General features: G+C 41.3%; 1 protein-coding gene and 1 long non-coding RNA gene across 5 annotated transcripts; one reads left to right on the forward strand and one right to left on the reverse strand.

Moving 5' to 3' along the window:
* Positions 1–50,216: 50,216 nt before the first annotated feature.
* On the reverse strand, positions 50,217–56,851 carry LOC103161094. Its single transcript, XR_003482377.2, has 4 exons — positions 56,084–56,851; positions 54,030–54,078; positions 52,272–52,482; positions 50,217–52,130 (listed from the first exon to the last, which is right to left on the reverse strand). It is a non-coding gene; the product is annotated as an uncharacterized LOC103161094 (long non-coding RNA).
* Positions 56,852–73,397: 16,546 nt separating this feature from the next.
* On the forward strand, positions 73,398–188,628 carry Qki (QKI, KH domain containing RNA binding). 4 transcript variants are annotated; one of them, XR_003482378.2, is made up of 8 exons: positions 73,398–73,583; positions 103,497–103,639; positions 120,574–120,690; positions 152,199–152,342; positions 177,193–177,280; positions 178,670–178,969; positions 180,899–181,730; positions 185,415–188,628. XR_003482378.2 is itself a non-coding variant. In XM_027401107.2 (8 exons), exons 1-8 carry the CDS (start codon positions 73,442–73,444, stop codon positions 185,429–185,431), a joined length of 1,026 nt encoding a protein of 341 aa, XP_027256908.1. In that variant the 5' UTR covers positions 73,398–73,441; the 3' UTR covers positions 185,432–188,628. The 4 variants fall into 4 exon arrangements, 3 of the variants coding, with proteins under 3 accessions (XP_027256908.1, XP_027256912.1, XP_027256911.1); XM_027401107.2 differs by having other exon boundaries at positions 181,656–181,730; XM_027401111.2 differs by lacking the exon at positions 185,415–188,628 and having other exon boundaries at positions 180,899–184,825.
* The last annotated feature ends 99,730 nt before the right edge of the window (positions 188,629–288,358 follow it).

The raw sequence follows: 288,358 nt of genomic DNA on the forward strand, positions 1-288,358 counted from the left end.
GAATTTTGTCGAGTACAGAAAAGACAAAGGATGCATACCTTCTTATTCAACAGAGAAAGAAAAAAAATACAAAGCAAAGACAAACCATAAAGCAGTCAGCCTTGGACTGCGACTGCTCAGACATGCCAGGCAGGAAGCTCCGGGCATTTGAAACCCAGCCCAGAAAGCTTCATCAACAGGAGTAAGGGCTGCACACCTGAGAAATGGCTTAACCTCCCAGAAATGCTTCAAGTGTCTCACTTCTGAAGCAAAGTGCAATTTCCGCACAAAAGTGGGGAAAGATGGTGTGTCCCCTCCTCTCCCTACTCTCTGGCCTCATAATCAGCTCTAACTATTTAAGGCTTCCTCTTTCCAAAAGACCAATTCTGCAAGCAAATCTATCATTCATTCCTTCAGACCAGCCAGAGACACACAGTCTAGCATCAGGGCACCACTACTTGCTTCCGGGAGCTTGCTGAGAGAAGAGAGGGAGACCTGTGTCCAGGTGAGGATAAGGGTCTTTGTAAGGCTAGAATTTGGAAGGCACAGCTGCAGGTCTAGTGACAAACACAGCTATGGTCCTGGCATTGCTAATGTGATGCAAGGAGCCCCCAAAGTCTGTGATACTGTTTGTTACAAAGACTACAACTTGCTGGTGCCTCCTAAGGTCTGGCCTGGAATGGCTTTCATAGTCTGCCCTCTTACTCTGTCACACATGTGAAAACTGCCTGATTTTAAACAGGGAGACTGGCCAAGAGCCCTAACTTTGGTTTGGAATTGAAGCAAAACCCTTCAGCACCCAGCTCTGACATTCATTAGCTGTGCTGTCCTGGGAGAATTCCTTAACCTGGCTGAGCCTTTTGTGCCCTCCTCTGTAAAGTGTCTGTAGGAAAGTGACCCACATTAGAAGTGACCTCTCCACAAGCATGTGTTGGATGTTCATGAAAGATGTTTTGAAGACAAACAGTATATGAAGAATGACTCGCTTTTCTCTGTCCCAACAGAGTAATGCACACCAAAACACCCCTCCCTCCCAGAGATAGAAACCACTTTACAGTGAGACAGTTTTTCGGAGAACCAAAACTACCCACAGAGGCAGGGCTTCGTTATCTAGGGATTAAAAGGCAAAACCAGGCTGAGCCCACATACTTGTGTTGCTTCACTGGCATAGAGCTAGGAATGGCCTGCTTTTTCCGTCCTTACCCCAAGGCAGTCTTCTACAGTCTGAATAGTTTCCAAGGAAATCAGAAGTGAGAGGCATAGCATGTGAGGCGCATTGGGTTTCATTACCAGTGGAGACAGAGAGAGAAAAAAAGACAGACACACAAATGCACGTGTGTGTGCACACAGAGACAGACAGACAGACAGACAGACAGACAGACAGACAGTAAGAAAAATAGACACACACATATGCACACGCACACACACACACACACACACACACACACACACACACACACACACACACACACACACACACACGGGGAAGGGGGGAGCTGTTACAGGGCATTAGCCACCCTAAGGAGGACAATGGCTTCCTTTCAGAGTGTGTGGTGTGGTACTGAACACCGGTCTGTTAGTGAAGGGTTTGTTGGTCTGTTTCTAACTTATTCCTCTGTTGTATGAATTGAATCCCGCCCCCCGCATCCAGGTGTCCCACTTACTTCAGGGGGGCAACAAGAGACATGGGGCTGAGGACAGACTGCACCAAGTCTGTTTCAGGAGCCCTATAACTTGAAGCAAGTCAAGGTTTCTGGCTGTGAAGTCTCTGTCCTTTACAAGATGCCAGCAAATTATGTAAATTCTCTAAAAATTGATAGCCACTTGTCAAAAACAGACTCAATAGCATCTAAACCTTGCATATTTTCATAAGAATCACACACAAAGGGGCTTTATTTAAGGGTTCGCTGGGGTCCCTGGCCCCATTGCAATGCTCTGGCCAAGTGTGTGCTCTGCTCCCTCTTTTCCTGGCCTCATTCTAGTCTCACCTGAATGTCCCTTCCCTATTTGGGCCCCTTTTCCTACTCTGCCCTCTCATTCACTGTGCTTACAAAGCAGTGAGCAGTGTCTGACCACAGTAGTGGGAGGTGTCCAGCCACGGTGGTAGGATCTGGCCACGAAGGTGAGAAGTGTCTGACTGTGTAGGTGTGAACTGTCTGGCTATGGCAGTGAAAAGTGTCTGGCCATGGCGGTGTGAAGTGTCTGGCCAGGTAGATGTGAAGTGTCTGGATGTGTCGGTGGGAAGTGTCTGTCCATGGCTGTTGCTCATTCATTCATGCATTTACCAGCTCAGTGAGAACAGGGACTGGCCTCCACACATGGTGTGCTCAGGGCATGCTCATCCTTCGTGCAGCATTTGCTGGACAAATGACTAGGGATGCTTCCAAACAGCACAGACAGTCTGCTGTCAAGCCAATGCACCTCCTTTGAGCCACATAGGCCACCCCAGCCTGCCCTTATGACTCAGAGGACATTAGTCACTCTGTGAAATCCTGAAGGAGGGAGACTCACAATCTACTGTCAGACTCTCTGAAAAATGGACCGGAAAGTTCATCTGGCACTGCCACCATTCAGAGGCGTGCATTACACCATCAGAGGGAAGTGTTTAAAATGCTTCCTGAAGTTACACACGTGCACACACTTTCTCCCAGGCCCACCTGGTCCTACCCTGTGTGGGACATAAGCATCCTGCAGATGACCATACCAAACTCACTGTCTCCTTCCATGTCTGGCTGGATGTCTGCTCCCATCTCACACCCTACCTCTGTGGAACTGTAGTAGTTCCTCTGTAGGCGCCTGCTGCAACCAGGATATGGTCACCTCAATATGTCCCAATTATACACACGTTCCTCTCAGGGAAAACAGCCTCAAATATTTCAGCCCATATACCTGTAGTAACCAAACAAGTTACTTTTGTGTCCTAACACCTTTGACAGCCAGAGTTGCCCCAGCATATCCTAGACTAGTAACACCCCCCACTTCCCCACCTCCACCCCCTACCCTCCTACCCCCACCCCACCCCATCAAAGTGCATGTTCCCAGCCCCAGCAAAGGCAGGAATACCTGGGAGCTTGGGTGGAATGCAAATCCTTGGGGCCCTGGATGGGACTGCTGAATCTCAGGCTCCATGCAGGGCCTGTCACTCTGCCACATGACTGTGATGCACCCCAAGGTGTGTAAGTCACTGTTCCAAGCCCAGGCTTTCACCCAGATGTCAATTCCCAGCCCTTTGGAAGGTCCTAGTAAACTGAAAGTCATTGATCTTCAATCCAGATTCTCCACCGATGCCATGAGCTAGCCTGGCCACTCCTGAGGTCTCCACTAAAGCAACAGGTTCTTAGGGGAACAAATGTGATGTGAACTTAGGAAAAGTAGCATGCCAATGTCCCTTTGGTGAAAGATATATGTTGTCCTCAGTCCAGAGGGTGAAGAAAATTAAGCTATTCAACACCAAGGCCAATGGCAAGGACCAATTGTCTTTGTTACAAGTGTTATCAAGACAAAAGAAGATTTAGAAGTCTCAGGGATCTACACGCATCCCCAAATATTCACTGCCATCATCACCTTTATGCTTGAAAGCTTAGAGAGAGAGAGAGAGAGAGAGAGAGAGAGAGAAGAGAGAGAGAGAGAGAGAGAGAGAGAGAGAGAGTTCCTGTAACACGGAATACAGAAAGGGAAATTTCTAGCAAATACTCAAAGCACAAAGATTTCAGATCAGTTGAAAGGAGGACTGGTGGGCTCTGTTGTGCAGTCACTCACTGTCCCTGAGGAAGATGTCTCTACTGCTCAGGGCCCAGTATCTCTGTCGATTAGTAAAAGCAGCCTACAGCTAAAAAATGGTATCTTTGCAGAGCAGAGCCGATGTGGCACTAGATTCAGTGAGAAGCATAATAGGGCCATTCTCAGACCAGAGCTTTAAATGGCCTTTCTGTCCCCTCCCTTGTGCATCTGGGGCAGGGGACGCTGCATTAAAATGCAGACAGGAAAAAAAAATGTCCCACAAAGAACTTTATTGACAAAAAGGTAAAATTTTAATAACCCTTCGGTAGGTGCCATTCAGGAGGGGTAATATGTCATAGGACCAGCATTTTCATAGCCCTCCCAGGAATTCCCTGTATAAAAGAATGTTTTCAGTTCAGAGAGAGCCCAACTGGAAAGTATTCTGGGGGTGGCAGTCTTTGCCCCAGTCTTATTAGGTGGTAAACCTTTGTGTTCTCTCTGCGCCCTTTGTGTGTGTGTGTGTGTGTGTGTGTGTGTGTGTGTGTGTGTGTGTGTGTGTGTGTGTTTCCCCCTCAATCTGTAGCTTAACAACCAAATGAACTAAAATGCTTCACTGTAGAAACACAGAATAAGGCCTTCAGATGTATTTAGACTGTGAATATAGTGTCCCCAGTACCACCAAGGCCACCTACCTGACATACACCACAGAGTCTCACATGTGAGGTTTAGGAGCTCCACTTGGGAAAAGCTTTCCCTCTATGAAACATCTATTGGGAATCTGCAGAGACTGTGGTAGATTTCCCCAGCAGCCATAGAGACCACCACATAGCTCACAGAGAGAGGCCGTGTGCCTTCACAGGGTTTAGCCTCTTGCTCCTGAGGCCACAGTAGAGCTCCCAAGGGTAACCTAACACACAGGCAAGTATGGATGAGGCAGATGGGGGATGGTGAGCAACTAGAGCAAATACTGTAGCATTGGTCAAAAGAAAAAGAGTTAAAATATGAATCCAAGCTTCTATCCATAGCAGGAACATAAAACAAGTAAGCAAAGATCCCCAGGGCTCTTGCTGGTTGCTTACAGTTATAGTTAAAGGCGTGGTGGCCCAGCGACGGAGCAGACACAACAAAGCAGCTTTGGAATTAGAGCTAAAACCCAAGTGAACGGATGAAACTAGGTCCAGGAACCAGGTATGAGGTCATGAACAAAATCACTTGGTGAGGTTGGGTCAAGGCCAAGCTCTAAACTGCAGCTCTACTGCATCCACAGTGGACAATGACAAGGTTAGTGCAATGCTCCCAGCCTGTTTGCTTATGCAAAAAGTGCAAGACAAGCACTGAGAAGACAGTGTTCTGTGAAAATCTCTTAAACTGCGGCTCAGAGTCTATCTTTCAGTAGAACAGTATGTTAAGCATGTAAAAGGTAAAACCATTACATAAATATAAACAAGAACAGGAATATAGATACTCCCTGAGATTTAGCTTCATCTTAGAACAAGTTGCCATCAAAATGGCCATGGGCAGGTCTGACTGACTGACGGGCTTCTCTGTGAGTCCTTTCACACAGTGTGTTAGGATGCTGACCACGGATGGCAAACCCTGTTTGTTTACGGCTGAGAAGACCAAGGCATGAAAAATAAAAAAATTTCCCACATTACACAGCCGTGAAGTGATTTTGGTGTTACTACAGAACACCAGGGAATGTCTATTTTTAGCCGCAGCAAACACAGCCTCCATCACTTTGGAGTTTGTCTCCTCAGCATTTTATTGGTGAGGCTGTCAGCTCTGCTCAGTTTGGGTCACTTCCAGAGAGGCTCAGCCTCTTTGGTTCACAAGCATCCCTCCCTCACACACACAACTCTCCCACCACCTCAAAATCTCTACATTCAACCTGCCCCTAAACCTGACAGGGGACAGATAAACATGTCAATTTCTGAAGATCCACAGTCAAATACCAGGGTTAAATCACAGCTGCTGTGTGCCTTGCTAAAGTGTGTAGGTGTGTGCGTGCGTGCGTGCGTGCGTGCGTGCATGTGTGTGTGTGTGTGTAAGGGACACAGGCACAGAAGCAAAAACAGAGAGACAGGGAGACTGGCCCCCATGTGGAGGTCAGAGATCAACTTTGAGGGTCTCCACCACCTTCTTCCTTGGCTTCAACAGGGTCTCCCATCCATCGTCCACGGTATACCAGGCTAGCTGGCCCTCAAGCTTCGCAGAACCTCCTGCTTCTGCCTTCCACCTTGCTGCAGGATCCCATGTTCAACCTTTACATCTGACGAAAACTCAGGTCCTCACACCCCACCAAACCATCTTCTCAGCTCCACTTTCATCTCCTAATGAAAGTTTCTGTTAACACCACTTACTGTGTTCAAGGCCCTTGAGCGTGTCATCCGTCCTTGGCATGAAGGAATATTGTGAAAAGGTCACTAAAACTAGCCTGACAGTGCCTTCTTCACGAGAAATGCTAGTTCCAGGGGTTGTGGCCACCAGGTAGGAGAAAGGGGAACAGCTTGCTGGCCCATACTGTCTGGCAGATCCCTGCTTTTTACACAGTGCCCAGCATCACTGCTCTACCCGCCCAGCCCCAGGCTCTGGTCTACACTCCCCTATCCCCTCCACCTCAGGTAGAGTACACTGGCTGCTCCTGTGGCTGCCTGGGGGTTGAAGGAAGAGTGATGAAGTGTGTCAAGAAGGGCCAAGCCGGGCGTTGGTGGTTCATGCCTTTAATCCCAGCACTTGGGAGGCAGAGGCAAGCGGATCTCTGTGAGTTTGAGGCCAGCCTGGTCTCCAGATCGAGTGCCAGGATAGGCTCCATAGCTACACAGAGAAACCCTATCTCGAAAAAACAAAACAAAACACAAAACAAAACAAAACAGGCCCAAAAGGTACAGGGGTAAAGGCTGGGTAAGGTAACATGGGTCAGCGTGAGGTTCCAGGCACTTTGGGGCGATTATGCGTGCTGTGAGCATTGTTCACTACCCTGGCAGTGGCATGTTGCTTTTGTTTTATAGCTGAGGGGACACTCACAGAAACGAAACTATTTGCTCAAGGTCATGTTGCTGGTGAACTACTACCCCAGTGAAGCCTACCTCAGCAGCTCCCAGGCCTGTCCTACCAGCAGGCATGCAGCCTCAGCATGTGTGGAGAAGTCGGTAGGTGTAGGATCCAACTCTACACACTGCTCAGAATGACATCCCACCAGGAACCAAAGGCTTGGTAAACGTCCAAGATTCTAGGTGATATGTATGCCCAGCTCCCAACCTGACTGGCAGCCCAGGTGGCAGACGCCTCTCTGTTTCTAGAAGGTTCTAGGAAAGTCAGCAGTTGACAGGGAGTTGGTCAACAGACACTAAGAGTCCCTAAATTCCCTGACATGCTATGAGTTTGTGCAGGACAACCCACACTGCAAGAAATGGGCAGGCCATAAAAAGCAGTTGACCAAAGGCCTAGGCCAGAGGTGACAAAGAGTGGCATGCCCACACACACACACACACATACACTGCTCACAGTGTTGTGGGTCCCTTCTCTGTGCCTTCATGCATTTGCACACATTCTAAAGGCACATGGTGATCGTGTGACAGCTCAAGAAAGATGGTGATAAGGTCACTAGCTCATCCATCATCTCAGTCATGTATCATTTCCTGGTGTTGGGAGGCAGGGTGACTTCCTTTCCTACTACCACCCCAAAACTGGCCTCCTGGGGTTCGGACCAAGAGAGTACTCTTTTTCACTTTTATTTTTAGAGTTATTTTCTCTCATGTAGATACTTTGCTTGCATGTATGTCTGTGCACATGTGTGTGCCTGATGCCTGTGGAGGTCAGAAGAAAGCATTGGACCCTCTGGACTTATTGGTGTTGTGAGCCATTGAATAGGTGTTGGGAATCTAACCTTCATCTTCTGCAAGAACCTGTGCTCTTAGCCATCTTTCCAGCCCCACAAGAGAGCACTCTATTGGTTCTGGGTTTCTCTGGATCCCATCTCTGGGTTCTTCTCCTCCCATGGGTGTAGGGGACTCATATTGAACTAGACACCATACAGCCAGATCTAGGCCAGTTTCGCAGCTCCAAATGATAGAGTTCTGCCACTGAATCTCTGTTAGCAAGATCCTGGAGAGTAATGGCTACTTCTTCCCTGCTCCTCTCTGGCAGCCTCCATGTGCCTTTGGAAAGGAACAAACGCAGTCAGAATGGACTTAATCTGGGGCACTCTTGGAAGAGTTCATCTTCAGAGATGCACGGTTCCTCCCTACTCCCTGCGCCAAAGTTTTTCTCAGAGAGGAAGTGGGACTCTGCCCAAGGTTGTTTGCCGGGGCCTGGGAACTCACAGTTCCCAAGTGAGACCAGGGTGAGCAGCACTGTGTGCCAGGCTGCAGCCCTCCTGGAGTTCCTGGGGCACCACTGCCAAGGGCTGCTTTCACCAGAATTGACGGGGGCCGGGACGTCAGGGCTTTCCCACAGCCCCTCTCTGCTGGAAGGATGCTTGCCATGGCAGTCACACAGGGGCCCGCTTTTGTCTTCCTGGACTTTCTCCTCCTCAGTGAGGGCTTTTCTCCCTCTAATCCCCTCTGGCCTGAACCCCAAATACCCCAGTGCCCAGGCTCTGTCCCTGGCGACCTTTGAAACAGGGTTCACACTGGGCTATCTTACCCATTGCTTTCCTTCCTTCCTTCTCCTTTTCCTCCTCCTCCTCGGCTCTCTCTCTTACACACACACACACACACACACACACACAGTCAGGCTGTGGCTTTGGGAAGCCAGTTTTAAGTTTTGGAAAGGCCCTGTGACAGCCCCTCATACTAAAGAAGCAACTAGTTTGAGGCTATAGTGAGACAAGCTGCAGAAGGAAACTGCACAGACAGATCATCTGACAGTTCCCTTCCCGTGTTCATAGCACAGTTCCACTTATGGGCCACTTTCCTTAATGAGTGTGCTCTAACCCTGCACTTGGGGCTAATGTGGGAGTGTGGGAGAGAGGCCTCAGTTTCTCTCACACCCTGAAGAATGTGGGGAGAGGCTGGCAGCCAGTGCAAGGCCCTTCCTCCTGCTCCTCCTCAACCATGGATTCCTCTGGCCATTTGTATGCCCTGTATTCTCTTCTTTTTCTTTCCTTATCTGTGGTGTGTACCAAAGATGCCCAGTAAAGTTCCTGCCCATCCTACAGGACTACAAAAAAGACCACCTGTCACAGCACGAGGAGTGTCCACAAAAGGGACATGTCAGTGGGACTGGACAGGAGGGCCCAGAGAGGGACAAATGCCACCATGATGGAAACAGTACAGGGTTTCTTTATTTCTCAGTCACCACCAGGTCAGGCAAGGGAGCCAAGCTGTATGAGCAGGTATGGAGTTCCTCCAAGTTTTGTGGTATTCTGTACCACAAACTGTCAGAGCTGCCTCCAAGGAATTTCTACTAAGGTATGTGTCAGTGCATAGTTGTCCCCATTCTTGGTGACACTCACTAAAATATCTCTCGCTTCCCACCAACCTGCAAGGCCAGCTCACTAGCGAGAGGGTCTGTTTTGCCCTTTCCCCATATCCTGATGGTCAAAACCGTGTTAGGGAGCACCATTGTCTGATGATCAGAACCATCTCAGGGGACACTGCAGACACAGCAATAACCAGCAGCTCCCACACATTGTGCATGACAAGACTCACTTGAAGCCTGTGGGGGTGACAGGGCTCAGCAACTCAACTCGGCTTCATCTCAACATGAACTGCCAGGGCTCACCCTACAGGAAACCTCATACTATACTTATTGCGGGAGAGTGTGCAGTTCATCCCAACCACATGAAGTTCTAGGAGAGACAGAATCATCCATGTAGAGAAATAAAACCCAGGAGGTTTTATAGATTATTTGTCTACATGGAGGCTGAGGCAGGAGGATCAGCGTTTTGAGCACAACCTGGCTTATATGGTGAGACTGTCTAAAGAAATGAAAGGAAGGATGAAGGGAGAGAGAGGAAGGAGGGAGGAGAGAAGAAAGAAAAAAGTTCCCCATCTACCAGGGAACGGTAGGTAGGTAGGTAGTGATCAGCTAGGGAAGGGCATGAGGAGTTTGGGGGGATTATGGAGGCATTCTGTAGACTGATAGAAGATGAATTGTATAAGAATATGCACTTGTTTTTAAAAATCAGTAACTGGGTCTAGGGACAGAACTCTGTCACTAAAACGCCTGCCACAGAAGCATGAGGACTTCAGTTTGGATTCCCCGCACCTATGAGGAAGCCATGATCAAAGAGCAGACACATCTGAAACCCAGCAGGGCAGACAGGGGGAGCTCTGGAGCCCATCGTCCTGCTAATCAGTGAGCTCCAGCTTCAGTGAGAGACCCAAAAATAAAGTGGGGAGAAATTGAGAAAGACACCTGATGTGAGACTGGCTTCTACATACACACACACACACACACACACACACACACAGGAGTAGAGAGCCCTGTTCTTCCCCAGAAGGCAGTGAGCACGGCTGAGCCAGCATTCAGGAGTCCAAGACAGGAGAACAAGACCTGGGAGGCATGAGGGTGGCGAGGTGCATGTGCCCATCACACCACATCAATGTCAGGAATGCAAGCATAGGACTTCTTAGAACAGTGTCTTGAGACTGTGTGATCTCAGGCACGTCTCAGCTGACCCTATTGTACTTCCTCTCCCCACACCAGCTGCCACCAGAAAGGGCAAGTTCCCCCTTGGCTATCAGAAACTTTCACAGTGAAAAGCCTCAGTGTCACTGGGAACATTCTCCAACATCAGCTCCCACTTACAAGTGAGGCAGGAGCCTCGAGGCCTGAGCAAGGCCTGACACGGGTGAAGCAAATGTTCTGCCTTCTGTCACGGTGCTCTTGGGTATAGCAGCAATGCTTGCTATCTGAAAAAGGCTTACCTTGAAGCGACTGGAGGCTTAGCTGCAAGCCTTAGTTGACAGGCCACACAAGGGACCAAGAACAAGCCCAGCAATGTAACAAAACTTCAAGGGTAGAGTGTCATGCAGTGTCAAGGGTAGAGTGTATGCAGCAGTGTACCTGGGCCAGAATGAGTCTCCATGTCATAGAAAAGGACACATTGGATAAAGACTCTTTAGGGACTTGGTGACCAGTTGTGAGGAAGAGCCCTGGGTTCATTTTTTTTTTTTTTTGGTCTTTGAACAATGCCTTTGGGAAGAACATAAATGAGGTAGTGATAAGAAAACATCAATAAAATCTAAAAGCAAAGAGAATGAATCTGGTTACATAATTAAATATATTCTGTGCCATCTTGAGTTACATCCCCAGAAGTATGTGCTCCTAAGCCATTCACCATGGCAGTCTGAATGACAGAAATAAGATTCACTCCTTTGGTTTTTGTGTGTCTATGTAGTGCCCCTCTGTCACAGGCCGAACATCTCCCTGCATGATCCACATGGTACTGTTCTCTGCCCGACTTGTCCCTTAGAATGTGGCCTTGTTGAGACAGACCCACTCAGAAAAGAATGTATCTCTGTAGTCAGCTAAGTGGGAGGTGAGTCCTGCTAGAGCACGGTGATCGTCGTCCATTGTGACTGTGCCCCCTTTAAAACAGGGAAGATGTGTATGCAGATGAAGGCAGAGACTAGGTTGTTTCCACATGCTGAGGAGCAGCAGGATGCCAGTCACCACCAGGAGCAGCAATAAGACAGATTCCCCAGACTCAGACTGGGCAGGAAGCCACCCCAGCAGTCATGACCTCAGACCTCCAGCTGCCAGAACACCCACGGCAAAGCAGGCCACCAGGCTATGGTCATTTATGCCCACCTAGTAAAATGACATCTCTAACAACAACAACAAATTATTCAAATTTTAAAGATAAAAAGTGAGGCCTGAGTGGGCGCCGAAAAGATGCAAAGAGCAGCTGTCCCCACCGAGGAACTGCGGCCTCCCGGTTTGGCAGCCTCTTCACTCCCATGAGCTGCATGAGGAAAGCATCCTTCCAGCATAGCACCAGGGCTCTAGGGAGCCCTCCCTCCCACCCCTGCTGTGGGTCTCATGAGTCAGCCTACTTGAGTCACTTCTTCTCCCTGGAGCTGCTGGGTGATGGAGACCCAGACCCTCCCGGGAGCACAGGTCCCTCTGGCCTGAGCACCTCCATGTGGCTTAGACTACAGGTCGTGCTGGGGGGTTGTGGAGCCCAAATGAGTCTCCAAAACCTTGGAGCACCTCCTCCCAGCACCAAGCAGCAGTCTATTATTACAATGGAACGCCTCGCCCTCAGCTTCCCCAGCCCTGGGGCTGGGCTCAGAAACCTGAACCACGGGCCCGGGCCAGCAGATTAAAATAACTTCCAAGAATAACCAGGCAGCCAGCCGTGGGCCTGCTCTGGGACTCTGCATGTGGGCCTGCATGCTGAGGCACTCCAGCCTCTGCCTGGGCCTTCACTTCCGCCACAGCTCCCCAGGAATGAGTTATCAAGTCACACACCCTGGAACTCAATCAACCGAAACAATCAGAGGAAGCCTGGCGCTTTCTCCTCATGCCAGCCAAAGGGGGAGCCCGCTTATCAAAGGGACAAGATTTATTCAGTTGCTACAAACTTCCGAAGACTTCCTTTCCCAAAAGAAAAGGCCCACAGGAAGGTCATGCCCTTCAACCACATCCAGTGAGTCAAAAGTGCCATCTGTTTCACTTCAAGCTAGTCAGTCAGGTGACTCCCACCCTGCCTCCTGCCATGGAATCTGAGCACACAGATGCCCCAGGAGAGGTCTCTCTAAGGATCCAGAGACAAAGCACAGCTGTCTCTCAGACCACAGAATACAAACTACCACCACAGGGGAAAAGAGGCTTAGGGTCACTGAATACAACTAGGCCCTGGGCCCTTGCTCAAGCCACTTGTCTCATTCGGGGTGCCCTCCGCTCTCGTCCTATAATAGGTGGGCAGAAGCTCTTCAAACTCTACAGAGCCCATCACCGCTGGCACCCAGCAGCCTGTCTCCTAGGAGGCTGGTTCTCTAGCTTTACTGCCCCCTGGTTCTTTGCCTGTGGGTCTTTTCCTCCTATACCCTGTAATTGGACTGCAGGCTCCCAGACAAGCTGAGCATCCTGGGGCCTAGATGTAACCTTCATCAAGACCATCCAATCACACAGGAGAGAAAAGCAGACCAGCCATAACCACTGTCCCCAGCACACAGGGGGCACAGAGTCAATTCTAAAAGTGCCATAGCAAGGTCTGAGCCTGAACTACACCGCACACACATCACTCCTTCATATTGCATCTGATAGATGTTTGTCTGTACCATCTGAGGAGGAGTCTGCCTCACCCACAGATGGGAAGCATCTCCCCATATCTCAGACTCCCTGGCACCCGATGACAGCCCACCAACAGCACAGTGTGTCTTGCCAATCCCTGGAGAACACACAGCCCAAACTCAGAGGGTAGCATTTGAACCGACGATGTGGATCCAAAGGAGCTGAGCCTCTCTCAAGGGGTGTGTGCCCATGGGAGCAGCCTCTGTGGGTGAGGGTGGGGGAGGGGGTGATGAGCCTCCTGATTAGAAGGGGGAGGTAGGGAAAATAAGTAAACGGAGTGAATACATCTGCGCCTTACTGTCAATGGATGCTTCATTGATAGCCCGGTGATTGCTAACTAAGTGTGGACATAGTGTCAGAGGCCTTCTCAAAACTACAGGTCACCAGCATCAGCATGGCCATCAGCAAAGTCCATTTGCCCTCATGCTCTTGCTGAGGAGGGCAGGACCTACTGCTAAATCAGGGACAGCTGGATTTCTCAGTATAGCATCCCAAGACCCCATGTGCTCTGACATCCACTCATCTTTCCTGCTCCTGGCTGGGCTGAGCAGTGGTCTTGAATGTGGGCAGAATACATACCCCAGTTAGGCAACATTCACCAGAGACCTGACAAGTTCTTCCACCCCAGACTTCTCAGCCTGGGTGCTTGACCTAGAGATTGCATCCATAGATTCTTCGTGTGCCCATCAATCCATCAACATCTAACTCAACCCCCACAGACATCTGTGATCTTTGATCATGTAGTGATAACTCTACACTGCTACCCTCATGAATGCTATATCCTCTGCATAAAGTCAAGGGCGTTTAACGAATCATATGTCTGCATTTCATAGGTCAAAGTGAATAACCACAGGCTAATAAAGAGTGGTAAGCCTAAAAGAATAAAGCCTTCCTGCTTCTTGTTCTGCCCTCTGCATGCTCCTGCATGGGTTTGGTCCATACTGGTCATCGGTATAAGGGCACTGCCTGACAAAGAGGGCTTAAGCCTTCTTACAGGCCACCTTCTTTAACACCAATGCTCTTTCCCATGTGTCCCTGATAAGCTTCCCTTTGGCTCTCATAAGTCTGCCTGGTGACAAGCCAAAAGCAAGCACTACAAAGGAAAAGGGCCTCCATGTTGGCACAGTCCCCTGGGGGCAGGTGTCATCAGGACAAAAGGAGCCACAGAACAATCCCCCTACTGTCAGCAACAGGACACAAACTGCCTACAATTTCAAGGACTTTTAGGGCCCCTCAAGTCTCTCTATAGGACACCCCTAAGATCTCCTGAGGGGCTTCAGGCTAGATACATCAAGACCATGACCCACAGAGATCATGGAGACCCATGGAGAACTTATGTCCCAATAGGGGATGTCACACAGGTAGCCATCGATTTCACAGATGACTGAAGATTGCCATGGCACATGGGAAGCAGGAAACTAGCTCACAGCTGTGAGGGCAGGGACAGGGTGTGGGACATGGAAACATGGAGTTGGTTGGAAGGGTGGAGCCTACTTGAGGAGGAAAACAGGCAGGAAACAGGCATTCTGCACCCACAAAGAGGCCAGGGCTTGACTCCATGATAGGCGAATGCCACTGCTTGAAGTCACAGCAAAGCCATGGGCCAGCCCACTGCTGCCTTTGTGTTGAGCCCTCTTGATGACAGCATGAATTCTGAGAACAAAGCTTCCAGGCTCTAGGATGTGTAACTAGAACCAAGGGGACAGAAATAGCTACTCTTTGCATGTGCGCCTGGGGACTTGCTCCCTTCACTTTAAAAAGAGCTTTGTCATTTATTAAAGAGGATTTCTCAAAGGCACAAATCAGGTGACAACTGACCATTTCAAAGGTGACTGGTGATCCACCAATGCATAATACTATCGGCTATTCAGTTCTCTCTTGAGTAACTTTTCCTTCAGGTAAAGCCTAGTGACTTTTGGCATTACTTGTGGATGTGGGCATAGTTGAGAATGATTTAGAAGGTTAAAAAGATGATTGGTCTTACAATAACAGTGAAGAGATAGACACTAGGTAGCAAGTGTGACTCTTAAAGGAGTGGGGGTTTCCTTGAAGAGCAGATATGCTCATCCAGTACTTTTAAAGAAAAGTCAGAAAAATGTCCTGTGACATAAGGTTCTCTAGATGGACCTGAGTTTGATTCCCCAGGATCCACACAGTAGAAGGAGAAAGCCAATTCCCACAAGTTATCCTTGGACCTCAACACACACATCACACACACACACACACACACACACACACACACACACACACACACACACACACACACACCCCTTCCCCAGAAAATAAATAAATTTAGTAAAAGAAAAATCATGACATAGATAGTTCATCATAATTCCATCCCAGAACTGAATTTTATACCTTCCTATGAGTCAATACAAAATGGAGAGTGATGGGCTATAAATCCTGAACAAGTGATATGGAGAAGTTACTGTTATTTTTATACTTATTTAAATATATTTATCAATAAAAACTAAACAAACAGTCGTATAAAAATTGCTCTACCTATATAAAATAACATACATTGACCTGTAGCTTTGTCTGAGCCTTGCCTATGCATACATGCTATTTCAAAAATACATTAGGTCATTTTAACATATTATATTCTCCATGACATGATTGTATACATGCTCTATTATTTTTAGTGATCATGTATCATGTTGTAGACCCGGTATCTTATGGCAAAATAGCCATTCCTGTTCTATCAGATGTTAATGTTTTTAGGCCCTGTGCTGTTGTGCAACCACTCATTGTTTGGCCTCTATCCCTAGCATGCTTTCTCACTAAGCTGGCAAGCGGGGCTACAACTTGTCACTGTGCTGTAAAAACAGGATCTTGTTTCTGTCATTGTTTCTCGCTGTCAACATCCTGAGAAGTGCTGTTGGTGTGACATTTGACATTTATATTTACTTTGTACTCTGTTACAAATGTGTAAAGGATTTTTTAAAATTCCTAATATTCACTTAATTCATTTACTCACTTTATTTCCACTTCCATGAACTATAATTTCTTTTTCTAGTCTGTCCCTTGGGCTCTTGACATTTAGTGTTTGTCTGTGTGTCTGTATGTGAGCTTCTGTGCACCACGTGTGTACAGGTAAGTTTAAGTGTACCAAAGGTGCTGTCACCTAGAGCATAGATCACTGGGTCTCAAAAATCTATTGTTCTTGTCTTTTGAGTAACCCTAGCAATGGTGCTATTTCTCAGAGTCAATTCCCGTGATCATTCTAACTGGAGACCAACTCTCCAAAGCTCAGCCCTTGACAGCCCACCAGCCTTCCTGGTTACACAAAAGGCTGCCACTGACCACTTGGCCTTGGTTGGGGGCTGATGCACACAGTAGTCAATCTTTTATTTCCTCCTCTCACCTCACTGGCTTGAAGCTGCCTTCCATTTCAGTCATCCCTCCCTCCCCAGGGTCTGGTGTGCTAATTTTCCTGCTTGTTTTAAGATGGTCTTATGTAGCATAAGCTTGCCTTGAAACTTGTGGCAGAGCTGAGTCTGGCCTTGAATTCCTGCTTCTCTTGTCTCCATCACTGAAGGGCTGATCGCAGGTGTGTGCCCCATGCCCAGCTCCCTGAGGCTTTTTTTTTTTTCCAGGCCCTACACCCTCCTTTCTTTGATGGCTGCTGACATTGTGTGTGTGTAAGTGAACATGTATACACATACCTGTCAAAGCCAGAGGTCAACTTCTGCTATGTACTTTGTGAAGAATTCTAGCAGGCCCAAGCATGACAAACACAGGCCCAAGCATAGCAAACATGGCGCCGACAGGTTTTGCCTTTAACCTGTCTCCCTTTGGTAAAAACCTTTAGAATGCATTCCTAAAGCTAGCCCCCAAGGTCCATTCCTATATTTGGCCACTGACTCATTTCTGAGGCAAAATTCACTATTGGGCTTATATGTCCAGCCAGGGCTTCTCAACTCAGCCTAGCACAGACTCCCTCTTTATCTCCTTAAAAACCCAGTCCTGAAAAAAACAAACAAAAAAAAAAAACCTTGCTTGCTGCTTGCCATCTGCCTTTGCAGTCACACACCCCCACCCTAACCTTCCCCCCTTGCCCCTTTCAGATAATAAACCTCCTTGTGCTGAGAATTTGGTGTCTGGGTGTGTCTTGGACCAACTCCGAGGAGGCCAACCCTCCCTTACATCTTGTGTCTGACCAGGAACCCTACAGCTGGCCCCTGAGCCCCAGTGATCCACTGGCCTCTATTTTCCCAGCACTGGGATTAAAACATGGCCCACTTAGCCTGGCTATTTCCTTTCTTTCTTTCTTTCTTTCTTTCTTTCTTTCTTTCTTTCTTTCTTTCTCTCTCTCTCTCTCTCTCTCTCTCTCTCTCTCTCTCTTTCTTTCTTTCTTTCTCTATGCATACTGGGGATCAAACTCAGGCCCTTGTGCTTGCCAGGGAAGCACTTTACAGACTAAGCCATCTCCCAAACGGCCTAAGGACTCTTGTTAATATGTCAGTGTGGCCACCTCCATGGAAGAATAGTGGATAGATGCGAGAGAACACAACAGTCCCTAAACCATGGCTGCCCAGGGGACTAGAGAGGCCTTCGTAGTGTAGAAGGCTGATCACCTCTCCTGCCCTCTGCACTCTGTCAGAGCCCGCAATGACAGGGAAAGATACTGTTCAAGGATTCCTTGGCTGCAGGGCTCAGTGCTTGGATCCCAACAATGTCATATCAGAACAGCCCTAAAAATAAGGTCTTATGTCAGGAGCCACCAGGCCAAGAGCCAGACACATGGGGCAGAAAAAGAATCCAAACCCCAGCAGCAATGGTCAGTGTTGTTTCCTTTCCTGGGGACACTGTGGAGCAGTGTGCCCACAGAGGGTCAACTCTGGCTTCAGATGTACCCCGCTGTACTCACTTTCCAGGGACCATCTTATCCCAGGAATCCCTGGGCCCGAACTCCCAGGCCAGTGTTCATCTGGTGAGTCTGAGGGGTGGCTGGACAGCTGCCAGGACTCTGATCACCTCCAGGCCTGTCAGCATCTCCGCTGACCTCTATCTCTTCTCACAAAAAGCCGCCTCTGGGCCTGGTCAGGGACAGAAGGAAGACTAGGACATGTGTCCTCGGGTGCATGGGAGCCTACAGGCTAGCCCACTCCCTAAATGCCCAGAGAGAAGCTGCAGGTTGGCCAGACCCAGCCTGCTGCCGGCCGTCACTAGGAACATTTTTATTTTCTGATTGTTAACATGTTGGGAGCTGTAGAGGCTCATAAGACAGCCAAGTGGTTATGAGCTCAAAGGCTTTGTGAGAGATTTTCTCTGAGGACTCGTTAATGTGATGTTTTAATGGAATACTCCCCAATCTGAATCCTGCACTGGAGCTTTTAATAGAGCTGATAAGCGCTGGGCAGAGCATGTGGCAGAGCAGACATGCCGGACACCCTCCTCACCAGGGAGGTGACAGGGTAGAGAAAAAGAGGAATGATAGGGCAGTCTAAAGACAGGAGTTCACAGACCGACATTAAAAACCCACAAACAGGGTAGAAATAGCACCCCATCTGCAGGGAAGCTTAATGGGGTAGTTAAAGACACATTCCGGTGCCCAAGCTCCTTGGAACGGGCTCTCAGAACTGCCATTAACTTGGATAAAACCCATAAATTAACCCAACCATGAACATAAGCACAGCCCACTCCACCCCCTGCTACCCCACCCTGGGGCCTAAAATACTCAGGCAATTCTTGCCAGGTGACTCATGAGACTTCCTGGGCCCACCCCGCTGGCCTATAGCCCCGCCCCCCAGCAGTATAGACATGGCTGAGGGAATCTCCTGGTATTTTTGGAAGACAGCTGTTGGCTTTTCTAATCAAGAGTCTGAGAGGCAAAGGAACAAAGTGGGCTAGGCATGGTGACTGGAGTTAGCAAACAAGGGTAGAGGAATGCTGCTTGGATGACCCAGGAACATGCCCTGGTTCAGGGCAAGGATGGACAGATGGGTAATTGAGGAGTGTCCACCTGCATGTGAGGGCAGAGGTGGCCATTTTCTCAGTTCTCACCAGAAATCTCAGAGATGAAATGAAGGCTTTCTCTCCCCTGGTGTTCAACTCACAGACTACCATGTATGTGGCAGCCCCCAGGGAATGTACTAAATCCTGGAGCCACAAGTCTCTTTGGCCAGTGTAAGCCACACCTCCAAACTCTCCCTGTCTTCCTGAGACTGGGATCCATTTTATCTTGAAATGTTACATATTTCTTCATGGAAATAGAGAAAGGATGGAGTAGAAGAGATTTGGTGAAACAAGATTGGTGAATACCAAATGTTCTGATTGGACTCTAATATACACAAACACACCCAAAAAAAAGAGTCAGTGTGGAGGGGCCTGGAGAGATGGCTCAGGGATTAAGAGTCAGTGTGGAGGGGCCTGGAGAGATGGCTCAGGGGTTAAGAGTCAGTGTGGAGATGCAAACCTATAATCCCAGAATTCAGGAACCAAGGCAGGATGATCAGAAGTGCAAGGCCTGCCTTAGCTACCAGAGAACTTGTTCCTTCCCAGTGGCGGGAGGAGAGGAGCTTGTTAAAACTCAGGAAGTAATCAGGAAGTACCTGAAATTTACAAGGATCTGGGAGGAAATCCCAGGAGGCCCCTAAAACTTAAAAAATTCACAAGGTTCAACCCCAAGGTTATAGAAGAAATTAACGGCGGGGGGGGGGGGTGAGAGACTCTGCAGCCTACCCAGCTGCTTGCAAGTCATGAACAGAACTCCAGGGCTGCAGCTCCTATGTGTTGTCACCCAGGCTGGGGTAGGATTTTTTTCAGAGATTCAGCTGTCTTTATGTCACCCATGCTCCTGTGAGTAACCCCAATAAACACACAGGTTCATGAAGCTAGACTTTGATAGAACTGCTTCTGAGGTCTGTTGCAGGTGCTCTATTGCTGGCGCCCTACCTAGAGCAAGCAGACACTTGATTACATCTCTTGAGGGAAGTCACACAGCAAAGCCTGCCTCAACAGCAAAATCCTTAAAAGATTTGCAATGAAGAAACTCATTTAACTTTATTTAATCCAACCTTTCCAAAATTTATTTGTCTGAAATGAACACTTTTCTGTTTTTTTGTTTTTTTTTTCTTTTTTCAAAATGTTCTGGGTAGAATAATATCCCTTCCCAGGATGTCCACATCCTTAAAACCTAAGTCTGTGACTACGACACCTTATGTGGATGAGAAGACCTTGCTTTGTGATTGAGAGAAGGGGAAGTAATAGTGCTAGCTAGGTTTTTGTTGTTTGTTTTGTTGGGGATTTTTTGTTTGTTTTTTGTTTTGGTTTGGGTTTTTTCAGTCAACTTGACACAAGCTAGAATCATCTGGAAATGGGGAACCTCAATTGAGAAAATGCTTCTATTACATTAGCCTGTGAACAACTCTATGGGGCATTTTCCTGATTGAGGATTGATGTGGGAGGACCCAGCCCACTGTGGGCAGTACCTCCTCTTGGCAGGTGGGCCTGGGTTATATAAAAAAAAGCAAGCTGAACAAGTCAGTGAGTGGCATCTCTCTATGATTTATGTCTCAGCTCCTGCTTGAGACTCCTGAACTGCCTTCACTCATTAAACAACTCTGACAGAGATGGGTAAGACAAAAGACAAAACAAAAAGAATAGCCCTTCCTCCCATAATTCCTTTTGGACATAGTGTTTATCATAGTAGCAGAAAGCAAACTAGGACACCTGGGTTCTGCAGCAAGGCCTAACCAATCACCAGGACTCTGTAAGAGCGAGGAAGAACTCAGGGAAGAGAGGCGGTGGAAGAGGAAAAGCCTCTAGAAGACAAGGCCTGCTGACACCATGATTTTAGGACTCGTTTTATAATCCTGGCCTTCAGAATATGGGTGAACATGTCTGTGATGCTGTAAGCTGTGGCATTTTGGTCTGTAGCTACAGGGGATTAATACCACAAGATGTGTTGCTGAATAGAATTTGGAAGTAAGAATATCCTAGTTACCTGTCATGTATGAACTATGAAAAGACAAGATTTGGCTTCCAAGCCACTGCCTACACTCAGCTGAAGAATCATAGCCTCTCGTGAGCCAGGTATGTAGTTTGTTTTGCTCACTAGCATGGTGCAGGGGATGGGAGGTTGACAAAGCTTTAGAGTCCATGCACTGGAATGAGGCAGCTGGGTAGCAAATGTTGCCTACATGCAGTGGTTCTAAATGGGTTAGTACCTCGCTATCAGCATTCTGTTGAGTCATTTAGCAAAGGAGATACTGTTTTGCTGCCCAAGTTCTTCCATGGGCTTTTCTGGAAAGGGCTTAGCAAACGCCATGGTTTGGATATGGATTGAGTATGTCCTCAGGGATTCAAGTGTGGAAATTCAATCCTTACTGAAGGTGTATGGAGAGTGGTGTTCATAGGTGTGCCTTTAAGAGACATTGAGGGTTAAATGGGCCCCATGATTGGTGTTTTAACTGGGTGTCCATTGGTGTGACCAAAAACAGCTTGGGGAGATAAAGGTTTATTTCAACTTACAGGCTGTCATGAAGGGAAGCCAAGACAGGAACTCAAGGCAGGAATCTGGAGGCAGGAACTGAAACAGATGGCTGTGGTGGAGGGGTGCTATTCACTGGCTTGCTGCCCAGGGCTTTCTTAGCTTTCTGTTATATATAATCTAAGACCATCTGCTGGGGGATGGCCCCACCCATAAAGACTGGGCCCTCCCACATATTGTCATCAATCACAAAAATGCTCCACAGACTTGCCTACAGGACAATCTGATGGAGGCCTTTGACACTGGCTTGTGTCAAGTTGACAAAAATCGGGGTGGGGGGGCTCTTTATAGGAAGAAAGCACAGACATGCCATGTGCTCTCTTTCACTCACTACACAATGGCCCTGCATCACCCGAGGGCTCTGCCAGCAAGGCCATCACCAAAAAAGCCCCCGAGCCTTGGACTTCTGACCTTTGATCCTAAATAAACCTCTTTTCTTCATAAAGTACATAGCCTCAGACTTTCAATATATGAACAAAAAAAAAAAAAAAAGAGCTAACACAGCAGCGACTCCTCAGCATGACTGTGGACAATCAATTTCAGGTCCATATTTGATGTCAAAACTGAGATGGTTATGATTTTAAGACTCTCCTAGATGTTTTGGTGTCAAAGTTGGCGGTGCTGGGGAAAAAAATTATAAAGCAGCCTGTCCTAAATATTGGGTGAACTAAAGGAAGAATGAGTCCAGTTCTTGTCGGTCTTTATGCAGGAATTCCACAGCGTGATGTCCTTGAGGCCCACAGTTCCCTTGCTTTGCATCAATGGTAGAGCATTGTTCTATGTAAGACCTTCAGCCCAGGGTGGCCGAATGAAACAGTTTGCAGTTTTAGACACAGACCCATTGTTGCTTCTGCCTCGAATCCCCATACATTGTTCCTTGGAATGCTCTCCCCCACCTCAGAACACCCAAGGGCTCTTGTCCCCAAGGCCAGCCAGCCTGGAGGTCAGCTTCTTTCTCAGGCCTCTCCCTACTAGGAATCTTCATTCTCTAGAACATCGAGTGGCTGGTCCACGTACCCCTCTTGGCTGTCTGCCATGCCTTAGCTGTAGGTTTGCATGCATACCCACTCTTTCTCCTTCCTAAGGCACAACTATCACGCCTGGGTCCTTTGTGTTATAAATGTCAGAAATACACAGGACAAAAGTCGCATGCAGGAGTGAAGGCAGGATGCAAGACTGATCAGTCTCTAAAGCCACTACCCTCTCTCCTGACTGACTTCTTTATACTTGAAAATAACTATTTTCACAGAAGTGATCTCCTGTCTCAGTAGGCGCCAGCAACGCTAGCAAATGTTTTAGGGGGTCTAGACAATCAGGGTCTTCCTGGTATCTGGAGGGCTTGTGGGTGCTGCTGGAAATGTTACATTGTACAGTGTGGCCCCTGAAACAGAATGACAGCAGTGTCACAGTGGACGGACCCTGGCTGAGGTTGACATGTTTTTTGATGCACGCAATTCAAATTGACAGACAGGCTGTATAGGAGCTTGGTGCCATCAGGAAGTAAATGCTTTGAATTGCATTTCTTCACGGTGCGGGTCACCCAGCCTCACCTTCCTGTTTCACCCTTTAAGCCTGGTATGGTCTCACTTCTCTGCTGATGGGGCTCTCAGCTCCCCACATCTCATGTGTCTGCATGTCCTAAGTTCAAGCTGCCCACAGAAAGTAACTTGTCTCCCTGGATCAAAATCTCTCATTTCTGAAGCTCAGTAGTTAGTCATTCCATCTTGACACAGATTCCAAATCAAGTTTGCAAGTCACTGGCACAACACGGCTGCTCTGTCCCTGAGTTAACTGGTAGTCAGAGGCTAAGAGAAGGTCCCTGCCTAGGAAAATGCCACCTTCAAGGGGTGGAGGGACATGCTCTCATATCAGAGGTTGAATAAGAAGACATTGTGCATATTATTTGAAAGCAGACTATTACTTGGAGATATATACACCAGATGAGTTCCATGTGGTTGCAGGTACTTCTGGTATGTTCTGATTCCTTAGCCTGCCTGCCTCTATCAACTCACTTGGGGGTCAGGGCTCTCACTCTTCCTGATTCCCATCCACCTCCATTCCCTGCATAGCCCCACATGTCCCCTTGGTGGGGACCTGATAATGAACAGACTGGCTGGTTGAGATGCTAACACTAACAAAGGTATTTTCAGTTAGGAATATTTCCTTTGCCGCCTCTAGAGCTTAGTTTCTGTTTTGCCAGGTGCCCAGGAAGGACCGAGTTTTAGGGATGCTAAAGGAGGTGTCCTTTCTTTAGCAGGATCAATGGAGGGAATTTGTATTGAGGAGCCTTTCCCAGGATGCACTGAACACTGGTAACAATGCCCACACATTGAGTACATACATACATCAGATACCATGATGTGTAATCCCGCAAACATCACCACCACCAGCCACTGTGCCAGCAGGATCCTCTTCATTCTGGCCCCTCGGCCCTTCCAAGAGCACCTGGAGAGCCTCCAGCAATTGACTAGGAACACCTGTTCCACAACGGGGTCCGTCAGAAACCAAGCACATGGTTCCACAGGAGTCGTGCACTTAGCTTTCCTGAAAAATACCTCTGTGGGAAGAGATTTGGCAAATCGAGTTGTAAGTGCAATGGAATCGATTCTGTCTGACTCACCGCTGTGGCCCAGCCCTAGGAAGGAAGAAACTTCTTGTAATGAGTAACCAAACTTCAATTTACCTGTTGCCTTTCATTATTTTTGTTAGTTTTCTTTGGTTTCTTAAACAGGGTCTTTTATATGGCCCAGGATGGCCTCAAACTCACTACTGTAACCCTAAGTGGCCCAGAACTGACCACCATCCTTCCCCAGAAATCTCCATACTGCAGTGCCAGGCATGCACCATGCCTGGCTTCCCTGTGCTTTTCTCTGTCTTCCTCTTGAGTGAAGGCTGAGTGCAGTTAGGTCACATGCCAAACAGTTTTGCAGAACTGAACAAAAAAAAAAAAAAAAAAAAAAAAAAAACCTAAGAAAAAAATCTGATAAGCTGCATTCCTGATCCTTCTTGAACATCCTCCCCACTGGATTCCAGTCTCTGCTTTTGTCCAGGGAGCCCTCGGGCTCTGCAGATGGGAACGAAGATGGCTCAGAATGAGTTAAGGGTGTAATCTCGATCCAGTAGTCAGAAACATGCAATGATCATAGTACCCCAGCAAGGGATGACCCAGAATCCTCAGGGTGCCCAACAGCAGGCAGCTTGCTCACACCACCACACACCCCTGTTCAAACTGAACCTGGGACTGGTGTGCGGTAGCGAGCACCTGTGCCCATGCCTCCCACAGTGACCTGAGGAATGCTATCGTGTAAGATACCAGCAAGTCCTCGTGGTAACCGAGGGAACTATTTTCCTGAGTAAAAACTTGCTCTGTCCCTTGCAGAAAGGCTAAAGGAAACATTTCCCTTCAGACCTCAGGGCATCAAAACCCACATGAGTAGAGCATTCCTGTCTGATTCAGCTACAGATGCTGTGACTAGTATACTAATGAATCACTGGAGGAAGTAGCTTTCCTGTTCACTGACAGGACCAGAACTATAAGGACAAAATACAGATGCCGCTACCTGGTCCCTTAGGCCAGGAATGCCCAGTGGGACCCCTGCCTGTCAGCACTGTGGGTGTGGGGATGCCACTTTTTGAGGAAGTGTCTCGATATTTTGCCCTCAGAAAGTCAAAAAGGGAAAGCTGGTTCTAGGGAGGTGGCTCGGTAGGGTAGGAGGTCGTGTTCTACAAGCATAGGAACCTGAGTTCAGATCCCCACACAACATAGACACAGAGACACAACATATACATACAGAGAAAAATTCTGTGCTCTGTTTATTGTATGGGTTCATGTCTGTATATATGTGGAAGTGAGCACGTGTACACCCACGCACATGGGAGTCAGAGGTTGCCATACTGTATCTGAAATTGCTTTCCACCTTATTTTTTTAAACGGTTCCTCACTGAACCTAGAGCTCTCTTACTTGGCTAGACTGGCTGGCCAGTGATCCTTTTTTCTCTGTCTCCCCAGGACTGAGATTACAGGGGACATATGCAGGTTCTGGGGATCAATAGGCACAGCAAACATTTTGCTAAACAGCTGTCTCCAGAGTCCAGCTGCGTGTTCTTTATCTGGTGCTGTCCAAGGCTGGGGGCATGAAGAAGAGCAGACCCTGAGGTCTGTGACACGGCTGTGGCTTGTGGAAAACCCTGATACCTCCCTGTCAGCAGCAACACCAAAGGCTCCAAATAGCATCGGATCTGGCCAGGATTGGGACCCTGCCATGCAGAAGGGTGAAAAGGAAGGAGTGCAGACAGCTATATTGTTTCCTTTTTTGATTTCTGGGAGGCCAACTTTCGTTTCCCCAAAGGACATGAGGACTTGCATGGCTAATCCGTAGTAAGAGCTGGGGACCAAACCTTGAGTTTGAGGCAAAATGTGCAAACTTGAAATGCTGAAAACCCCACAGACCTGATACATTCTGCCTCACGGCCACAAACTTCAGATATATGGGTATAAGACGGGATTGCAGTGGGGAGCACGTGTTCAGGCCTGCGTGTGTAAAAGCTGTTTGACATAGCTTAAATCCGGGTCTCAGTACCAAGAATTAAACACCACAAAAAAACCTCTGATGCATCTTGGCTAGATGTACAGCCTTTGCTTGTCCGCTTGGCTATAAATGTCTGGAGGAAGTGAGTCCATGCTTGGCCGATGACCTCATTTCCACTCTTTCTCCACAATGCCACGGCTGCTGCTCAGGAGGACACTTCCCCAGTGGGTCAGCAGGGCCAACAAACAGTAAAAGCCAGTGTCTAAGCAGGACTACAGTTGAACCCAACACCACCCCTACCCAGCTCCACCCAACTCCTGTCTCTGAGGTAATCAGAACCTCAATTCTCTAGATGGAGAGCTAAGATGTTGGCGATGTCCACCCCACAAGAAGAGCCCCTGGCTGTGAAATCAGCTGGCAGGATGGGGTCACTAAATACAGTCAGAGAGACCTGATGGTGACAGCGATAGAGATTTGCATGACTGTGCCATGGAGATTAGTCACCGGCCTGAATCAGCATAGCATCTATTATGGATGACGTTTGCCAAGCCAGAGAGATAAATTGAGTGCTTTAGCTTGAACCAGTGACAAAGACACATTATTTCTATTACATCAGCAGATCAATTGATCTGCTGTAAGTAGATCTGCAGTAAGTCACCACACCTAAAAGTTTATTCATCGAAGTCAAGTGGTGGTTCTGGAGAGATGGCTTGCTGTACAAGCCTGAGGACCTGAGTTCAAATCTGCAGAGCTAGGTAAGGTAGTATGTACAGTAATCCCAGCATTTCTACAGTCAGATGGGAAATGGAGACAGAGGATTCCAGGAAGTTTTAGGGCCAGCAGCACAATGGACACAGAGTGAACAGCAAGGAATCCTGCCTTAAAAAAGGTGGAGGGTGAAGGGCAACCCCTGATGTCATCCTCAGCCTGCCATGCTGTAGTGCACATGTGTCCACACTCATATACATATCACACACACACACACACACACACACACACACACACACACACACACACACACACACACAGCTTCCCAGGGAATGGACACCTGAAACTTCCCATGAGGGCATAAAAGCCAAACTGCATTCGCCCCTGCTTCTCTGTCCTTCAGTTGCACAGGGTAGTGAGAGGGCGACAGTGGGGAGGTCTTCATGCCAACCACTGTGTAAGGTTTCTCAGGCTACCTGCATCTGTAAAGGGAACTTCATTCCTGCCACCAGCAAAGCCTCCTTGTGCCCCTGAGCCATCTCTTCCAATCTTGGAAACTCACCATTTTACATGATGGACCGGTGAGGTCCCTGAGGGAGGGGTTGACAGCTAGAAATGGGATGTGAGGGAAAGTCATAAAGCACAGAATATGATTGTGGGTGGCGGGCCACCAAGACACACACAACACATAGCAGTTCCCTGCATATCTGGAGGCAGAGGGTTGCTTCGGGATCCTGCAATGCCAGTCCTGAGGCCCGTAGCCAGTTGTCTTTCCCTGGTTCTACTACACACATATGCATATGCTGTACACATGTCACTACACATTCCACACACACACACAGCTATATACACCACATACATACATAACTACACAAACAAGCACATGCCAAATGCACATAATGATGAATACCATATGCATATATACTACACTCATCATACACATGTACAACTATATACACCAACATAATATACATATAACTACACACACCAAAACACAGACATAACTATACACACACAACATACACATACCTATACAAACTATACACATACACATACTACGCATACCATACACACATAGCTATACATACCACATATACTTATAACTCTCCACACATACACATAACTCACACACCCCACAAATATATGGCAAATGAACACATGCCTTCACAGGCAAACATGGGCACCTGCAAAAAAACAAAAGCATGCTCCCACATATGCACAAGTACACAAACCAGCCCAGATAACCTACACATATGTATTCACACAGCTACACCCTCGTGCAGTTACACACTCTCACATGTATATTCAGGTATCCCTCAGCTCCTCTTCATGAAGTTATAGTGACTGTTCCTTTCTTGTCACATCCCACCCTTCTGTGGCAAGCTCAACTAACATGGGAAAGAAAAAAAAAGAGCATTTGAATACTCAAAAGGAAGAAGGTAATGTTAGGGAGTATGTACGGTGGTGATATTGGCATAAGAGAAGATACTACATCAGAGAAGGGTCTTTCTGTGTATTGAAGAGAAGTTGAAGCCAGGTATAGTGGTACAGGCCTGTAAGCCCCAAACACAGCACACTAGTGTAGGAGGGTCCAGAAATTGAAGTCATGTGGACTACAAAGTGATAGGCTCTCTCCAGAGAGACTGTGGCTGTGTGTGGGTGCTTGAGGGGAATAGCAAGGATTGGTGGGGTTTGGTCAGAGTAGTGATGAGCTGATTGTCAAAGACTGGTAGAGGACTCAGTAGGTAGAAGCTGTGCAAACATGAGGGCCTGAGTTCAACACAGCCCTCACAGCGTCAAAGTGAAAAGCCAGGCATGCTTGTAACCTGTGTGCATCCTATGTAGGCCTGGTCCACAGAAGTCAGAAAAGGGCATCAGTGGCTAACCAGCATTGCAGGGCAGAGACAAGAGGCTCCTAGAGCTCACTAGCCAGCCAGCATAACAGAAACGGTCAGTTCAGAAATGGAAGACCCCATCTCAAGGCAAGAAGGCAGACACTGCTAAAGGAAAACATCTCATGTCCTGCTCTGGCATATGCATGCATGCACACAGGCACGCAGGCATGCACAGCCAGGGAGAAGCGGCACACACATTTATCACACACAGAGAAAGGCAGGTCAGGAATGCCTGCCCTGGACAGTGCTGCCAGCCAGCTGGGGGAGAAGAGCTGCCCTTTGAAGTGTGGGTGGGGTTTGCAGAGCACATTTCTGCTCTGAAAACAAAAGCTTTCCTGACACATTATAGAGCTGACAGATGGAGAACAGTGAGGAGGGTAGATTTTCTGTTTCTCCAGTAAAGCTACACTGGGGTGGGTGGGCTCTGCAGTTTCTTCAGAGTGATTCGGCTTGTGGGTTTTACCTGTTAATGAAGGAAGCTTTGATCAGGAGCCTCAGAGTGCTTACCAGGCCAGAGGAGAAGCAAAGGTAGGTCCAGGGGACACCACAAGGAACCAGCATTTAACATAGCAAACTTGGTACTAGAGGGATGGCTCAGAAGTTGAGGACACTTGCTTCTCCTGCAGAGGACCCAGGTTTGGTTTCCAATACCTGCACAGTGACTTACAGCCCTCTGGAACCCCAGTTCCAGGAGATCAGATGCCCCTTTCTGACTTCTGTGGGCACCAGGCACATGCATGATGCACATACATACATGCAGGCAAAACACTCATATGCATAAAAATAAATAAGTAAATACATCTTTTTTTTTTCTTCTTCTTCTTCTTGAGACAGGGTTTCTCTGTAGCTTTGGAGTCTATCCTTTGTGGACCAGGCTGGCCTCAAACTCACAGAGATCCTCCTATCTCTGCCTCCTGAGTGCTGCTGGGGTTAAAGGTGTGAGCCACCACTGCCCAGTGTTAACAAGTGAATACATCTTAAAGAAAAAGCAATATTAAACTCTCACCAGTAACCACCAGCTGTCTCAGCATTGGTCTACCATGAAGGATCCAGTCAACAATTGAAAAGATAATGTTTTTATTAGCTATGCAGTGTCCCCAAATATCACCTTGTCAAGCTACGTGTAAATAATTTTTACAAATAAAGACACACTGTAAATAGTTTTTAAAAATAAAGACAGAAAATAAAAACATAAAATTAGGATAAAATAGTAAAGACACAGAATCTGAACCCCAAAGCCTATAGTCTACTAAAGTGTACAAAAACAAGAATTCCAAAACAGGAAGACAAACATTCTTCACAACTTCACAAACTCTTAAGCGGTTGCTAAAACAGCAGGAGTGACATGGTATCCTAAAGGGAAGTTGGTTCAAGGACTCCTTGATGCCATGTCACATGTGGTGGGAAGAGCATATATTGGTGTCTGAGAGGAGGAGAAAGAGGCCAGAACAGCCATTTTACAAGAAGCAAGCTAGGAGAGCAAAGAGGCTAAGCTAAGGGATAGGGAAGGGGACTGGCAAAGCAGAGCAGGTGGGAGAATTCCCTGGTAGGTAGGTGAGAACATCACTGAGAAGCCTGGGTTTTACTTGGGAATTTGACAAGTTGGAAGCTTCAAGGAAAATAACCACAATGCTAGGGGAAGTTCTGGGAACACAGGGTGGGGAGTTGGGGGGGGGGGCTGGGTCTGCAGAAGCTTTGGGGATTGGAGTTACCCGCTGTGTGGAGGGAAAATAGAAACAGACAACAGGAAGCAACTTCCCCAGCAGGTCAGAGGCTGGCTGGATATCATGGATGGAGAGGAAATTCAAAAATAACCTAGTGCTCTTTGGTCTCAGCAACTCGGACATAGGAGTTCACCTGGTGATTAGGGAGCAGGAAAAGATAACAGTGCAAGGGAAGCATTGTGTGGACCTTGGGTATAGATATATTTAGCTATACATAGTTGTGGATTTCTAAGTAGTGGATTTCCTCCAAAAATAATAGGAAGTCGGTGGCCAGATGAGGTCTGGGTAAGTAGAAGAAAACACAAGAGGTTCCACAGTGGGAAAGACCCATGCTTCAGAAAGAGTCCCAGTCTAGGTGTGGACCACATAACCCACAAGAATGAAGGTCTACTGTCATTCAGATCCAGCCAAAGAAATGATGGATGAAGGCCAGGGTGCAGCTCTGTAGGTAGAGTGCTTGCCGGCCTCACACTCACAAAACCTTGGTTGGATTCCCAGCCCCCAGCACGGCACACATTGGGTGTGGTAGGACACACATGGGAGGTGGAGGCAGGAATAGCAAAAGGTCAAGGTCATCTTGGCGGCACTGCAAGTTTGAGGCTAGCCTAGGTTACCTGAGACCCTGCCTTCAAAAACACAATTGCTGACTGTTGGATTGATACCAAAGGGCAAGCTGTCAGTAGAATGTCATGGGAGTCTCTTTCTTATCCTCTTGAACATTTTAGTTATTCACACATCTTCTTATTTTATCTCTTAATACTTTTTCAGGGAACGGCCTGAAATATACAGAATAGTTGCAAAAATGCTCCCATTTCTGTCATGTCCTATGAGTCTCCCTCCCTGTGCTCTATGACCATTTCTCAGGGTATCCTTGTTTCTGGTGACCTTGGCAATTTGAGGATAGTTTTATAAATCTTCCTTTGGTTTGTCTTGTCTTGTTTTTTATTTCCTCTTACTCTAGTGAATAGACCACAGTCAATACTTGTGGGGAGGAAGGCCCGGGGGAAGCATATCATGCTTGTCACCTCATCACAGAGGCACAGGCCCCCTGAGTGTTTTGCCACTCATGGTGTTTGCCTTGGTCATTGGCTGAGGGAATGTGTACCAGGTGCTCCCTCAACTCTCTGTGCTTAGGAAGAGAGACAGTAGGTCCACTGCCCTCAGTGATGGCGGTAGTGGGGGGTGGCAACTTCTCCATCTGTGTCTTGGGTGGGGTCATCTACATAAATAATAGAAAGTTTTATTTTTTGTCTAAGGAGCTTCAGTTCTCTCACACACACTTATTTACTCCAATCATTTATTTAGTCACTGCAAACTCATGCATATTCATGCCATACCTTAGGTTACAAAACAATAGGATTTTACTTAGTTCCTATCCTGGAGATACTTGGTTCCTATCCTGGAGAACTGGATTTAGAGTGAACTGTGGAGCCAGGATGGGTGTGGTACTTCTGGGGTGTTACTGTTGTGTTCTCAGTGGGCAAAACAGACACACAGACAGACAGACAGACAGACAGACAGACAGACACACACACACACACACACACACACACATCCTCTTTTTGCAGGGCTACACAGATGAGCTTGCACTGCTCTCTCAATCTCCAAACCAGCTGTTTCTACCTTATTTACAGCTTCACTGTCCCACCAAGAAGAAGCTAGCTCCCAGCAGCCACCATTCTTTTTCTGGTTTGTCCAGTCCCGATACATGTATAAAGCTGCTTAAGGTTAGCAGGCCGTAAACCCACTGAACACTCTTATCTATGCTTTCGACATAAATATTCATGCATTAGCTTTGTGCACCATAGAAACTTGAAGGGGAGCGCTGAGATTCAAGAAGATTCTAGTAATCAACTGGAAAACTGAAGCTGGGAAGGATATGAATCCACAGGGGTTCAAAAATAAACAAATGACATAAGTAAAGAATAACAGAGCTCAGGCTTACAGCAACTCATGAGAGACTGGGAAAGAGGTGGGGGATTTGACTGACCACCAGCCCAAGGCATGATGGTGTTGCTAAACAAGACTGGTGGATGAAAATAGAATATTCCAGGAAAGGCCAGGAAATACCTACCTGTCTATGCACGAGGCAGACACATGACCACGCATGCACACATTTGTACCTACCTTTAAAAGAGTGCATTAGGAGAGGGGGAGGAGGCATGAGGGAGAGATGCGATCATGCTCTTAAAATACGAGCAGGGATTAGATGTACCCTGTGTCCCTACAGGGGACGGAATTCATCCCAGGGAGGCTGGGGATCATTCCCAACTGGTGCGACTGAACATGACAGGCACAAATAATCTCTCCCACACTTTCCCAATGTGGAGGGACAGCAGACTCCTGGCACAGGTGTGCCCCATGGAATGACACAAAAGGACAACAACCAATGGGGTCACTGGTGACAGAACCTCCATGTAAACAGAACAGAACAATTAAAATGAGGAAGGTCAAGGGCCCAGAATAAGAGTAGGGTGGGAAGCATGTGATGATGAGGGCCCATCTGTAGTCCAAACCTATTTAAAAGCAATGGGGCAAAAGGGGTGCCTGAGGGCCAAGACAGGAAGGCAGAGCTGGTTTGGTTAGAAGGAAAACTTCCTAACGAGTAGAGCTAACCAAATGTCAAACAAGATCCTTATTGGGAGAGAAGTTCCCACCTGTGTGAGCTCTGCCAATGAGTGGATTCTGTGGCGTTCAGAGGGCAACTGCACAGTGGGAGCAAGCCACCAGGGGAGACATAAAAACTAGGGTCAAGATGGGTTGGGGAGGCTGAAATGGCTTGTTCAGGTGCCAAAGAACACACACTTGATTCAAGGTATCAGAATATGCTGCTGTTTTTTTTTTTTTTATATGTGTGCTTTTAATTAAAAATAAAAGGTAATTTCCAAGGAAGGAAACAAAGACAATCCATTCCTTGGGATTCAGACTCCAGTAAGATTGCAGCGTAGCTACAGGCCCCTATGCACCTTGATCCCGAAATCCATAAGGAAAAGTGACTGCACCCTGGACTTCTTAGGCTGCATTCTGTTATAAACATCTCTAAGAAGAGAATCTTTTAGACAAGTCAGATTAAGCACCATGTTTTACAAAGTTGCTGAAAACCCTTCCCAAGCTGGGGTACAGTTTCTCTAACATCTTTGTTAGCAGAGAGAAAATGAGTTCAGAGTGGAAACACTAAAGACTGAAGTCAGTGTCTTACTCCCACCAAGCATGCAGTTCAGATGGAGATGAGAAGAAAATGGATTCAAAGGTCACAAATAAAGAAGCCAGTCCACCCGGATCCATAGCAATCCCTCTCAATGGGTGCCCAAATGACATGATGTCAGTGGCTTGAGAAAGGGACTCAGCACACAGAGGCCAGGACTATTTTGGTGTGCACGTGGAAAGACATCCTGTTATGGGATATTATATTCCGAGTGGGTGCCTCAGAGCAGAGAAACAAGTGGACTCTTGGGAGACAAGGAGCAGGGTAGAGCCTGGGAGTGAGCTGTCTCCAGACTGTGGGCCTGGTTCACCACAGGAACTCAAAATATGCTGGCTTAAATAAAAAAAAAAAATCTGGAGGAGAATGGCAGTAGAAGAGAAAGCCTTGCATTTGGAGACTGTGAATAAATGTGTGTCTGTGGTAAGACAAACACAGCTTCATATATCATATAATATGCCTTCCCTGGAAAGTTCTCTTGAAACCATGGATTCTGAGCCAAAGATTCTGCATCAAAAGAAACTTTGCAGGGACTGAGGAGATGGCTTATACAGTAAAGTTTTGGCCACTGAGGTATGAGGACCTGATTTTTAACCCAGCCACTGCGGAAAATGCCCAGCATGGTGGCATAAGTCTGCGATTCCAGCTACTAAAAGGCAAAGACAGGAGGATCCCTGGAGCTCCCTGACCAGCCAGCCTAGTAAGTCAGTGAGAGACCCTGTCTCAAAAACATAAGGTGGAGATTGAGCCAGACACCCAATCTTAGCCCCTGGCTGCCATATGCATACTCACGCGTGTGCAAATATACCTGCCCATGTGTGTACACACAGAGAATCCAAGCAATCAGAGACAGAAAGTGTAAACCAGTCATTATCAGGGTACATGAAATGATTGCCCCAAAAGATCAAGAGCATCAACACCAGAAGGTAATGACATAATCTGGTCACAGTCAAGTGTACCCTATGAGATTATGGCCCCCAATGATCCCTGTCTGGGCCCTCAAACCCTCCAGAGGCCCAGCTCACTGGATACAGCCTGGTGTGGGTCATATCTGATTTAGACCATTGATTACAATTTGGCAGGTAAAAGGTCACCCAGCTTCACTGGGTCTCAGTTCCTGTTCTAAAATCTAGAAATCCCATGACTCAACCTTCAAAGAGCCCCATCTGCAATGTCTTAGTAGGATATTCCACACCAAATGTGGTCACAGCCAAGTCAATACCTCCTTAGGTGCCTAGAGGATTCGTGAATAAAAGAATACCAATCAAGTTTCCCCAAATCTTTTTTTTTTTTTTTTGAAAACCTTGAAGGAACAATCAAAAGTGAAGTCCCTCGCCACTAAAAACTGCAGACTTTGATTCGCTGTCACTGAACAAGTTGAAAAATCTTACTGAGAGACACTCGAACCTTTTAAGTGCCTTCTTGGAGTAGTGATGACCTCTCGTGCGTATTTATACACTAAGATTTATAATAATCACTTGAGATCTGAGGGTTTTCTCCCCACAGGGAGCGAAGCTATCTGAAATATAAGAAAATATTCCCAGTTCAAAGGCCCAAATATGTAAAATATGGAATGCTGGAGTTCTTTCCACAAGTAGAAAATACCTTGGTGCTTAACGAACCCACTTTCTTGTGGAGTCAGGGGACAGGTGGGTACTCAAGTGACCCTTGAAAGCTGACAAAAGCTTGCCTCAACCTCACCCAGCATTCCTTCTGAGAAGTGTCGCCAACCTGGCTGAAGAGTGTGCAGTGACCTGGGTGGAGACACATGACATCTGGAGATGGAGAAACTGGTTCTTGATTAGGTAGTTAACAAAGAATTCCAAAGAGGTCCCGCAGCCTGGGTCACTTTGCAAAACCTTCTTGTCATAGTTACTCAGGGCAATTCATTGGCCTCTCAAAGTAAAATTGTATGACCCCCATTTCCTCCCTAAAGGAATTGTTTTATTTCTTTGTATGAGGCAAAACACTACTTTTATCATTAATTAATATGCTAACATTGCATTATACTGTTCTGGACATGTGAAATGGCATTTAATACTTTCAAATGTGTTTTTTAAAAGCCTGCTAAAAATACATGCCTTAATCACACCCCCCCCCCTTTTTTTTCCAGCTGAGGATAACTTTCCTGCCTCGGAAATTCCATTTCTTTCTACCAGTATAAATGACATAATACCATTTATTCCCAAAGATGGAGGGGGTACAATAATGAGGCATTCAGATCACATTTCAAAATGAGATATTTAATAGTTGAAGAAAAAAATGAAAACAAAAACTATGCAGCCAAGGGCAAGCACTCACAGGATTCAAGACCAACATCCTGGCACCAGAAATGAAAAGAACTCTTTATTTTTGGACAAATTTCAGGCACTTTCTGATTTTTCTTTTCTGTTTCATTTCCCCCTGATCAAAGTGAAATATCATTAAAGATTCAGAAATTTCTCTTCTTGGAGTCAGGCAGAAGTGTCGTGCCCAACCTAGAGACAGCATGAAAGACCCATCCCACAGCGGACACACAGGACTTCTTGATTCTCTGTGTCCTTCCTGCCTTGATGAAATTCCATTAGATACATCTACCCTAGCACACTGTTAATTACTTTTCTATTTACTTAGCAGACCTGTGAGTGGAAAGCAATCTATTGCCAGGGAAATGCTTGACTCCTATGCTAAGTAGACAGCATTCCGATCCAGTGAGGTTGAAGACAGCCTGGGCCCAACTTTTATCTCATTGCCATGTCAAATTAGCACCTATCAGACACCTGGTTTGACAGGAATTATATTGCTTCTCTGCAAAAACAAGTAGTTCTTGGGCATCAGTCAACTGACACAGGACATTCTCTACCGCTTTTTCCCTGAAAATAATAGGGTCAACTGTGAAGTCTGAACTGCAAGGAGGGGAGGGTTCATGGTGGATCTCACTGAGAGATGTTGGCCTTATAATCCATGCTATGAAATAAGCTGAGGGCCTCTGAGATGGCTCAGCTGATGAACTGAGTTCACTCCCCAGAACCCACTCCCAAGTGTCCACTGACCTCACATGTACCTGCTCTCTACCACCACCACACATACACTAACAATGAATAAAATACCTCTTAAAAACTATGCTAAGATTCAGGGAAATAGCTCAGTTTGTAATATGCTTGCTTTGCTAGTGTGAGGACCCAGCTTCAATCCCCAGATACCAAATAAGAAAGCCAGGTATGGTGGCACTCGACTGTCATCCCAGGCCTGGGGAGGCAGAGAACAGAGGGTGCCTGGGGCTGGCTGACTAGGCAGCTTTGCCTACTGGTAAACTCAAGTCCCAGTGGGACTCTGTCTCAAAGTAAAAAATAGGGACATCACCTGAGGTTGATTCTGGCCTACATACACACCATACACATGCACAAATATGCACACACACAATTATACACACATTACACTCATATAGACACATCATGTCACACACACACACACATCACATGCACACAGACACACACATTACATCACACACATATATCACAGGCACATCGTGCGCACATGCATGTGCACACACACAAACCCATCTGCACACATGCATATATACATACAAAAAATGTGCTGAGTCTCACAAAGACGAAGTGAGGAGAGGGTTAACATCCAAAGCGCCCAAGAAGGTCGGCTCTGTGCCCTTGCACCAGGTTTCCACAGACTTGACCTGTGTCCACACTGAGGTCACATGGTGGCCATTCTAAAGGAAAACAGAAGCAGAGATAAATCTTAGTCTCCCACCCTGTCCGAGTGCAGGAGAAGCGGACGTGTGGCTGTTCAGCTGAAGGCAGCTATTTAAGGCGAAGAGGAAGGATCCCAATCTGATGACAATGAAAGATTGGCTGGCTTCATTCCTGTTCCTCAATCTGGGGAGCAAGGAAGGTTCTTGATGTCCTCTGCGTGCAGCCATTCACTCACTGCTCAAGAGGGGGAAATACTGCTCTCTCTGCATTTCAACCTATTATTTTGCTTCACCTTCTTGCTGTTTGGTGAGTTCTCCCTGCACTCAGTAAGTCTGGTCTCTTTCTTAGACGTTCACACAAGCTCTAAGCAAAGGTGTTGTAATGGAATGACTGGTGAGATAGCCCAGACATTAGCATTCTGTTTCTGCTTCCATCTTTTATTTAGACTAATTTTCTTGCTCAGATCACAAGTCTACGGAGGATGGCTCTATACAAATGATACCCTAGGTATCCAGAGACCATGCTAGAGGGTTCCTAAACCTTCAAGGACATCCCTCTCTGCCTCCCATGGGTCTCGGGTTTCCATTGTCTAAAAACACCTTATGCAGCTCTGACACTGTCACCTGGCCCTGCCTCAGAGTCTCAGCAGTCCCCTATAGCAGTATTACCATGTCTTCCTTCACCTGCTTACCCAAGGCCTTCATCTCCTATAACCTTCAGGGTGATCCTAAGGTTCACTCTGCCACTCTTACAGGGTTGGATCTCTTTGGGAGTCTTGCAAAACCTGATCACAGGTCCTGTGACCTATGACCTCAAATAGAGAAAACAGCCAAACATGGGCGCCCTCTGAGCCCCACTACCCACAGCTGTCAGGCCCTCACCCCTCCCTGTTCATGCCTCTCCCATGAGACCCTTTCCCTCTCCTTCATGGATGTGGGTGGGGCTCTATTCTGCCTTACCTCCTCCCAGATCACCTTTGCTCCTGGCTACAGAGCAGGACCTTACCCCACAGGCTGTACAACTAAGGCTATTTTAGGTTGTCTACTAAAGCCTCAGCGGGACTTGGAAATGTCCATCAGCTCTTCAAAGCCTTCTCCCACAGTGTTGGCAACTCTCCCTGACCCTTGACCCTGTCAGTGGGGACAGATAATAACATACTGTCAGAATGCTATGATAAGTCTCCTCCCCTCCCCCTTCTCTCCCCTTCCCCCTCTGTCTGTCTGTCTGTCTGTCTGTCTGTCTGTCTGTGTCTGTCTCTCTCTCAGCAGGAGAGTCAATTACGCATCTATTATAATCTTATAAACAGCTATGGAGCTGAAGAGGCTGAATCGAACAGCTGAGGTTTTAAAGAGGTTGGTGTACTGGGCCATTATGATAACGAAGCCCCAAGATGTATACGAATGACTCTGGGTGGCCAGGCACAGCTCCTTACATCTGGAAAAACTGTAAATGATGCATAGGGCCTTTAAAAAAAAGTATATAGGGTGGCTCCCTGTAGCCATGTTTACAGCCAGTAGTCCCCCAGGTCCCGTCCCTGGGGGCACCTGCTCCTAGATAGCTCAGGATGTCACATCTAAGAAATCAACCATGCAGAGCCTTGAACTCCTGCCTCTTTTCTGTTCTCCCTGTCCTGCCCATGGGACACAGAGATGGTGACAGGACAGCCTGGACAGAGAGGGTATGTACTGCATCCTCTTTTGCTAAGACCTGCTTGTCTGCCTACCTCTTAAATTTGGTTCAGTGGCATAAAAAAGGGTATTTATCTTGTTCCCCAGATGCGACAAACAGATGCTGGGCCCAGAGACCTTGCATCGCCAATAAAATAAGTTATAAAATCTGTAAAGCTACTGAAAGAAATCAGGATTTCAGCAAATTCTAGTTTGGGGTTTTTTGTTTGTTTGGTTGTTTGTTTTTTAAGGCTGTGCCTTTTGATCATCTACAGGATGTGGGGAGCAGGCCTGTATAAAACCCCATCTGTTTGTATTAGTGTGGACTGAATATGGTTAGAAGAGGGGCAGAGGGTGGAATGACGTGTGAGCTGTGATCTTGACAAAGCCGAGACAGCGATGGTGCCAGTGATAAAGACAGAGCTGTCATAATCAATTAGCATTTAACTTTCTGTACAGCTCTCGAATGTGATGGGTTCTTTAGATTTTAATGTGTGTCTTCAAAGTAATTTTGTAAGCTATTTAAACGCTGTTCCCTTTTACAATTCCACATAATTTGATTATACAAACCATCCTCCAGTCCTTGGATATGCAAATTCAACACCAAGAAGATTCTCCCTATATTTTGGTAGACTTTGGTGCTGGTTGCAGTGATAGGAAGTGACGCAAAGGGGTATCTACCACCATTGTCTGGGCAAAAAGGCCATCCAGACTTCTTGTGGCAACAGGTTAAGTGTAGTCCTGAAAAATTAAAAATAATCAAGGAGCCAGAGGGCTAGTGGTGCATGTCTTTAATCCCAACACTCAGGAGCAGAGACAGGTGGATCTCTGTGAGTTCTTGGCCAGCCTGGTCTACCTAGAGAGTTCCAGGACAGCCAGAGCTACACAATGAGATCTTGTCTCGAAGGAAAAGGAAACTCTGGAGCCCTTAGGCAGGGCAGTGACTGGGGTTTGTAGTCAAACTGCCTTGGACTGTTATCCTAAGGCTACAGGAGTAAACCCTCTGGGCCTCAGTAACCTCACCTATGGAATGGAAGGGGGGGGGTTCTCCACTCCATGAGGCAGACACAGCATGAACCAGGTGGCTGTTCTGATCTTTTTTTCCTTCTGCTGCTGTGATAAAACATTCAGATAAAAGTAACTTTGAGGAAGAAAGGATTTTATTTGGATTACAATCCCATATACAGTCACCATATTGAAGCTATTGAAACAGAACTTCAGCACATCTACAGTCCAGACCTGAGAGAGGTGAACACACTCCACGTCCTGCTTGCTTCCACAGGAGCTCAGCTAGCTTTCTTCACCCTTTGTATAGTTCAGGATCCAGCCAGTGAAATGGTGCCGCCCACATTCAGGGTAGGTCTTTCCACCTTAACTAACAATCAAGACAATGCCTTACAAGCATGCTAACCTAATCTAGATAATTTCTCATTAAGATTCCTCCCAGACAATCCAAGGTTGTGTCAAGTGGATGGTGACAGCAGAAGGGGCACAGTGCTCCTGGGCAGTTTACACTGTGACCTTGGTACTAAAACTGTGACTGGAAACAGAAGCCAGGACTTGTCCTTCATCAAGGAAGAGCAAGAAGGCAGGGTGAAATCTTTCTCTGTGATGGTGCGTGCATCTTGCAGGAATCAACCCTTGGGGAGAGCCAGCAGAGAGTGAAAGCATAGGGTCCTTCAGGTCCTCATTTTCTCAGTTCCCGTGGATCAGGTATGGGAGTTCTAAGACTAGAAGCCATAATCAACCTCTAGCAGTTCACAGTATGGCGAGGGGAGGTGAGCAATGACGCCACAAGCCAAAGAGCACAGCATCCAAGTTCTGCACCTTGAGGGGTACAGACCAGTTCTGCCCTGGGGCAACTCTGAGAGGTTTCCCAGAGGAAAGGGTGCTTCAGTGGAGCCAAGGAAGAGGATTAAGACCCCTAGACAGACAGAAGGGCTCGTTCCTATTAGGATGGTGGTTAACTGCAGTCTAAGGACACATCGTGGTATTAGAGGGGCAGGAGAGGGGCAGAGATCATCATTGGATCATCATTCCTCAGAATATTTCCATCTTGTTTTTTTGAACAGGGTTTCTCACTGGCCTGGGCCTCACAGATCCCACTATTCTGTCTGGCCAGTAAGCCCAAATGATGCTCCCGAGTGTTGGAAATGCAATCGCTTGCCACATCTGGGCTTTTTTTTTTTTTTTTTTTTTGATGTGAGTCTGTGGGTTGAACACAGGTCTTCATCCTTGTATAGCAAGTGCCTCATCAACAGAGCTATCTCTCTAAGCTAATATTGGAAACTGGACTTGGGAGCTTATAAACCTCTAGTCTAGTGGATAGAGGCCAGCAGGGATACAGCGAGTGCATATAATGACCTGGTTGGTCCCTAGCAAAGACTCACCCAGTTCCAAACTGTCAATGCCATTCAAGTGGAGACCCCCTACAGTGCAGAAACTCTACATACAAATATAATAGGTGTGTGAGTGCACAAGCTGACTGCTGAGGAAATCAAAGGTTCTCCAACATGATCTGGAGTCCCTTGAGGAGTCCATCCATGAATGGTCTTGCTGTCACCAGCTGAGATTCTGTCCTGTTCTTGTGTTTCATGACTTCTAAAATAGCTCCAGTCACAGGAAACTAAGCTCAGTCCTCCATGTTGAGTAGCAGTGGCCTCAAAGAGCCAGAATCTCTGTTAATGCTGCTACAGGTCAAATAAACAAATAAACTTAGTTTCTTTTTGTAAATTAATCTCTCTCTCTCTCTCCCTCTCTCTCTCTCTCTCTCTCTCTCTCTCTCTCTCTCACACACACACACACACACATACACATGCTTTCTCACACACACACTTCCTCACACACACACACTCTCTCACACACTCTCTCTTACACACACCCACACATACACACTTCCCTTCCTAGTCCATTGACAGTCTGAAAAGATTAAATGGAGACTCAAATAAATGACTCCAAAGTTTTACATTTTTTTCTTGACCTGGGTATCGTGTTGAATGCCTCACTCTATCCTACATGGCCTGGAGTCATACCTGGTTCCAGCATATCTGTACTCTATACTCTGTGCTACCATCAGCCACTTAGTAACCTGCTTGTATCAAAGCTTCTATTACAGTAAAGTGTGTGTGCCAATAACCCTTGTTTCACTTAGTAATAACCCGAAGCACAAATGTTTCTTACTGTATATTGTTATGATTATTTTACTTTGGAATTAGTTTTGTTCTTAGTTTTTTACTGTGGCTAATTTGTTACATAGGCACATATATAGGGAAGCAACAGTATATGTAGATCTTTTGACTGTTCTTAGTTGAGTTGCCTCTGTGTGTGTGTGTGTGTGTGTGTATGTGTGTGTGGAGAGCCTATGTGTACCCCTGTAGGTAAGGGGAGACTAATGGTATGGTCTCTTTACCATAGAAGTTGAAATAAAATCAGTACTTCATGATAACAAGTTCTTGTATATAATCTAGGATGAGAAGAGGACATGCAAGAAGGGAAGAAGCCTCCAAAATCTGAAGCCCAAGGGGCTAGTGGGGGCAGTGTGGCTGTCTGTGTCCACTGTCACTCAGGATTGCTTCAGAGGGGTTAGTGCAGCCATGCTCACAAAGTCCATGTTATCAAAGGATTGATTCACAATTGAGTTAAGAGATGGAATCTAGGTATACTGTCTAGGCTAGCCTCAGACTCTTGGGCTCAAACAATCCTCATGCCTCAGTCTCTTCAGTAGCTGGGCCTATAGGTATTGCCACTGCTATCAGCTATGACTGAGTATATTTGAGATCCAAAGTTACAACTCTAGAATGGAAGTCAGAAGCGTGAGGTTCATATGCACAGAGAGAGCACTGGCTGGACCGGATAAAATACCAAGAGCTTCTCTATTTAAGCTCAGGTTCCACCTCTTATTTGCTGTGTGACCTGGAAAAAAAAATCCCCTCTCCAACCCAAGAACTCCTAGTTCTGGAAGCAGGATGAGAACTGCCCAGGAAGCGGTAATGTGATGATGTGATACAGGCTCTCAACAGATCCCTGCACACCCACAGAACACGGTGACAGCCTCAGGGATGCCCCAGGGAGCTCAACAGCACCGAGTTTAACTATCACATTGGTGACTTTACCCCTTTGGGACTTTTGAGCTACTTTGGCCTTTAAAGAGTCGCTCATTATATGAATTTCCTGAAGCCCTTATCACCTAACATCTCAGGCTGCAATGATTGCCAGGAAGAGATGAGCTCTAAGGGAGCTCAAGAGGGAAGCCGGCTTGCTTGCTCTGTAAGACTAGAGACAATGTTACTATCTTACACTCTGCCCATTGCTCCCATTAGGCACAGGTACATACATGGATAAGCTGAGTCTACACCCAAGGATAACACTCTCCATTCTTGGGCTGAAGAGCAAGCTCCATGTGGCAGTATCTAGGAATGGGTTCAGGGTTTTACAGTTTCCCATGTGTAGACCACAGATGGAGAAAAACTAAGCTAGAAAAAACTGGAGCCATGGATTCTTGACAGGAGACAGAATGGAAAAGGCAAAGTACATTGGTGAAGACCCGTTTGTTATATACACCATATTTGTACAAAGGCAGTCCTACCGCCAGATTATAATTCCACAAATAATTTAAAAAATTAAGAAGTTTATCATAACAAAAAAGAATGGGGGTGTCTTATTTTAGGCTGATTTCCAGGTTCACATGCCAGGAGACACCCTCCCGCCAGTTACATCCTCTCCACAAGAACTGGAAGGGAGTCAAAGTTTAGGTGGCCATTGCTGACCAAGGGTTAACCACATAGATCGTCTCTAGGTCCTTGGAACACTACAGAAAGCATGTGTGATGGGGGAAGTCCTTCTGTGTATATGTTTCTCTTATTGGTTGATGAATAAAACACTGTGGCCAATAGAGGCAGGGAGGTAGGTGGGACTAGGAGAAGTCGAGAATTCTGGGAAAGATAGGCAGAGAGCAGTCACCATATAGTATGGCAAAGGAGTAACAGGACTGGACCCTTCTCCGGTAAAAAAAAAGACCACGTGGAAATACTTAAATTAATAGAAATGGGTTAATAATTAAGACAGAGCTAGCCAATAAGAAGCTCTAGTCACCAGCCAACAGTTTTCTAACTAATATAGTGTCTGTGTGTTTCTTTGGGGCTGAGAAGGGTGACAGGACCAGACGGGCCAGAAAACTCATGTTACACATGCGTTCTGGCTTTGCAAGTTATCTTGATGTGTCATTAAACATCAGAATCAGAGTTTTCACTAAAAGAGAAGTAAAATACTAAACAGATGAATGTGAAGTGAGGCGCCTGTGGAAACTCAGGTGACCAAAGTTCCACTGGAGCTGCCATCATATCCTGGCACCACAGTCAGCTAACACTGTATACACTGGGGTCAGAAGTGCTATCCCAGCAAGAGGCAGAGCATCCTGTTAGGTGTGACAATGAATATCAATGAACCAAGGTTTAGTCCTGGTTGGATAAGGATAAATAACATTAAAATTCAGAAATTGGCTTTAAATGGATTGTTAATTGCTGTTGGGCTTTAAACATTTGTGTGTATTAATTTCTCCCTCACCCCCTGAATTACATTTCAGCAACATTCCCCTGTTATTAGGCTATTAAATCAGACATATCAAAAAGGAAGCATTTATTTATGTCTTTGGAGACATGTACATCTAATTAAGACAGAGTTGCTGTGCATATTTTACAGTAGACTGCGGGTGACTTCCATCCAGTCAACTGTGAAAGCCTCCATGAGCAGTTAACTTGGACCAAAAGAGACAGGCAGGTCTTTGCCTCTTTCTCTTTCTCTCTCTTTCTCTCTTTGTCTTTGTCCCTTCTCTCCCTTCCCTTCCCTGCCTGCATGATGCATGATGTCTCTCACCCACCATGGAATCCACCAAGGTCCCCCTCACACTGCATATCATAACATAATTTAAACAACACCATGAAGAGAAGTCACACCATACAAGAGGACTCACTCACACAGGATGAATATTGGAAGAGGAGAGAATCCCTGGGGACAAGAGTGGTGGAAGAGAAAGAGAGGGCAGGAGGGAGAGAGGGTGAGTGGTACCATTGTTGGTCTGGAAATTGTTTGGCTGAGGCATGTTTCCTCCTGGCTGAGTATGTTTCCATGTGAAGCCATCTGCAATGATTAAGAGCGGCCAGTTGACACTCTCATTTGTTTATGCTCAGAGGTTTCTTAAGGCCAAGATTCTCCAGTTCTCCATCATTTCTCCTATAGTGTGATGAGAAATTAATGGAGAAAGTGTAAGCTTGGGTCATACTGGGGAGAAGGATTAAATCACAGTTCTGACTCTTCTTCATGAGTCCTTAGCCAAGGTAGTTTCTCTTTCCATCTCTTTCTTTTCTGAGACAGGATTTTCCTGTGTAACAAACAGCTCTGGCTGTCCTGAAACTGTCTTTGTAGACCAGTCTGACCTGAAACTCACGAGATCCACCTGCCTCTGCCTCCCAAGTGCTGGAATCAAACCCATGGGTCACCATGCATAGCCAATGTGCAAATCGTGAAGAGTGCTTTTTTTTTTTTTTTTACAAGCAAACCAAATTCATACCATGTCTCATGAATGTCACACATATTCAGGCCACGATGATTGAGATGGCAGACTCAAGTCATGTTCAGTTGCTCATGTTTATAAATGTTAAATGAGATCTAAAACTTAGTTCCTCAGCCACCATTGCCACATTTCAAGTGCTTGATAGCCACATAAGGCTAGTGGTTGCTGACTGGGCAACACATGTAAAAAATATCACCCTTGGGGCTAGAGAGGTGGCTTGGTGGTTAAGATCACATATTGATTTTTCCAAAGGACCCAACTTCAATTCCCAAAACCCACATCTGGCTGCTCATATAAGGTGGCTCTCACAACTACTATAACTCCAGCACTAGGGGATCCAAGGCCTCTGGCCTCCAAGGGCACCCCCCGCCCCGACACACACACACACACACACACACACACACACACACACACGTGGCATACAAACACATGCATATACATGATTTAAAATGATTAATAAAAAGAGATTTCTTACCCCTCAGGGAACTATGCAGGACATGGGTATAAGGAGATAGGGTCTGCCAGAAAGCAGGTGCTAACTCTCATGAACCAGGTATTTAGTGGGAACTGTGTGTAGGCCCTGTTCCAAGCAGAGATATTATTTAAAACAAGTTTCCCTGAGGTGGGAACAATGGCACACACTTAGAATCTTAGGTAGAGGCAGAAGGATTGTGAGTTCAAGGCCAGCCTGGCTGCACAGCAAGACTATATGTGTCTCAAAGCAAAGTATAAAGTCATTACCCTTAAGGAAGGGTTGTTGTTACTATAACCATGTTTTTAATGTTCCCAGGGAGTGTGAAAATGCAGAGTGGCACTCCGGAGTAGTGGTACAGGGTCACTGGCATGGTTTTGAGTCTCAGCTGAGTGACATGTACATATTTATCTCCTCTTCTTTCTGGGGCTTACAGCCCTCTTCCGTGAAATGGTGTCCTTGTCTACTTTCCATTACTGTAATGGTGTATCTGGTGGCAATTTGAAAAAAAGGGTTTATCTAGAAGTTGGACATTTGTACAGTATAGCCCCCTCTCTGCCTGGCTCTGGTGATGGTGTCACGGGAGATGGCATCATGGCTGGGGCATTTGTAGGAGTCAGAGATTGTGTTTTGATTTATATGGAAAAACAAAAGACCCAGGATAGCCAAAACAACCCTGTACAATAAAAGAACTTCCGGAGGCATCACCATCCCTGATTTCTATTATAGAGCTATAGTCATGAAAACAGCTTGTTATTGGCACAAAAATAGACAGGTAGACCAATGGAATTGAGTTGAAACCCCTGATATTAACCCGCACACCTATGAATGCCTGATTTTTGACAAAGAAGCCAAAGCTATACAATGGAATAAAGAAAGTATCTTCAACAAATGGTGCTGGCATAACTGGATGCTGGCATGTAAAAGACTGCAGATAAATCCATGTCTATCACCATGCACAAAACTTAAGTCCAAATGGATCAAAGACCTCAACATAAACCCAGCCACACTGAACTTATTAGAAGAGAAAGTAGAAAATACCCTTGAACAAATTGGTACAGGAGACTGCTTCCTGAACATAAAACCAGTAGCACAGACACTGAGATCCACAATTAATAAATGAGACTTCCTGAAACTGAGAAGCTTCTGTAAGGCAAAGGACACAGTCAACAAGACAAAAAGACAGCCCACGGATTTGGAAAAGATATTCACCAACCCCACATCTGACAGAGTGCTGATCTCCAAAATTTACAAAGAACTCAAGAAGCTAGTCTCCAAAACACCAAATAATCCAATTAAAAAGTGGGGTACAGAACTAAATAGACAATTCTCAATAGAGGGATCTAAAATGGCTGAAAGACACATAAGAAAGTGTTCAACATCTTTAGCCATCAAGGAAATGCAAATCAAAACAACTCTGAGATACCATCTTACACCTGTTAGAATGGCTAAAATTAAAAATACCAATGACAGTTTATGCTGGAGAGGATGCAGAGAAAGAGGAACACTCCTCCACTGCTGGTGGGAGTGCCAACTTGTACAGCCACTTTGGAAATCTGTATGGCGATTCCTCAGGAAAATGGGAATCAGTCTACCACAAGATCCAGCAATTCCACTCTTAGGCATATACCCAAAAGAAGCACATTCCTACAACAAGGACATCTGTTCAACTATGTTCATAGCAGCACTATTTGTAATAGCTAGAACCTGGAAACAACCTAGATGCCCCTCAACTGAAGAATAGATAGAGAAAATGTGGTACATTTACACAATGGAATACTACTCAGTGGGAAAAAAAAAAGCAATGGAATCTTGAAATTCACAGGCAAATGGATGGAACTAGAAGAAACCATTCTGAGCAAGGTAACCCAGTCACAAAAAGACAGGCATTATATGTACTCACTCATATGTGGATTTTAGAGATAGAGTAATGGATTGTCAGCCTGCAGCTCAGGCTGCCAGAGAGGCTGGTAAACAAGGAGGACCCTAAGAGAGACATACATGGTCCCCTGGAGAAGAGAAAAGGGACAAGATCTCCTGAGCAAATTGGGAGCATGGGGGGAAGGGAGAGAGAACTAGGAGAATGAGAAGGGGAGAAGAGGAGGGGTCAGGAAGACATGACGGGACAGTTGAGTTGGGGGAAGAACAGAAGAGAGCAAGATAAGAGATAATAGAATAGAGGGAGACATTATAAGTTCAAAGAGAAATCAGGCACTGGGGAAATGTCTGGAGAGCTACAAAGATGACACCAACTAACAATCTATGCAATAGAGAACAGGCTACCCTTAAATGCCCTCTTCTGATAATGAGATTGATGACTAATTCATATGCCATCGTATAGCCTTCATCCAGCAGCTGGTGGAAGTAGAACCAGACACCCACAGCTAAACCTTCAACTGAACTGAAATCCAGATGCAGAGAAGGAGGACTGATGAGCAAAGAGATCCATACCAGGCTGGTGAAACCCACAGAAACAGCTGACCTGAACAAGAGAAAACTTTTGGTCCCCAGACTGATAGCTGCATGGGACTGATCCAGACCCCCTGAATGCGGGTGTCAATGAGGAGACCTTGGAAATCTATGGGGCCCCTTGTAGTGGATCAGTGCTTATCACTACCATAGGAATGGACTTTGGGAGCCCATCCCACATGGAGGGATACTCCCTGAGCCTAGACACAAGGGGGTTGGCCTAGGCCCTATGCCAAAGAATATGACAGACTTTGAAGACCTCTATGGAAGGCTTCACCCTCCCTGGTGAGCAGAAAGGGTATGGGATAGGTAGGGTGTTAGTTGGGGGGTAGGGGAGGAAGGGAGGGAGAGGGACCTGGGAGTGACATGTAAAATAATTTTCTTTCTAATAAAAAAAAAGGAAAAAAATAAAAAAGGAGATCGTGTGTTGAGACAGGTCAGGTGCAGAGGCCAAACTTGCTCCTTCTACAATAACCCTTTCCACACTGCTCTGCCAGTCCTCCAAATGGCCTGACTGCTTTCACTTCTTTAAGGTCCCTCACCACACTGGGGACCAAGCCCCATTGTACAAACTCTCAGGGGACACGGGCAAGCTATTGCAAAAGAACATGGGAACAGTTCACAGCATTGCTACAAAGATAAGCAAGGAAATGGATGTCAAGGTATAACCATTGCCTGGCCCTGTGACATTCAATAAATAACTGCTCCCCTTGTGAAGATAAAAATCGGCTCTTCTAATTGCTACTCCGTTCATAGAGTAAGGTACTTTGCCGTCTATTCAGGATTTATTGGTATGGTATGAAGACACATTTAGGATGCTTCAGGAAGCGAGTAGATAAAATGATACCAGGTAAAATTTAAGGTGCCTTAGGATGGTTCTGTAATTCACATACAGGATTTAGTTGCTCAAATAATAATCTCAGCATTTCCTGATGGTATTGGTTGGTTGGTGTGATTATAGGATCTTGAAGCTTGGAGATGTGTCAGGGAGAATATACAGTTCTATGGAGAAAGTTCTTAGGAAAACAAGGCAAAATGTAACTCAGGGAGAGACAGTGACTTGCCCAAAGTAGCACAGGGAATCCGTGGCAAAGCAAGGGTCAGGGTATGGCCCTCTGGTCACCAGACACAGTGTTGTTAGTATTTCAGTCATTTCTAAAGGACAACTGTCCTACCTCCCAAAAGACAATCACCCTGTGCTCTTGGCCACCCATTGGGATTTCATTCCTCCCACTGTGGACATCAAAGTAAATGCTCCCTGGAAAGGAGAAGTCATCCAGCTCCAGAAAGCACACTGGACTCAGCAGTGTTGATGCCACAGAGATCACAGGACACATCCCACAGCCTCATTTCAGGTGCTGTTGTTAGTGTTCTCTATTTACCTTGTCTCATGGTTTCCTCCTCAAGCCATAAAGTATAGAGGGAGCCGCTTTCCCATTTCCCACCGTGTGTTGTTTGGTGTTGAGAGCACCTAGTCTTGTCTATGAAGGGACACCTGGAGTTTCCCTTTGTTCTGGTCACTGGGTATAAACGAGTCTTGTTCTGTGACTGTTTCCAGTGATGGAGAATTCATGATAAAAGAATTGCTTGGCTGGATGTGGTGATGCATGCCTTTAATTCCAACACTTGGGAAGGAGGCAAAGGCAGGGCACCTCTGTGAGTTTGAGGCCAGCTGGAGAAATAGCAAGTTCCAGGCCAACAAAGGCTACTTAGTAAGACTCTGTCCAGAATGAGACACACACACACACACACACACACACACAGAGAGAGAGAGAGAGAGAGAGAGAGAGAGAGAGAGAGAGAGAGAGAGAGAGATTGTATGCTTGTATGCTTAAATCTTTGGGTACAAAGCCAGGCTTGAATTCTCTTACCAGAAAATAAAAGGTTTTACAAAAGTGGTAAATTTTACTCATGTATCAATAAATTGAATAAAGTAAGCTTTTTATTTTTATTAATTTTTGGGTTTTCTAAAGTCGTAAATCTTTAGATCTCCATGGGAAAACACAGAGAAGAAAATCACAATCAACTCGAGGTTAATGCTGTGCCACCTGGATCTCTTTCATGTCCTGTCACCAAGATGAGTCTCTCTCCAATTACAGGGTTCAGGCCAGTGAGGTACTGGGACTCTCCCCGACTTTTCTGCCCTTCCCTTCTAGCAGTGATGGGGAGGAAGGGAGAACAAAACAACAGAACAGAGAGCGACATTTCCCCGAACTTGTTACATTTCAAATCCAGATAGTACAGGAACAATAATCACCAATGGTCATTTAATAATTTAATAGAATGGAGTTAATAATGAGCGCAAACTGGAGATAACTGTATGTGTTCTTTCTTTTTTCTTTTTTCTTTTTTTTTCTCAAGTCAGGGTCTCTTTGTGTAGCCCTGGCTGTCCTGGAATTGCTCTGTTGACCAGGCTGGACTGAAACTCACAGAAATCCACCTGTCTCTGTCTCTGGAGTGTTGGGATTAAAGGTATGCTCCACCACTGCCTGGCATGTTCAATTTTTTTTTGGTCAGAAAATTTTTCCAAGTAGTAGAACTGGGCTTTGAAATGTCTTATTTTTCAGGGTGTGTAGTGACATTTTTAAAAATGCTTATTTCTTTATTGTGTGTGTGTGTTTACGCACATGTAGGTTTATATACATGTCACCGTGTGAATATGGAGGTCTTTTATAGATTTTATGGAATTGGTTATCTCCTTTCGACATGTGGGTCTCAGGCTTGAATTCAAGTCATCAGGCTTGCTTGGCAGCAGGCACCTTAACCTTCTAGACCACCTCACCAGTTCATGTTGAGTTTTTAACACTCTGGTTACACCTCTAACAGAGAGTCCAGCCTTTCTGCCAGACTTTGATTTAGACAATTGCCAAGAGCTCAGATTTCCTTTGGAGTCTTATTGCATTTGGCATGTAGGAAAATATCCCAAGAGGAAGAGGAGGGAACACAAGGAAATGTGTGTATGTTAGCTAAAGTAAGGGATTGCTCGTCCCTCCCCTCTCCATACAGCTTCATAAGTGTATCTTCGAGGCTTGTCTTGACCTCTTTAAACTACTGTGGCTATTTCTTGGCTCACTCTACTCTGGATGTTTTATAGGGCTTCATGGAAGTGAGGGTTGGTTTTTCTTTGGAGCCTGGAATCGGGCTTGTTTGGACTTAGAATCTGGGGATTTCTCTGTGCGATGAGCTTGGAATGGAGTACCACGGTCAACTTTGGGAGCTGTCTGAGAGCATGTGGAATGTTCTAGCAAATCAGTTTGCAAGCTTCTGGCTGCTGCCTGAAAGACCTGGTTCTCTCTGTCTCAGGGAGTGTAGCTCTGCTGTGGCCAGACAGGAGACTCTGAGATGACCTTCAGCTGTGGCACTAATTCCCTCTCTTCACTCTTGGCCACCCTTATTGCTCAGTGCCTCATTTTGGCTCAGTACCTCAGCTTCTGATTTTTCAGGTTACTTGAATTTATGACTTGATTTGGATTCACTCACTGGCCATGACCTTGGCCCTCACCCCAGGGTATTATTTTCAGCATTTATCCTGTAGCTCTGGCACTGCCACCTTGGGCAGGAGGTGTTCTGTCCCATGGCAGCCTCACACCCCAGGTCCAGAGAGACAAAGGCCAAGGCACATGTATTCCAGGTTCTTTGTCTCCCGTTTCCCATCAGGCCTCTGATGAAGCGGGGCAGAGAACCACAGTGTCAAGGTCTGCTGTGAGTCCTGCTTTTTGGATGAGAGGTCAAACGCTTGTCTTCTGGCAGCACTCAAGGTCACCACTCCTGCAAAGAAATGTGGCAATCACTCAGATTTTCATCCTCCGGAGAGGAGACAAAATGTTCACAGGACGAGGTGCAAGCTGTGCCCAGCTATGCCCAGCTGTGCCCACGAGCAGGCCAGAGAGCGGAGAGTTACACACTCACACACTGAAGAGCTCCTGGTAGAGAAGTTCCTTGTCACACACCCTCAGGCAGTAGACCTCAGATTGTGGGCCTCAGGCCTCTCAGAGCACTAGGGCCGGGAGAGGCAGAGACACACTCTCTCTGTAGAGTGAACATCCATAGGAACCAATCAGCACAGCTGGAGGCATTGTTATGAGTTGAGATCACTGAAGTCCAGGATGTATATCCATATCTGTAAGAGAAGACTTACAGGAGAAAACTGTCCAATAATGGGATGCCCAGGAGAGGCACCTGGGTCGTGCTCTTCCTCTGTAGCTTCTATAACTGGTACCATGGAGCACAGTCAGCTGCATGACTTGGTATAAGCACTTCATAAACTATGCTCTCCCCATTGGAAGACATCCAGCACTCACCCCAAATGAGTCTCCTGAATGATCCAATACACAATACACACAATGTGAATTATGAGGAAAATCTCTGAAGTGCTGCTGCTTCCTAACAAAACAGAGACATCCGCATAGCCCTGGCTTCCCAGTACACATGAGGTTTGCATCTCAACAGTTGGAGTTGTGAGTACTAGCCATGCACAGAGCCTGCTGGCCAACTTAGTTTACCCTTTGTGGGTGGAGTACTTCAAGTGTACTTGGTGACTTGTTCCCCTGGGGCACCAAGACCACATAGGGCCTTGGAGAGGGACAGAGAGGGACAGAAGGGACAGAGTTGGTTCACTCTTCCTAGCTTTACCTGCCTGGGATTCCCCTCTCTTCAGAAATACCTCCTCTCCATTGATGCCAATGATGGCTGCCAATACCTCTTCTAGGACTTTTCAAGTTGCTTGAGGCTGGGGCAAGCAGGTGATCCCAGGTGTATTATTTTTGTTTTTGTTTGTTTTATGGTGTTTGTGAAATTCTGGCATCCTCGTGTAATGGCAAGTTTTATTGAGAGAACGAAAACAATATATGGTAAGAAGAGAGAAGTGTTTTCATCTCTCTCTCTCTTTTTTCTTTTGGTTTTTCAAGACAGAGTTTCTCTGTGGCTTTGGAGGCTGTCCTGGAACTTGCTCTTGTAGACCAGGCTGGTCTCGAACTCACAGGGATTTGTCTGCCTCTGCCTCCCCAGTGCTGGAACTAAAGGCATGTGCCACCAATGCCCGGCTGTGTTTTCATCTTTTTAAACGTCCATTTACTTACTTACCACATGCAGGGAGCATGCATGTGGTGGTCAGGGAACAGCTTGTGAAAGTTGGTTCCTGCTATTTACCGTGTCGGGCCTGGGGATTGAATTTGGGCCTTCAGGCTTGGCAGCAAGCCTCCTTACTCTCTGAGCAATCTTGTGGCCCCTGTAGTGGCTTTTTAAGTTTGGTGGCTTCTTTGCTTTATCCAGGATTACAACAAATACCTTTTTTTGTTTTCTAAACTGTTTCATGTTACTTAATTTAAAAAAATAAATGAATTGTAGGTAAAATATCCATGTTCAAGGTTACACTTCAGTTCCTACCACACGCTTTTGGTAAACCCCTTTCAGGAGAAAAAGCAGGGGCTCGGTGGAGTTAAATGAAGACCTGGAATCTTACTTTGCATTCTTAGTATAGTCATGGTTTGCACTGATGTCCACTAGGCCCCTCCCTCGGGGATTAGCACAGACATGTCTACTTTGGCTTTTGTGACAAGCCCTGGAACCAGGCTGAGCAAACACTGTTCATTTGGGGAAACTAAGGTTGAAGGAATTAGGGGACTGCCTTCTGTCAATCAACACAGGAAAGAAAGGACTTATACTCACCCTGTGGAGTGATATCCAGCTCTTCTCCATAACCACACCTCACTGTACCCTGTGCAAACACACAGACAAGTACACAAAGGGATGCTCTTCGATTGGAGGTGACAGATCAAGATCAGTGCACTGACATCTCTAGGACTGTGTCTCTGCGTTCTGTGACGTAGCCACTCACAATCCCTGTTACTTTTTATTGTGTCAAATTCCGACTCTTTCTTGGTACTAACTGGGATAAAGTAGTTCCCATTATCTTAAAACTTTATAACATATAAATAGTTTGTACTTTGTCTCTCTTGGTTTTTAATTCCGAATGAAATGTGGAAAAAAAAAAAGGGAAAGGTGACACATAAGAGAAAAGCAAAAGATAACTAATTCAGAGACTCACTTTGGGAGGCTCCAAAATTAGATCCCGTAATTAGTTCACAGTTTAGAAGCCTTTGGCGGAATTACAGTTATGCAAACACATTCCATTCATAGTTTTAGGAAGGCTAATTTTATAGGTGAATTCTGCTTAAAATGAGGGTCATGAAACTCTTATTCCTCATTTTTCTCCTTTTTATGAGTTTGTTCTATCCACCCAGAAAAGCCATGAACCGACACCATTGTTTATTGGAAACGTTAGTGGTAGGTAAAAAACAAAACAAACCAACCAACCAGAAAAGAGAAGGCTCAACAATGTTAAATCATAACAGCTGTTTAAGAACAGGAACACTCCTTCAAGGCCAGTGGCCAGAGGTGGCAGGCTCCAAATTTGATCCTCCCCAGTTTGCATGTCTTTGTGTAATTCTGCACAGGGGTGACATGGATAAAAGTCTAGATAGGAGGATTGGTTTGCAAGCTGCGTTTTTGTTTTCATCTTAGAAAATCCAACATACAATGAAGTAGAAATAACATGATCTAGCCCAGGTATTTAGAGTTCAAGGAAGTGATCCCTGAGGCAACCCCTACCCTGTTAGCCATGGGCCAAGCTGAGGGCCACCAGGCTTCCCACACGAATCATTTGGAACACATTGTTAGATGCCTTTAATCACATGCTTGAATATTGGTTAAAAACAAAACTAAACTAAAATTTAAAACTAAATTTAAACTAAAATTTAAAATTTATGCAATGGGAATTCTTCCTATTGTAAAAATTCATGTTTAAGATTCAATTCTGCAGACAACTCAAAGAGTAAACAACATAAATAAACCATGCATTTAGGTTGACTCATCAAAAAGAAGTAGTTGGGAGGTAGAGCAGAAGGAGCAAGAGTTCAAGGCCAGCCTCAGCTACATAGAGAGGTGGGAGCCAGCCTGGATTATAAGAGACCTTGCCTTAAAAAATGAAAAGCGCCAGGTGTGGTGGTACACGCCTTTAATCCCAGTACTCCAGAGGCAGAGGCAGGTGGATCTATGTGAGTTTGAGGCCAGCCTAATCTACAAAGCCAGGCTGTCACACGGAGAAATCCTGTCTTGAAAAACCAAAATAAATAGATTAAATAAATAAATAAATAAATAAATAAATAAATAAAGCAAGCACACAATTAAACAAAAATAAATAAAAAGAAAATGGTTACCTCTTCCTCCTGCACCAAATGTGGTGACTGTCTGAATGGACAAAAAAGGGGGGGGGAATAAAAGGTGATTATATCATCCTGGGTGTAACTTCTTGGATAGTTTCTCCCCCTACCTACAAAGCGACTCCCTTTGAACAAGTTTGTACGTGTATGAAACACCATCAGAGAACAGAGGAAGACAGGTCCGGGTAGTTTGGAATATGGCAGTTAGCCAGCACACTTTTAAATTCAGTGTGGATTTAGGCTCAGCTGGGAAATGTTTCCAGTCTGCACTTTCAGGCAGGAGAAGTGTGTGCAGTCACTCTAGGCTCTGGGGGCTGGGCTGCTGGTCCCAGTGGACAAAGATGTGCAAACTGTATTTTTAAGCTTTGTAATGATCTGGATGAACCTCTTGAGAGTCAAATATTCCTAAATGTTTAAGTAGTAAAAATCATGTCCTAAGAGAAGCCCTGTAGAAAGGCCTCCAGGATGAAAGAGTGCAGAGGTGTGCCCTTTAACACTGACCTGCTGGGTTAAACGTTCCATTTGTTCTTGTTGCTTTTAACATGGCCTGGCTTGAGACAGGTCTTGTTTGGTGATGCTCTTCTGTTTCTGTGGGACTCCATGGTGATGCATTTGCAGTAGAAAGAGTTTGAGGAACAGCCCCAGTTCAGAGAATGTCAACAGTTAACTGAAACAGGACTTTTCCGCATATTTGACGGCACCTTCAAAAGCAAATGGGAGATTGTTTGAATACTGTTTTTAGAAACTTATATTTGCGTTTATTCATAACTTCAGAGCATGGTACTTTGCTGAACTCTCCTAGAATTTGCCTGCACAGAACCAGGGCCATCGCACTTGCTCACAGTGTGCCAGCCTTTGGATCTACCTCCAGAGTCATTGGACAAATAACCCTCAAATGGAGCTCAAAGTCATGGACAGACTTGTTTTTTTCTAACTAATTTTATTACTGATCTCTTCTAATAGAATTAATTCACATTTATTACAGAGACAGCTAAGCCAAACATAACAAAGTAAATAATAATCAAATAAAAGTCTTTCCTTCTTATTCCACTTGAAATAACAATATTGTCCTCTGTTCATTCATGATAATTTATACAAATTCCTAGAAGTGAGATTATAGCCCAAAGGCATTCAGAATTCTAAACCTGTTGGCATTTATCATCAAATTGCCTGCAGAAATCTATCAATTCAAAAAGCCTCATCTGGTACATGAGAATGCTTGCAGCCTCCTCTTCCTGATGTGAACATTATGATTAAAATATGCACTGTGATTTTATAGATAGCAACAGTTTTTGTGTTTGTTTCGTTTTCCTGGGCAAACTTGTAGACTGCATTTACCCATAGCTCCCTTTGTCCTGTCAGGCATCATCACTCCTATGTTCTTCCCTAGCTTGAAGGTTATATCTTGGCTTCCAGGGGACCTTGTCCTAGCATATTCTAGTATGTTCTAGTAGAACAAGAGCCTGACCTTTCCTCCTTTTGTGAGTTCTGTGTTTTAATATACAACTCCTGCTGCCAGCCCATTCCTGCATGTTATTTTAATTTACTAGTGTTAAGGTGAAGTTAATTGACGATACCATTCCAGAAAAACAGACACATTTGCTAAAGGCTCATAACTCACAGGAAGCCAAGTTATCATGGCACACCAGTGACGTTAGCATTGGAAAAGTAGAGGCAGGGGGATGGTTACAAGTTCCAACTTAGGGAGGAGACATTGTCTCAGAACAAGCAAACAGACAAACCCATCAAGACCCAAGTCACAGTAAAGAGCGGAGATGAATTGTAAAGGGTTCTGTTCACCGGTGCTAAAAGCAAGTTTTCAGTCAAGAGCTGTGCTCTAGGCCTTTGCAGATCCCAGCAAGGTAGGCTGGAAGAGTCCCACACCAGTGGCAGCTGGAAGCACGGGAGTAGAAACTGTGGTAATAGACAATCACAGGGTAGCTGTGCTTGTGAATTCACACCTACTTATTGACAACTAAATCTATGTGTGCATTCATTTGATCAAAGTTATGTGATGCTCACTTAAGACATTTACTAAATATTCCTACCAACTTGCCATTTTCTACAAAAAAACGCCCTTGTGAAGAAGTATCTAAGAAACAGTCTTTTTCTTATGTGGAATTTGACACATGTGTGTACGTGTGTGTGTGTGTGTGTGTGTGTGTGTGTGTGTGTGTGTGTGTGTGTGTGTGTTTAAATCCTGTCATTAACTTAAAAGCAGGGGTGGGAGTGGGGGGAGCTAGCTATAGTGGTTTAAAACTTAGATATGGACAGGTGTGTGATTTGGACAAGGATGTGTGTAATAACTGACTGTGAAACACTGCTGCTGCAGCCCTGTCTCTGGGTTCATGTTTCTTCTTGAATCTTTTGCCTTAATTCATATTGAAGACAATGATTTAAAGATGCCAGGCTTGGAAGCTAAAAATATGCAGGGCTTACATTACATCAGAGGGGTGTGTGTGTGTGTGTGTGTGTGTGTGTGTGTGTGTAACCCACTCAGTTGTCATCTAGGCATGAAACAGTCAGGAATCAAATAGCCAGATTTGACAGAGCAGGGATATTGAAGACATGTTCTGACTTTTCCAACATGCAGTGTTAACTTTTTACGGCTGATTTGCAGAGAGTCCCAGAGTTGTGCGGGATACCTTGTGTGTTCAGAAGGAAGGTAGAGCTCATTTTCTACTTTGCAGAAAATTTCTCATTTTCTTCCTTTGGCAAAAACAAAAGTTTGGGCCTGGTCTGAGGTAGGATTTCCTAATTTTTTTTTTTAAATCCTAGGAAGATAGATGAGGGTAGTCAAGGTTATATATTTCTTGCATTCAGAATGAATTTTTGAAAGTAAAAAAAAAAAACTTCATCTTTCTGTACATTGAGATCTACAAATGAAAGTAAACACCACTGTCTGAGTGACATCGAGTCCTCTCTACAGACACCGGTGACACTGAGGAAGCACTCAGCTCGCTGTGCCTGGAGAAGGGAGGGGATAGCTGTAGGTAGATTGAAGGTGAGGGAGAAGGTTCTTTCTGGTGGTGTGACATGAAGTCCCTTACAATGTCCCCGGTTCATTTCCAGAGTGTAAATACGTTATTCTTTCTATTAAAATACCACACAGACCACCTGTTATTACGGGTGATTGACATTCCACGCCAGAACTAGAGGTGCTTGCATACTAACCTTTAGGGAGCGTTCACTTTAAAATGGAATTTGGGAAAAAACAGCATGTAAGAAAGACTCTAACACCTTTCGCGAGGGGTCCAGACTCAAATAATAGCAGAAAGTGGGGCTTAAAAGAAAATGTGGGTAGGTTTCTTTGTCTCCTAGGAAACTCTTCATTTCCGATTTGGGAACCAAGTGGGCCAGTCCACTGCCTCACGCACATTCCTACCCACTCTGGAGCGTTCCAGCAGGCAAAGATGGGACTCTGTTCTTTCTTTTGTGTGGCTGGACCATTTGTTTCTCTCCTGGCAACAGCTTCTCCACCCTTCATCCTCCCTGCTTTCTTCCGGGCCTGGGAACTTAGCGGCCAGGCACTGTGTGGCTGTCCCTTTGCCTGGTTTCGGGTCCCCCATGTGCAGGCACGCATTCATTAATGCCGTTTCCCAACAGCCACAAGAGCACCAGAGGCCGGGACGCCTCATAAATATTTAGAAGCTCCACCACCTTCCAGGGAGAAGGGAGAAAAGAGTATTTAGTGTGGAGTTGGTCGGGGTAATATGCATGTGAATAAGAATCGGGGGCGGGGGATGAAAGATGGTGGAAACTCCAACAAACCCGTGATCCCTGGGGGTCATTCTGCCTGTTCCTGCCCACACTATCCCGGGCCTGCCTTCTTCCTGCGCATGAGCAAACTGAGCCTGTTTCCAAGACAGTTGGCAAAGGATGTGTGCTCTTTGTTCTGTCCCGCACTTTCTTACAGACGGGTTTGCCTTGCCCTCTCTGCTGGGTTGGCGGCTGCCTTCTTCTCTGCCACCCACAGGAGTGAAGTATGCAGATCTGGGGATCTACACTAATGCGTAAGGCAAGACATGGGAAAAGACCGCGTTTTTGTCAGGAAAAATGTACACAAAATAGCTTTGTGGGTCATACACAGAACATTGACACTCACTACACCCTCAGGTTGAGTTAACTCCACAAATGTTTTATGGACAGAACCCAGGGCCCAAGGGAAAGTCTGCACACAGACACACACACACACACACACACACACACACACACACACACACACACACACACACACACACCCCACACTGTGAGACTTTAAAGACTTCTCATGGATTCCGAACTCCTGGGTCTTTTTTTTCTTTTTTTTTTTTCTTTTTTTGAAGTGCGGAGTACACAAAGCAAGGGAGGGAAAGGGACTCAGAGCTCTAGAGGAGGCTAGAAAAGTCCTCGTTTTCTTCCCAGAGAACTGCAGAACTGTCTCCCTGGGATGACAGTCATGCTCTTAAGCTGGAAGTGAATTCAGGGGCAGAAACATGTATGGATTGACCAGGCTGGTTTTCACCTGGAAGGCAGAGAATGGCAGCCAGCCCCTAGGTAGCTTTGGAAGACTCCCCACTGTGAAAAGGATTGGTTTAAACTGGTGGGTCTAAGTCCCTGAGCAAAAGCCTTGTAATGCCTTCCAGTGATTGAGACAAAACAAAGGGATTACAGGTCTTATAAACTATCCTGCTCAGTTTGGAGTGCGTGCTATACAGCCAGGACAGCTGAATAACTAACTGGAGAAAATAACCTAGTTTGGTATTTCACATTTTGGAAATATCTGGGATTGCAATTATGTTGCTTTAAATGAAAGTGTGCAGATATTGATGGTTAAATTCTATATCATGGGTTAAATTATAAGGGAACCTTAGAGAAAATATGCAAAAATTCACAAAAAATTTCCAGGCTCCTCTTAGTCCCTCTTACTTAGTTTAAGAAACCTTTATTTAATAAAGCCAGATGGTGGTGGGAGTAGCACACCTCAGAAGCAAGTGGATCTCTGAGTTCAAAGCCAGCCTGGTCCACAGAGCTAGTTCCAGGACAGCCAAGGCTACACAGAGAAACCCTGTTTCCAAAACTCCATCCCCACCCCACCCCCCAAACAAAGAAAAGAAAAAGGAACAGGGGAGTTGCATTGAATGGGTTCTAAGAAGGTCTTGTAAAGATTGAAAACCGCAGCAGCGAGCCCCTCCTGAGGCTATCACCAGCTGCGGCCACACAGGAGGAAAGCCTGGTATGGACTCTGATCATTTAGAGAATTTTAACAGTCTGTGTACCATGAAGATGGGATTGTCAAGATATTTCTTGGGGAGTTCGTGGTGTACATAAGCACGTGTGTGTGTGTGTGTGTGTGTGTGTGTGTGTGTGTGTGTGTGTGTGTGTGTCAGCTCTGAGTCAGAGGCAAAGCTGGGAAACTGTAACTTGCCCCTCCTAGCTGGTGAAGTCGAGCACCAATCAGCTCATGCCTGAGGGAGGTTTATGAATCAAGGTAACTGGAAAGTGGGAATCAATGTTAATGGACTCAGGAGCTCCAAGGAGTCACAAGGAAGGGCTCCTCTTCAGCTGTGCTTCCTTATGAAAGATTTTATTTGGGCTTATGGTTCCAGATGGCAGAGTAACAGCATGGCAGCAGCAACAGGAAGCCGGGGGCTCGCATCTTGAACTGACAACAAAAAGCAGGGACAGACAGACAGACAGACAGACACACACACACACACAGAGAGAGAGAGAGAGAGAGAGAGAGAGAGAGAGAGAGAGAGAGACTGAAAAATGGAGATAGTTTTTTTGTTTGTTTTTGTTTTTCAAGACAGGGTTTCTCTGTGGCTTTGGAGGCTATACTGGAACTAGCTCTTATAGACCAGGCTGGTCTCACAGAGATCACTCACAGAGTGATCCAGAGATCCACCTGCCTCTCTCTGCCTCCAGAGTGCTGAGTTGAAGGCGTGCGCCAACACTGTCTGGTTTAGGCCACAACGTTTAAGCCTCCCCAAGTGACAATTCAAATGCCTGAGTCCATGGGAGATAGCTCATTCAAATGGCTATAGTTAATAAAGACAATTTCCTACGACATCGAACATGAGGCACTTCTTGGGAGACACGGTGGGGAATGAAAAGTCAGGACATCCAAGAGAATGCCCAAGAGAGACAGGACCCTTTGAGGGGCAGGAGAATGATGTCAGGGGGTTGTGTTCAGGTCCCCGAGTGTAGACAAAAACCAAGAACAGAGAAAGTGCCTGGAACCTGCACCTGTGCTTAAAGTTGGTAAGACTGTTTAAGAAAGATTGGAAGCAGTTGACCCTGGTCTCTGCTGCAATGTAAATGAGGGAAGCCCTGGAAACCACTGCTGGTGAGTTCGGACCCTTCAGCAACCTTGTGATTTTCCCAGGGTTGGTAATTTCTAAGGCTCTGACCTTTTTGTAGCGGAAACGCCTTTGTCCTTTGGCTAATTTGTGTTTGTTTTAGAGGCAGCAGGGATGCGGAGAGGTGGGGGAAGCTGAACTAAGCTCTGCAGGTAGCCTGAGGAGAGGAGTTCTGGTGTAGCCAGAAAGCTGAGGTGGGATGCAGGGGTGCAGGGATGCAGGGGTGCAGGGGCTTTCTGAGGTAGGGAGGGCTGACCAGGTGGCAGCTGACTGAGAGCATCTTGGCCACAGCTGATGTTCGTAGTTGACATAGGTAGCTTTCTGAGATCACCACATGCAGAGACTACCGCTGGCATTCCAGGAGAGCCTGCACTGACCTCATCCTAAGTGCAGGTTATGTTAAAGTGACAGGGTGTCAAGATATGCAAAAGCTCTGTGAGAGTTTGAGGGTCACAGACACCGGAGGGCCAATGTGTATGATTCTAGGGCGCAGGGTGAGCATGAGCCCTACAATAGTTTGGACTGGGTCTTGGCTCTTGAATACGAAGGCTCAGGTGGAATACACTCTAAGTTTACACTCTAAGTTTAGCAGGATTGATTAAGGGCCTCTCTGTATTTTTTCCTTGTATTGCTTTTAGAGACAGGCTGACCTTGAACTCTAGATATTCCCCTCTCTGCCTACACAGTGTGGGTCACCACACTGTCTCCATTTGACTCTTGAGGGCAAAGGCATAGTACCCCATCCTTAAAAAAAAATTATTATTTTTTGTTTCTGTTTTCTGAAGTTGATTAGTAATTTACTTCAATTACAATTAAGAATAAATGATAGAGCCAAGGACCGTTTCATAAAATTATACAGAAGTCAGGGTCTTCTTCTTCTTCTTCTTCTTCTTCTTCTTCTTCTTCTTCTTCTTCTTCTTCTTTTCTTCTTCTTCATAGATGTTGCAAATAATTTCAAACAAGCACTGAGACTGGCAGGTCTATAGAGCTGCCTTGAACTGTGGGGCACAGGCAAGGACCCAGACATGTAATCACAGAGTTGAAGAGCTTCACGCTGAAGCTAGTGGCTGAAAGTGGTCTCGGTGTCTGGACCTTTGGAAAAACAACAATAACAACAACAAAAATAACACCCCCCAAAAAACAAAAAAAAACAGTTTGTAGTTTTATTTCCTAGCAAAGGAAGTGTGAGGCTGCTTTGCCTGTTCCAGCTCTTTCCTGGATGCTTTTCCCTTCCTGTGGGATTCTCTTTGCTGTAACGACACCCTGAATGACTGTTGTAAAGACCAAGTTTAGACTACAGAATCCAGTGTCAAATGGAGAGTGAAACAATAACCAAATTCAAGCAAAGCATTTCTAAAAAGTGCTATCCAAGTTCACCTTCAGGAACTTCAGTTGACAGACAGCTGTAATGGGTTTACGGGGTACATCTTATAGTGCTGATGAGCACACATTGTAAGAGGTTCTATCGTGTTAAATCAGAGTTTCATGATTAGAGTAAGTGGCTGCAGCTCTGGTAGTCTTCCCTGGGACCTTAGGCCTGATGGGCATCAACACTGGGACCCTGTGACGACACAGAATAGGAGACACCATGGGGAAACCTTGAGGCTGAGAGCCAGGAAAGCCCAAGGGGTGGGGGGTCTGGGAATTAAGTGAAGACATGTACCTTACTAAGTTAACTTGGAATATTTTTGGGACTTTGCTGTGGGGAAATCTGGTATGAAACAGGGCATTTAAGTTTTGTGTTGTGCTCTACAGCATTGCCTTTACTTATTACATAAGTGCTGTACAAGGGTTACAGCAAATCGTTTGCATAGAAATAGTGCTACAGAAGAAAGTTCTCAGCCAGTCCCTCATGGCATCTGGGTTGCAGTTACAACAGACTGAACGGTGCCCCAGGTGTCTATTGATAGTGTGGCCCTCCTGGTGACTAAAGCATGTGATTCAAACACAAACTTGTTCAACTTTAGTGCTGCAGTGGGATGTGTTTCCTCGGGAAGCCAGACTCATGAGATCCAAGTCTGTATTTGAGAGTTTTTTCTTTTTCTTTCCTGTTTTGTTTTTAAGTACCTTGGTTTAATTGTGCAGACTTTCATTTTGAAATGATGCCTTGAAGACCACCGGGGGGCGGGGTGGGGGGAGCAAGCTTTTGCTTCAGTGGGAGATTCTTTTACAGATTGTGTGGCCTAGGAGGTGGGTGGTAGTGACCATTTCATGTAGCTGAGCAGTGGAAGCCATAGTGTTCACTGGAGTGTCCACTGTTGCTAGGGGTCCACTCGGTGATATGAAGAGCTCGTCAGGGGACATCTGAAGAACCTACAATGAGCAGTATGCCATGGAAGGACACTAGTCTGCAGAAGCCACCGGTGACTACATGTTCATCTCTCCCTTTTTTCACTCTAAGATGTTTAAGTTCCTCAAAGCAAGAGCTGTTTGTCCCCATGGTATTGGATTTTTTTTTTTTTTAAAGTGGGCAGTGGCTCTTGCTGGCCAAATGTCTGGTCAGAAGGAAGTAGATTCTTGCTGAGTGGGCAGGTAGGGCTGTGGCACTCTCCTGAAGTTGGACTGTGGTACCCAGGGGCAGAGATCAAAGACTCCTTGGACTGGCTCAAGGCAGCCTGCAGCTGGTTCCCATCTCTTCTCTGCTGGAAAATGAACCTACTATGTGCACATGCTAGGCAAGTGCTTTACCACTGAGTTACACTCTTGGCCTTTTTTATTTTTTAAAGATCAAGATGGGATCTAAATTATCCAGCTGGACTTAAACTCGCTCTGTAGCCCAGACAGGCCTTGAACACTTGCTTCTCCTTTCTCAGCTTCTCAAGTAGCTGGGATCACAAGCCAGGGCCAACAGTCCCCATGGCTTTATTTCACCTTTGAATCATGTCACCAGGTCTGTGGGTTAGTGTTGGAGCATCACATTGGAGTGCCACAGTGGCACCTACACTGTGCTGTGGTGAGTCCCAACACAGCCTGGAAGATGGCAGTTGTTCACTGACTGCCTGAGCTCTCTAGAAGATATGACTTCTACATTCCTCCAGGAACTGGCCAGTTGCTCCCAGGGCAGTGGTGGGGTACAGAGACTTCAAACATGGAAGTCTTCCTTATCCCTGTGTGTTCACTGCCTAGTGGTTGTGACTTGGCTGCTGCCTCTCACTGTTTCAGACTTAGTGTCTGCACCCTACCCCCAGCTGGAGAAGGGTCAGAGCCTGGTTGGGGCCAATACTCTGCATGAAGCTAGGCATAGGACCAGCTGTAGTGTTGAAACCTGGTCAGCTGAGAGAGAAGAGAAAATCAAGCCTGGCCATGGAGTCACAGAGGTCAGGAACCTGGCACAGAGAAAGGTCTGCTGTTGCTGCCTACCAGTGGCTAGCTGTTCAGAGGGGAACTAGAGGCTTTGGCTGTTTGCTGGCACATCAGCTGATGACAGGCTGCCTTCAAACTCCTTGATTTCACAATTGAGGAGTTTCTTTTCCCAGTTCCCACCCCACAGTCGTCCTTCTCCCCTGACAGCTGTATCTGGACATGGGTGACACCCCACCCCACTGTCTGCCGCAGTTTGAGCTTGCAGCTTCTCACTGCTACTCAATTCCAGACACACACTATAAATATAGGGCACACACTGTGGAACTGTTAGACAAAAAGTGTTACTCATCTTCCCATGCCACGTTTTATTTCCAGGCAAAAACAATGCTACCCGTGGCTGTTTAGAAAAGCACAGTGCAATTAGCAATAATTATTCCAGTTGGTGGCCCTTAAGGTCTACTTATATGACTGCACATATTTGATGACTGGCCCGGACAGAATGATTAGGAAATAGTAGATGCCAGTACCATCAATGTAGCTCAGTAGAGGGATGAGGGCCACTAAGGCAGGGCTTTGGGCTGCTGAACACATCCTCTCTGGTGGTTAGTTAGCATTTTAATTCTAGCAAAGACCCATTTCTGCAAGAATTAACATGGGAGAAGCAGAAAGACAACACTGAAGGCTTAAAGTTTTGACATTCCGCTGGAATAGGGTAAGGGCCCTTCATTAACTTTCTTTCTAATCTGGGATATGCACCCAAAGAAACTGCTCATACTTTTGACAAAATACTTTCACTGTCATTTGTAAAACCTGGTAAATTCAGGTTTAATGGATACACAAAAAATTAGTTTTCCAAGTATGTAGAGGCTGAAACAAAGAGGTAATACTAAAAACAATTTTTAAAGAATGCTAGGATGAACATATCCCCAGCCCCAGTAGGCAGACTCTACCTAGGCTGCAGGGCTTCAGGGAGAGCCTGGAGACACAGGGAGAAAGGCTACACTGCATGGCTCAGCCTGTAGCAAGAAACTGAGTGGTACGCAAATCTTTCAAAATTCAGCAGGAGAGCTATATTGAGTTCAAGGTCAGCCTGGGCTCGGCAGCTTTCGCTATAGACCTTGTCTCAGAAATCAAACAAAACAACACCATTTGAAAGCTGATAAAGCTGGATCGATTAAGTATCAGGCTGTGAATAACCGATTTTAATTTTATATGTAAATACATGATGATGAAGGCTGGGAAGGTAGTTGAGAAAACTTGCTGCTCTCAGAGGACCTGGTGGTTCCCAGCACCCACATCACATCTCACAATCATCAAACACATGACAAAGTGAAAGTAACAGAGTGACATCACTATACACCAGCTCCCCTTTAATGTCGAAATTAGAGGTAATTTATCTCTGATCAGTGACAGATTTAGGGGACCATGGATGTTTCTTATTAAGAGAAAGAAATCTCTTATGTTCTAAAGAAACATTGAATCAGGCCAGGGATGGGACATACACCTCTTATCTCAGCAATTGTGAAGTAGGGGCAGGGGGATTGCCAGTGTGCAGCCTGTCTAGAAGACCAAGGCCAGCCTGAGTTAAGGAAACTGTCTCAAAAAGAGGGATGAGGTAGGGAGGTAGTGTGGTAAAAGCATGCCCTGCAAGCCCCATGACCTGAGTTGATCCCTAGAATCCAGTTTAAAAAGAAAAAAAAAAAAAAGCTGGATATAGTAGCTTGCATCTGTGCTCTCAGTACTTTTACCAAGCTTGCCAGGTATTCTGAAGAACACAGTGCAGGGTTGGTGTGGGGTGTGGGTGTGGGCGAAGGAGACTGTGCCTCAACAAGGTAGATGATGAGACACCCCAGCCCCGAAGCTGTCCTCTTACCTTCACAATGTGGTACACTAGGGTACCACCCTTCCTCCCCCCAGTAAAAAGGACTAGGGGTCCAGCTCATTGATAGGGCAATCTCGATCCCCAGCCCGGAGAATCCCTGCAAACACTGAACACATGAAGCCAACTCCCAGACCTTCCACTTCCCTGTAGTAAAGGCAGAGAAACATTTGGATTCCCAGCAGCTGCTCCCTACCACCTTCATTTCGAGTTTGTCTCTGTGGTCTTAGCCTTTTTCTTTCGTACTCAAGAGTACCTGTTGGAAGTGGGCTAGTTGTGAAGAAAACAAGGGAACAGAAGGAGCAAAGCTCAGCTCCGCCTTCAAGGGGTCCTACTGTTCTGCCTACCTAAGTTTCTTCAGGAAGGTCTTAGTGTTCCACTTGCTATCAAAGTTACGCCATAAAGTTATGTGTTGAGTGGGAAATTTGTTTTTGGGAAATGTAAAAAATAAGGCGTCCAGCCTTAAGTATTACACACCTAGGGGAAATGAAAACAGTTAAATATTTTTAAAAAGATTTTGGAAAACAAAATTGGACACCTAAAGATTTCTGTTTCTGCAGAGCTGGGGCTGGGACCCTGGACTTCCTGCCCAGTAGGCAAGCTGCTCTGCTTCTCAGTTCTGTCCTCAGGCCAAGAGCTGAAGGCCTTAAATGCATCTCTTCCGTCATCTGGTTCCAGGGCTAGCCCACAGACTAAACAACAGAGATCTGCTCTTCTCAGTGAAGATTACCCAGAACTAGAAACTTTCGGAACTTTAAAATTCTTCAGAGTTCCTCCTGTCCAGCCTTCAGATACATTGAGTTACTTCTCAGGCTCTTAGGAAAGAACCCCAAGGACTTTATATACATGAGAGTGAGGTAGTAATTGTCAAAACTTCATGCATGTATACAATGTATCTAGATCCTAGCCCCCTCCCTCCACTATTTACTGAACTTATTCCCCCTCACCTTTAAATGTCTCCTCTCTTAAAAAAAAAAAAAGTATTAAGTCCAGTCAACACTGCCTGTGTTCTTGTGCGTGTGGAACTATCACAGCATGGACACCCACCTTAATTCTCCTGTCCCCAGCAGCCACTAGCAGATTCATTTTCTTTGTACCACACCAGCACTGTTACCAGAGCTTTAGATGTGAAAGATCTCACATGACTGGTAGGGTTAAATACTGAGAAAAAGAGACCACGGCTCCTGGGCATCTGAATTTAACTTATGGAAGGGCCAGCCGCATGTCCAGTCACTCACTTTGAAGGTCTGATGAGAATTCTGTCTCGAGGATTTACTGACTGAAGGATCAGTCATATTACTCTCTGGACCACACTGTCTTCAACTGTAAAATGGAGGCAATTATCAACTCAGGGCTTCAGTGTACTGAGACAACCACAGTGCCTGACACCCCAGAGGACTCCTTTTGGTCTCTCACTGACCTTCTGGGAACTCAGTTTAGAAGTCACGTATGCCACAATTACTACAAAAATACATTTAGCCTCTAAGTTGTAGAAAGAACAATGGCATTAGATTAAATGTCTGGGGATGACATGAGTGTTATATCCTTTGCTTATAAAGTGTTTACCCACATTAACTGTTTAAAATTAACACACTGTGAACCAAACGGTAGCTGTCAAACATGGTAAAATAACCTAAGCACTGACTCATTCTGAGGGATTCAGATCCTGAAGAGAAAAAAACATGACATTAGCCCAATCCAGAGAAGCAATACTGAAATTGATGCCATGAGTCAGTATGAGAATTGATCAAAACAGAGTACATTTGAAGTTCATTCTTACAGTCCTGTAATTAACAGCTATTTTTTTACTTGGAGGTCTGTTTAAACATGGCATGAAGGTCAGATTACATGGCATGAGGGCCTGCATCCCGGCTCTGAGTGTTTTCACCTCTACCGTTTGACTTGGGGTCAAATAAGCAAAAACCTTAGATCACCAGTTAATATTTAAATGCTGGGCAGGGGCTGAGGCTGGATGCTGGTGCTGCAGCCTGAAGGAACCCATCAGTGGTCTAAAGGCAGCTCAGAGAATACCACTTCAGCCAAGGGAGCAGAGCTTCCTGTCTTACAAGAGATACAAGCATGCCTAGGTGAAATGAAGGCATGCTACTATTGGATTCTTTGCACAAAAGGCACCCCCCCACCCAAGGTCCTAATCTACATTGTTCTGACATTTGAAGCTGACTGGAGTCCCTAGATCATTTTCAGTGTTTCCAACAGTATCTGATAAACAACTTTACAATTACAGAGGATACTCAAAAGTTCTGTAGAATTAATTATACAAACATACCTAGATTCCCCCATCCCCTTTTAGGAAATTTATTTTAAAAAAGAATATTGGAACCAGGAGCCATCAAACATTGAATCTGAAGTTTAACATACTTTTTAGTTTTTGTAAAAACGCCATGGTGATGAAGACAGAGTGCTTGGATATTGTACGTTTTTATTTTAAATGTCAAGAAATGCAGTAAGCTAGTAGAGCCAATGAAATTAAGAGAACAGAAAGTGCATTTCCACTCCTGGTTAATTACAGTGTTAGAATGAAGAGCCAATTTTAGTGTCAATAGAGTAGACGACATGCTTTTTCACTGAAATAGCTAGTACAAGGATATTCACATACCTGTGTATACTGATCTTCATGTATGTTTGTCCTATTCATTTTGAATACTGTATTGAGATGTGTTTGTAATAACAGAACTGAAGGATCTATAATAATTGTTAAAACTTGTAAGCTTGTAAGGTACACATCCCAACAAACTTTGTAGTAACATTGCAGTCATCATTTTGGGTGATCAATATAATATGTCCACAGTGTTCAGAAACAGGAATGTAAGATAGAAAACGGAGGGATCCTATGGATGGATATCTGGTAGAGCTCAGTGGCTCCAAAGACAGCATGAGTAATTATTGTACAGCTCTCCACTAGCCCCTGAACTGTTGTGAGGTAGCCAACCATCTCACCTCTCAAATATGGCTACTCATTCCTCCCCAATATGTTGGTTGAACATCAAAAGAAATAAGCTAGGAGAGCATTTGGACCTCTGGTATACAAGCACCTGACACTCCTCTTTGGACATGCTTGTCACAGAAGCTTACAAATATCATGTGTTGTTGTGGAGTGGGGGTGGGGGTGTTAAGAGATTCTAAAAAGAAGTGAAATCTTTACTAGGGTGGCAAACAAACTGACCCACATATCTGACATGGCATGTGAGGAAACTGACAGAAAGAACTGAAAATTTAAAAAGTAGTGGTGGCATGAGAGCTGGAGTGGGAAGGCTTTCCAAGGAGGTACACCAAGCCCAGAAGCCTATAGACGCCAAGCAGGTATTGAGGTCAAGGAGGATTCCAGAGAGACTAGAGAGTCCATGAAACGAGGTTCAGCAACATGCAGGGTAGAAGGTCACTTGGGGCCTGGCAGGTCGTGGTGAACTCTGGATATTTTTTTCCCTTACCTGAGAGAAATCAGGGAAAACTGAGCAGGGGAGAGATCCACATGTACTTGGAATTTTTACTCTGCACTCCAAAGCAGCTATTTCCAACGATGGGCCCAACGATTAATCTACGGGGAATGAAGATGACCAACATCTTTTTGTTTCAGCCACATTAAAAAAGTGGTTGAACCTATGGGTCAGTAAAATGGGGGACAGCACTCTGTAATAAAATATAACTGGACTGAACAGCAGACAGAACTCGTTAGCTACAGTGCTGTGTAAATATCTAGATTACCTCTTCCTCTTCGGGGTTTCCTCTTCTGTAAAATTGGGGATGCCAGTATTACCTAAGACACAGGACTGCTCTGATTGACTGAACTACAGAGGTACAGCAGTTTGCCCAGGGCCCAGGAAGTAGGCATGCCAATTCAGAAGGGGGACTTCATCTTTCACAAGCAGAGCCCATGAATAATTCAGCATCAAAATATTTTTAATAATATCCAAGAGACAAACTTCTCATTTTTCTTGGTTCTGAATGAACATTTGGAAAACACAGAAACAGCTTTTTGATCAAATTGCTACTTCATGCCTTTACATAATTTGCTTAAAGAGATTATTATGTTGAATATTCTATAGTACTTAGAATTATAGCTATCGTTGGAAAATTCAATTATTTGACTTATGTGCTTTTAACTTTTTCTATCAAGGCAACTTCATTTGCTCTATCAAAGTAAATTAAAAACAAACAAACAAACAAAAAAACCTCAAACTGTGGTCTTTTAATGAAACCGCCAGAAGCTACTGGCCATGGGTATTTAAAATTGCTTTAAAGATATTTGGTACCACATAATCTCAGCAATGTTCTTTAGAATTTGTGGAAAGCAAAGTTAAAACAAAACAAACCAACAACCACCCTACTTACGTTCACATTTAAAATACATTGACATGATGCACAGAAAATCATACATAGCCAGGGACAACTCTCAAAACGGCAGATCTGATAACCTTGCCGGCATTTTCATGGAGCCCGGTTATAAAGATCTTGCAACAAAACATGGATGATGCAGATTTAATGACTGACAGCTTCTATAAATCACAGCACTTCACTGCTGCAGTTCGGAAAATTGTTTCCTAAACAAATGTAAACGGCAGAACTCCGTCACAGTGCACGGAAAGCCCTTTTCTGGCGCACTGCTTTTGCTTTTTTTACTTTCTCCCCCAGTACGCAGAAATAGATGTTGACTCTTTCTTTCCACACCCCCCATCCCACCCGAACGTGAGCTCCTCACACACAGGCTCCCTTCTTCTGCGTGCGGGCGGCTCGGCAGCCGAGGAGGCTGGGTCCCTGCTCGGTTCCTCTCCTCTCCGACCGCAGCCGTGCCGTGAGGAGAACGGGACCACGCGTCATGCCGCCCGCCTGCCCGTGGGTGCGCACGCGTGTCCCGTCTCCGCCTACGGTTCGGGTGCCGCGAGGCCCGTCACGCGTGGGGTATGGCTCCCGGGGACACCTCACGGGAGCCCCGCAGCGGGCGATGCTGCGGCGCGGTCGCCCACGCGCGCCAGCTCAGCCGGCCGCCCACCGGCATCACGAGCGGGATGCGGACTCGTCTGCGCCTGGTCCGACGGCCGGGTCCCCCACCCCGCCCGCCCCGCCGGGTGGGCGCCGCGCCAGAACGGTTCCGGCCCGCTTCTCGGTCCAGAGGCCACCGCCGCTGCCCCCCCTCGCCCCCCACGCAGGCGCGCTCTCCGGCCGATAGGGCGGGGCGACCCTCGGAAGGGGCGTGGCCACAGCCCTCGACGCGCGCACGCGCCCTCGGCCTCACGGCTACGTGTCGGGCCACGTGATGCCCACCCGAGAGTGCCCCCAGTGAAGCAACAGGACGTTAAAAAAAAAAAAAATTCTCCTTTTTTTCTTTTCCTGAGGGGTGGCGAGGAAGGTGGACGAAGAGGTTTTAAAAAAAAAAAGAGAGAGAAAAAAATCCCCTCAAACTATAGTAACGCGCCGAGAGGCGAGGCCAGGGCGGCGGCGAGCGCAGCGCCCGCGCATAGTCCCGCCGGAATTCCTCTCAGCCGACGCGCCCGACCGCGCCCGCCGCCTCAGCAACAGCGCGCCGACGAGCCAGCGCCGCCGCCCGCGTCCCCTCAGCCGCGACCCCGGCCCCGCGCAGGCCGCCGCAGCCGGCGCGCGTCCCCCTCAGCCGCGGCCCGGCCCTCGGCCACCAGCCGGCCGTCCGTCCGTCCCGCCCGAGCGGCCAGGGGCAGGGGCGCCGGCGGCGGCGGGGGGCGGGAGCGCGCCTAGCCCCGTAACGGCCGCCCTGCGCGCCCGGCCCGCCGCCCGCCCCCGGCCCTGCCCGCGCCCCTCCCCCCGCCGCCGCCGGCAGCGCCGCCTGAACTGAGGCGAACTCCGCCGCCAAGTGAGTGAGGAGGAGGAGAGCCGCGGAGGAAGAGGAGGAGCGGCAGTCGGAGCGGCGGCGGCGGCGGCGGCAACGCGGGGGCGCCGCGGCGGACAGCACCGCAGACTCGCGAGCTTCGGCGCAGGCGGCGCGACCGGCCGACGAGCGGCCCCTCGACTCCTCGCGGCGCAGCGGCCCCGCGCCGCGCTCGGCCCCGAGACCCGCCTCCGCCGCCGGCCTCGCGAGGGGAGCCGCGCCGGGCGGCCGAGGAGCGGCGGCCGCGGCGCGTCGGGCCGGGCGAAAGTGCCTGCGGGGGGGCGGGCGGGCGCGCGGAGCCGGCCGCCCCGGGGCTCGGCGCGGGAGCCGGAGCGGAGTCGGCGCGGAGCGGGACGCCGCGTCCGAGCGGCCGGCGGCCGGAGCTCGCCCCGCCCCTCCCTCCTCTCCTCCTCCTCTCTCCTCCTCCGGCGGCGCGCGGCGGCGGCGGCGCGGGCGGAGTGAGCTGCGGAGCCTGGAATATGGTCGGGGAAATGGAAACGAAGGAGAAGCCGAAGCCCACCCCAGATTACTTGATGCAGCTGATGAACGACAAGAAGCTCATGAGCAGCCTGCCCAACTTCTGCGGGATCTTCAACCACCTCGAGCGGCTGCTGGACGAAGGTGAGCCTCTCGACCCCCGCGGGCGAGCGGGCGGGCGCGGCGGCCCGGGATGGCGGGGCGGCGGGAAGGTCAGGCGGGCGGGCGCACAAAGGCGGCGCGGGCGGCTCGCGGCGGGTCGGGGCCAGGGCCGGGGCAGGCCCGAGGGCGGACCCGGAGCTCGCGGGCGGCAGGGCGGCGGGGCGGCGGGGCTGCGGCCAGCTCCCGACGGCGCGGCAGATAGACACCCCGCCATCCCGACCGATCTGGCCGGGCCACGCGAGCTCTGCCTCGCCTCGCCCGCGGGGCCCCGGCTGGGGGTGCCCGTCTCAGTGGAGTTGTGTGGCCCGCGGTACAGGAGTGGACTCTTCGGGTGTCCACAGATTACGTAGGGTACCGAAAAGTAGTGCTTATGTGGCCGAAGGCGAGCACGAGCTGACACAGAGCACAGCACTTTTTTTGTCCTTTGTTTAGGGAAGCGAGAACTGTTTGGGAGTTTAACTTCACTTTTTTTTTTTTTTTTTGGGTGGCGGGGGGAGGAGTATGAAATACCGCGATGACAGACCTGAACGGAATCCGAGTTCGGAAGAACTCACTGGGGCGGAGGGTTAGCTCCAGGCGTAGCCGCCCGCGTCCCTGGGGCGGGGAGCTGGAAGTTTGAAAGGACGGGAATAAAATAGAGCGCAAGTTTGCAGAAGCCGAGTTGGGAGCGCTGCAGGGAGCGAAGAGTGGCTAGAAGATGCATGCTGGTCAGCTCTGGCAGTCCTCTAAGAACTTCTCTCAGCAGCGACCTGGAGTGTTAGTTCCCAGGAGCCGTGGGTTTCCGCGGATTCCCGGGGCGGCCTGTGGGGCAGGAGGACCAACAAGTCCGCTTTGAAAACCGTGTAGCGGGGAGTTTCCCTTTTGTTTTTAAAAGTCTCCAGGCGGGGGGCTGTCTGAAGGAAGCGGAAAACTGTGCTGATGTGCGGATGAACAGTGGATTTTAGCATCTTGAGAAGAATCTCGAAATATTTTCAAATACAGCTAGAGAAATCAAAATTTATGCTCAAGGAGCAGGCATATCAGGGAAGAACAAAAGACTTTGAATACCTCCGAGCTAAGAGCGAGCTTCTTTTGGGTGGGGAGCCATAGGCAGGACTTGAGGCAGAAAGCGCTCAGTTATGACGCCTGAACATGCATACAACAGTAACAAGTCGAAAGGGACATTTCCTACTTTTGGGTCCGCGTGTCTGTTAGTCTCAGACGCCTCGGAGGAAAGTTGTGCTGCCCCTTTAAGGGGTTTTGCCTATTTGTGTTGGCATTTGAAAGATTGTGGAGGCAGAAAACTTTCTGGAATGTCAAAAAAAAAAAAAAAAAAAAAAAAAAAAAAGGAGGGTGTGTGTGTGCTGGAACTCTTCAATTGAGTATTTCCAAATGTGAGCGCTAAGGGGCGCCAGCTATTTTTTTTTAACCTTGGAATGTTTGGAACAAAATGTCTAGCATGCTTAAAAATCTGACCTATATTAAGTTCAGTAGAAATTTAAATTTTAGGTGACTTCACCTGTCATTATTTATCCACAAATGTGATTTCAGAGACAACACCTAATTTACTGTTATTTTTTCACTTGGTGTGTTGTTTTCATGGTATTACTGTGAAATTTATGATGAAAATTATAGTTTTTTAAAAGTACAGTGTATGGGGAATCTCTTACACGCCTAGACAGCATTTAAAATGGATTAATATGCATTCTTAAAGTTCTCCGTATACTCAAGTGACATATTGAGATCATAAAAAGTTTGGAAATACTATAGGAGTTTCCTCGATTAGTTGTAAAAGGCTGCTCATGTAGTCTTTCAGACTGATCAGATATAACCACCTTAGTTTGAGGTTGGCATAAGTCAGCTGGAGGAATTTCAATTATGTCATTATTTCTGCACAGGCTTGTTTATTACTCTCTAGTTAGAAATAGTAACCCTTTGTGTTCCAAATGTAAAAGAAAGCTAGTTTAGGATTACAGTATTCAAAATAATATTTGTTTCTTTCCTTTTCCTGTTTTCTCCATCTTTCACCTCAGTCTGCCTTCTGTACTCAGGAGTCTGCATTAGGCCAGTATACAGAGAACTTCCATGCTTGTAGGTAGTGTGTTTACAATAGACCTCAGAATGAATAGGAAGTGTGATTGTTTTAATCATATCAGAGCAAATGTTGCAGGACAGGGGCTAGTCCTTAATGTGTTATAAGCCTTTTCCTGTACTTGCTAGTCTTATTATAAATTTAATTTGACTTGAAAATACTGGTTTCTTAAGTGCAAGATCATAATTTTCTTGCTAGATGACTTAATTGTGAAAATTGGCAACTTGTGCTTTACCCCCTTGTGGCCTCTCATTGTCCAAAAACAAATTAATCATGACTTGTGTTTGTGGTTAGGGATTACACTCTCCTTTGTCTGTAATGCTTGGCAGAAAGATTACTTTTAAATTCAGATAAAACTAAGTTTCACTTTAGGGATTAAATTGTTCAATGGCATTGAGATATTCTATTCTCTGATAGTTAGAAATTTTGAATGGGACTGTCTAGCAATTTTATTTTTAAAATACTTTCAAGCAGTGAGCTTTTAATATAGTTCCTGTTTGAGAATTTTCAGTTGACTAACAACTTTGGGAATGAAGTGTTCTTTTTTTTTTTCTTCTACTTGTTAAAACTTCAATGTTGTAGAAAGAGTACATTGATTCTTGCCAGTATAAAGTAGCCTGTAGTCTGTAATTTCGCTAGGTAATCAGTTCTACCGCTTGGTGAGTTGTGTCAGTCTTTCTTTTCTAGTATGTTTAGCAGGGCTGTTTTTGTAAGTTTGAAAATATATTTTAGGCCAGGTAAGTTCTGAAATAAAAGATAGAACTTGAGTTAGTATTTCTAAGACTCAAAGGTTAGCCCTGAATCACAGTAAAATGTGGATCTTAGACTGCTTTCTCTTCAGATTTTAACTGACCCTCCATACTGTCTCTAGTAAAGAACAGTTACATACACAAATTGTTTTAAAGACTTTCCTTTGTCATGAAAATGAAACTCTTGTAGTTGAATGCAAAGCATGTTTTTTTAAATAAACATTTTTGTAATAGAGTGTTGAAACTAAACAATAAAAATAATACAGAAAAGTATCAAGTAGAAGAAAAGAGAATGTGATACTTAACTTCATATTTCTAGTTTTAATTCATTAGATAGGCTTATGAGTGAGAGAGAAGCTGCTTATATGAAAATGAGAAGTGTGTGGTTTGTTAAAAAGGACAGTTTGAATCTTTATGGGTCTTACCAGAAAACCTAGAGTATAATTCAGGAAAAGTGAACAGATATGTTAGAATATATATTAATGGTTTGAAAATGTTTTTAATTTTCAGCTAACCCCTTTTTATAATAAAATTTCTGACTCATAAAACGTGAGAATATTTTTAATTAAAATTAGCTTTGTTAATTGTCTTCCATATTCATGTTTATCTTTGAGGATGTGTTCATTGTTGCGCATGTTATACCTTTCCTTGAATTTTTACTTTTTTTTTTATCTTTTTGGGCAAACCTTGTTTGTTCATAAACACTGTGGTTTAAAACTTTGCATAGCCACAAATGACTTGGGTTATATAGTTTCTTAAATTTTAGTTTTTCTTTTGTCTAAAAGACAAATCATTGTCAACTGTAGCTATTATTTGTGACAAACGGATTTTACTTAAGATGGGGTAATTAATCTGTTTTTTGGGAGCCAAGGCACTGCTCTCTAATCCTTGAAGAGTTATAATAAGCTGGTATTTGTCACCAGTTCTCTCCATTATGCTCCTCAGGACAGATCACAGCTCTTGCAGATACGATGGGAACAACCATTTGTATCACCCACTAGGTCACTTTCTTTGCATTCACACTGCACTTGGAACCTTGACTGCTCTAGAGGAAGAGGGTGGTGTGGTTCTTCAAGCCTTTCATAATTAATGTTTTGCTGTTAAATATACAGTACAATTGAGTTTATAGTAGAAACTATAAATTTTGATAATCACATTTCCCAGTGTATAGGGATGGTACCATTGCCCTTTCTGAAATGAATATGAGAATATAGAGTTCAAATATTTTATTTAAGTGAAAGTGAATGTGTGCCATGATAAGGACCCTCAGAGCTGTGCCCCAGATCTGCATTTGACCATTGAGGTGGTTTGTGAACATTATGTATCCCTGTTAATTGTGGTACTGTCACTATCTTGGAGCCACAGTTTCATTAGTTTCCCATCATATCAAGTGGTTTCTAGTATCCTAAAGGGAAACAGAGTTCTGTGACAAAATGAGACAAGTGTAATAACTGTTGCTGAGATCCTTAATAAAATGGGGTTAAGAAGCCCCCTCTTTTTCAGCTAGTATATTTAGATGGATGTTTTTATTTTTGTGTTTTGTACTAAGATAATTAATTAGAACATTTGATTATAAAGGGCAACCTTTTATAAACATAGTGGAAATGCACTTTTATTTGAGAAATTCAGTGTAGTGAATGAAGTTAGTTTGATGATGCAGTTGTAAGCAAAAATTACCCTTCTGTCTGAAATGGAATGTGTCATGACATTATTAGGTTTTGCTTGTTGATAATTCAGAGAATAAGGCAGTGAGCAACTTTGTGCTCTTAGTATGTCATTTGTTGTGGGGATAGCTAAGAATCTATTTTAAGGCTGAGGGAGGGATGATAGGGAAGTGGACTGATGTTAGGAGGTCATGATTAGAATTATGTGCCAGATTCTTTACACGGCTGACTTGACTATTTCTTTTCTTCTCTGCTCTTTATTTGGCATTGAAACAGTACAATAGAAATTTTTAAGTGCAGGAATATTTTTCCCCTTGCAGTGAGATTTCTTTAGGAAATTATATACCTTTATAAATTTTAGGGGACTCAGATTGCTCATTTGATGTTCAGGTGAGGTTACTTATAGCATTATTGTCAAGCAGCTCATGGGTAGTGCACGCCTTTAACCCCAGCATTCGGGAGGCAGAGGCAGGCGGATCTCTGTGAGTTTGAGGCCAACCTGGTCTCCAGAGTGAGTGCCAGGATAGGCTCCAAAGCTACACAGAGAAACCCTGTCTCGAGAAACCAAAAAAAAAAAAAAAAAAAAAAAAAAAAGGCATTATTGTCACTCACTCAATATAAAAGCAAAATAAGCCTAAGCACTAAACTTATAAATTAGTATAACTTGTTATGTTAGTGTGGCTATATAGGAAAAAGGTCTAGAAACACCATTTTCTGTCTGGTGATACTTTTTATGTGGTTATCACCATTGGAACTTAGATCTGGTATGTTTCTGTATGCTTTGTTTTATAGAAGTGTCTAACTGCTTGTGTCCAACTCAGAACTTGGTAGCAGATACTTTCATGTTTGAATTTAAGAACACATCAACAACTTACTCCTTTTGATTTCTAGTTTCTCTTAAAATGCTTTTAAATTAAAATACAGAGGTGGAATTAAACATTAATACTTTAAACACATGAAGCAATTTTGTAATAACTAGTGACAGCTTTGGACACTTAGGGAACAAATGTTCATGCACTTTTTCCCCTTAGAAATCCCCACCCCCTTGTAATATTTTTCCTGTAAGAGTTTAATGTTGATTTTACTTTATTATCATAAATGAGAGTAGAAATCACAAGTATATAATTCCTTTCTTTAAGTAGGTTAAGTTTCTAGCCATTCGTTATCCGTATTTAGAGAAATTTTGAATCAGTGCTTAGTTTTAGAAAATTTTGGCACATTTGAAATTATGTAGGTAGTTTTTTTTTTGCCATTTGCTCCTAAAATTATTATATAGGACTTGTATCATTACTGCCATTTTTATGCACAGAACTTGTCAAGTTCAGATTGTTTTGGATCCTCTTCAAAGGGAGTAGAGTGCCACAAAACCATGAAAAGACAGTTGATTCCACAAGCTCACTTTGTGTTGTGGTCATGATAGACAAAATAGGCATGCTGGAGAGTGCTTTTGCAAGTCTGTGAAGACAACAAGTGAGTGCTGGTGAATTTGGTGGAGCTGGTGAACCTTACTGGAAAGCCTGAAGCAGGTTTTAGAGGTAGTGACTAGTTTGTTGGGCTCAGGATTTCAGTTTTGTTCTGGCTTTAGTACAAAACCAAGTCATTGTAGAGTCAGTCTGGAGCATGATCACCTTGGTCAGTACTAAGTTATTGTTGAATTACATAGGACAAAACCAAGCAAAAATATTTGTTACAGTCTTAAGATTGTACCCAGGGAAAACAATAAGGAATTTTGGGGGCTAGAGAAATGGCCCAGCATTTGAGAACTGGCTCCTCTTCCAGAGGACCTGGATTCAGTCCCCAGCACCTACCTGGTGCCTCACAACGATCTGTGACCTCAGGTCCAGAGGATCTGACACCCTCTTCTAGTGTCTTTGAGCACCAGGCACTCAACATACACAGTGCACAGTCATATGTGCAGGGAAAACACACATACACATGAATAAATTAAATTATTATTATTATTATTATTATTATTAGTTTTTTCGAGACAGAGTTTCTCTGTAGCTTCGGAGCCTGTCCTGTCACTCACTCTGTAGACCAGGCTGGCCTCAAACTCACAGAGATCCGCCTGCCTCTGCCTTCCGAGTGCTGGGATTAAATACCACTAATGCCTAGTAATAGTAAAGATTTTTAAAACTATGGATTTGTAAAATTTGAAATGTTTCATAAACTTCATGTCATACTGTTTGCCCAGTTTCACAATTGTCTCATAAATAGTGTGGAAGAGAGTATAGGAATAACGGGAAGAAAGACATTTCTGGGGTCTGTTTTAGTGGAGGGAAAATTAGTGTTGTATCTGGTGATCATATTACTTCAGAACTGAAGGATATAGATTTAACCTGAGATCAGAAGGATATAGATTTAACAGTCTGTGAGACAGTGGGGACTTGTTCTTGTCATAAGCCAGGTTGTAGCAGAGATGGTGCAGGGCTCTTCATTTTTGTATGCTGATTTGTTTTATGTTTTATGATGTGCTTGTAAGTGGACTCAGAACAAAAGAGTCACAGCATATTTCCATACACTGTTCACCAGTTGTGAACAGAAAGAAAATAGAAGTAATTTTTGCCAATTCTGCCCCGTGCTGAACTTTAACAAATGCTGGTCAATTTTTGTAGCTAGAATGTATGTTCTTCCTAAAATAGCTGAAAATAAGTCCTCTTTTGACAATTGGGATCCTAAAAGTGAAAAACTAACGCTGTGTTTAGAGGATTTAAATGTACTTGAACTTTCCTGTAACCAAAGGGTAGAGCCTCAATTCTTAAAATATTGTCATACCAATGAATTTTTATTGTTATTATAAATTGTTGTTATTTTTATTGCTATTATTTTTAGTAACTGCTCAAAGGAAGCAGTATTTCTGATTAAAAGAGTTAATGTAGCCATTTAGTACTGCTAAGTGATTAAAGCCAGGAACATATTTGCTTCAGTGTTAGATGGTCATGAAACAAGAGCCTGTCTTGGATTGCTTTTTTGTTTTTTTTTGTTTTTGTTGTTGGGTGTTTTTTGTTAAATCAGGGAGGTAACTGGAGAATGACACTCTAAAGCAGCAGTTCTCAACCTTCCTAATGGTGTGACCCTTTAGTACAGTTCCTCATGCCTTGGTGACCCCACCAACCATAAAATTATTTTGTTGCTATTTCATAACTAATTCTCCTGTTACGAATCATAATGTAAAATTTGATAGGCGGGATATTTGATATGTGACCCTTGTGAAAGACTCATTTAACCCTAAAGGGGTTAGGATCCACAGGTTGAGAACCACTTCTCTAAGGGAAGATGATTGAGCTGAGAAGTAGGTGTGCTGCATTCAGCTCTGCATCTTACTCCCATACCAATAGATGGAGGATAGGTGACTGCTCATTTTTAATTGTATTTTTTAAAAAAGTAGAAGGATCAGTTCTTTGTTGTGTTACAGTAATTTCGTTACTTGAATACAGTTGTATGCTAAGAATTGAACCTAGAGCCTTATACATGTTAGGCAAATGCTGTATCACTTGTTTTATTCTTATATATGGAATTAAATCCCTTTCCAAACAAAATCCAAATTTATTCAGAGGTAGGTAGAAGGATATAATGTTCAGAAGACTGCTTATACTAGATGTTTCTGTCAGCATTTTTAGGTTCCTTCTGGTAGGAGTCATCAGGTGGAGAAGCATGGAAGTGCTTTGCGTGTGCGCGTGCGTGCGTATGTGCGTGCGTATGTGCGTGCGTATGTGCGTGCGTATGTGCGTGCGTATGTGCGTGCGTATGTGCGTGCGTATGTGCGTGCGTATGTGCGTGCGTATGTGCGGGTGTGTGTGTGTGTGTTAAATAGCTTATGAGCTGGACAGTCCCTAGTTGGTAGTTTAGGGGTCACATGAAGCTGAAGGGTCAAAGAGAACTTCTTGAGTAGTGGAACCTGGCTTGGTAGTGTTGAATGATGTGAATGGGAAGGTAGAGGATAATCCAGGAAAAGGGAAAGGGTGGCAGTGTCACAAAGGTAGTCAAAAGGTGCCACTGTAACTGTACTCAGTGGCACATGCCAGAGTTGAAAAGGCAGCCTGGTGTACCTAGCATGTTGTAGGTCAGCCAGAGCTACCTAACAAGACCCAAGAGCCTGAAGAAATGAAGGCTGGTGATGACTGATGTTGGCAGGACAAGACTTTGTTATGAGAGGTCTATTGATTAGTTGAAAGGCAGATGCTTGGAGAGCAGTAATGTGAACATCACATGAGGACCAGAGAGAAGGAAGAATTAGTAATGGATTATGGCACTTCTGAATACTGGACTTGACAGTTTGGATTTTATTTCAGGGAACTTTAGGTGTGTCCTGAAGTGGTAGGCTTTTGGTGTCATAGTGAACTTGTATATAATAAGCTAGGAGGAACACCTAGCAAGGTGAAAAGTTAAGCATTTGTTTGGTTGACAGATTCTGATCCCTTTCTCCATAATGCTGGGGAACCCAGAGCCTCATTTATAGTACATAAATAAAGCCTTTGCTGTAAACTACAAAGATAGTTTTCTCTTTAGACCAGTATTTGATATTGACAGAATAGTCTGTCTCTCTCTCTCTCTCTCTCTCTCTCTCTCTCTCTCTCTCTCTCTCTCTCTCTCTCTCTCTGTGTGTGTGTGTGTGTGTGTGTGTAGCTCTTAACTCTTAAGTTTTGATTACTTAAGAGAGAATGTAACTTTTTTTTTGGTGAAAGTTGAAGAGAATGAAGAGACTGTTGCTTTTGTTGACTCTTTGGAATTAATTGGGTTGGCTAGGTGAGATGTTTGTGAAAGTGATGTCATGTGTTATCAAGCATAGTGAAGATTTTCTGAGAACCTTACTATAGCTGATGTGTTCTATTTCTATTAAATATATTTTCAGCATTTTTAAAATACAGTAGAGATACATTGGTATTCCATTCTTAAATTTTGTATTTTTTCCAGAATTAGTATTTCCTATTAGTGACAGCACATTAACAAAATAGATTAATGTGTAAAGAGTCAATACTCAGGTTTCTGTAGTTGGGTGGAGAATGTTCTTTATACCTGCAATGTCCAGATCAAATAGTTGCATCTTGTTTTAATTTTAAATCTTTTAAAATTTGGAAACATCTTTTAAAAATGCCTCATTGTATCTTCTGTGTTGGGGGATTGTGCTTTTATGCTTTATATCTTTAGTATGTTGGAAGTTAAATATTTATAATTTGGTATTTATTTTGTGTGTTTAAGACAGTCAGGGTCTTCGCTGTGTATATCAGACTAGCCTTGAACTCATGTAGTGCTGAATTTTTGTAGTGCCTCAAATTTGTGATTATCGTTCCTGCTTGAGGCTCTCAAATGCAGAGATTGAGTGACATGGTATTTGGTTTAGGAAGTTAGATTTTAAAGGATAAAGCAGGTTGAAGTATAGCATCTTTGGAATATATCAGAGGTGTTGCTGTGTTCTTTAAGTTGTATCACATGAGTAGAGACCGAAGTCAGTTTCACTATTAGTGAAACTCAGATTGTTATCTGGATTAGAGTGCAGTATAAGAGTCTGGGTGATCCTTCTGTAAAACTAAGGTTTTTTTTTTTTTTTTTTTTTTTGAGTAAACATACATTGTATTTTTGATAGTGTGATTAAATCCAGTTGCATCCATTTCCCCACAGATGATATGTCAGTCTTCTTTACAGCTGCAAAGTTTTCATTATGCATACACAGCACATTTTCTTATCCATCCCTTTGTTACTAGATGCCTTGGTTGGCTTCGTAAGTTAGGATTTGTCCATACTGCAGCTGCATTTGACACTAGTGTGTAGGTGTCTCTATGGTGTGCTGCTTTGGTAAACACCCAAGAGAAGTACACTGGATCATATGGTAGGTCTTGTTAATTTCTGTTTTGATCAGAATATAACTCAGTTTTAGGTGTGCTTTAAGAACCATTTATGCTGTGGTTTTGAATGTTCCTAATCTGTCTGAATTCATGTCATTCAAACTTCCACCTTGATGCTTTTCTCATTCTAATATTCTTTCAATTGATATTTTGGTATTTGAAAGGTTGAACTTCGAACAACAGGGTAGGTATTGCTATTTGAAATAAAATCCTATTGGGAAAGCTATGAAGATTTCTTATTATTTAGTTACAGGTTTGCTAGCTGCTCTGATGGTGACTTTTTATACTCGGCATTATAGAAACATGTATTTTCATAGATAACTTGTGGCTAGTGGCTCCTTGTTTTTTGGAATGTTTCTTTTTGAGACAGTGTATTCTTCAACTACCCTGTGTATGTTTTCTGCTCCATATGTAAAACTAGCCATTTCACTAAGATTATTTTCAGTTCTGAATGGTGTTACAGAGTTGTATTTAGGTGCTAACAGTATTTGTTACTGTTTGGTATGACATTTTCAGGTTAATTTCTGTGGATGTGGCTAGGTAATTTATTTTAATCAGTTTGTGTTTGCAGTTTTGATTCAGTTTTATTATGGCAAGTTTAACTTTTTTTGCCCACACCAAAGTAATATTTTTTAATTATATTTTATGTGTTTGACTGTCTTGCCTGCATGAATAGACATTATAACATGTGTGCCTGATGCCTACAGAGTCCAGAAGAGGGTGCTAGACCCTCTAGAACTAGAGTTACAGTTTTGAGTTACTGTATGAGTGCTTGGAATCAGGTTTGGGTCCCCTGGTAGAGCAGCCAGTGCTCTTAACCACTGAACCATCTCTCCAGCCCTTCAAATAATATTCTTGATGGTGACATAATTGTTTACTTGATTCTAGTGTAAAAAGGAGATACTTTCAAAAAAAAATCAACAAACTGCTAAATAAATTTAAATTTTCTTACTTATGTGTAACTAGTGATTCATACTTTTGGTTTGTTTTGCCTTATTTTAATGTGTAGTGTTTTTACTTTATTTTTTAACTAAATCTTGTTATTGATCTTTTGATGGCTCCATTTACTGTGTAAGCTGTTTCATTGTATCAATTTTAGTAGCTTTTAACTCAAATCCAGCAGAGATTAGGACAACAAATATCTTTTAAATGAGGTGTGTGTGTGTGTGTGTGTGTGTGTGTGTGAGAGAGAGAGAGAGAGAGAGAGAGAGAGAGAGAGAGAGAGAGAGAGAGAGACTGTGTGTGTGTGTGTGTGTGTGAGAGAGAGAGAGAGAGAGAGAGAGAGAGAGAGAGAGAGAGAGAAAGAGAGAGTCTGTGTGTGTGTGTGTGTGTGTGTGTGTGTGTGTGTGTTGTACACCATATTTTAAAGGAGAAAGTTTTCTCTTCAGACCAGTGCTTTGTATCTTATGAAGTATAGAAACAGGATAGAAAATATCAGGAAAAGGGTTTTTTTGTACCAGTTGTTAGAGGTGGACAAAAACTTCTTGGTAGAAATGAAGCTTTGAAGCTGTATTTCTGTGTAGCTGGAAAATTTTTGCTACAACCTTTTTGTCGTTAAGAATCTTTAACAGTAAGGAACTTATGTTCCAGCAGATGGGGATGTCAGTACACATAAGAGCAGTTAGTGACTAAAATGTTGGGAAGTAACTTGTCAGAAAAGAACCTTTTATCCTTTACCTTGTAAGGGAGGGGCGACTGAAGAATAGAATGTGTTGCAGTTAATTGTGCTTCCAGTGTATAATGTGCCTAAGTTGTACCTTTAAAGATGTAGTCTTTAAGAGACTATTTATTGTAACTAACAGATGGATTACACTTTTTCTCCCTGCAGTGTTTTTTGTTTTTATATTACTGAGATGTTGTTTGGGTGGGGTAAAAGTTACATACTAAGCACAACATTTGGGTACATACAGTTCTGGATTTTGGATCAAGTGATTGTTGTTAAGTAATATTAGAAAAATGGATCTTAGCTTACTCTGTGTCTTATATGAGGAGAGAAAGTTCTTTTTAGGACCATAGTTTATTACAGCAATAAAAAAATTATCAACAGTTAAACCATAAATCCTATCTCACTTTATTGTTATAGTTTATAGCATTATAGGCTTTCTTGTCAGATTTTTTTTAACTTAAGTAAATATATATTTTGTTTTAAAGTGTGTCTTTTATGGTTGTTGAAAAAATGCTGTTTGTTACTGATTGAGAATGTGTGCCTTTTTGATAGTTGATACAATAAACATTTTTCTAGTTTATTAGTTTTCTCCTGTTGTAAAATATCACTATTTCTCAGTCACTAGAAATTAACCCTCAGTATAAGGAAAGAACGTGTCTTTTGTTTCTGTTTTTATGTGGAGATCCATGGAGGAAGAAACTGTCAGGAACCTTGGTACAATTATATCAACTTGCATTTTAGTTATTGATATCTGTTTTTCTGTAATGCATATAATATGGAGAATTGAATGCAGAAGTTTTCAGTTCAGTTTCAGAAGAGATCAGAAGAGATGATGAGAACTCTCAGTTTGCCATGCCTTGTATTGAGGAGCAGGCATTAGTCCCAGCACTGGGGAGGGAGGCAGAGGTGGTAGGATCTCTGAATTCAAGGCCAGCCTGGTCTACATGGTGAGTTCCAGGACAGCGAGGATTAAATAGAGAAACCCTGTCTCAACAACAAAGACAAAGAATGGTAGGTTTGATGTGCATATTTGAATATTGTTTCTTAGTCTGTAAACTTTTGAGGAGCTTGAATTCTTTCCTCTTACTAATTAAAAGTTGTTGGAAAGAACAAGACAGATTTGTTTTATTCTGAACAAATACGGCGGGCGTATCAATTAAAAAGTGAAAAACCATATATAATTAAGAGGCACTGAGTTTTGGTGAATTTCCTTCTCGGCTTTATTAATGGATGTGACAGAATTGAGTTCCTACTGAGATACTATTCCTGTGCATTGTTTCTTTTAAAACAAAAACAGAAAAACCACAATGAGGATTTTCCTTTGTGTCTCCTAGCTTCCAGTTTTGTTTTTTGTTTTTTGGCATTTGATGTTGTGTAAGTGTATTAGTTACTGAAGCTGGTGGGTTTATTGTTGTTTCTGTTTTTTTGTGGTAGTGATTTTTTTATTTTGACATGCTACTTTGCTTTTAGGATATCTGTGTATGTAATGTAAATGATTTCCAAAGTACATTGCTAACTCTCAGAAAACCTTTAGTTACTAAATATTGTGACTGGGCCAATGAATACCAAGCCATAGTTTGCAATGCATTTAATGTGAAATCAGTGGTTTTGGTGTATTAAATAGAAAGTGATTATTGAGATGTAGTGTTTTGAATTACAGAGTACCCTATTTCACATGGTAATTTTTAGTGACAACATACAGAAACTTTATTCTATTAAAACTATGTGTGGGATGTTATGAGGGATATACTAGAACTTCATAATTATTCCATAGTTACGAGTAGTTAAGGTAATTAAAACATAGATAGACTTATGCCTGATGCTAGAACCATTGCCTTTGCCTGGGAGGTTCACCAGTGGTTCTGAAAAAGAGGTGGACTTGGTGCTGTCAGAGGATTTAGAGGACTTAAGTGGAGAAGAGGTATGGGGATGTGCACCAGACCCAGGAACAGTGTTCTTGTATAGGACATTTTGAGTATAAATAGAACAGATAGTTCATTCTGAATTAAACTTCAAATACCTGGAGTTTATGTGCTGACTAGGAGCTATTTAAAGCTTTCCCTTTCATGGTTCTTAGTTTTGTTTTCCCCTTTGATCTCCCTTTGCTTTTATTTAGTCTAGGCTTTCTTTAGTTTTATGAGCATTCAGTTATAGTGCAGTGCCTTAATGTGACAGGTTACAGTACTTGCTACTGGTGTTTCTCCCTTTCAGATTTTCTTTTTCTTTGGTTTTGTCTTCTTTTTGGCTAACAAGCTATTTTATACATGATAGCTAAAGGTAATCAACTTTGAATATTGAATTACAAGTTACTTTGTGGTTCTGTAGAGGGTGGAAGAGGAAGAAGATATTGGAGAAAGTGGTAGTAATAAAGAAGAGATGTTTAGTGTGTCTTGAGGCCCCCCCCCCGTTTTTTTTTTTTTTTTTAAATATATATTACAGCAGCTCAGGCTGACCTTGAACTTCTTCCTGGCACCACTTCTCAAGGGGTTTGATTACAGTTGTGTTTCACCTTGTCTCCCTGGAAGGTTGTGATTTTGTAAATTGAGTTTCTTTGATTGTCCCCATTAGCAACATTTGTATCCTGACTATAAGTACAAACAAAAATTCTTAAATGGTAATCAAGAGAAATACTTTGTTAAAAGTAAATTATGTAGGCTGGAGAGAGAGCTCAGCAGTTAAGAGCACTGGCTGCTCTTCCAGAGGACCCAAGTTCAATTCCCAGCACTCACATGGCAGCTCACAGCTCTTGTTCCAGGGTGTCTGACAACTTCACATAGACATACTTGTGGGCAAAACATCTGTGATACAAGTTTTTAGAATATATTTCATTTAAATATGCTGGTTGTGATTAATAATACTAATTTAATGTTTGTGGCTTATACAGTTACCAGAAAGCTAATGTTGACTTCTGTTACAGTTTAGTTTTTAGTCTTTCCCCTTAAGCACCTTAATGGATGCTGAGGATATAGAGATGAGTGGATTACAATAGTCTGGAGAAGATTTCACAGAACAAGCCCTACATTAAGGAAATACCTTATTTTCTGGCAGGAACATGACAATTTCTTTGAGGGGCATGTTTTATAATCTGATAATTCCCCTTTCTAAAGCTTAACTTAAAGTGAGATTGAGTTCTTGTCTCTGCATTCTAAAATGAAAATACCAAGTATGTTTATAGGAGATTCTTTGGCTTGCTAGCCAAGTTTGTTAATTGCTAGTTACATAGATAATCTTTAAAAAGAATTAAACTTCACAAATGAGTAAGATTATTTTTCTAAATATGTTAACTAGTTTAAATGTAACTATTTGATAAGTATTTCTTTTCTGACTCCTCTCCCCCAAGTATATTGTCTTTGAAAAAGAACTGCCTGATAGGAGTGTAATGTAAACATTTGTCTTTGGCTATTGGCCCTGTGCCCAGATGGCAAAAGTTAAACTCTGAGAGAAGCCACCAACTTGTAAACAATGAAATAAAAAGATAAGCACTTACTTTTCTAGTGCCTGTCTTATTGGACTTTGGAAATATTCTAGACACTGACTTCATCTTTGTAGTTCTTTACAAATTTCAAGTTTGGGAACTGGAAGTATTAATAGCTCAGTAGTAGAACACCTGCCTGTTAGTGTGGTTTTAATCTCTATCATGGCCAAGTTAGAAAAGTCAGTTAAAAAAATTAAAATTGAAACATTGAAAACTGAATGTTTAGTTATATTTTATCAAAAAGCCTTTAAGCATGGTATTTCCATAGAATTTAGTTTCCTTAGGCTACACAGTTATTAGAAATTTTCTCTGTGTGAGGTTTCTCTGCAGCAGGTTGAAGAAGTTAATGTTTGAGTGGATGTGGTGGTTTCCTTAAAACGATCTTGCTGTTAGCAGTGAAAAATGTTTTTCTTACAGTTCCTGTGCAGCAGGCCATGGAGTAAAGCACATTTTTATAATAAAGGTGATGAATTTAATCACAAACTGGCAGCCAAATGGAAACTGCAGGCCTTGATACTGGGAGAAAATTGCCTATAAAGCAACTCTGAGAGAAGAGGCTTTAAATTTATCTCCCCCCCCCCTTGTCATTGAGAACATAGGAATCGGATATTTTATTTGGCCTGCTTAGTTCAGATGAATGACATTTGAGTTTTCTACTTAAAAGCTAGAGACAGTTTAAAGTTCCTTAAGCTCCTACCTTTTGCTCTTTATTAAACATTTCAAATATTGTTCTTTTAAGTACATGATATTCCTATGTATTAAAATCTTTTTACTACTTTGCCCTATATTTCATGTTTCTTCTGTGTATGTAAGGACCTGTACTTTGAAGAGGCAGAAACCTATAGAATGCATTGGTCATTACTTTAAATTTTTTTGTGTTCCTTGAGAATTTTGTATGTTGTATTTTGCTAATACTTATTTCCTTCCTCCATCTCTTCCCAGATCATTTAATATCCATTCAACTTTGTGTTGAAATTTTTAAAAACCCATCACATTCTATAGGTGTCAGTACTGTTTTGTGTTGTATCTAACTAATTAGCTATAAAATTTGAGCAGGCATGACTGCTGTGCATCTCTAAGCTTGGGAAACACAATTCATTATCATAGAGACCCCAGCAAGTCTTTGCTTTGACATACATGCATAATTATTGCTTTTAAAAATCGTCTAGATGGCAAATGGGTAAACCCAACTACAGAGAGAAGTCCAGCTTGGCAGAGAGGTGTTCAGACCTGCTTCAGTGCTCATGGAGTCATGCTTCAGGATGCCCAATGTATCTTAGCACCACCCCCCCCCCCAATTTTTTTGAGCAGAATGATGGAACTTCTATTATGGGAATCTAAACTTATTTTCTTTTGTATTTACTCTTAAGTAATTAATGCTTGTCACTTCTGAGGGATAAGCCAACCCTTGATACAGTATACATAGTATTTGGAGTGATTAACTCTTGGGTCTTGGTACATTGTAGCATGCATTTTGAAATAACCTTCCCCAGACATCCATGATATGCATAGCCATCAGAGAATTATTTGTAACAAGTGAAAAGTGAAACCCATCCAAGGATAGTAAATGTTCATTAGAATAAAATTATAAAGTTGGGTGTAGTATTACACACCTTTAATGCCAGCACTTGGGTAGCAGAGGCAAGGTGAATCTCTGAGTTCCAGGCTAGCCTGGCCTATATGTGATTTCCAGGCCTGCCAGGGCTACAGAGTGGGTGGGCCTTTGTCTTGATAAAAACCAAAGCCAAAAGGGGGGAGGAGGTGATTTAAAATTAAAATATTAAAAATGTGGGATTTTAAAGGGAATTAAAGATTATCTTGAGAAGGTTATTATTTTCTTCCTTTTGAATACACATCCCTGATGTAATTGATTATATGTTTTGGGAAGTATAGTATAATAAGTATGAAGAGTGTAGTTCTGGTTAATTTGTCCTCAAGTGTAGAGTTAGAGCTCAGTTTTTAAAGCAGACATGAGAGCTTACTATTTGAAGAAAAGGGCCCTATACATGTTCTGTAGCTAGAAGACTATTGAGTTGTAGATTAACGATATGAAAATCAGGAAGAAATGGTGTTCTTTTTTTAAGTACTAATAAGTCTTTGAAAGAGTGATTATATTACATCTATATAAAAGGAGACCTTAACTTGTAATAGTAAATATGACCCATTTTACCATCACTGAAATTTGCACTGAGGGCACAGTACAAAAGTCAGTGCTGGCTGGGCAGTGGTGGTGCATGCCTTTAATCCAAGCACTTGGGAGGCAAAAGCTCGTATCTCTTGATGTTCCAAGGCCAGCCTGATCTACAGAGTGAGTTCCAGGACAGCCAGAACACAGAAACCCTATCTTGAAAAGTAAAGAAAAGTAAAACAAAGCAAATTAAAAAAGAAAAAGTCAAATGCTGTCATTCCATTATCAGTGACACATTAATGCTTGGTATTCTGTTTTACTTGATTTTAGTAAGCTGTGGAAACTTTAAAACTTAGAGCAAAGATTAACATTCCAGTTATGTGAACTCTGTTGATGCTTGATCAGGCAGTTGATGTATGAGAAGCTATATACGTATATATGTGTGTATATATATGTATGTATACATATACACACATATAAATATATTAATATATAAAATATATTTAATTTTTACTTTATCTATTCATTTATTTGTTCATTTATCTATTTATTTGTTCTATTCATTATTGTTTATTTTTTATTCATTCCAAGACAGTATTTTTGTGTATAGCCCTGACTGTCCCAGAACTCACGTGGACCAGGCTGGCCTAGAATTCACAGAAATACACCTGCCTCCTGAGTGCTGGAACTAAAGGTGTGCGCCATTACCACCTGGCTGAGAAGCTTTATTTTTACTTTGTGACAGAACTCATGGTTTAACATCTAAGATGAAGCCAGAGTTCAGGTATATACAGACATAACTTGTATATGTTTGTTTATACTTTAAGAATGCAAATATTTTATGTGTACTTAGTTTTAAATATTCACTGTTTTGTATAGTAGGCTGTTAATGTAGTATGAATTATCATAGTATAACTGGCTGAGTATAAGAATTACTTGTTTGTAAGCTGGTACTAAATTCAGTTCCTGTTGATCCTAGCTGGTTTGCTCCAGCACCACCCCCCCACTCCCCCCTCTGTCCCTCTGTCCCTCTGTCCCTCTTGTTTGTTTTTCAAGGCAAGGTTTCTCTGTGTAGCCCTGGTTGTCATAGAACTTTCTCTATAAGTCCCCCCCTTTTTTTTTAATAAAAGATTTTCCTTATATTATGCCAAATCCAGTTTGGAACACAGTTATTATTGTGGTAAATGCTCCTACAGTTTAGTTTCAGATTCTTGATGTCAGAGCTAGAACATCTCAAGTATTTAAGATCTTGGGTTGTTGTGAAAGGGCTTGGGAATCGTGTGTTTTGAACAGTCCTATCCTTCAGGTTGCTTACAATTACAGGATCCTGTGCTCTGGAAGAGCAGCCAGTGCTCTTAATTGATGAGCCATCTCTAGTATTGATTTTCTTAAACTGTGTTCACTTTATGTTTTAATGTGTAGTGCACCTTTTAACTGGTGCTGCCAGCATCTGCAACTTGAGATTCTGCCACTTCTTCTTAGCACTTCCTTGCTTAGAAATAACATACTGGGGGATCGCTAGTGTGCTTTGAACTCCCCTCATGAAAATTACCCAAATAAAGATGGTAGAGGGGCTTGGTTGTAAATTACTGTGTAGTAAAGATGAATCTTTAATTCACACCCTAGAGTCATCTAGGATTTCACTAGTTTTCCAGTTTCTGTGTGACAGTACTAGTGAAGTAGTTTAGAGTAATCAGCCTTTTTATGTTTTTGTTTCTTGTCGGTAATTTAGCTCTGTCAAGGCAGACTTTTGGTGAAGGCAGCTCTGTTTGTAGTAGTTTAGTTTATTCTGAATATTCTGTTTCAAGAAACATCAAGAAACACTTAATTTGGATGATAACTTATCTGTCTAAATCTTAGTGTGGCTGCTGGTAAAATATCCATGTGTTCATTGACCTTTTTGACAGGTCTCTGAATAAAATAGAAAATGCCTTGAGCAAGAAAAACAGAACCACTTGGCCTCTAAAATGATAGTTATTACTTAACAGTTATTACAAAAATGGAGAAAACGTAAAAATACACTAGAGGTATTTAGAATTACACCTTTTATTTTATGTCTTTTTTATCTGTTTCATTAACTTAATTTTCTGTCATCAGATTGATTAGAAATTCAGTTCTTTCTGTTTTTATTTTCATATTTTTACAATGAGTAACTGGAGAATTTCAGTGTTTATAGTTTAGTATTTTCCTAGTGTAGCATCCAAATGAAGCTATAGAGCTGTGACTGCCTCTGTCTCTTTTTAGAAATGGCTTTCTCTAGTGTCCTAAGATACCCCAAAACACCAAGCTACACATTGTTTCTATTATCATTACTCTCCAATCTAATTCAACATGGAAGCCAGTTTTACTACTAGAAAACTTCAGAGACAAATTCCTAGTTCCATAGAAAGTATTCAATCGTAAAAGAATATCTTTTATTTTAAGGCAATGTGTAAATATTTACTATTCGAAATAATTTATTCTGTTGAATTCATAAGTTTACTCATAGAGTGATCTCAGATATTGCTCTGGATCCCTAAACATGATCTAAAGATTAAATGACAGTTTCAAAAAAAAAAAAAAGGCTTGGATGAGTATTTTTAATTCAGCTTTTGCCACAATTTTTATTTGCATATCCCATTCTTTGCCTTATCACTGTCTTTCTACTTTTCCCTAGCTTCAATTTTACATTTCTTCCTCCATTCTTTTCTCTCTCTCTCTCTCTCTCTCTCTCTCTCTCTCTCTCTCTCTCTCTCTCTCTCTCTCTGCCTCTTGTTACTGGTTTTCCTACTCCTGTCCACTTGTTGTAGTAGCAACCAAATTTAATTTTGAAGATGGAAGAGTAATGCTGGAGAGGGTATGTTTGATGATTGACAGAATACAATTTTAGAGAAAATCCAGGTTTGAAACCTGACTTTCAATTACAAGTTAAATGATTTTAATAAAAGTGCTTAACTTTCACATAACAATTTCCTAACTTTAAAATGATGAGAATAGTCTTTAACTGTAAGGAAATCTACCTAACCACACCATAAGGATAAATCTCTCATCTCTAAGACTAGGAAGATGTGTAGGAAGAAATAAGGCCTTGCTATTTCAAATTCTAAATTCTGTGCTGTTAGAACTACTACTATTCAAGTCTTTGATTTCCATTAACACCTGATTGTGAAGTGTAAATTCTTTTTTAGGAGAAGTTTGGGTAATGAATGGTAGAATAGGAGTAGAGTAGAATTAGCTGAAAAATCAGTTTACAAAGAATTAGGTGTAGGGGTCTGGAGAGAAGGACTTGACTTTGATTTCCAGCACCCAAATGACAGCTTTACAATGATTCATAATACCAGTTCCAGGATATCAGAAGCCATCTTTTGGCTTCCACAGACACCAATAGTGCACAGACAAACATGGGGCACACAGACATATATGGAGGCAAAACACCCGTACAGTTAAAAATAGTTGAGTTAATTATAAACTGCTCTGTGGATATGCTTCTTGTACAGTGTTTGGTGGGCTTGCTTTCCTGTGTGCTTTGTTGCACATGTGTACTTTCATAAGCTCAGTCTTGACCATGAATGATAAATCAGACAAGGAGCTGAGTTCAGATTCAGATTCCTCCAAATAATGACCTACTCACATAGAGTGTATGAGCACAGACCACATAATACTTAAAGGTGTAAATCCTTAGGTTATTGTTGTAGACTTTTTTCCCTTTTGTTTGTGAGCCTATCCTTTAAAGGCTGAGCCATCTCTTCAGCCTTGTTGCTGGCTTTTTAAAGGCCAGAGATTTAGTAAAAGATAAGATTATTGTTACTTGATATTAAGAAATAGTTGATGAGAGACTATACTTCCATGCTTTGCTTCAAATCTTCAAATCTTGCTCAGCTTTTAAACTAGTCCTTTTTACTTAATTCTTCCTTTTCTCCCACTCTCTCCCTTTGCCTTTGGTTTGAGTCATGGTTTCATAGAAGTCGGGCCTGCCTTTAACTCACTGTGTAGTCCACTTTAAACTACTGATCTTCCAGCTCTGCCTTCCATGTCCTGGGATTATAGGCGTGGACCACCAAGTCCAGCTCATGCACTTTCCCTCCTCTTTAGAAGCCTCAAATTTGTGGTGGTACTTTTTTTTTCCCCTTTCTTTAATGACCCCCTCCCCCACGACTTAAGTGCTTTTGAACAATTTTAAGTATTGAGTTAGTCTGCTTTGTCTATCTAGGATTAGATTGAGTTTATGCATTTTTGGCAGTAAAACCACATACAAGTACTTTGGTGCATCAAATTAGGAAGGGTGAGTATGTGCTTTCTAATTAGTAGTATTCCATATTCCATGTTGTTGCTCATTGATTTTAGCATACACTGAATAAACTTCTTGCATGTCTTTATTAATATAATGGTACCCCATTAATGATATTTTAAAAACATTTCTGTAATTAATTTTATAGTTGTTAGTTAGAATTTGTAAATCTCTATTCTGTTACTTACGGCCTCATGGTATAATCCATTACTACTAAAATACTTGAGATGGCTCAGCAGATAAAGGCACTTGAAGCAAGCCTGAAGACCTTCAGTACCTGGAACTGTATTCTGACTTACACAGGGGTTTACATGAATGTCCATGTGTACATTAAACAAGTTAAAAAAATAATTCAAGAGAACCAACTGAAAAATCTTGATTAAAAATCCAAAGGTTAATAATAGTACATTTTAAAGATCTCTTACTATCCATGTCTTTGCTTGTAAGTGGGAAGCCAAGGGTTTATAAAAACCGAGATGTTCCTAAATATTACTTTTAAACCTGGATTTTCATGATAACTACAAGTTTTCAATTAATCGTCTTCTATGAGTGACCATTTTTTTGAGTTACTTGGAATTGCATGAAGACTGTTTTTCTTTGAGTATTCTGAGGAACTTAGTGACCAGTAGGGTCATTTTTTTTTTTTTTTATGAAATGACAATTGACATTAAAATATAAAACTAACCACATTTCTTTTGTTAAATTGAAAAAAAAGTTTTAAGTGAAGGAAACTTCCTATCCCAATATAAATCTTGTTTTTTGTTTTTAAAAGATGATTTTCCATTTTTTGTACTGTTCTTCCTAGTGATTTATTTTAAATCTTGTATACCAACAGTATTTGTTCACTTAATTATAATTATCTGATATTTATGGGTGTTTAGCCTGCATGTATGCTTGTGCACCTGTGTGTATGACTAGTGCCAAGAAGGTCAGAAGAGCCTGTCAGATCTTTGGAACTGGAGTTTCCAGATGGTTGTGATCTGCCATTTAGGTGCTAGGAATTAAACTCTGGTCCTTTCTGGAAGAGCAGCCAGTGTTCTTAATTGCTGAGCCATCTCTCTACTCCTGAGTTAATTGTTTTCAAAATTAGATGTATGTGCTTTGCCTACATGACTCATTTTCAACTCTCTCATTGTTCTCATTCTTTCTTTCTCCCTGATGATTCCCTTCTGCTCACTTCCCCTGCAACTTACATCACACACACACACACACACACACACACACACACACACACACACACACTCACACACACACACATCTTTGTGTTTAAATTCTTCATGAGAAAACGTGGTTTTAGTTTGAATTTTTTCTCCTTTGGTTTTTTTGAGACAGGGTTTCTCTGTAGCTTTGGAGCCTGTCCTGGAACTTGCTTTGTAGACCAGGTTGGCCTCGAACTCAGAGATCCAGCTGTCCGGGTGCTGGGATTAAAGGTGTGAGCCACCACTGCCTGGCATGGATTTTTTTTTTTTTTATAGCTAAATAAACTCCAGTGTGAGAGTGTGTGTGTTTGTGTGTGTACTCAAGTGCGAGTGCACGCACACACGCACGCATGCATGCATGTTTGTAATACATTTTCTTTATACATTCATCTGTTGATGGATATCTGGACTAATTTCATGTCTTGACAACTGTCATAAGTGTTGCCATAAAAATGGGTGTGCAGATCTGTCTCTATGGTATCCTCACTTTGACTTTTAAATAATTTATATTATTTTTAATTATGTGTAGGTATGTGCATCTGCATGTAGATTCAATTCATGCATGTGAGTACAGGTGTATGCAGAACCCAGAGACATTTTTTGTCCTGGAGCTGGAGTTAAAGATGGTTGTGACCTACCTGACATGAGTGCTGAGAGAGCTGAACTTCAGTCTTCTGGAAGAGTAGCAAGTGTTTTTAACTACTGAGCCATTTCTCTCCCACTCCTGACTTTGATTTTTTTTTTTTTTGAGGGGGGTTATATATCTAGAAATGGAATAGCTATACCATGTGACATTTCTGTTTTTAGTTTTTTGAAGAGCCTCTGTAGTGATTTCCATTGTGGCTGAACCATTCGCACTAGTGGTGTGTGTGAGGATTTGTCTTCCCCTCAGTATCCTTGTCAGCACTTGATTTCCTGATGATAGCCATTCTGACTGAAGAGAGATGGAATCTCAGTGTAGCTTTGAGTTTCCCTCATGGCAAAGGATGTTGAACAGTTTTTCATATATTTATTGGTTATTTCTACTCTTGAGAACTGTCTCCTCATTGTATTTGCTCATTCTTTGAATGATTTGTTCTTTTTTTTGTGGGTTCTAGTTATTAGTCCTCTGTCAGATGTGTATAGTTGACAAAGTTTTTCTCTCATTCTGTAGGCTGTTGTTAATTTTCCCCTTGCTGAACAGAAGCTTTTTTTTTTTTTTACATTATATAATCCTATTTGTTAATTTTTGTTATTTCCCGGGCCATTGGAGTCCTTTTCAGAATGTTCTTGTCTATTCCTGTACCTTGATGTGTTTTCCCTTTAGCATTTGAGAGTTTCCTGTCTTACATTATGGTCTTTGATCCATTTTGAATTGAGTTTTGTACAGGATGAAAGATAGGGATCTAATTTCATTATTCTACATGTGGATAGTAAGTTTTCCCACAGTTTGTTCACAGTGCTCTTTCTCTAATATATGCTTTTGGTATCCTTATTTAAAATCATTGGTTCTAGCAGTATTGATTTCTGGATTTTATGTATTCCATTGGTTCTGCTGTCTGGTTTTGTGCCACTATCATGGAGTTTTGGTTGCCATGCTCTAGTAAAAAACAAGGTGCTGATACTTCCAGCATTGTTATATTTTCTTGGGATTTCTCTGACTTACTAAGGGGTGTTTGTGTGTGTGTGTGTGTGTGTGTGTGTGTGTGTGTGTGTGTGTGTGTGTGTGTGTTCCCATGCACACGTGTATATGTGTGCATGGTTGCATGAATTTTAGTATTGTTTTCTCTAGTTCTGTGAAAATGTCATTGGAATTTTGATGAGGACTGACCTGGCTCTGTAAATTATTTTTAGTAAGCAGTTTTGCAAGATTCTAATTCTAGTATCTCATGAGTGGTGCTATTTGTTCATTGTATATTGTCAATTCTTATGCCTTGTACTGAACTCTGCATTTAATGTAGTTTTTCTTTGGAAAGATGTTTAATTTTGAGGTGTATTGTACAATTTAACTCCCCAAATAAAGCCCACCTAGGGAATTACCAATGGCTTGAATTCTTTTTTTCCTTGCTGGTTTGAAAGCAAATACCTCTAAATTAAACCAGATTTAATTTATTTAGAGCAAGGAAAATATCCCACTAAGTAATGATGCTTGTTTTTATTTCTTTGCTTCAATTTGTGGATGTGGCTTCTTAAAATAAGGACAGTGAAGTAATACATTCCATAGTCTGCACTCCTCAAATAACTTTAAACTTTTCTTTGTATTTGGTAAATTCTGAGTTGGAATTTTGTTGTTTTTTTCTTTTGAGGAGGGCATGGGGAAGAACTCTGTTAATCCTAAGTACATACTGCCACATAACAATCTCTTTATTAAGGTAGTTGTTTTTCAGATATAAATAGATTTCTAATTTAAGATTAGGTCTAAGATTTAGTAAGCAACATGCTAAGGAAAACTCATTTGTATAATCATAGATATTAAACCCCTACTTTGTTGTTTGTGTTGGTATATTACTGTAATATCCGTCAAAAGGTGAATTGCAAATAACAAATAGAGTCTCTTTAAACTTGTGTTGAAAGCTGAAAACTTTTATGTTAACATTCCTTATTAAGCCTATGTGTAAGTAAAGCATTAGTGTCTAAATATTGGCTCTTATTTTACTCAAATCATTGGAAAGTTAATTTAAAAGCTGAGGTGGCCATGATCAAGTAAAAGTGTAACCTCTTCATGCTTTCTATATTTCTGTGTATCCAGTATAGTACGCTAAGGTATGCCTTGATGGATTTAAGTGTGATACACAAAGAAAAAGCACATAGCTACTCAGATAAAATATTTATGTCTGTGTTAATATGGCTTCCTTGGTAAATTTCTGTTAGGAACAGAATTCACAGTTGAGTTTAGTTAGAAAAAGAGGGAATGAAAGTCAAGATAATCAGAGCAAAGAAATGGAAGATGACTGGAGATGGTACAGTTTTTAGTCATAAACACAAATAGTTTTGTACATACAGAAATTTGAAGGGGGAAGAAGTATGGTTATTGTTGACTTGAGAAAATGTGGAAAATAGGAGAAAGCCTAAATGCTATAAAGATGTTTTTATTTTTAAATTTAATGACACAGATTGTAGATTGCTTGTAATCTGGTGGACCTAGGGGAAGGTGGACTTGTATGTGATAGAGCGTATCTGTAATCCTAGCACTCAGAGTGAGGCAGGGGATTGTGAGTTAGATGTCAGCCTGGGCTATGTTAGTGAATGAGACCAAACCAGAGAACATGTATCTAGTGTTGAAATTTTATCAGGTAGTTAATAAGGCATGCCAGTATTTTGATATCCGTTCTCTCAAAATGTGTGATTTATGAAATTACAGTCATCTTGACTCAAATTAGTCAGTGGTAAGGAATGTCAGCAGATTAACATCAAGTCTGAAGGGCTACATATGTAGTAGAAAATAAACAAGAAAAAAAATTTTGCTGTGTAAATGAACAGTTTTCGAGAGGGAATGGTAGAAACATGCCAAAGCTCCACCAGCAACATGTCCACAGTGTGTTAAGTTTGCTAAGGCATTAGTGATCTTCTTTAGTCTTCATACTGTCATCTGTTATAGAATGTCATGTGTGGTTTTATACTTTATTCAGCAAATTTGGAATGTTTCTAAATAAGTGGAAGGACATGAAAAATGTGATGGGTAGTTTACAGGGTGCTTATGATATCATAGAACTTTGATGTGTATTTATGAGATTGCTCAGTGGCAGTGAGTGGCTGATGTTTTAGGAGTGGGTTTCAGCTCAGAAAAACAATTTTAATGCTTAGAACTCCAGAGATTTTTATTTTAACTGTCTTTATTAATCATAGGAAGATAAATGACCATTTTAGGAATTATTGTAGTAGATTTTTTTTTTTTTTTTCAAGACAGGGTTTCTCTGTGGCTTTGGAGGCTGTCCTGGAATTAGCTCTTGTAGACCAGGCTGGTCTTGAACTCACAGAGATAGATCCACCTGCCTCTGCCTCCCAAGTGCTGGGATTAAAGGCATGCACCACCAACTCCCCGGGTTTGTAGAAATTTTTAAATACTAATGGTTCAGAATTTTGATCCCTCTGAACTATGGCTGTAGCTTCAATGTCATGTGGATGTATTGGAACATTTCAGCATTATTCATGTAATCGACAGAAGAGAATGTGTGCAATACAGTTGTTATGAGTCATTCTATTGCTTTATAAAGAAACACATACATGTCTGTGAGTCCACTTTGAGGACTCCCATTGCATATTTCTGTGAGGATCTGTTAGGAAACTGCTAGCAGAATCTGTAATTGCTAGGATTTAGGGAATGAAAAGTTTTGAGCATGGGGTTTGGGAAAAAAAATACTAAGTGGAATTCTAAATAATTGGATTCAATTGAGCAATTCAGTGAGTTGTAATACATGAGGTACCAGTACAGAGATTAAATTGGAGACACCCCAAATTATGAAGAGTTACTGTTAGAACTGTAATCAGAGCTTCTTCTGACTGGAGCTGTACAAATATATCCCAAATTGCTGATGCTTTTCTGGCTAGAATGGTAGTGTTCACCTGCATAGATTCACCGATGGGTTAGTTCATAATCTGGAGGACTATCTGTGTTTTAGCTAATTTTTTTACATTCTTATCAGCATTGTATTTTACATAGTTTGTATACTATTATTAAAGTGATAAATCTTTAAGATTGAAAAGTCAGGGTGCAACACTTTTTTTAGACTTAAGATCTTTGGAAGCTTAGAACCCATGACTTGTGCAGCTTTAATTTGGGACTTAGTCTGTTCTCCCCTTCATTTTCCCACCCATATATTCAACTTACCTAGTCCTTATTGAAGACCCACTATGTTCCAGGCAGTATTCTAGGAACTAGAGACACAGTGGGTGGCCAAAACTCTAGAACTTTTAGTTACTGATCAAACAATTGCTCAGTTATATATAGAAATACAAGTTAAGAGGTTCTGTCCTCCTCTGAGCTCCTGGGGCACCAAGCATACATACCATATACTAAAATAAATGCAGACAAAACACCAATACACATAATCATGTTTTTAAATGGAAAATTTAATCGATTTAAATACTCTGTGTGGGTACTGGAGCTATTCTTTCTTAACCACTAAACTATCTAGCCCAGTGGTTCTCAACCTTCCTGATGCTGTGACCCTTTAATACAGTTCCTCATGCTGTCATGACCCTTAGCCATAAAATATTTTGTTGCTACTTCATAACTGTAATTTTGCTATTGTTATGAATTGTAATGTAATTATCTGATATCCAGGATATCTAATGCATAGCCCATGGATTGAGAACCACTACATGCAGTTTTTAGAAAGGCTGTTATTAGTGGATTTTTATACTAGTGGTATGCTCATAGCATCACAAGAATTGGCTAGTTTGTGAAGAAATTGAAATGATAATAAATTAATACAATACAACAAATATTTTCATCTAGAGATTTGAGCTAAAAATTTATGTGTAATTTTAATTTTAACTTACTTAAATATTTGAAGTATAAAAATAACTTTTAGAGGGGCTGGCAAGATAGCTCAATCTTCTTTTAGCCTAATCCAATATATTGTTTGATTCTGTTTGGTCATCAAAAGAGAAAAATGTGCAGTTCTTTGAATGGTTATTTATGATTTTATAGCTGTTTAGAACACTTGGATTATACCCTTTTCTTGGGATTTTACTGAACAAATCTGAGTTAAGTAGTTAGAAGCATAATGCATTCATATTTGACAGTTCCTTAATATGAATACTTTTAAATTGTACATTTGGAATGTAATAGGTATATTTACTGGAATGAATGTTTTTTTTTTTCTTTCTTCCTTTTCCCCAAGTAGGTATTGCTCTATAGAATGGAGAGACAGTTATATAGGTGTCCAGCTAGCCTTAGAATGGAATACCATACTGTAATGATAATATGTTTCAGTGTACAGGCCTATCTGCTGATACATATTGAAGCCCATTACATATTTTATGAAGATGCCATTTTTCTTTATAGGATTTGATTCATTAAAATATAATTTTCATAATTGTAAAAAATATACCTGAGAATTATAATAACTTTATATTACTATTAATTTTGGTTATCTTTGCTATTTTAAATTTATACCTGTTACTCTGGTGTGGTTTGTTTTCTATTGTCTTGGAAACTCCTACCTTAGTGGTCTAGTCCAAGGCACCATCCTTTGAATTACCAGTTTTTCGTAGCATCTGTTCACCTTGGCATATTGAATACTTGTTTTCCCTAGTTGTTTGTACCTCCTTTTGTATTGTTTAGGTACTGCTTTCCTTCCCTGGAAGGGTTCATTTAGTTCTGTTAGTCTCTCTTTTATTTTTCAGTGCTTTAGCTGCTAAGTTTGTACGCGTCACTCAGACTTTGGCTAAACGTGGTATGTGTTGTCTGCTGAGCATCTTGAGTGTGTTAAAGGTAGTAAAAATATCCAATAAAGTGGTGTCCAGTTTAAATCTTACTGAAGCAGATTATTTATGAGGTATAATAGAGCTGTTGGTATTTTGTTTTATGTGTCCTTATGAAAATTAACTAAAGCTATCATTTAAAATGACTGGCTTCATTTTTAAAGCATGAACATTTTAGGTAAACTAAAAATCTATATGATTATGGCTCAGATAGTTTTAATAAGATGTGTAATTTGGTTGGTGTAGATTTGTGTTAGAAATGAAGGCTGTCATTTTGTAAATAGGCTTAATCCAGAGAATGACAGGATAGATCAACAGTTGTTCACTGGAGTGTTAACATTTTATCAGTGAAACAACCCCCACCCCCTTCCTGGATTAGCAAGAATATTTTTTTGTCTAACACTAAAAATTTTTACTTTTAACAGAAATTAGCAGAGTGCGGAAAGACATGTACAATGACACATTAAATGGCAGTACAGAGAAAAGGAGTGCAGAATTGCCTGATGCTGTGGGACCCATTGTTCAGTTACAAGAGAAACTTTATGTGCCTGTAAAAGAATATCCAGATGTAAGTATACTTGTTGTTTTGCTCATTTTTTTCTGCTTCATACAATATGCAATAAGATAACTTTTATATTATCAGCTGCTTTAAAAGAGTTATGTATGAAATTGGAAATGGGAATAATTTTATGTGGCTAATTAAATCTTTTTCTCTTTAAAGTATATTTCCATTTGGTTTTTGCTATGTCACTTTGGGAATTATTCATGATGAAGACATGGAACTTCAAACTGAGGTCAAGAATTCTGGGAAGACTTTTGTCTTGAGTGTTAAGATCAATTGTATCAAGTGTAACTCTGATACAGTGGTCTTTTGTCTGACCACAGACAGTCCACAGCTTGGACCATGTTATTCTTTTGTAAAATGAGAGTACTGGATTTAATCGTTGCTTCCAATTCTTTAAAGTTTCTTTGAAAAGGACTGTTTTCAATCTGATTCCTCCTTTCCCCCAGTCTTTCTTAGTCAGTTGCTCAACCAGTCTCTAGTATTGTTTTAGAAATAGTCTTCTTCTTTACCAGCTGATTTTGAAGTACCTCCAGGCTCTTACTTTTGTTATAAAACCCTATGTGTTAAGATTGATTCTCTTTCTCTCTCTGTCCTCATCTTAAGTGATTTTCCCACTTGTCTCCAGCGTAGCGTAATCACGTTGGCCTTTCTTTGACTTCGAAAATAAGTCAAATCTATTCCCAGCTTCATGATCTCTGTGTCATTTATACACTGTTCACTGTGACTGGCTGTTGCTTTTCCTTAAGTGTGGTTGAGTTTAAATACTCCTTTAGTGAGGCTTTCCCTGACCAGTTACTCTAAAAGCCATCTGGTCTGTCCCCTCCCTTAACCTCAACCTCCCATGTTCCACCTCTATAGTACTGTTATATAGTGTTTTAGTTTTCTTACTCCCTAGCACAGCAGGGGTGGAGGGCTGCCAGATGACTTTCTCGGGGTCACATCAGATATCCTACCTGTCAGGTATTTATGATTCCTAACAGTAGCAGAATTACAGTTATGAAGTAGCTATGAAAATAATTTTATGCTTGGGGGGCACTACAACATGAGGAACTGTATTAAAGGATTGCAACATTAGGAAGGTTGAGAAACACCGCCCTAGCAGAATATATTGTACATAAGCAAGAACCTTGTCTTTGTTAATTCACTGCCTTAATTTTACTAATCACTGTGTAATACTGACACATAGTAGCCATCCATTACTTACTGAGTATGTAAAGGAAAAATAGTGGCTGTTAGATATGAAAATATTTATTGGAAAACAAATGAAAGAATGACTCTAATGTTAAAAAGAGGTTTTAGACCCATTGGCTGTTACTCAGACAATGTTAGTTTATAGATGGAGTATAAATATCTTATATTGGATTAATGGGAGGTAGTGTTTTTGGTATGTTACAACTTGAGTTTTTTAGTGCACCATTCTTTAGTTTATACATTTACTCTTTTTGTAACTAGTTTTGTTTGCAAATACACAAACAGTTCAGGATAATCCCACTAAAAGAAGACTTTGTTGGATAATTGAAAGGCATTGCAGGATATTATGTAAGGTGAGAACCCAGGACACCTGGGAAAGAATTTTAGTGGCAGGATTTTGTCTCTGGAGAGCCTTGCTGTTAGATGCTGAAGAATCCAAAGAGTCTGTGGCCTCTTTAGTAATGTGCATATTTAGATGAATGTATACATAGGTATGTGCACAATAAGAATTACATCTTTATTTTGCAGGTTGTAGAACATCGTTCATGCTTTTCAGGGCTGGATGATAGTTTAATTGTGTATTATCAATTCAGAGAGAATGCTGCTTCATATAAATACATAGAACAAAAGATAGAAGAATTTAGGACCTTTTGATAAATTATTAGAAATCCTGTCCCAATTTCAAACCAGAATTCGTTTGTCAGTTAAAAATTTTGTTAAAAATACATTTTTTATTTGAGAGTGTTTTGATTGTATGCATGTGTGTATACCCCATGCATTCAGTGCCTCTGGAGGCCACAAGAGGCCATTAGATCCTTTGGAAGTGGAGTTTTAACTGGTTGCAAGTCACTATATGGGTTCTGGGAATTAAACCTGGGTTCTCTGGAAGGGCAGCCAGTGCTTTTAATTGCTGATTGATCATCTCTCTAGGCCTCCCTCCCTCCCTCCCTCCCTCCTCTCTCTCTCTCTCTCTCTCTCTCTCTCTCTCTCTCTCTCTCTCTCTCTCACACTCTGTTTTAAATAACCCTCAGGTAAGCGACTCTAGGAAGCAGTTTCTAAAATCAAACATTCTAAGACAATACAATATAAAGATAGAATTGAGTCTTACATACTGAGGAGTGACACTAGGAAAATAATTGTCTTTGTTTTGCTTAATGAAATCATGATGTTTCTGTAAGAGCAACAAACTTTGTTTATATAGCAAAACACTGCAGTTCCTAACTATCGGTTTTAATTTTCCCTTAGGTCGTTTATGCAGTGTTCATTAGCATTGCATGAACTAATGGCATGCACAGTACAAAATGTGTGTGTTCTGTCTTTAGAACCAAGGCTGGGTGTTATGATAAATCTTTCCGCCCAAAGCCACCTGAGCCCCACTGCCACGTGTGAGCTTTATGCCAGCCGCTCACCCAAGTTAGGCCCAAATGAATACACAGAAACTTGTATTAGGTTCAAAGCTGCTTGGCCAATGACTAGGATTTCTCATCTGTTAGCTCAGTCTTAATTATTATAAATCTATATATTTTATAAGACTTATCTTATTGGCGTCCCTCCTTGCCGGTGGATCACATTGTGCTGCTGGAGGAGCAAGGGGAAAAAGGGACCCTTCATGTTTCTCCTTCGCTTAAATATGAGTCTCCTTGCTATGTCACTTCCTGCCTGGATCACCACTTCTCTACTACATTTCCCAAAATCCTCTTTGACTCCTAGTCCCATCTAACTTGCTGTCTCATTGGCCAAACAGTATTTTATTTAACAATCAATAAGATAAACATACACAGAAGTACTTCCCCCATCAGCTGGGAACATGGCTCATAGAGTAAAGTGCTTCCTGTACAAACACTAGGACCTGACTTAGGAACCCCCCCCCCATCCACATAAAAGCCAGATGATATGTGCCCATAACTCAGCACTGTGGCACATGGGTGGCTGCACATTAGGATCCCAGGGACTTGTTGACCACCCAGTGTAGCTGAAAGCACAAGTTTCAGGTTCAGTGAGAGATGACTGAGGAAGATAACCAGTATCAACCTGTGACCTGAGTACATAGACAGGCACACACAATTGTACACGTTTCATTTAACTACATATAGCACATACAGAATAAAAATAAAATGATGTTATTACTTGTTTTTTTCTTTTACCTAAAGTTATGAAATGTTTCATATTACATAGTAGTCTGAGGTTGTTTTCATTTATTATTATAATTCAGTAGTGTACGTGTTTGTGTTTTAGGTACAGGAACTATTATTGGCTTAAAACTTCAAGTAACTTAGACAGAGAAGACTAATTTTATGACTTATTATTCAGTTCGAATTTTTTTTTCTTCACTCTGTAGGGGTGTGTTGAGGACCCATCTGTGCCTACTTGGCTGTACTGAATTTCTGAGGATAGTAGTGGATATTATTTCATTGAGTTTCAGGGTAGTCTGAAAGCAGTAAATTTTTTTAGACCTGTTTTGTTTCTAATGTCATTAGCCTTTTTATAGTCTTTAAAATGGTGCAGGTGCTTTATTTTGTGAATTATATATCTTAATATTTCAAAATAACTAATATTCCAAACACTAGCTCAAAGTTATTTTTGGAGAACACTTACTTGTAAGCAATTGGTTGTCAGCCTCAGTTGAGGTGGAATGTTTGGTTTATCTATTAATGTATTATGATCTGTGTTAAAGCTTGGTTAAGGTGGACTTACCAGTTAAATACAAACACCACAGCTATCTAATCGCTACATTTTTTTCTTAAAATGCTCACTGAACTAACCAAAGGAATTTAACAGAAAAATTGAGAAGAACCCTGTTCTTAGGGATGTTGGGCTGTTTGTGATAGATACTAAAGGAGGAAAGTTGAAGTCTGATAAATGCCCATCCTAAACAAACTTCATCTTTTGGAGCTGGGACCAACAGTTCATCAGGTTTGTTCCTGTCCTAAGCTGTCCAATGCCAGATGGACACATGCAATGGGTTATGAAGGAAAGTTTATTTTACTTGATGAGCTCTACTACTCATCTCATAGCCTGTTGATTCAGTTGAGTATTAATTATTTCAAATGCTTGAGTCTGATTTTTTTTAGATTAGAAATGTTTGCATGTGTAGAAACAGATGTGTGACCTGTGCCTTAATATAAAATTCATTTTTTCACATGCATCCTAAATACACACATTCTGAATATAATTTTACATAAAATTTTTAATAGAATTGCATTTTGAATATAGTAAAATAGATTTAGGTATGAAATTTTACACTGTTGGTACCAGTATGTCTGTAAAACAGTTTTGTATTTTGGAGCCTTTTGAAAGTTAGAAATATTCAGCTTGTAGAGTTGTCCTAAATTTGCTTTTAAGTGATTTAAGTAATTTATAGCTTCTTTTGATTTAATTGTCAGCAGAAAGCTGTCTTTGAAAGAGGGAGAGAGAGAACTCTTATACAGACATAAGTAGCCTAGGAACTAAATTTGGTTATTTTGTTGGGAAAGTATAGTTTGTCTTAACAAACCTAGCTATTTATATCAGAACAGTTCAATTCAGACTTCTGGAATCTAGTTTGTTATCATCAATTTGATCATGTTTTCACATTAATAAGATTTATTACATGGTAGGAAGATTTATTACATGGTAGGAATTTTGCATCTTAGAAATTTATGCTGGTGGTTGCTGTTTCAGCAGTTAAGAATACTTGTTACTTAAGGGCCCGGGTTAGATTGTCAGATTCCCCCCCCCCCATCCTCGTTGAGCTCTAGTCATGCACATGGCACACAGGTATATATTGCAGGCAAAACACTCATACACATAAAATTAAAAAGAAATAAATCTTTAAAAATTATCTATGCTCTATTATTTATGGTTAATGGAGAGAATAATTTTATTAGGTTCTGAGTTTTTTCATTTACCATTTAATCTACGTAGCATAAATCAACCATTTTATATTTTAAAACAAATTAGAGTTGTAAGAGTATAGGTCTGGGTTTATAATCCCATGGTAGAGTTTGTGCTGATCATGTTTATTATTCCAGTTTCAGTCACCATCATAAACCAGCCAGCCAGCCAGCCAGCCAGCCAGCCAGTGAACAAACAAACCAGTTGTAAAGCTACTACCACCACTAAGAAAACTTAAATATAAATCAAACATTTTGTATCACTTAGTCTAGTAATATTTGTGTGTGGTCTGTGATAAATAACTATACTATACAAAATAATATGAAAGGATAAATTCTTTGTTCTTGTGGGATGCTTAAAGATGTGACCTGCTGTGGAAAGTAAGAACCTGAACTTAGACAGTGATTGTTAAATGAAGACCAGGGCAAAAAATTACTTATAGTGAAGAATCTAAAGATTTTTGCCTCAGTTGTGTGTAGAGATTAAGAATGAGGGATGGCCTTTCAGCAAAATGAGTTACTTGCAGTAATGTAGAATATTGAGCAGGATAGTGTAAAAGGCAGTTGTCAGTAAATCAGATACAAGTAAAATCTTATGCTATAAACGCCATTTCTCCTTTTAATTAATAAAACTTTTCTAACAGACTGATGTTTATGTAGCAGGATGTCGTCCCCAAGAGCCTTCCCACTTGAGGGTCATAAACACACATTTTGTTTCCTAGACTCATCTGTCTTAGGTGACACTTGGGCTCACTGCATTTTTAAGTTTACTTTCTCTCTTTTAACAAACATCTGCCATAGAAATACGCTGCTGAATGCTTCATAATGGTTTTTATTTATAGAAAAGGTGTGCTTTTGAAGCAGGAAGATCTGTGAGTTCAAAGCTAGCCATGGCTTATACAGTGAGACCCTCTGCTTTAAAAAGCAAAACAAAAAGATGTGATCCAATGACTAGAAGACTGAAAACATTAATAAGTTCAGGTATGATTTTTCTCAAGTAATGTATTTTGTAGTGTAGTTAGGGAAAAATATGGAAGTAACAACTGAATTAATCTGAAAAACTTGAAGAGGATTTTTAAATGTAAACTATAATCATTTAGAATTTCTAAGACTGTTAAAGTTTTTTTTTTACCAACCTTATAAGAGAGACATACATAACATTGTATTAAGTATCTGAACTTGATTCAGTTTGGGTGTTTTAGGATTTTCTTTACTAAGTAACCTCTTGTTTTAAAGGTAGGCAATACTAATAATAACCATTATTTGGCGTTATTTGGAGAATTCAGTAATTCAGTGCATGTGCTTTATCCAAAATAGAATTGGACTCATTGTTTTGAACATAATACTCAGTATTGTTAACACCTAAAAATTGTTGCATGGCATAGCCCTGTATTCTAGTTATTTGCCTATTGAAGTGGAGAGTGAAGATAAAACTGATTTCTTTCCCTACAGTGTCTTTTACTTTGTTCTTTGAAACAGAATGAGGATGTGAGTCAACTTTATTGAGGAATTTATAACTGTGGGTTCTGTGCTGAATGTAACCTACTATCTAATCATTATTGAAATATAGTTAGCTAACAAAAGCGTGTATTTTTACAATATATAATGGGATACTTAGTTTTTAGTTGATTTATTTTTATTGAAAAAATTTCATATAGCACATTTTGATCACATTTTTCTCCTTGCCCCAACTCCTCCCGGATTCTGTCTCCATCCCCACCCAACAAAAAACACCAAAATAAATAACTTAAAAAAATACCCAAACAAAATAAAAGGCACACCAAATGTAGTTGAGCCTTTTTTGTTTAAAAAAATGGACTCCATTGGAGAAAACTGCTTTTCTTTTTTGTTTAAGCAGTTATCAATTGTAAGTAGATTCTTGGTTAGGGGTGTGAACATACATGTATCAGTCCTGTTGTGTCTGGATGATACTCGTGGAGTCAACTACCACCTCTGGATCTTAGAATCTTTCTTCCTCCTCCTCTTGCACATGGATCTCTGAGCCCTGAGGGGCAAGTGCCGAGTGCTCCAAAGTCAATCTCTCACTTTGGCACATTGTCTAGTTATGGTGCCTTTGTGTTAATTACAACTGCTGTAGGAGTAAGCTTCTCTAAGGAGGTTTTAGAAATCTGTCATTGGGAGTTACTTAATTGCTGTGTTCCTTTAGCAGAACAATACTAGTGGATTTTCCCCTAGGTCCATTACCTATCTAATCTCAGGTTCTTGGCCACTTTAGCAATGTCAGGTAAGGGGCTCATCTTATTAAGTGGGCCTTAAGTACAATTTAAAAGTGGTTGGTTACTCCCATAACATTTATGCCACTATTGATCCAGTATGTCTTGTAGGCAGGTTGCTCTTGTATGTTGCAGCATTTGTAGTGGGTAATATTGATGATTGTTTTTATTTCCTGGTGGTGTGCAGAATACTAAAGTACCATGAGTGCTGGTCAGTATTGGGGGAAGCCTTTACTTGGGCATCAGCTTCATTGCTCCGTGTTTGATGACGTAAGTAAATTTGTGTCTTCAACATTAGAGTCTTGCCATCAGGCTTTAAAGAGTAGCCAATAGCAGTAGCCTTGGCAATAGCTGGCCCTATTAGAGGAGGTCTATGGGACCCCTTCTAATGTGACATCTGATACACATTGTGAAATGATACCACACCCAAGCTAAGGAACTCATCCATTGCCTCACAGGTTTGTGTGTGTGGGGGGGAAGAGAGAGAGAGGGGAAAAGAGAGAGAAAGAACTCAGTCATCATGTTAAGTCTAGAGCTCCAGAATTTAGTCATATGGCATAATCCAACCTTTATACTCTGTCACATAGCTACAGATTTATTTGCTGTGTATATGTTCTTGTTGGTGACAGGAAGGCCAAAAGTGAATGTAGAGCCACTGGAGTCGGGATTACACGTGGTTGTGAGCAATCTGATTTGTAGGTACTGGTAGCTGAACTTTAGTCCTCTGAGAGAGTAGCAAGCACTCTTAACTGCTTCTCTCTAGCCCCTGACTCTTTGAGCAGTATCTCTTTATAGTTATCTTTCCAACTTTTATAATACTGCTCAATTCCCCATATGATTGATATTATGCAATATTTATGCTTGCCTTATTTCCTTCAATGTAATGTCTTCCAGATTTGTTGTACTTTTGTAAATGACAAAATCTTCCTTTTAACATTCCATTTTCTTTATCCATTCATGTATCACTAGACAAATGAGTTGTTTTCATACCTTGGCTAGTGAATAATATTACAGTGAAAATGGTGGTGCAGAACTTTTCAACACACTGATTTAATTTCTTTTCTATACACACCAAGATATAAGATTGTTGGTTCTGTGGGTTTTTTTTTTTTTTTTTTTTTGTGTGTGTGTGTGTGTGTGTGTGTGTGTGTGTGTTGTGTATAGAATCTTGGCATTCTTGTTAGAGATTATACCATTTCTACTTGTATTTATTTATGAGCTTTATTAGTCTACTTTTGCTAGTTCTGTTTTTTTAAGAACTTCTATGTTTTTCAGAATTGTACTTACATATGTTCCCATCTGTAAGGAACAAGTGTTTCCTTTCCACCACATCTTTGCTAACATGTAATATGTAGAAGTCATTACAACAGGTGTGAGATGGTATCTTGTATGCTGACTAGTGATGTAAGCTACTCTTTCTTGTGCCTGTTGGGCATGACATTTCTGTCTTCTGTAGGATACTGTATTTAAGAAAGACTTTTGTGTGTTTATTTTAAAGTCAGGTTTTTGTTGTTAATGTTTGCTTTGTTGTGTATTATGTTCTGAATACCCTATTGTGGATATTAATTTCTTACATATGGATGGCTTGCAGCTATTGTCTCTTTAATCTGTGGTTTGCCCTTTCATTTTGCTTATTGATGTACATAAGTTTTTCTTTTCTTGTTAGTAAATCCATTTGTTTTTGCTTTTGGTTGCCTGCATATATATATTATGCATATATATTATGCATATATATATGCATAAATAAAACCACCACCAATATCAAGTAGCTTATTTATTTTTTACTTCCCTGTTATGTGTGGTATTGTTGCATTGTGTGTGTCGGGGCAGGTGTACATTGTGTGCACATGGATGTGGAGGGCAGAGGTTGATATGTATCTTCCTTGATTGTTTGCTACCTATTTAGGCATGGCCTCTCATATGAACCCAGAGATCACTGATTTAGCTTGTCTAGCTAGGTAGCTTGCTCAAGGGATCCCCTGTGCATCCTTCTCAAGTGCTGAATTATAGATGAATTGATAAAACCCATCTGGCTTTAAATAGTTTAATTCTTTGAATATTTGGAACTCATCTTTATCTGGTCATTTGGCCTCCTTTCACTGGGAAGTTTTGAATTACTTTGTAATCTTACTCTTTATCATAGTTAGATTACTCTTTGAGTCAGTTTGGTAAGTCTCATGCTTCTTAGGAATTTAGAGATTTATTTTGTTCAGTTTGTTGGTAGGATTATTCATAGTAGTCTTTTTAGTTTCTTCGAATTGTTTCTTGCTTCACTTGTCTCCTTTGGAGGTTTGTTGTTTGAGTTCTCTATTTTTGGTTAGTTTATAGGTTTGTCACATTTATTTAAGCCTTTGAAAAGTAACTTTTCTTAATCATCTTTTTAGACCCTATTTCTCTGCCCTTTCTCAGATTTCATCTGTTTGGGATGTTTTCGAATATTTATGTAGATTTAACTGAGTTAACTCTGTCTAATCTGAAATACAGTAAAATGCAAAAGTTTTTCTTTTTTTTTTTTTTTTTGAGTGACTTACTGATGCTTAAAACATTTTGGATTTTGTGTTTTCAAGTTAGGTACCCTGTTTTTTTCATTGTCTACAAACACTTTTATTTTTTTTTAAGCGTGTATTATATTATGTAAATCACTGTGAATTTAACAGACCTAGATGATAGCCTCAAACTTCAGGAATGACTTGCAAGAGACTTGTAGATCATCATAACCACTTTGATAAGTGTGTAAGAAGAATATGCAAAATTCTTCAGAAGAGGGAAACACCTGTGTTTCTGGTTTCTCCAAGAAAGTCAAAGAAAATAGAACCTGTGTTCATTATTGTGGGATGATTGAGAAGAGTCTGACTTTTGTTGGGTAGGAATGACAGAGCAAGGAAAGGATGACAGGAAGAAAACTTTAGAAGTTCCTGACATTTTGACCAGGATAAGAAGTTGTTTAGAGGTTTGACTAAAGTTTGAATAAAGGAGAATAGCAAAAAATGAAGCCTGAGAAGCATGTAAAGGGGAGGCTTTTCTGTCCCACCCAGTCCTGCAGTTGGTTTTAAAATATTTACTCATAGACTTAATATTAATTACAAACCATTTGGCCTATGGCTCAGGCTTATTACTAACTAGTTCTTAAAACTTAACCTACTTTTATTAATCTATATTTTGCCACCGGTCTTTGTGGAGCTACCTGTTCTCTAGTACATCTTGTTCCTGCCGCTTGCTGGCATCTGTCCCTGACTCCACACTTCTCCCTGTATCTCTGCTTGGATTTCCTGCCTGGCTCTATCCTGCCTTGCTATAGGCCAAAGCAGCTTCTTTAACCAGTGATAATAAAACATATTTACAGCATTCAGAGGGTTATCCCACAGCAGAAGCATGTGAGATCTTTTACAAGGCTTTATGTGTAAGGATTTTCCCCCTTCCTATACTGTTGTATGTACTATCTACTTGTGGCATAAAACCTTGTACATTCAATTTTATTTTCTAACCTACATATTTTGCTTCTATAAAGGACAAACACAAGTCTTACCCAAGTCTGTTATGGATGGTTTTTTGCATCTTACTTATTGAAGGTTGGCCTTAACTTGGAACATCATAATTCATATGCCAATTTGAAATCTTGTTTTTAAGTACTTAGCAATTTTTCTTTGTAATAGCAGTTGGTATGAGTGACTTTACTTGAATAGTTTTGTAAGAAGCTTTTAATTGCATTACACGTGTAAGTCATGGTACATAAACACAAATGTTTACAAATGGCTAATATATGATTGGTTTGTTAAATGGTTACTATGTGTAATGTAAAGTGGCCTTTTCTCCAGGAGACCTTGGCTACTTGTCTAGAATTAATATGAATCTATAAACAGGATAAGACATACCGTCCCATGACATCTTGATATATTTATTTAGGTATTTTTGGCTAAAAGGTTTAATCCTGGTAAATATTTAACCAAAACAAGTTCTTTTTTGGCCTAAATTAGAGATGACTCTATTCTGTTATATGTAACAAGTACATATAAATACATGCATACATACTTTTGACTGAGTAGGCTTAATGCCTACTCTGCTAATTATTTGGTATTATGTAAGGTTTTGTAAATACCTAGGTAAAATTATAGGAACATATAGTGGACATAGGGATGCGAATGTAGCCCAGTGCGCAGTGCTTGCCTAGCATTTGTGAAGCCTATAGTTTAATTTCCAGCACTGCTAAGATAACCCTCAGAGCCCTGAAGAGTATGTCTGAGTCCTTGCTGTAATTAGACATAGTTTGGAGCAGCCTGACCTTGGTGCTGAAAACCAGAATCAAGTCCTGCAAGAATTGTATTAGCTCTTTACTGCTGGGCCATCTATCCAGCCCCAGATTATCTCTTGAACAAAAGAGCAACCCAGTGCTGGGTGGTGGTGGTACTGCATGCCTTTAGAGACATGCAGATCTCTGTGAATTCAGGGCAAGTCTTGCCTATGTACCAAGTTCCAGGAGTACCAGGGCTATGTAGAGAAACCCTGCCTCACCAAAAATCTGCTCAAAAAAGCAACCCAAAATTTGTATGTTCTTTTATAAGTTTATTTTTAATTGCAGAATTTTAAGCAGAGATTACTGTCTAGTAATTCTTAAAAGTGCTTCTGAGATGCTTTTGGAAGTGCAGCTTTTATCTGTCATTTATTTTGGTAATGTCTTACAAGGAAGTCTTAGTTTTAATTGTACTCATTTAAGGAGGTTCCTGGAGTTTTCATAATTTGCATTTTGTCACTGGGAAAATCCATTATTTGTATTTAAAATGTATCAAGCAAAATGAATACTATTAGATATAATTGTTAAACTTTTAGAAATTAACATGCCACTTGGTAGAACTATAATTGGTGAGTAGCAGCTAAGGTCTATATTTAAACAGTAGGGTTAATGAATATCTTTTATTTTTTTCTTTTTCTCTCTCTTCTGTTGGCTTTTCAAGTTGCACTTAGCTCAGGCTCTTTGAAATGATTTTATTTTTAAAGCATTGTGACATTGTTTTAGTTGAATGAAGCTGCAGAACTGGCATGATAAATCAACACAGAACAAGTTTTAATGCAAGGCATAGCACATTAACCTGGAAATTGGTTGCAATAGAAAAAGCAACTACTATGATTAATTTTTTTTTTATTCTCTGCTTACAGCATTTTAAGAAGGATGACCTTGACAATTGCAATTGCATTAGAATCCTTATGGTGTGCACTTTAGAGTACTTGAACTCTTTGGTTCATGGGTACAATAGTAATTGCTTTTTAAGGTTAAGAAAATTTTATCTCTCACAGATTAAATATTTCTGTTTTATCTGCTTTATAAACAATTTAAAAGTAAGTAATAGTTGTAAGAATTAGCTTCTTTTTACATGATAGTCTCATGACTGTAGTTGCTGCAAAAAATATTTAATATGTCAGAATGATAGGTTGTGTCCTCTCAGTGGACACATGGTAGGGTAGACCAACTGATTTGATATATGATGCAGGTCAAACCTACTTAATTATTAGTTAACTTGCTAAAATGTATCCATGGGGGGTGGGAAGATGGCTCAGTAGGTGAAATGTTTGCTGTGCAAGTGTAAGGACCTACGTTTAAAACCCCAGAACCATGTAGAGTTGTGCCAAGAATTCATCTTTAATTGCAATACTTCTTCAGGAGGTAGGCTGCAGAGGACTGAATCTTTTGACAGTCACAGGCCAACTCTCCTGATATACATAGTGACAAACAGCAAAGAGATAAGTAGTCTCAAGGTGGAAGGCATCTGGCTCTCAGAGTTGACCTGGCCTTCATATTTGACACCTTTATGCACACACATGATATACTTGTATACCCACCCCTGCCTGCACTCCTGAACATGCAAGGGTGCGAACACACAGTTTTTATTTTTATTGACTATATAATATGTTGAAAAGCAGGTCTGAACAAACATTAAAGGTTGATAGTTTTATGTAATGTGTGTGTAATATAAAATTATCTATCTATATATCTATATCTATATATGTATGTATGTATGTATGTATGTATTTAAAGCATAGGAAGCTAGAAATCAAACCAGAGATAATGGGGAAATTCTTATGTCTTTGAAAAATCATATACTTTGTAGTATGTGGGAAGCATGCAATAAGGAAGTATCTATTTCAGTTTTGGAAAACCAGCAGATTAAACCGTACAGAAAGAAAGGGAAGAAAAAGCTAAGACTAGATATCATTTAAAGGAAGAATGTATGAAATGAAAATGAATAAAAGTATCAGTTAATAAGCAAAACCAAAAATGGCAGTTTGAGTGAATCATTTACTGAACTTCTACCTCTGTGACTGTGTTCATTAGAGCAATGTGTCTGCAGTCAGCTTTTGACCCATTAGGCGGTTCTTTCTAATATATTGTACTCTCAAAACAAGTCAGTGTTATTCTAAAGTCTTGAGGTCAAAAAAGGTACACATTTACATTGCAAATAAAAAGAATATAATTAGGCTTGGAGAGGTGTAGCCTTTCTAATTTTTTTTTTTAAATGGCTCTACTCCAGTGAGCAAAATTAGCAATTGATGTCTTGGAAGACAAGGTAGACTAATATAACCAGAACTGAGAAATCCTCATCATAGGGCTGGGGAGATGGCTTAGTGGGTAGATAAGAGTACTTGCTGTTCTTCCAGAGAGCATGGGTTTGAGACATAGCATCCACAGAGTGGTTCACAACCATCTGTAACTACAATTCCAGGGGATCCCAACAGACCTGAACATGGTGCACAGATGTAAATGCAGGCAAATATTCATACATAAAAAACAAACACTGAGTATTAACAAATAGTTAAAAACAAATTTTAGTCTATAAATTTGAATATTTAGGGAATATGAGCACATTTGTAAGAAAGACAACCACAGTACATCAAAGTGGATACTAAGGTATATCAGAATGAATGAAACAGTCCATCACCAGTAAGTTGTAATTAGTATTTAAGAAAAGATAGTATTAGTTTCATTATAAGCTCATCCAGAGTTGGAAACATTCCTACATGTTTGGAGGCCTGAATAACCTTAATGTCTAAAGTTGAGGTCCTTATTATGAGAGAAGAAAATTACAGGTAAAGTACCATTCTTGACTATATATTTTTTAAAATTTTATTTATTTCTGTTTATATGTTATGTTTTTTGTTTTTTGTTTTTTGTTTTTTTTCCCTTGTATGTGTATCTGTGTGCCATGTGCGTGCCTGGTTTCTGGGGAGACCAGAAGAGGGCTTTGCATCTCTGGGACTGGAATTATAGATGACTGTGACCTACCATGTGAGTGCTGGGAATTGAACCCAAGTTTTATGGATCAGCAGCCAATGCTAACTTTGAGCCAGTGCTCCAGCCTTGTGAATGTATTTGTTTTTTTAAATGAGCCAACAAAATGTTGGGAAACTGAATCTAGTAGGAAATTAAAAGAAATGTAAGTGCATAATGTCCAAGTTGAGTCTATTTTATGAGTATAACATTGGTTTAACATTAAAAAGATGAATTGTCATCCTCTGATCTGAAGAAGTATTTAATATGTTTAGGTTACCTAGAACTTAGCAGCCTTGTTCTCAAGACTAGTAGCAAGTGAGAATGATACACATTTGCTTGTGAACTCAAGGTGTGCTGTATAAGTAGTAAAGAAAAATATATAGTTGGAAAAGAAAAACATGACTTAACGGTTTGCAAGTGACAATGACAGTTTACTTATAGGACTCCCCCCTGAAAATTTATGAAAACCAGAAGTCAAGAAACAATGTTTCTGGGTAAATGATAAAGAAAATAATTATTTATTCTCACCTTAGAAACAAAGTGGATTTCAAAATATATGCAGGGTTATTGGAAAACTAAGTTTTTAGAACTAGCTTAAAAATAATAAAGGCACCAGGTGTTGGTGGTGCATGCCTTAATCCCAGTACTTGGGAAGCAGAGGCAGGAGGATCTTAGTGAGTTTGAGGCCACCCTGGTCTACAGATCTAGTTCCAGAAAAACCAGCCAGAATCACACAGAGAAACCATATCTCTCTCTCTGTGTGTTTACATTTTTTTTGGTGGGTAAATTTTTTTTTTAATTTTAGAAACAGTCTTATTTTACATATCAATCCCCCATTCCCCCACCCTCCCCATCCTCCCATATCCCCCACTGACCCCCCTACTTATCCCCCCACCCACTCCCGAAGGATAGTGAGGCTTCCATGGGGATTGTCAAAATCTGTCACATCATTTGGGGGAGGGCCTCTAGGCCCTCTTGGCCCTCTTTCGTGTATCTGGGCTACAATCTTCTCAGGGAATGAGCTCCCAAAGTCCATTTGTGCTCTAGGGATAAAAACTGGCTCCACTGTTAGAGGTTCCATAGACGGCCCAGGCCTCTAAGTTGGCACTCACATTCAGAGGGTCCAGTGCTGGTACCCCAGATTTACGACTAGGGTCTCTGCTCTAACTAGGTCAGATCAACTGTTTCTGTGAGTTTCTCCAGCCCAATCTTGACTCCTTTGCTCATCTCTCCTCCCTCTCAGTGACTGGATTCTAAGAGAGATAAAAGAAAGCACAACTAAATGAAGAAATTAGTTCATTGACCCCAGTGCATACTCTAATGAGAATCTAAAAGTTAGTGAGATATATTCAATAATGGAAATGGCCTGAAATAGCTAAGATATTCTTGAATGCAGTTACACCAGTTACTGCAGTATATGATGTAGTAAGAGTGCATTGAATAATGGGATAGAAAGCCTCTAGATCTGACATGTGTACTGTGTTTAGCTTAATGACTATGTATGTCTGAGAAGTACATGGTTTGACAGTTTTATTGTAGTGGTACAGGTTGATCACCCATCAAATGTGGTAAATTTAAGATATGTGAGGTTGATGTGTAGTGTAGTGTTACCTGATGTTTACAGCAAGCTAGTTGCTACCTGTTGGATAGAGGTATGCCTTTCTTAGTGACCTTTAAATTTTGTAAATACGAATAATAGAAGTTTCTGTTGAGGGATGCTAAAGTTTTCTTTATACAATTACTTTTGTCAGTATGATGTTGTGTTTTTCATAGAAAATTTAGAGTCCACGCCTAAACTTTTAGAAGTATAAGTTAAAAGTGGAAATGAATGGAAGAAAGTCAAATAAGGATCCATAATAAAATTGTTTAAAGAAATATAATTTTAAAAAGTGTACTCAAAAGAGTTGTATACTTAGCACAGTATAGAATTGTAGTTTGAACATTAATGTTCTAGCAGCAGTGTGGAATTGTCACACACTTGTCTCTGGAGATAGAATTTTTTTTGTTACGAAAGTAAAGACAGGACTCTAACCAAGTATTCTTGTTAAAGGACAGGATTTATTTTATAGAGGGGATCATAGTTTGTATGTTATCTAGTGTTTTGTTAACTTTTTACTGTGCACTCTGACCTAGATTATGTGTTGATGGATAACTCAGTAAATTACCTTTGTTTAGCTGGTTATAGTTTGCATTAATACATGATAATTCCTCGCAAAGCAGTGACTTGCATCTCATTTGGCAAGAAATTAATGAGTTCTAGGTTTCACTTCTCCTTGGCTCATGTTCATGGGAAATGTAGTAATCAAATGCATATGTAAGCTTTCAAATAACTGTCACAGCTTTCAGCAAGAGAGTAATGTACACTATCTTTTCCCACAGTTTAATTTTGTTGGGAGAATCCTTGGACCTAGAGGACTTACAGCCAAACAACTTGAAGCAGAAACAGGATGTAAAATAATGGTCCGAGGCAAAGGCTCAATGAGGGATAAAAAGAAGGTAAGTCCTTGATAAAGGGTGTGTTTTCCAGCATTTTTACTTCTTAATAATCAAGTTTCACGTCTCATAGACATTGACTATGATCCTCCCAGTGAGAACTTTGGAATTGTTTTAAGACATTACACTGATCTCTTTGTTACCATTTTAATTCAAGAACTGAAGTATGTAAGTATCCGTTACTCTAGCATGATAGACTGCTTTGCTACTTATAATTTAGAAACTGCCAATAAGAATTTGACTTTTTGTTTTTTTTTTAAAATACACAACTAAAATCTTGAAAAACAAAACAAAACTGAAGTGACATTTTGTTTTGTGATGAAGCCCAAGGCCTTGATTTGTGCCACAGAGTTATATCAACGGGTCTTTAAGTTTTAGATGGCATTTCACATAAGTTGCCAGGGCTAGTTTCAAACTTGTCTTACCTCACTTGTTTGGATAGATGGGGTTGCAGGCTTAACACCCCAATCAGCTTCTAAAGTGTTTGTTTTGATAGACCCCAAATTAAACTGGCCAGATGAGTATCTGCTTTCTATTTTTAACCCCTATCCCTAGTACTACTTCTGTTACTTTGTGTGTGATCCAGAGAGGGAGGAAGGGAGGGGAAGGAGAGAGAACTCCCTGAGAGATTGTTTTGTCAGTTGGATTATTTGATGCTGAACTATTTGCTTTAAATATTGTTGTTAGGGAGATTTTATTTGCCTAGTTCCTTTTATCCAGAATATTATGAAGTAGAATGTTAAAATTGCTCTCTGAACTAAAGCAAAACAAAACAAAAACAAATGTAATTTTAAACAATTGCTCTTGGCTAAAACTGCTATTCTTAAGGGTGATTTTTTTTTTTAAATATACTATATTTTTTTGAAAGAGCTATCAGATGGTAAGTCTGGGGTCAGTTTATGTTGGAACACTTAGTGGAGTGTAGTTCTTTGTTCTGATGGCTGTCACCTAAGCCGCCCACAAACTGACTGCACCTTAGCTCCTTTGTTCACTACAAAGGAATGGGTAGCTAGAAGGTTTGAAGGAAAGTCTGGTTATATCCTTAATAATGTCTTTATTATATAGTTGAATTTAATGATATCTTTATGGGAGTTATGATACTTCTCCCCCTAGAACATTTTTAGATGTTGTATTTTAAAATAAAAATTTTAAACATTCAGAATTAGGTGTGTTCAATCCTCTGAAATTTTGGCTCCCTTGTGTGCATTGCCTTAGGGTGGCATTGGCCTTAAACAGTGCTAATGTAGTTGACTAAGCACATTTAGTGAAGTTTTGACAACTTAAAAGATAATGGTGTATATATATCTACTAGTTAAAAAATAATTTTTTGGGCGGCTGGAGAGATAGCTCAGTGGTTAAGAGCTCTGTCTGCTTTTCCAGGACACCTGGGTTCATTTCCTAGTACCCACATGGCAGCTCACAATTGTCTGTAACTTCAGGGTCCAACAACCTCACACAGACATACATGCAGGCAAAGCACCAATGCACATAAAATAAAAATAATTAAAAAGTATTATTTCATAAATACTGTTCCTCTTTTCTAAGTTGCAGCTAATTTGGATTGGCCCCATTAAGTTAAACTCTGGCCATACAATACTCACAGATGAGAATTAGAGATTATTTTTAGACTTGAGTAAAGAATATTTTCTATTGTCTTTGGTAGAATAGAATGATTCAGAGTGAGCATTAATTAGAATGTGTAGGTTTGAATCTTGGTTCTGCCTTGTATTTGAGGGTTGAATGAGTTATAGATGTAAAACTCTTAGAACAAGAAGATGGGTTTTAATAAGTATTCAAATAAATGATATTTTGTGTTAAACTACAGGCTGGTAGAGATGCATATATATATATATATATATATATATATATATATATATATATTATAGCTAAAATTATTTTACTTTTGTAGAACAGGCTGGTCTCGAACTCACAGAGATCCACCTGCCTCTGCCTCCCGAGTGCTGGGATTAAAGGTGTGTGCCACCAACGCCCGGCAATTATTTTACTTTTGTTAACAATAGTATTTGCTGTTGTTTGGTCTGGTCACTTTTGAGTGTCCCATATCATTGTAGGGTTTTTCCAGTGTTGGGAGTTTCTAATTTTTAACCTTACTGGTAGAAACAGTTCCCACATTTTATTTTCTTTTATTGTTTTTTTTTTTAGATATGAAAGCTTTAAGATTATACATGTTCTATATGTATACATGTTACATATCACATATAAAGTATGTCTTATATATAAGGAATAAACATATGTATATATTATACACGTGTAGAAAACAATAGTAAAATAAATGAAAACACCTGAAAATGAGTTTAGCTGCAAAATACATTTTCAGTGTTCCTAAAAATGCTATAGATGAACCTTCTAACTTGAATGACTTCTGTGTTACTGATACTTTCTTATGTGAATTTTGTGTGTATAATATTTTTGTCATCAAAATGTTTTCATAATTTTGTGGCATATTTAACTGTCATTGTTTAAACGTGATAATTCATATATACTTTTTTTGTGTGTGTATGGTGTTTATGTGTGTATGCATGCATGTGCTCATATATGTGGGTACATGTATATGTCTACTTGTATGTAGAGGCCAAAGCTTGATGTCTCAGTTTTTCTTTAATTGCTCTCTACCTTATGTATTGAGTCAGGGTCTCTCACTTGAACTCTCCACCTTATATATTGATTGATTCAGGGTCTTCCACTTGAATGTAGAACACTGATTCAAGTTGTCTTCATTTCCTGTGTCCTGCTTATGGGTGGGTCTTAAAACTCACATGACTTCTACATGGGTCCTGGAGATCCAAACTGTTCCTCACTCATAGACAGCAATTGCTTTACCCATGAGCCATCTCCCCTACCCATGATGTGCTTTTAAAAGTGTTGATAGTAAAAGTGAAAAAAAAAAGGAAGGTGTATTCACTTGGTGCATGTCTGTTTGTTAAAAAAACACAGTAAGGGTAAGTATTGACATAAATAAGTTAATATAACAAAGCTGGTAAGTATGTTTCAATCGTTAAAATTTATTTGGCCTTAATCCTTTTATCTGTATGTGCTAAAATACTAAGAAAGCTAGGAAAACAATCTTGACTTCCTTACTGCTTTATTGACATTGGACAAAAAACATGATAAAAATGACGCTTGTTGATGGAATCCTTCACTACACACCACACATACTGTCGTTTATGGAATTTCCTTGCTGTGTGGTGAGTACTTGTCATTGAGTAAGCATTAGAAAAGATAATTATGAACAACTGGCTTGTAATTCAGATAATGAAAGAATGGTGTAGAAGCACCTCTCCTTTGCTTTCTGCTGAAAGGTCTGGCAACCAGTGATGACCGTTGGCTCTCTCTGCTTTTAATTCTTTCTGGAAGATAGGCAGTAGCATACAATTCTATAATACTGGTTTTAAGCATGTGAGTTAATATGTCAATTTAATTTTCATTTTCTTGGATTGATAATTCATTATTATTGGTCGGCTTACCAGCACTGTGCTTTGTTTATTTTGTTGTTTTAAAATGTAAGTAGCCATTAGGATGAGGGCAGGTAACATAAAACCTGAGGGCAGGAGCTAATAGAATTTAGAATTCTATTAGGAATGTCTTGTCTGTATCAGGAAGCATATGGCAGTGTCCCTGTACCCTCTATCTATGTGGTTGAATGTGCTTATGGTAACAGCATTGTTAGAAAATATGTTGTAACTGAAACTACTTTGTGGTAATGTCTTCTGATTTAATTTTTTGGTGGTGGTGGTGGTGGTGGTGGTGGTGGTGGTGGTGGTGGTGGTGGTGGTGGTGGTGGTGGTGGTGGTGGTGGTGGTGTGTGTGTGTGTGTGTGTGTGTGTGTGTGTTTTAATGGCTCTATTCTCAATATTTGACACATTTGTTTGAAACAATCTGGGTTTTATTATTTACAGTATGTAGGTGAGGAAACTTCTGTCAGGGAGGTTGAATGATTTGCCAGAGTTGACACGCAAAAAAAGTAGTAGTCAGACTGTGTTGTTTGATATGCCACCTTTAACTGTAAGCTGTTTGCAACAGCTGCAGAAATACTGCAACATTTGAATTTAAGAAGCCAATGTAAACCTATTTTATTAAATTATTTCATGCTTCCTTAGTTTTCCATGGGTTTAAATATGTTTAAATTTTGTTTGACTTCTTAAGGCTGAGAAGAAAACAAGTTATTTTTTATACTTAGAGACCCTCGAGTACCCGTGATATTAGATGTCTTGGGACTTCTTACTCTACAGTAATCAGCAGTAAGGTCTCTTAGGAGCATTTACTCTTACCATATAATTTGCTTCAATTTGAACACTATCTGGAGATTATGTCAGATCACAGAAATTATAAGAAGTGAACTCTACTGCAGAAGCCAAGCACAACCCCAACTGTGGTCTCTGTTCAGCCCTAGGGCCATTTTCTAATACCTCTCTCAAGTTTGATTAATTTGCTAGAGTAGTCTACCTAGAATAACATTTAAGCTTGCCACTTTGCTATTAGAGGATACTTAGGGGTACAGATGAACAGCCCTATGTAATGGATGCCCAGAGGAAGTCATGGGGGAAGGTAGAGTTTCCGTGGCATCTTCTGGGAGGGACATCTTTCATACTTTTCTGGTTGTTGAGCTGCATAGGAATTCTAATTTTTATGAGGCTTCTTTGGGGAATGGTAATGGGTGAAATCATTGGCCACTGGTGGTAAAGCCATCCTTTATTCCCTTTCCTTTTCTTTTTTGGGGAACTAGAAACTGTCAGCCTTGTCAGTTAAAATGATAATGGTTTCCCTGGCAACCCACTCGCATGCTAGGACTGTCCCATAACCTTTAGTCATCTATGACCCCATTAGCATACAGAGCCTAAATGAGAGCTCTGTTGCCAAGAAATGAAGAACAGATATACTCATGAATCACAGTATCATACAGATATTTTCTCATCAGAAATGTTCTAATGGTGGGTTTAAAAATTGAAATATTCAAATATGTGGTAGGGATAGGACCCAAATCTAAACATGAAATTCACCTGTATTTTGTATACCTTTCTCTTATACCTTGAAGGCAGGTATGTACAGCTTTTTGTTGATCACTCACTTTGTGACTACAGCCTGTCACATGTTTATGACATGTAAACACTGAGGAATATTTTAGGTATTTTGGAGTACGTGATAATAATGTCTAACTAGGGAGCTTCAGGATAGGCAGTAATTCCCTTGATATTCAGAATTCTTCCTCAAGGAGGAGTAAGTCTTTGTAGGAACACTTTAGATGTCTGCTATCAGTCTATGGGCTCTTCCCTGTCCTAAACAGGAGGGAACAAAGTATCTAAGCCTGTGAATTTCTACCTCATACCTTATTCTATTTAGTCAAATCCTCCCATGATGGAAATTTTTAGAGTTCATGAAGCTAGGTCAGTCAAATCAGTCTGCAAGTTTGCCGTTTTAGTTAGAATCCTGCTCACTCTGAAGGAGGATGTATGTAGGGGTCTACCTGTCATTCCAAAACTGCTAATATTGGTAGCCAAATAGCACCAGCCCATACCACTGTCTGCAATACCTGATTCAGGCTATATATTAGCTTCAAGAGTTAAATGAGTGGCACTGTCCCTATCTCACAGTTTTAAAGTTGTAGTAACACATTCATTCCCTTGTTTCAAACAAAACTCTGCTCTGAATGGAAGCCTACCTATCTCCTTGGGCAAATTGACCTGCACTATTTTGGCTTTTAACTGAAAAACCATACACAACTGATACAAGCTTTAATTTTTAAAGTTAACCTTGTTTGTGTATTTGACAATTTGTCTTGTTTTATAGCTGTGCCTCTTTTAACTGTTTAAGGGTGTACAGTGTTTTGTGACTATTATTTGTAAAATGTTACAGCTGAGTAATATGTAGTAGAAAACAGGTGGAATTCTTGAATTTTGTCTTGAAATATTTAATATAGCGTTTTACAAGACCATTTCTAAGATAGCTTTCTTAAACAAATGGTCATATACATTTCAAATGTAATAATTTTCTTGCATTAGCAAGTTAAATCATTAACCAATTTTTCTGCTATTTATCTAATTTATTTTTTCAATGTGTAATACTGTATGAGAGTTGGAAAGTTCACTGGGTGATGAGATGCCACATTGGCTACTATTCTTTGTTTTTAAGCCTGGCAACCCTAGTGTTTCCTCTGGGACTCACATGGTTTAACTGATTCTTACAAGGTATGCTCCGACTTCCACACACAGGCATATTCACACTCATAAACAAACACTAAATATAATTAAAAAGATTGAAAACTAAGATGATTATTCTAGAAGCTACTTCTGACAGTTTTTCTAGGTTGTTCAAATAATGGTTCATAAGTATACATTTTTTTATAGAAAAAGTGGGTCATGCTAATTCACAATTTTAGCTTTCTCCTGCAATATTATGTTCTATCCTTTTTCATTTTACCTGCCAGTTGAACTATATGTGCTGAGAGATAAGGTGTATTCAAACGGAATTCCAAATAATAGTGTGCACAAACTAAATTTCCTCTATTTTTAGTAGTGTAAGGGTTGAGAGTTTTTAATTTTTTTGTTTGTTTTTATGGAGACCTGTGTTGTCTCATTATTTTGAAAGAAATAAATTAGTTTTGTGGTTGGTATATTACTTCCATTCGTTGTGAAAAATTCCCGTGGATTTTGCTAGTCACATTTTCCTGATGGAATTACATTTGTCTCTTGTCTCAGTGCTATTGACTGCTAATGACACAATTATCTAACCCAAATACAGTGCCAAGGAACTTGGTTTATTGGTTATGTTAGTAAGTAATATCTTAAGCATAGATATGATTTATTTATCTCTTAAGCATGTTTTCACTGTGGAAAAAAATGGGAAACAACAGGACAACCTGCAGCCTACTGGGCTATTATTTGCCTATCAGTCAGCACCACCACTTACCTTTTTTCAGGAGGGCTTTTCCTTATCACCCTTCCTATTCCTCCCCGATGTGTGTTAGGTTATTCACGGAGCAAATTCTAAGACATACAGTTTCAACTTTAAATATTTTTATTAGGTGGCTCTAAAATAGCAGTAATAATAATAATAATAATAATAATAATAATAATAATAATAATAAGATTTTTTCTTTATATCACCAAATGTATAGTCCATACTCATAGTTTTCCTCATGTCCTATAAATGTTCTTTTAAAAAATGCTTCTTTAAATTATACCCAGCCACACCCCATTTAATCCTAGTATTATGTAGGCAGAGGCAGGCAGATCTCTGTCAGTTCAAGCTCAGCCTGCTCTACACAGTGAGATCTTACCTCAAACAAAACAGAACCATCCACAACCCATCAATTACATCAAGTCTAGTGTCATCTACTTTGTGATGGATTGATTGAGCCCTTAAACCTGTGGGTTAGGACCTCTTTGGAAAGCCTCTTATCTCTCCAGAATATTTTCACTATGATTCATAACAGTAGCAAATTCACAGTTATGAAGTAGCAATGAAAATAATTTTGTGGGTTGGGAGTTAGCACAAAATGAGGGACTGTAGTAAAAGGCGTTAGGAAGGTTGAGAACCAGTGTCTTAAGCCATTCTTCACTCAGCTCCTTCCTGCTCTTCATTTATAAGATCACCAACAGGATTTAATGACTTTTAAAAAATATTTGCATTAGTGAAGTGCTGGGGAATGTACCCAATATGTCTGCAAGTCTGACATGCAAAAATTATTATTTCCTTAGCTATTATCAGTTGAAAATTGTCTCCTTCAGCATATGAATAGGAAATTAAGTAGTGATACACAGTTGCACCTGGAATCAAAGCTTTAACTGTTTTGGTAACTAGCGTTGAGTTAAAGTGATTGATTGTGAGGTTTTTTAAAAGCAAAGATGGAGTTTATTAAGAAGAGTTTTTAATCCAGGTTTAAGCACAGACTCTTAAAAAGGGTGAGAGGGTAGTGATACATTTCTTCAGAATGAGTGGGAAGTGATGGGGGCGGGGGAGATGGCAGGCACTGGACCTTCATGTGAGGGACTGTGGAATTTGTTGTGAGAATTCTGTTGTTGGTTACTTTTTCATTGTAGCATTTTACATTGCTATCACCTGTGTTTCTTGGATGTTTGTAGTGAGAAAAGTTTAGTCAGTAAAATTGTTACCTGTCTTTATTTCTGTTCTGGAAAAACTGTCTCTTGGTGTCATGGTAGATATCAAGTCTGATTTCTCCTTGATTGAAGAATTCACCGATTTTCTTATACTTTTTAAATTGTTTCAAAACAGGTTCTGTTTTTTACTAGCATAGTAGAGTGTTTGTGTTAAAAGTCTGAAGAAACCTCAATTCTGTACTCACTAGCTCTTACATAGTGAATCAGTTCCCAGAAATGCTCTAAAGGCGAAGTATGAGGCCTGCTTTTCTTTTTACTATCATTGTGAATGCATTTTAACAGTTATGATGTGTTTTAGTTCATTGTATCTTTTTTCCTCCATCACTGATGGAAAGTGATGATTCATTTGTCCCATGGTACTAAGATTGTTACTAGTAACAGGAAAAATGCTACTGTCAGTGATGTAGGTAATGAAAGCAATTTACCCTGCTATTCTTTTTAGGATGTATTTCACTATACATATAAATTACTCTCTTAAAATACTCAGAATAGTAATAGTTAGAATCATCATGTATGTCCACAGAAAAATTCATTTGCTATACTTGGTTTGGTAGTTTATGAATTGCTTAAACTACTGTTTTGATTTATGCTTTAAAATATTTATGTGTTTTCAAAATCAAAACTATTGGTTGGGAAATTTTCAGAGAATTTTTGCTTTTATCCCACTTTGCCTGTTCTGCCCCTTACCTTTGGGTGGAGTTTTGCATTTTAAGTTTTCCTTTAATTTTATCTTGTAAAAAGCCTTTATTATAGGTATTTGTGTATAGGGGTGGGCCGGAGTGGGTAATGGTATTGAGTGTGTGCCACAATGTTCATGTTGTGGTCAGAGAACATTTTGTTTGTGTTTCTCTCCTTCTATGATGTGAGGCCTAGAGATTAAATCCAGGTTACCAGGCTTGGCAGCAGATGCTTGTGCCCACTGAGCCACCGCATTAGTCTAGTCCTTTCATCCTCCTCCTTTCTGATCTCCTCCTCTTCCTCATCCTCCATACAGTTATGTAACACTTGCATGCATGCTTAGGTGTATATGCACACTTGTATAATTTCTCACTGGTTCCATAGATCACAATATACTGAACATTTTCTACACCTTGCTGCTTTATTACTATTTTTAACTTAACACTGTTGTATAAGATCACTTAATAGGAACACATTTATATCGATAGTGTTTCTTTTAAACTGCATCTTATTCACTTGTACAGCACCACTCTGTTTCTAATCTTTTGCTGTTAAACTTACAAATAATGCTGTATTGAATATCTTTATGCTTGTCTTTAGATGAAGTTACCAGTTTTTATTTAGGATAGAGTTATTATATTTTTATGAATATTTTTGCTAATTTCTGTGCTTCATCACCAACAAAATTAAATTTCTGGGTGTTATGTAAGAGATTGAGCATCTTTTACAGGCATTAGTGAGAAACTATATGTATTTCTTAGACTAGGTATTAAGTTTTGACTTTTTCAGAGAATACTTAGTTGAAAAAGGCTGTACCTTGCAAGGAATGTTTTTCTCTCTGTTTTATATTCTTGCCTTATCATTACACCACAATTCACCTTCCAATCCATTACTGATTATTTTTTTAAAAGAATATTTTGTACTTGTTTTTGACAATTTCATACAAGTACACAGCTTACCTTCGTTATATTGGCCTCAAATTCTTCCTTCCCACTTACCTTAGTTCCTTCCACACATCGCCTGTGTACATGGAGTGTTGCTCCTGAATGTGTGTCTGTACACCAATTGTGTGCCTAGTACTTGTAGAGGACAGAGGTGGTATCAGATTCTCTGGAACTTCATCTGGACTACTGTGAGTCTCCAGGTGGGTGCTGGGAATTGAGTCCAGGACCTCTGGAGGAGCAGCAAATGCTCTTAACCACCGAGCCATTTCTTCTGAGTCATCTCTGCAGCTAGCACCGCCTCTCCCTGCATCTTCCTTGCTTGCTTCCTTCCTTCCTTCCTTCCTTCCTTCCTTCCTTCCTTCCTTCCTTCCTTCCTTCCTTCCTTCCTCCCTCCTCCCTCCCTCCCTCCCTCCCTCCCCTCCCTTTTTTTAATGACTCATGGAGTTGGATTAGTCTTGCCTACATGTGCATGGCTATAGTATTATACACTGGTGTGTTAGCAGCCAAACCAGTGGCCACATTTCCCATCTATGTGTTTGTTTATTTATTTTGAGGCACAGTTTCACTGTGTCCTTGGCTGTCCTCGAACCTACAGAGACTGGCCTGCTTCTGCCTCCTAAATGCTGGAATTAAAGGCATGTGCCATCACACTGGACCTATTAATAATTTTTGAAAAAACGAATTAGTAGGAACTGTTAAAAAGATTTCATTTACATGTTAATTTTACAAGTAGTGAATGCTTGAATAGTAGTTAGTATTCAGCCACGAAGACACATCAGTTTCGATAACACTGTGACTGAAATTGATGCTGTTAGAAAGAACCTTATTAGACTAGTTAGTTAATTTCACCATCTTTATGATAATTCTATGATATTTCAATTCATAATACTACAGATGATAGTTCCTTAGTTTTTATTCTCTTGTAGTTAATACCATCTTCTAAGATTTTTGCCTTAAAATAGCTTTTAACAATGAGTTAGTTGCTTGTTGGAAGTTAGCAAAGGTAATAGTATGGCAGAAGCTTCCCAATGCTTGTACATTATGCTGCTGACATTCAAGAAATAGTGAATTTTCTTGTAGGTTGAAGATACTGTGGATACTGGATGATGAATTTCTAGACATTAGGAACAAGATTGATCATGGGTGAGTGAGGGTGTTTGGTCTGCCATAGTGAAAGTTTTGATGTAAAATTAGAGAAGCTGTGTTGACATTGGATGCAAAGTTGAATGCTATGTTAAAGTAATTCATTTTCCTTTTGAAAGCAGTTTAATATTATGTTATTTAAAAAAGATATCTTGACAGCATTGGAAGAGGTGGGCTGAAGGGAAGTCACAAATGATGAAGCCTCAGATAACCCACTTTAAAAAATGCTATTCTTGTAATAAAGTAAGATCTTTGAATTGTTAGTTCTTTTATCTTTTGTGGATAGAAATTTTTATTTTTAATTTACACATAGTTGACCATTATTGAATACAGTGTGGCATTTTAATAGTGAATATAATCTGTAACCATCCACTCAGCATCATGTTTCTTTGTGTTAAGAAAATTTGCTGGGTGGTGGTGGCACAGGCCTTTAATCCCAGCACTGGGGAGACAGAAGCCAGCCTGGTCTATAAAGTGAATTCCAGAAAAGCTAGGACTGTTAAACAGAAAAATCCTGTCTTGAAAAACAAAAACAAAACAAAAAAGAAAGAAAAATAGGCATTCAAGATCATCTACCTTAGTGGTCCTCCAGTCGTAATAACACATTAAATTAATAACACATCTCCATGCCCCAGAGCCTTTTGCCATACCCACCAATGCCATTGTCTTAAAGATGTTATGTAGCTGACAGCTAATACGTTGATTTATTTATGTCCTGGCTAGGTTTATGTCAACACGACACAAGCTAGAGTTATCTGAAAGAAGGGAACTTCAGTTGAGAAAATGTCTCTATAAGATGTGTTTGTAAGTCATTTTCTTAATTAGAGATTGATGGAAGAGGACTCAGCCCATTGTGGATGGTACTATCCCTTCGGTGGTGGTCCTGGATTCTATAAGAAATTAAGCTGAGCAAGCCATTGAGCTGCATCCCCCCCTCCCCCCATTGCCTCTGCAGTTCCTGCCTCCAGGTTCCTGTCGCTCATGAGTTCCTGACCTCATTGCTTTTAACAATGAAATGTTCTGTGGATCTGTGAGTGAAATAAACCTTTTCTTTGTCAAGTTGCCTTTCAAGTTGCTTTTGGTCCTTTGTTTTTGGCCAGTTGGGGATATGATGTCTGTCCTGTTGAACTTTGAAAGTGGTTGGCTTCTAAAGAAGAAAGAAACCTACTATGTTGGTTACCTTTAAATCACTGTAGTCAGATAACTGTCAGATGGGGCTTCAGGGAGGAAGGCTGTATTCTAGCTCATGGTTCAGGGGAATATAGACTTATCACAGCATCTATTTTGGAAAGTACTTGGTATGGCTTGCTTTTCATATTTCAGCCAACAAGGGAAAGAGCTCTGATGAAAGTGGGGCCATGAGAGACCTTAACCTTTGTTCTTCTGGAAAAGACTCAATCCATTCTCTTCAAACCAGTCTATGACAAAAGACCACTCTATGAAAAATCAAACTCACTGGAGACAATCCCTTTGTTAAATGCAATAAAATTAGCTATCAGAGAAATGTGCTTTTAAGACAGTTTAACCTTACTTGAAACTTTTCAACAGAAAAAAATTAGTCAGAATGCTGTCAAGTTTTTGTAAATGTGCTTGACTTAACCTGTTTGCAGTCTACAGTGTAGTTAGTTTGTGACATCTTCTGGGGTTATTTCAAGACTGTCAACTAGCTCCAATGGTGTGTTCAATGTTTTTGTTATCGTGTGTGTTTGAAAAAAAATAGAAAATAACTTTAGAACATTGACTAGGTTATTTAGCTCCATTTCTTTTTACATGTTCACTATGAACTCAGGGACTTGGAGAATTTCAAATAGTCATTTTATTTGATGTACAACCATTAAAATTGCGAGATAGTTTTTAAGGGGTAAAAAGATGGACTCAAAATAGAATTACTTTTGTTTATTAAAACGAAATCATATTTTAAGTAACCTGTAAAACTTAATTACTCTGCCATGGATCTAATCTCAGGGTAAGTTAATTGTCCATGTCTAATGAAATCAGACCTGAGTTTCAGTAAAGGGAGAGTAGATACTCTAAGTCTTTAAAATTAAGTCTTGATTGGATTACAGTCTGTTTAGTTATAGGATATTTGAGTACCTTGTAGTTTGGTAATATATGGCACATATTCTTTCTATAGGGTTCTGTTCAATGGGTACAGAATTGATAGGGAAGTGACATTTTGCTGTATTGCTTGATTTTCCTTCCCATAATCCTGTAATGAAGAACTTCAGTTAGAAAACGTCTTTAGCCATGTTAACAGCTATTTCATGAGTCTAATGAGGCACTCTGTTCTATCCTAGTAGTTTGTTTGTTTGTTTGTTTTTTAATTTAGTCCTTCAACTGTGAAATACTGTTATCACAATTTTTGTTGCTCTTTAATTTTAAAGTGTTTGATTTTATAACACTCTTAGTTGCAATAAAATCAGCTATCAGAGAAATGGACTTTTTAAGACAAATGAAAATTCTTTTTATTTTAAAGATGTTTTATTTATTTACTTATTATTTACTTTGGGGGTGGGTATTGAACCTATGGTCTTTTGCATACTATGAACTGAAGACTACATAGTCTATGTAACCAACCAGGATTTCAGATAGTGGTCTTCTTTCAGCAGAAAAGGAAAACACTTAGACCAGGAATCTTGATAAAATTAAAAGATACTTAGTTAAGGGATCATTTCTGCTGCTTTGAAAGTACAACTTTATATTTTTCTTTAATTCTCTTTTACAATTAAAAGTTACACCCATAGATAGGTGTCAGAGTAGTAGTTACAGTGGGCACTGGAGAGATGGATCCATTGCAAAGAGTACATAATACTCGCAAGGACTAGAGTTTGGTTCCCAGCACCCAAAACAAGCGACTCACAATTGCATGCAACTCCAGCTTCAGCTCCCTAAAGCCACCTCTGGATTCTGGGGGCATATTAGGAGCATATGCACTCAGACGTGCATAAATAGGCACATATTTAAAATTAAATACATTTTTTAAGGAGTAGTACAGTGAATTTCTGTGTTCCTGTAATACAGGTGTGACATGATTTTTTTTTTTTAACATTTTGTTTTTGGTGGTGCATATAGCTGATCATCATTATTTGCAATATTCCTATTTGCAATTTTGCCAACTTGGTAAAATTTATTTGTAACTCAAAAATGAGTTTTGTGACACTTGGATTTAGCCATGGAAACATGCATAATGACAGAAAGGAATCATCTAGATGTCTTTCCCACTTGAGATGGAATAAGACAAGACGTTGCCTCTTTGCTCTAGTGCTCACACAACAGACACTGTTCTCTTCACATTCTTTTTAGTCCCGCATGCTTCACACTTATTCTTTTTATTGGTGATCTTCTCTTTCAGGGATTACAGAAGTGTGGTGCTGAGGGGCTTGTCTAGTAATGTTGAGAGCAGAACCCTGTTTCCTTACAGAGAAGACATTTGCATTGGAGAAGCTTAGTTTAGATACAGTTGTTGGCTGCTTGCTTAGTGTTCATGAAATCAACAACTGATAGTAAAGAAGTTTCTTTAAACAGAAACATATGTAAAACTTGGTTATGTGTTAATTTGTTAATAAAAATGTCACCAGTAATTGATGTATTTATGGAAGCCTAATAGCATTTTTCCCCTTAAGAGCAGGGAATTTGCTGTTCAGTGTTCAGTGAAGATTTTAGTACATACAGTGATAACTGACTTTGCACTCCCCTGAAGTGTATAAGCTACAGACATTATGATTCTATATCCCTATAATAGAGAATATTGCTTTTAAACAAGACTATTTTTTAAAAATATAGTTAGTTACCTAGGGCTTGAGAGAGAGTTCAGCAGTTAAGAGCACCTGCTGGTCTTGCTTGGGACCTGACTTCAGTTCCCAGTACTCAAGTTGGGTAGCTCACAACTTCCTGTAACTCCAGGGTGTCTGATGCCCTTTTCTGGACACTGCAGATGTTAGTACTCTTGTATACAGAACCATGCACATACCCAGACATATATGACTTAAAATGATGACAATCTTATTTTTTTAAAGATACCTGTATCACATTCCAAAGATTTCATATTGCTGTATCTGAGTGATGTAACTTTTTTCTCAGTATATCACATTTAGCGGTTAAAAATGTAGACATGGCTTTTAAATTTTTTTGCTTTAGTTTTTTATTTTGTTGTTGCTGTTGTTTTCTTGAGGCAGGGTTTCTCTGTGTATTCCTGACTGTCTGGAGACCAGGCTGGCCTTGAACTCAGATCTGCCCTCCTCTGCCTCCCGAGTGCTGGGCTTACAGTCCTCTGTCACCACTGCCTGGCCCCTTTTAAATTTATAACCTAGGATATTTCCAACAGACACTTGCCTAATGAGTTCATGATTTAGTTGATGACTTGTACCCGTTTTTTTTTTTTTTTTTCTGTAATTCCTTTTACTCTTCCTAGTTAATGGTCAGTTGTTGTTTCTGATAGGCACAGATTTTTTTCAGTAACCTCTATTTTCTGTTGAGTTTAGAATTTATATCCTTTAGCTAATTTCTCTCCAATATCAGGTCTGCTTACTTGATATCTTTACTTCATTTTTATAATGTAGAATGGTAAATTCCATTCTATGTACACATTTTCCTTTTAAACAATTTTAGTAACATGTTTACTTGGTTTTATAATGGAATAGTTTACTTATTTCAATATGTGAAAATTTACTTTTGAAGTTCTTTTTAGTGCAAGCTTTATTAACTTATGTTTTTGTGTAGCTACTGAGTTTTGGATCAACTTACTGTCTAGGAATTTACTTAAGTATTTCTCTTTTACCTAGTTTTGCTACATTATTTCCCAGTTATCTTCGAGGAAATAAAAGCTAATGATTTGTTTAAAAGGAAAAAAAAAAACCTGATGCTTCTGAGTCATACCATCTTATATTTTGATGCCGTTAAGGTTTTTTTTATCGTAATAGGTTTGAGGGGGTAGAAGGGGTGTCCTTACATCTCATTTTGCCCAAAGTAGCTTAAGCTGTATCACTGTCACGATGTAATTATCAATAGCTTTTCTGTTCACACCCAGAACACTGGAATCTTAGTTATTATAGAGACAGTCAAATAATTTAACCTGTCAAATTTAAGAGACAGGACAGGGCACTTTCAGGACACGTTTTCATTAGTTAATGGGGTTAACTAATAGCCTAATTTTTTTTTGTGTGCCAGATCTGTTTTAAATATGCATTCCAATCTAAGTCTATGTTTTTGTTTTTTTGTAAAGTAAAATTCTATAACCACATTGTTCTGTAAGGCCTGTTTGTGCCACTGTAACCAAATATAGGAGAATGGGTAGTTTGTAATGAATAGAAGCTCACTACTCTTTTTGAGGCTATGAAATTCCAAGATGAGGCACCAGCAGGGTCAGTATTTGCTGAGTGATGGACTCCATAGGAGTATCCACTGATGTCACCCTCCACAAAAGAGGAGTTTGGTTGTACAAAAGGGAGATAGGTTGCTTCATTTCCCTCCTTTTGAGGGCAGAATATAAACTGAAATATCCCACTTGCCACTGTTGTATTGAGGATTTTCTCACTCTGAATTTGGGGCAGCAAATCCAGACCATAGCATACAGCTTACATATGGCTGTAAAAATTCAAGCCATAAAGAGAGGAAAAGCCAAACAGTTGCATGATTCAGTTGAAGTCCCCAGCGGTGACACATGGCTCCCTTTGTACAGGAAAAGTAAGATCTATTTCCACTGATAACATTCTCTTGTTCAGAGGTGGCTTTTTCAGGAAAAATCTGTATAGTAAACTGGAAAAATAAAAGCATGACAATGTATAATGTCTTTTCAACTTAGTACTTTGAAATAATATTAAAACTGAAAAAAACTCCCCTATGCCTGTCATTCACCTCATCATTAATGTACACACAAGCCTTTTAAGTCTGGGCCTGAGCAATATTTTATAGTGTTTAAATGCTTATTATTATTATTATTATTATTATTATTATTATTATTATTATTATTATTATTGTTATTATTGGCTTGTATATCTGTATGAGTGTTGTGTTTGCACAATGGTGTGTCTGTATGGAGGCCAGTCAGTAGACGACTGTGGAATTTGTTCTCTCGTTCCATCTTATGTTCTGGGTACCAAACTCAGGTTGCCAGGCTTATGTGGCAAGCAAGCACCTTTACCTGCTGAGCTGCTGAATGAACCATCTTGTTCATTTTATTGTGTGTTTCAGCTAATTACTGAAATCATTTAGTAGGAATAAGTTTTTTTTAAAGACAGGGTTGCATTTTGTAGTTCAGACTAATCTGGAACTTACTAAAAAAGACAGCTCTTCTGCCTCAAGTTACTTAGTGTGTTTAAATTTCAGACACATTATCTTTAAAATTGTATATTAAACAGTAATTTTAAGCAGTTTTGTGGCAAATCTTTTATCATCTAAACTCAGATAACTTGGTATTAAGGCTGTACTATGTATGTTCTTCTCTTTGATAATTTCCTATGTTCCCCATCCAGTGCTTCCAAGTACACATTTAGAAAGCCACTGAAAGAGGTAGATAGCAGCTGCAGTGTATTTTGGATGTTTATGACATTATCATAGCTGGTGGGGGGATCTTGAGGCAGAAATGCTCTGAGACAATAGCTGTTTAATGAGTTTGCTTGTATGTACAAGAGAAGAGAATGGGCCTGATTGCTCACAATCTGAAGCCTGAAAATGTATTTTTCTGGATCTGTGTATTTGCATATCTAATTGCTATGTAATCAAAACTAAGTGAACTGTAGCTACTTCAAACTTTCAAATGAAAAGCAATCATCCTTCTGGTGAGGAGGGGGACCTAACTTGCAAGCTAGCCTGAATATTAGCATTATAGTCCTCTTGTGCTTAATTATAGGTGTCTGGCTGAGCAGTAAGTGTATGCTTGTGTAGTAGAGAAGTGTGACTCTGACACACAGTGGAGCTCTGTTGTAACAGAGCCTGAGCTTTGAGAGCCATTGCTGTGTATCCATTGTGTGTTTTGGTGATAAGAGATGGTGCCAGAATGACTGTTAATTACCTGCTTTGTTTGACAGGAGTAGTGGTTACACCAATGACCTCATTGGACTAAAACTAAAACTTGTATTACACAGCTAGAATATGTTTGTTTTCTGGTGGGAAGAACCCCCTCCCCCCCCCCCCCCGCTTTGTTTTTTGCAAGCCCTTTATTTAAGGTTAACCTATTTGCCCTAATATGAGTCATTTGGGTTATTGTAGATTTTCCTTTTCACTATACTATTAATTTGAGAGATATTATATCTATACTTAAAATCCTTTAATATCTTTGAAAGTTTTATAGCCATTAATTCTAAGGTTTTCAGACTACTTAAAGCTCTTTTTATATTTTCTCATTGAATTTACACATGTAACACAGGCTTAAAACATTTTAATTTCAACTAGTGTCAAGCCCATTCTTCTTAGTTATCCAGTCTCTGCAGAAAAGATAGGTTCAGCCTGAGATGAAAGTCTTTAAGATTCAAGAGTTTGGGTTGAGCCAGGAGACTACTGAAATACCTGCAAACCCCCTTGCCCCTCCAACCCCCCAAAAATTATTGCCTTAAACTAAACCTTTTCTCATTTCAGAAGTTTCCCCCTTTAAAAAAGTTTATTCTAAATCTAAAATGTAAGATTATTAAAGTTTGCTTTTAAAAACACTGTTTTCTGAAATTTTCCCTCATTTTTAGGAAAAAGACTGTAGTTTTATAAACTATTAGTTGAAGTGAAATTAACAGATGTTTCAGTTATTCTCATTAAGTTTTACCCCTTTAAGGTTGAATTTGGTGAAGCTAGGCACAGTATGTGTATGCACATATGCACACACCTGCCCTGTGTGTGAGTGCATTTGTGCTGTGGCACAACTTTCAGGAACTGGTTCTTACATTCCACTCTAGATTCCAGAGACTACAGTCGGGTTACCAGGCTATCATGGCACACCTCTTTGACCTGGTGAAGCAGCTTTCCTAAACTTAGTATTCCCCCCCCCCTCTGTATGTGTGTGTGTGTGTGTATTCATGTGTGTGCATGTGTAGGTCAAAAGTCAACAAAGGGAGACCATGCTTCAGAAAGAAACTTTGATGCTTTTGAATATATACTTTGACCAACTCACTAGCCCATTCCTTTTCTCTGAGGGCCTTCCTCTGCTCCCCCACCCCACTATCTCTGTTTCTGTCACATAAAAAAAAACAAAAAAAAACCAAAACAAACAAACAAACAAAAAAAAAAAAAACAAAAAAACCTTAGAAGTGGAGAGAAAAGAAAATTATACAGGTAATACTAAATGGTTGATTTTTTTTTAGCAGAAAATAAATGGAAGAAAAAATAATTTCTAAAAGCTAGAAGGTTAAAAAAAAACTACCTGAATTATCTAATAAAAAATATCTCTTCTTAAATGAAAGTGAAACAAGATATGAGAGCTGATGGTCAGAATATTCATTGCACTAGGAAATGTGTATGTTTTCTTAGGCTAAAGAAAGATGATAGTAATTGAAGGAAATGGCTAATACCGGTACTAGTAAATACACTGATAAATAGGCCTCACCGGATACATTGTAATTTTTTTTATAAAAGATAATGGTTATTTAATACTGTAGATTTCTTAAATTATATGAAAATATATGGTCCTATGTGATTACAAAATTCGTACACATTATGTGAAATAGCTGATAAGCAAAATGTAAGTAGATCATATAAAATTAAAATTTTTATTATATCCTAAAGATTGTAACCTTCTCCATTCGTATAATTAGAAAGCTACCAAAGTTAATGTAAGTTTATGTAATGTAAATGTAATGTAAGTAAAATTCAGTTATAGAACCTACTCTAGCAGTGAGACTGAAGAGATGGTCCAGTGATTAAGAACACTTAGTGCTCTTGCAGAAGACAGGTTGAATTTCCAGCACCACGTGGTTGTTCACAACCACTTGTAACTATTTCTAGAGTATTCAATGTCTTTTCACCTCTGGTAGTTCCTGTACACACACTTCTGGTACACAGACATACAACCAGGCACACATAACATCCATTAAAAATACAATAAATGAATAAAAAATACTGATAGGTCTGATAGGTTAGGGTTACAGAAGAGCGTCTGGAAAGGAATCCTGAGAACAGTAGAATAGATAGACAGGGAGACTGTTAAGTGGAGCTGCTGCTTCAACCCTGCTAGAAGTTGCTTAAGTAACAGTGGAAAAAAAATGTACCTCTAAGCACATTGGTTTTTTTATAAAAGCATATCAAGAGGTTTACCACCCAGGAGAGGATGTTGAATAGAAAGATAGATATAGGGAGGTTGAAAGAGATACATGGAAACAGTATTTCTAGAAAATAGCAAGCAGTTTTGTCTCTATTGATATAAAATATAACAGTTTCAAGAGGAATTAAAGGGAATGTTGAAGGCTAATATATCAGGACAACTTAACAACCTAAACACAGAACTTTATACAGGAATCAAAAACAAAGGCAGAAACAGTAATTCACAATCAGTAGTAGTTTGGTTGCTTTGTTGTTGTTGTTGTTGTTGTTTTCCTTTTTGGGGGGGGGTTCGAGACAGGCTTTCTCTGTGGCTTTGGAAGCTGTCCTGGAACTAGCTCTTGTAGACCAGGCTGGTCTCGAACTCACAGAGATCCACCTGCCTCTGCATCCCGAGTGCTGTGATTAAATGCGTGTGCCACCACCACCCAGTCAAGTAGTTTTTAACATACCACTTTTTGTTTTGTTTTGTTTTAAGTCATTGGCCCAAGAGAAGGTGAACTTTATCCCCACTACCTTGGCCTTCTTGGCATTGATAAAATATTTTACCTAATTATTGGAAATTCACATTTTCTTGTAAGTGTACTAGAATGGAACCTAATCATGTGTTTTTGTTTTTGTTTTTATTTTTTTTATGTCATAACAGTCTGCTGTCTGGAGTGTTGATAATACAGGAACTTTGAGAATGATCATATTTCTCCCCAAGCTATCAAAGTTTCAATATGTATGGTTGTTAGTCACTGTGAAGTCTGTCTTTTATCTTACCTAAACTTAGAAGTTAGCTTGTTGCCACAGTTGAACATGTTTATAGAAGACCAGTGCTTCCTGATTAGAAGCCAGACTTTCTGATTGACAGCAAAAGCAGCTAGTCCCTGAGTCTCGTGTGGGATGCAGAGGGCTGTTACTTCTGCTTCTATCACATTTGTAGAGAGGAACATTGGCCAAGGGACCAGGACCTCTAAACAAGCAGCAGACAAGATGGTCCTACCCCCATGATCTTTCCAGCCTTCTCATAATATCATCTGTGACTAGAGACTGATTTGAAAAGATGTCTAAGCCTTACTCTCTGGGAGGCTTGGTGAGGATTTAAAGTATCATCACATCACCAATGGTTAAGCAAGAACACAAAATTCTACTGATGCCTCACGACATTCATAATAAGACATGTCAGGCTTCAAAAATGTTGCTATTTACTTAAGTGTGTTAGAATTTGTTCTTGAGATGATGAGTGGGTAAATGTGCTCGCAGTACAAATTTGACAACATGAAATCCACAATGAAAGGGAAGGTCTCTGACCTTCCCTTGCAGGATCTGGCAAACTCATCCCCCATATACATCATAGACACAATAAGTAATAAGTGAAATGCAATGAAAGAAATGTCTTAGAATGACTGAAATACTGAAAAATAAATAGAATCAAGTGTTGATACAGTGTAGATGTTAAAAACATTAGGAAAAAGTTCAGTGAAAGATTTTAGAGTTAGGAATTTGAAAAATGTACATGATGTTTTTGTTGGTAAAATACTGTTTTTTGTAATAATGCTTATGTTACAAATATAAGAAGAAGTTTTATTTTGATTTTAATAGAAATAATGAATTGGTAAGCTGGGCAATCAAAGAAAAAAATACAGGGTGTCTTGAGATTATTTCATCCTTATTCATAATTGTAGACCAGTGGGATTAAAGCAAGCTCTTTCAGTCTGATATATGTGAATATAAATGCTGTAGGAAGAAAGGAAGGCTAGATGGAGAAGAATGCCAGTGAGGAAACAGAAGTCTGACTGGTCAGTAAATGATGTTAGGATGGCTGGGTATATATGTATGTTTATTTTCCCTCTGGCATTTTAGACAATTGAAGATGAAAAGCAGAAAATCAATCAGTAAAGCTAAGCCTCAGCAGGGAGTATATTTGCTACATATATAACAAAGCATGTATTCAAAGTGTATAAGTAACAAATAAAAATGACTACAAGTGCAAAGTAAAACTGAGCAGAATGTGTGATTTCACTGCATAAGAAACCCAAATAAGGAAAGAGTGTGAGAAGATAGTCTGGGAGGATGTAACTATATATTTAATGAAAGTAATTCTCCATAGGCTGTCATTATCAGTCTATTCCATAGGTTTGGGGTAAGGAGAACTAGGAGTCCCCATGCCTTGGGGTCAGAGTGTCAATAAGCTAGAACTATGCTGGCAAACAGCTGGACCATTTCTGCTAATACTGCATTTGTGTTTTTCTGTGCAAACTATTTCATGTGTCATTTTCCTAAGAAACTTAGCAGAGCCTTGGGGCACATGCTGGTAATACAGCAGTAAATAGGCTGAGCAGGAAATACAGATTATGTCCAGCAATTAGTAGCTGATAAGAATATATAAATCTATTTAATTTTTTCCTAAGTCTGTTACCTCATTGTGATATATAATCTGATCATTAGTGAGGAGGTTATTTTTAGAGATAGGTAATATCCTGTCACCATGGAATTGTTGTAGCAAATTAAGTACAGCACATCCTTGAGTGTTAGGTTAAAGTTAGAAATACGTTATTAACACTTATTATTATTATTATTATTATTATTATTATTATTATTATTATTATTATTATTTGGAGCAGGTCTTTCGAGACAGGGTTTCTCTGTGGTTTTGGAGGCTGTCCTGGAACCAGTTCTTGTAGACCAGGCTTGTCTCAAACCCCGGCTATTAACACCTTATTATAGGTACTTTGTTAAGATTGTCTCTTAGATATCTGGGTAATTTGTAAGATCAATATTGCAGTTTGCAAGTCAGTGTGGAGACTTTTTAAAACAATAATACTTGTCTTTAAAACTCAGGCTAAATTACTTGTAACTAGTAAAATTATGTTTGATGCCTTCGTGACTTAGTCATGAAAACTTTTTAGTTTTTCTGTCTTAATTCTCTCATTGCTACTTAGTAAAGGTTAATATAGGAAAGTGGCTACTGCCTTTCATTTGTCTTTGTGCTTTTGAGAGGGAACAAATCATCCTACAGACCACTAAGCAGTAAACCTAAAAGGTAATACTGGCCTCTGGATTCAACCCAGCTAAGGTACCAACCACATCTTATGAAGCCAGGACACCATATAGCCTCCCTAACAGTAACTCCCTATGTTTTGGTTAATTTTGCTGTTGACTAAGAAATACAAATTTAGGTGGTATTGAATGACAAAAGCTATTTGTGGAAGATGAAGATCATTTGGAGTGCTGCATTCCAGTCTAACTCTTAGTTGTCTTGTTGTTGTTGTTGAACTCAAACTCATGTGTTAATATAGACTGCTTTTAATGTTTAGTGTGTGAGAGAGTAGTAATGTAGGTTTTGATCTGAGCAAAATTATGACTTCATGTGATTTATGTAATCTGGACATCTTGTCTCAAATGGAGTGGGGCTATACTTGACCAGGAAAATGATTAATAATAACAATTTGGTGGCTAACATTCAGTGACAAATAATATTATAATATAGAACATTTTCTAAAGTTCAATTTTGTACCAGTGAAAAGTCATGAATGTAGCATGATTTTTAGATGGCAAGTAATTTTGCATTTTAAAAAATGGTTACAAAATTTTAATATGTAACTGTAACTCATAAAGGAGGATTCATGAAACTTCTTACCTTATAAAATAGGGAGGGGTGAGATTGATGGCAGTGTTAACGTTTTTTGATGTGATTGTCTATACTCCTCCTTATGCTTTTGACACAGGCTTTTCCCACAGCATCATTAAAGAGTGTGTTTTTAAAATAACACCTTTGAATTTTTAAAAAATAAGCATCTGTCAGATTCTGTGTAGTGATGTTGCAGGAATACCCACAGGAAATGCAAACATAGTCAAAGAGAAAGGACAGCACGCCACTGTGCTCTGTTGCACTAAGTGTACCATGTTAGTACTCTGCTTTGCTGGTCAGATCACAGGAATTAAAGTCTTGGAGTTTTACAGTTTCTGTATAACAGATGTAGTAAATGAGAAATGCACAAAGGATCTTAAATTGTTTCAGTTTTCAAATTGTGTAAAAAGGTCTTATACTACGAAGTATGGGTGCTGTGGAATAATCCTTCTATATACTGTGAAAATCTGTTGCTCTCATTGTCAATAAAAAGCTGATTGGCTGATTGCTAGGCAGGATTTGGGGGGAAGAAAGGATGCTTTAAAGAAGGGCAGGTTCTGAGGAATTTAGAGCCAGATGCAGAAGCAGCAACATGGGAAGTTCATAGAGTAGGTAATGAACTATTAGGGGCAGTACATAGATTAATAGAAATGGGTTAAATTTAAGTTGTAAGAGCTGGCTGGAGAGAAGCCTAAGCTATCTGCCAAATATTTATAATTAACATTAAGTCTCTGTATGTTTATTTGGGAGCAGCTGCTGAGACACAGAGAAACTCTGCCTACATGTTGATATGTGAAATACTAGTGAAGATTTTTTAAATATTACAGAAAGAAAAGACTACTCATAACACAATAGCCATTTGAACTATGCAATATTATCTTTATCTCTGTACTTACCAGACATTATTTCTTTCAAATCATTGGGTAAGAAGTATAGAGGTGTGCCCCTCCTTGTGTCTGTGCCTTCTGCCTCCTGGCTGTGCAATAGAAACTCTACAGCGTTTCAAAACATGGTTGCTATAGATAATCTCTGTGGTCTTAGTTGGGAACCTAGCTATGGATTTTTAGGCAAACACAGATAACTTTTAAGATAATCTTCAACGTTAAAAATAATTTAAACTTACTGAGACTATTTAACCTTAGTCTGATACATTTTTTAAATTATTGATTCTAAAATTTGATACTAAGGCAACAAACCCCAATCAAGAAAAGAATTGTAGCATCCCAAATATTTCTGTGTATTCTATAGAGGGAAAGTGCCAGTGTTTAAAGTATGCTCAGTACCCCGGTTATCATAAAGTAGTAATATGTGATGAGTGTTTAACGCTGTACTAAGTACCATGGAATCAAAACAGTTATATAAACAATGCACCTGTTACCTTGCTCCCTAAGTTGGGTTATAATAACATAGCTCGAAAGAGTATGTTTAAGGCATACTCTTAGACTGGGTCAGTTTCTTGTAGTTCAGGGTGGTCTTTGAACTCACATAGGTCCATTTGTCTCTGTCTCCTGAGTGCTGGAATTAAAGGTGTATGCAACCACTGCCTGACCTCGAAGGCTAATGAGTGCCTTAGCTCTGCACTCTGATCTTCGGGCAAATTTTATTTGTTAGATAACAAACAAAATATCACTACCTTTTTCCTTTTTTTTTGTCTAAAATAAGATGTTACAACTAATATAAGAAAAACTATATATAACAATGATGTACAACATATACAGGCAATAAATAGATCAATTATGTCTAGTCCATTTGCATTTGACAAATTCAGAGAAAATACTCTGTTATTTATCCTATCTTGATGAATCCAAAAGGTTGTACCTAATTCACTTTCGATTCTAACTTGAGTTACTATCCAAAACTATCTTTTGATATCTTTCAACCTTGTACACTTTACACCTCTTTAATGATTTTCCTTTCTGCATCCAGTAAACAAGGAAAACTCTTAATTATTTAGCATTTAACTCCCTCAGAGCCCTTCAAAGGAAATAATATTAACTGAATAAGCAGGAAGTGCAAGCAACGGACTTCCAAAAAAATGTGTGAGAAATGACAAAAACAGCTGGCTGCCTAACCCTGAACCCTGAACCCTAACCCTAACCCTAACCCTACCCAAGGTTCCCCTGCAGCGTTGGGCATCCATCTTCAGCCTACAGGCCTAGAATATTTGAAAGACATTTCTGTGAAGCAGGATTTTTGAAAGACTGTCCTACCTTGTCTTGGCAAGGTTTGACATTCACACTCATTTGTGTCCTACTTGTCCAATTAGGACAGCATGCTGTCAACAATCGAGGCAAGAGCACTTTCCTGCCTGTGGTTTACTTTTGCCACAAGGAAAGTAAACTCCTTGTGGAGGGTTTGTTTTTTGTTTTTTGTTTTTTTTTTTTATGATGCTCATCATCATCTTCACAGTAGATTGGTGCTACAAAAAAAAAAAAGAAAAGAAAAAGAAAAAACTTATTAAACCATCTTAAATGCCATATTCTGTGTATCTCTGAAGTGTTTGAAGACAACTTATCTAAACTATATCTCTTTTGACCTTGAAAGCATAGCTAATATGACTACAAGTTTAATTTTAATAGCTGACTGATTACTAACCTGCATTTCTTAATTATCTTAAACAGTTGTTAATAATAACTTTCAAGAACTAGAAATTTGCATTACATTGTTGAATGAGCTGTATAGGTACAATACCTTGAACAAGATTAGAAACATGTACAGTATGTTTTAATAAAATTAATCTCAAATTTGTATACAGTATTCAAAAGTCCAATCCAGTGTAAAATATTGAAAACAAGTAGTTGCTTTTTAGAAATAGATTCAGTAATTCACCTTTTAATCTTAGCTATATCTTCTCTTTTTTCAGAGTAGATTCAATAATCTATCCTTTTATCCTACCTATCTTATCTGTATCCCCTTATATATGTAATTGGAAATTATTATGTCTGAGTTTGATATTTGACCTGATGATAAAACTTGTTAGAAACTGTTTCATTTAATACATTTTAAAAAATTATTTCCCAAGTTTAAGCCTCTGAGCTTTCACCCTAAGAGCACAGAAAGGGCAGATGTCTTACTCTGATTTTTTTGTTTGCAGATACAAACTTCAAGGAGTCTTAGCCAGTGTGGGTGGTCAGTTTGCTCTGATGCTTCATGTTATAGAATTCCTTTGTTGAAACAAGTTCTGTAATTAGAGCAGAGTTTTAAAGTATAAAAGGGGCAGACTCCATATCAAACTAATAAAAACAGTAGTAGTTTCTCAAATGTTTAGAACAGTTTTTTAAATTGTAGTTTTAGGTCCCTAGATGTTGAAGTTTCAAAAATAATAAATAAAATGTTTTTTTGTTTGTTTTTTTAAAGAAAGTTGTCCACAGACAGTGGTATTAATGCTACACTAAAAACAAAAACAAAAAACCAACATTAGGATTGAGAAGAGTTCTCTGTGTTTTTTAATGGCTGCATTTTCAGCCTTCTCTGAATGTTTGTATCATTGAAATTAATTTAAAGACTCAAGAAGCGTGCGTGTGTGCGTGCGTGCGTGTGTGTTTTCTGGCCTTCCATTAATGGTGTTCCATTAGGGCTATCTGTTTAGTTGTTGGACTCATATATAGGTAACATCATAAGCAGGGAACTAGCTGTGAGAATGTAGATTCCCAGGTGTGCCCTCTATTTGATCAGTAGCTTGTCATGAGTTGGGTAAGCTGTGGCTACCTCAGCCTCCTGATTGGTATGCTGCTAAGAGTTATAGTACTACATGTAGGGGAAGCTGTAGCCACGCCTACTTAGGGGCTGGCTACAGGTGTGCCTGACCATGCTTTCGAGGGCGTGGTCAGGGTGACGTAGAGTGAGACTTTGAGGGGACTGCGTTTCTCTTTCGGTTTCACTTTGGTACTTGCTGGACAGACTGCTCCCGCACCGACTGGCTAGGTTGCTCTGTAAGTAAGGCTTTTCCCTATTAAATACCCTTATATTTCTACCTGACTCCATGTTGGTAATTTCCCACTATAACTACACTGAAGTAATTTTAGTTTGGGGAGTACACAAGGTGATATGCTGTATCACAGACAGTAAATGTTAGGTAAAAATGTAGCTGCCATCATTATCATTGTCATTTCAGCTTTATCCGAAACTAAGAGGCTGAGTTACTTGAAATTTATTTCTAGCTGGGTGTGGTGGCGCACACCTTTAATTTCAGAACTCTGGAGGCAGAGAGAGAGGTGCATAGATCTAGTCTATACCCTGGTCTACAGAGCAAGTTCCAAGACAACCAGGGTTACACAGAGAAACCCTGTCTCAAAAAAAAAAAAAAAAGACAAAAAAAGCAAGCAAGAAAAATGTATTTCTGCATAATATGTGTAACAAAGAACATAAACATTGTAAAATATTTAGAAATTGTGTCTGTCTTTTTATTTATTTGAGAATAATGTAAGCTGGTTTTAATATGATACTGAATTCTGATGTTTCCTTTAATTTTCTAGTCATTTCTTTCTCCACTAAATGAAAACTTTGAACATATTTGTATATAATGGTAGTTGTAATGTGTTTGGTATCACTTTGTTATATTTAGAAATAATTTTTGTCTTGTGGTTTTGAAAAGACATTGCTAGCACACCTTCAATGAGATTTTGATTTTATAGTTTATGGTTGGAGTCCTATGTGATTCAGGCTGGTCTGAATCCTGTGACCCTCTACCTCAGCCTTCTGAGTGCTGGGGTTAGAAGCATTTACTTTCCACGTCTGGCTTGAACCATGATTTTTATCAACCTCAGCATCAGTGAAAGCTTTCATTCCTTGTGTTTTTTTTTTTTATTGTGGACAAAAGTTTTTATTTTGAAGTAAACGTTAAGGATAGGTGAGGCTTTTGTTCTTAACAACTTTTAAGCTGACAAGTTTATTAAGACACATTTGCTGAAGTATTTTACAACTCAGAAATTTATTCCTTCAGTAGAGTATAAGGGCAGATTATCTTGCAACCTTGTTCTGTGTTCCTACAAGGCAGATAGTATTTTTAAAAGTACTTTTGGCTTTTTTTATTTTCTGTGAATAAAGATTTCTATGGCAAGTTATTGTTTTATTTTTAGTTTTAGCTTTTCTGAAATGTTTTGAAATAATACTCTTTGCTTTTCCTTCCCTTAGTGTATGTATATATTACTAGAATGTGGCAGCTTTTAAAGTCTTTGTTGATTATCATTTGTTTTAATTGACTTTTTATTTCATAGTGCCCAATTTACAATCTTGAATGACTTTACCACCACTGTGTGTGTGCCTGTGCCTTAGTCTCTCTCTCTCTCTCTCTGCCTTACTCATTCATTCACTTATTATTTCATATTTTGCCTGCATGAGTCGCTATACACCATGTGTTCAAGGTCTACAGGGGTCAAAAAAGGGAGTCTGATGTCATGGGTCTGAAGTTGAGATAGTTGTGAGCTGCCATGTGGTTGGAATCAAACCAGGTTCTCTGGAAGAGCAGCTATTGTCCTTAACCACTGAACCATCTCTTCAGTACCTATTTATTTTTTGAAATAGGTCTCTCACTGAACCTTGAGTCCATTGTTTGAGATAGATTGCTTGGCCAGTAAGCCCTCTATACCTCCCAGTTTCTTAATTCATTGACTCTTCACCCTCACAGATCTCCATTGTGTATTGTAGGTAAAAAGGAATAGTCCATGCCTTCATTTATTAAATATTGACAAGTAACCGAATTCTTAAAATCAGTCTCTGTTTCTCTCTCTCTCTCTTGTTTTTATTTTTATTTATTTACTTATTTTTTTTGAGAAAGGGTTTCTCTGTGTTGTTTTGGAGCCTATCCTGGAACTCACTCTAGACTAGGCTGGCCTTGAACTCAGAGAGATCAGCCTACCTTTGTCTCCTGAGTGCTGGAATCAAAGGCATGTGTCACCAATGCCAGGCATTTTTTTAATCTCTTAAACTGAAGGAAAAAAAAAGACGAAGAAATTTTTTTTTTTTTTTTTTTTTTTTTTTTTTTTTTTTCGGGACAGGGTTTCTCTGTGTAGCCCTAGCTGCTCCTGGAACTAGCTCTTGTAGATCAGTCTGGCCTCGAACTCAGAGATACACCTGCCTCCGCCTTCCCAGTGCTGGGATTAAAGGTGTGCACCATCACCACCACCCCCCCAGCTTTTAAACTGAAAATATTTTAAGTAGGTACATTAATATTTATTAATTGCATGTTATTGTTTTCTTGGGTGCTCTTTAGCTTCTCTGATGATACACTGCCACCATTTCATTCCACGTTGTTTTCATGGAACTGCTTTTTAATATAATAACTGCCAAAACCCTAGCTCTGCCAACATGTATTACAGGGAAAGTGATGTTATCTAATACTGACGTAGACTCTGGGCTTCTCATTTGCATAATGTTTGGTTATTGCTATTTTTTCTTGAGATCCATTTAGCCTTGGCTGTTTTCCTACCAAAGTTACTGACTTTATGATAAAAACAGAGTCCTGTACTTGGTAGATCTTATTTCTGTCTTCATTGTTTGTCCTCAGTAATGTGAAAAGTAATAGGAAACACTGTTTTATCATACCAGTTTACTTCCTTCGTCTGTAATTGACACAGTTACAGACTAATGGCCCTTACAAGAAAGGTTTGACAATGGGTATTTTTATTGTTTACCTCTGATAATTTGCTTTAAGTTTGAGTACCAGTCATATTTACACTCACTTTCTTGAATTATATTTCAAGCTTAAGACTTTGTATATCAATAGGTTGTCTAAGTGTGTTATGTGGCTGTCTGCCCCTATCTTACAAGTAATTTGAGAAGGCTTTCAGGATCTATGTACACTCCTTACTAGGTAATCACAAATTATCTAGAGGTGAGACATAGATAATTATCTATGAAACATGTATTTAGGACTTGAAACAATGCAAGAGTAGACTTTATACTTCATTTTTATTTTATTATTTGAAATTTTGTGTATGTATTCAATAAAATATCAAACCTAACCTCCTCCAGTTCCCCCAAGATACTCATACACACGTTGATTTCTAGACTTCATGTCCATCTTTTTTATTTTTACTCCTTAAAGCCCACGAAATTCATGTAGTGCTACCTTATATGTGCATGCCATCCACTAAGCATGGGCAGCATGAATGACCACTTGCCCAAAGAAGAATGCTGCTCCCTTTTGAGCAGATCACAACTGTATAGTTCATTTTTAAAGGTAAAGGTCAGTGGAAAAACAGTTAAAATAATTACTACATGAAATACGCAGAACAAACAGTACTTCTTTTACATGATGAGGCCTATTTTGAAAATAATTTTTGTAGTATTGACTATAACCAGTATTATTTGAAGTTGTAGTAATGAATGGAAGCATCACTAAATTGAAGAATGAGTTTGATTCATCACTGGCAGCTTGTTTTACTGTGATAGTGATAAGTAATTTGTTTAACATTGATGACTTTTGTTTCTTACAAGTAGAGAAGCGATGTGCTTCTCTTAGTTACTTATTGTAGTTTAAAAATGACACATGTTTGTGTGGTTGTCTTGGTCACTTATGGCCTCAGCTGGACACTTAGTAGTTGGAACATGGATATTTATTGAGTTCTCATTTGACTGACTAGTCCCATTGCCAGGCTTTGTTTTGGTTTTGGAAAATAATTGAAAAACTTTGTAATATCATTGTAGTAGAATAATATAAGCATGGCTATAAGCAACTGGCAGCAGATTCATGTTGCAGAATATATGTTCTGTCTTTGAAAAGTGTTAATTACATTGTGCTTTGTACAATTTTTTTAGGAGGAGCAAAACAGAGGCAAGCCCAATTGGGAGCATCTAAATGAAGATTTACATGTACTAATCACTGTGGAAGATGCTCAGAACAGAGCAGAAATCAAGCTGAAGAGAGCAGTTGAAGAAGTGAAGAAGTTACTGGTACCTGCAGTAAGTAATTTTCATCATTTGAATTTTTTAATATTTCTTTTTTCAGATTGATTTGAAACTGTTGGGCTAATAAAGAATGGGTTGTTGTGTGTTAGTGATTTTATTTAGCCACAAAATATGAAAATAACATATGGCTCATTAAATATATGGTATAAAAGACAGGACTGCTCAAATTCTTAAGCAGGAATCCGTGCTTATTTTTGTGAAGGCAGTGTGATAAGAGAAGCAAACCTAATTAACCTCCTTCTTAAAAGCCACAGACTTAAATTGTTCCATTTCGGGGGAAAAATGTAGATTCAGCAATTAGTAGGGTGCTAGAAGTTTTTTTGTTTTTCATATTTTGCTTGTTTGTAGGTTGTTTTTTTTTTTTTTTCCTTTTCTTTTCTTTGAAAAGTTGAGTAAGCAGGACATGTTGGCACAGGCTTAGAATCCCAACACTCAAGAGGCAGAAGAGGCAGGTAGATCTCTTGAGTTTGAGACCAGCCTAGTTTATAATAGTGAGCTCCAAGATAGTCAAGCCTATGTAGAGAGACCCTATTCTCACCACCACCACCCCCCAAATAAGGCAAAAAATTAAGTAATAGTAAGTTAGAGGCTGTGAAACTATTATTGTATTGGAAAGTAGACTTTGTGGCAGCTCATTATTTGAATCACCTATATGCTAGGTTCTCTTTGGCTTATTACTTTTTTCCCCTGTAGAAAAGTTAATGTTGCATAGTAAAACTTTGTTAAAGCATTGTAAATACTGGGTTTCACTGATTTTTGTAGGCACCATTCCAAATGTTTTTTACACTTTACTCATCCAAGCTAACAAACATACTTGGGAATCTTTCAATAAGACAGTAAAAATAAATTTGAGACTGGTATCTCATGAGAAATTGCCCAGTTCTCTTTGTTCTTGTGTCACCCCTTCCATTCTTTTCTGACCATTTTCTTCCCTCAGATCTTCACTCCTTTATATTGCTACATATGGTTTCTTTTTAACGGGAAATGAGAAGGAAATGATTTTAAGTGGTTCTCTCCCACCACTGTAGAACCATGGAGTCAAACTCAAGTAAGGCTCACTGGCCAACAAGCAATTGTACACATGACAACCCCCCAGCCCCCACCCCTGCCACCTCCTTGTTTCTCTGTGTGACAGCCCGGGCTGTTTTGGAACTCACTTTGTAGACCACGCTATTGTATTTACAGCGCTTACTTCATTAAGCTGTCTCTCTCATATTAATAAAGTGGAACTATTCAATTGGCTGCTCTTAAAGAAGCTAGGAAAATTGAAGCTGTGTTGTCAATGGAGCCATTTTGTTGCTTGCATAAGAGTTTGAGATTTGTTAATTTTTTTTATATCCCAGTAATCTGTTCTTTAGTGTCCTGACAGTCTACTTTTTTATTCCTTGCAAGGCAAGTATTTCATATGAATTGTGTTGATAGATATATAAGGAACATGGACAGGCAGATTGTTTGCAAATGCAGGTCTTTGTATACTGTTAAATTATGTCTTCTTCCATTTCCTTAGTAATTGTATGGTCTTGAAAAGCAGTGAAAGAGAACTTTTTGTGAACATTCTGTTACTAGTTTCATAAACAGAAAAAATACTGGGATGCTATGTATTCAACAATCCAGAGCTACCATTATCCTGAACGTGTGTGTTTATTAATGCAGCAAAAAGAAAATTGTATAGTAGTTTACATTTTGGTTTACCCATTAGATTTTTCTAGCCATTCTTTTCTGTAATTTACTTTTATACTAAAAGATACTATCTTGAAAAAGACCATTGGTTTAGAAGGTTATTAGTGATTTTGGAAAGTTTTGTTCTCTGTGTTTCTTTACTTTAGGGTAACAACAACAAAACTCGAGTGTTAAGACCTTGGAGCAACAAACCTTTCAATTGTAGAATTGGGCTGGGCAGTGGTAGTGCAGTCCTTTAATTCCCAAGGGAGGCAGAGGCATGAGTTCGAGGCCATGCTGGTCTACAAAGCAAGTTCCAGGATAGCCAGAGCTATACAGAGAAACCCTGTCTTGAAAAACCAAAAGAATGAAAAAATCATTTGTATAATTGTTTGTTGGTCAGTTAGGATTACTTGAGTTTGACCCTCAGGTTCTGCAGTGGTGGGAGAGAACCAGTTTCTGAAAGTTATCCTCTAACTTTAACATGAGAGCTGTTGTTAATGTGTGCCCACACTCTCATTCTCCATACAAATACTAGGGTATAAAAATTGTTTGTGTCTAGAATGTGAAAAGGTGGTAGCAAATAAATGAATGAAACTTTTAAGAAAATGTGTATTATGTATTTTATGGGAAAATAGCCAGTTTTGGTAACTCTCCTAGTAAAGGCTTTTAGTATTGTTGCTGTTATTGTTAAATAGGTAACTGATTTTAAATTGTGCTATTTGGTATAGACTATAAGATAAAAACACATACTTTTGTTTTTGTTTTGTTGTTGTTTTTGTTTTGTTTTTTTCTGGAGAGATGACTCAGCTGTTAAAGTCTAGGCTCACAACCAAAAATTAAAATATATATATATATATACTTTTAAATCATGGGTTGTATGCATTGATTTAACACTGCATAATAATTTCATTTTACGGCATGTTTCTACTTAAATTGTATTAAATAATCTATTTTAATTAAAATTTAATTTTTATGTGTATTTTTGATGCCTATATCAAGATAATCAGACTTTTAACAAAAGCAAATTAACTATTTGAAACTTTTTCTGTAATTGGTCTGTTCTTTGATACTAACTTTGTGTAAACTTAGTCAAGAGAAAAATGGTGTTCAAACTGGCCTTTTATGCATAGAGATAGTTAAACTAGCATAAAATAAAATGAGTCATCCATTTGTATTTTTTTAAAGAAAAGTCATCACACAAAACAGTTAATGTGTGATTGCTATGTCATTAAACACCTCATGTATTTTGCTGACTGTCATCTACTAAGAGTGTCATGCCACTCATGAGACAGGGTCTTTATACTAGCTCTGGGTATCTCCAACATGGAGGTGCCTAGTCATTGTAGTAACCCAACTTCATTTCTAATCAGATGCTTTTCACATCCTGGAAGGGAAAAAACAGTGGGAGAAAAGGGGCTTGTTCTCAGTATCTACTAGTCATTCTTTAGGTTTTTTGAGACAGCGTCTCCTGTAGTTCAGCTTATGGATGAACTCATATTCCTCTACCCCCATCTCCCAGCTGCTAGGATTACTTGTGCCAATATGCCCTTCTCATTTCTTTGATTTTTCAGTCAATTCTGCTGCTTATTAAAAATATTATTGGTAATAATTTGATCTTCTTCCAGTCAGCAAATAGGAAACTTTTACATCATAACACCTGAGTTCCTATAGTTTATCTTCTGATCTATTGACTACTATTTCTGCTTGAAAAAAAATCACCTAACAATTGAATATGTTCTTTATTATTAATTATAATCATATATTTGTAATATTAAATGAGGGCTTTTGTGTTGAAAATAGGTTTTTCATAAAATATATTCTGATGTAGTTTCCCCTTCAACTCCTCTCAGATCCTCCCAGCTTCCCTACTCACTTAAATTTATATCCTTTCTTTCTTTCTCTCACTAGAAGACAAGCAGGCATCTTTTAAAAATGAGATAAAAACAAACCAGAATAGGGCAAAACAAACAAACAAACAAACAAACAAACAAAAAAAGCCAGTGGAAAAGCACATGAAACACATACAGGCACAGAGACACACACACATTAGCAATGCAGAAATCCGAGAAAAAAACACAAAATCAGAAATCATAATATATAAACAAAAGATCCATAAAGTAAAAAATGCCCAAACACAATCTTTTATGAGGAAAAGACGGAGGGGAGGTGGGTACTCAAGAAATATCATTAGGTTTATTTTGTGTTGCCCATTTGCTGCTGGGCATGCAGCCTGCCTTTAATGTGGGTTTTGTATACCTTGTGAGTTCCTTTGTAAGTGATTATCATTTGGAGATAGCTTCTGAGTTGGGGACGGGGTAGGGGGGGTGGGGGGGTTGTGTCTACTCTCTCAGCACTGGCTTAGACATATACAGCTGTATCTAGAAGATCTTGTTTCCTTGATGTTTTGCATTTCATTCTGTGTTAGAATACTTCCAGCCACTTTTATTACAGAGTTCCCTGAACCTAATAGGGAGGGATTTGATGGAGACATCTCATTTAGGACTGAGTATCCCAAAGGCTCTCAATCTGCAGTTGTCCAGTGTCTCTACATTTGTTCCCTTCTACTGCAGGAGGGAGCTTTTCTGATACTGACTGAGCAAGACATTGATTTAGATGTGTACCCGAATATGATTAGGAGTAATTTTATTGTTGCTTTCTTTTAGCAGAACAGTAGTGTTTGGATTTACCCTAGGTCCATGATCAATGTAGTCTCAGGTTCTTGGCCATCTGAGGAGTGCTGGACATGGGTTCCATCTCATGGAGTGGGACTTAATTTCAATCAGATAGTGTTTGGTTACTTCCAAAACCTTTGTGCCACTATTGCACCATTGTATCTTGTACATCAAATGGTATGTGATTGGGTTGGTGTTTACGTTTCTCCCTTGGTAAGAGCAGTGTCTTTTCATGAACACTAGCCAGTAGGGGTGAAGTTTCTAGGTAAGCACCAGCTTAACTTCTTCACGTTGAATGAGTTATATTAGAATGGTAAGGAATGGGACCTTTGTGAAGAGCAAACAGTAAACAGCCTTGGCAATACCCTGGTTGTTTGGAGTTTGGCCAAGAACTCAATTAGATGTAGTTCGTGTTTCATTTGATGTCCAGTTGTGGCTTTCTCTCCCCCATTATTTGGTGATTCCATTTAGATTTCTTCCATATATGTATATATTTTATGAAGTGTCTACTGTGGTTGGTTTCCATACAGCTCCTCAAATGACACTTAGTTTTAGCTCCCTATCCCCATATTTCCTGCCTTATCCCCCTTTATATCACTTCAAATATTTTTCAGTCTTCTAGCTATTTAGAAACACTCATTGTTATGGACTGTTGTTACTCTGCTGTGTTATAAAATGTAGTTTATTGCTCTTAATCTAACAGTAATTGTGTACCTCTTAAATAATCTCCCCCGCCCCCTTACTCTTCTGTCTTTGTATTCACTATCCCACTCTGGATCTGAGAGACTAAATGTTTATATGAGATATAGCTAATGCAGCTTTTTTTATGTTAACTACATTTGTTGAAAACAAAATTTAGAAATTTAGTTAAAATTAGCCAAATGACTTCTACCCACACTTGAATACTGATGTTAATATTGCCTGTTTATTTTCTAAGTGCATATTTTAAAAGCCAGAATAGTCATTCTAGTATACCACTAACAGTTCTCTATGTCATTAGTCATTAATAGTGTTATTCATGGTTTCTCCTAATGACATGCTTTAAATTCCATCATATGTATGGCTATGCTATCAATCATTCTTTATTAAGCATTTAAACTTTTTTTCTGCATTTCTTATTAGCAGTATTGCAGCTAATATTTTTGTAAGGAAATATTAGGCTACCTGTCTGAATATTTTCAAATGTTTCCAGAAATAAAATTACCATGATTAAATGTGTGCATTTTTATGCATAGATTTATAACATCACTACATTGAGTATTCACTTTGCTTACTTTTGTGTATCTTTGTACATTATAGCTTGATAATCTCATTTGACAAACTTTGATCTGAGGAGCTGAGAATGTGGCCTAATGCTTGCCAACTGTGTGTGCGGAACCCTGAATTCCATCCCCCTTAGAAATAAACAGACAGGAAGGAGTGTTACCATTGATTGAGACATTTCATAATTGAAAGTTTCAGATGTTCTCATCTGAATAGCTCATGATAATGTGGTCTCTTCAATATCTTTTATATACTTTTTCTTGTTAACTATTTGAGTATCAGACTTCTTAATAGACTGTATATGTTCTTTTTAGCAAAGGCATCTTTGTGTGCTAATATGTTTTGAGTTTATGATTGCATGTTTGATTTTTATAATTTTAATCAAATTGGCATTTTAAAGTTTCAGGTGATTTCACTGGTTTATTTTATTATGATTTTTCCCATTATTGAGAAGCAAAAGAGGAAGAGACTAGGTCTTGGGTCCTGCTATTACCTGCTAAAAACTTTCAAGTAGGCCTCACCTCTTCAAGGTTACCCCACCTTGCAATAATGCCATATTTATACTTTTGAGACCCACATTGTGGAAGTCAGTAGTCTTACTTTATTTCTACTTGATTAATATTAAGACAGCTGGATTTTCATGAAGTCAAGTGATTTCAGTTGTTTGAGAGTCAACTTCTGAATTTGAAATCCCACTTTTGTGGCTCTTTCCTGTCTTGTTTCTTCACTGATAGAACACTAATCACCCCCCACCTTCACACACACATGAATGAGCTGGCACATGGAGAATTTGGAGACTACTATCTAGCATATCTTGCTCTATAAGTGTGTGCTGTGTCTTTTTGACATTGGCTGTTATTCCCTGCATGTTCTTAGTGTATGTACCTTCTTTCACAGTTCCCTTGACCTACTTCCAACTGCAGTTGTCTTAGAACCCCATAATTAGCTCATCTCAAGTATCCACTTCTAGTCTTGAGGCCCCTCATCTTTGTGTACATTGCACTCGCTTGCTTGCATATATGTGTAAGGTACCTTTTAGTGTTTTGTTCATTTGCTTGCTTGGTTTTTCTGCTGAGGAAAGAGCACAGAATTCCATAGTGCACTTCAGTTATTCCTAAAGTGCACCCTCATTGCACAGCATACCCACAGAATGAGTCACTTGCTTATTTAGATTTCTCGGATTTTCAGTCCTTTGACCTCTGAGCATTTTATGCAACACAGTTTACTGATGCTTACGGTAGGCTAGATAAAGTATCAGCCATGTTGTATTGTAATAAAGTGATGCACAAGAAACCAAGGCAAGATAAAAGGGATAGAGAACCATGGATTAGGGAAACTCTTTTATTTAGTGACCACAAAATGCCTCTTGAAAAGATAACATTTGAGAAATACCTAATTGAAATGTGTGATCAAACATTTGCATGTCTTAGGAGTTTTCTCAGTTACAGAGAACAGAAGCTGCAGTGGTCCTGTGACGTGTTTGCAAAATAACATGGTGCCGTGTTTGCAAAATAACATGGTGCCAAGCAGAGTTGGGTGAGCAAACTGGAGAGATGTGGGAGGTAATTGAGAAAGTAGGTTAGGGCAGATTGTCTTTATTCTGGGGTAGGTTGTTGGAAGGAATTGAGGGCAGGAATGGCATAATTTGATGCCAGTTCAAAGGAGTCTCCTGGCTGTTAGGCTTGTAGACCTTGAGGGCACTGGTAAAAGCTCGGTTGCCAGTTAGAAAGCATTCAAGTTCAAGTCCTTATTCAGAGTTGTTCATAGCTAGAGTCACAAAAGTTGTTTGGTCAGAGGTGATGGAGGTATTTGATAGGATTATTTTGAAGGTGAAGTTGACTGGAATTTTAATTAGGCTTTCATGTGGTATGCTAATATGTGACTTAAGCAACTTAAGACAGTTGATGCTGTCCTTTATTTATACTATTAAAAGAGTAAATTTGAAAGAGAAAACAAGTAAAACCATCAACAAGATGTTGAGGTGCACGTGGCTAATACCAAATGGGAATTGGATCAAAGGACTGCAGATGAATAGCATCATATAATTAGGCATAAGCTGTCTATGTACAGGGAAAGACCACATCCTGAACTTGGTTGTCTTTACCATCTAGCAGTTAAGAAGAAATTGATTCCTGGGATAGAGTACAAGTGGGAGTAGTAAATCTTGGGAGTAGAACCAGCTAGAATCATTTCTGAGAAATGCAGTGCTTTATTCCACACAATTGTTCATTCATAAAAATCTAATTGGTTGACTGATGGATTTAGCCAGGCATTGCCTTATTTATTTTTTAATAATTCAATGGAGGAGAATTAAAAGCTTGATTTTCCTAGACTCAGGAAGGAATAGAATATTTAATTTGTGTATATACAAACATAAATTTGTTGAAGAATTACTAGGTCAAAGGATACTTTTACATTGAAAAGCACAGTTTATAGTGTAATACTTAACTGATATTAAAATGCTCCTAAGTTACCTTCTAGGAAATTTGTACTAGTTTGCAGTCATGGCAGTATTATATGAAAATGCCTGTTTGACAATCTCAAACTTGGGTATTATGCTAGGTTTTAACTCCACTGCCAACTTCTGTAGAAAAATATGTGTAATTTTACTTTGTTTTGTTTTTTAGCCCTGCTTGGTCTGGAGCTTGCACTCTCAAGTGCTGGGAATTCTAGGCTAATGCAACAACCTTTACTTACTTAATCATTTATTTATCTAGTTAGTTATTATTTATTTTTATCTTTTGAAGTGATACATACACTACTCTTGGTGTGTTATTTTGCTTATGATATCATTTAAAGATTAAATTCACAGCTAAAGCACAAATTGTCTTGTTTCTGTTTTGAACTTTGATGCTCAGTCTTTTCTAGAAAGATAAAAGGGCAACTGTGCCCTTTTTTGTGGAGAGCTAAGTCCAGAGTGTGTGGGATGAGGTGTCAAGCATTGTCAACATTGCTTGATCTGAGCTTTATAATTAAGTGAAATTACATATTGTGTTTGGGTTTTTATATCTGCTCGCTTTTAAGACTCTAACCTATTTAATTTTGAAATTTTAAGTGTAACATTTACTAAGTCAGTTTAGATGCCTTCAGTTCAATTTTTTAAATTAAAAAATTGTGCGTGCATGTAGGTCAAGTGCTCATCTATTTGAATGGGGACTCGGGTAATGGAGGTCAGGTGTTGGTTTCCACCTTTTTATTTTAACCTTGTTTGAGATAGGGTCTGTTGTTTCTGCTGAGTCTTCTAGGCTTCCTGAAGTGAGTGTGAGTTTGAGGATTCTTTTGTCTCTGCCTCTGCCATAGGAGCACCAGGAATAGAGGCATACACTATTGTACTCAGTCTTATGTGGATTTTGGGGTTAGAAACTTCTTGGGTCCTCACGCTTGCTCAGCAAATACTTTACTACCTTCTGAAGCAATATCCAAAACCCACAGGATTTGGGTTTCTGTTGTTTTTCGGTTTAAACTTCTACTTTTTTTTTCTGTTTTGTGACTGAGTTTTACTATGTAGCTCTGGCTGGTTTGGAATGTGCTGTCAAGACCAAGCTGTCCCCAGAGGCTCAGAGATCCCTTTGCCTCTACCTCCAGAGTGCTTGGATTGAAGGTGTATACCAACATGATAGGCTTCAATGTGGGTTGTAAAACAACCTTATGAAGTAGATTTTACCTTTTCCCAATTAGCATACAACGAACAATATACTAATTTTCCCACCAAAAATAATATTCAAATCTAACTGTGTAACTAATAAAGGTTATAATATAATAATAGTCACACAATTTTCCTTAGAATTAAATATTTAGAAGACTTGTTTTCCAGAGAAATAATGTTTTTATTTCAGGTGTTCCTTTTGATAATCACTTTATTTTAATCCTTTTGTTTTTTATTTTACTAATAGACCACGCAGTAAGTAGGAATGAGTAGATTTTTTCATTATATATATTATTTTTATCATACAAGCCCATTCTCATTGTCTTCAAGTATCTACTACAAATACACTCATGCTTAGGGACCCTCAACAGAAACTGTTGGTAAGTTTGCCTGCCTCCTTTCTTTGGGGCTTGGGCATGCAAGAGCTCTCCCAGACTGAGCTTGGGATCCTCCTGCTCGGTGCACCTGAAACCATCATGCTAGGCTTCCAGAAGATTTCTGTAGTGCTTCTATTCATTCTGATTGAAACAGTATCCTCAATTCTCATTTTTACTCCTTTCATGTCATTCTCCAAAGTAAATTAGTAAAGATGATATATTTTTAAACTGTACATCAAAGACTGTCATTTACTCTTGCCATTTTACTCAAGTAAAACTTAAACTGTTCCAAGTGTACAGTTCCTCTGAAAGTGGAAGAAGTAGTGAGTTGTTTGATTTTAAAGTCTTTGCTATGTGTAGTACAGGAAGAGTCTCTTGATGTTTAAAGAAATAGTATTAGGATTTGGGGTAGGTTTATAAACTTCCCTAATTTATCTTGTAAATGGGAGGAGGATTTTTGCCTTCTCAAAGCCTAGCCTTGTAAGGATAGTCAGGTAAGGCACTCAGTTACTGAGTTATCCTCATAACTCTTGAGAACTAGTTTCAAGGAATGCACTAGAATGTCATAAAAGATTTTACTGTATGAAGAAGCCTTAAATAGAGTTTATATAGAAAAAGACAATGCCTTGTGCTAAAGTTCAGTACAGTGATAGCCTTATTTTAAGTGTGTTATATAAGAACATTAGTGTCATTTGGAATTATTAGCATTTGTGGTGTCTGGATTTTGTAACTTTTTTTTTTACACAAGTTAATTGAACAAACTGGTTTTGTTGAGTTTGTTTTTTTTTTAATGGAACTTTAAAAATAGTTATGATAACTTTTGCAAAATGTTGAAGGGCCAGTATTTTGTATTTCCCGGGTTGTAGGCTCTGGACAAAATGAAAACTTAGATTTTGATTTTCTACAAATTGTTTTTTATTTGTAACTGCATTGCAAAAATTTCATGGAGTCCTTGTAAATTATTCAGTAATTACAAATGGTTTTTAAATAAATTACTGATATATAATTATATATGTATATATACACATGTATGCCTGTAAACTTTGAATAGAGAAGACTTTTAAACATCAAAGTTGAACTATATTCTTAAAACTAGAAAACTTGATTGGGTTAGTGGTGTCACACCCCTTTAATCCCAGCACTCAGGAGGCAGAGGCAGGTGGATCTCTGTGAGTTGGAGACCAGCCTGGTCTACAAGAGCTAGTTCCAGGACAATCTCCAAAGTCACAGAGAAACCCTGCCTCAAAAAACAAACAAACAAACAAACAAAAAAACAACAACTAGAAAACTTGACCCTCTTTAAAAATAAATAGGTATGTTATCAAATTTATTTTGGTCAAACATTTAAAATATTAGAATAGCACTCATCTGTTGACAGTCTAACTGCAGAGCTCTGTGTTTCACTGTCATGTGGGATCTTTCAATTTATTTTGCATATTTAGTCTTAGAAACGTTACATATTAATTGGCTTATCTTGTCATCTGAGAAGAGGGAATCTCAATTGAAGAATCATCTCCATCAGATTAACATGTGGGCAGGTCTTGGGGAGGTATTAATAGTAATTGTTATTGGCAAGTGTGTACCTGAGAGAGCCAGTAAGCAGCATTCTTCCATGATCTCTGTCTCATTTCCTGCCTTGGCTTCCCCTGGTGATGGACCATGGCCTGTGAACCAACTTAATTCTTTCCTCCTCCAGTTTGTTTTGGTCAGTGTTTTATCACAATGACAGAAACCAAATTAGGATATCTTCCAATTCTGTGTCAAGTATAATTGATTACTACTAAAACAGGTGGTATGTGTCTTTATTTAAGTCAACCCCGTTCCTTGTATTTTCCTGAGTTTCTCAAAGTTTTTATAGTTTAGGTTGAGTCATGTCAAACAAGTACCTTTTTCTGTTTATGATAAGCCTTTTTGGTACCCAGAATTTCTCTTTAATGGTCAGTTTTTATCATGAACATATTCATTTATAATTCCTCTTTATCTTTGTAAATATGTAGAATCTGTAGTAATGCTCTATTTCATCATGTCATAATTTGTGATTTTATTTTATGTTTTGATCAAATTCATTAATCTTCTAAATTCCAAGTTTTGTTTTGTTTTGTTTTGTTCCCCCCTGGTTTTTCAAGACAGGGTTTCCCTGTATAGCTTTTTGAGCGTCTGGTCTCGAACTCACAGCGATCTGCCTGCCTATGCCTCCCAAGTGTTGGGATTCAAGGCATGCGCCACCACCACCCGGCAAGACCTTTCATTTATGGATATAAATTTTAGTTGTATCCCATGAGTATGGTTGTGCTATGTATATTATTATTATTCAGTTCAAAGTATTTTCTAATTTCTTTTGTACTTTTTAGAACTTTGTTTCTCATTGCTCGTTTTTAATTGGTCTTATTCTTGTTGAGTATATTCTGTGTGATTTTGTCTTTTTAAATCTGATTATAACATTTTTCTTTTATTTACCTATTTAATTTGTTCAATGAATCTGGGACTTGGAATCCATGCCTTACACACAGGTTAGTCAGGGACTTTCCCACTGAACTGAATTCCTAGCCCTGGATAGATATATATAACTTTTTTATAATCTAGTAATATGGTCTGTTTTGGTGTATATCTCATATTTATTTAAACATACTTGCATATGAATGTATATTCTGCAGTAGTTGGGTCTGTGGTTTATAAATCTCATTTAGATGAAAGTGGTTTCTAATGTTTCAGTCTTTTCATTCATTGTAAAGATTTTCTCCTGTGTCACTGCAAGAGCAGATGAACTCAGCATACATGCCCCTGTCTCTTAACTCTCAAAGCCTATATGAACAGGGTTTGGTGTTTTGTTGTTTTGTTTGCATGGTAGCAGCTTTCCTCCTGTTGTAGTCTTGACCTTTATGGCCTCCTACCAGCATCAGTTTCCTACAGACAGTACTTCAAGCAGTGTGACTTACATGCCTTACAAACCTTTGGGGGTCATTGTGAAAGTAATTATTTTAGCTGTGGCCCTCTTGACTCCTCCTGTTTTTATGTATTAAAGGATTGGTTAGTTCGGCTGCAGCATCAGTGAAGCCAGTTGTAGATTCAGTTCCTGATCATGGGAAGCACGGTAAATCAGATGAAGTCATTCTCTTCCTGATCCACAAACTGTGAAAATGCCCTAATGATACCCATTACTCAGTGTGATAACTCTTCCAACAAATAATAAACATTTTCACACATATATCATAATCTCAGAAAGGTTTAAAAAATACCAGATGAAGAAAATGGGGTAGTGTTTAGGATTTGAAGCCGAGAAAGGAGATGAATAGTGTGTGCTCTTGACCTCATTGTACTTAACAGTTTCTATATGAGATGCCAGCACTAAACTGGAGCCTTGAACTGGACAGTGCTAACATCTGACTAGAGAGATAAATGATTTCAGACAATAGAAACTTACTTAGACTGGTAATTTTAGCAGATTCTGACATACTAGATGTCATTACTATCAGACAGTTCATCCAGTGTTTATCTGTGGGCTGTACAGGCTGTATGGGCCGTATGGTAGAATCCTCTTCCTAGTTTCATGTTTACTTGTGGCACTTTGAACTTAAATATGAATGAGTTTTTAATATAAGATTGATTTTTAAGAACTTTAACATGCATGGGGATCTAAATTAATGTTCAGTAAATAATTGGCTTTAATACAACAGATTCCAGCTAAGAAATTTGAAATTTAAAGTTCTGGTTAATCAAGGAATATTGTGAAATTTGTAAATATTTATCACAACAAAGTCATTTTAATTTGCTTTTTAGAAATGCCAGTTATTGAGGCAGGCAGATCTCTGTGAGTTTGAGGCCAGCCTGGTCTACAAGCGAGTGCCAGGATAGTCTCCAAAGCTACACAGAGAAACCCTGTCTCCAAAAACAAAAAAGAAAAGAAATACCAGTTATCACTGTCATTGAAATTGAGAGAAAAAGAGAAAAGAATATTTACGGTGTGTATTTTTAAAGTTTGCTTTTCATATTTCTCCGGAGTTCTCTTTTTTAGTGGCTTATGAATTCCATTCATAATAAACTTTTAATTATAGCCTGAAATTAAGTTCAAAGAGGTAATGAATGATAGTAAGAGGCATCTTGACCCTGAAATAGTTTCTTGCCGAATTGTTAATGATCTGGTACTCTTACATTTAATTTCTTGACCAAGTACTAGTAACTGAAATGACTTTTTGGCTTTGTTTTATTGAGAAAAAGATAGATATTTAAAGATGTTTAAGACATCTAACCAAAATGCATATGGACCCTGATAAATGCATAGTGGGAGCTTGTGATGAGTGTTCTCACTGCCATTTTCATCTGAATGGGACTGGGAGTGCAGTAATTAGTCTCTTCAGACTGTCAGAGCTGAATCACCATTGTGATGGCTTAGCTGCAGGATGAAAGAATTGGATGTGGGTCTGCCTGTCTGCCAAACTAAATGAGTTGCCATGGGAATTTTCAAATGTGAGAGGCGTTTACTTAAAGCAATTTGGTGGGTTTGAATAAACTTATGAATTACAGGTTTGGAAAAAAGAACCTGATCCTTCTCCTATAGACAAGGCTTTTGTAGAGGCCAAGGGCCTCATAAAGTCATGATGAGAATGAATTGATTCCTGCTCCCTTGAGGGCCACAGTTTATTAGGGCTTGAGCCCCCAACCCTGTACCCCAAACAAATGGATGATAAACACATGTAAAGACAGTTTGTTCCAAATCTCCAGAGAAGGGTGTGACAGCACTCCTCATACGTTTTCCTCCTGTATTAGCACCGAAGAGTGTTATGTGAAGAATACTTTGTTTTTATAAACAATAAGGTGATATTTTAATTTCACACAGTGTATATAGTAAATAATGTATTTATATACCTACCAGACCCAAAGGGTGGAATTTTAAAAAATAAGAAACAGTTTTGGAATCAAATGTGATTTTCAAGCTGTGATAATGGTTCAGGTTTCATGTACATGCTCTCAGAACATGCTTTCCTCCTGTGTCTCCAAAGAATTATATTTTAGTATAACCTTGAGTAAGAAAATGATCCCCTAAATGCCCAATGTGGAGAACATCACTTTTAGAATGTAGTATATCTCTTGTCTTCAAGACACTAGTCATGATAATAATCACTTCTTATGTTGGTGTTTTCAGAGGTCTTTCAGAAAAATACTCAAAGCTGATGTATTAAAATATTTTGAGGCCATATAATTGATTCATAAAGTAGATAAGTATTTTAAGTCACTGGACTGTTGTTTCATAAGGAAGATAATAATTTGGCTGAAAATACTTTGCATTTTCAAAATGTCTTACCAGAGAGATGTAGTTATGTTAGGAAAAGAATAGCTATTCAATTAATAAATGGCAAAGGGAAATACTTCTAATGTAAAACAATTGATTTTTTTGTTTATTCATTAGTCTTTAGTACATGGTGTTCAGTTACACATTGCCATCATCTGAGTAGCATCTTGTACTCTTAATACTTTATTTAAACCATTGGAGAACCTTAACTCAATGGCAGATAAGATCCTAAAGGCCCATATAAGTCTCAAGTAAAAGCCACAGAAGCCCTTACAATTTCTGTGGAGTTGATTAGTTTCTTAGATTCCAGTTGACATCTGGCTACTTGAGCTATGTGTAAGGCCCTCTGCTGTGTGCTGTTTAAGAAAACATGACAAGACAGAAAAGAACCTACAGAAATTGAACTGTACTGGCTGGTTTTCTTGAGGTTTATTTTTTTGACTTCTAAAATATAATCTAATCCAGTTCTGTATCAGTTATCTTTTATACCTCTTTTGTTTTTATTGTATTCTACATTAGGGCAAGAACATTTGTTCCAACTAGATGATTAAGAGTCCTACTTCTGATCAGCAATCCATACAAAGGTTAAGAAGTACAATATATTTTATATTCTAATGTTGCACGAATTCTAATTATTCTTAATAATAACAACTCAGAGCCAGATATTGGGGTTAATGCTGAAGATCAGAGAAGCAAAGCAGCCAGCCAGTAGAGAGTTCTCACCTCTACCAGTGCTCAGACCAAGGGGCAAATCCTATCCTCAAACTGCATCCTCAGACTGCTTAGACTGCACTGCTCCTCATACTAACTGCTGCTTTGACTGCCTAGACTGCCCCAAGCTTTTGTCTCCTTCCACCTTTTATATTCATCGCTCTGCCCAACCATATCCCTTCCTGTCTCCTCCTCCTTACTGCTGGGATTAAAGGCTTGGCACTCTAGGTTCTGGGATCACCTTTGTGAGCTTTGTTTCTCTTCTAGACATGAATCAATTTCATGTAGCCCAGGGTGGCCTTGAACTCACAGAGATCCATCTGCCTCTGTCTGCCAATTTCTGGGATTAAATATGTGTGCCTCCACTGCCTGGCCTCTGGCTGTGGCTAGCTCTGCACTCTGATCTTCAGGCAAGCTTTATTTGTTAGATCATAAACAAAATATCACCACATTCTAAGATTTTAAACAGAGTTATACATACTTCTCCTCAGTCATCAGTTAATGATCTGGTTACTGTTCTTTCTGACTGTAATGCTGTCAGGCTCAGGCTTGTAAAATCAATGAAGTACCTATCTCACACTTGGAGTTTTGTAGCCTGATGAAGCAGTGTGGTGTTGAAATGTCTTATCTATGATAATACTGAACAACTTCACAAAAAGCCTATATTAAGTGGTAACTTCGCCATCTCTATAAAGATTCTTTGAAAAATGCCTCATCTTAACTCGTATTCATACTGACAGTTTAGATATTTTATAATTCCTTAAACTTTTGTGGGTTATATACAGTACCCTATTGTCAGCCATGTTCTCTGTGCATCCCTCAGAATTTGCGTGTTAAACTTACTATATAGAGCTTCCTATTTCGTTGAAATTGTTACCCAAATAATACTTATATCCCCTATTTAAATAAGTACCCCATTTACTAGGTTAATACATTTTAGTTCTTTCACACTTCCCTATAAGTATATGATATACATACTGATTTAAAAAATATCAAAATGTATTTAATGGAAAAAACATAGACAAATAATTTCTCAATATATCTTTTTTAGTTCAGTTGTTTTCATATATCCCTTTAATTTGTTTACATGCTCTTCTGATGGTTGGTAAGTAGTCTCATGTTCTTTGTATATAGGTAGAGCATTTGTGGACCATACACTATGTTAACACACTTGATACTGACCTGACAAAAGTGAGAAAATCAAATTGTCAATTCTGTACTTTTTTAATGCTTGCTTTTCATAACATCTCAAATTTTTAGTATGTGATACCTTTATTGGAATCATTCAAGTAAATGTAGCATTTTAATATATTAATGTTCAGATAAGCATTGTAATTTGGATTGTTCAAATCAGCTTATTTAGTAGCTCATTCCAACATTTTCTAATGTAGTTTTGATAATTGAAATTTAAATTTAATTCAAAAGTGGCTTTCAGATTATCCCATTCATTAATTTTGAGACCATATTAATGAATTGTGAAGGTGATTGTTTTTATTTTATTATGCCTTTGTGGATACAGAAGACACTTAGCCTTTATAGGTCAAATATGTCAAATTATTTTTAGTTATGCCTTCAAACTGACATATGATTAGCTTCATTTTGATAACCTTTAGTGTATACTATCTAAGCTAGTTAGTGTGTTTTCAAATTAGCTCACTTTTTAATTCTGTGAGATGGGTGATGATATTCTGTACTTTAAAAAAGGGGGCTTTGATTGCTACACTTAGCATTTGTGGAATTACAACATATGTATGTGGATAAGATTAAAAGCAGCATTAAATGACTAAACTATTCCTCTTCATAAACAACTAATGAGAAACCAGAATAAATTTAATACTGTAGTTTAAAACAAAGACTCTTACTAATACAAGTGAGAAAAGGAAAAATAAGGTAATTGAATTTCCTAATTCCTTGTTATGGTATTTATAACAAAGACTCTTATGTTTATTAATACAAATGACAGAAGGGGGAAAAATAATTAAATTTCCTAATTCCTTGTTTGGTCACATGGTATCCACTATAGAGAAATGTTACATTTTCATTGAGTTGGATCTCTTTCTACTCTGCTCCTCCCGAATAATCACATCCATAATGCTATCCAACTACTGCTGTGGCTGATCTGAAATTCCAGAACAAACTATCCATTTATTATTTCTACCAGTCCTCTTTGAGTTCCTAACATGCTTTTTAGCAGTTACCTTGTCTTATCCCTTTTCTATTTGTGTTTTTTTTATAATAATTGTATTTATACTAAGTTCATAGGTTCATTTGATGTCATGTTAGTTGAAGTTGATATGCTGCAATTCTTAATGTTATAAAGTCTGAAAATACAAACTAGATATAGCTACAATGTATAAAATTGTATACCAAACACAAAATGACCTCATGTAATCTTCCTCTTTAAAATACGATGACCCTAGTGCTGCAGGATGACCCTAGTGCTGCAGGCGTTTTGTTCACAGCTGACATTGCTCAAGCTCCTGAGTTTGAGCTCTAGGCTTGACCTGTGTTCTAGCAGCTAACTTAAATATTTCACCAGTTTGTTTAATGTTTGTATCAAGATGGATTATGTATATTTCTATGTAGTTTCCTACTTTAGAATTTGAGCATGGTGGTGTACACATTTAATCCCATTCCCTGTGAAGCAGAGGTGGAAAGATGTCTAGGAGTTTGAGGCCAGTTTGGAGACTGTGTGTCAACAAAAAAAAAAAGAAAAGAAAAAGAAAACAGCTACACTTAATATCACTGCTGTTGCTGCTGCTGCTACTACTACTGTTGTTAAAATTTTTGTTTAAATTAGAAATAAAAGAAAAAGGAGGTGCAAGATGACATATTAACCAATTTATTATTAGGCCTGGCAGAGTAGGGAGTCTAAGAGAGAGGAGAAACAGGGTAAATGGCTGACCACATGGCCGGTCACCATAGAGAGAGAGAGAAGAGAAGCAGAAGCAGACAGAGAAGAGAAGAGTAGAGAGAGAATAAAAAGAGAGAAGTGTAGAGAGAAAGAATAAAGAGAGAAGTGTAGAGAGAGTATAAATGGGCAGGGGTCTGTCTTTTAAAAGGGTCCTCTGCACCTGCGTGCAGACTTAGTTCCCATGGAACCCTGGCCTTACCAGGGTACTGCCTGTTCCACCAGGTAACAGGGGCAGGCCAGCATAATGCCTGAACATTTCAACAACAACAACAACAACAACTACTACTACTACTATTACTACTACTATTAATAATAATAATAAAAGGGAACACTTTGGATTTTATGAAATGTTTTACTTTCCTAGAAAATTGTATTGTTTTCATTCTAAATTTCATTCTTCGATTGTGACTAAACTATAGGTTTTTTTTGGCTATCTAAGCAAAGTAAATGATTTATTAGGACAATGTTACATTTTCTTATAACTTTAGTGTAAAATAATGCAGTCAGTGGGAGAACTAAAACTGGTGCTGTGTACCTCACAAGTTACTAAGGTGAAATGAAATAAGTAATGTTCATTTCTCTGTAAACCATAAATAGCTAAGGCCCTTTGCATGAAGAAATGTTTAAGTGGATGAGTTTTCTTGACCAAGGGAAGTTTCAAAAGTCCAGAACAAGAACTACAGTACAGAAAGCCCAATCTTGTCTGACTCTACCATGTAGTCAAGATACAAAAATGTGCTACCCGCCCCCAAATCTTGTAATGTTGAGTCTTGGACACACCTAATAGATGTAGCATTATTTACATGCTGGTTTGGGTGTTTACATTTTCTGGTTAGATAAGTGTACTTCATATTTTGTACCATAACTTGCTGATATGTTGTTGGCTCTAATCCATCCAGGTATTGCATTCAAGTAGAATATGCCAATTAGTTTAAAGGGGACTAGAAGACAATAGGTGAAACTTTTTTCTTAACATAAGTCTAACAACTTTGACTCATGAATTTGTTAGTGAAACAGTTGAACCAAGGACTTTTTGAAAAGACAGAGACATGACCTACTTGAAGTAGTGACACTCCGAATGTACACGAGAGATTCTTCAGTCTTTGATTCAGCTCTTCACTGTTGGATTTCAATCAGGATGTTGGGAGTTTCTCAGATGCTCCATTTGTGACCTCCCTGTTAGAGTTAGCACAAAAACTGCATCATGGTATATGTTACCAGAAGGAGCCGTGTAAAAGGAAGAAGGAAGTAGGCAGGACCCCTGGGTCTTAGAGAAGCAATTAGGATGAATTTGTAACTTTTCATTGATCTTTGTGGATGAGCTTAGCACATACAGTTAAACCATTTTAAAACCCATGTTTAAGTCAGTTAAGTTTTTTGACAGACTTCTGACTGCAAAAGTTTGGTGGGACTGTTCAGTATAGAAGAATAAAAACCAGCCTGGGAAAGGAAGGAAATTGAAATCAAGTAAATTTTAAATAGTGCAGAAGAAATAATGGGATATGGCTTACAAAATTTACATAAACTTCTGTCATAGAATGAGGTTGGTTGTATAAGAGAGGATGTTAACATGGTCACATATACCAATCTAGGAAATTCAGGTCATGTAGAGTGGTACTGGAGAAGAGCCACTTGCTTTCTGTGTCAGTCAAGAAAACTGACCATAGTAGGTATTATGTCAACAGAGAACTTAGAGAGGAATTGGTTAAAGAGCTCTTGAGAAGTAGAGAACAGAATCATCCATAATACAGATTTGGAAGCAGCTCTAATCCCAGGGCTAGAAGATGAATTATAAGATGTTTACTATTATTAAATCTTAGACTCTGAGAAAGCTCTATGCAGAGTTGGGACTGAAGCCTCTGATATGTTACTTGTTTATCCTCTGGGAACTTAAAGAGTGGACATAGCAGAACAAATGAAAGTGTTGTGATTAAAATTCCTTGTAACTGAAAAAGAGATCAAGAGTTTGAGACTAAGGAGGGGTAAGGATTATATAATTATATTTTTAAAATGAAAAATGGAAAAAATTCTTATAAAGTGTGGCCTCTTTCTCTACTCATTTATTCATCTTTTATTTCTAGCCCCTCCCTCCCATCTCTCTATCTCTGTTTCTCTTAACATGAGTGGTATGGGGAAGAGTAGTTGTTTAGAAAATACCAATCATAGAAAAGTAAAAATGGAAAAGGAGTGACATCATGTGGCTACGTAAAATAGATTATCCCTTAAATAAACAGCATAGCTTTCTGAAAGTAATATAGTTGTGAGAGTCATCAGATGAGTATGCACTGTAGAAAATAGTACAGTGTGAAGGCTGTTGAAAGACAATAGCTATGAGATGCTTCTAAACAGGAGCCTGTTCAGTTCTGAGGCTGAAAAACAGTCTGTTCTAAGGGGCTTTGAACTTGATTATGATTGAAGAAAGAAAGCATTGGAAATGAGGCTGTAGGAGTCAGTTTTCCTTCTACCATGTGGATCCTAGAATTGAGCTCAGGTTGTCAGGCTTGGCAGCAAGTACCCATACCTTGAGCAATCTTACTGGCCTTCATCTGTTTTAATCAATTGCATTATTAACAAGTAAACATGATTTTCTTCATAATGTGAAGTCAGAAACTATTCCACATAAAAGGTATTGTGGTAGTGCTGAGTGTGGTAGTGCCATTCAGCGTATTGATGTAATGATTAACACCTAAGGGCTTTGGCTCATGTACTCTGCTTAGTTAGGCACTTGGTCTGTATTATGACCTTGTAGAAAAGTTAATTTATCTGAGTCTTGGTGATAATGTATGCTGATGCTATAGTTTTATTATGAAGCATGATGCTTAAATGATGAAGACTTCATATCTCATTGTAATAAAGTGAAATAGCACTTTATTAGAATTTTTTGTACTTTACAGTATTAAAAACCCTTTTAGTTTAGTGGTATTTGACCTATTTGTTTCTTTGACATAGTTTGTTAAAGCTGATGACATACTTACATCTCGTTGTCATGTATGTATACATTTAAATATATTTATATATGTTCATCAATCTGCCATTCACAATTTCAAAAAGTTAAGAAAATTGTGTTTGCAACTGTTTAAACTTCTACCATACACACATGCACGCACGCACGCACGCACGCACACAGAGTCAGGATAGGATTGTTGTAAGAGATTTTCCCCAGACATCAATAGAGATACTATGTTATCTGTTAGATTTTCGTAAATCTAAAAATCTCTGTAATCTCAAGACACTTCTGATGCCATGGTTCTAAGCAAGAGTTATATAAACATTCATACTTCAAAGATAACTCTGCTGTTCATAGTGTTCTGATATTCTTTATATTTTTTCCCATGGAATTAATCTGTTCTATGACTTAGCAATACTACTTCTAGATACTTACCCAGAATAAGTTAAAATTTAGAGTCATAATGATGCCTATGTGAGAATTTTCAGAGTGGCTATAATCATAGTGTATCTTCAAACTATAAGCAAGCAAAAATCTATAGCAAGAAAATGAATTAAAAAAAAGTACTACTTGGCCATTCAAACAATCTGCTGCTACAAACAACATGGATGAGTATCGTAAAACCCTTACTAAGAAACCCCGACTGCTGAAATTGCATCTGGTACCATTCTCTTAAATTCTGGAATTGAAAAACTGAACTATGGCAGGAGAAAAGCCACATTAATCTTGGTGCTTAAACACAGAGAGAAGCTGGTGGAAATGCTCTGTCTTCATGCGTATTCATCAAAACTGGCCAATTGTGTCTCTTTAAATCCTGGGGTGCCGTTGCCTGTAAATTATGCCTCAGGTTTTAAAGTGATTTTTAAAGGTACAGTAAATAAAAAGTGAAACATTAAGGAAATTGAAGATAATAGCATAAAAAGTGTAAAATACAATTTTTTTTTTTTTACCTTACACAGGTTCCTAGGAGCAGTTTTGTTATCCACCCCCTAAAAGTAATTATTACACCTGACATAGATATATTGACTTGATAAAAATACCATATAGGTTGTATTGAGTGCTCAGAGATAATCGTGGTCTGTGAAAGTTTTAGAACAACTAGGCAAGAGCCTTTACATCATAGCATTCAGGTCTTCTTACCTGAACATACATTTGAAAAAGAAGTTTAGGCAAGTAAATATGATAAATTTTGATCAAAAATGGAGCAAAAAAGTTGAAACAACCACTTTCATGTGAAAATATTGTGTAATGAACTTCATTGTCTTGTGAGGCCATAAACCCAACATCCAGCTCTCTTTGGAGAAAGAGTGTGATAGGCTGAAAGGATGTAAAAATAGTAAAGCTCATTCTGGAATGTAACAACTTGGGTTTAGATTCTAATTCTGCCACAGAGCTTTGGGGGTGATCAATGCACATTAATTAATTCAGCCTTCCTCAGTGATCACACCATAAATTGTTACACCATCATTATGTGGGCAGCCCTGCTCCTTTAGGTTTTGCTACTTACCCACTGCGGTGGTCTTCATCCAGTTTTTAGTATTCTGGGACCTACAAATGACATGGCCACATGTTGGTGGGAACACATGCATTCCTTCTACCATCTTTCTCTTTAGCTTTATCCCCACAGTCGATATAAACTGTCTAACTCAAACATGTTTCTAAGCACATGTTCTCTTTACGTCCAGTTTCTTCCTTTTTATGTTTTTGATAGAGTAAATTTGCCCCTTATTCTTTCAAACTTGAACAACTAGTTTACTATGGCTGGGAGTGGGCCTGTTGCTTCTTTTATTTTCTTTTTTGAAGTTTTAATATGCATTGTTACATAGATTAAATTTAAGCCAACTGTTGATAAATTTTAATTTATAGTATTTATTTTTAATGAACAGATTTAGGAACTTTGATCATAGTAAGATTTGCACTTCTTCACTTTTAATAATAGCTCACTTATATTAACCAAATAAGTCACTTATTTTATTCATCTTTATAAAAATTGTTGCAGATCAAGGAATAATCCAACAGATATGCCAGTCTCTTCTTTTACTGCAAAGGAGACTTTTAAAGTTGTCAGTGGCCCATCAGATGTTGTCTTCATAATGGTTTCATTTATATCTTTCTTTAATTGCTTTACTTCTGTTTGATTTATTAAATAACCCACTCAACAATTCTATTTGCCACAAATTGCAGTATATCAATCCCTGCTCTAAAGACTTGCATATGTTTTAGTCCATGTTTCAAATGGACTTGCACTAAAGTGGGGGGGGGCACTTAATGCCATAGTCTTTAAAGGACAAACTTCCTAGTCCTTTTCCTTCATTTCTGGTTGGCTTTTGTTAGCTAAAATTTGTCCTGCAGATCTCAGACCTTTGAGCTTTGTCAGTAAAGTTAGGTTTCTCATATACCAACCATTTAATAAGTAAATTTTAGCCAGAAGCACTTGGGATGCAGGCCAGAGGAACTCTTTAGTTTGAGGCCACCCTATTAGTTCTAGGACAGCCAGGGCTATGTAGTGAGACCCTGTCTCAAAACAAACAAAAATTAGTTCCAACAAATAATTTTTGGGATCAGTACACAGGTATTAGATAGTGATAAATATAATCAAGAATATTCTAATGGCGCTTACTTTGAGAGTGGTAACATTCAGCAAGCTGTAATTGAAGGCTGAAATCATAGAATGAAGGCATGGCTCCTGGAGAAGGTAGTATATTTGCAAATAGGCAAGTGGGAATGAACACTAAGACATTAACAGAGTTAGTCTGGTCTATTGCTCTGTAAGTTCACCTTGGGGTGGTAGTTTGAGGAAAGTTTAAAATCTTTGTTCTGATAGTAAAAGATCACTAGGGTTTAAGACATGAGAATAGTACAAAACATTAAGATAGAAACTGCATTTGGGGAAGCTTATCTGGCCCTTGGATCTAGATTGGGTATTTAGATAGTGTGTGTATTGAACAACAGGCACTACTGACAGTTTGGATAGTATAATAGTAATGACTTACCAAGACTACTATTGGTTAATGGAAGTGGGTGAAACCATGGTAAGTGGTATAGCCATCCTGGTTTCTGTCTGTGTAGTCTAGTTAGTCTTAGTGACCCCCCTTTTTTTTCCCACTTGTAAATATATCCTATGTAGGTAGTAAATTTTATGATGATCCTAAAGATAGAGGGTCAAAGATAGAATTGATAGCACTTAGCACTTGCCAGGTACATCGAGGGGGAAACCAAGAACATAAGGAAACAGAAACAAGCATTTAGAAACTGAGTGATTATTATTAGTTCACTTTGTAGTTATAAGTCACTTAGTATGTAGTTTTTAGGTTGTGATATATGCACAGTCTCACATACTTTCTGCCCTTGTTTCTCATGTGTAGGCTGAAGGAGAAGACAGCCTGAAGAAGATGCAACTAATGGAGCTTGCAATTCTGAATGGCACCTACAGAGATGCCAACATTAAATCACGTAAGAATGAGCCTGGGGCAGGGTTACAACTGTTTTGTCTACAAGCCTGTTTTCTTTTGGTACCACAGCATAAAACCAGAGTTGAAGTAGTGATAACATTTACAATTCGATGAAAAGCCCCATATCAAGTTTGGGGTTGCAAATTTATTCCTCTGGTGAAGGGGTTCAAGAAATGTCTATCTAGTTAGCTATCTAGTTAAGACTTTAAACTTGTTACATTATGCAAAAGACAATATTTTGAATTTTTTAAAAAGAGCTTATTTAAAGTGTCTAAATGAAATGGCCCTGCTGTTGAAGTTTTCCTTTCCCCTTGCTTGCTTGTTTGCACTCATGTTTTGTTTGTTTGTTAGTTTGTTTTGCTATTTATGTTCCTCAGCAAGTGAGTTCACAGAGGTCAGTGAGGGAGAACTGTTGTCATTCAGCCGGTGGTCTTCCTTCCATGATTGTGTGTGGCACAGTTTAATAAGCTATCTGAGAGAGTAGTGTTTTATGAAAGGTATAGTTTGAGGCAACATACATACCATATTTAGAGCACGGACTTTTTTCTTTTTTCTTATTAAAGAAATTGAAGTTTAAAATCATAGTCAAAACTCCCAAAGGTAGGCAACCCAGTGAATTTAGCAATAGTTGCTTTATAAATGGTTGCCTATAATTTACTCTTTTTTGGTTTTTCGAGACAGGGTTTCTCTGTGTAGCTTTGGAGCCTATCCTGGCACTCGATCTGGAGACCAGGCTGGCCTCGAACTCACAGAGATTCACCTGCCTCTGCTTCTGCCTCTGCCTCTGCCTCTGCCTCCCGAGTGCTGGGATTAAAGGCTTGCGCAACCAACTCCCGGCAATTTACTCTTAATAGACACGAATTAAGCTATAGGACTGCTCTGTGTATTCTTTTTCTCGTGTAGTAATTCCTGATGTGCTAGAAGCATATATAATTACCTGACTTAATCCAGGGAGTTTTTCCTTTAAAGTGAAGCCAGAGTTGCACTTTGGAAATAAACCATATCTGTTTCTGTTGACTCCAATTACAATTTTTTCATTTCATCTTTTAATTTGAATGGTTTAGGGGGGAATGTTTGCTTTTGCATGTACTTATAATCTCACAAAATGTTTTATAGTGATGAACAGTATAACATTTTAATGATATTGTTCATTTTTTTACAGTGGGTTTTTAAGTTTCACATTATTTTTAATCATGTTGGTAAAGGGGAAGCTGATTGCATTTGATTGGTATGCTTTGGCATTTTTGTGTGATCAGTGCATGTACTAATGATTTCCTTTTATTTTTCTTCTTTCCTGCTTTTTCCTTTCTTTTTCCTACTTCCCTCTCATTTTCCCGTGTTTTATACTGCTATCCCTATACTTCTTTCTAAATTTCTTTGCTTACTGTAGCAGCCCTTGCCTTTTCTCTTGCAGCAACTGCCCAGGCTGCTCCAAGGATCATCACTGGGCCTGCGCCTGTCCTTCCACCAGCTGCTCTGCGTACACCTACGCCAGCTGGCCCTACCATAATGCCTTTGATCAGACAAATACAGACCGCTGTCATGCCAAACGGAACTCCTCACCCAACTGCTGCAATAGTCCCTCCGGGGCCTGAAGCTGGGTTAATCTACACACCCTATGAATACCCCTACACGTTGGCACCAGCTACATCAATCCTTGAATATCCTATTGAACCCAGTGGTGTGTTAGGTAAGTATAAGCCCAGTGCTAGGTGGTTAATGCATTCCTTTGGTGTCCTAGACCTTGAAATGATGTTTATCAATTTTAGCAAGGCAATATTAACTTTTGATTAGGAAAGGTTGAAAACTAAATATGTTTTTGTTTTAGTTCCTCACAAGAGTTCTCCTATTAAATAGCTATACCTTAATTTGTTTTGAATTTACTTTAGTATCTCAGAATCACTATAGGTATACTTGCCATGTACATTCTCAACCGACATTGCTTTTATTACTTAGGTGATTGAAGTTGTTCTTGAGTTTTAGGTCATTCTTGCCACTTTGTCCTAGTGGTCTCATCAACTCTACTTCCCCAAATTAGATTTGTTTTGTCTCACATGTTTACTTGCTAGCTGAATTTTATTCTATAATATTGAGATTTTTATTAAATTGCTGTTATTTGTGTATGTATTTAGATATTTATGATCACTTAAAAGATGCAGTAAGTAGTTGCAGTTTTAAGGGTTTTCAGCTTTTCCTTTTGACGTCCTGGTTAACATGACCAATACTTTATAGTTTCCATAGTAACTGTGAACTAGATGATCACACATCAGCTTGTCAGGTTAGAGGCAAAAATTAAAGTCATATAAACTCAGGGTTTACATGATCAAAAAGCAATATTCTTGAAAAAGACATTATTGATGCCTTTTTTTTATAGAGTGGATTGAAATGCCAGTCATGCCTGATATTTCAGCCCATTGACTTGCTGGATGAAGGACTAGAATACAGCAGCTGTTATAACACGACCAGTCAATGTGGAAACAAAACAAAACAAAAAACCTGTTTCTGTGCAACCCCACTGTTTTACCAGTCAGAATTTTGAACCTCCCCCCCCCCAATTGTGTATGACCTTTGGTGCTGTGCTTGCTAATGACTTTTTAGAACTTTGATCTTTTAAAGGGCTCTCCCCAGCTTAATATCAATTGGAAAATCTTTAATGAACTTGGACATAAAGATTTAAACTTGAAAATTCATTGTTCATTTAAAGAAAGCTATAATGCTCTGTATGTTATCTGTGTGTGTGCATGCACCTAGGTGCCTTTTGTTTTATAGACAAATACATTTTATTGTAATTTTTTTTGTCTGAATCATTGTATAAAATAAGTCAGAATTATACCACAGAAATGTTAGTGAAAGGCTGTGTTCTGTTGCATATTTCTTGAAGCATTTTTTAAAAAATAACATGTAACCTGTAACCTTATTTAAGTTTTCCTTTCTATTAATACTCTGTCCTGTGGCCCTGTGCATGCTCCTTCCCCAGCACTCCTCTCTGCTGCACTCACAGCGTCTGTTCCTGAGGAGTTATGACTCTTGGCTTTCTGCAAGTCTGGGGCTCCTGATGCTTAGTATGAGAGCTCCCTAGTTTTGCCAGATAAAATTATATTTCTATGCAATCTGCATATCTAAAATGAATAATAGTTTCTCAACCAGTTTACTGCTTAGAGACAGCAAGAGGCACTGCTGTAAAGTTTCTCATTGTAAAGCAACATGTTTGGTTTGGTTGGGACATTTATAATTATGAAGACTTGAATATTAAACTGGCAAATTAAGTGCAAATTATGCAGATACCCAATTAGCATTTTCAAGGTTCTTAATAGTAAGTACTAAGTGAGAAAAATACTCTTATGATTATTGTTATTTCTTGCTTTGCCACCTAAGCAGTAAAACAATGATATCGGCCCTCTAGAGAACTGAGGAAATAATTTAAATTCCCAATTTACTGTAAATTTGCACACAGATAACATGCATGCTTATGTATCAAGTCTCACATTATTTTAAAATAAGCAGTGCCCTTCAAAACAGATGCAGACATGTGTGTTGGTGGTAGTGAGGAGAGGAGATTGGTATTAGCATCAAATCTTCATTGATGACTAATGTTTAATTCCCTTCCTTTTATCTTTAGGTATGGCTTTCCCAACGAAAGGCTAAGAATTCAAGAACGGTCTTAACCGAACCCTCATCAGATCTGAATTTAACCAATGCTTAGTCTCAGCAGCCTCCGGGGAAAAGCTTAGCCTAGCAGTCAGTGACTTACTTGCACTTTTGCACATAGATATAAAGTAAAATGATGTTATTAATTTGGATTAGTCTGTAATACTGCAAAGTAACGGTAATTTATAAAAGGAGTGTATAGTAGTATACTGACTGCTAAGTGTACTGTACTGTTTGCTTTACTAATCACCTAATTCATTGCAGTTCATACTTATTGACTTGGAAGTTTAAAACCACAATCTGTAGGCTTTAAGAGTTGCTTTTTAAACCTTTTTTAAGTGATAAACTCTGAAAGTTAAGGTTAGCAAATACTTGTCAGTATTAAATGTGGCATTATTTAAGTCGTCCTGCTGCAAGAAAGGCACTTCAGTGAATATGTGACTAGTAAAGCTCAGCTACGACTGCTTCTAACAGAGCTCACGAGACACTGTGACTTGGGGACTGTAAACGAGAAGTGCGTGGAAGGCCAGCCTGTTTGAAATGAATGCAATATTGGTAGATTCATATATACAGACATACTACAGTTAATTTAAAAACTACTGTGCCTTAACGTGTTTCTTAAGCTTTTGTAGTAAGTGAACGTTTGAGATCCATTTTGATAAGCCTGCTGTTGATGTTTCCCTTATGTATGTTTTCTAACTTTGTCTTGGTAATTGCAATTTAACTAGGTGCGGTGGCTACTAAAGTTCGAAGGCACGATATGCGTGTCCATCCTTACCAAAGGATTGTGACCGCAGACCGAGGTTAGTTTAGTTCTGCAGTTCTTGTTTATAAGCAATACGCTGGGTGTCCATAAAGTTTGCAACACCACACCTGATGGGAAAATGTAACTGTTTATCTGCACACCATTTCTTTTCCTTCTCTAAATTAATTTAATAATTGGTTGATTGAAGGTTGGTTTTGTCGTTTTGTTTAGATTTGGGTGGGGGTTGGTTTGGGTTTTCACCTCTCCCCTTTATATTTTAATTTATTAAATCTTCTATTACTATGTCCTAAAATTTATTCCAGTTAAAACATAAATTAGTCAATTTGAAGAACTATTAAATTTTTATATTACCTTAGCAATTTTTAGCAATAGTTATTGCTAAAACTTACTCTTTAATTATTCTGAATATTTGGGTTGATATTGCAAAATGAATTGAACAGATTATGTTTTCATGAGAGAAGTAAAGGAATTTGCTTCTGTGTAATTTTGGAGAAAACTGAAAATTTAGTTTCTACTTTTCTATATAGTAAAACATTGAGCCACTGTATAAACATGAAGGCATACATGTCAAGTACTTAGCTAAAACCAGTAGTCAGGACTGTGAAAATAACTTTCATGTAGGTGGATACTTTTATCAACTAGAAAAATGAGTTCCCTCTCATTCCATTTTCTTGCCAAAATGGATCCTTTGATTTTTGACATTTGCTGCTAAAATATAGTACCTGAAGGTAAACTCCTAAAATTCTGTGGTATGTGAGATCCAGCTGTTTGGATATACTTTTTGACTAACCTGTGACTGGAAAACAAGTCTTCATTTTTCTCACTTTCATATTTGTAACTTGTGTCCTATATATGCTCTTGGACCCATTTTAAAATTATTTATGCTTATTTGAGGAATGGTAGTTTCGGCTTTTTGACATTGAATTGTTTTTTACTTTTTTTTGTGTGGTGGTTTTGTTTTTGTTTTTAATTGCAAGATTGGAATCCCAAGCATAGTAGAAAAGGACCCTAGCTCATTTGACATGGTTACCCTTGAATACCCTTCATAAATACTGGACATAGTTGTTTTGTGTATTTGAAATAAAATGCCTTTCCAAAGACATTGATGATATTTAATATCATGTATACTGACAGTGCTGAAGACTTTAGCTAATGTATACATTTTTCTATAGTGCCTATTAATTAAACAAAAATCCTTATCTGGCAACATCCATAATGATAATGATAATAACTCATGCATATCAGTCATTCTGTCAGGGTCACCTAGAGATGAGAAAGTTAGATGGGGAAGGCCACTTTAGGTGCCGGCAGTCTCCTAAGTAGTTGAAGCTGTTTCGTACTGCTAAAGTCTAAAGTAATTCTCTTATAGAATGTTCTGATTTTTCAAGTAATTTTTCTTCTTAGATTTTCTTTCCCTGTGCTTCTCTTAGGAGGTTTTCTATAATTTTGTTAACACAATAATTGTTTCTCACTTTGTACTCCAGAGCCTTCAGATAGTTAAAAATATTAGACCAAGATTTTACTATGTTTGGAAAATGACAACACATTCCATACATGGCTCATCTGTAGCTGTGTTTATTTTGATTAGTTATCAATGTCAGCAAACCGAAGTACCCTTTCCTTCCCTTCCTCCCTTCTTTTTCTAGAAACAGATTGCTTATGCTTACTATCACCACATGGACTCATTGGGTCTAAAGGAGATGACCTAAGTCCTTGACTTACATTATTTTATGATACTACTGTTTTCTCTATTTTCTTTTTATTTAAGAAAATCTTTTAAAGAGAAGATTATTATTAGCATTCATTTGATGCAAGGACACAGCCCAAGGACACACAACTTTGTAACTATGTGTGAGCATTTAGAGGGGTTGCTTACTGAAAACAAACCCACTTCCATGCTTAGTTCAAAATCAGTTTGAAACTTAAAGACCAACTGACCTTATAGTTGTAAGGAACTGTAAGTGATTTTGCACAGTTGACATACCTGTGTGTACTGTAGGAGGCCAGGACATGGCAGAGGATGTATTCTAGATGTACTGGATATATATGATCATTTGCTTTGTTAAATATTCCACACTCAAACATAATCAGAAATTACCCAAGTAACTATTTGATAAAAACTGTTACTTACACAAATTAAATTTTGGAGAGCAGCATTTTTATTTTTAAATTTTAAATAAAATTCCATTTCCTTTTTAAAAAATTCAGGGAAGATTTGATTATATTGAAGATACAGTATTTTTGTAGTATTTATAAACTGTCCTAATTGATAAAGTATAGAAAACTTTTTTGTCATACAAAGGTAAATGAGTCTACTATATAGAACATTTAATCCCTGTGAACATTACACCTGCTAGGTTTGATTTATGAAGTGGCATAGAATCTAACTTTGCACTGAGCATCTCTTCATTCACATCTCTCCTGCCTTTGTCAAAATGGCAACAGTACAGAAAATTCTGTCAAACCTCAGAATATAGGAGAAATAATTAAGCTGTTGAATGAGTCTTAAAATTATACTACTGTTAAGTGGACCAAGTTTGGTGAAGTAGAATGTGACAGGTTGACTAAGGAAGGAGCTACTCAAGGACATTTGGAGTGATAACTTTTCCACTTGAGAACTACTTTGTGTTTTACTGTAATTTTTTTTAAATTTTTTGTTCTTTTTGTTACTTTGCAAAAGAAAATAGTATTTACAGGTGGCTTCTTTTAAAATATAAAAATATAAAGCAGGAATGTATATGAAATGTCAGATTTTATTGTATTTGCAGAGTATTAGCTTTGAAATTGAATAAAGAAAGCTGTTTGTAGTTTTGAAAATGCCTTATTGGTATCAGTTAGAAATTTCTTCTATTTTTTATGTACTTAGAGTTCTTTGAGGTATAGAGTTTTAAATGGCAGGATTTTACAGTGTTTACATGCAAGTGCATTTTATAAGTGTTCTCTATGTGTAAATTAGTATTTTCAACTGGAACGCGTTGGCTGGTGCACAAGGCCTGGCCTTTTTCTGGTTCCCATGATGTTGCCTACACTGCTAGACTACAGTATTGCTTTGTATCATGAGGCCAAGAAACTCCATGTTGTTTGTAAATAGAATAATTGAAAAAGCAATAAACATTTATTGAACAAAAGAAACTTTGTTTGGCCCAGAGTTTATGTTGAACCAAATTTTTCACAGTAATTTAAATTTCTTTAGATTCATTTCTGTTAATCATCAGTTATTAATAATCACATCCATCATTAATAGTTGCTTTATTGCTTGCATCTGAGAGAATACTAATGCTTAATAGCAGTCAGATACTCATAACTGCACTGACTGTTCAAAGTTCTTTACCAAACCTATTCATCATTGTTTTCCAGTTTCCTTCATTGACTGCTACTAACTATTAGTTGTTAGCTGTATTTTATTTCTATTTTTTCTGTTAACAAGTTGGGTTGTTTTTAAATCATTTTTGTGGGAGTGGGCTCTTCTTATTTGTTCAAATCATGATATGAAATTGTCATGATTTTTATTGTATTCTGTAGATGGTGTCAATCAGTTTGTCAGAATTCAACATGCTTTTTTTATTAGTTGTGATTAGTTTTTCATGTTGTCATTAAGCCGTCACTAGCTGAAACTAATCTCTTCTCTATCTTTTCTTTTCTTTTTTTGTTTTTGTTTTTTTTTTTGTTTTGTTTTTTTGTTTTTGTTTTTGTTTTTTTGTTTTTGTTTCTAACCACCCAGCCGCCACCGGCAACTAACCTATGACCTTCTGACCTCTGAACTCTTCACCCAATGATGACCTGACCATGCCTGCCTGCTGATCAGTTAACTGGTAATCGCCTTTGCTTGCCTGTCGTCAGTGCAGCGAGCTGAGGCACTTGTCCGTTCGTCTTACCATCTAACCAAACAAAAGACAAAGAAATTGTCCTCCAACTCAGCTTTTCCCTGCCCCCCGTTTGGGTGAAAGTGGTTCTAGAACCTGCACTGAATAGTAGTAAAGCAATAAGGCCCGATTCATCCCACAGCACTGATCATCTTTCAATGCCCCACCCACCCCAAGCGAACGAACGGTAAGAAGGCCTCTCTTAAGAAGGGGAGACAGATGGCCCTAACTACTCAATGACAGAGGCAGTTACTGTGAGAGACTTGTAGGAATCTCTTTCTTCTCATAGTGAAGTCAAAGTTCTCTCTGAATGTACTGTGTGACAATGCATCATGCATGAACCTTCCTTCGGTCAGGGATGTCATTGGTGAAGTGACTTCAAAAGTATTCAAAATTTGACATGTTGTTTGTTTAGTCACTACAGTGCCCTCAAAGGGCAGAAATTGCAGCCTTTTTATATTGCCTGCCAAAATTTGAAGTATTAGAACAAAGTGTGCCATGAGAGAAAAACTTAACAAGGAGTTTTGAAAAGTAATGCAAAGAACAAAACTGCAACACTATTTTTAAAAAGTTGAGTATCTGAGTTAAAATTTCCAAATCTTTATTTTACACCACCTTAAAAATTATACAAGAACAAGGTACATGCATTATGTGTCACATTACTGGGCAAACTGTTCAAATATTTTTTTTAAACCTCCCTGTATAGAAAATATCATTAAGGATGTAAAAGCCATGCTTGCCTATTTGCTGTATACATGTAATGAAATTGTAGATAAAGTGTAGTGCATTGAAACAAATGAACAAAAAGTAGATACTTTTACTATACAAGGGTGCTGGTGCAGAAAAAAATATATATATATTTTTGGAAATGTAGCATTTTATACTTTCAAGTGTTATTAAAAAAAGAAAAAGAACAAAGAAACCCTTTATTTCATTAAATGATTTTTTCTGGTGGTTGTCAAGAAACAAAAGACCAAAAGAGCCTTTTTGTCTTTGTTTTTTATTTTTTAAGTATTGGAATAAGTCTAAAGAAAAAGAAAGTGCCTTATTTTCCTTCATGGTCATTTAGTCAAGTGTCCTGCAAGATCAGCTCCTCCCTCAGAGTAAAAGTTAGTGCATGTCCTCCATCGCCCAGTATGTGAAGGAGATAAGAGGGGAAACAGATGAGTTGATGGTCTAAATTTTATGATTTGTGTCACAATATCTTGATGTCAATTTGCCAAATCTGATACTGTGAAAAAAATGTGATAGCTTTTCTAATGTCTTGACTGGTAAATTTTAAAATGTCATTCTTTTACAAATCATAATTGAGTAGTTTTGGTTATTGCCAATTTCAGTGTTAGCCCAGAAGACTCTGAGGTTAGAAAAAATTATGTGAGATCTGAACGTCAGTTTACAGACAAAATTAAATTAGAGCTTTATTTTATTTAGAGAAGAGGGATATATTGGATTTTTTTCTTAGTAATTGGAGATAATTGTAATATGCCTAACAAAGCTTTTTCACAAAAACAAATCTTTGAAATTTTTTATTGTGGAAAAAAGTGTTCATAGCCCTAATTTAATCAGACTTTATGTCATACCAAATACCTTGTGCAGTCCCTCTCTGCTGGCTTTAGTAACTGCTCCTAAACACACCTTTTTGCCCCCCTTTTTAACTTTAAAGGAATGCGGAAAGCTAACATCACAGTGCATATAAATGCTCAGCTACATTCCTTTTTATCTTCAGTTTCTCACGAAGTTCAGTTTTGTAGTAAGCAGTTTGTATGCAAAGCCCGCATCTAAATACTTGAGTTGATAAATCATTAACTGCTCAGTACCAGATGTGGCAAATGTCAAGTGGTAGTGGATTCCTGGCTCATCAACTCATGCCCTCTTCCATACTTCCATGGCTTCACAGTCAAGGTCAGCAGGAAGCTCCTTGGGCACCTTCATGGTGACCTCGCCATTATTGTATCTCACTTGGAACCATTTTCAGTTTATTTACTATGCAATAGACAGTCCTTGTTTTGTACTCAGCTAGCTTTGGTTTAATGTACCACTGCTTTGTCTTTCTGTTACACATGTGATTTTGATTTATTTACAATATATGCTGTGCCGTTTTGATTTTTATTTTGTTTGGTTGGTTGAATAAATTTGCGACACTCAGAACACTTGAGGTGATGGTTAAAAAACAAAACAAAACAAAAAAAACAGTACCAGTATTTGATCCAGTCTCATCTCAGCTGTGTTATACCTGGACATTTTAGATGTTTATCAAAGGTCTTTCATGGGGAAGAAAGTAAATGTGTAAAACAATAGACGTGTGACGTTTATGAGTAATGCTGGCTCTGAACAAACTTTTGAAAACTTAGTTGACAATGTTTTGAGTCAACTGAAAAAAAGCATGACTTTTGGAATCTCTGAATGCCTTGGTTCTCAGTATTATCACTATTGAATTTTTTTCTTATTAAAGTATGTAGTTTTTAAGACTTTTTTCCTGACAGTATTATGTAATTTTTTAGCGTGGGTAGATGGGAGTGTCGCTGGTATGTTACCATACAGCTGACATGTATTTTTTGTCTATTCTTTATTATCTTAGTAGTTTCATGCTATGTATGTACCATAACCAACCTATTGCCTATGAGAAACATGTAAGATAATGTATTTACAGCCATTGTTACAAGTTTATAATGTATTTTTCTATCTTGTTTTATATGTATGTTATATAACATTCAAAAGAATTTTTTTCTTGATTGAGAAAAGGATACAAAATGCAAAATCCACAATTTTGATAACTGAAAATTGCCAATTGTTTTGCAGTACTTTATTATATTGGGTGTCTTGTCTTTCTTGGGCTTTTAGTTAGCTGATGAATGAATACATTAGACACTTCTGGGTTTTAGTTGGGATTTTACATAGCTTGCATTTTAATTCTTTGGTTCTTTGCTGTTTCTATTAACCCATAGCATTATTTTAATAAATGTTATAATACCAACCTACTAACTCTGGACTATGTCTGTTTATTAACCTTTATGTGTTTAATGAAAATAAGCAAAAATAAATAAAGTCTCGAGTTCCTGGACTAACACCGAAGAACGTGATCACAGATAACATAGTGTGACTTGTTTTCTGTGTTGTTTGTCAGCTGACAGTTGTGCACACTGCTGCTAAAAGCTTTGGGTGTACCAGCCTTTTACCTGGCAGGGGAGGTGCAGTGGAAATGGGAACAAAGCAGCATCTGTTTGAGTCATTCTCCTAGTCATGCCACTGGCCTTTCAGCATCTGCATTACTAATTCCACACTACATTTTTCCTGCTCCAAAATCATCACTGTCTGCTGACAGCATAGTCCAGAGATTTATTGTAATGATACACACCTTGAGAAACCAGTTTGATTTGTCGTTGATCCCTTCGTCTTAATTTCTACAAACGGGTCATTTTCAGTCACATTGTAAAGAGTCAATTTTTAGCCAGCTATTAAAGCTGGTCTGCTTCTCTAGGCAGTGCAGCCCAGTCTTGCCCCCCCACCCCCCAGTGTGTTCCAGATATCTTCTCAGATAATTTTCCTCTTACCACTTTCAGAACAGCCTAGACAGTTACATAAGAAATGCAGCAGCAATGAGCACTGTAATCTGTAACACTGTATATGATTAATTTCTAGCAGAGATACATTTAGGATTATTTCACTGTCCCTCCCATGTTTCATATACATGCTCTGTGTACAGAGACCTCTAGGTATAACTTCTTTAACACTCGAGTCTATTGTTCTGTCACAGATTCATAATTATCTTGTCTGTGAAAATAATTCTTTCATCTGATCGAAAAATAACAGGATGAATTTTGCTTTTGTAAGTAATGGTTTGTATTTTAAAATTGTATTTTAGAATCCTTAAAATTAAGGGCTGAGTTGTAAATCATAACTTTGTGAAAGTATAGTTTTATTTTGTGAGCCTGATCATTATTTCTCCTGTTCACACATGGAATAATTTCTGATAAGAGGAGGGGACCCTGTAGTATCATTGGATGTACAGTTTGCTATTGCCACAAAAAGTATGTGTAGTACTCTGAAAACTTGAAGATGCTGTCAGGCTGCTGTACAAATTTTCATGGTAATTTGTCACAACAGTTGATAAAGAACTTGTGTGCATGCAGTTAATATTCTCTGACACCTGTGCGTGCAGTGAGGTCCTTCACATATGGTTATGTTGTATTACCACCGTTCCCACTGCAATTGTTTTTCAGAGACAGTATCAAAGTATGCAAATAGCATTGCAAGTCACATTTTTATATCATTGCAATATTAAATTGTTGAGATGGGAAAGTTCTAGAGTCACTATTAGGTGATGCTGTTGATGAAATGGTTACCTGTTTTTTCATTCAAAAGGCTGTTGATATTAGTATACTTAGTAAAGCATTTTTCTTTAGGTAAAATATCTAGCAAAACATGATGCAAAGTTATATTCACATCATTGTAGTGCAGCATCTTGAAGGGGATTGTTGAAGTACCTTGTCCATAAAAAAAGTGATGTTTGTGTGCACATAAGAGAAGTGTTTGGTGAAAAGGGTGTGTGTGTGTGTGTGTGTGTGTGTGTGTGTGTGTGTGTGTGTGTGTGTGTGTGTGTGTGTTGGGAGGGATTGTTTGCTTGTGTGTCTGGAATGGGATGCCTGTCTATTCCTTGATGACAGCTCATTGGTACAGCATTCTCAGCTTGTGATTTTTCTTGGTGGAATGAAGCATGTTACCAAATTTTCCATTAATTAAGCTAAATTCTCTGAATGCTTCTTAGTCTCCCACATTTTTTAAGTGTATAGAATAACACTGTCACAAGCATTTAGTGCCTTTAAAGTGGGACTAATAGCTTAACCCATTTTATGGACAGTATCATTTTAGAATTATCCATGATACATTTAATACCTGATTTCTTCTATATAAAATTACCTAAATTGAGTTGTCTTTATTTTGAAGAGACTTGGGGAAAAAAGTTATCTGTAGCTGGTGCTCAATGCTGAATCAAACTGGTTAACCTGAAACAGGATGCACTCCTTTCTTTGTTCTGCTGTACTAATTGCCAGGGATTGGGAGAGGAGGAGCAGCAACTAATCCATGCTAGGGAGATGTGGGCAGCCGGTTCTTAGAACGGTGACATGATAAAGTGCAGGTCACATTACTTGAAGCTTGCTGCCCCTTGAAGAGACACTGGCAAGCACTGGGATAGTCTCAGCCCCCAGGGTAAACATTACTTTATATATCTCTAAAGGTTTTGTTATTAAAAGATTTGAGCCAAATATATCTATTGTGGGTTATAGTACATTGGTATGCAGAAAATTCTTGAACTTGTGGAAATTGTGTGTATATATATGAATTCATATATATGTGTGTGTATGTATATATGTATATATTTGTGTGCAGAATAGTGTTCCCAAATCACACATGAATGGAAAACTGCAAACGACTGTACACAAGGTACAATAAAACCTGGACAGTATGCATGTGCTGCATCTTCTCAAGCCAAAAGAATGAGTTAAAAGTGTGGCCTCCCCCCTCCAGACACAAATACCAAAGTAAAGTAAAGAGCACATTTAAGTTTTTATTGATCCTTTAAACACTGCTTAGAAAATTTAAGAATCTCACATTCTAGAATTCTTAGCAGATCACTGTTTAAAAGACAACGGAAATCAATGAACTACTATGTGGTCCTTGGCTGGTCTGTGCATCCAAAATACCACGTGCCTTTAGAAAAACATTGGTACAGTTTTTAGGTATTTTTGTAAATGTAAGAATTTCTTTGAAGAGGGCTAAGGATGTATCTCACTTGGTAGGGTTGCTAGCTTATCATGCATACCTACCACCATAAGCAAAAAGCATTGCTTATCAAATCTTAGTCTCAATTTATATGTGAAAATGACTAATATTGGTATCTTAAGCAAAGTGGAAGAGCTGCTAAGATTTCTCCCAGTAGCTTGATACCATTAAAAGCTTCCTTTGACAACTCTGTACTTTAAGGTAGCCAATTTTTCTTGTTATGCTTGTGTAAGTTCCTTTGCCCTCTATCTGCTTAATCACTGGGAGGGTACCCTTTTCATACACCTCCAATGGCAGCTAGCTGGCAACCATGGTACCAGGTATATAGACTGGCAGACCTGATCTTTTGATGATTTAGCAGATGTTAAAAGTCTAAAGATTTGAGTTATCCCCAAATCTTCTCTTCAAAGATCATAATCTCACATTAGTTGTAAGCCAAATGTTTTCCTTGTCTCAAAAATATTTTTTGTTAACCCCACTGCCACTCCTTAAGGTACCTAGATTCACACACTACCAGCTGTTTGCATTATCTGCCCAGGTTCAGAAATATGATTTGTATCTTTAGACACTACCCTTCCTTCCAAAATTTTGAGTCATGCCATACAGATCTTAATGTCTTCCTGGGGTGGGGAGAATCAGATGAATGTGATCTGTGAGTTGGTTGAGAATCTTACTACTGGGAAGTGACTCAACAAGTAACATGCTTGCCCAGCTACCGAGAAGTGACTCAACAAGTATCATGCTTGCCCAGCTACCCTGACAACCTGGATTTGATCCCTGCAACCCATGGTAGGAGAGAACCAAATGCTGTCTTTAACCTCAACATGGGTGCAGTGGCATGCACAACTCACACATACCACAAATACAATAAATATTTAAAAACCACTGTCATTCATACAATGTTTATGTCTTACAGTGAAGATCATATTAGCTGGGTGTCACTTGGGGATTTCTGCTTTTTTAAATTTCAACTAGTCTGGCTACAAAACTGTGTGCATAGACTGATTAAATTTAAGTGTATCAGCATCTCTTGGGTGAAAATGTATTACTCTGTTTTATGCCCCGCTTACATAGTGGTTACTTAATTGGATACTGATGAAAAAGTTATTGGTTGAACTGAATGGGAGCAAAGTGAGAAAAGTATTCACAAGTTTTTTCGAAGTACTGAGTTAGTCTTGTAATTTTCAGGATCATTCATTTCAAACTTATATAATGACCTCAGCTATGCTTGACACATGTTTGAAAAGTTACTTTTGTACTGTAGAATTCTAAGTAATGCAGCCTATAAAACTGAAAACAGGTTAGTGGAAAGAGTATAAACATTGCAAGCAGATGCCCAAAAGTTAACTTTCAGGATTTCAGGTAGAAAATGTAAAACTTGAAATTAGTGGGTAAAGTGTAATATGAAAGATCTGAAGCTAAGTTTTAAACTGGCCTCTAACAGATACATAACTCAGCAGGAAAAGGCATTCACCACCAAGCCTTAAACCCAGATGGTAGAATACTTGACCCCGACCCCAAAGCTGTCCTTTGATTTCTACACACGGGCTGTGGCATGCACACACACATAAAAGTTAGTATCAAAAAAAAAAAAAAAAAAAAAAACACGAGATAAGCAAGTCCAACAGTCTGATCTTCACAGAATTAGTAGTCAGCTCTTAGGTTTTGATTACAATCAGGACAGTCAATTTCAAAAGAATGAAAAAAAAAAAAACTAAGAAAAAGTGGCCTGCCCTTGGTGAGATCTAATGGTTTAAAGTGAGATATTATTCCCATATTGCTCTTGGTTTATGATACAAGCTGTCTTGCATGGGGAAAAGGGAACGAGATTTTTCCTTTAAGTTTTGCTTTCTGTTCTCCAAAGGGACATGGCTTTTATGAACTCTCAGTCACTGGTAGGCTCATCTCCACTAATTATTCTGTACATTGTCAGCTGATTGAAGAGCTATTTGTTTATGCTGAAGCTTCCACCAAGAAATATCAGCCCCACTTGTGCACTCACAAAGCCGGTGTGTCCACATTTTTTCCAGACTGAGTAGTCCACATAACTTGGGTTACATCTGAAACATGACACCCCAGTCAGATGGAGCCCCAGCCTAAAGCTCTAGCTAGAGTGACCCAACAGTCATTTATGGAAATGATTGTTAAGGACACACTAATGCCTCATTGACTAATACAAGTTGTGGAAATCATGACTGATTGGGAGTGAGAAAACAAATGCTCAGAAGTTCACTACTGAACATGTTCAGATGTTGGGCTCCAAGTGAGAGTCCTGTGACTGTTTTTGTAAAACTAAAATCAGTTGATTCTGACTTTCTGTTAGAAGCTATTACTAAAGTATTCCAATAGCTAAATATGAACAGAATGGACTGGGAGTGTACCCTCAGCAAGAGGGGACACAGAGCAGCTGCAAGGATCATGGCACATTGCTATGCTGCTCTCAGGACAGTTCTAGTTGGCCAGAAAATGGGAAAAGTTGGGCCTTGGAGAAGGGCTGCCTCACATGCTTCATACTATTTGTGTAACCCTATCTTCCCTGTGAGAGACTTGTTTTTCTCCTTTGGACCTAATGAAAGAAACGAGTGCCACCTTTAAGGTTCCATCCCTAAGTCCATCCATATGGGTGTCCTTGTCTCTATCCTACTTGGCACTTTTTGATAATGTGGGTGTTTTAAGGGCTAGCTCAATACCCCCTCACCCCTGTGCTTTTAAGGAACAAGGGGTTTGTATGATGGCTGTCACAGAGTTTAGGTTAACCAGGAGCTGATGGCAGTCAACAGAACTCTAACAAAGCAGCCTGGAGAAGGAAAGGTTTATTGTGGCTGCCATTTCGGGGTCTGGTCTAGCATAGTTGGGAAGTTGGCAGCAGGACCATTAAGCAGATGGTTACAGTGTCACATTCAGGCCTCAGTCTGAAACAGGAGTGATTACTGCTGCCTGGCCCTTTCCTTTCAATTCCATCCAGCACTCCAGATCTTGAAACGGTGCTACCAGCACTCAAGAGGGTAAAGTCTCAATGAACCTAATCTAGAAAGTCCCTCACACACCCGTCAGAGGTTTGCCTCCAAGATCAGAAACCTTGATCCTGGTGAAGTTGACAGCCACACCAACTGTTTATTCCTGTTATGTGCTTTGCCACAGTTCTGTGTAGAGATGAAAACTGATGTATCAGTGTTTTAGCCATGGTGCTATAGAAGAGGTTGCCCATGTGCAGTAGCAGGTGTTTCCCCTTCTAACTGCAGGGCTGAGGTCATAAGTCTACCAAGAAAAGATATAAAATAATTTTAAAGTTCAAATATTTATTGTTTGCTGTGTCGGACTTAGAACCTGGAGCCTTGAGTATACTGGCACAAACTGTTTTTGAGGGGGCAAAAAAGTACTTGTCAACCACTTAAAACTTGCAATTAGAAACCTACATATTTACAATATTCCTTAAGTTAACTTTCAGAGTCCTAATTTGTCTATAGATAAAGTATTTGTGTTAACTGGTGATCCTGGACATGCAACTGCAGCTTCAAGCCTCACAGAGGCTGGGAATATGGCTGTGAGTACAGTGATTGCCACACAAGTTTGAAGACCAGAATTATAATCCCTGACACCCAAGTATGTAAATGCCCGGTGGGTATGGTGGCTCACCTGCAACCCCAGCCTCTGGGAGGTGGAGTTGGGTCCCTGGAACAGGCTGGCTAGCTAGAATACCCAGATCAGTTGCCTCTGGTTTCAAGTGAGAAACCCTGCCTTAATATGTAAGGTCGAGATGAAGAAAGTTCGTGTCAACCTCAGGCAATCACATTCGAGTACACAAATATGCATGTGCACACATTCAGGCAGGCACACACTTTGGAATGGACGCTGTACTTATATATGGAAGAAAAAAGCTTTACAGATTTCTCATCTGCAAAGCAGGTGCAAGTCCTGCCTTATACGACTCATAAGGGTAGATTACATGACATCATTGATATGAACCTCTTCATACACTGCCTAGCACCAAGGTCAGAATGTGAGCCTCTGCCCTTAGTCTTTCATTCTGCTGTTTCCTGATGCGGTCTTGAAGACATGCACTTAACGTGGAGTCACTGTAGGGGGAAGGAGGTATGTCCTACATTCATTTCAATTGTGAATAAACATGCCTTCCTAAGAAATGCATGCATTTTAAAGGGGCTCTGAGTCACAACCTACAGTTAAGTAACAATGTTTGACAGTTTTGTGCATGATTCATTAATACATTCTGCAGCTAAGCTGAAGCTAAACTCCCAGATAATAAAATTATGTTTGCCTTAGAAGGTAGTGTGATTATTTAAAACATTCACATGTTTTCATTTGTGCATAGAATGACAGTTTAAAACACATGCAAGACCTAGACAGATCTCACCCCTGGGAATACATGCAAACACCTGTTGCCAGGCATTTCTTCTGTTGGGTGACTATTCTGGAAATTATGCATGTATGTATGCTAACTTTGAGTACTCACCAGTAGTCGCACACCAGATGCCAGCCTAGTGCCATCAGCCAAGAATGTTTGTACAAGTGTGTTTCACACCTGTAGAGCCATGTCCATAGCCACGTCCTCTGCTTGCATGCTGAGAGGCTGTGGGCATGGCCTCACAACCATCACCACTGCTCCTAACACCCTTCTTCAGTGGCAACTGGAAGTTGTTTGTAAATGCTAATGTTTATGAAACACATGTAAAAATTAAACAATAACCAGGTGAAGACTGAGAAGGAGCCTCTGATCTTCAGCATGTTCCCTGAGCTCCAGAGACAGGCTTACTACAATGGAAGACCTCACACTCTCTGTCCGTAAGAACACACTCTTGGCTTCCCAAGAAACTGATGACTGCTCCTTTCTGTGGTCAGCTTCGCTCGCATGCTGCCCAGAGGCGACCCTCTCCTGAGAAGTGCACAGTGACTGAAGTGCTAGGTCAATTCTCTGGTTGCTTTGAGCAAGCAGAGGATAAACAGTCTCACTTGCACTCTACTTCCTTGTGGCTCTTTACTGCATTGTACTAAAATTCTTTGCTTCAGTGTTTCCACGGGTTCTAGACCAGGATGCAGAGCTTAAAAGTTACCTGAGTCTTTGAAAGCACCACGCACTTAGTTCAGGAGTGACCATGCAGAGTGCAGGAAAGAAAGCGCCTCTGATGGATCTCTGGTGCTGCCTGTGTGAGCAGTTTTGTTTGGCAAGGAGTCTAGCCCCTTTGAGTAACTCTATAGAAAAACAAAACTACTCTCTGGAACATTGCATGGGCTTTTGAAGAATTCAGAAAGTCATGTAGTGGGGAGACCAGAAGATTCATACTAAGGCTGGGGGCCCGGAAAGGCAAAAGGAGAGAATGAGTAGACTGGGTGAATCTTCCTAACTGGGCAGCTGGAGGAAGGCAGAAAGAAGATGAAGTTGCTGGTGTCAAGATATTTTACTCATCAACTCTTACATTCCTGAATTGCACATAGTGTACTTGTACAATTAGATAAATGTTAGAAGTGTGGGTCTCTTTGAGAAGATCAGGGAGTTCACCAGAAACCAAAAGTCTTGCAGTGCACTGTAGAAGGCTTCTGAGCTTTTGAGTCTAAATGAAGAGGAAGACAGACATATGGACAGGAGACTGCAGTGGAAATGGTCCAAATGATGAATTGCTGAAGTTGTGCTATATCATCTTAATAACTAAGGGTAGATAACATAGGCTAAATAATGATGAGGCTATCAAAAGTCAGTTGTGTAGTCATGCTGGGGACATCATACTCAGGATCTTGGAGAAATTTTGTTTGCATGACATGATTTGAAAATATTGGAGGAGCCAGGTGGTGGTGGCACACGCCTTTAATCCCAGCACTCAGGAGGCAGAGGCAGGTAGATCTCTGTATGTTTGAGGCCAGCCTCAAACAAAGTGAGTTCCAGGACGGCCATTATATATATGAAAAATGTCTCAGTGGTAAAAGAGTGCTTTCTGCTCTTTCAGAGGACCCAAGTTCAGTTCCTAGTGCCGGAGTTGGGTGGCTCACAACTGCCTGTGATACCCTTATATACAACAAACAAGAATAAAATTAAAATATGGGAGGGAGTAGAGAGATGGCTCAGAGGTTAAGAATCTTTACTCTCAACATAAACTCAACCTCACACAAATAAAATTAGTAAATGTGTCTTTTTTAAAAAGTATTGTTGAGTCGAGTAGTGGTGGTTCATGCCTTTAATCCCAGCACTCAGGAGGCAGAAGCTGATGAATCTCTGTGAGTTTGAGGCCAACCTGGTCTACAGAGTGCATTTCAGGACAGGGTTGTTACACAGAGAAACCTTGTCTCAAAAAACCAAAGCTGGGGAGGGAGGAGGGAGCCGGGAGTATTGTTGAGGGTCATGTCCTCCTTTAGCCTGGCCATACCATAAAATTCAGGAACAGATGAATCAAGCTTGATCCTAAGCCACCCAGAAACCTTAAAAAGATGAATTCTCCAAACTGAATGGGTATTCTGTAGCTAGGTCTGAGAATGAAAAGGGGTTTGAGAGGTTAAAGAAATTGCTTTCAGCCACCAGATGAAAGTGTTTTAACTGATGGGCCAGCAAAGTCTGCTAGCCTTGCTGAGTTCTAGTTAGAACCAGTTCAATAGAGTCTTACTCACACCACATGGATTATTAACAGCAAAACTTCATCCAGAGAAATATAAGAAAAAGAGAAATGAAAGGTCACATGATAAGAGAGGGAAAAAAAAAGAAAACCAAAGAATTTACAAAGTGAATAAGTGACAGTGTGCCAAAATGAAATTACAAAAGAGAATTATGAATATTGTCACCCCGAAAGCATCGTGTTTTTTTTTAAGTACACACAATTGAAAGGACAAATTTATAATTGGAGGTGAAATGTATAGATTATGTACTAAACTACAGTTGTTGCTCAATAGAAACAGATTTTCACAAAAAAGTTTGAAGGAAAAACATGCAATTATTTCATATTTTAAAGTGCACAAAAGAAGTAGATAGGGAACTAAGAATACTAATAGAGAAAATAGGAATGAGAAAAGTCTAGGAATTAGGGAGAAGAGATTTGCAGTGAAGAAAGGATAGTATAAGTACTAGCAAAAGAGGATAAAGAGAAAAGACAGATGAATTCAGGAAAAGAAACACTTGAACAGTTTTCAGTCCTGAAGAAATAATGACTAGGACAGACCTTTAAAACCAATGCAAGAAACTTCCTGAGAGATGTAAAGTTAGTGTGATATACATATAGAAGAAAGTTCCCTGGGAATGCCCAGAAAAAAGATAGGGATTTTATTGTTTTGTTTTGGTTTTTTGGTGGTGGTGGTGGTGGTGTTTTTTTTGTTTTGGGTTTTATTTTATATTTATTTATTTTGTCAATTTGACAGAATCCAGGTGTTGTAATTTTAAAAAGTGGCTTGAGAGAGAAAGATGCCATGTGACAGAGTTCATGCAGAGGGGTTTTTTATTAAGGGAAAAGGATCTTAAAAGGAGGAAGGAGAGTGGGGTGATGGGCCTCAGGGAACAGGAGCAGCAGAGAGAAGAAAGAAGAGACAGAGTCGCGGGGGGGGGGGGGGACAGAAAGAGGGAGAAAGAAGGAGAAAGAGGGGAATGCAAGGTGTGCAGGGCCCTTTTAGAAGGGATCATATTTAATAGGTACAGGTGGTGCTCTTAGTGGCAGCAGCTGAGGGTATATCTTGTCAGAACCCCAAAGGCAGGCTGGTACAAATGCCTAATTATTAACACCAGGGACATCTGTGAAGAGGGAACCTCACTGAGACAATTACTGACTCACCCTGATTGATGGGGGAAGAACCCAGCTCACTGTGGGAGGTGCCACCCCTGGGCAGGTGGTCCTGAGTAATATTTGAAAGAAAGCTGAGCGAGCCACAGGGTGCGACCCAGTAGACAGTGTTCCTTCATGGCCTTTGCTTCGGATACTGTCTTCAGTTTCTCGCTTGAGTTTTTACACTGATGTCACTCAGTGATAGACTGTGACAGGAAATGTAAGATAAAACAAACTCTTCCTCAAGTTGCTTCCGGACAGTGTTTCACCACAGCAACAGAGAGCAAACTGGAACAATGAGCTTCTCGGTCACTACTCACCGGGATCAGAGGATGGATAGGCATCTGAACCTGACTATGTTCTCCCAGTGCTTCCAATGTATGCAGAACTTCAGCAAGGCTTTGGAAGCCAGATGTTGAAATCGGGTGGTGGCATTTCACACCCTCTCTCCTACCCCTAAGTGCATCTGTAGGAGCAGGCTCTCCTCAGTAGACTGGGCTTCTGTGCCCACCCCTTTCCTGCTGAAATGGAAATGCTGAGATCTTAGGAAACACAGATCACAGAGCCTAGGTCCCTGGGCTCCTGAATATCCACCAGGACAGCTAGCTACCTGCCTGTCTGGAACACTGAGACTGAGAGATTCAAGCTGGTATGTTTTTGTGTGTGTTGTCTGTAGTATATGTGCATGTTCATGTAGGTGTGTGTACATGTGCACCTGTGTGTAGAGACCAGAAATCAGTATGACATTAAATTGCCTTCCACCTTATGTTATGAGACGGGGTCTCTCCCTGAACCTGGACTAGCTCAATGATTTAGACCCTAAGGATGCTCCTGTGTCTGACTCCCTGGCACTGTAATTACACACCTGGCTTTTTAACTGGGCACTAGGCATCCAAACACAGGTGCTCAGAGTTTCTAGGTAAGACTGAACTCTCTCTCTAGACCCTAAGCTACTGTGTCTTTGGTATAATGGCTAGTAGTATCCCGGAAACTTGCACAGTGTTCTTGTTTTATTCTGTTACTGTGACAATATCATGACCAAATGCAACTTCAGGGAGGAAAGAACCCTTTCTTTCAGTTTACAGGTTATAGCCCATCATTGAAAGAAGTCAGAACAGGAACTTAAGCAGGATTTGGAAACAGAAACCAAGGAGAAACGCTGCTTTCAGACTCCCACACGGTCTCGTGTTTCACTGACTTCCTTATACAGTCCAGGACCACCTGCCCAAGGAACGGTGTCTCCCATGGTGGGCTAGGCCCTCCATAGTTGATTGCCAACCAAGACAACCTCAACAGGCATACATACCCATAAGCTAATTTTGTGTTCTCAGATGACTCTAGGCCATGTCAAATGAATAGTTGAAGTTAACTAGGGCACATGGTGTACTGAAGAGTGGGCATATACTTGAGAGATGCATTCCTTCTTATGGCTGTAGTCACAAATGATTAGAATTGTTGACTTTTTGTCTTTTGTTCTAGAAATGAGAAGGGCGGGGGCCATTTTGAGCTGTAAGGAAGACACGAGGCTTGGCATTTTCTTGTTTTGCTCTCTCTGACTCTGACACTCTTGCTTCCCTTTGACTAAGACCCTGGTTATGACATTGAGTTCATTGGATGCTGTTGAGTAATCTCCTAACTCAAATTACCAAAAGTAACCCATCCCGCAAAGACCATTTGGTTCTGTAATGTGGCATTTGGGAGTCCCTGGGTTAGGGTGTTGGAATTTCTGAGTGGTGAAATTATTCGGTCTCCCATGGTGAGACAAAAAGAGGAAGGAACGGGGAGGAGGTTTAAAACAAAACAAAAAAAACCTAAAACCTAGCATTTCCATATTGCATGTGTACACAAAGGCAATTTTAAAAGAGAAATTTTAAATGAAACCATGGGAGTTGAAGGAAAAGTGGGAACACCTATGTCTGAGGAAGACAGTAAGCCCATGTAGCAGTGTTAACAAGGACACATTCTACAACTATTTGCTTTCTCATAGTTTGAATCTCAGTCCCTTTGATATCTTATCAGAGAAAACGTGTCATTCTCAAAAAAGAAAGAAGGAAAGAGAAAAGGGGTAAACACATGGATGGGGATTTATTTCCTTGCAAGATCTCAATAGTGCTGCCTCCATGGAGCAGTGCCTGTGACTCAATCTTTCCCTGCTGGAGGTTTAGACTCTTTCTTCCTTTTTGAACTAGTTTCCAGGGTCTGTCTGAGCTCTAGGCCTGACTTCTGTCTATTGACAGGCAAAGGAAAGAGCTTTGTCCAAAACAGATGTCTTTTAGAGATGAGACCAAGAAAGCCCGGCACCTCACGCAATTCCGAGAGAGTCCTTGGAGAAGAAGATGCTACAATCAGCCTTGGGAATCTGTGTTTATATTCTTTTCTTGATATTCACACTTTCTGGAACCAGGAGCAAGATTAGGATACAATTTTTTAAATTCATAAACAATTTTAAGAATAACATACTTGCTGGGCAGTGGTGACACATGCCTTTAATCAAAGCTAGCCTGGTCTACAGAGCCAGTGCCAAGACAGCCAGAGCTACACAGAGAAATCCTGTCTCATAAAACAAACAAACAAACAAACAAACAAACAAAACAACAACAAAGAATGGCCCACTTTCTTCTCACACTTGAGGAGAAAGTGTTCTCATGGAGGCCTCTATTGAGTAGATGCTAGCATGTGAGTGCCCCTGAAGGAAACCCTAGAATTATAGCCTCCCAAACACCTCCAGGACATTCTTCCCACTGTGCTCAGGGCTCCCATGGTGCTCCAGCCATCAATAGTGCTAACCCTCAGTTGTTTCCAGAGAAGTTGCCTTGTTGCTTGCTTAAGGTTAAGGCTCCAGGTATTTCTTTCTCAGAGGTAAGCAGTTGTAGGAATGTACACATGCAAATGTGCAAACAAACAAATACCCAGTCCAGGTGGGTTCAAAGACTCTAATTGTCAGTCTGGTGGAATTGCCAGAGTTTCTTTAAACTTGTTTCCATTTCATCCATGCAGCTCATATTGATGGGTTCAACAAAGATTTAGATCACAGTTCCCGGGGAGGCCTCCAGAGCGGCCTGCTCTGCTGAGTGTGTGCAGAAGGAAGCAGAGCAGGCGCAGGCTCTGCTGCTGTGAGAAGCAGGACACTCAGCTAGCCCAACTCTCATGCTCTCATTGAACATGGTTCAGCCCACATCTGCGCCCTTCCTTCTGAGCATTGGCCAGTGGCACAAGGCAGACATCTTCACTCACACATTCATTTTTTATTCCTAATTATAAGTTGTATTTTCTTTATGGTTTGCTGAAAACTGTCTCTTGACTTCCTTACAACAGCCTCAGATCTTTGATGAACCTGAGTATCTGAGTCTCTTTCGAGCTTGTCTTGTCCCTAAGTATGTGTGCTTGAATGAGGAATACAGTACACAGCCATAGTCAGTTCCTAAATGTGTGTGATTGCATGAGAAATACACATCCACAGTCCTAAGTGTGTGTGCACACATGAGGAATATAACACACATCCACTTTCCATTTTCCTTCCATTACAAATACCATGGTAGTCATATCTAATTAATGAAAATATCCCCAACTTTGAGATAATTTTTGTTACAAGAATATCACCACACCAAAGTAACCCCTGGACTGATAAAGCTGATAGACTTCATCCCTAGCAGAATAGTATGCTGTTTGGAAATATGTAGAAAGGGATGGCTCAAAATTAAGGAATGTTTTTAGAAATAGAAAGTTTCCAGTTACCGAAAGATATGGGATGTGAGTGAATCAAGGGTTTCACAGAGAAGAGGTGATCGGTGACGGTGGGCATGGCATTTTACACCACGGGAAATGGGCTGTTTAACAGAAACATGCCCTACCTACACCTGCTTAAGATTGGCTTTGAAGAACATGCAGAATGTATGTCCCACAGTTTTCTTCTTTCCTTTGTATAGTCCTAATAGAGGAGATCATGTAAGCCAGGCCTGGTGGCACAGGCCTGGAATCCCAGCCACTTGGCAGCTGAGACAGGAGGATTGCAAACACAAGGGCAGCCTGACCTGCAGAGTGAGTTCAAGAGCAGCCTGGGAAGCAGTGAGGCCTATTTCAAAATTAAAAGATACAGGGGAAGAGAGATGGTGGTATTGGGATTTAGGCTGGTGGTAGGGGCTTGCATAGCGTGCCCAAGGTATTATGTTCAGTCCCACACACACCACATACATGATGCTGCTAACAAGACTGGCATTTTTTTAATTTTTAAAAAATTTATATTTTTTTAAATCTTTTAAATGTGTATTGTGTGTGTATCTATGTGTGGGTTTGTGTAGGTAGCCTAGGAGTCCAGAGGAGGGCACTAGATCCCCTGGCCCTGGAGTTGTAGGTGGTTGTGAGCTGCCTCACATGAGTGTTGGCAACTAAACTGGGCGGGGGGGTCTACAGGAGCAGTGCAGCGCCCCTCCCCCCACATCATGTCCACCATGCTCTCTTGATTAGTCTTACTAAAAACTGGAAAGGAGTAAAAAGTTAAGTACTACTTTATTTTTAAAATGAGTCAATTAGAAAAATTGAATGTGTAAAAGGCTGAGAGGAGCCTTTAAAAGAAAGAAATTACTAAACCAAGTATCACTGGGGACTTAAGCTAGGTTGGAACATACTCATCCCCTGCATTTAAATGCAAGAAATTGTTACCGAACAATTTTTTTAATTGGAGGATTCATCATGCTGAGGTGCTAAACTTTCATCCAGAAAGAGAAGGAAAGGGATTTTGCTTTTCCTGAAAAATATTTCATAAGTTATACACATAACATATGTGCAGAGGATAGAAAGGACAAACATTATTAGTAGCTGGATTTCCCATGTTCTTGCCAAGCATTCAATGGGCACCTTGTTGTAGAGGGAGATGTGCTTTCGTTGTCCTAGTTGCCAAGTGTGGGGTTGGATGGTTTATACCATACATCTGTCTGTCACTGGAGGGACGGAGGGACACATGTACACTCCATGCAACAGAAGAAACGAGAGTCACACCAATAATTTAGATGCTAAGAACTAAGAAGATGAGGGAAGGGCCCTTGGAATTATCAGCAGGATAGAGCGTTTGCCTAAGGATTGTTGGGTTCCTGCTTCTGCCAACAGGCTGCCATTGTTTCCCTAACTTTAGCGTTTGTTCTGTTTTGAAAATGCTTCTGTCTTAGAACATGGGATTTCCATAATATAAAGGAGAAGTTATGACATATAAGACTTGGCTTCTTAATAAAGAGAAAGCCTTTAAATGGAATTTGTGGGGAGCAGATGAAGTCCTGAGTGACTGTATGTTATTGACATGTACTTGGACATGTGAGGACCCCGATGAGTCAGATTCATGAGAATGACAAAGCCTTCCCCATGTTACGCTCAAGGGGATGACAATAAGGTCTTCTGGTCTGTGTATGGGTGTTGACTGTGTGCAGAAGGTATGGTCTACAAATTTTCTCCTCTAGGATGACTGCAGCCTGAGATCACTCCTCTACTGAGACCCCCCTACTAAGATTAGCACACCTGCCTCTGTGTCCATCTGTCTATATATAATAAATGGGCTTAGTTTCCAGGCTGCTTGTCCATCTCTATTGGATTGCTTGGCCCATCCAGTCCCAGCTCTTCTGCATATGAGTCTGTTATTTCTTCATTCTCCATTAGGTCACCCCAGTTCATACAGATCTCAGTTACACTTTGTGAAACACCACTGTACTCTCATGTTTGTCCTAATTTTCCTTGAAACTAGAGGAAAACCTCATCCTGAGCCCCTGACTCTTATATACCCCAGGTCAAGCTGCCTAGAGAAGACACCTCCCACTGTCCACTGAACCCTCCCACATCAACCATCAATTAAGACAGTCTCTCACAGACATGGTCACAGGCTAATTTGATCTTGGCAATTCCTCAGTTGAGACTTTCTCAGATGACTCTGGGCTGTATCAAGGTGAAAGCTGAAGCAAACTAGGACAACCTCTCAAATAACATGGAAATGACGAGAGTCTGTATTTTTTCCTGCTCTCATAGGCGGAATAGCCTGGAATCCTCATGGTAGACAGTGAGCCCCGGACTCTCTGGCATCCACTGTGGAGAGGAGAGGTGAAAAGAGCCAGAAAACTGAAATTGTTTTCAGAAATAGTTCTAGCCAAATGGGAGATGGATATTACAGAGACGAGAATGAAGCATGATGGGAAATTGCTATCTGATGGAGACCAATGGCTATCTGGCTTTTATTAAATTATATTCTCACTGGTCAGCCTTCTGGAATACTGTATCTGCCTCTTGTGGCCTGGCCTAGGAAGGCCGGTGTGTTTGCTGTAGTTAGAGAATGAGTGATGAAGCTATAGTTGAACTAAGGATCCTGAAATCTTATAAAAATCTCCCAATGGTTCTGGCCTTCTGCACCCTGGTGGAGAAGTTGCCAGGATCTGAAGAACCTTTTCATCTGGTACCCTATGTGGAGTGTGGTTTCTCGCTATGCCAGCTTCCTGCAGAGCCCAGCCTCTACTCCCCTCAGAGCTTTCTCACCAGCAAGTTTGGTTTCCCCTGGCCCATTCTGTGGCCCACAACGCCTTGCCCCCCAGGCCCCATCTTTAGCATCAGCCTCCTCATTTTCCACCTGGTTTGGCAGACCTGGCACTGAGCGTGTGATTAACACAGTGTCCCTATTTAAGTGCACCATTTGGTTCCCTGGCTATAAAGGAATTGAGGGTGAGGGGTTCCTGGTGGAACAAAGGCTGAAAGTTGGTCTAGTCACTGTACACTGGATAGAATGGGATCAAGTCATATGAAACAAGCTTTCTAATCAACAAAGGAGGGGCATATGTGTGACCAGTGGCACCAAGCACAAAGCTGGTAGGGTCTGGTCAGTGAATTCAATGATGATATCAACCTGAGAGCCATAGACCTTTTAAGATCCATTAATCAAGTCTGCAGGCCAACAAGTTGGGGGCTCTTCTGAGTCTCCAATAGCGTAATGCACCCCCATTGGAGGATATGGCTCTGGGCAAAGAAAGTTGAGCATCTCTTAGTCTCCTTCACAAGCCTGACTAATGCTTCCTACCAGTATTCTGTTGGCACCCAAGCATTCCAACTCACGAGGAACTTCACTAGCTGCCAGGTGAACATCACTGGGAGCTATAAGATGTGTCCTTGGTGACCGGACCACTGTTAACACCAGCTCAGAAAGTAAAGAGAGAGAGATCCAACACCCACGTGCCTCCCTCGGTATGTTCCTATTACCCACGAGCCTCTGAAAATACGGCTTGCTCAAGAAGGCATTAGAGCTGAATTATCATTTATGTTTGTCATAGGGGCTGAAAGTGTGTAATGAGATTCCAGAGTTAATGTTTTGTGCAGAGCACTTAGGAGAGCCAGGATGAAATTGGCTCTGGATTCTGATGGGGCGTTTTAATTAAAGATAGTTTCTAATCAAGGGTGGAGCAGAGGCTGCTTAGAAAATGTCAGTTCATTGTCCAATCCACTGGTGCAGAGATGGGCAGGCAGCCTCTGTGGAGCTCCTGCTGCCAAGTGGGAGAGCAGTGGTGAGGAGAGAGTTCTGGGAACAGGAGACAAGGGTGCTCTGCTAGGTGCTGGGGAGCCATGTGCCAATTTGGACCATGTGTTTGCAGGCTGTGCTTGCTCCTTGTGTGTGTCTATGCCCCTGGCTCTGTATGCATCATGTTGGTGGCAGTGGTTCTGCCCACAAGTCCTTATAAATGCTGATTGGTTGGGCCTCGTCAGAGCCCCCTGTAAATCCCTAGTTAGTGTGTGCAGCCCTGTGTCCCCACAGTCAACTGGAAGGTGTGGTCTTAGGTGTTTGAAGGGTGAGTACATGAGCACCTCGAATGAAGTCAGATGAGGAAGGAGCCTCTGTCTGCCCCTCTGATAAGCAGTCAGTCATACAGAGAATGGGAAATTACAGTTCTGTCTGTTAAGATATAACCTCTGAAGTGCCAGGGGGCATGGTAGCCTTCTGAGGCCCAAGAAAGCCCATGCCAGCTCTTTGTCACTTGTCACAGTTCTCTTCCCTCGCTGCAGTCAGGCCTATCCCAGCTTGTACTCCAGATAGAGATGCATTTTAGGCTGGGAAGAGTCTGGACAGGCAGGCACACAGGCATGGTCTATAGTGACCTTCCAGGCCTTTGGGACATATTCTGGCAGCTCTGTGGCCATGCTAGCATTTCAACAGGAGCCAGAATACTGCTCCATGCTCTTTCTTCTGGGCCTCACAGTTCATTCTTCTTGCATTGTCTTGGTCCATTAAGAGGGTGACCTGGGCTGACCAGCACCACCACCACCACCCTCCCCCCACCCCGCAGGGTTACTTAGAGCCAACACATTAAGGAGGAATCGAGTTGGTGTTTGAAGAGTGACCTGCCTCTGGGAAGAACTGATGCATAAATGCCACGCAAGACAGGCAGTAAGCAACTGACACCAGGATCTTACTCTCATTTCATTAGTGCTGTGGGGCCAGGTTAAAGCTTAGGGAGCTAACAGAGTAAAACAGAGAAACAGGCATCATTTCTGAGTTTGCAGCCCTAGCCAGGTCTAGCAGGAGTTGCTAACACATATGTTAGAAGACATAACATCCTGTTTATTTATTTTTAAAGTTTTTGTACGTGCTTGCCTGCCTGCATGTATGTCTCTGTATCACATGTGTACAGTGCTCACAGAGGCCAAAAGAGGGCACTGGATTTATTGGAAGTGAAGTTACAGACAACATGTTGCTGGGAATTGAACCCAGGGCCTATGGAGGATCAGCCAATGCTCTTAATTGCTAGGCTGTTTCTCTAACCCCCAACGTAAGGTTCTAGATAGTCTGTGTGCTTAGCCAAGATTATCTCTCGGATCAAAATATGATCTGTTTAGCTTTAAAACACGTTTTTGGTCTAGCAGAGAATAAGGAAATCACAGGGCTCTTCAGCCCTGTCCTTGAGCCTCCTGTTTGTTGGGATCAGAGTCATTTTACAGCAGGGTGAATTAATGTCAATGCAGGCAACAGCTTTGTGGGTTGAACCTGAATAGGCAGAGATGCTGGCTCTTGTTCCTAGGTCCCAGTGGCACAAGGCCTGCTGCATGAGGCAGAGGAACACCTCCTTTCTCTACCTCCCAGTCCTTCTCCATGCTGTCAGCTGTCAGCTTTCTGGCTCTTCTCTCCTCTTTGCTCTGTGATGCATACTTCCTTTTTCCTTAAAATGCAAATTCCCTGGGGCAGGTTGCATGTGAGCCCTTAACCACTCTGTTCTTCCTATGAGTTCAGGTTCTTTCCCTCCCCACAACAGGAGCTCAAGGAGCTGAGGGAAGAGAAACAGGGCAGAAATGGCACCCTGTGGACCCTGGCTCCACCAGCCTTCCACACGTGATTGTTTTCACACTCAAATTGTACAGTTCTCTCTGTGAAGCTTGAATCTTACATTTTAATGTGTTCATATAAACCGTGTTCCCCCTCACTTGTATTGTTTTCATATGAGCAGCCTAATAATTTTTCTATTTTCATGCGTGATAGTCATTAAGAACATTTAGCTGCATTAGTTAATAACAGTCTGTCATCCAGAAAACTAGTTTGCATTTCATTTGGGGGAAAAATGTTAATAATTAAATATAATCAATAATGGAATCATCATCCCAACAACTATCTCAACCTGAGAAAGATGTTGTCAATTTGCACTTAGTGCTAATGTCATTTATTCCATTAACAGCCCTCATTTTAACAAGCTTAATCATCTTCATAGGTTTCTCTCCCATTCCATCTCTTTCCCCCTTTTTATTGCTTTGCTCATATAAATGCTTCTGCAGTTCAGTAACAATGAGGCAGGATGCTGAATAGATGCTTCTAACTTGATCACAGCCTTGTAATTCTTCTCCAGAACACACACACACACACACACACACACACACACACACACACACACACACACACACACACACACAGGATTGGAGGGGAAGCATTTTAGCACATGTTAAAATCCTTTAAAAAAAAATAAACCTCTGAGTTCCATATGCTGTTCTAGAACTTTAGATGCAAACTGATGCAGGCACTAAGATACATGTGTGTGTGTTCTATTTTTGTTGTTGTTGTTGTTGCTATCCATTTTCTGTTGCTATCACTAAATATATCATGTTGGACACTTTAAAGTTTATCTGACTTGTGGTTCTGGATGCTGAAGTCAAAGACTGGGTGTCCCTCTCTGGCCTGGGCCTCGTGCTGTATCATAAAAGAGAGGCTTTAGGGCACTAAAATGTAAGGAGCCAGACACAGGATTGTCTGGATGCATGACGGCCTGTTCTCAGCAGAGCAAGCTTAGTCTCTCACAACCTCCTCAGCTCTAAAGGCCCCTTTCCCAATAGCAACACAATGGCAATCACATTTTCACATGATTTTGGGGAGGCACAGGACATACAAAACTATAGCGCCACTTAGATGGCACAACTTGTATTGATTTTTGTCACCCTTGTTTGGGTTCATTTCTTCCCTGCCCTTGAAGTGCCTCTTCTAGCATCTCTCTCAGTAATGCTTTCTCTGTGTGGTAACCCTTATCTGTAGATGTCCAAAAATGTTTTAACTTCACCACCAATCCTGAATAACGAAATCAAATGGTCTTAAGTTCACATCTGTCTTTCCCTACTTTATGAAGTTATCAATGTGCTACCCTTGAGAAACATAAATCCTGTTTGTTTAGTTGAGCAAATGCTGCTTTTCATCATTAGCAGGGTCCCCTGGTAATGTCCGTGTGATGGAGCAGACTCCAACATGCTCTCCCCATACTTTTTGGGGCTCTTTCATGTTTGTGTGTGGGAGTAGACATATTTCACTCGTCCTGAAAAGTAGTGGTGTGGCTTCCCACACAGCACCTTAACACAGCAGATTGTTCTGGATTCCAGTAACTCCTGTCTCCCTAAGAGCTGTGTGGCTTTGACCTTAGTGTGTTCTCTGTGTGCAGCTGTGTGTTTAAATGCACATATGCAATACATGACTTCTCTTTCATGGTGTTTGGGGAGGGTTGGAGTGAGAGTATGTGGCTACTCTCATTGTGATCATGATTTACAGGTCAGAGCATGCCCATGGGCTTCCAGGCTTTTCCCATGCTACAGTGTGGAGACCTGTGAAGGAAGAAAATTGCTTAGACCCCCAGCGGAGATCAATGTTACACACCCTGTCTAACCCAGTCCGTGCTATGGGGCTGCTGTGGCATAGAATACCAGTTTTCATTCACTTTTCTTGGGCAGCTCTGGCTGTGTATTGCTGTAGTAAATGCAGAAAATGATCACCTTTCATTTGGGGTACCTAGAAGAAAATCACAAGACAAGTTCAAAGAGTGCCTACCTTGTTTACACAGATCAATGGATTGATAACTTAGAAAATGCTTCCTTCTCTCTTTATACAATATACACTCTTCTCTAAGCTGTGTCAAAGTAATTGCACAAATCATGACTCTTTATTCTCCACAACTTGGAGTGTATTTCTTAGGAATAATCATATTCTCTTACAAAACCACTGTATAATTATCAAAACCCAGAAATTGAGTGACTATAGACAACCCCATCTAAGCCACGGTACATTTTCATATTCAAATTATCCTGACATTGACTTTCTAGCTGTTTTTCTCTTTCTAGACAAAAAAAAAAATCTAATCCAGTTTACCTGCTCCAAGTATAATGCCATGGAGAAAAATACAGCATTCTCATTGTTGAATTTTATTGACAGGTTCTTACTTGAATGCTCAACTTCTAATTTTTCTTCTCTGTAAGTGACATCACTGATTTTGGTTTCTCTTCAATTTTTGCTCCAATGGCTTGGGTAATTTTCTTAGGAAAGATTGACAGGTGAAAGCCTGTCTGACTTGCACCAGGAGTCTCCAGCCAATGACCACCTTCTTAAAACCACCATTACTCTCAAATCCTAGAGTCTCTCTGTTTCTACCTCCTTCTTTCTGTTTCATAATGATTTGCAATTTTTTTCCTTCTTCATAAAACTTAGCAGTTTGGAGGAAGTCAACATACCTCCAGATCCAGGATAGAGGATGTTGGCCTATCAGTGAGACTGTAAATGGACCCTGGGAACTATTACCACCATTCCAGGGCCCTAATAGGGCTCAATAAGTTCTTTACCTGTGGTGTGGAGAGAAACTTGTTCTTGCCCACTCTTCCTGGCCATGAACAAGAATACTTGCTGCCTCAAGGGCAGCTGTAGCTCTGCTGCCTTGGGAGGAAGAAGGCTAATGCTCACTGTGCCTTCTCAACTGAGTTTCTAATGTGAAGCCACTTTAGCTTCTTTGTCTTTAAATCTAGCTCAAACCAAAGTCTGTTCCATGCTGCTCAAGTTGTCCAAAGTGTACCATTTGTCTCTCCCTGGTGCCCTTCAAGAAGATATGTCCATGTCTTAACCCTCAGATTCTATGAATGGAATGTAATTAGCTAACTATCTTGGGATGAAGGTATTCTGGGTTATTCAGATGGGCCCTGAATTCAGTGACAAATGTCTTTATGAGAAATGAGAGAGATCACAAAAGCATTCAGGAGTGATGTGGCCTCTGCCAAGGATCACTTGAAGCCATGAGGGGCTAGAGGATGCAAAGAAGGGTTTTCCCTGCAAGGGGAGTGCAGCCTTAGGAGAATGTGTGCCCTGCTAGCGTTCCAACTTTGGATTTCTGGTGTTTAGAACCCAGAGCTGTTGTTTGTCCTCGTTGATCATCAGAGTACCCCAGGCTGGGACATGACATCATCAACACTTAAACAAGGCTAAGACACATGACTTGCCCCCCCCCACACTGACTGTACTCCAGGTACGTGGCTCCTGCCACCACATAGGCTCCCAGGAGCAACAGGAGAGGCACCTTCCCTCTGTGGAAAGTCCTATGCTCAGCATCTTGCATCTTGCATGGTCTGCCTGGGATACTTCAGCAATCCCCCTGGACTCTCAAGGTCTAAGGCCTGTTGTGTTGGGGCATATGGCCTCATCTTTGGCAACACTTCTGCATGAAGACAGAATGGAATGAGACAAATGGGGATAAAAACTGCAATTCCATGATATTGTTATTCAGAGGAAATTCTCAAGGACTACTATGCTGAAAAAAATGTTTCAATAAACTAATTTTACAGACTTTTAAGAGATGGCTTTTAGATTAATGGAAATACGACTTGGATTTAAATTCAGCTCATTAAGCCATCAGTTATATTGTTGCTGCAGCATCCTGTGTTTAATGGTACTGAGGCACACAAATAAAAGAATGACACGAGGAAGCTGGAGGACCACAAGCATCTGTTGAATGGATAGAAGCATCAGTGATGTTCTGTCACTTTCTCCCTCTGCTGCTGCACAGTGCTGAGGGTTACACCTGCAGCCTCACATCCATCTACACAGATGCTCAAGCTCTCGGTGCCATGGAGATACAGTCTTTCTTCACTTCAAAATGGACTTTCTCAAAGATCCCATGGAAGGCATGGATTCTTGACATCCGTTCTGGTATCAGGTGTTTGTCTGGTAATATGAATGTACACCAATTTCTTACCTCCTGCCTCACTAAACCCCAAGCTTAGACTGAGCCCTTTCAACATTGACATTTGTCATTATCTTTACATCTTCATGTGCACACAACTGCTTCATAGCACAGAGAAAGATGTATGCTTCCTTCCCTTCTAGGCAATTCCCTCCACTCATGGTGTGAGTGATGACCCTGGCCGTTCTCTCCACAAAGACTTGCCTGTCTTCTCTCTGCTGTGCCTTTCAGACTGTTTCTGACACTTCTTCATCTCTGCCCCATCCCCTGGCTTTGCCTCAATTTCCCAACAGTTTTCAGGAGATGCACCTTCTACAGCCCTTCACCTTCAGGCCTTTTCAATGATGATGAGTTAGTCTTCCATGGGACAGTTTGGTAGGAAGGAGTATCTCACAGAAGTACAAGGGCTTGCTGGGAAAATATCAGTTTGAACTCCCTAACTCTCTTTCCCCATCTCTGGGATAGCCAAATGGAAATGTTCTGTGTTAGTTAATCACACTTCTGGCTGGATCTTTCATGTGTGTGTGACTGTCATGTGACATTCCTGTCCCTCTGTAACCTCAAAGGAGAATTCAGGGGTGAAAAGCACCTCTGACTCTGTGAGTTTGGTAGTCTATTATCTTTTCTGTGTCTTCTCTCTCCTTCTAGTGTCTTGGGTTATATGATTCATCTCTCTTCCCTTCTGGAACTAAGCTTTCATGAAGATACAACCTCAGTTGGATCAGTGTGTATGTGTGTGTGTGTGTGTGTGTGTGTGTGTGTGTGTGTGTGTGTGTGTGTGTCCGTGTCACACTATCTGTGAGTGTGGTGTACATTCATATGCCAGAGGATGTCAGGGATCCAGCTTTGTCATCCTCTGCCTTATTCCTTTGAGAGTGGGTCTTTCACAGAAATATAAGGTGCTCTTAAATAAGCCCCAGAAATCCTCCTGTATCTATCCCCCAGTGCTGGGGTTACAGGCCCATGTTTGTGGTCCAGCTTGACTTGTACATGGGTGCTGGGGGTTTGAACTCAAGTCCTCATGCCTGCTCAGGGATCAGTCTTGTTTGCTGAGCCATCTCTTTATCCCCAGTTGCATATGTTTGTGCCCCTTTGTGCATGAAAATTTGGAAAAGATAGTTTTAACTCTGATATTATTTATTGTTCATGTAGTGACTGTTTCATTTTAAAAAATATTTGGGAGAGAGTACAATAAAGGTCAAGTGTATTATGGGATCTAAAAAGCAAATATAAAGGTCAAATAGGAGTAAAGTAGATAAGAAATGTGAACTACCAGTTATCACTCATATAAGGATATAAAGTTGGCCTAAGGCCTATGGGAAGTTTTCCATTTCTCCAGAACTTTAAGCAATATAGCCAAAACAGCCACACACAACCATGCAAGAACAGCAACACCAGGCAATGAAGAAATTATAGAGTGAGTACTCCTGTCTGCCCCTAATGATATTTGAATATATTGCAAACTTTCTGCTGTCTACTTAGCTAGCATTTTATAAAATCATTAAATATTGCTGTAATAGCAATTTTCTTTTTGAAAAGATTAGTTTTAAAGTGTGTGTGTGTGTGTGTGTGTGTGTGTGTGTGTGTGTGTGTGTTTGTATGTGCTCATGAGAGACACACAGATGGGAAGATGCACATGTGTTCAGTTGCTGGCAGAGGCCAGAGACGTCAGCTCCCCAGGGGCTGGGGCTAAAGGCAGTTGTGAGTTGCCTGATGTAGGTGCTGGGAACAGAACATGGTTCCTTTACAAGAGCTGATTGCATTGCTAACCGGTGAACCATCTCTCCAGCCCCACAATTTTATTTCTAAAAATAATCATAAGTAAATGAATGTAATTTATACATATGTTCTTGTTTTTTGTTAATACCGAAAGCCTTCATCTTAGTATATTTATTTTGTCCCCAACACAATACTCTGTCTGTCTCTGTCTCTCTCTCTCTGACACACACACACACACACATACACACACACACACACACACACACACACACACACACACACACACACACAAGCGTATACACATGTTTCAAGATAACATTATCAATGTTGTAACTAATGAAAGGGAGACAGAAGTTTAGAGTTCCTCTGAGGCATTTTGAGCCTTAGGACACATCCATTAGGGAGACACCAACAAGACACTGCTTTCAGATTACTGTAAAATTTCTTCTTTATGTAGCTGTGCCAACAAACAGATATTGTTTTTATTTATTTACAAAAATAGATCATAAAATTAACTTGGCTTTGAAATGTTTGTAAAACATCATATAGATTCAAAGTCAAGATACTCAGTAAGGTGTGTTTATTCAGCAAGACTTAGCTTGTGTTCTTGCCCTGACCTGAGCATGCCTTCTGATCCTACTGTCCCAGTTGGTAGCCCAGTCTGCATGTTAGGTTTTCCCACTAAATTTATGCTGTAGATTATTCCATAGCATTGTGAAGGAGAGGGAGACAGACAGACAGACTCACTCCTTTCACAGCCTCATAGTATCTTGATGAGAATAGTCCATTGTGTGTTTTTGTTGGTGAGCCTTTATTCCTTGGTCTAAGACCAGAGTCTGGTGGTCAGGGAAGTGATGCTCATGCAATTGCAGCCTCACTATTGGGCTACGCTGTACTTCCTCCCACTGGGTGAGTGCCACCATCATCCCTTGTCAGCAAAATGTGTTTTAGGTTTTAGATTTTTGTTAATCTAGTTGACCTGACTCTTACCAAGGCCGTAATATTTTCCTATAGGAATCATTTAAATTTTTTCAAGGAGCTCTTTCTTCATGTCTTGTTCATTTTCATGTATCAAGGAATATTGTTTGTCTATGAGTATTGTGTGTGTGTGTGTGTGTGTGTGTGTGTGTGTGTGTGTGTGTGTGTGTGTATGTATATATGTGTGTGTGTGTGCCTGCATGTGCTTGGGTACAACATTGCATTCTCATAGAGGCTAGAGGAATATGTCAGGTGTCCTGCCCTACTGCTCACCACCTCATTCTTATTCTCACTGAAGTTGGAGTTAGACTGTCAGCCAGCAACCCCAGTGGGTCCTGGTCTCCCATCACCACCACAGTGGGGTTACTGAAGCCTATGCTCAAACCAATTTTTTTCACATGGATTCTGGGGATTTGAACTCAAGTCCTCATGCTTGTGTGGCAATTGCCCTGAGCCATCTTCCCAACCCTGACTCAATGATTTTTAAAGATGAAACGTAACTTTGTTTTATTTTTCCTTCTATACCCCAGAGAATAGTGTAATCAATTAAAGTAGAATAACTAATTTACATAGCTAGTAATGTTATTTAAGAGATTTCTGCCAAGCTCTGATCTCCACAATTGTCAATTAGATCAAATGATTGATAGTTTTGGCGTCTGACACTCCTCACCCCAGCCAAAGACTGCCAGGAGCAGACAGCTGTGGTGACACAAGTACTCATGGTACTGAAGGAGCACACTACACTGATGGCATCAGATGCTCTTGGGGAGGATATGCAGTATGTGGGCTTTGGTTGGGTGACTGGGGCGAGGGGAGGCTTTGGGAAGCAGAGATTGACTCCAGAGTAGGTGTTGTCTAAAAGTGGCACTGACTTGATGACTAAACATCATAATCAATCTCATTGAAAGGATGGAAGACCAAAACAGGGCTAATGCCTCAATTGGTAAAGAATCGACATTCTCTCTTATTAGCTGGAATGAGAGAATGGCTGATATTTGTGACTGGGATAATATCCATGGTTTGTACATATTTAAAATTCACCTTATTTAGATCTTGATATATGAGATCACAAAGTGGGCTTCTCTGATCAAATGTTTTTCTTTTTTGGCATAAACAATATAAACAGCCTATCAGGCCACCTCACAGGCACACAAGCCCAGAGGCTGTGTTTGGTCAGCAACTGGAAGTATGTCTCTCTGTTCTAAGAATATGCCTATAGCTGAGACCTGGAACCCATCACCGGAGCATTAGGGACTTGGAACCCATCATAGGAGCATCAGGGATCAAGAACCCATCACAAGATTACTGGAGACCAGGAACCCATCCATCATAAGAACATCAGAGACTAGGAACTCATCACAAGACCATCAGAGACCAGGAACCCATCACAGGAGCATCAGGGACAACTTTACTGTTCGGCAGTTGCAATGCTGGGGAAAATGGTGGTGTTTCTTATTTTAGCATATTTTTTTCACATTGTAAAGTTTGGAATCTTGTCACATGGGCTCCAGTGTTCCATCTGTAAGATCATTCATGAAAGCCAAGTTAAGGAGTGGGCCTAGACGTTCATAAACAGATGAATGTATAAGGAAAATGTGAAGATGTATTATTCAGTAATAAAGAAGGAAAAAGAGCCGGGCATGGTGGTAGCTTGTTCCCTTAATCCCAGCACTCAGATGAAAGAAGTGGGCAGTTTTTTGTGAGTTCAAGGACAGCCTATTCTACATAATGAGTTCCAGGACAGCCAGAGCTACATAGTGAGACCCACTCTCAAAAATCAAAAATAAGGGGGAAGGGAAAGAGGAACATGAGTGTAGGAGGGAGGCAGCTACTTAGAAGGAGGAGGGTCAGTGGGAGGGGGAGGGAATTGAGGGCTAATGGGGGAGGGGCTAGCAGAGGTGTGTGTAACACCAGTACATAGTATTCAATAATGTCAAAAGAAAAAATAAAATGAGGCAGAAGTAGAAGTAAGTCATGGAGAAGAGGCTGCACTTTCCTCACCATGGGAAGCTGGGGCCCAGGATTCACCAGAACACCTCAGGTCTAACAAGGAGATGGTGGCTCGGATGCTCCCTGGAGTCGTGGTATATGTAAGACTCTACACCATCTCAACACATAAATGATTTGCATTCCATCTTTTACAAATACAAATTAGATAACAAGAAAATTGTGTTTGGGCAACAAGCAACCTGAATGCTGAACTCTGGTATCACGCCTACATGGAGGGCATGTCACCTTCCAGAGCTTGGCTGTTGTGATAATGATCTGATGTGGTAATGTGTTTTCACAGTGTGGGGTACACTTCCCAGCACAGGGAAATACACAATAAACGGAGGTCAACCGCAATAATGAGTCTGAATTTTCTTCCCTACTAAATACTTCCAGCGTTTTAAGCTAATTATTCATTTGGACATATTTTTGTTGTTATTTAAAATTTTTCATTTTAATGATCTGAGTTAGTAACAAAAACTGAATACCATCTTTTACATTGCCATGTGTGGAATTATGAACCAGCTGAAAATTATGGGCTACTAGTGCAGGTTTCTTTGTATTCTTAGTCTTAGTTGTTGTCATTTACAGAGGTGATTTGTGAAAACATGCATTTGTGAACACAGATGCGGCAAGTTGTATGTCTGAGTTAATACACAAATAATAGTATACACTCTTCGTTTATGCAGTTGTGGCTGGTATTCCTGAGTCACAAGCAGCCATCCTGGCTGTGTCACTGTATTTGAAATGCATTTTGTGAAACAAAACATTTAAAACAAAAATTGTATTCTTCAACTGCAATCAAATCCACAGCACACATTTTTGAAACAAAGCTGAATCAATAACTCAAGCACTGACTTCATTAGGGGATCAAATAAGTAGAAACTGGATTACCAGGAAAAGGGGAGGGAGACCCCTTCTGCAACCACTCTTCAGAAATAGTAACGAAACACAACCACGAAAGAAGTTTTTACACTATCTGGATATATATTCAGAGATACAGGTTGGAATTTATCAGCCCCGAAGAAAATAATTATGTATAGTAAGAGAAAAATTACAGCTAAAAAGCCTGACACTTGAAAAATAGTCGTAATGTGTAATCCCACCTATACATTTTCAAGTTTTAGGAATTTAAATAAATGTGTAATTCTAAAAGTAATATGAAAATTTTATAAAGCATTTAAAAATATGATTATTTTCCATCCTACTAATATTTCCTATTTGGTAAAATCATAAGAAAGTTAACAGTTTCTAGCTCAACACCTGTGATAAATCATGATAAACTTGTGACTTCTTTGGGAATCAAGTAGTAATTGGGTTCTATGAAAACAGTAAGGAGGCCCCTTCAGCAACCATTTATCTGAGCTAGTAACAGATACCAACACCAAAGGACTTTGTACATGAAATCACTCCAGATTTTACATGTATTTGGGGATCAGATTTTGGAACAGGAATCCAGGCCTTTAGACATGGTAGCCTTGGCCATATTTTAAATTAGAATATAAGGGTCAAAGTGGACATGACCGGTTGAGGGTGCTGATGCTCCTGGGACTCCAGGGAGGATACAAGCACTCTGCATGAGTGGCTGTGACATGTCCCACAGAATTACATGCAGAGTTTGAGTGGCCAAATCCTCACTGTGGCAATCGCACCTGAGTGTGGCTCTACTCTGGTTTAGAGTATCAGGAGGGAGAGTCCTTATCTAGGTTTCTACACTCATGTTTTGGCAGTGATCCTTTGCCCTATGGATACCCAAGTGATAATGGCAGCCCAGTGGGGAAAGGCCAGAGCCATTTGCACCAGAAACTCATTCCTGAAATGGATAGAACTCTGTAATCTGGTACCCAGGGAAATTGTCCTGGAGAGGAGTGAGGAGTGCCCCTCAGCTCTCCTGGTCCTCTAGAATCAAGGACAGACTGGCATCTGATGAGAAGAAAGCCACTTTGTAAGGGAAAGAGGTTGTAGATATTTGGAACTTGATTCTATTCAGCATTTTCCACCACAGAGACAAAAGTCTGTTCCTCTACTAACCCTTTTCCCTCACACATTGTGTCATCTAAGGGAATTCAATTCCCTGGACTTACGGAGCAGATCCAATGGAACCAACATAAAAACAAAACAAAACAAAAACAACAACAAAAATCCTGGCTTCTGTTATGTTACCTCCAAGAGAAGAAAATCTAATTAGTAATGTTTACTGCAACTTAAAAAACACTGTTGGCAAAGTGAACCACTGAGCTGTTCTGACCACTGTCTAGTGTGAGCCACTGACCATTCCTTGACCACTGTGCAGTGTGAAACACTGACCATGTTCTGACCACTGTTGGGTACTGCCAGGAGTGACCTTTGGGGCTGATTAGGAGTGGAATTCTGGTGGCTTTTTCTTTTTCTAATTGGAATGCATTGAGGGTGGAAGCTGGGACTTGGAGATTCCGTGCTAGGGTTGGGTAGAGCTGAGTGTCTCTCAAAGAGTCAGGTGCTGGAAGGTTGGTCCTCAGTGTGATGTTGTTAAGGCAGTGAAACATAAAAAAGGGCAAGGTCCCGTGGACATTGCCCCCAGAAAGGACTATTGCTGGACCCTTGGAGTGAGCTTTCCAGAGAACAAATTTTTTTGAAAGAGGCAAGCCTAGCCCTGAGTCTTCTGGCTTCCATCTTGCCATCCCTTCCATTCTCTCACCCCTGTGATGCCAGCAAGAGGCACTCTCCCAATGCTGAGGTGGTGCTCCCCTGCCTTGAGTTTTGCACTTAATAAATGTATCTACAAAGTACCCCACCTCAAGTAGTTTGCCATGGCAACAGAAACCAGACTGTGACACACTGTGATGGAGCTTTTAGTCTAGAATCAGCAAATCGGCATTCATAAAACACCAGTCCAACACTATGGCATGAAAAACAATGGCAAAGGGAAATCAAGTTACAGATGCAGTTATGATTGGGAGTCAGTTGAGTTGAAAATAAGGTGGTCCTGTGGTGCCCACTATGATCACAAGGGCCCAAGGAGTAATGATGAAGGCAGGTGAGACGTGTGGTGTGAGGTGGGAAGACCTGACAGGCAGCCCTTGGCTCTGAAGGCAGCACTACTTGAAAGAGCCAACCTTGACTTCAGCCCTGTGTGCATTTGACTTCTGACCTCAAGCATTGTTAGATGCTCAATTTGTGCTTCATAATGCTGCATGGATGCTGCAACTTCCTATAGTAGCATCAGGACCAACTTAGGCACCTTCCAGTTCCCAGGTTCTGGGCTAAAGCCCAGGGAACAGAGATGTAACTGAGGTGTGCTTGCATGACAGACAGATTTGGGATCTCCTTGGAGAGAACATGAGAATGGCTGTGAAGCAGCCAGGGAGGTCCCGAGACCCCAAGACCTGCTCGACTCAGTTGCTGTATACACAGTGCTGGGAAGTGTCAACCCCAGAGGGAGGAAGCAGGGCTGGAAATGCAGGGAGGGGATGGCTGCTAGAGATGGCTCCCCTCTCAAGGTTCTTACTCCAGTAAATCTCATTATGTATCCAAAATGTGCCCCAGCTGATTGCCGGGATGTTGTATTTCTACAGTTTAACCCCTTCCTAACCAACAGAATCTTTAGACTGACTTTGGATCCGTGTACTCAGGTGTGCAGTTAAATCACATCCAAAAGGCTTCTTCATCCAGGCTGGATCATCCGGCCTGTGGGCACCAAGGGGTGATGAGTGTCCTGGGATCGGTGGTGTGTGGCATTCCAGGTGAAATTGTTCCACTCAGTCTTGTTTTCATGACATCACTGGAGCAGGGGGAAAGGGAAGTTTGGGACTTGACAAGGGAAGAAGAGGACATGCTGGCCTTTGGGAAAGTGAAGAGGCAGAAAGTCAGTGCAAAGACCAGCATCACAGAGAAACTCCAAAAATCACTGATTGACCATGCAGGGCAGAGTGTGGTCAGGGTGGACCATGGTGCTCCTTTCTACCTTGCAAGCATGCATGAGCCAGAGGAAAGAGAAAAGGGTGGCATTTTACTTGGTTAGAATGGGACCACTCTGCAGGCTAAACTCAAGGTCAAGCCATCCATCTCCATCTCCTCATCAGGTAGCAGGACTACATTGTGCCATGAATCTATCATTCTCATTATTAGCAGGCCTCAGGCCTGAAAATGCTGAGCAGAACAGAGGTAAAGGAATAACCAGGCAGGGAGAACATCCTTCATTCATCTTACTCAGGCGTGTGAAGCTGCTGCAGGACACTGAGCCCAGTAGCTGCCCCTTCAGAGGAGCCCGCCTAGGCCTTGCATTCTAACGTGAGTTTGTACCGTTCCAACTTCTGAAAAGTGTGTCTTAGTGTTTCATATTGGAGTTCCCTGGGCACTTGGTACCGGACATGTGTGTGTTTTCTTTCTTAGACACTTGTCCTTTTTTTTTTTTTCCTCTCAGAGATGTGATGAAATGCATCTGTTCACTTATTCAATCATTACTGATTCCCGACAACTTTCTGCTTAAGGGGCAATAGTCTGTTTTAGTCAGTGTTCTCTAGAATGGAACAGATAGAATGAATATATATTACAGTAGTCCAGTGGTTCGATCGGTTAGTATGCAGTACTTATAGGAGTATATATTGCAAAGGGGATTTATTAGAACAGCTTATATAACAGGGGCTGGGTAGTCTAACAGAGGTCGTCTGTATGCTGCAGAGGTAGCTGCTTCGCCCACAAAGATGCCTCGGAGATCTTAATCAGATACTGACGGCCTGGAGGATTCCTGGGGAGTCAGTAATCATCAGTGCACATTGGAAAGGCAAAGACGTCGGGTTTTCATGTCAGAAGGATGCTGGCCACACCAACAATGAGATAGTTGCTCTCACCAGCAAGAACCAGAGATGGATGGCAGGCAGCAATGCCTTCTTTTTCTTAGACCTCTTTATATCTGGGCCTCAGCTGGAAGTGATGGCCCATGCTGCAGGGGTGGTGGCTTTCCGCTCCGTTAATCCTTCCTGGAAAAGTCTCATAGATCCACCTGTAGGTGTGTCTTGAAGTTGATTCCAGATCCAATCAAGTTGACCATTAAGATTTACCATCACACCCATATACCTTAGTAAGAGAAATACTGAGCAACAAACTAGCAGATGCCTGACTTCAGGACACCAGGATGCTCCAAGGCTAAGTCAGGCAGCAGAGAGGATACCCAGTATTGTAAGGAGGGTGTGGAAGGCCCTGTAGGCAGGTGTGATGGGAGGGGAGCTAGGTGACCAAAGCTCTGCCAGGCACAGGGGGGAAAGTTCCTTCACAGAGCTGGTAAGGTCTTAATGTCCCAGTGACCCCCTTCTATAGGGAAGAGGCTCTCATCCAGCTTGCAAAAGGTTTGGGTTCACAGGATGCTTCACACCCAGGACCGCCTATATTATATTTTTATATATTCGAGGGATTTCCAGCAAGAATAAATGGGGGCAGGGTGCTTAAGCCAATTCAATGGTGGCTTCTGTCTTCCGTGCTGTTTTTCTCAGGGGGACAAAGTATGACTCAGAATCTTACATAAACATGACTTCTAACTTGCATTTGCAGAAAGCAACCACAGTAGATGGCCGACATTCAAGATGAGTAGAGCAGCATTTTGACGAGATCAAAACCAGTTGAGATGTTTGGTAATGAGCAATGTAGCCTCTGCAGTGGGGCGGGAATGAGAAAAATGTCACAATCCCATAATATAGCCACAGCAACTGAAGCATTCATTGGCCAAATAATGGGTTCTTTATATTTTGCACAAAGATTGTTCTGTCAGAGCAGCTAGTGTGTAAGATATGAAAAGGAACAATCTACCAGGTAATGTGGAGAAGAATGTAATTTTGCAACACTTGATAGAGTAGGAGGCCAGAAATTGAGATTGAGGGAGAATGCTGCTCTCTGCTAAGGGACGAACAGTGCATGCAGAGAGCACATTTCTGACTTCCTCTTCTTTGCCCTCTTATTTCACTGATTTAAAAAATGTAAAAAGTTAAGAGATCTTAGAAAGACAGAAAAGGGAAAAGAGTGTTTAAACCATAAGGGCTCCTAATGTTCTCTTATGTAAAAATGAGCAGCTCATACAATGTGTTCTTGGGTAAAAATTAATTGAGTCAAGAAAAGGCAATTAATTTTCCAATCCAGGGAAATTCAAATTTCTGTTTTGAAAGAAAACAACATGTAGGTGGTATGTGTTAGTTATCAGTCATATGGTAAGTGACTCCACCAAAAAATGTATTTAAATAACTATTTAATTTGGGACCTCAGAGTATGCCTTCTCTTTTTATTTTCAGTATTTTTTTCCATTCAATATATTTTGGTCATGTTTTTCCCTGCCCCAACTCCTATCAAAATTTTCTCACCTCTCTATTCACCCCATCCAACTTTATGTTCTTTCCCTCCTCAAGACAAACAAACAAAAAATTAACAAGACAAAGAATGCCAAAATGAAAAAAAAGAAAAAGGCCCACACATTAAAAAACAAAACAAAAGCCATGGAGTCCATTGTATGTTGCTTGTTGCTTTTCCTTTCCTTCTGGGTTAGCATCCAGAGCATCACACATACCAAACAATCCATTTTGTCCCTGAGCTCCATCCCCGATTAACCATAGAGGTTCTGTGGGCGGGGATTTATTGTGGCTTGGCCCACTCTTGTCTTTGAGATTCTCAAACATCTCTACTGTGAGAACTAGGGGTTGTGTTTTCATCTGAAGGCTGGCTGGCTGCAGTAGCTCTAGGGCTGATGCAGGTCTGCGGACTGCTGGCCCATGGTTGCCCTCAGTTCTTCACCCTCTGGGCCTCTGGCAGAGCATCAGGGAGCATGGCACCTGAACCCCAACCTGAGTAAAGGAGAGATCAAGAAAAGAGTGCAGAGAATGGAAGCCATGGTAGTTCTGTAAATTATCCTGAGAACTGACATACCCACAGCTTTTGATGTATTCTATTCATTAGATGCCAGCCACTAGGGTCAAGGCCATACTAAAGGGAGAGGGTAGGATCACCAGGCTGCCAAACAGAGACAGTGTCCAGCACCTGCTAGACTGTATCTGTCTCCAGGACTGGAAGCCACTATTCTCTGTTCCTGCTGCTTGAGACCAGAACTCTGAAGTGATGCTGTATCATTTTTGAGACGGGCCAAAAGGCTATTTTGAGCAAAAACAGGTCTTTGATGTGAGAGAAGAAAGAAAGGAAAAGTGACATTGTTTGATCTAACAATGCTTTGGATGAATTCCCAATGACAGTCACCTGGAACAGGGCACTATGTCCCTGGCTGGCTTTGGCCCTTGGCACCGTCTTCCCTTGGTCCAGGAAGGGAAATATAGAGAATGCTGATGTTCCGAGGCACCTGTTCTGTATGCTCTGCTCACTGCCCTCCTTGCTGCTTCCAGAGACCAGAGTAACAAAGGTGTAAGTGTAGGGTAGTGCCTCGGAATCTCAGGTGTTCACTGGGGTAGCAAGAGAAGCAAGTTTTTCTCAAGTCAGTTAATCCCTAAAGTTTTCTAACTCTCCATCAGTTGTACCCATGGCTTGCTAGACTGCACCTGAATTTCAGGGAGGTGCAGGTGCACTCCCCCAGTGACAAAGGGTCAGTGGCTGGCCTCTGGTCTTCAATTGTCCTTGAATCAAATTTGCAGCTATCTACAAGTCCTCTGCCCTCAGGTCCCTGGGGGTCTCTAGTTCTTACAGTGGAGGGTGAACTCTCTCATTACCAACCTCCTCCTGAGATGAGAGGCCATGTGTGAAGTTTGGAAAGACTCTGAAGCCTGAGGCTGCCCAGGGATACTCATCCTGACTATCTGTGCATCTGTCTGTCTATGCAGCTGTCTGTCTATCTTCTACACACACCACCCTTCCAGAGACCCTGGAGCAGAGTGTGCAAGGCTGCTTCCCAGCTGGGAATGGTGGGAACTCACCTGGGTTCTCTGGATACCAACCTTAAGTCTCTGTCTTATTTCTCATCCTGCCCTGTGTCTCTCCCTCATCTCATTACCTTTTATGAGAGATGTTTTCTAGATGGAAAGCATTGCTGAGACCTCATTGATACCCCCAGCTTCTGTGCCTGGCTTAAGCATTTCCTGTGTCCCTCAGGCCAGCACTGGAAAGTCAAAGGCCAAGGGACCTCCGATTCTCTGCCTTCTCAGGTGGCAGGCCTCTCTGGAAGTGAGAGTCCAGGTGAGTCTTGGTGGTAGGTAGAGCATAGGAAGTCGCTGTGTGAAATGTGTGTGTGGATGTGTGTGATTATGGGGTGCTTGAGTATGTATGAGTGTGTACGACAGGAGTATTGAGCAAGTACAAGGAATTCCCTGTGTGACAGGCAATGTGACAGATGTGTACGATGGTGTTCTTGGTAACATCTGTTGGACAATTCTTGCCACATAAAGACCTCATGGTTCTTCAGATTTCAGCAGGGTTGGACAGAAATCATGGGGGCAAGGGCTGTGTTTTCAGAATCCCAGAGGCATAGAGTAGGGCTGAAGTACATGTCAAGATCAGTTCTCACAGAATCCAGAGAAGTGAGAGTAGGCAGTGGTCCACACTTGGTGCCCCCTACTGTGTGTAGCTAGCAGGCAGTGTCTTATCAGGAGGAAGATGACTGTCAAAGGCAGTGTGTGTGAGTTTGGGGAGAGACAGGCAATGTAGGATCCTACTGTTCCCAGACCTCAGTGTCACTGAATAATAGCCACTGATTGCTGCCATGTGCTCAGAGTTTCACTACCTTTGTCTGGCCTGAATGGTGGTGTTTGAAGTCCTGAGGATGTTGGGTTGAACTCTCATTTTTATACAAACCACTATTCTGAAAGCCTGGGGCTGAAGGAATGACCACTTCACAGCAGCATATAAAGAGGAAAGTGCAGCGTGAGTTCTAATTGGTCTTAATAAGAAAAAACCCAATGTCAGATATTAGGGGGTGAAAGCTGAAAGATCAGAGAAGCCCAGCGGCCAGGCACTAGAGCCCTTACCTCTAGGAAAACCTCAGATGGAAAGGAGACTGAGCTCCTGCCTTATCACTTCCACTCTCCACCCAGCCCTATCACTTCTTGTCTGTCTGTACAGACCTCCAGACTTCTTTGGTTAACTAGTGCCTAGCTCCACCCTCTGATCTTCAGGCAAGCTTTATTTGTTAGATCACAAACAAAATACCATCACAAATGACTATTGAAGATTTATAAAAAAAAAAAAAAAGAAAGAAAGAAATGATGTGATCAAATCTCTGTCTTTCCCTGTCTCTTTCCTTTTCAGAACTAGGGATGGAACTTGAGGCTTTTTGCAAATGTCTACTGCCCGGTTGCATCACAGTCCTTTACATAAGTGAAGTTCCACTTAAAATCAGAGCCCAGACTTTGGTTCTGATGGGAGGGTCAATGCTTATGATTCTCACAGGAGGGACTGTGTGTGCGTTAGCATCTTGCTTCCTACTCCAAGTTTTTGTTTAAGGTCATTTCGTTGCTGTCGAGCGCATGATTGAATGGGTTCTCCAACACCTCTAGGCCCATGTGGCTGCACCAGGTTTGACTTTCTATGTGAGGAGAGTCAACCATAGGGAGCTTCACAAAGCTACATCCCCCTATGGAAGGGGTGGGCAGTTGGATGTTCTCCATCAATTGTGTTGTTCTAACTTCTGCCAGGTAGGACACTCTTCACCAGGATATTTGCTTTTGCTTGGTAGGGACCCTGACTGTGGCTGTCAATCAACAATGTTTGGGTTGAATACACAATTAGAATTGAATCAGGTGGTGAGGTAATTGAGTCTGGAAAAGAAGTGGTTTTTGTGTTGAGGCCGAGAGTCTGGTTTTAACTTTAGTGTTCAGTTAAACCCTGGTATTGGAAGAAAGTAATAAATGGGCTAGTTTCTAGGAATACAAATTCATGTCCCACTGAAGGCAACAATGGGCTTCTGACAAATAGTGTTTGTCCAAACAACTGTGTTTAGTGTTATGAGTTATTTAATTTCTCCTTCAACATGGAAAGCAATTCAGATCTGATTGCGTCTTTAAAAAATGTCAAGTGTGATATTTAACCATTTTTTTTTATCATCTCTGCTGGTGGGAGCCAAAGGAGACAGATAAACACATTCCAAGTCAGTGAGCAGTTCTCCAGGAGCCCTCCAGAACAACCTTAACTACTCTGCTGGGGAGTGGCTGAAAAACACATGGGGCCACAGTAAGAGGGTTGTCAGTGTCAGCTTGGATTACACAGTGAGTTCAAGGCCAGCCCAGGCTACATGAGACCCTGTCTCAATTAAAAAAGAAATAGAGGGAGAAAAGAATGGTTGTAAAAAGTTTCTGCTTAGCCAGAAGGCCAAGTGGCTCAGGGACAGACTTTGTGCTTAATTTATCCCTAGTGTGAATCTTTGTGTATTTGGGGTGGGGAGAATTCCCAATTGGTCACGGACTGTCCCTGGGTAGTTTCAGATCATTTCAAATATGTTTTATGCATTTGAAAATGGAGATTTACATAAACCTTTATAAGTGTTTTCTTGAAAATATGCAGATGAGGATATTGAAACAGAAACCTAAGTACACAAAAATTCTTCTCCTCACACGGCCCTCCCCGCATGGCATTTTGTCCAAAGGGCCAATATACAATAGTGAATCTGTGTCTCCAGGTACCACATAAACAGCCATTGACTACCACATGTGGGCTGAGAGTTTTATGTATGATGCAAGTGTATCTGTCAGAACTGAGCTGTGACAGCCACCTCTGCCCCTGCCTGCATATCCTAAAGTATTTGTCCTGTCACCCTTTACAGAAAACACCAGCTGATCTCTAAAGGAAAATATAACAACTTGCTAGTATTCTAGAAATTTATGCCTAAAGTTAATCCAGCTGAGCTGGCCAGGTAATAGGGGCACAGAGACAACAAGGCAGAGACATTCGGGGGCTAGTAAACAGTTTGACAGTTTGACGGGACGCCATCTCCCTCTCCACAGTTGGTGGGGATGGTGAGGTGAGGTCCAAGAGAAGTCCTTGTCTTTCACCAGACCCAAGGCTATGGGAAAATTCACCTCCATAGCATCCCTCATTGCCTCATCACTCTCTCTGCCTGATGCCCTGGCTGGAGAAGTTAAACAAACAAACAAAAAAAGATCACAGAAGGAATTTTGTGCCATTTTGTGGGAGATGATGGTTAAGAGCTGTGCTTAGCCCTGATTGTCTAAGAGCAGTTTGTTCAGGGAGCCATTTAAAGTGGCAGCTCTTTTCACTCTCCTAACCCGAGTTCACTTAGAGTTTTGAGTGCTCTGTTTAAACAATATTTAATACAACTTGCCACGTTAGGAGTATAGGAGAGAATGATAACCCATGAATTCTCAGACTTGAGGCATGGGACAGAAAGAAAAGTCAATAGAGAGTTGAAGCTGTTGTATGTAAACAGGACAATTCTAAGAACTTTCTCCTTTTCCCCTTTGCCTGAATTTGGCCATGCAGCCATAAGCTAAATGAACTCATAAAACATTCCAAAGCTGAGAAAAATCTGTATGAAGATGAAATTTAAATGAATTTTTAGTATAGATTGCATATAAGACCCATAAAGATTTATTGCCCTTATTTCAAACATCATTGAAATTAGACTTAATTATCTGTGCAGTTGCTGGAAATAGCATTTTTGATGAAGTATATGCCATTAATTTTAAAATAGAAATGTACCAAGTTGGTTTTCTTTTAAAAACATCCTTAAAAACATGATTTCTAAGTTGTATCCTTGAAAAAGCTTCCCCTTTCCCCTTTCTCATCCCATGTATCTCGAGGCCCCTAACTCTTAATTTGGCAGATAACCCTTTGAGTTTAGTGGCTTGTTTTCTGTTAGACTGGAGCAATTTGAGTGGCCACGTGGGTTCAAGAGGATGCCTAGAATGCTCCCACAAGGGGGAAATGGCTTGCCTCTTCAGTGATTTTAGACTTAAAAGAACATAGGTTAATGGCTTTTTATTAGTGGACTTTTCTCTAGGGAGAAGTAATCCTGTATATTCTCAGAATATGCCTGTGTCTATGCCGCACAGAGGAAAGCTGAAATTTATCAAGTTAATTAACTTGGCTATCCCTACCGAGTAATCAGATTCTGCCATACCCTTTTATGAGGGTTTTTCTCTCAAGTAGACAGTGTGAAGGCCACATGGCCAGAACTCCTGGTGCTGGCATCTGCTTCCATCATGCTTTCCCTCTTCATGGGTGTGACTTCACAGGAGCGACATGCATCTGCAGCCCAGTCTCCTCAACATCATAATCTCACCCGAGAGACGTGAATCTGAAACCCAGAAACACAGAAGTCGCTGAGCACAAGTGAATGGGCAAGAGTGTTAGTCTGTCAGTTCTAGAATTTGCAATCGTTCTTGCAACTGACTCAGCTCATCAGAGTCCATCTAAGTTCACTTTCCTTTCCATGAACACATGTTTCCATTAGGTATATAACCCTGAGTTAACTAACATCCCTTTGAGGAATAGCAGCTGTCTGCATCAGTTTTCTGTCTGTATAACAAATTGCCACAGACCTCGGTGCTTAGAACAGCACACGTGATAATCATGAGGCATTCTTGGAGAGGCCACAGGAGACCAGGAATCCCTTGTTCCCTGTTCAGAGTCCTGGCAGGCTGAAATGAAGGTGTCTCTGGGACTGCAGTCTTATTTGAGGTTCAGAGCTTTAGAACCTCTAGGCTTGCCTTAGGCTGATGGAATTTATTTCCTTGTGGCTGTTGGCTGGTGCTGTCTTGACTCCTGAGGTCACTTGCAGGTGGTCCATGAAGTCAAGGACATCTTCTGAGGCTTCACCTTCCTCTGAGTCCTCTCTGATTCAGCCAGGCCTTTTAGTTACCAATGATGGTGAGTTAGTAACCTACTCACAGGGGTCTAAATACTCAGCAGTCTTAGACGCCATCTTGAATCATGCCTCCCATGGCATCAGGGTGTAATTTGTTCTCAGTTCCAGGAAAGACATTGTATCTGTTTATTTATACTGCTATAATAAAATACTTTAGACAGGGTGAACAGAAATTTATTTCCCCCAATGCTGAAGGCTGAACTCTACAGATTATTGAGCCTGCATTTGGTATGTAGTGATGAATTTCTTGTTTTGATCTTGCAGAAAAGACATGTAGCCAGTTCCCTGAAGCCCTTTTTCAGCATAAATCTAGTGATTCTCAACTATGGGTCATGACCCCCACATGTCAGATATTTACAATAGTATTCATAACAGTAGCAGAATTACACTTATGAAGTGGCAACAAAAGCAATTTTATGGCTGGGGGTCACCACAAAATGAACTGTATCAAAAGGTCGAAGTATTAGGAAGGATAAGAACCGCTGCCCTAATCCATACATGACGCCAAACCTCCCCAGGACTTGACATTCACGCCTAATAGCCCCCTCTTAAAGTCACACATTGGTTAAGTGTGAGCATAGGGCTACGGGAGAGGAGGGCAGCTTCCCACCACACAGGTGTCATTCCAGGCTGCTTACTACTGTCCAGCCTTCTCACAAGAGACTGCCATAGGACCTATGATGCCCAAAGACTGAGTGGCTAGTGCTGTTGTCCTTTCTTGGAGTGTTTTGATGGCTCCAGGTCAGCCCCTGTCTCTGACTTCAGGGCCATCCCTTCCCTACAGCAAACATTTTCTCTCTCCTTTGATTGTGTGGGATTGACTTTGAACTCCATGAGGTTGAGAGCAAAGAACTAGAGGAGACAGGAGACGCCTGGAAAACCATGCTCTCTATTCAAAAGCCTTTCTTTAAGGGACAGGAATGGGCTGTCCATCAAGAAGAGTGGTCACAAAGACTGTGTGCTCCAGACAAATGCCCATCGTTCATGCCATCCGGGCTCAGGGAGGCATCAGTCTGGTGCCCTTGCTGCACCGCAATCCTAGGCAACACCAACTCAAAAAGGGCAAGGGTTTGTGGGTTTACATCTTGTTAGCTGCTCTCTGCGTCTCCCGGTGACAGTTTTATCCTGTTTCTGCTTTGTTCTTACGTGTGCCCGGCTGATTCAGAAGCGATCCCTGACATGTTTCCGCAGCTGGTGCCCAGAGCACTGAGCTGATTCCACGAGGTCATTAATGTCAAAGCTAAAACAATCACCCTGCGTGGGCCACCATGCTCAGACAGCAGTGGGGAAGGCCGATGTGCTTGGCATGTTTGGCTGTAACATTTCCCTTCGTTTGCCTTTACAACAGCCCCTTGGATCCCAGGTTATGAATAATGAGATTTTACTCATGCCCCGAAAACATGACATTTGCAAATCACACCATCTTTTCAGTCCTGAGAAAATACCACATTATTCTAGCCTGACACATTTTGTTTTCAGGTGGGAAAGTGGTTATCTGTCGGGCTCACCTCAGAGAGTCTACAACGGACAGAACATTACCATATTGCATAAATAATTTAGGTGCGAGTGTCATTACTGGTATAAATCAAAAGGACAATATATGCTTCCGAATTTGCAAGTGTTTGGAAATTTATATAATGTTTCCTAAGGAAGTCTGTGACCTGCAGAGCTATCCAAGTGATTTGAGTCTCTAGCTCAAATTTTGGAGTCATCAGCACTGAGATGCTCTGCCTTCACTGATGGGTTTCACTGTGTAGAGTGGGGAGGGATCTATTTTAAATATGGCCAAGCTCACAGGCATGTCCAACCCATGGTTTTCAGGCTACACGTGGCAACATGCTATTGAGGATAGCTACAAATGTAATGTGATACAAAAAAAATTGTTAATTTATTTAAAACATTGTGAGGTGAATGTGTGCACGTGTGTGCACTTGTGCACATATGTTCCTGAGCATGTGCACATATTTGCTTTCATGTAGAAGCCAGAGGTCAGTGTCTGGTGTCACTTTCATTTGCTCCTCACATACTTTTGGAGGGACAGGATCTCTTACTGATCCAAGAGTTCACTGATCAGCTAGGCTGCCTAGCCAGTGAGCTTTTGGGATAGGCTTGTCTCTGCCTCCCTCATTAGGATGACCGATCCAGGCTTCTTCTCTTGGCTTCTTACATGGTTCTGGGAATCTGCACTCCGATCTTCATGCCTGTATGGCAAGCACTTTGTCAGTTGAGCAGTCTCCCCAGCCCAGTATTTTTGATAGCTCAACTGCATGTTTTGTAGAGTGTGAACTTTGTAGATGAGAGCATAGTGTTTCATGTCAAAAAGCTGGACATATCTAGCACATTGCTTCTCTGTGTGGATGTACCAGGATCACCTGGTGGACAGTTGCAGCAGATGCTGGGCTCCCCAACCCTACCCCAGAGTTTGTGGTCCATGGTCTCTGACTATGCTGATTGTGATTTCACTTTGCTACAGGACCAAGGACTCTTCATGGCGAAGGCTGGGCTTCTCTTTAGGGAAATGCTACTATCTTGGAGCCTCTCTCTGGATACATTTGACTCCTACTTAAGCTAGCTCTGATTACAAAGGTGAGCCCAGTGAGTAGTAGCACGGGTAGGGCGAGCTGTGTGTGATGGAATAAACTGTTGCCATTGGAGTTGAGTTCATGAATGGCAGGAAGAGGGTGAAAGGCTAAGGATGAAATCATAGTAATGGTGATGTCAGACTTACAGTAGATTTAGAGACTAAGAGATTTCCTGGAGCCAAGAAGGGCCAATGAATTCCCAGGAACCTTTGACATCTGATGTTCAGTTTGTTTTCCTGGAGCTGTGCTTATTCCCTTCTGTCCTGTGCCCCCACCTCTACCACTCATCCCAATATTTGCTGGAGATCTGACATGTGTGATAGGATCTGACTGACTTTAGGATCTGACCGCTTGCCTGTGCAAGTGATAGTCCCCAGAGCTTCTTAGAAACTGTCTCAGCCCCCAGCCTTTGCCTCCGAACCCAAGGTGGTCTTAACAGCATCCCTTGAGAGTTCCTTCCTGTCAGCCTCTGAGTTGAAGCGTATAAGGCAGACTTTCAAAGTGTGAACATGGCTAGGGATGCTTTCTTTTTTTTAAAAAAATTTATTTTTACTTATGTGTGTGCACAGGTGTGTGTGTGTAGGTACCCAATGGAGGCAAGAAAAGGGTATAAAATCCCTTGGAGCTGAAGTCACCAGTGGTTGTAATCATCCTGGTCCTGATGTGGGTGTTGGGAACAGAACTCTGATCCTGTGTGAGAATATCACATGCTTCTAACCCCCAAGCCATCTCTAGTGACATCTTGCCATTCAGATTTCAGAGCCCACCCAGAAGTTTTGGCTAGATTTGGGGAGAGAGAGTGCTGAATCTGGGTGCTAAAGAGAAGACCAGTGGATGCTGATGGCCAGGTAATTTGAGAGAGAATTCTTTATGGAATGAAAAGAATGCTGTTTCCAGACTTGGGGTAATCCAAGGTAGTCAGAGGGCGTGCAACACGGTAAATGTGGACACAGAGAAAGGTGGCCTTTGTTCAGGAGCCCTCAGACAGCGTTGGTTCCTCTAAAACAGTTCCTAAGTAGGGCAAGTGTGCATTTGGTGACACATGTGGGTGGTGTGGGATGTGCTAGGAGGGGGTACTGTGGACATCTATGACAGAGGCCAGAGAGGCTACTGAGTACCCTGGTGTTCACGAGAGACAACCTGATGACATGGCACCACCTGGTCCCAAAGCGCCTGAGGTGTGACTCTGCACCTTCAGGGACATCAACCCTGGGGAAACTGTGAGTTTGTTAGTGTGTGACACTGAGCCAATATATCAGACTTTCCAGTTACATGTTGCAGGTCTGATCCAGGCCAGGCATGGACTACAGGTTACTCCAAGGCAAACCTCCACTGACAGCACCTGATGAGGTGGGAAGCTGGAGCTCCCAGGGTGGTCCAGCAGTGAGAGAGTGGCCCTAGGCAGCTTCAAACAGGGACATGTTCCATTATGGACTTGTCATTTGAAACCTGTATCTCACAGCATGAAGAATCAGGCCAACCTTTCTCTTAGATTTGGCAGGCCCCAGCTTGAAAGAGTAACTGACAGGCAGATCTCTGTGGGTATGGATGGGGGTAGACAAAATAGACACAGCCACAGTTTCCCCTAAAGCCTTGGTTCTCTAGCAGACAGCAAAGATGACATAAGACAACAAACTTTCTCCCTGTCCCTGAAGACCCTGACTGAGCTATGTCAATCTCTTAACAGCCTGTAGCCACACCATATGTTATTTTTGTATCCTCTGGGAGTAGAGGGGAGTGTTATGAACGTCAGACCTCTTTGTTCCCAAGCTCCATTGTGCTTAACCTCTAACTTTTCCAAGAGTTATCCCTATAAAGGGACACCCCCTCTCTCCACCAAACATACAAAATGGCTCTGAGTCTGCCAGGGATGACCAGAGTCTGAGGAAGCCAGATCCCATTCACACCTGTGCTCTTTCAAGGGTGAAAAAGTCACGGCTTGCTCCACATCCTGCTCAAGCTGGGAAAGATTCTATTTTCCATTTTAAAGGTATACTTGATATTCAGTTTAACCCAATTTTATGAACCTATAATGGTGGCTGTACAACCCCTGAGGGCCACACACTGGCCATTTTTTTCCTGTCAGTACCCATGGTACCCAGGAGGTGTTGAGCTTTAAACTAGTTTAAGCCAGGCTACTCTTTGGTCCTCTCATCCCTTATCCCAGCAAGAGAAGTTCCTTTTTATAATGCCAAGTGAACTGGACTCTCAGGAGAAAGCTTTGTTGTGTCTGAAAAAGGACAGTCTTTCCCAACTTTTTTTATTCTCACATAAAGAAGGGATGCATTGCTATGGTGAAGAGTAGCCCCAAGGCATCTTCAAAGCTTTGCCAGGCTGCTGGGAGGCCACAGGTACACACTGGGCCACCAGGCACACGAAGGTCATTGGGTTAGCCCCTCCTAGTAGACTCTGGAACACTAAGAGGCCCGCCCAGTCATTGGAGGCAGCCATTCAATCCTATTGCTTCACTGCTCCAACTCCATTTGTGTGGGAAGTACAAGTGTGTGTTTTTGTATAATGATGTTAGTGACCCATTCACAAGCCAGGTCATTTGGAGTTTCCAAGCAGCAAAGGTGGCTTCAGATTGCTCTAGCCTCTGTCCCTGGTTATTGATTCTCTCCTTCTCTTGAAGTGATGATATCTTGATAAGTTTGTGAAGTGTGCCTAGGGGTATGATCTCCATTCTACCAAGGATGGCTAAAGTAGGTGAAGGGACTTCCCAGGGCTACTCACAGGTGAGCAAGATGTTGAACCTTATATTCTCCTTGAATTCTACTACAGCTCCATGAGTGAACACAAACAAGGGCTCTGTCAGCTGGAGTGAGCCAGAGCCTTTTGCCCCCATCATGCCAATTCGGCCCTCAGGGCTAATGCAGTAAAGCAAATCATTACTGCTGGTTTGCTGTGTGCATAGGACTGCGCCAGGAAGGAACTTCAAGGACCAGTTCTGCATTTTATCAGATAGATTTGCCAATCTCTCTTCTGCTAATTTTCTCCTTAACCGTATTTCAAAATATTGATGACTCACCACAAGAGCTATATTTCTAGTCCTAAGAAAGACAATAGAAAATATGAGTTGTGGTGAAACAGTTTGTGGTAGAACAGTTTGAAGCCCTCAGTCTCTCTGCCTCTCTGAGAGGTAGACCATGCTACCAGAATCGGTGCCATGTGAGAACCAAAGCTACATTTTAATTACTGTCTAAGAGATCTATGAAACAAAAATGCCTGTAATCTATAAGTCCCCTGCCCAAGGACAGATACTTCCTAAAATGCTGGAGGCTGTTGCTCATGGGAGATAACAAGCCATATGTTTTCACTTGCTTAAACAAGTTTGTTTGACCCAACTATATCGGATATGCTTGGTCACACCATGTGTGGTCTGTGGGCTGTGAGTGGACATGCCTGCATGGAGACAATCCCATGGGTTAACACTGTGTCACAGTGGTCTCACTTTATTCCCTGGCCCTTAAAAAATTTTCAAGTCTTGTATAAAGACATCTAACATGTTTTTATTATACTACTATCACTTAAGAGCTACAGAATAGCATCTAGGCTGAAATAAGTACACACCGACCTAGCACCTGTCAGGTAAGAGCCCAAAGCTACACACCAGATTACATCTCCAGCAACAGTCAAAAATGAGGGAGGAAGATTGTGATTGACAAGTAGCACTAACAGGGAAATTCCACTTATTTGGCATCTTCAGCTCTAGACTCACTTTGGGATACCCTGTTGACCTATGCTAACCGAAAGAGCTTTATATCCATTGGAGGGAAGCACTTCACCCTCCTGGGGAACCCATTTACATGATCTGTTCCCACGGCTCCCCTGGGCTGCAGCTCTCTGCACTCAGTCAGAGAGCTGCCAGTCATAATTTATACACAGAATACATAAGAGCTTCAGAAGAGCAGAGGCCAGTATAGCCCACTCAGTCCTTCTAATGAGATCTGCCTGGGGAAGATAACTATTCTAGTAGGAACCACAGTGCTGAGCAGCAAAATGCCTTGTTGTGAAGGTGGATCAGGTTGAAGGGGTGCCCTAGAGGAGTTGGGGCTGGCAGCCAATGGGAGAACACAGTTTGCAAAGCAGTTAAAAGCCTGGAGTCCAGGAGAAGAACAAAGTATGAGAAATGGATCACTGAAAATAAATTGTGTTTAATTCAAATAAGAGATAGACCCACCCTGTTGCTCCATTGCCAAGGCTGGAGGGTAGCCTGGCCACTTGGAACATGGTTAGGGTTTTGGTTATCTGAAAACAAAGACTCTTCCTAAGTGTGCAAAGAAAGATGGAAATAGTAGTGGATGAAAGCCAGCGATGGGACTTCAAACAATTCATTTCAATCTGTTCAATTCAAGCAGATATTTACTGTCCTAACTCATTCTGAAATGCTGTGTATTTTCCATTTCCCACTGTGGTTATGAATAAAAGAAGTCCCTCCATTGGAAAGTGTGTGGTAATTCTTCCCCTTGCGGGAAAACTTTGAGGCATTTGCTTGCATGCGCCCTTGGGTCTCTTGGGCAAGATGAAGAGGTTGCTGTGTGCAGAGACCCAGGGTCACGGTGGATGGGTGCCACCCACAGATCATCTCCACAGGCGAAGCTCAGCCGGCGAAGCACTGTGGGGTGTAAGAGCAGCTGACACAGCACACTGCAGAGTAATCCTCTTTTATGCTCTGTGCTGGGCAGTCTGCTGAGAGCATGGTTTGCAGAGACAAGCCTTTCATGAGAGAGTTCACCGTCGAGGTCAGAAGAAGGTCATAGAGGTGTCTAAATGTGGAGAACAAGAGCCATGAGGAAAGATCAAGGCAGTTCCTCTCATAGAGGATCTCGACTAGAAATACCCTTGGGACCTTGTCACAAATGAAGAGTCTGGGCCATTCACCAGAACCGAGTCAGGATTGCTGAGGGTAGCCCCCATAACCTCTGAGGCTTTCCATGCAGGGATTAAGTTGGTTATTTTAAGTACTGCTCTCAATTTTGGTAAAAAGATTAAAAGAGTTCTCTAAATTATTCATATCTTCACTTTTTTAATATCCAAAGACAACAGTAATGTAGGGAATTTCTCTTTTAGAGACTGAAATGTGTACCTGTTTTAGGACAGGAGGCTTTGGTCTCCCAGCTCTTCTTCCGCAAGAACTACCTTGTCCATAGCGCTACCTCTGGAAGGGCTAGGATCATGGCAGGTCCAACAGGCGTGGCTATGGGAGTTACAATGGCTTCATCTGTCGGTAGAACATTTCCGTGGTCTGCTAAGGATTTCTGGAGAACCACTTTTTCAGTGACAAGTGTGGCTGCCTCTCCTGTCCCTTTGTTTTCCAGGCTCCTGCTTTGCTAGTGGAGATGCAATGCTGACATGTGGCTTTGATTTGGGGCATGTATTAATGCTTTCACCCTTGGTGGGGCCCATCCTGAGCTTACACTTCACCTGTGCCGACAGTTCCTGCCCCTTCTAGACAGCCACTTCTGAATAGGTCAGTACAGTATGGTGACCTCCTTTGCTATGAAGTGGGGCTGGTGTTTAATTGCTGCACTCTGTGGGGTTGTGAACAATGGCAAACCATGGTGTGCACTTAAACAGTAGATCTGCCTGAGACCCTGAAAGCAGCAAGCAGCCAAGCCAGGCTACAGGCGCATTTGTTTCTGTGAGATAATCAATGGCCCTTACAAAATGGAAAGGGCATGCTCCATGTAGACAACTGGTCTACCAGAGAGGTGGCACTACACTGAGAGCTCAGCATAGGCCTCAGTTTTGGAGTTTAGAGGCAGCAGTGACCTTGTCAATCCAAGGGAGATCAGGCCTTTGGATAGGATGCATAGTTTCCATCTCCAACACTGTGACCTTGTCATGCTACTGGAAGGGGCAAGGACGGGTGTTGGCACAAACTACTCTGAAATTTTGCCTACTTATTTAGATAGTGCCCTCTAGATATGGACACCTTCTAGAGGACATTAGCACAAGATTCTTTCTCCTCTCTGTCCACCTCCCATGTGTCCGTATGCCTCCACCCTAGCATTCTCTGACTTGCATCATCTAATTTTTCCTCTTCCAGGCTTCTGATCTAACTAAATGACTCACAACTGCCCGTGAGATTATTTATGGTCTAGAGTATTTCTTTGATCACTCAGAATTAATGACCACACATTGTCCAAAGTAGAAAGAGCTGTCCTGCAACTGTACCTTTCAAAGATACCCTGATTATAATCACACATTCACACACCTATACGACTCATCTATAACCCAATCACTGTTCCCTATTGAACAGACTCAACCTCTGTCTGCACAGGCACAAGAGAGGGACAGATGCTGGGTGCCCCTGAGGTATGGATTGATGCTCACTCTCTGTGGTCTCTGGCACATGCTCTATGGTTTCACTCTTGCCAGAGCCTACACCAACTACTACCATTTAATAATGGGTTGTTGTAAGTCTGTCTTGACTTATGCCTTGGTGGGTACAAATATCAAAGCTTATCACAGACATCTCTGGTCACATGGCCACTTGGATTTTTTTTTCCAGACCTCAGTGGAACACCCAGTGATTTTAAAAAGGGTGTGTAATTCTCTGCTCAAGAGGCATGCTCTTGCTTCAGACTCCCAGGAGGTTCACTGTGATTCTCCAACTGGTCTTGACTTATCCTCCAGATGCTCTGTGTTGCAAACACTGAAACACAGCTCCAACATTGTAGACTCTGCCAGAGGGCACAGTCCATGTGGTGTGGGTGCTTGTATTACAGTTGTGTGTAGAAACCTTTCTTGCCATAGTTCCTCATGAAGTTATCAGATCTTCCCATGGGCAGCACACAGGCAGGAGTGATGCCCCATTTTCATCATGAGAAAATGAGGAAAGAAAATACTTTTTTGAATTGGTGATACTCTCGGTGGCTGTTAACATGATGTGACAAATTGACTAGGCCATGATTCCCAGTTGTTTGACCAGATACCAGTCTTTAACAGTAGACTTTAAGAGTAATGGATGGCCCTCCATAATGTGGGTGGGCTTCACTCAACTTTTTGAAGGAAGGCCTTAGCTCTATCTTATGAGTCTTGTCTGTCCTGTCCATATGTTAGCCTCCCGCCCTGCCTGTCTGTAAATTTTAGACATGATTATCTCAAATCTGCATGTGTGGATTGCTTCTAGTGGGTATCCCCCTTCTGTCTGAAGCCTTGGTCTGTCTGCATCTGTTTCTCTTTGTGAACACATATACAGTGTATGCATTCAATGTAATGTGAATTATAATGTGTTATATATTACATATAACACACACTATCAGTTTGGTTTTCTTTGGAGGAACTTGAATGATTTAAATGATAGGTACATTTTATAGTAAGGAGTCAGGGGGAAAGGCTAGATGTAAAGGATAACATCTAGGAAAAAACGTGATAACTTGAATTAATAAATTAATGAAGTTATAATATTGAGAAAACTTTAAAAAATCAAGGAATAGGAGAAGACATCTCAAACAACATAGCAAGTTCTCATTCCTGGGTGCATGTGTGATCTTATGGATGGATTCTGTCCTGTGTCTGAATGGGTAATTCTTGTCCTATTTATGCACTTCAGTGGGATGAAAAACTCCAGGGTTATTGTATGGAAGGAAGTGTTACCTTGATACCTAAACGTGCCCCAAATGGGACACCATCAGTTCTCATGATGACAACAGCCACAAAAACATGACAGGTGAATCTTGCTTACAAATAGAGGGCAATTTCCTCAGGGTCTCTTTGCAGGGTGATCTCTATGAGAGAATGTTTGTTCCAAGAATATAGAATGGCTTAACCTTAAAGGATCTGTTAATATAGTTTATTTTGTTATGAAGCCAAAAGGAATAATTATATTCTATTAGGATACTTTATATCATTGAAAGGCCTTTCTTGATGTTTTTCTTTAAGCACTCCTAGTACATTAGGAATTAAAATTCAATTGAATTACAAAAAAGGGTGAGTTTCTCAGTCTATGTTTTTGGCCAGTTCCATGCTGTCAGATGCTAGTCAGTGACATCATCCGAAGGGTTTCATACTGAGGTCTGTCTGTGCCCAACTCCCCATCTCACCTCACCAACCAAGCTTCTGTGGCATGTTCATTGTTAATTTTGGTGGGGCAGTGGCAACTTCAAAGGCATCTAAAAAAATGGCATGGGTGGAAAGCCCTTCTCCTGATTCTTGCCTGCCGGGCTGACATGACTGTTCTGCCCAAGGACTCTTCCGAGAGGTGATTGAAGATGGATTGGGGTCAGTCTGTCCTCCTGCCGAGGCGCTGTCTCTTTATAGTGGCTTCTAATCACGGCTTCATCTTGGGTTACAGGAGCACTTGGCGTTTCACCCCTGTGTGGCCGTGCATGCTGGATCTCTGACTGGCTGAGCTGCAGGCTGCGGGAACAGAAGGCTCTTAGGCAAAGCTGCCATCCCTTCTTATTTTCTTGCCGAGGTTACCTGAATAGAAAATCATCACCCACCCACAGTTCCCAGAGTTGTGATTAGCTGGGGCACATGGATGGGAAAACGCTGGAGGGCTTGTCCTGTGGTCCTTTCCACAGTGAACCTGTGATTGCCTGTAGGGTCAGTATTGGTGTCAGGGGGGAAGGGGTTGTCGATTCTGGGAGTTTAAGCATGCCCCATCCCATTCTTTTCAGTCCTGTTTTGTTTGGTGGTAACAAAGGCCTTGGAAGTGCTCCCCAGAGGAAGCTATGTCACAAACAGATGATGAGGGCTGCACTTACGTTTTGTCCAGCTTCTGCTTTGCCTCTAGCTGGACACAAAGCAAGAGATGCTATGTACGTTTTTGCCCTTTATGAGTGTATATGTAAATGGATTCATGTAGGTGTGTGCATGTTTGTTAGGAATGTGTGTATGTGTATGAACACGTGTGTAGGGGCCAGCAGAAGTCAGTGTTGGGTATCTTAATTGCTATTTACCTTATTTTTTTGAGACAGGGTCTCTCACTGAATCCAGAGCTCACCAATTTAGCGAGGTCAATGAACTCTCAGGATCCTGCTATCTGTCTCCCCAGTGCACTCCTGGTTGTGGCTTCTGTGAGGGTGCTGGGGGTGAAAACTCAGATCCTAATGCTTGCCCAACAAAGCATTTTACTGAGTCAACCCAGCTCCTATTTTTGTCCTTGAGAGTTAAGGAACCCTGGGAGAAACACAAACTCCTTCTTGAATCTGCACGTCTGGAGCGAGCCAGCATGGGTCAGGCAGATTCGGATGTGGAGGGGAATGGACCAGAACAGACAGAGCCCTGCTGGCAGGAATTCAGATCTCACAAGCTTCCCTCAGACCTCTGACTTGTGTAATGAAAATTCAGCTGCTAAATCCAATTGCAATCCAGGTAAACAAGAGAGGGAAAGGTGAGCAGGAAAAGGTAAATTAAATCATGAAGCAAATGTCAAGTAGAGGTCAGAGTACAGGTCAGGCCTGCTCTGGGATGCTCTCAGATTCCCTGGGAGCATCTCCTGCTGTGCTTCTGATGACATCAAAGTAAACTGGTAAATGGAAGCAGCTACACTAAAGGGATTTGTGGAATCAATAGCAGAACAAAAGCCTGCCATCTCACACATGTCAAGGGATCCTGTCACCTCACCATGGGCCATTCATTGCCATCTAGATGGGTCTTGACTGTCTATGCCTTGTCTCAGATGTGTTTACAATCCCAAGCATTAGCTGATTCCCTTCCCATCATATCTAGCCTTGCTCAGTTCTGCTTAGGGATCACACGATCTAGCCATCCTGAACCTTTATCCCTAGAGATTTGGGAACGGGGGCAATTTTATTTGCTGACTTCTTGTTTCTGACGGGTGGGCTTTAGAATGAATCAGGCAGAGTCTTTCTTCTTGTGTAGGCTAACTTTCCTCTCAATACAATAATACCTTCTGGCCTCAGCAATGGCCCCTCTGCTTAGGTGGAAAGCCTGTTGCCACATATAAAAAAACAAAACTGGAAGTCTCCTGTTCCGTCCTCTCCACAGATACACAGGCTCAATGACACAGTGTTTAAGTCACCAAGACACTTCCCTGTTTATTCCTTGGCTCAGGAGCAGAATATCATAGGATCTCAAAGCAGAATTATTGATTAACCAGAGGATTTAAAGCAAAACAAAGAAGCAGCTTAGCCTAAGTCCAAATACTGCACCATGGTAGGAGAGTGCCATCCTTGGTGTCCTCCTTGAATCCTGCAAGCTTCACTTAAGGAGCCAAGTCCTGGTCTTTGCCCGTGGACCTGGTGGTCTGATGGGGGTAGAGATGTAGGCTTCTAATGTCCTAGATCAGAGGAGATTCATCTAGTGGAAAAGAGGAGCCCGGACTCTTACACACATACATAATCTTGTGTGAGTGTCAGATAGGCTCATTGTTAGAGGTGATCTTCTGTGTGTGAATTGTCCTCAGATTTCCCAACTGTGGTTACAAATAAGAGAATCTACAATGGGTCTCAGTCCTTTGTGTGAGGCTTGGAGGAGCATGTTACACACACAGTGATTCTCTAGTATTGGGAACTAAGCTAAGGGCCCTTTTTACTGCATAGTCAGGGTCATGTCTGTCCATATGGTCAAGCTAACAGAGAAAGCCATATGTGTGAAGCATCATCTGAGCCAGGACTTGGGATAGGGTCAAGAGAACAAGGGAGGGTGTTCCTGTGCTGAAGGAAAAGGAGGCAGGGCAACTAGAGAGCCTGTTTGCTAAGCAGTGGGCTTGAGGGAGTGAAACAAGCACTGCTTGGTCACTCACCTTGATGGTGACCCTTCTGGGTAAGAGACTTGACTGGATGAATCTGGAGAACAAACCTGTAGGGAATGAAATATCATCAATGAATATGTATCATTGACCCAGGCATGGTCATGCCAAGGACCCTAATGCCTCAGTCCCCATAGGAGTGGCAGGCAAATCCTTTCCTGGGTAATGCTTGGGGAATAGCAAAGCCTTCCTAGTGTTTAAGTGCAAATGTTGACAGTGTGTATAGAAAATGCCCATCATAGCCTTCTTTCCTTGGGTGTTTGCATCCCAAAGACCTCTCCCCTACAACTACTGTTGCTACTGTGATTAGCTATACCTGCCTCCTTGTTCAAATGTGTGTACTAACCGTTTCCTTGTTTATCACCATGCAAAATCCTGCATCCCCGTTCAACTGTGTGCAAAACACCCTCTCCTTGTTCAGCTGAGTACAAAATCCCACCTTCCTGTTCAACTGTGTCCAAAACCCTGCCTCCCTGTTCAACTATGTATAATAAACAAGATGAACTTCTTGTGATGAGGTGATGAGGCTTCTTCAACAGAGAGCCCAGTCTACCCAATCCCAGCTTCTCATGACTGTGTGTCAGTCATTTCTTCATTCTCTCACTGCCTCTGATAGGTCAGTGCGTGGAGCTGTGTAGAACATGGTACAAAACAGCTTATATGATAATCCCATTGGCTCACGGATGTGGGAGTGGGATTTCATCTACCAGATCAGGGGTACCTTGGTTAAGCAGAGAAGTGAGTGAGATCAAAGCAAAAGAGGAATGAAGGAAGAACAGCAGGGTCTGATCAAAATGTCATGGAGGTATGTAATGATAAGTCTTTCCGCCAAGCCGCCCAAGCCCCGCTATCATGTGGGTGCCCGAAATAACACACACAGTCTTATATTACAATGCTAATGGCCAATGACTAGGATTTCTTATCTGCTATCTCTGTCTTAAGTATCAACCATAATTATTAATCTATATATTTTATAAAGACTTATAGAGGATGCTGGAGGAATGTGTCTTGTCTTCCTGGTGATCACATGGTGACTGTGTCTCTTTTCTACATTTTCCAGAATCCCCCTTCTCTCCTAGTCCCGCCTAACTTGCTCCCCTATTGGCCAACAGTACTTTATTTATCAACCAATAAGACAAACATATATGCAGAAGGACCTCGCCCATCAGAGATAGAAGGATAACTGACTGACAAGTGGATCCAAGTTCCCCTGAGGAGGTCTTGAGGCCATCATGAAGACTTAAGTCTTGATGGTTTTCCTCAGCAGTGTCCTTTCTTTCCATCCTTGCCTGCTCCTTTCAGCCTTTCCTCGCCTCCTTTTATTGACTCACTGAGTGTGTCTCCTTAGTCCTATTGTGTCTGGAGCCTTACAATGGGTTTGAGATGGTTCTCTCATTCTCTTGAGAGAGTGGTCCTCTTTTTGGAATGGAGACAAGCATTGAGTGCTCTTCCATTTGCTGTGAAGATAAGCACTTGATGGGGCTCCTCACAATGGGCCATAGCCCATCTCTCCTGGCCCCCTCCATTAGACTCAGACCTCTATACCCTCTTGTAATTGCCTCTGGTTCCTTTTCAGTGTCGGGACATAGGGGCATGTGCAACATTCACTGAGCTTCCGAGAAGTGTGCTAATAGTCAGGACTGCTGGCTTAGACGATTTCCAAACTGTAGCCTTGAAACCAAGACCCACAGAACCCAGAACATAGATTTGGATAACAGTATATGTAGTATATAGTCAGCATCTCCTCTAATCCTCAGTGGGTCACAGATATCTGGGAATCCCAGCTACAAGAGAGAAGATGAGTTCTTATTGGGCCATTCTTGGAGCAGATCAGAGTGCCCAGAGGGATCAGCCAATCTTATTAAGAATGTTGTGCCAGTGGTAGGAGACACAGATGTTCTGAATTGGATTGTGAGCACTCTGTCCCATGTATGAGCTTTGTGGCCCCTCTGGGCTGATGACCTTCTGCTGATCCAAGGAGACAGTCCCTAAAGTAAAAGAATGTATTTTAGATGAACTGTAGTCCCCTGTGAACCTCAGAGGCAAAGGTTAAAGGTCAACTAGCTAGTTCCATTAAGATTGGCTTAAACAAATGCACTGGACCTGGGGCTAATTGTATGAACTCATAGGCTGGGTACAGCACCACTAGCTACTTACAGCATCACTAGCTGGGTACAGCACCACTCTCCCTTAACTCAAATTGTCAATTGCTTAAGGCCCATCAGCACTTTTATCAGTCTTGGTTTTTCGTGGGATTAAAAATAAATTAAGTAGTGGATTTTGGGTACATGGCCTCTAAAGCTCTGACAAATTTGTCTTGAAGGAGAGAAACAACCCAATAGGAATGGAAATTGACAAAAAGGCTACATTGAATCCTTCAGTTAATCAACAAGGGTATATTGGCGAGGTGATTAACTCTACCAGGAAACAATTCTTCTTTGCATTTCATCTGCCTCACATCTCAGTGAAGGTGTAGGAGAGTTTTCCTGCTGGGCTTCATGGTTTTGCATGCATGCATTTTGCAGCCCGTGAGAGGAAGCTGGACCTGGGTACAGCACAGATGTGCATGACAGCCATTCCTCAAAATATTGAGCATCTGTTACACCTGAGTCTTCTTGTTCATACTTTGTAACATGTACATTGTACACTCGGAGACACACAAAAGACATAGGGCCATCAACTGTAGTCAGACTCAGAGCTAAGTTAGTCAATTCTTAATTTCAGCAACAACGGAAGCTGCTATATTTTCAATTTCTTAGGGTATTTTCATCTTTGTTAGCTCATGAACAACAGTTCTGAATATCTTTGTCCCCACTTTACACATTGGAATCGAGGTTCTGAAAGATTTTGACTTCCTCAACTGTAACTACTAGGAGCCATACCGTGGATGGACGAGGCCAGCATATAGTTGTGTGCTCTGACTCCAATTTTTCATTCCCATTCACAAGCCCACATGGAAAAGCAATTGGACTGATGGAAACAAACACACAGAGGAGTACCGAGAACATCAAAATGACCTTTCCCCGCTGAGCATTAAGCAGAAAGGGCCCTCGGCTCAGGTCAGCAAAACAATGGAGCACTCCCATTGTCACCACAGTTCTGACTATCCACCCCACACTCCTGCCCTGGGAGGAAGCTGCAGCCTGGGGTCTAGCCATCATACAGACTCTGGCCCTTGCCTCTGCTGTCTGCAGCCCTGCAGAGTTGTTGGGCTGGGTGTGGAGGTGCCAGGTGTTTCACAGAACTGTTCAGCCACTGAACCCTAGGGGATATGAAGAGCTAGAGCAACACAGCATCTTAGCTTGAGCCCGACTGACTGTTCTCCCCCAGTGAGCTGAGACAGGGCAAAGATCTGGAAAGCCGCAGGCCTGGTAGGGGATGGAAGGAAGATGACCAAGGGTGGGATCATGGGGGAAGCTGACATCATGGGAGCAATGCTGGCTGGAGAGCACTAAAGGAAGTCATTTTAATCTCCAGAATGAGCTCAGAGTTATAGAGGGTGGACATATAACCTCTATCCATTCATTTAATATATGGCTGTGCGTCATTGTCATTGGAGTTCCATCTTAGAAAATGACTATTCATAATGGAAGTCTTGGCAAAGGTTTCTTTCTAATCAGCAAAACAGGGGTTGGAGGGCTTGGCTGTGGTACCCTCACAAGAGGCTTTTAATTTTCGAGAGACGTTAAATTATGCAGCCGCCAGATAGTCTCGTACGGGAAGCAATACAGTAAGTCAGAGGGATGTGCTGCTTTTTCTTTTTGCATTTGACAAGCACAGGAAGTAGCCATTAGCCAAGCCTCTGAGAGCATGTCTGGTCGCTGTACTACACGAACAGTTTCTTAAGTAGTCCCCCAGGCATAGAAAGAAAGGCTTTGGGTTGTCACAGGCACCTCAGGGACAGAGAACCTGAGTATGCATGGTCCATGTTCAAGGCTTGCTGGTCTCAGGTTTCCCTGGGACTGGTCCAGGCTGGTCTAGCCTTGTAGAGGTATGCCGAAGCTTCTGAAAAATAGTTTCAGGCACGGGGCAAAGAACTTATAAATATCTCATTTCTTACTTTACTCTTTGCCAGCAAGGGCAGTGCAATACACTAAGGTTTCCTGTCCATCATTTCTGCACAAGGGCTGAGGCAAGCTGCAGGTTCAGAGGAGACTAACTACTGCCTGCAGGGTGTAACTTGCCAGTTAGCTTTCTGAACCTCAGATGGAACTCAGACAAGTGGAGAAGCTTCCAGGACCCCCGGGAAGGGGTTTACCTGAGCTTGAGGGTGTGGGGAGGGCAATGGTAGGCGTGTGCCCTATGCCTCTGCCACTCATGAATGATCTCAAGGCAGAGGCTATGTGAACCTTTGAGAGATGGGTCACCTTCTGATGAAAACCTGACTGAGAAGGTATGAGGCAACTGAAGTTGCCAAAGGATGCCTCAAGCTGAGATGATAGGAGACACTGCCAGGTGTTGCTTTCCAAGTCTTTCCCATAAATATTTTATGCTTATCACAAAAGTATCTGCAAAGACTTCATATATCTCCAAATCTTTCATGCATGTTACTGTCACTCTCTAATACCCCCAAACCTGGTTCTTAGCCCAGACACTCCAGTCTAGTGCATGTGGTGTGTGGGCCTTGGCAGTGGGACTGTTTGCAGTCCCCCCCCAAAGGGCTAGCATTTGGCATATCTGCTTAAAGGTAAGTTTCTTGTCAATTTTCAGTCTCTCCATACCTTTCTTCTTACATGGGTTCCTGAATTGCTTAGACTTGCATGCCAACACAGTGGAGCAGGCAGATAGGTTTTGCTGCTCTGACAAGCAAACCTCACATGCTGTGTTGGAGGGACAGCAAGGTACAATCCTAACAAGTTCCTGGCAAGGCAGAAATCACATGAGTGCAGCGACAGCCATGACTCAGGGGTGATGCCTTATTCATCCAAGGTTCTTGTAGTCTGGCTAGTTCCCCACAGACCTGGGATTTAGAGATCAGTATGGCTGCTTCAAGATAGGAACAGTTGGTCTGGAATCAGAGTCTGGGCACCTCCAGGGTTCTCTGGCTCTTTTCTGACTGTTGTTTTGGGTTTGATTATTTCAATGGCTGGAAGGTTCTTTACTTTTCTTTCTCAAATAACAGTAAATCCCATGGTCTGTCTGAAGTAGCTGAGTCTAGGGGTTTGGGAGCCAAGGGGCCCAGGGCTGCACTTACGCCATCTTGCCTCAGAAGATTTGGACTAGCCGATTTCTTCCCCCTATTCTGATCATCTACTCTGTCTTCACATAGGATAGACCTGGGTTACAAGTTAGTCTAGATTGAAATGGAAGAATCAAAGACAAAGGAATTGAAAGGGACAAGAGGCTCTTCTGTGCACGTTCTTATTTTTTCTTTGTAAAATGGTATTTATCTTTAATCGGTGAGTGTCAACAGCAGTATGAGGCGATGACAACCCACAGGGCCCCTGAGTTCCACAGTGGCATCTGTACTATCACTAAAGGATGGTGTCTTAGTTAAGGGTTTTATTGCCGTGAAGAGGCATCATGACCACAACAACTCTTATTAAGGAAAACATTTAATTGGGGTAGCTTGCTTACAGTTTCAGAGGTTCAGTCCACTATGGTCAAGGCAAGAGCATGGTAACATGCAGGCAAATGGTAGCTGAGAGTTGTATCTTGCAGGCAAGGAAGTCAACTAAACACACTGGGCGGAATATCCTGAGCAAAGAAAATCTGAAAGCCTGCCCGAATACACTTCCTCCAACTAGGCCATACCCACTCCAACAAAGCAACACCTCCTAATAGTGCCACTTCCTGTATATGGGGCCAGTTACATTCAGACTACCACAGATGGCATGTCACACAGAAGATCCAATACCAATGGACACAACTGTTAAGCACTCTGGCTTGTTGCCAGGTGAGGAAAGGTTCAGCCACCACTGTACTACCAGAACAACTACAAACAAACCAAACCAAAATAAAATAAAAAACTCAGAATATTTATTGTTGCTTATTGCCTTTTAGCACTAAAGATTAACTATTAGACTTATTATTTTAAAATATTTCAGTTAATTGGGTTTTAATTAATTTTTGAGAATTTCATATGATGTATTTTGGCTTTGTTTTATCTCCATCCCCAACTCTGACTGGTGAGATTGAAACAGAATAAGATCGACACTTGCATATTCTTGCAATTGCTGCACCACTCACAGCAGCCCAGACATGGAACCTCCCTAGAAGAGAGATGCACATTATGGAATTTTACTCAGCTGTGAAAAGAATGCAGTTAGGGCATTTGCAGACACATGGACAGAACTAGAGATTCTTATGATAAATAAGCCAAATTCAGAAAGACTAACTGCCTGTTTTCTTTCATATGAAACCTAGATACATTCATAATGCCATGAAAGTGGAAAGGGGCTATATAGTAGGAAATTACCAATACGGAGTCAGGTAGAAATATAAGGGTATTTAATAGGGAAAAGCCTTACTTACAGAGCGAACCAGCCAGCGGGTGGTAGTCTGTACAGCAAGAAGCAAAGAGAAACCGAAACCGAAACGCAGACCCCCTACTCACTCTCACCACGCCCTCACAAGCCTGCCCAGGTACTCCTGTAGCCAGCCCCTAAGAAGGCGTGGCTACAGCTTCCCCTACAGAGCTATGATACAGAAGAGGCCTTAAGGGACATTAGAGGGTTCACGAGGAGGTAACAGAATCTGTGTGACTTGAAAACAGGAGGGGTTATTTAGATAGAAAGGGATCAGGAAGAAGGGGCCAGGGGCCAGGACAGTGTAAGGCAGTGAGAGCAAGAACAACATATAATGGCATGCATATATAAATGTCACCGTGTAGCCCGTTACTTTGTATGTTAACTTAAAAGTCAATAAAATTAATTCATAGAGCAAAACCAACAGCAAAGGAACAAAATCATGGATGAGGAAGGAAGACAGGGTGGGATGCTCACCAACAGACCTGCAGGGTGCGACACACATGGCAGTTGTGTGTATACATCCCCCAAGGCCCAAGGGCACCAACTGGGAGCAGCTCAGTCTGTGATTTGTCTTCCTCAATGGCAGATTCCAGGCCTTGCCCTTTGCTGGACAGCTTTGTGGCTTTCTTGAGCACCCCTCCCCCACCCCCTCTGAAGTATGCTTCATTTGGTATTTGAGACCCGCCAGCCTGTCCTCAGGCTGTCTGATTTGGTTCAGCAGGGTCCTGAAGTTGACTTCCAGGCCAAGTTCTAAATTTAGGTGTGACCTCATGGTGTTATTGAACTGGCCAAATGCCGGTCTTCTCTGGGAGTCTGGGGTGCTTGGGAAGGGTGTGGTCCCTCCAGGGCTGAAGTCAGGGCTTATCAAGCCAGGCTGCATTTCCAGTGTAAAGCCCCCTGAGCCAGAAGCACAGTGATTGTCAAGGACAGCCACCAGATGAAAGCTGGCCTGGTCACTTGGGTGCCGCTTACGAGGCTGCTGGTCTCTAGCCACTCACTTTGCGATGAGCTGACTTTACCAATCCCTCAGGAAAAGGAAAAGGAATCAGTCAGTAGTTCAGAGCCACAGAAGTCCTATACCAAGTGCCAACAATGGCCAAGAGACGAGACTCGATGAGTGGATGACCGGGTCTTCTTTCTTGAGAAAGTCACAATGATGTTAACTGTAACCTTGCTGATGCCCACATTCCTCCAAGCATTGGCTGGCTCTTCAGTTTCCCTTTCAAATGACAGTGGTGACCTCACTTGTCCTTTCACAAATACTTTTCTTTCCGTTTCTTCATCTGCCCCTGGCATGGCTTCTCCATTCACAGCCATCCTCCTGTTTCTGATGTGACATGCTCTTAAACATGGCTCTGCATGTTAAGAAAAGACTGAAGAGTCTTGATATGCAAACAGTTCTTTTTGGCCCACATTCTACCTTTTCCTTTGAGAAGCTAATGAATAGGTACTGGGGAATGCTGGCTGCTTGAGGGCAGAGGAACAGTATGTGTGGGAAGCTAAGGATTCCAGCAGATTCCCTTTTAACAGCACTCGAGCTGATGGAAGGCACTTGAGAGTCTCTTGTTCCTGAAGAGCACCAGGCATAAGGCAAGGTCTCTGTGCCAGTTATTAGGAATGAATATTCAAGCTGATTCCCAAAAATGTTGGGACCAGCTATGTGTGGCCCTTCATCCCAAGAGCCAGCAGGACTGAGAGTCCTTGGTTAGCCAGAAGGACATAGAAGTTTAAGATCAACAACTCAGGCTACCCAGCAAGGCCCTGTCTCAGAATTTCCAAACAAAAGCAGACCTTGTGAGTTATGAAGTGGGCTGCAGCCTCTTAGCTGTGACAGTGGTTATGTCACACCACAGTGTTAGAGTCCACTAGATATCTGGATCACTCTGTACAATTCAGAGACACTTAGATTTGGGGTCAGGGTGACCTAAAAAGATGCCAATTAATATTGGATATCAGTGATGGAAAATGTCGGTACCAAAGTGATCCAGCTGAAACTGGTTCAGAGACTTTTCGTAGCGATGCTGAAGATTATTGAAGCTTTGTAGAAACAGGCCAAGGCACGGAGCTGAGCCTCCTCTGCCAAAGCGATACAGAGGATCAAGAGAGTGGCCTAGGACACTAGGCAAGTGCTGGTCCCTGTGGGAAAATCTTTAAGAGTCCTGAGCTTTCCCCAGGTCATCAAAGATATGTGGGGGCATCTCCATATTTCCCTGGACTATTGAGATTTTTCCACTTCACAGGGAAAACTCCTCTCTGGAGTCAATGGCATTAAGACGTGGACTGGGCTTTTGGCTGGTGGATCTTCAGCGAGAGCAGATGGCCTCAGTGGTATTAAAACTAAAGACTGCAGTAAAGCTTTTAATTGAAAACAATTGGACCCTGCTGGATGGTAATTACCTTGGCTGCTTGCAAATAATATCCTGCCCCTGATGCCACGAGAGGCAAGCTGAACGGGACTGCACGGGATCTGCTAGGCGTGCATCTAATAAGATCAGAGCTGGGCAAAGACCTTCTCGGGGAAGCTCCAGGACAAAGGGCTTGAGAAGAACTCTGAATGACAGGCTTCACTGTAGTGTGAACTGCAGAGACAAAGAATCCATTTATAAAACAGCCCAATGGGCTCTTGGAGGAAATTGATATTCCACCCACCTTGGGGTGGGGGAAAGATACTTGAAGTACTTCTGTCTTTTCTCAAGATGATGAACCTAATGAAGAAGGCATTGTGTCTGGGTGACGGACAGATGTTTGTGCTGTGAGTGGCAGCCATGCCTGAGAACTGAAGGGTTAGAAGGTCAGTTTCCATCTTATTTGGAAGCTTCCACCTCTCGACACCACAAAGGGCTCAGGTGACGTTCAAATACCTAGCAATATCCAGGGCAGGAATGTAATGCTCTGATAAACTCAGTCCTACAGGGTGAGATGACAAACAATTGCTGGCCACAGGGCTTTTCTCATCCCAGGCAACAGGCAGAGTACTGGGATAGATTGCGGGAAGGGTGGGAAGGCCCCAGGAAGCCTTTGACTCAGTGATTCTCAGAAGTCATACCCTAGGGGCCTGGGTGATGGCTTAGTAGGTAAGAATGAAAATAAGATGTTGAGTGATAGACAAAGACTCCTAGTGGCCTCCTTATGCACACACATGAGTGTGTGCAGCTGCTCACACAAGTGTGCACACTGATACCGCCCCCCTCAACCGCACACAAAATCACATTGATGTTTTTCTCTGGATTGTAGACACCTAATTCTTTGGTGGAATTCGGGTGGTTCTGTGGCCTGTCCACCTTTGTGGGGAGCACTTGGCATCACATAGACTGTGAGGCAGATGGAGGCAGTCACAGCTTGGAGATGTTGCTCAGGTTTTCACTTCTGCCTTGGTTCATGCTCCAAACAAGAGTGCTATTTTCACTGCCTTTGGGAGTTTGTGACTTCTTCAGGTTGACATTTTTCCTTGTGGATGGCTTGTGAAGAGCCTCTCCGTGGTTTGTCACATCTAGATCTCTTCGTGTCTACCACTGGAAATAATCCTGATAGTGGCCTGGATCCTGAGTGGAATGGAGCCCACAGCTGACCTGATGTGGATAAGTAGGATGTGTAGGACACACCCTCCCTGCTTATGGCAGAACTCACTATGTGGGCCTTGAGAGAGGATTCTAGTCTGATTTCTCTGAATGCTTGGAATGATTCCACATGGCCCCAGAGGAAGCCATCTCTAAGCCCAGCGCCGAACTAGTCTTTTCATCCTATTTAGTGCTGAGCATTTCCATTCTGGTGACAGCAGCAGAATGTGTGACTAAAGGACACGAATGTACTTCTTCATACTGGCTTTCCTTCAGGAGGTGAGGGGAAGCGAGTCAGCTTGGAACCTCTCATAATTTTTCATGGGCAGTTAAGATAACTATTTGCTGTTTGTATCACACTCTGTAATTGTGTGGTATAATTGCTTCTCGTAGGCCTGAAGCGTCTGCTCTGTAGCACTCTGTTTTATAGGTATTTGGAGGTGTGTATTTTTATCGATTTGGCATCTATACAGCAGTAAACTTGCTGGATTGATGGACATGGGGATAACGTGAAGGGTGCTTGGTGCATCGATTTGGACTCTAGAAAGGTGGCCTCTGCAGTTCTGTACAGGTTTTGTTACTGGGGTGTAAGCAATGTTAACATTATAGAGAATATTTGGGGTGAGTATGTGTCCCAAATGATAAATACAGTGTTCTGTGGTTTGCTCTTTCAGGAGGTGGCCTGTGGGAGGGTAGGCTAAGAGAAGCTACTCTTGATGGATTGACCTCTGGCAGGACAGTACTGGTCTACAGGTTTCCCAGGCTCTTCCAGTTTGCTTTCTGTTGCTGTGATAAACACCATGACCAAAGGCAACATGTGGGGGATAGAGTGCATTTCAGCTTGCAGGTCACACTCCATCACCCAAGGAAGCTAGGGCAGGAGCTCAAGGCAAAAGCTTGAGAGAGAAACCACAGATGAAAGCTGCTCCTGGGCTTTCTTCAGGCTCCTAGGCCTACCTGCCTAGGGATGGCACCTCCCATATTGGGAGGTGCCCTTCCACACTAACTAGCAATCAAGAACTTGCCCCACAGACACACCCACAGACTAGATTGATGGGGGTGGGGGTTGACTCCTCAATCAAGGTCCCCTCTTCCCAAGTGTGTGGAGTTGACAAAGGCTGTCACACACCTTTGCTCAGAGCTTGCAATGTTGAAAGGTCATAACTGAAATAGGCTGGATAGATGGGTCTAGGGATGTTGACGTTAAAATTTCTAGAAACAAATGCAGATTAATGGTGTATTCCTTCCATTTTTATTTTCCTTGAGCAAAATTGGAATGATTCATATGTTTATTGGGCATTTGTAGTAGTTTGCTCCTTGGAAAGTGTCAGGCTGGTCATTGGCTCAGGCAGGAAGGCGTCTGTTGTGCAAGCATGAAGACCTGAGTTTAGATTAGAGAAAACATGTTAAAAAAATATCAGCATGGTGGGTTGGCCTGCCTGTTTCTCTAGCACTTGGCAGAAAGGGGTGTGAGGGTGGGAGGGAAAGGCAGGTGGATCCCTGAAACTTATTGGTTAGTTGTTCTAACCAAGTTGATGAGCTTCAGGGTTAGTGAGAGACCCTGTTTCAAAAGCCAAAGGCAGAGAGTAATTAAAGAAAGATTTGATTCAACCTCTGGCTTCCATGTTCATGTGCACAGTACCTACACTGACGATTACACACACACACACACACACACACACACACACACACACACACACACTCACTCACACACACACACACACACACACACACACACACACAGACACACACACCCCTATTTCTGTTCACTTTCCAAACTATAGGTTGGAGTATTCATTCTTTAGATGTTTAATGCTTGTAGTTATTTATATATTCTGGCTATAAATCTCTTGTTGAATTAATAGTAGGCAAAGATATTTCATGAATTTTGTCAGCTGTCTCTTTACTCTGGTAATTGTGTCTTTAAACACAGCACACAACAGCAATAACTGCATGCTGGTATTTATGTCCACAGTGTGACATCAGCCTAAGTACCTGTGCCCCGATCAATGGCTAGGAAAATGTGTTATGTTTATACAACGGAGCATTATTTAGCGATAAGAATAAAATCATGCTATTTGAAGGAAAATGGGTCACACAGAAAATTATAATGTTACATAGGGCTCAAAAAGACAAGTGCCACGCCTGTGCTTGCATATGCAGAATACTGGAAAACGACATGAAATAGAAGGGGGATTATCAGGGAAGACGAAGGGACAGGGAGAAGCCAGGAGAGCTTCCCCTGTTTTCAGAGCACATTACACACATACTTGAAAAGCATGGTCCTGTCCAGTCAGTGTACACAATGAGAAAGAAGAGGTTTGTATAAACAATGGGGTGTTCTGGTTGCTTCTCTGAGAGCCATCACCCTCTAGAAAGAGGTGTTCATGGACTTTCTCACTGGGTCCTTCCTAGAGATTGCCCTTCCTTCATGCCTGCCTGCCTGTCTTTATTTCCTTAAGCATTCTATGTGTTTCCAGTGGCCACTCTAACTTGAATATGTGACCATGGCTGTCTTTAGACACTTTCATTTGGAGTCGTTCTTTTCCCTTCTTCCTGTTTTCCATTCCCTGATGACCAGAGGAGGCCTGCTGATGAGCAAATGGTTCTGCATCTGAATGTCGAGAAGGAGCGGGTGAGCGAATGTGGAGGCTGCTGAGACATTAACATTTGAGATGATATTAATGATTGAGGGTGACAGGGGACCACGGAATCCATTATTTCTTGAGTTTTAGAAACGTTCTCATTTTCTGTCTCCACACTTTAACTTGTTGAGTAAAAATCACAATGAAGAGAAAGAGGTGGCATGGGAGCCGAGAGGGGACGATGGACGCGCAGCCACGTGGTCCTGGCAAGCTTACAAATGGATCTTGGCCTGAAACCAGCTACAAGAGCCTGGCTTAGCTCATGCTGGTTAAGGTAGCTGACTGGCATAGCCAGGAAGCATTATTCACAGCAGCTCCCAGTAATGTGAATAATTTACTCCCTTTCCTAGATAGAATGAAACCCGGAAAGCCTTCGGGACTCTTTGGATAAAGTGCTCTGCAAACATGTCAGACAAGTTTGGCTTTTATTGCAGAGGAGCCTGGTTAGGCTGGATATGGGAGTTAAGTTAAACACAAGGATTTATCACCTGAGGGAGCACCTTTTAACATAATTATTTTAAGAAAACAAACAGGTAATAAAAGAGTGGAAATCATATGCACATCATAAATTTTATTTAACACAGTTCTTTTTTGAATACAGGTGCAACTGACTCACTTTTTGTAAATAATTAACATTGTATCCGTAGGCTTGTAAAACCCTGCATTGTCACCCAAATGCAATGGTTATTTTACACACAGGCTCTTGCCACACCTGTGGTGACCAGCTCTTACAGGTACCTACAGCAAGCTCACTGCCTTCGTCACTGGAAAAGTAGATTTTGTGTGTATGACGTGGGAGTTTCGGTCTGGCTGTCTTTCTACCTGTCTGTTGCTCACAGGGTGAGGGGAAAGGGAGGGAACTGGTGGAAGAGGAAAGAGAAAAAGCTGGACAGTTAGAGGAGGAGAAGTTTGAGCTCCCAGAACTCTGCCTGAGGATGCGCTGTTCAAATTAAACAGGGTGTTCAGACTATGCCTGCCATCACAGGTACCCATGAGTCTGATGTGAGCTCTGTTGTACCATTGAATGGGATTGGAAAGTGACTTTGAGCTCTGGGTGTCCTTGGAGAACGGCTTAGTGCCAAGGCCATCCAAAAGGAAGGTGGTCTTCAAAGGAAGGAAATGAGCAAGATCTGCATGAAATTTCATGAATAGAGATGTCCTTGGATGAGGTTAAAAGGCAGTTGGTTGGGTGCCAGGAGTAGGACTTTGTAGAGAATCATTTGGGATACAGATCTTAACTGTGGGCTTCAGATCGGGACAAGCCAAAGGCAAGTTCTGGATTAATGGGGAGGACATTTTGGTATATGGACTCTACCTTTGGGCTTCTCCTCTCAGTTTATTTGTTATGAGAGGGTTTCTGATCTACTACTACACATTACATATTGTATAATACACGTGACCAGATATTTATTGAAATTTAATGTTACTCACATAAAGTTCATATTTTGTGCAATCATATCATTCACTCGCTACTTGTTAATCTGTGAATCACAGTATTGTCTTATAGTAAGTTCCTCAAAAAACATAAATATTAACAAAATTTAAACTTACTTTTTCTTAAAATATTTAAAGCTTTAGAATGCTTTGTGCACATATGTACATGCATTTGTGTGTTCAAGTGTGTCTAAGTGCACATATGTATGGATGTGTGTTGAATGTATGTGTATATGTATAAGCCAGAAGCAATCTCAGATGCCTTTTCTTAAGTTCAGTGTGCCTTATAATTTTTAAGCAGGGTCTCTTGTTGGCCTGGAACTCACGTAGCAGGCTAGGTTGGCTGGCCAGCTAACTCCAGGGTTCTGTCTAGCTCTGTCTCCCCAGCACTGAGATTGCAGATGTGTTATTTTATTATTATTATTGGTGGTGGTAGTGATGGTGCTCTCTCTCTTTCTCTCTCTCTCTCTCTCTCTCTGTGTGTGTGTGTGTGTGTGTGTGTGTGTGTGTGTGTGTGTGTGTGTGTGTGTGTGGTTCAGTGGACAGCTGCAGGAGTGAGTTCTTTCCTGGATATTTAAAAAAAATGGGTTTGTGCAGAAAACATTTTACCTGATATGTCATCTTGCCAGTCCCACACCCAGCTTTTTTTTATGTTTGAGTTGTAGGGGATCAAACTTGGGTTTTCATGCTGGTAAGACAAACCTCTGCTGACCGAGTCATCTGCTAAAGCCTAGAAGGCTTAATGCCAACAGTCAATACTATTTTCTCCTCTCTCTCTCTCTCTCTCTCTCTCTCTCTCTCTCTCTCTCTCTTTCTCTCTCGTATGTATATATGTATGTGTACCAGGGGACCTCATGATGATCTATTTATATCAGAGGACCTCAGGATGGGACAGCATGAACACATGTAAGAGCCTGAACTCAGGCTAGAGGACCCCACGGCTTGGTAGATGGGGTGACAGCAGGAGGGCCTTAGTGTCTCTGTATGAACTCAGCTTCCTCGATGTTGACTCCACTCCTAGAAAACAAGTCAGCAGACAGGCATCGTCTCAGATCTATAGAAGGAGAGTTTGACGCCTGAAACCAACATGGTGAGCTGTTCTCTGACTTCCACACACCTGCTGTGGCCAGCACATGCTCCTTCACAAATAAATAAATGTTAAATAAAGCAGAATCAATGACTGTATGTGTGTGTGTGTGTGTGTGTGTGTGTGTGTGTGTGTGTGTGTGTGTGTGTGTATGTGTGTAATGTACACATATTTTCTTTTCATTTTAGACTTCTTGGGCTTCCTGAATCTGAAAATTAATGTAACTATCCCAAGCTATCACCTCCTTATACTTCTTTGCTGTATTTATTACTGTTCCACATTTCTATAAGATCTTCTGGGTCTCGTTCCTCCACAGTACTTCCCAGTTTTCAATATTTCCCTTTCCTTCTTAGTGCTGCAATCTACCAGTCAGCTCACTCAGAGGTGTTTAATCTGTGGTTCTAACTTATTTTCTAGTTGCCTAACTTTATTTTCAATTTGCATTTACTCTTTGGTTCCTTCATCTTTCCCGTCTTAGCAGGTCCATTTGCTCACGTTTCACACTTTCATGATTGCCCAGTAGCTTTGCATCACGTGTTCGAGGTCACTTCTGTCTTCAAATGCATGCGTGCATTTTGCCTTTTGTGCTTGGAAACTTTAACTTCTGTTTTGTGGGCTTGCCCTTGGTGAGAATGCTTCTGTTAATGTTTTACTGGAGTCAGCCGTTATCTTTGCATTTGTCTCCTGATTTTCAATTGGGAAATGCATACTTGAACTTATACATAGAAATCATTTGAGATCCGGGTTTAAGGTTCTTGTTTAGGGTTTGTAGACACAAGGAACAGGGATTATAAGGGCTACACAGTGGTGTGAGCCACGGCCCTAAAGACACAGCGAGGACCAATATCTAGTTAGAAATCCTTATGAGTTTCTCACTCTTCTTTTAAGAATCAATACCAAGGGTCAGCAGGATGGGCCAGTGAGAAAGGTGCTTGCTGTAAATCCTGAAGACTCGACTCCAATGCCTGAAACAACATGGTGGGTGAGGAGAATGGACTTCCTGAAGTTGTTTTCTGAACTCCACACACCTGCTGTGGCAAGCACATGCTCCCCCACAAATAAATAAATGTCAAAAAAAAAAAAAAAGCCAAACCAGAATCAATACTGAGACTCTCCATACACTCCCTTTCTTGTGGCTGTTATTTCCCGAGGGTCCTGTGTTCATTATGTGGTGGTCTCTGGGCCAATCTGTACCTTACATAAATCTGTGGCTTGGCCTTCTGTTTTCCTTGCCCAGCCCCAGACATTGCCAAACACTACATCTCTCAGCCCGAGCTATTACTTCTTTCTGCTCAAGGCTGTCTTCACTTGTAGAATGCCAGGGATTCCTCTAAATTCCTGTGAGGTTAAGTATGAAAAGAATTAAAAGTGCATTTTCAACATTAGTTTTAATCATTTTCTATTTGGAGGCTTTTGAAAAATGCCATTGGTTATGGGGGAGGAGGATGGGAAGTACTAGAACTATATTGGGGGTTAAGGACATCTGGCTGGAGTAGTTTGACTGCAATTTCCCTAGTACATGTATCTTGGGGGACCTCAGGATGGGACAGCATGAACACATAAGAACCTGATTTCAGGCCAGAGGACCCCATGGTTTGGTGCTGTAGGAGGTGACCGCAGGAGGGCCTTAGTGTCTGTGTATGAACTTGTGTTCCTCAGTGTTTACTCTACTCTCAGAAAACAAGCCAGCAGAAGAGAAATCTTTCCATAGATCCCTTCCTTCCTTGCCCTTGTCTTTGTTACATCAGACATGTCCATGAAAATTCGCGCAATCAATTGTAAAGCAATGGAGGCAGGATTGCACAGAGTTGACGGAAGTGACGCGAGCTCTTCAGATCTTACATGCATAAAGGAGATGCCTGCTCATAGGTGCTGGGTACAAAGTCCACAGGGCTGTGATGTAGTCAGTTTCAATACATGGGGGGGGTTTGCTTGGGAGTACTGATAAAGCACACTGTGATAGAGTTCTCAAAACTGAGCCTCTTTTTGATCATGCTGAATTTGAATATGAAACGCAGCATGCTCTGCTATGATTCCCTCTCTGTCCATATGTAGCGCGTTTTCATTTAATAATGACCTGAAATGCTGTTAAGTGTGAACTAAATGATTGTGCATCAATCCATAGGTCCATCATGCTAATTTATTTTCTATATAACCCCCTTGCCCAATGGCTTCCATCCTTGTGAGACTGATTTCTGTTTGAGGTGGACCCTCTTGTTCTGCTTTTCCTCCTGCATCAGCTTGACTTGCTCTTCCCAAGCCATGAGCAGCCCAAGTCTATGCAGACTTCTGCGACCTTCGGTCCAGGGAACACTGTCCAGAGCTGGCTCAATGGTACCCATTGTACACACACACTGTAGCCCGTATACATCAGCTCTATATGTGGTCCAGACTCAGCTGACCCTGTCCTCTGTGCTCCATGCTGGGCGTGGCGGCCCATCTTCATCGCCAACTTGACTGCACTAGGAATCACCTACGAGGCATACCTCTGAGCATGTCTGGGAGGGCGTTTCTACAGAGGGGAACTGAGGAGGTAGGACCCACCCTGAATCTGGGTGACACCATTCAATGGGCTACGGTCCCAGACTGAGTAAAAAAGGGGGAAAGGAGAAAGGCAGCTGGGTGATAGCACAGACATCTTTGTGTTTCCTGGTCTGTGGACGTGAGAAGGCTCCTGCTGCCACAGTGATGAGCCACTTCGTCATTCCTCACCAAGGAGGAACTGTGCCCCCAAGGAATGCTGTGGGATAAATCCTAGCTCCTGTAGGCTGTGTCTTGGCAGGAATTTTCCCATAGCACCAAGAAAAGTAACTACCCTGGAGGCCTGCTTCCGGGTAGGGGAGCCTCTGTGGACTGTAGGGTGAAGTGACAACCTCATACATGGTTAGTGCTTTCCAGAATCTGAAATTGTCCCCATGGCTTTCTGGGGCTATCCCGCCCATAGGGGTGTGGCCTGTTCCACTGCTCCTTTAGGCTGTGTGTGATTACAGACCTGCCTGGATACCTGGGCAGTAGTGTCCTCTGGTCTGTCCTGTTGTTGGAGGGCTGAGGTGATTGAGAGTCTTCTCTCTGTTGCAGGTGGGCAGAATGGTAACCACCGTCAAAATTCAAGTTGAGAATGGAGTCTTCAAATTGGGCCTGGACACACCCAGTGTTTCAACTTTTTTTGAGCATGTGATAAAGAGGTATTGCTGTTACTGGGTGAGTACGTGGTATGTGTGTGTGTGTGTGTGTGTGTGTGTGTGTGTGTGTGTGTGTGTGTGTGTGTTTGAGAAGTGTGATGTGTTGATGTGTGTATATACAGGTGGGCATGTGGCTTGGGTGTAGCATGGGTGTGAAAGTCAGTTTTTACTTTCTACCTTGCAGAGACAGGGTTCTACCTGGGCACTATCCTCCTGGCACATATGTTGGTCTAGCTAGCCCCTGAGCTTCTGAGGGTGCTCTTAACTCCAGCTTCCATCTTGCTGTAGGAACGTTGGGATTGCAGATGCTGCCTCTGTTATGTGCCAAGCTTTTACTCAGATTCCGCCAATTTGAGCCCAGGTCTCCATGCTTGTGTGGGAAGTGCTTCACTTACTCAGTCTGCTAGCCAGCTCAGATGTTCCTTTTCCTCCTGTAGGAAACAGGTGAGAGGCCACTTTGTGGAGAAATGTGGAGACTTGGGCCAAGCCTGTCCTTCCTGAGTGTATGGTTTGGAGAATTGACCTCACTCACAAAAAGAGCATAATTGTTGTTCTGTCCCATGAGTTTGTTTTGAGATCCTCAGGAACTTCTGTTTGAGATGTTTGTAGTCAATATTTTTAAGTATTTATTAATTTGAATTATATCACCTACAAAACTCACCATATTAAGAATGAGTTAATTCTGGGATTTTAGATGTACCGTTCCTCGGAGCAGCTGCAAACCAGGCAAGCATGTGTGAGGATGACTCTGAATCAAGGAGCACTCGGCACCACTAAGCTCTTCTCAAATGTCAGAGGCCAATATCGGCACATGAAAAGTGAAGCTAGTGTTTGCTGGGACTAGAAGATTCTCCATTATTCATGAAGGCTTTGCACTCTTGAATCCTTTAATTCCACCACATCTCTAGTACAAAAGGCAATGCCAGTGCTTTCTAGTTACACAATTTGTAAAATCAGATCCTTCAGTTGTGCCACTGTGGTAGAACTATTTTTTTTTTTTTTTTAATGCTAGGAACCAGCTGCACTGTCCATTACTCCAATAATGCTGGCCCTCGAAAGAAATGAAACTCAACAGACAATACCACAAATAGAGGTGTTTTTTAATCTCCAGGCATGCTTCATAGTTGTGGGGCCATGTTTGGGGATTTATATACAAACACAAAAGCTCAAGGAGGTAAATAGATTGTTTCTTAAGTGAAGTGACACTATCCAATGTCTGGAACTGAAAGTTTCCGCTGCATGTTTTCTTACTGGCCGACCTCTGGACTCTGTGTCATTTTGCCTGTGTAGCCTCTTCCTGCCATCTTCTGCCCTGATCCTTCTAACCTATTCAACCCAGCCCAGAGGTTACCACCCCCAAGACCTTTCCAGACTGACAGCGGAAGCCCGTTGTCTGCACACCTCTTTTCTCCCTCTTCCTCAATCCCTTTCCTCTCCTCACCTTCCCTTCTATCCCCTCACTTCTCAAGGGAGGGATCTTGATGTGTTGTCCGGACTAGCCTTGACTTTATGGACTTAACCATCATCATGTCTCTGTCTCCAGAGTAGCTGGGGTGCCAGGCAGATATTACCATTCCTGGTCCTCCTGTCCTTTTCATGAATGATGCTGTATTCCCCTCATTTAGCATGTAGGTGGTATTATATCTCCAGCTCAGGAATTGTGTTTACCCTTTAAATTCCCATGCTGCTGTGACCAATATATGTTAAATAAGCATTCACCCAAGTAATGGGTTCGGGCTCTCAGTTGCTGGCTCTGCCACCGAATAGCTAAGGTAAGGAGACTTAGGAGCCTCAAGCACTTGCACAGATCTCTCCTCCCCCATGACAGTCACAATCAAAACCAATATCACAGTAGTGGTGATAGACAGCACTTCCTGGTTCTTATTACACTTCCACATCATTTTGAGCATGTTATGTTTCTTACCGAGTTTAACCCTTTCCACACTTCTCCAAGGCTGTATCCTTGGAAAGGTGTGTACTGCCAATGCATCATTATAGATAACCACATTGGCTGTTTAGTTTTAAAGGTCAACCTGACACAACCTACAATCAGCTAGAGTTTCAAATGGGGAATTGTCTAGGTCAGGTTGGCTTGTGGACGTGTTTATGGGAGATTGCCTTGATTGGTTTTTTTTTGTTTTGTTTTGTTTTGTTTTTTGTTTTGTTTTGTTTTTTTTGGTGGGGGTTTTTCAAGACAGGGTTTCTCTGTGGCTTTGGAGCCTGCCCTAGAACTAGCTCTTGTAGATCAGGCTGGCCTTGAACTCAAAGAGATCTACCTGCCTCTGCCTCTGGAGTGTTGGGACTAAAGGTGTGCACCACCATTGCCAGCGGAAGATTGTCTTGATTGTTAATTGATGTGGGAAACCCTGCCAACCCATTGTCTATGCTGGGCCCTTGAAGAGTGAAGAAAACTTGCTGAGTTATAAGGGAGCAGACAGGACTGGATGTGTTTTGTGATCATCTGCTTCAAGCTGATGGACTGTCACCTGGAGTTGTAAACAGAATAAAGCATTTCCTCCCTCTCCATGGTCAGAGTGTTTTTATCACAGCGACAGGAATAAAACTAGACCACTGAGGTACTCAGCAGCTGCTTAGCCTACCCATTGGCACAGGACTAGTACTACCTAACAGCGTTAGAGTTTAGACTCAGGCAGTTTGGTGCCCATACTTACTGAGTCCTATAACAGCGATAATGTGTTAACATGATGAGGCTACAGTCTCTGTCAATCAAACATGGGCCAAGGTATCCCTAAAGAGGATCATCCTGGGTACTCCCACCAGACTGAGACATCCTAGCCTGAAGGGCTTTGTTTATGGGTCTCTGTGGGCATGGCCACCCTACCATCCACATACTCTTCCTTCTATCCTTGCTCTCACAGAGAGTCCTCTGAGCATCAGGCTTCCCTGGGGGAATCCTCACAATGTCCTTCCATGATACCACTCTGTGATCTGCTGCTTACCTGGAGTTGTCGCTGGTTCTCTTTGTAGGGTCTTCCCTGCACCCCCAGAGTCTGCTTGTTGCTCCCTGTCTCCCCACTCAGTGTTACTCAGCAGCCATGCTGGACCAAACCGATGATCTCTGTTTTAGGCTCAGAGAGGATGCTCTTCTGTGTACCAGACAATATTGTCTTTACTCAGTGGACAGCAATGGCTGTCTTCTCACACCCTCCCTTACAGCTGAGCTCTGCCCTGGCACATGCCCTGGCACATGCCCTGTGTCCTTGTTTAAGGAAGCAGGGCATTGATAGGGCAGGGATTTCCTGCTTGCATACCTAGTCAGGAACTTTGTTCCTCTTTGGACAAGTTAGTGGGTGTTTTGAAAACCTTTGGAGAACAGAGCTAGAAACTTTAGGGTTGTGGTAGCTAGCTGGTGATCCAGTGATTCATCATTCTTGTTCTTAACCAACAATACTCATGTTCGTGAGTGAAAACTGGTTGTGTGGGGGAGTGTGGGCATGGGTTATGAAACTAGATTGGGGACCATGACAGGGGAAGATGAGGTCTTGCCGGGGGGAGGGGGGAGTCGGGTAATACAATACCTTTGACATGAAAGTGCTACTGGCTGGTTACTGGAGCAGGAGAGGACCTAGTGAGCTGGGTCTGGGGTAGAGAGGAGAGAGTAGAGGGGAAAAATGAACAAAAGTATGTATGAAAACAGTATCACAAAACCCATTACTTCCTCTGATAATTTTTTAAAATTAGAAACTGCATTTCTCTGAGCTTTAGGAAGAATGATTGAATGTGAGGGTTCTATCTGGGCACAATCATTTATCAGTAGCTTACTATTGTAGAAATGTTATTCCTAGTTATTTCTTGGTTATTTACAATAACCAAAAGTATGGGACATTAATAGGAATAACAAGGCAAGAACAACCCATCTACAGGAAGTCCAAGCAGCAAATGAGTGGAAACATCAGCAAGGAAATTAGTTTTTGTTTTCTTTTTTGAGGCAAGATCTCATATAGCCCTGGCTGGTCTTGAACTCTATAGCTGAGGATGACCTTGAACTTCTGAGCCTGAGCCTCTACCTCTGGCATAACAGGAGTGGACCACCATTGGTTTTATTTGGTGCTGGTGATCTAACCAGAGCTTCGTCCATGCTATGCCAATACTCTACCAACCAAACTACATTCCCAGCCCTACAGAGAAATCTTAATATTCTCTCTTGGTTTCACCCTTTTGTGAAATCAACCAACTAACTAACTAACCACGTTTCCAATCAAGCAATTAACTAACAAGCAAGTTAGTCAACTAGCCAAGCAAATGAGCAAATGGGCTTGGTAAGTTCTGTTCTTTGCAGTAGCAAGTGGTGAAGGCTAAGTGTGACAGCCAGGCACAGCACATGTACTGCGTCTTTCTTTGATCATGATCCAGGGTAGAAATGCTTTGATTTATGTTTCTGGCTTGGGATGCAGAAGGTGGGACTCACTGTCTTTGTCTACACTGTTCCCTCCAGCCAATAATGATTTTGTCAGGTTTTACTGTAAATAGGACTGTGTCCAGCTTCTGCTGGCTGTCCTGTTCTGGATGCCGGGAAGTTTTCAGTGAATCTCCATGAGCCCCGTTGAAACAATGTGGCTCCCCAGCACCGGATGTTTGCTACAACCCCAGCACCTGACATGTGGACCACAGAGGAAATTGTTCCTGGGTCTGGTGGTCTCTCATAAAATGCTCAGATGTAATTAACACAAAGTAGTTTGTAATTTCATGGAGAAAGCAGTATTCAGAGATTTAATTCAATGTTAGGTTCTTCTGGTAAACTAGAAGAAATCACATACCTTTGACTCCCTGTCTCATATGCATATACATGCTGCCTTAATTATTTTTCTGTGGTTAGGATAAAATATCCATTTTGGGGGTACAGCCCACTGTGATGAGGAGGTCATAGCAGCGGAATCTGAGGCAGCTGGCGATATCACACACACAGTTAAGAAGTCGGATCAATGCTGTGGTCAGCTAGCTTTCTCCATCTGTATAGCATAGGGTTCCCAGCATAGAGACAGGTACTGCTAAGAGGTGCTTGTCTTTCCACCTCAGTTAGCCTAATCTAGATAATCCCCACAAGCATGCCCAGAGGCTGATTTCCCAGGTAATTCTTTGTCTCATCAAGCTGTTGGTAGGTATCAGTCATCACACCCGTCCAGGTGGGTTTATGTGCATATGTTCATGTGAGCTGATGAGTGCACACATTGCAATTGTTTGATCTCGGCTTCAACTCTTGTTATTTCTAAGACCTCTTATTTTTTATCTTTCCCAAGGATAATCTGTGACTTGAGTTTTGATTGTCAGAGAAAGCAATAATCTTACTAAACTAGGTTCTGAAAACAGAGGGGTTGTCAAGGAAAGGATTCATGCTCTCTCTCTCTCTCTCTCTCTCTCTCTCTCTCTCTCTCTCTCTCTCTGTCTGTCTCTCTCTCTCCCTCTCTCTCTCCCATTTGTACTTACTCTGAAATGTTCTGTTGGGGCTGCTGTATGCAAAGTGCCAGATTCTGCCCAGATGCCCCCAGTGTTTTAGAGATTAGGGGAGCTGGGCTCTTTAGAAACATTGGTACTTTCAGAAACAATGTTTCTGATTTTTTCCATTATGAAGCTCATGGTCCAGCATGAGGACCGAGGAAGGAACCCTTGCCTGCCTCTTCACTTTGCCTCTTAGACAATTTCCGCATTACAGATGCGGAAGCCAAGGCCTAAGGAGCTTACAAAGCCTTTTATTCTACTCCATTGTTGGAGCTGAAGAACACAGTTTTTCCCAGACAGGTCTGCTATGTAAGAGGTCACAGCAATTCAGGATCCCAGAGAGAGGCCCAGATGGAGCTCTGAGATGGCTTCCTTCATATAAAAGGTCAGCCTGACCCAGCAGATAACTGAACTTCAAACGGGAAGAATTCAGACATTCCTTAAGGATTGTCACAGTTCCTTCCCACCCAGGACAGAAAGATGTTCTTAGTCAGTGAGTGGTGGGCTGGGGTGACAGCTCCTTCCTCCGGGCTCTGCAGGGCCCAGGGGCTCCCCTCCCTAGCCTCCTGGTCCCTCAGTTGCCTCATGACATCTTACCAGCACAGTATTTTCTCCATATTTTTTTCTGGCATGATACATGACAAATATCACAACTGTTCGGAGAGCCCGAAGCCACCAATCCACTCTCCAGTGTGTGATTGGCCTGTTCTGAGGGACAATGGCTATTTTCATATTTAGATTATTCTGCCAGGGAAACATTAAATTACCCAAAACACCTGACAGATTTCCCTGGGAGCAAAACAGCAGTTTAGCCTACAGTTATGTCAGTCAAGACATTTATGCTAGCTGTCTAATATACCATGGATATCTTGAGGTGGGTAGTGGGGTGGATGGGGATGGGTAAGGGTGGGTGGTGACTGGGGTGGGGTCCAAGTGCATGGCTGTTTGGAGAAATTATCTGAGTGTGGGAGGAAGCTGGCTTCATCATCAGACTCCTTCTGAGCCAAGTGGGATGGATGGGGTTGTCAAGAGGAATGTGGTGGTTTGCAAAAACTGGTCCCCAAAGGGATTGGCACTATTAGGAGCTGTGGCTTTGTTGGAGTAAGTGTGGTCTTGTTGGAGGAAGTGTGTCACTGTGGAGGTGGGCTTTGAGGTCTCATGTGTGCTCAAGCCATGCCCAGTGAGACAGACCACTTACTGCTGCCTGTGAGTCAAGATGTAAGAACTCTCAGCTCCTTCTCCAGCATCATGTCTGCCTGCATGCTTCCTTGCTTCCCACCATGATGATAATGATCTGAACTTCTGAAAAGTAACCCAGCCACCACAATGAAATGCTTTTCTTTATAAGAGTTGCTATGTTTGCTGGGCATTGGTGGCACTCACCTTTAATCCCAGCACTTGGGAGGCAGAGGCAGGTGGATTTCTGTGAGTTTGAGACCAGCCTGGTCTACAGATCGAGTTCCAGGACAGCCTCCAAAGCCACAAAGAAACCCTGTCTCGAAAAACAAACAAACAAACAAAGAAAAGTTGCTATATTCATGATGTCTCTTCACAGCAATAGAGACCTTAACTAAGACAGAAGTTGCTACCATGGACTGGGGTGTTTCTGAGATAGGCCTGACCATGCTTTTGTTTGGAAGAATATGGACTTTGGGACTATGGATTAGAAAAGCAGCCGAGTGCTTTATGTGCTGCTTAGTGGGCCCTACTAGTAGGAACTTGGAAGACAGTGGTGCTGAGAGTGATTTGAGCTGTAGATACCTAGATCAAGAGCTCCCAGAAGAGAAAAATATTAATATGTGGTCTAGAGACTGTTCTTGTGATATTTTAGTGAAACATGGCAGCTTTTTGCCCTTATCCAAAGAGTCTGCCTGAGGATAAAGTGAAGACATTTGGATTAATTCTGTTGGCAGAAGACTTCTCAAAACAGCCTAGTATAGACTCTGTCATGTGGTTACTAGTGCTAATAGTTATAAAGATTTATAATGAAAAGAAACAAGTTGAACACAGTAAAATATGAAATGTAAAATCTGAGGAGAAAAGGAACACCAAAAGGTAGAATGGAATTAAGTCCTGAGTTTGTCACTATGGGAGTAGGCTTTGAGGTCTCATATATGCTCAAGCCATGCCCAGTGTCTCAGACCACTTCCTCTTTGCTGAGTCAAGATGTAAGAACTTCAGCTCCATCTTTAGCGCCGTGTCTGCCTGCATGCTATCATGCTTCCTGGTGTGATGAATGATAATGGACTAAATCTCTGAAAATGTAAGTGAGCCACCACAGTTAGATGCTTTTCTTTATAAGAGTTGTCATGGCCATGGCATCTCTTCACAGCAATAGAAACCTTAACTAAGGCAAGGAGGAATAATTTCTATGGATTCAATCAGGTGGAACTGACTTAGTTGGCCATGTGCACTGGTTCTCAGGCCTGGTTGCAAAGGGCATGCTCTTCTCTTGAGCTTAAGAGGTGTCTATGGTGGGAGCCAGAGTAGGGCTCGGCACAAATCTTTCCTTCTAGCCATGTGGCCCCTTAGGTACAGACCTGCAAGATTCAGTAGCCATAGATGGGCAAGTCTAAGACGGATGGTAGATTGTCTGATGCAGACTGAATCAAGTAGCTTCATCCAAGACTGCACCCATGTGGAGGAGGTCTGTCTTGGTCCAAGTGGGTTGTAGTGATGGGGCCTCAGGGAAACAGACCCCTGATAGATCATTTCTCAACACTTCCCAAGCAGGTCTATTTATGGGGATTCCAGGCATCCTAATTACTTTTCTATTGCTATGACAAACACCATGTCCAAGCCAACTTGCAAAAGACAGTATTTAGTTGGGGTCTTGCTTACAGGTTCAGACGGTGAGTACATAACTAACTTCCTTCTGAAGCAGGCAGGCAGGCATAGTGATGGAGCAGTAGCTGAGAACTTCTGTGATGAGACAACATTCATAGGGCAGAAGATAACCTAACTGGAATATTGTGGAATTTGAAACCTCTAAGATTACCCTCAGTGACACACCCCCTTCAACAAGGCCAGTCCTTCCTAAATAGTTCCACCAACTGGGGACCAAGCATTCAAATATATGAGCCTAAAAATAGGGGCCATTCATTCAAGCCACCACACAAATTAACCTTGGGCAAGAGCAATCACACCTTACATTGAGCAGCAGTGGGTTCTCACTATGCCTCTGGACTCGGGTTTTGATTGCACAGCCATCTGTTAGTAAGAGGAAAACAGATCTAAAAGTATTTTAAGGACTGGCGCTTATTTTCAAATCACAGTATTTTTTTTTCTTTCTGGTGTGTGTGTGTGTGTGTGTGTGTGTGTGTGTGTGTGTGTTCATATATGTGACTGTGGGTACTCACATGTAACAATGAGTAGGTGTGTATGTGGAGGTCTGAAGACAATCTTAGGTGTCACCTTCCACCTTGCTTGAGACAGACTCTTGTTTCCCGCTGCATATGCCAGGATATCTGTGTCAGTGGCTTCTATCTCTGTCTTCCTTCTTGCCTTAGGAGCTCTGGGGTTGTTCCAGGCTTGATGTGGGTGCTGGGAATCCAAACCCAGGCTCTCGCACTTGTATGCAGGTGCTCTACCCTCTGAGCCATCTCTCTAGTCCACTTCCCATCTTTACTGAATAGATTTCAGAAAAAGAAAATCAAAACTGAGTGTGGTCCATCAAAGCCTCTTAAATTACAAAATAAACAGGCCCAAAGGTGTTCAAAGCAGCAGGTGTAGGGGCTACTAGAGCTCAGTGAGGTTTCTCAGTGCTGCGTTTCTGAGCTGAAAGAAAACAAATCTAACCTGTCTGATTTATTAGAGATGAAGCCCCCAAAATGTACTTGACATCTTAATACTTGGATGATGTAGAGTGGAGCTTCTGAAAACATACAACCACATGACAACACACACACACCACACACACACATGCCACACACCACACACACACACCACACACACACACCACACATGCCACACACCACACACACACATACCACACATGCCACACACACACACACACACACACACACCACATACATACACACCACACACATATGCACATACACATCACATATGCCATGCAGACCCCCACACCATACACACACACTCACCACATACACACCCCACTCATACACCACATATACCACACATACCATGCACACCACATACATACCACACACATACCACACATACACCCCCCATATCACACACACACAAACACATACACACACACATACACACACACACACACACACACACACACACACACACACACACACACACACACACACACACACACACACACACACACACACACACACACACACACACACACACACACCCCTTGGAATGATTTCATTCTCTTGATTCTTGGCAGTGGGTTCATGGTCCTTTCTTTTTAGCTGAGTTTAGAGAAACTCTGCCAACTGTATGTTGAATGCCTTGTTATTTAGAAGGAATGTCCAGTACTTAGCCCCACCATACAAGGTAGGTGTTGTTCCTATTTTCACTTACCTGACAAACTGTCCAAACCTTAAATGAGAGCAGCACCTAGTCTAGGGAACTCTGGATTCAATGCTGATCAACAAGACTTCAGAGCCCATGGCCTGCCTAATCCCTATTTTATCTGCCAACCTCTGTGTCTGGGCTGGGAGCCCCCTGGCAATATGTATAGATAACAGCAAACATGGGTTAAAATGAATTGAGCTGAACTTCATCTGTGTCCCAGGTGGTACATGGGTGTCAGTGGTTCTCAGTTGAAGCCATTTGGCTCCCAGGGGACATTAGGCAATGTCTGGAGACATTTATGGTGTCAGAAGGGGGTGGTAGCAGTTGCTATTGACATTCAATGAAGCCAAGGAGGCTGCTGGGCATTCTGACACACACAGGACAGGCCCTCGTGATTAAACAGAAGGCTCTGATTGAAAGTGGCCATTGTGCCAACTGTGGGAAAATCTGCTAAACGTTACTTTGGTGACATTTTGTGAAATATTAAGGCAAGATTACCCCCAGCAATCACAGCACCAAGAGTCTTGAGCCCATTGCATGTTTTCTAAGGAGCTTTTGAGCAATATCATTGTTGAATCGCTTTGATGGGCAGTTGCTGGGTGTTACAAATCAAGAGTCACCCTTGTTGTTTTCCCAGGAGAAGGCATTCCTTCTGATTCCAGGACAACAGGCCACTCCTGTTGCCTTGGAGACGTTCCACCATGCAGAGACTTGAATTTCTGTCTGAGACCCAAGAGAACTTCTGATTGCAAACTGTGTGTGCGTGTGTGCTTTTCTTTGTACAACTTTAAAGGAAACTATGCAGACATTTCTAAAATGTCTCCTTTTTGTCTAAAGTATTTCTAAACAGGGCAACTGTGTCAGGGCTGCAGTGCCACCACACACAATCAGAAAGAGTCTACATTCACCACAGATCACTGAGAATCATAAAGGCAGATGCCAGCATGTGGATTGATGATGTTTGTTGAAGCTGGTTCCTAGGGCTCAAACCTAGGGTCTTGTGCTCAGTAAACATTAGCCCTACTACCAACACACACCCGCAATCCCGTTTCATAGTATTTGGTTTGAACCAAATACAGTATAGCCTGGAAAGTGGCCTTTTATTTTAATTAACTCATCAGTTTTTAGTATTGGACATTCAACCTAGGACTTTACATGGAGTATGTGAGCAAGCACTCTGCCACCAAATTGCACCTCTGACTCATACTTCCCTTTTTGTTGGTCCTTTGCAAGAAACCCTTAGTCACTGATGTTTGATGTTATATTCATAACTTATTCATGTACTCACAAATATTATTTTATACCATGGTACACACATCCTTGCAAATAGTACCTTCTAGATATTTTCTCATACGATAAACCTTGATACCTATTTCGTAATGGGAAGACCCAAGTCACAAATCCCTGCAATGGATTTCTTTATCCACCAACCTCTCTCCATAAGGCTGAACAACCCATGATGTTTGCTGGAGCTTCAGTGATGGCTCTGAGGCCAACACTGTTGTCCACTGGAGTTTAAGCAGAGTCGTGTCTCACATCCTGGATCTACTGTGCTTCTCATGTGCTTCATAGGGAGGAAGCACACAAGAGTGATACCTAAGAGTCATCAGGGGAAGACGGTTTAGTGTGTGAAGCACTTGCCACACAAGACTGACAACCTGAGTTCAAGTCCTCAGAACTCATGTGAACACCATATGCAGCAGCAGCACATATATCTGTAATCCCAGCATGGCCCTACCAGCAACTGAGGAGCAGAGACAGGATGATTGCTGGAACCTCACCAGCCCATTAGTCTGGTTTACACAGCTAAGAAAAACAAGGCGGAAAGCAGAGATTGACACCTGAGCTTGTCCTACAACCTTCACATGTGTGTCATGGCATGTGTGAATCCACACTCATACACACACACACACACACACACACACACTCACACTCACACACACACACACACACACACACTCACACACACACACACACACACACCTTACATATGGCATGCATGCATCCACACACATCACACACACATATGTACACATCACACACGTCATGGTATATGTGTATCCATATTCAGACATGTATACATATCACCCATAACAGACACATGAGGCATACATGCATCCACGCTCACAAAATGCACACATCTCACACACACATACAAAATACACATTATAGCATGCATGCATCCATATATACACTCACACATGCACACACATAACACATGACATACACATTATAGTGTACACGCATCCACATTCACACATAGTCACACACACAGACACAACACACACATATAGACACACACAAACATACAACTCACACATCTTCATGCATACCCACACTCATACCTATAGAGTCCGTCAATACCAGACAATTTCTACTATTAAGTAGGATAATTTCTGGCTTAATCATGTCAAGTACTGAGATTATTTACCAAAAGATGAATAGATAATATGTGTGTGAATGAATGTAGGGTTAAAATAGTAAGTTCAGATCTTGTTAAAAACTGTTAATATGTATGATGGATCTTAAAATGGAAGAACTATGAGTGTAAATGTCAGACACTGAAATGAGCGAGAGACAAATATTGATGTGAACTTTATAGGTGGGAACTTTGCAAATGGATTTCTATGAGCCTTGAACTTCAAAACCAGACAGAAGACCTAAGAGCAGATCGAGCAGCTCTGTGAATGTTTCTGGTGAGAGGCATTTGGAAAAGGCTGGTGGGTTGTGCCCGATCCCAAGGCCCCCGAGCTGGTGTTCTTGTTCACCTAGGTTCCCATGCTCCCATCCTCTTGGGAGGGGGTGTCCTGAGAGCCCCATTCTTGGTGTCTAACATAGTGAGGGTATTCCCAGTAGTCTCTTCCAGTGAGACTTTTATAAAATACAAAGGACTGTTGCTTAGCTCATTCTGAGAAGAATGAAGTGGGCCCAGGCAAAGTATGGCTATGCCTGGAAGGCATTGCATGCCTAGAAGGCTTTGGAGCAGGGGATGTACCAATGTTTCCTGACCCAAGCAGGGACATCATGGGACAGGCATGGTGTAGGGTCCCTTTCAGTAGAATTGCCTGGATGGATGGCAGACTCAGAAGCTGGCAACTGAAGGAATAACTAACTCCCAGTTACCTGGGTTCAGCTGGCAGGAAAACTTCCTCTGGTGGTGGGAACCTGAAGACAGTGAGGTCTCTTTGAAGACAACAATTCATCCATAGGAGTCCAGGTCTAATCACTCATTATTTGCCATGGAAGTGGGGAGGAAAAAAGGAGGCAGCAGCTGTTTACAGAGTCATGAGTGAGGTGGGACAAAGCTCTACCCTTGGAAATGAAGGCTGATTACTGTCTTCCAACAGACCCTTGACTCTGACATGAGATTGTGTTTGAGACACAAGACTGCCATGGATTTCACCATCACCTGAGAGTGCACTACCTATTTCCATCCTGGAGCACCTCAAAGCTTGGTCCCACTGAGCTAATGATGAGGGTCTGTTGTGGGATATTATTTTAAGATGTGTTACATTCATTTATGCTGTGGAATATTTGTTTAATGAGGCAAAGATGCTATGCATTCTTTTATGTTGCATTTGTTTAACTCTTTGAAAATGTGTTACTTTGCCTGTCTAAAACACCTGATTGGTCTAATAAAGAGTTGAATGGTCAATTGCTAGACAGGAGCAAGGATAGGTAGGGCTACCAGGCAGAGAGAATAAATAGGAGAGGAGTGAGAAAAGAAGGAGAGGAGGACACCAGGGGCCAGCTACCCAGCAACATAGCCAGCCTTGGAGTAAGAAGAAAAGAAAGAGATAAAGAATAGAGAAAGGTAAAAGGCTAGAGGCAAGAGGTAGATGGGATAATTTAAGTTAAGAAAAAAGCTGGCTATAAACAAACCAAGCTAGAGCTGGACATTCATAAATAAGAATAAGTCTCTGTGTGTTTATTTGGGAGTTGGGTGGCGGGCCCCCAAAGAATAAAGAGTAAAAACAAAACAAAAAACCAACCCCCCCAAAAAAAAAGGTTCCATCTGGATTCCAGTCTGTGCTAATGCAGGCTGTACCCTGCCTCAGGAGAAGTCTCTTTAGCCAACATATTCCAGGGCCATTGCTAAGGCCCAGGGGGTAAAGAAACTGGCTGCTAAGCCTTGGAATCTGAGTTCAATCTCCAGGACCATGTGGAGAACTAATTCTCCCAAATTATTCTCTCTCTTTCTCTCTCTCACATGCATGTGAGTGCACACATACACACACCTGCACTCATATACACACATGCACACACAGAATAACTGTGAAAAAGTTATTCAAAGACATACTCCGAAATACCATGCTTTACATATTTTATCTCTGAAAATGCATATTTAATTTTGGTTTCGAAAGGTAACACACAGGGCTTGGGAAAATGCGTCAGTGGATAACGTTCTTGCCCTGTAAGCATGAGGATGTGAGTTCGGATCCCTAGAGCCCATATAAATGCTGGATGGGTGTGGTAGTTATTCCAGAGCACCGGAGGTAGAGATGGGGGATCCTAGAGAAGGTAGACTCCCTAGACTAGTTGTGCTGGAGAGGTGAGAGACCTTGTTTCATTGAAGGAGATGGAGAATTATCAAAGTAGACTCCCAACATCAATCTCTGGCTTCAACACACACATGCACATGCACCCTCCTCACATGTGCCCACACACATAGGAACACACACACACACACACACACACACACACACACGCATACATATAGGCATGTATACATATAGAAATGTGGCATGAGCTTGTGTATGTGTAGTTCTCAAGATCTGCTCTGCAAGCTGTGGTGTAACACGGCCACATTACTTTTCCTTTGTAGTTTCTGATGTCCTAACTTCCCAACTTCCCACAGAGCAGGAAGTCCACCATCCCCCTCTTGAGGCTCCCCTTTCCTTCCTCTCTGTGAAAACTTCCAAGAGCTTGAGGATTTCCTTGGTTCAGAGGTCAATATTTAGGTAGCCAGTGGGAAGTTCTTATGGACTACACAGGTTCAAGGCTATAGTTCCTGTATCCACACAGTTGTTTAAGCTACCTGGGTACTGCACCTGGGAATGATCTTACTGATTTAGGTTCCTGAGGAACCCCCAGTTCCTCCCTGTTATTTGCCACTTCCCCAAGTTACCATTCAAGGATGCTGGGATCTGTCTGAAGAGGTCTCAGATTCTTGTATTGTGGCCGGAACCACGACACTCTTCCTCCTTCCATAGTTTTGTTTTCTGTCAGTGGGCAGTTGCTGAGAGACTCTGAGACATCACGGAACATCATAGGGTTGCAGAAGAAACTCTCTGCCCTTTTCCATGATATTCCAGGCCTCAGGCAAATGGACAGTTCCCAGATCTTCATGGTTCAAAGTGTCATGAGGCATGAGAAGTCGCTGGGTAGTACAATGGTTTCAGGCTCATACAACTAGGTAATTTTCCAGATGTTGCAAAAATACACTTCAAAATGGCCCATTGTCTCTGTGACTCAGGTGATGAGATACATGACAAACATTGCCTATGTGGATGATAAGCTGATACAAAATTTGAATTTTGGAAAAAAATGGATCATTAAGTTGACCTAAAACTATAAAATGTGTATTCTTTTTTCAGAAAAGTTTCCCTTATATACATGGTATGTCTTAGGCACAACCCCATAGCCCCATTTGCCTAATGTACCAAACCCTCTCCATAAGTGCATACATGAACATATGCCAACCTTATCCTAGTGAAGAAATGTGAACACCCGATGCTTCAGGGCAGACAGGGCATGTCACACCTGGCACACAGCTGTGACTGATGCTGCCAATGGGATGAACTCCCTCCTTACATAAGAAACTACACCAGGGGTGAAGAAATGGTGATAGCTGGTCCTTAGTGAAAAAAAAAAAGAGGCAGATGTTTCTATGATTCTCAGTGGGGGACTGTGGAAGTCATCTACATGCTTCTGTGTGGGAGTCCTCCATCTGCTCAGATCCTGGCCTCCTGCCCTCTGCCCAGCTGGAGGGCAGCTGCCCATGGCTTGTTCTGATGCTCCGTGAGGGCTCCCTCATCACCCCTTACACAAACTCCTTCTTGTCTGCTGCCCCTGAGGGAATGTTTGCCACCGAGTAAGCCCAAGCTAAAATGAGCTGAGGGAAGAAACCTCTGCACCTGTTTGGAGAAGCAATGAAAAGCAAATCTTGAATATTTAGAACTCATCTGGGTGTTTGTTTGCTAGTTTGTTTTAGCTGGGAATCTAAATGCAAGGCAAAGTTGGTTTTGAAAGATGACTCATGTCTAATTCAAAGTGTTTAGATGCCATCTTCCATTTTTATCCCTCCCTAAGGTGTCAGAATACTTCCCGTGCCTAATTTAAGGCGGGGTGGGACTGAGGCACTCCCTGAAGCTTTCTGTGCTGGGCACTACTGTGAGCTATTGACAAGAGAGATGGTTGCAGTGTTCTTTAAGCTAGGTACAGTGGGGCATCGGGCACTCTAGTGTAAGAGACAAGATCAGTTCTCAGGACTGTCATGATGCTGTCATTTAAGCAGCTACCACACATCTCTTACCAGTTACCACTTTCTGACACCAGGTAGAGCTGCTGTTGTGTGTTGTCCATAGTAAGCTGTCAGAACGATGCTAAATATTCTTAGTGTCTTTGTGGCTCACACCGAGTACTGGAACTCAGAGGCTTCCTTAGTTAATATGACTGCTGAGGCTGTAACCATGTATCTCTTAATGTGATAGCACCAGGATCAATTGATGGCACAGAGAGCAACCTATAACCTGATAGATAAGATGTGTCCTTTGGTACGGTAGTGGCATGATTGTTATTGGGATAACTACCTGTTTTTTTTTTTTGTTTGTTTGTTTGTTTTATCGTCTTTGAGGCTTGCTCCACAGGAAGAATTCATATCTGTATTGTAAATCTGCTCAAAAGCATGTGGCTTGGGGGATCCACAGACCCTCGTGGGGAGCCTGTTGTTTTGTTAAATAGGTGTAGTATCAAACCCATAAATTAGTTTGTGGTCACAGGAGATTCTTTTTGGGTGGGTTTCAGTTAATGTAGAGATTCATTGTTGGTCAAAGTGTGGAGAGTAAGTTACTGTTGAATGCTTGGCCCTAAATGGTACATCTATATGACCTACTCCAAGGCCCATAGAGCATCATGGGGGGAGGGGAGGAAAGAATGTAAGAATGGGAGGGGAATAGGAAGGAGTGCTTCAAAACACTCTCTTCCCAACATACATGACATGGATGTTGCACTGGTGAACTCAGCAATGGTGTCCACCTGCACAAGACTTGAGTAAGACTATGGCATGAACATTCCATCATGGATGAAGGAGGAATTCATCCAGCCCCACCTTTCCTGAGGAGCCATGTTTCTGAAGGAAAGATAATCATATTCCTCAATGGTGAAGCCACGGGCAAGCTGCCCTTTGCTCAATTAAACAATCTCCAACCCACAATCATGTCATTAAATTCAGTAGGGCCATTAACAAATCCATGAAAGTAGGACATAGTTGTACTGGGAAGAAGGTGGAGTGTAGGGAGAGGGAAGGGAATAGGAGAAGCAGATCATGATCAAATTATATGTGTGTATATAAAATTGTGAATGGATAAGTAAAATAATTTTAAGATGCAAATAATGAATTCAGTTCTGGATGGGTACATGGGAATTGCATGCAGTAGCCATGCCTGGCAAATGTTTGGAGACACGTGTCTAAAGCTCTGAAGAGAGACAGGCTATAAATGCGTATTAGTCCCTGTGGGCATGAGCCCACCTTGGAAAGGAGAACAGAGTGGGGAAAAACAGTAAGGATTGGGGGAAAATCATTGAGAAGGGCCAGCAACTGTCAATTAGAGGTAAGACGACAAATGGAAGTTGCCTTGCTGACATCACCAAGGAGACTTCTAGGAAGACTGGAGCTGTGAGATGTGTTAACTCCTACAAGGAAGTAAGGAGAAAAATCCAGAAAGACATTTATTAGCTTCCTACAGCTACTGTAACAAAGGAGCAGGGACTAAATGACCCAGGAGTCCAAGGCTTATTCATTCTCTCACAGACATAGAGGACAGAAACCCATAACCACTGCTCACTGGACAGGCTTCCCTCTGAATGGTCTTAGAAAGATTTCTTTCCTAGCTGCCTCTAGCTTCCGGCAGGGTCACTGCTCCTGGTTGTTCCTTGGCTTGTAGTTCCAAGGGTCTAATCTCTGCCCCGCCCCCACACCCGATGCTACATGGCTGGCTTCCCTGTGAGTCTGCATGATCTCATCTTAACTTGATGACATCTGCAAGGACCCCACATATAAATTAGATCACGTTTGCAGTGGCTATCGGTGAGAATTTTCAGTGTGTGTTAATGACCAACTCGGTGAACACAGATAGTTCTGCCTGGACAGAAGGTCAGAGATGGAGTGTGAAGGAAGGCCTCTCTCTGAGGCAGGCTTTCTCCTTGGATCCAGTCAATAGGAAAAGAAAGTAGGGGGGAGGAAAATTGAGGGATCCTGGTTTGGGAGGGAAGATAGCTCAGTGCCTGGCTGGAGGATGGAGGTGAGAAGCCTGTGGACCAGCATCCCTGGATGAAGATGTCAGCTGAGTACCCTTGAAGCCCTCCAACTAAGGAGTAGATTGGGCAGAGAGAGTCTGTGGCCTCCCAGGGCTTTTACATTTTTCTTCTCTGTGGGTCCAGGTCTGTTTCATTATTCTCTTATTTTTAAAGGTAACTGTGGCTTCTCAGAGATTTTCCTGTGTTCTAGAAGCTTCAATTAAGCAGTCATTACCACACCTAGGGATGGTGGTAGCTTTGTAAACAATAAAATAGCCCACCACCACCAGGAAGTCCTGCAGGAAGCCATGTCCCTGTTTACACCAAGAATAGGGGAAGAAAACAGGGAGGAGAAATCTCAGGCTAAGGAAGGAGGTGAGTAATGGATCCCAGAGCTTTGGTTGGGCTGGGCTGTATTTTCAGAGTCTAGTTCAGAAGAAGTTCGGGGAACCTGTCATGATTGGCGTGTACTGTGCCTTCCTTTCTGTGCGCTGAACTAACACACTGCAGTCTCATACGGGGCAGTGTTTGTTGATCTTTCAGGATGATGATGTTGGAGGACTTTGGGGAGTCAATCTTCTCTTCTTTGATCCCAGAGTTCATGGGGGAAGAGAAGTAGAGAAGGCAAATTGTAGACAAAAGTTCTTTCCCACCTGGCACCACAGCCGTTTGGCCCCAAATAAACACACAGAGACTTATAATAATTATAAACTGTTTGGCCAATGGCTTAGGCTTTACTGGCTAGCTCTCTCTTACTAACCCATAACTATTAATGGCCTTATCTTACAGGATAATGCCCAGCATCCTATCTTCCCAGTAGCTACATGGCATCTCTCCCACAGCCCCTCTCCACATCCACTCCCCAGAATTCTCCTCCTGTGGTAGCCCTGCCTACACTTCCTGCCTGGCTACTGGCTAATCAGTGTTTTATTAAACCAATAAGAGAAACATATATTCGCAGCACACAGAAAGGGCATTCCCCATCACCAGACAGTGACCAGAGTTCATGGGTGAAGAGAAGATGAGAAGGCAGACAGTGACCAGCTTCACTCTTTGCAGAGAAACAGGATAAATGGAGCTTTCTGATAGAGCCCACATGACCTTCCCACTGCTTTTCTTCAGAACTGAACTTTGTGGCTAAGTATATGGGCCACAGTGGGTCAGGGCATGCTATGGCTTGCTAGTGGCCTGAGAGGTCAGGTATCTCCAGAAGAAAGCCTTGGAAGGGAGAGTTCCCTCAGAAGGTATTTCCTTGATTTACTAGCTTAGACTCTTAGGCAAAGGGCCGATAGCTGTTAGACCCCCATTTTCATCCTTCCTTCCTTCCTCCCTTCCTTCCTACCTTTCTTTCTTTCTTTCTTTCTTTCTTTCTTTCTTTCTTTCTTTCTTTCTTTCTGTCTTTCTTTCTTTCTTTCCTTTTTCTTCATTCCTTTTTGTTTTGTATTTTGAGCCAGGGTTTCTCTGTGTAGCTTTTGAGCCTATCCTGGCACTTGCACTGTAGACCAGGCTGGCCTTGAACTCTGCCTCCTGAGTGCTAGGATTAAAGGTGTGTGCCACAATGCCCGGCTAGACCCCCATTTTCTACACCACATATTCACCTACTTTTGTTTCCCAGGAATGAGTCAGCAAGGACTGGAGAAAAAGTTCGTGTCTTTTCCAGTTCTGCTGTGATGGAGGAGGCATCTGAGCAGTCCTGCTTCTTTAGATGACAGGCATGGAGCAGAGTAGAGTATTCCACTGGCCATGCAAAGTAACTGAGCACACATGGGCTTCCACTGAGCAGCTGGTTTCCTAGGTGATAGCCAGAGCCCATAGAAGACTTTGTGTTCCATGTCAGAGTTGTATAGCTCATCGCAGGTACAGGATTTACTCTGTGCAGGACAATGGGCTCTTGTGTTCCTCACTCAAACCCAAGTGTCTTGGAGCCATAGGTTCATTGTCTGTGAAATGCAAGTAAGCTCTATTTCAGAAGCACATCTAAATAAATCCTTGCTGGGTCAGTCAGAAGAGGCCACACTAGTTTGCAATAACAAACTCCAAAACTTGTGGCTTAATAATGTCTCTTTCTCTCGTACATGTCATCATCTACATGTGAAGGTGACAACCTTGTAGGACTGCTTTCTTCTTGGGATGTCTCAGGCTCCAGCTGCTTCAGGCTTGAGATGGTGCCACTGTGTTACCTGCTTCCATGACTGTGTAAGTTGGGATCACTGGAAGATGCATAGACAATCCATTCCAGAGCCAGACATGCCCTGCCTCACTGCAGGAGAGGCTCAGAGGCAGCATCCTGCTGCACCTGTCCCACTTAATGGGTGTTAACAACAGGGTTCCCTTTAGAATGTGACATTGGTTCTTCACACTGAGTGAAGCCAAGCCAGGGCTCTTTGAGCTGGGTGCAGCTGAGGGAGTAGACAACCTCCCACAGGAGACTCCTGTAAGTGGACAGACTTTTGTGCAGAACCTTAGCAAGCAGGATGGTTAGCATTTCCTCAGCTTTCTCAAACAGGGCTGAATTCAAATGTTTTGTCCTCATTATGTCCCACGTTATAGCTTAGAAAACATCTTTATGATTCTTATAGTCAAAGGTAATGTGACTTTATGTCTCTGATGAAAACAAGAATTTGGATTTTTCATTTTAGAAGGGCAGGTTGGCCTTGAAGATGTCCTTTACATCTAGGGCTCATGAACAGAAGTCTGTCTTTTCACTCTTTGGTGAATATATCCTGTTGACTCCAGCTCTAGTAGGTTTCTTTGTCAAATATAACTTCCTTTGCTATTTATCTCCTCCTGCACCCTGAAGTTACAGGCTTACATCCTGCCTCATCTGTGAATTTTTCCCTGTATGATCCACACTCGACCATGGCTCCCACCTCTCTAACCTCCTAAAGCACTTTGAATCTGCACCATGTAATTTAGAAGTTAATTATATCCTGTCTTAGTTTGTTCTCTAATTGTTCATTGCTTTATTCTCATCTTTGTCGGGTGGAATGCTTTTTGAGAGCAGGATTCATCTTTACAATGTATTCAAGCTAGCATTTTGGTGTGCCCCACAGCTGGGATATTGTTCCAGACATTGTGAAACATGTAATCGGGCAGAGAACTAAATCTATGAACCAATTACTTGGCTGAATGTGACAGAGCTGTTGACAATTATGAACCAAAAACCAAGAGATTGTGAGAGGAAGGGGACTGATGTCGGGCTGGATGGTCAAGCCCGTGTTTCCTCAGAGGGAAATAGCCTTAAAGGCTGAGGGTTGAGAAGGACACGTTTTTAGAGTTTTGGAGGCTGGGAAGGGTGTTGGATGAGCCAAAGGCTATTCTATGAAGAAATGAATAGCAGGTGTAAAGATTCAGGGACCATTAGACTGGGGGATGGTGAGAAGTATATTTTGAGGGGTCAGAGTAAGGCTGGATGGGATCAGAGTTATTTAATCTGGAAATTTAATCTGGCATGAAGTTTGAAACATCTGGGGGTAGAGATAATCACTGAGAAGTGATTACAATATCCAGGACCAGACATAGAGTAGCCTAATCTGGGGCTGGAGAAATAAACAGAAAGAAAAATTTAGTCGCTTAAAAGCTGAGTTATACAATGAGGAAGTCAGGAGAGGGGGTACCCAAGAGGTACAATGTTGACAGTGCCTATTGCTGCAGAAGGTGTTAAGACCTTTGGATATGGTCACTATATTATTAAAAGCAAGCAAAAACCATTGAAGTTATCACAAGCATAAGGAGGGTGATTCAGAACTTCCCACTTTTAGTTAGTGCTTATCTCATTTTCTATAAAATGTTATAATTGCTGATATCATTTGATGAATGAGTATCTTGAGATTAGTGACTTAAGCTACCAAACATCATTATATCTCTCAATTTTGTGGGTCAGGAATTTAGATAGGAATGGTCTCTGTAATTCTGGGATCCCTTGCTGATTAGAAGGGTTAGTGGAATGGTCTAGAGGGTTCAAAATGTTTTTCTGTTTGCATCCCGGGCCTTGGAAGGCTAGGCATACATAGGCCCTTTTCCTTCTCAGTACTCATGAGTAGCCTTGCTTTGTCTTTAGCTCTGAGGGTGGTTACTTGAGAACCATAGCTTTATGACACTTAGGAGCCATGTTTTCAGTAAAGAATGGCTTTGAAGTCAGTAGCAGGGCTTTCTGTCTCTGAAGTGATCTGTGAGACATTGACTTAAGTCTTCTCAGATCTTAACAGATCTTGTAGTGACATTGAAAAATCTTTGCCGTGAAGCTATTTGTTTCCTTTGGAGAACTCTCACTGGTGAAGAGAGGACAGAAGATCTGCCACCACCCATCCCCCAGCTCCCAGACTCAGTAAGTCCTGATTCTGTACTTTTTTCAGAACCCGACTGTTCCTTTTGTTCAAGATCATCTTGAATTTTATCTTTGGAAATTAAACCTCAAAGCCTAATCCATACATTTATAGACATATCTTCTAGAATTCTGTGGTTACCCGAAACTCTTCATCCCCACAGCACACGGCTGAGCTCCTCTTCAGTCTCCAGTAAAAACCTCTCTCGTGCCTCCTTCCCTGCTAGCTTATTGTGCCTCAGGAACTTTCAGACCTCTCTCCACCTCACATCACCAGCCTATTGCTACAAACAGTTTTGTCACAGCCATGTCATCCCCAGCTTATACGCATTGTTTCCTGGTAGCCTGTTTCTGCCTAACAAGCTATGATGAAGCAGGATGAAGGCAAACACAATCAGCTCTGCTCCAGTTCTTGATTTAGCATGTGATGGATTTGAGCAGCACCCAGATATTTCTTCAATTCCTCGGAGTGTGGGGTGGGTGTGGGAGCTGCGCTACCTATGCTTTTGGCTGAATATTCACATCTCCTCAGGATTTAGATATTGAAGTCCTCTCTCCAATGCAGTGGTATCGAGAGGTAGGTGGGGCCTCTGGGAGGGACTTGGGTTATGAGAGTAGAGTCCCTAATGGGTTTTAAGCTAAGGCCCTTTTCAGTAGAGACAGGAGGCCTTGCTCTTTCTTTTCTCTACCCTGGGGGGATGGGATTTGAAAGTGGCTGTCTGCATACCAAAAAGCTAACTGTTATCAGACACTAAGTCTGTTAGTGACTTGATCTTCATCTTCCCAGCTTCAAGAACTGTGAGAAATAGATGCTACTCATTTAAGCCATCCAGTCTATGACATTCCCCTCTAGCAACTTAACTCCTGGTATCACCCATTTAGTAGCCAGACTGGCACAGGGAGCTCAAGAAAGTACCTCTCTAAGACTCAAAGTAGTGGTGCATGCCTTTAATGTCAGAACTTGGGAGACGGAGGAAGGCTGGCGTCAAGAAAGCAACCCTCTAAAGCCTGAACCCTGTAGGGATAGATGAAAGTCTAGACTCACTGCCCCCCATCTTATATTACCCCAAGTCCCCTGTTCTACCTCAAGGGAAGAACTTTCAAGACAAATAATCTAAAAAAAAAAAAAACAAAAAAAAAAAAAACCAAACAAACAAAGACACACTTAAAGGGAAAGAAACCAGTTGCTTCCATGCCTTTGGTTTTGAAGAGACTCTTACTGCTTATTCGGTGCTTCTAGGTGTAGAGGTCCTAGGAGAGGGCTGCCTTGGTTAGTTGTTAATGGTGCGATTCTAATAGTTAGTTGGCATTTGACTAACATATGAAAAAGCATTTCTGGCAGGTCAAAATTATTATTTTCATTAAGTGCTTTTGTGGTCATTTAACAATATCAGAGCCACGGCTCCCATGATGCCAAGCTCTGTGATTAACTCAAATCCTTGAGACTTCCATCTTAAGAAGAAACAACTCTGGGTAGACTTGCCAAGGAATCCTTGGAGAGGCAGTTAGTGGGAGCTTTAGTCATAGGGGGTCTCTTCTCCCAGTCATCCTCTGTCTGTGAGATCTCAGAGCCCTGGTGCTGTAGCCCATCCTTAAAACATGGTCCCCAGTCCTCTGGTATCCACAGCACAGCTGAACCAGAAGTTTCTAGAATGGGGTCTGACACCTGGATTTTCACAGCCCTCCAGGTAAAGTCATTCTGATGTTTCAGGACAAGTTCTGTTCCATGTCAGGGCAGGCAGAGTGCAACGGTAGAAGGCTTGCCTAATACATGTTAGGACCTGAGTTTTATTCCCAACACTGGGAGGGAAAAAAAGCCTATTCCCAAAGGAGTTCTGTATCTTGCAATCTTTTCTTTTGTCAGTCAAAAATACCTGGTTCCCATGGTGATGAGTAATTGGGATGTAAATCAAGGGTATGGATACAAATGAGCCAGACTCTTGGGAGTTTAATATTTGACTTGTATTGATATGAAAAGAATGCTATTGTCTTCTGCTAGAGCTGCCTTTCCCTACTTTTGTAAGTTGGTTTTGGTCCTCTCTCCAGACTGTGGAAACAGCGTGCATCAGGAGCCATTCTTGAGATGGAATTTAAGCCTGGGCACATCAACCATGCTGGGAGTGAGTCGTAGATACAGAAGCAACCATTTGTGACGTGGGCGGTGATTTTAGAAAGTCTCCATGGAGGGTGGAAGCGAGGAGTGGGGCGAGACCATGTGTGTTCTGTTGCCTTCAGAACAGGCCTGTGATGGGGTGGCCCTCAGGCAAGGTGGGGGTGGGGCTTCAGGAGCTTAGGGCAGTGTACCTGTTGTCATGGGAAGGCATGAGGAATGCATCACCAAAAGCCAGAGGCTGCTGGAAAGAAACTCATCAACAGGGTAGGTTCTGGAATAATTTATAGAATGTTTTCCCTGGCAGACAGGACAGAGCAGGCAGGAAAACAATCCACATCAGCCCGGGTCCTCAGAGACACTCAGCTCAGGAAGAACAGAAGAAATCAACTCCTCACACTGGTGGGAGACAAGGAGACAGCTTGTGACTGAGGAAAACTGGTTATGTTTAGACTTGGCAAATGACTGGCACTATTTGTCAAACATATGGGACTTCAAACTACAGGGCTGTAATTTCAATTGGTGACATCATGGCTCTGTTTAAAAATTAAGCAGAAACTATTCTGCTTCAAGACTATTTGTACAAATTTCCCCAGCTCACTGTTTCCTCCTTAGCTTTTTACTTTCACACCTTTAAGGGGCTTATCAAAAATGAGAGAGGCTGGCTCAGGGGGTAGCATGCTTGCCTAGCTCAAAGTCCTGGGTTTTAATCCCAGCATTGCATAAATAAAGCTGTGTGGTGTACGTCTTTAATGTTAGCAGAGGCAGGAGGATCAGGGGTTCAAAGCCACCCTTAGCTACACAGGGATTTCAAAGCCAGTCTGGGTTGTAGACCTCATCTCAAAAGCAACTAATAACCAAACAAAAGAATCAGGAGGTCCTGGACTAGAAAGCAAGAACTGTGCCAGAGACTCCAACCTGTTCTATCAATAGCAACAATGTGCTGAGTTACTCCAACCTGTCTATAGTAACAAGGTGCTGAGTCATGGCCTGGAATACTTGCATGCCTTAGAAACATCACTGGAGAAGGCTACCCAAGTGGGTAAATGTGTCTCATGGTCAAGGTGGACAGCCCTATAAGTCAACTGCTGTGTGACTTACATAGCACTGGCATGAAATGCTATGCAGATGTAATAAAAACCTGACCTCTAGATGATTCCTGCAATTAAAGTTGGTTCAGCCACAGAGGCAAATTGCCGTGGAAATATAAGTGTCCATTCTGCTCATCAAAGTAGTGGAGAAGGCATGTGTCAAAGCCAGATTGGCCATACTGGACCAGAAGCAGGCGTTAGATGGGGAGTCTGGCAGGCATGCCTATGTTCCTTGCAGCTCTGGTGGGGGGGTCTCAACATTTTCTACCTCATACCCCCTTTCCCCTCTAACATGGCCAGTTAGAGCATCAGGTATCTAATTCCTAGCTCCTACTTGGAATCGTGATGTTTGCTGAACCCTCCAGTCCTCAGTACACGGAGGGTTTATTGGACAGGAAGTTGTGAAATTGGATTTCTTGTTCCTGTTTGCTCAGACTTTCTATTTTTCCCCATAGCTACAAAATGAGATAAATATTGAACATGATTATGAAATACAAGAAAAAAATCCTTGCTATTTAAATACAGTGTTTGTTTTATTCGATATCGTGCTGAGGTTCATTTTCAGCATCATATCCGACTGGGAATAGTCTATAAGATTTTTATGTATCATTCTCTCTTCATTGTTAGATCTTGAAAGGAAAGCCCC

The sequence above is a fragment of the Cricetulus griseus genome, chromosome 2, assembly GCF_003668045.3.
Source record: "Cricetulus griseus strain 17A/GY chromosome 2, alternate assembly CriGri-PICRH-1.0, whole genome shotgun sequence".
NCBI lineage: Eukaryota > Metazoa > Chordata > Mammalia > Rodentia > Cricetidae > Cricetulus > Cricetulus griseus.

What these genes read in the sequence shown, in the direction of transcription:
- Qki (XM_027401107.2), top strand. Translation starts at nt 73,442, where the DNA reads ATGGTCGGGGAAATGGAAACGAAGGAGAAGCCGAAGCCCACCCCAGAT. An exon ending in CAATGAGGGATAAAAAGAAG is followed by an intron (nt 120,691 to 152,198) that starts GTAAGTCCTTGA and finishes CAATTTTTTTAG; the next exon opens with GAGGAGCAAAACAGAGGCAA. An exon ending in TGAACCCAGTGGTGTGTTAG is followed by an intron (nt 178,970 to 181,655) that starts GTAAGTATAAGC and finishes CAATTTAACTAG; the next exon opens with GTGCGGTGGCTACTAAAGTT.